The 249,221-nt window shown below is 38.3% G+C and overlaps 11 protein-coding genes and 1 long non-coding RNA gene across 18 annotated transcripts; 5 read left to right on the top strand and 7 right to left on the bottom strand.

Annotated features, from left to right (window-relative positions):
* Positions 1-7,211: 7,211 nt before the first annotated feature.
* Positions 7,212-15,691, bottom strand: borcs7 (BLOC-1 related complex subunit 7). The gene is made up of 5 exons (XM_057848690.1): positions 15,543-15,691; positions 11,486-11,548; positions 7,770-7,813; positions 7,643-7,663; positions 7,212-7,551 (listed from the first exon to the last, which is right to left on the bottom strand). The coding sequence occupies exons 1-5, from the start codon at positions 15,672-15,674 to the stop codon at positions 7,500-7,502; spliced, it is 312 nt and encodes a 103-aa protein (XP_057704673.1). The 5' UTR covers positions 15,675-15,691; the 3' UTR covers positions 7,212-7,499.
* Positions 15,692-18,395: 2,704 nt separating this feature from the next.
* Positions 18,396-33,539, top strand: LOC130922581 (steroid 17-alpha-hydroxylase/17,20 lyase). The gene is made up of 8 exons (XM_057847425.1): positions 18,396-18,752; positions 18,861-18,999; positions 20,484-20,719; positions 21,764-21,850; positions 27,242-27,460; positions 27,646-27,815; positions 31,340-31,443; positions 32,727-33,539. The coding sequence occupies exons 1-8, from the start codon at positions 18,432-18,434 to the stop codon at positions 33,005-33,007; spliced, it is 1,557 nt and encodes a 518-aa protein (XP_057703408.1). The 5' UTR covers positions 18,396-18,431; the 3' UTR covers positions 33,008-33,539.
* On the bottom strand, positions 32,132-49,086 carry ctu2 (cytosolic thiouridylase subunit 2 homolog (S. pombe)). Its single transcript, XM_057847426.1, has 16 exons — positions 48,788-49,086; positions 48,520-48,594; positions 46,289-46,367; positions 45,641-45,700; positions 45,204-45,264; positions 45,017-45,126; positions 44,667-44,905; positions 42,906-43,041; positions 42,688-42,819; positions 39,676-39,767; positions 39,447-39,544; positions 38,901-38,999; positions 36,409-36,490; positions 36,233-36,299; positions 34,613-34,671; positions 32,132-34,456 (listed from the first exon to the last, which is right to left on the bottom strand). The coding sequence occupies exons 1-16, from the start codon at positions 48,841-48,843 to the stop codon at positions 34,411-34,413; spliced, it is 1,491 nt and encodes a 496-aa protein (XP_057703409.1). The 5' UTR covers positions 48,844-49,086; the 3' UTR covers positions 32,132-34,410.
* Positions 49,087-49,696: 610 nt separating this feature from the next.
* Positions 49,697-65,756, bottom strand: cdk1 (cyclin dependent kinase 1). Its single transcript, XM_057847436.1, has 8 exons — positions 65,641-65,756; positions 65,117-65,155; positions 63,665-63,821; positions 62,997-63,120; positions 60,794-60,964; positions 50,900-51,063; positions 50,481-50,622; positions 49,697-49,968 (listed from the first exon to the last, which is right to left on the bottom strand). Exons 2-8 carry the CDS (start codon positions 65,151-65,153, stop codon positions 49,852-49,854), a joined length of 912 nt encoding a protein of 303 aa, XP_057703419.1. The 5' UTR covers positions 65,154-65,155; positions 65,641-65,756; the 3' UTR covers positions 49,697-49,851.
* A 1,835-nt stretch (positions 65,757-67,591) lies between these two features.
* On the bottom strand, positions 67,592-87,551 carry galm (galactose mutarotase). 3 transcript variants are annotated; one of them, XM_057847432.1, is made up of 9 exons: positions 87,425-87,551; positions 85,708-85,913; positions 81,719-81,873; positions 79,421-79,534; positions 78,681-78,773; positions 78,041-78,122; positions 77,515-77,665; positions 69,815-69,989; positions 67,592-68,186 (listed from the first exon to the last, which is right to left on the bottom strand). In XM_057847432.1, exons 2-9 carry the CDS (start codon positions 85,886-85,888, stop codon positions 68,106-68,108), a joined length of 1,032 nt encoding a protein of 343 aa, XP_057703415.1. In that variant the 5' UTR covers positions 85,889-85,913; positions 87,425-87,551; the 3' UTR covers positions 67,592-68,105. The 3 variants fall into 3 exon arrangements, with proteins under 3 accessions (XP_057703415.1, XP_057703416.1, XP_057703417.1); XM_057847433.1 differs by lacking the exon at positions 78,041-78,122 and having other exon boundaries at positions 78,674-78,773; XM_057847434.1 differs by lacking the exons at positions 67,592-68,186; positions 69,815-69,989 and adding an exon at positions 72,499-73,041.
* Positions 81,888-85,694, bottom strand: LOC130922594 (uncharacterized). Of its 2 annotated transcripts, XR_009064543.1 has the most exons (4): positions 84,655-85,694; positions 84,306-84,477; positions 84,066-84,214; positions 81,888-83,992 (listed from the first exon to the last, which is right to left on the bottom strand). It is a non-coding gene; the product is annotated as an uncharacterized LOC130922594 (long non-coding RNA). The 2 variants fall into 2 exon arrangements; XR_009064542.1 differs by having other exon boundaries at positions 81,888-84,214.
* A 1,352-nt stretch (positions 87,552-88,903) lies between the features above and the next one.
* Positions 88,904-103,215, top strand: si:dkey-191g9.5 (rap1 GTPase-GDP dissociation stimulator 1-B). Its single transcript, XM_057847424.1, has 14 exons — positions 88,904-89,051; positions 89,533-89,637; positions 91,085-91,207; positions 91,355-91,480; positions 91,985-92,113; positions 94,779-94,904; positions 96,199-96,342; positions 96,478-96,609; positions 96,743-96,877; positions 97,656-97,781; positions 98,196-98,335; positions 98,448-98,574; positions 100,353-100,481; positions 101,173-103,215. Exons 1-14 carry the CDS (start codon positions 89,039-89,041, stop codon positions 101,298-101,300), a joined length of 1,683 nt encoding a protein of 560 aa, XP_057703407.1. The 5' UTR covers positions 88,904-89,038; the 3' UTR covers positions 101,301-103,215.
* A 5,389-nt stretch (positions 103,216-108,604) lies between these two features.
* Positions 108,605-148,419, top strand: vps8 (VPS8 subunit of CORVET complex). Its single transcript, XM_057847413.1, has 45 exons — positions 108,605-108,721; positions 109,647-109,715; positions 110,933-111,063; positions 111,850-111,946; positions 112,335-112,367; positions 113,096-113,150; positions 114,385-114,509; positions 115,366-115,452; positions 115,561-115,628; positions 116,658-116,811; positions 116,890-116,949; positions 117,182-117,289; positions 117,801-117,881; positions 119,147-119,317; positions 119,461-119,535; positions 120,259-120,294; positions 120,382-120,472; positions 121,468-121,514; positions 121,602-121,691; positions 122,602-122,648; positions 123,290-123,512; positions 123,629-123,718; positions 125,832-125,883; positions 126,086-126,128; positions 126,462-126,534; positions 126,779-126,892; positions 128,569-128,640; positions 129,074-129,193; positions 131,765-131,821; positions 131,891-131,973; positions 132,216-132,300; positions 133,442-133,540; positions 134,587-134,676; positions 135,138-135,184; positions 135,265-135,409; positions 136,991-137,080; positions 138,840-139,007; positions 141,113-141,161; positions 141,296-141,378; positions 144,070-144,150; positions 144,290-144,459; positions 145,933-146,107; positions 146,198-146,242; positions 147,337-147,417; positions 147,529-148,419. Exons 1-45 carry the CDS (start codon positions 108,650-108,652, stop codon positions 147,652-147,654), a joined length of 4,158 nt encoding a protein of 1,385 aa, XP_057703396.1. The 5' UTR covers positions 108,605-108,649; the 3' UTR covers positions 147,655-148,419.
* Positions 147,790-179,457, bottom strand: pcca (propionyl-CoA carboxylase subunit alpha). The gene is made up of 23 exons (XM_057847418.1): positions 179,138-179,457; positions 178,699-178,776; positions 177,096-177,143; positions 176,772-176,840; positions 174,784-174,897; positions 174,411-174,464; positions 174,106-174,237; positions 173,851-173,887; positions 170,014-170,092; positions 169,234-169,336; positions 168,915-169,009; positions 164,706-164,856; positions 161,746-161,889; positions 161,177-161,251; positions 160,991-161,059; positions 160,822-160,897; positions 160,522-160,735; positions 158,890-158,992; positions 156,413-156,511; positions 156,268-156,321; positions 151,548-151,688; positions 149,780-149,857; positions 147,790-149,667 (listed from the first exon to the last, which is right to left on the bottom strand). The coding sequence occupies exons 1-23, from the start codon at positions 179,189-179,191 to the stop codon at positions 149,599-149,601; spliced, it is 2,136 nt and encodes a 711-aa protein (XP_057703401.1). The 5' UTR covers positions 179,192-179,457; the 3' UTR covers positions 147,790-149,598.
* Positions 179,458-180,416: 959 nt separating this feature from the next.
* On the top strand, positions 180,417-193,171 carry chchd1 (coiled-coil-helix-coiled-coil-helix domain containing 1). The gene is made up of 3 exons (XM_057847438.1): positions 180,417-180,762; positions 186,396-186,514; positions 191,577-193,171. Exons 1-3 carry the CDS (start codon positions 180,624-180,626, stop codon positions 191,676-191,678), a joined length of 360 nt encoding a protein of 119 aa, XP_057703421.1. The 5' UTR covers positions 180,417-180,623; the 3' UTR covers positions 191,679-193,171.
* Positions 192,121-230,160, bottom strand: nvl (nuclear VCP like). Of its 4 annotated transcripts, XM_057847417.1 has the most exons (26): positions 230,020-230,122; positions 229,293-229,358; positions 226,420-226,513; positions 225,637-225,704; positions 225,254-225,306; positions 223,941-224,031; positions 223,802-223,865; positions 220,946-221,146; positions 220,076-220,163; positions 219,255-219,340; positions 216,399-216,533; positions 214,458-214,559; positions 214,250-214,367; positions 213,962-214,106; positions 211,995-212,080; positions 211,735-211,928; positions 211,358-211,576; positions 207,387-207,491; positions 206,870-206,932; positions 205,958-206,077; positions 205,581-205,680; positions 201,709-201,815; positions 201,159-201,235; positions 199,813-199,904; positions 197,175-197,272; positions 192,121-192,322 (listed from the first exon to the last, which is right to left on the bottom strand). In XM_057847417.1, exons 3-26 carry the CDS (start codon positions 226,477-226,479, stop codon positions 192,278-192,280), a joined length of 2,517 nt encoding a protein of 838 aa, XP_057703400.1. In that variant the 5' UTR covers positions 226,480-226,513; positions 229,293-229,358; positions 230,020-230,122; the 3' UTR covers positions 192,121-192,277. The 4 variants fall into 4 exon arrangements, with proteins under 4 accessions (XP_057703400.1, XP_057703397.1, XP_057703399.1 ...); XM_057847414.1 differs by having other exon boundaries at positions 192,122-192,322; positions 211,735-212,080; XM_057847416.1 differs by having other exon boundaries at positions 192,122-192,322; positions 211,735-212,080; positions 229,293-229,363; positions 230,020-230,105.
* Positions 230,161-230,400: 240 nt separating this feature from the next.
* Positions 230,401-243,356, top strand: fbxo28 (F-box protein 28). The gene is made up of 5 exons (XM_057847428.1): positions 230,401-230,627; positions 233,804-233,913; positions 239,099-239,237; positions 240,592-240,787; positions 242,437-243,356. Exons 1-5 carry the CDS (start codon positions 230,439-230,441, stop codon positions 242,940-242,942), a joined length of 1,140 nt encoding a protein of 379 aa, XP_057703411.1. The 5' UTR covers positions 230,401-230,438; the 3' UTR covers positions 242,943-243,356.
* The last annotated feature ends 5,865 nt before the right edge of the window (positions 243,357-249,221 follow it).

Here is a 249,221-nt window from a genome sequence, read left to right as displayed (position 1 = left end):
TAAATAACAATAATAAATCACAAATAAACAATGAGTTCAAATGCTGATAGAATTAACTAGTGTAGCATCCCGATTGGGAAAGATGGTCTCTTAAACTGATGGTTTACAACTTTTATTCCATCCTTGATGTAAACACACCGTAAGAGCTACGGTGCACACAGATAAAACAACACAATTAGAAATTAACAAAAACTTTTCACCTTTTTCCTTTGAAACCTTATTTATATATCAATGAATTGCCTATATGAATTGCCTTTACCTTAAATTATTACCTTATCATTGACAATCTCTCCCTTGAGTGCAATCACTGTATATACTGTATATATTTATGACCTTTTAACCTTATATAAACCATAAAATAAACCATAACATGAAATAAACCTTTCAATTAGCATTAAGAACAATACTAATAGCGCTTATAGGCCCAGTGTCAATGAAATATCATTATTTAGTAAGGCGACAGCACCCTCTGGTGTACAAAAAAATGGAAAAAAATTTTTTTTTACAAACTGGGTGCGGCGCATGGTGTTTATTCACGGCGGACTTGCAGCCAAGCTTGGCATTGAAGCGACAGGGCAGAAGAGTGTACCCTCCTTAGTTTCTTTCAAATAAGTCAATGTTTTAGACACTCTGGTGTGCTTTTTTTGGCTTTGTGCCGCTTTCCCCGCTTGCATACCGAGCATCCGACATTCTGAACTTTCCATACATATATTTTTTTAACCCTTCATTAACCGTCGACGGGATGTTGTGCTCGTCGACGGATTTACGTCATCGATGACGTCGACTACGTCAACTAGTCGGGACAGCTCTATAATACATAATTATATCATTTCACATTTCTTTTTTTTTTTCACACTAAACCGCCAGAGGGCATTGAATTGATGGAAAAACAACATTGTTGTTCATGCATGCTCTACCTTTAGGTTACTATACACACTGTATGGGGCGGCCATGGCGCGGTTGGCAGCTCAAGTGGTCCTGGGACCGAAAGGTCAGCGGTTCGATTACTGGCTATAACTGCCCGCTGTTGAAGTGCCCTTGAGCAAGGCACTGAACCCGGTAATTGTGTGCTAATGTAAAGCGCTTTGAGCATGGTAACCATGTAGATAAATGCGCTATGTATGTACTTTCCAATCAGCCTGTTATTTTTGTTTTGCTTTTCAAAATGACCTCTCTGTCCTCTGTTTTATCAAGTAAATTTCCCTAAAAAATGCGACTTAAACTTCGGTGGGACATGTTTTTTCCCCTTCATTGCGCATTTTTTGGCTGGTGCGACAGACACCGTAATTTTCAGACTATAAACCGTTATTTTTATTTCCCTCATTTTGAATCCTGTGGTTTATTTGTTGATTTATTTGGGTTAAGAGGTAACACTTTCTTTGACAGTGGCATCACAAGACTGCCATAAAACCATCATAATTATAACATGACACTATCATGGGCATTAATGACATTTTGAATTATGTCATTGACTCCATTTACGTCCAGTTCGGATATTTGACATCTATTCAAAAATGAGATCATTTGCCGGATGACACAAAATGACATCTGTCATAGGCATTCATTAATGTACTTGGCAATGTTATGTCATAATTATGATGGTCTTATGACAGTTTTATGGCGCCGCTGACAAAGTATTACCAGCTACCAGAGGTAGCAATTAATGAAATAACTGGTAACAAGTAACTGAAGAAATAATCAGCACAGAACATGAATTTTGATTTATTTACATCTGCAGCGCTGCAATGCATGCTAGGAGGCATGTTGGATGACAGTGTTGACAGCAGGTGGCAGCAGAGGTTGAGTGTCTCCCCAAAGGGAGCTGTGATGGCCAAATGAAGCTTCTTGAAGCGATGAAACTTTGCAGCCAATTGGTTCAAAGCTTCATAGTGATTCATTTGGTCGTATGACAGTCATATGATGCCGCTCTCAAATGTAGTGTTACCGGTTAATATCTTTTGGTGTAAATATCCCATAAAACAGAACAACTGCGGCTTATAGTCCAGCGCGGCTGATCTCTGAACAAATGCCATTTTCGTGTCGAATCGCGTGAGTGGCGGCTTATAGTCAGGTGCGCCTTATAGTCCAAGCATTCTAACTTGCGCTGTTTTTTTGTTTTTTTTTTTGCAAATGAAACAGATTTCTCTCTAGCTCAGTTTTTGCGGTTTTGAGCATTGAGAACGAGTTGGCGGGCTTGATGTGAAGTGGGACCTCATTTATTGCTTTGAATCGTCCGCCATTACTCTTCAGTGCCACCTCGTGTTCACCTTGTGCATATGCAATCTTCTGAAGACACACACGATCAGAGCAGGATAACTTCATTAAATTTAATCTATTTTAGGATCTTTTAATATCTCCAGCAATGTGTTCGTCTCAGATGCAGACCAGTTCGGTCTTGCTCCTATCAATCTTCCGCTCGCTCCCTGAAATAAGAGAAACGTATATACTGAAATCAAAGGTAAGGATGGTTTGTTCCAAAGTTTTGGAATAAAGTGTTTTCATGCGTGCCGTTTGGATTACCAATCGGCATTAACCACCTCTCTAGTTCAAAATAGAATCTTTATCGGGACAGGCTGGATCGGGTGACAATATTGCAAATAGGGTGTATACATTCCGGTCACGCTTTTAATACAAATAACAGTGTCCATGTAAACATATCCGGCCATTTAAAAAAAATTTTTTTTAAATATGGTGCCATTTGGACATAACGGGGGACATTTTTTGCTAAAGTTAACCCTTCAGCCTAGCTTTGCATGACGTTGGATACTTAATGAGAAATAATTTTACAAATAAACCTTTTGAAATGATTTATTTGATATATAGCTCTAACAGAGTGGACATGTTATGGTCAACCACACTTAACGTACGTCATAAAACTGCTAAATGATTTTTAAAGGAGGTCAAAAATATAATTGCTTACCACCGTTACATTTCCCGCCACTGGTGTGATGTTATCACAAAAGCGTGATCTTATCAATACAGTAAATGGGGCATTTTCTTAAGGGACACTAACACAACAAAGTGTACAGTGACACTGGGGATGAACAAAAAACTTTAATAAAATATTTTAATTAATCTTTATTTTTATAATTTATCCAGGACAATCAAACCATAATTATTTGGAAATTTATTGTACTTGTACTATTTTTAGGGCTGCAGTTATCAGTTAATCAATGAAGTAACTAGTTCGAGTAATCAGATAAGGTACATAAATTAAAATACCTGAGCTGAGCCTCAAACGGTGTAAAAAAAAAAAAAAAAAAAGAGAGGATCTAAGTACAACAAAAGAACAATTGGCTAACTTACATAGCTAAAGTCCACTAGCTTCAATGCTATAAAATGTTTTGGGTTTTTTAACAATGCTCTTAGCAAATGGTTCAAACACATATTCCCACAAAATACAGCTAAATATTATTAACGATTAACTAAATTCCGAATGTATTCAAAAAAACATTAGCTCAAACAAAAACTTATGTTGGCCTTAACAGAGAGCAGCTGGATTTAGCCATGTGAAATGAGTTATGTCATTGTTGTTATGTCAACAGTGAGTTGCCACTAGAGGGCAGTGTATCCATCCAAGTCAATAAAACTAAATGCAAACACTTTCAAAACAAACCATCACAACGCCACTGTAACTAAACGAATACTCGGAGCAGAAAAATTTGAATTTTTTTTTTTTTTTTTTTTTCCCAAAATCAAATTACCCAAGTTAATCGATTAATTGTTGCAGCACTAATTATTTTTTAGACTGAATTTGAATGAAACAAAATTTGGGACGTAGCAAAATCCCATAACCTTTTAAAAAAAAAATAGAGGGAGTACACTTGAATTTACAGTATAATAGATGACAAATTACATGATTTACAAATAATAAGTTACAGTATTTGTCCAACTTTTGTGAAAACACAGCTTAATTTATACTGTGGACACAAATGGCGCCCTACAAAAAAAGACTCACCTAATGTTGGAAACACACGTTAATATGTTTAGGTCCAGGGAACAAACTCCATTTCCGATATTGGTCTTAAATTGAAAAAATACGGACACCCTTATTGACAAATACATTATTCAATATATGACTGTGAACTGTATAGATGGATTCAGTATGCTCATGTACGCATGGACAACATTACGCAACATTCTCAGCATCAGGCTTCAGGGACAAAATCAAGGTCACGCAGCTGTTTTGGCCATAAAAGGTTTGTCCTTTTGCTCATTATCAGAACTATGCCAATGATGCAGTAAGTGAAGGACATTTGATAACATGTTCTTATTGCGATGAAGTATTTAATTGCAGACTTTTATGCCTTTTAATAAAACAGTTCTTGTCAAGAGTACTTCATGATCTGAACTTTCTGAAGATCAGGAACAGATTAAAATCAGCGAAACAAAGTCATATCAGTATTTTTATTTCCAGGGTGTTACATTAAATAATAATTACAACAACAAAAGTTGAACAAAAAACTAAGACATGTAATACATTAACACAATAAAGACAACAAACACACACAGAGAAACGATTATTAAAAGGCAATTAATAACTTTGACAGTACAGGTAGTCCCCGGGTTATGATGTACATGACTTGCGTGATTTCAACTTTACGACGCCGGAGTCTCGTCCGCCATTTTGTCTCCAGTTGTTTTTTCGCATAAACAGTACCTTTTTGTACCTGACAGCATTCTATTTTTTACTTTATTAGTATGACGCATTCTAGCCTCAATAAACGAAGTTTTTCAGCTTTACAGACAGTAAACAAGGCAATTGTGCTTTTTGAAGCTTTTCCTTCACTTTTGACAATTTGTAAAACTAACACATATGTACACTTATGTTTAAAACGAGACACATTTTAACAATAAAACACGACACAAAACCATTGGTCTTCAAACATCCATCTAATCTGATCAATATGTAAATTTTGTAGAATAAATTAGCCTAATTTGCCAAGCAAAGGTCCGCTAGCTTGAATGCTAACGTATATATAATTCTTATAGCAAATTGCTCACACATAACTCCACAAACTGTAGCTCTAAACTTGATTACAAATGCATCCGGGGGAAAACATATACAAGGCTGAAAAAGCAGTTTCTGCTCTTGCACCCCTCTTTGAAATAAACCGCTGTATTTTAAGCCAAAAGAACTGTTGTTTGATTGCAGCAGTTTCATGGCGCATTAAGCCCCCGAACTGTTCTTAATTTGTCCGTTTTACCCTGGAGACCTCTGTTTACAGACAGCACGCAACTGCTTTTGTTTCAACCCAGCCATAAAAAGAAGGTAAGTAATTATATTTATTATTTAAAATGTCTGTCATTTTTGCTTAGAATCATGAATTGGTGTCTAATATTTAGTTTAAAAAAGAAAAAAAAGAAAAAACCTATAACATTATTCACTCATATATTTCTAACTTTTAAACAAATTATGTCACAATGAAAAAAACTGCCCGTAAATAGGTCTGTTATCTACCTCATAACTATTGTATTTTATTTTATTTTTTGCTACTGTCGCATTTCCTCCGATATTTTAGATGATAAAGAATCGATCCAAACAAAGAAAATGGGGGGAAAAAATGTTTAAAAGGGTAAATATTTGAAAAAAAAATAAAAAACCTCGACCACTCTTGGATGTCTGCGATTTCTGCATCGCAACCCTTGTTATATTACCGTGTTTCACCCATATAATCCCCAAAAGGTCCTGTGGCTGTGGCCATTCACAGCTGTCTTGACACTCGGTGATACATGCTACACTGAGTTTTTGGATCTGAATATGGTAAGTACGCGATAATATCTCGTTAAAATCATGGTGTCTTTAATTATGCTCTCATGCTCTCACCTCCAGTTAGGGTTTAGGGTTTATTTTTTTTATTGCCCTCCTGTTTAAAATTTTTCTTCCCCCAGAAAATTGAGATTTTAAGCTTTCCAATAATGTTTCACACATGCATATAGGACAATTTATAAATCTGGCCAAATTGGGGGTCTCAGAGCGGAACTCCAAATCACCAGGTGTTTTCCGCCATAGAAAAACATATTAGCTGAAACAACTTACAGCCTTATGTGGGCCAAACCAGATCCATGTCAGACATCTGAGCCTGCTTAATTATACAAGGCAAAAGTCCAGCCAGATCCAACGCTGAGGGCAGTGTCACAGACTTCATAATGTATTGACGGGACACGGGGTGCGGGGCTGATAAATAGAGGGCCTGCATTGTTGGCGAGGCCGTCAAAGCTGACCGAGTGAAATCACAAAGAGCTTTTTTCGTTGAAAATTTTTGTGAAAAAATGCTTAAATCACAGAATTCTTTATAGATATGGACGTTTAAACAGTCTCGATTCTTGGTTACAAGCCAAAAAAAAAAAAAAAAGTGCGGTCAGCATTTATTTTACGTAAATATGTTGAAATACAATGCTAGTCTGTTAGTAAATGTAGCTAGCGGCCACCTTATGTAAACAGCTTTTCCGGTGCAAATTCTGGTGAGTGCAGTGCAGGACCGATCTGACCCGTCAATACCATTGTTACCATTATTAAGTCTATGGCAGTGTATCCTCCATCATTACACAAAATACTGTATTGGCCCGAATATAAGACGGCCCTGATTATAAGACGACCCCCTCTTTTTCAGTGTTATTTCAATGCAAAAAACACCGTCTTATATTCAGGCCAATACGGTACAATACTTTTGGACTTTTTGGGAAAGGTATTTTGAGATTTGGGGGTACTTAAAGGGTTCATTCCAATCGCGGAAATTCGGGCTATGTCGCCAGCGTAGGAACGGAAAGCGTCCGTAACCCGGAGACTACCTATAGCTACTTTTCTGTTTTATTATTTTACAAATATACATCTAAAAATGAATCTGCAAATGCGCCGTTGCCGAGTGTCCAATGGTGAGTAATCCACAGGTCACTTCCTGTTCATTATAGGGCATTTAGAGGTTACTTCCTGTTGATTTTGTGTCACGTCCTATTCATTTGGGGACATTCTTGAGTCAAACCCTTTGCAGTAACCCAGAATCAACAGGAATTGACCTGTAAATCCTCCAAAAGGAAAATGAGGTGACCGAAAATCAACAGGAAATGACTTGACATGCCCCAAAACGAAGTCATTGCCTGGCATTAGCTGCCACTGATGATCACTGACGTCTAATCCGTTTGAAGTGGGAGGGTGGCAGCGAATGAACGACTGTTCATTCGCTGCCACCCTCCCACTTCAAATGGACTGGACGCCTCCGAGTGATAAACACATTCCAATTCATAGCAAATAAGGAAAATAGCTTGTTTGTGGAATATCATAGAATGATTTCCTAACCCACATATCAATAATTTTTGTATCGACATATCATGAGATCACAGTTATCGTGAGCCTTGTATCGCAAATCCTGTCGTTAGGTGCCCACCCCAAATAATCTTTGTACAGGAAAAACAATTGTTTGGAATATACAGTACTTATATTCAGCAAGCAGTCATGTTATGGCTGCTTTTATCGAATGACAAAAAAATTTCATATGATGTCACTTGAGCAGATGTGCCAGCTGATCCTGCAGGTTTTTCGAATGCTCCACACTGAAGGAAAGACGAGGAAACGTCAGGTGATGTTATGGCTCACAGTCGAGCGTGGGTCGTCTTTTAGAAAAAGGCTTGTGTTTTGACTTACTTTTTCTGGATGGCCTCCTGCCTAAATTTAAAAAAAATAAATTAAGATTTAAAGAGAAAGCAGTTTCACATAAAATGCTTTTTAAAATGAATTCATGATTATTTACAGCAGGTAGAAAATGACCTACTGGTATTGTAAATGCGTAGTGATGATGGACATTTTTCTTAGACTCTGTAAGACAGATGACAATTGATTAATGGCAATGGGTAAATATTAATAGTTGAACTGTCCAATAATATCGTCCAATTAAAGTATTTAAAATAATATCAGTGGGCTGGGTTTTAATTATCAATTATTATATTTAATCGGCCCGATTTCTAATCACTAATCCAGGGTTTATGCGGGCCATTAAAAGGCACAAAAAGTCATTAAATGTTTTTTGTTAGATTCAGGCCTTAAAAAGCATTAAACCAAATTTTCGAAGCACTAAAAATTATGTAAACTTGATGGTTTAAAAAAAAAAAAAAGTTTTTTTACGTAATTTTTTTTTTTTGAGTTGTCTGATATTATCGGGCAGCCGATATTGTTGGGTAGCCGATAATATCGCCTGATGAAAGCATTTTAAAAGGATATCTGATACTATCAACATCGATTTTGGGCCAATGTGCATGTTGCATTTAATGTAGAAGCTTTCTACCTCAGTACAAGGGCTGGTCACAGCTTAGCACAGCATCCATTAGATGTCTCCAAACTAGGATATTTGGAATTTGTAATGAGAGCAGACCATTTGCATTGTAAATGTTAGATGAACAAAAAATGATTGAAATAATGAATTATAAACTCATTACATACAGTCCTGTGAAAAAATTAGGACACCCCATTAAATATTCAGTTTATTAAGAAATGTCAATATCAATGTCTTATCTTGTTTTCTCTGGAAAAGAGTGATTTAATTGCAGGTACACAACAAAAATTAACATTGTTTTACTCATTAAACCAAATACAGTGCTGCTCGAAAGTTTGTGAACCCCACAGCGATGGTCAGATTTTTTGTAAAAAAAAAACTAAAATAACCTTATTAAATGTTAAGTTATACCCAAATCCACAATACTGACATTCCAAATAATGGACTGAAACAAAAGAAATAGTTATATTGTCATTCTTTATTTAACAAAAGTGGTTGATTTAAGAAAAACTCAGATATCATGTGTGCAAAAGTATGTGAACCCCTTCAGTTAATAGGATATTGCGCCTCCTTTTGCAGAGATTACCTCAACCAAACGGTTTCTGTAGTGACTAATCAGCCTCTCACATCTACTTTGGGGGATTTTTGCCCATTCTTCCTTGCAGAACGCAGTCAGTTGAGAGAGGTTTGATGGGCGTCTGGCATGAACTGCTCGCTTCAGGTCCCGCCACAGCATTTCAATGGGATTTAGGTCAGGACTTTGACTGGGCCAGTCCAGAACACGAATCTTCTTCTTTTTCAGCCATTCCTTGGTTGTATTGCTGGAATGCTTTGGATCATTATCATGTTGCATGATCCACCTTCTGCCAAGCTTTAACTTCAAAACAGATGGCGTCAGGTTATGTTCTAGGATTTGACAATATTCCTCAGAATTCATGATTCCCTGGACTATGTGGAGTTGTCCAGGTCCTGAGGATGAAAAGCAAGCCCAGATCTTGACATTCCCACTTTCATGCTTCACTGTTGGGAGAAGATTCTTTTGGTGGTATGCAGTGTTGACTTTTCGCCAGACATGGCGGTTTTGGTTGTGACCAAACAGTTCAATTTTGCACCTACATCAGTTGATGAAAACTCTTTTTAATTTAGTCTCGACAACACAACTGTTAAAAAAACAAAAAAAAACTACTGAATTGATTGATTAGGAAATCAGGTTGAAATAATAGAAAATTCCAAAATGTTGAGGGGGTTCACAAACTTTTGAGCAGCACTGTATATCAACAAAAATGCATATTCTAACTGAGGAAAAAGTTAGGACACCCTACCACCTAATAGCTAGTGTTACTCCATTTGGCTGAAGTAACTTCAGTGAGACACTTTTTGTAGCCATCTATCAGTCTTTGGCATCGGTCTGAAGAAAATTTGCCCCATTAGTCAATGCAGAATACTTTCAGCTGTGAGATGTTTGAGAGGTTTCTTTCATGTACAGCCCTTTTCAAGTCACCCCACAGCATCTCAATGGGATTAAGATTTGTGCTTTGACTCGGCCATTCCGGGATTCTCCATTTCTTCCTTTTCAGCCACTCCTTGGCGGATTTACTGGTATGTTTTGGGCCATTGTCATGTTGCAGCGTCCAGTTTCACTTTAGCTTTAATTTTTTTACAGATGATCTCACATGTTCCTCAAGCTGCAGCAAAGCATCCCCAAACCATGACACTTCCACCTCCATGCTTCACAGTTGCTATGAGGTTCATTCCTGAAATGCTGTAATGGGGTTACGCCAAACATGTCCTCTGATCTGGTGTCCAAATAATTCAATTTTACATTCATCTGTCCCAAGAACATTATTCCAGAAGTCCTGGTCTGTGTCTATATTCACTCTGGCAAACTTCAGTCTGGCCTTCATGTTCTTCTTGGAGAGAAAAGGTTTCCTCCTTGCACACCTCTCATGAAGGTTAAGTCTCTTTCTGATTGTAGAGGCATGCCCTTTCACATCAACAGTAGCAAGAGCCTGCTGTAGTTCCCGTAATGACATTTTAGGGTTTTTTGGAGACTTCTTTTAGCATCTTGTAGTCTGCTCTCGGGATAAACTTGCTTAGTCGGGCAGACCTGGGCATGTTGGCAGTTGTTTTGAATGTCCTCCACTTGTAGAACATTTTCCGGACAGTGGAATGGCTGATTTTATATTCTTTTGAGATCTTTTGAAATCCCTTACCAGACTCATAAGTGTCTACAATCTTCGTTCTGAAGGCCTCAGACAGCTCCTCTGATCTAACCATGTTGTTTTCACTCACTTCAACAGTCAGGGGAACACCAAACTAAATGTGGGGTTTAAATAAGGCAAGCCTCCTTCAAAACACTGGGTAATGATGTTCTAATCATGCGCACCCGATGTGATACACCTGTGTGTGAATTTAGCCATTTTAAGTGGGATTGAAAGTGGGGGTGTCCTCATTGATTCCTCAACAGAAATTGCATTTATTTAAAATTACATTTTACAAAAACTTATTTTAAAAAATACTTTTTTTTTTCAGTTTTAATTGTTTAGTTCTATTACTAGAATCTCCCAAGATTGTTAAAATTGATATTAAATATCCATATGACCAAATATGTTAGAGAAGACACAGGCTTCCATCGGGTGTCCTAATTTTTTCACATGACTGTACGTCATTCATTGTACTGAAGCTGTGTGCCTTTGAGCCAGAACCACTGTGTGAGCCTTATGTGATATGGCAGTGCCTTATTGGCACTTTGCACTTGCACGTGATCCAAAAAAAAGAAAAACCTGATGTTTGCATTATTTTCATTTTAACAATAAAAATAGTGGTGCAGTATTGGCACTTTATTCATAACTTCAGTTGAAGTTGTTGTCTTATTTTTCACAGAATATTTATTGGAAAACCTTAAAGTTGTTACATTTATCATTATTAAAGTATCCAGTGAGGCATCACAATACAATTAGCCATAATATGTTATGTGCACGACCACATATACCGGTATCAGTTTGATATCTGTATCGGATTTTTGAAGTTGGACAATATCGGGATATCAGTTATCGGTTAAAAAGACATTATCGGACAACTCTATGTACGGTTTGTGTGTGTGAAACTATCTACAGTCAGGCAATGGCATTAAATTAGTTAAAAGCTAAATAAAGAAAAACATACAAAAGTGACTAATGTCTTCAAACAACCCAAATGATTTCTTCATTCATACTTACATCCTCAGAGTGCAGGATAGCATCCTCCTGAATGACCATGTTTCTGGCCGCTTGGCCTAGAAGCTGAAAGGCATCATGTAAAATATTAGACATTGTTTGGACAGACTATCGACCCCCCCCACACACACCCAAAAAAAAAAAAAAAAAATCACATTATTTCTGTTTTACATATACTTTAATAACCTTTGATGCCATTTTTACCAGGTTTTCAAGGCAACTTGATTTAATAAAACACCTCGTACAAACCACACCACTACAAACTACACCCACATGATGCTACGGTGTTACAGTCTGATGCATGTCATAGATATCACATGTATATGGACCTAGATAAGAAATGACAGACTCAGCGGCCATAAGCAGATTTTAAGGGGGGGCCCGGCCCCCCTGATGGCCGAAAAGTGTCATTGCATGAAATTGACTTTCCTGTATATATAAAGTTGTAAAGCAATAAAACTGCAACAAAAATGAATGAAATGAAGAAAAAATATATTTTTATAATGGGTCAAAATAATTTTTCGAACAGATCATGTGACTTTAGACGATCATTTGCTTTGCATATAATTTTCAAAAAAAATAAAATAAAATAGGGGAGGGCAATTTTATTTTTCAAATGATTTTTTTCCTTTGATTAAAAACTTTTTTTTTATTGTAGCAACTTTTTTTGGGATTGAATGATTTAGACACAAATGCCCTATCCATAATATGGCCCAAACACAAAAAGGATTGCTTCAATCAAATAAAACTTTTTTAATGAAAAATTAAGTGTTCGAATGCAAATCTTTCAATCTCAAATATTTTTCCTTATTCAAAAACGTTCTCTATGATTGAATTTCTTTTTTTGATTGAAGTAATGTTTCTTTTGAAAATCCATTTTTTGTATGAAGCAACTTATTTTTTGATTGAATAATTAAGACAAAAAGGTCCTAGCCCAAATGTGGCTCAAACACAAATCAACATTACTTCAATCAAAAAAGTTACTTCCATCAAAAAAAACGACCCCAATCAAAACAAAAAAAAATCAAAGAAAAATGGCTTTCACATGCATTTTTTTTCAGTTTCAAATTTATTTTTGCATTTAAACACTTTTTTTTTAAGCGACTTTTTTTTTATTGAAAATATATATTTTGATTGAAGCAACTTTTCTTTTTATTGAAGCAACTTTTTTTGGGATTGAATAATAAAGACACAAATCTACCTCCATATGGCTCCGCCCAGGGGATACAATTTTTGACTGGGGGTATATACATTGGAACGACACCGGCGGGCGTACCATATTCAATGGATGACAATCTTGGCTAAAAGTATAGCTGTCCTAAGCAGTCTGATTTAGAATTCCCCTCAAGAATGATGGGAAACAAAAAAAAACGCTCATTGTCAACTTATTATTATAAATATTCTAATTCTAAGTTTAATTTTATGGCTGACACTGCGTTCTGAGGTCATCAACATGTTGATGCCCCAAAAGTCAAACTCCTCCTATGTCGGCGGCGTTATTAAACAGCCGCCATCTTAAAGCTGTAGACTTCTCAGGCAGGCTCTGTTGTAGTGAAAATAAGGTAACTTTTAAGGTTTTTATCTAAAATACTCCTAATTGGGCAAAATCTTGACTTGAATCTATCTTTAAATCCTGAAACAGTTTAAACATTTTCACATGTTGAAAGTAGACAGAAGGGAAATAAAGCAATAATGCAGTAACAGGAGCAATTTTAACAACTTTGACAGTTGATTCATAACATTAAATGACTTTCAATGTAGTTATGTTTATGCACGCCCCTGTGTCCGCAATACCCTTGTGTCTAGTTAAGTTTAGGGTAAGGAATCCGGCTAGGGCCTATTTGCCCAAAAACCGTTTAAACTTCACATAGTAAACGAATTCTTTGCGCCCATGTACCAACAGCAGGCGTGGTTTGCGTTCACAAAGAGTTCTCCAAATAAGGAGTCTTGTCGTTCTTCTTGTTTTTTTCCATTTTGATGTGACATTCCCGTGACTGCTAACCCGCGAAATTGTCAACAAAACAAATGTGACTGCGGCGGATGTAGTCCAGTGGCCTATACTACGAACGAAGTTCAACCTCCCCAGAAGTAATCCAGTTTATCAGCGGGTAACCGGAGTTGACAAAACGTGGTTGTCTACGATGCTGATTATGAGGTTGATTAGTCGAACCTGTGGCAACCCAGTCAGAGTTTATGCGCGTTCACATAAAAGGGGGCGGAGACCAGAGTCAAACACTACTTGTGACGATGGCACGGGCACCTTACTTCACGGAGGAGGAATGCGCGATAATCATGCGGAATTATGAGGAATTAAAATCCACCCTCACCGCGAAATCCAACACCGCTTCCGCGAGTAGAGGGTCTGTTGGCAGCGAATTTACAGATCGTGTGATTTGTGAATGCGTCAATATGCCAGTTTACTTATGTCCATGAAAAGAAATAAAGCCTGCTGTCAGGACAATAAAATAAGATTTGGTACTTTAAATGTAAGAAATAATTTATCGTGCATCACCACATGAAGCAGGATGATTGTATTTTTAGTCCCATTGACTGTGTGAATACGTAGGTCCTTTTTTTTTTTAGTTTGGGCCCTAAAAAATCCAGCCCAACCCGGCCCGAGCCCGATCAATTAACTTGATTTGCAGGCCCATATTCTATGTTATATTTGTGAGGACTTAGGAGGAGAAGGAAATGCGGGGATGCCATTCGTTGTTGCGTAAATTAAAGCCTGTCTTTTGTAACGAATTTTCACAGTTAAACAAGACTGTAAGATGCATATTCAATAAACATTTATATCGTTTATTTTTGTGCATCTGTCCTATCAGTGGATTTGACATTTATTCTAATCTCTTCGAGTTGGCAGAAAAAAACGCAAGTTTTCTCAATGTTTAAATAGTCTACATATTTCTATGATTATTATAAATGCATTTACAAAACGAAATAACGCTGGAAAATTTCGTTAAATATATTTCTTGTATGAGAGCAAAGCTCAGCATTCGTTTACATTCAGCGATTTTAACAATCAATTTGAAGCGTTTCCATACCCCACTCCGAATCGCACGGCATACAGTGTTCTTACGCAGATATTCAGCATCACGGCTGGAATGCATATATTGTCCCTGGCGAAAGCGCGCACGGACAAGCACACAATCTGCGCGGTTGTGAGGGCCTGACTTCGGCAGGTTACATTAGTGACGTACGCCTCGATCAGCTGGCACAGGTAACGAATTCCCTTAGCTGAAAATCTATATCTTTCAAGGAGAACATCTTCCGGGTACGCCAGCGGATTCCGGCGGTGTCCAAAAACCCGTGCCCTCCGAAGAGAGCCCCTCACAATCCGCACGCCTATGTCGTATGGGTCATCCAGGTACACTGTCATTGTCAGGAGGACACATCCATGGAGGAGTGCTGTTTAAATATAGCGTGGTTAATTAGAATTCTGGGGTTAAGCAAGATCTAATTCTGAGATGACCAGGTTTGGCGTGTGTTGCCATGGCAACACTACTCGGTTCCAACATATCCACCTTTCGTAGCCTTGCTTAGCTGCGAACTTAGGTCGCACGTGATGAAGTTACACTCGAAGTTACCCTGCTAAGCCAGAAAACCGGCTTCGTAGTATAGGCCACAGGTCACTGAGATGCACGAAAGATGGCGGCTCAGGTGATCATAATAACGTAGCTAACAAGAACCGATAATGGTAGGCGTGGCTAAACAGTGGATTAAAAGACTAATTTCTCGTCATCTGCGTTTTGCCAAATTATTGAATATAGTCGAATCGTCTCAAAATATGATTCTAATTCACATAATAATGCTATTTAAGACTTTTTTAAATCCTGTCCTACGCACTTTAAGTGACATTGGTGGCTTTTAGAAAAAAATCCTTTCATGTGCCTACATTAGGTTTGGAAGACCTAAAATGACCAAGCAGCTTTTGAAAAACACGGAAATTCTTCATCAAACAGTCAATTCAAGCAAATACTTCCACTTCAATGATGTTCACGTAGCTCCACTTCAATGTAAAGTTGCTAGGAAGGCTCAATAACAAAACGTATCGACTTACTTCTTGGCTGCGGGAAACTTTAAGCACCTGTCGCGTCAGAGCAATCACGTCCACGCTGCAAGAACCCACTTTATCCGATAATAAGCCTTTAACAGACTGACCAAACCGAGGTTGAGCTTCGGTGGACGCCATCTTTGTTTAGCTACGGACGAACAACGTAAAGAGAGCAGGGACAAAATAGTGCCGTTTTTTAATTTTTTTTTAAAATCTTTTTTCAGGAAGTGCTGTGACGTCTCATGACTCGCTTTTTTTTTTATTTTTTTTAACCGGTGTTCTGCCAAAATCTGCTACATCGGCGAAACGTCTACATTAGTCGAATTTGACGCCCAAAGTACTACCGCGCGCTCTAAACTTGTTTTTTTTTAATGCATACAGGAATAACGTACTAAAAGATGCCTGCAGAAAATACTTAAATGTAGTTAATGTGGTCAACTGCTTCAAAACTAAAACAACAACAAAAAACAATGGTTAAAAGTATGAGAGGGTAATACATGCAAAAAGTATCTTTGAGGCAGTGAAAAGGTTCTAAATAACTAAATAAAGACAAAAATAGTGAGTACTCGCCACTTCTAACCGATGTGCGCATGCGTGTGGATGCATGCGCAAGCGCACTGAGCATTGTGTAAGACGTTTCGCCGCGTAGTAAGGAACGGCCGAACACCGGTTCTATTTCTTTCTACCCAAAGCCGTTTCTACCACTGCCTTTCATATTTTCATGTTGCCAGACGAGTATGTGACGCGTTATAAAATAAAGTTCTACCTTTAAACTGTTTCTCTCCTTCCTATTGATGTTGTGTGGGGGGAAATTCCAACAAAAACATTGCATTGAACACTATGGAATAATTTTACTCCATGGTCAATAATATTGGACCCACAAAAAACCCTAAACCCTAACCCACAAACAAGTCTTTATTGGACCCAATGACAGTGAATACGACCCACAAAGTCTATGGGTCATTTATTTATTGTGTGCCATTTGTGTCCCAAGTATAAATTAATCTTACAGCTGGGCAAATACTCATTCAACTTTTTTTTTTTAATGTATTATCAATTGCTGTCTATTATAAATTCAAAGAGTACATGCTCCTAAATTCTTTTTTTTTTTTTTTTTTTTTTTTTTTTAATTTACTTCTGGTAAAAGCTTGCTGTGGATTTTTGCTATGTCCCCAGTGTGTTTCATTCAAATTCAGTGTACAAAATATCTAAAATAAGAAGAAATAATAATAGTAATTGTTATAATTTTATTGTGTTGGATAAACTATATTTAATTATGTGTTGTTTTTAAATTAAAATATATTATTTAAAATTAAAAAAAAAAAAAAAAAAAAAGGTTTTCTGCTCATCCCCAGCGTCACTGTCCACTCTGTTAAATTGTGTTCGTGTCCCTTGAGAAAACTCCCCATCTATTAATGACATCACTCTTCTGCAATAACATTACACTAGTGGTGGGAAATTTAACTGTGGTAAGGAATTTTATTTTTTACCTCCTTTAAAAATGAGGCTTTTCAGTTTTTTAAAGTACATTCAGTTTGGTTGATTATAACGTGTCCACTCTGTTAAAGCTATATGCGTATCAACGAAATTAATTGAATTGAATCATTTAAAAAGGTTTATTTGTAAAATTATTGATTTCTCATCAAGTATCCAAAGACACGTTAGCTTTTATCCTGGCAAAGCTAGGCTGAGGGCTAACCCTCAGTTAGTGTCCACTCTGTTATGTCTAAATGGCACCCTATTAAAAAAAAGACCCATATACAGTATAGGACCCAATACCTATATACAGTGGTATAAAAAAAACCTGAACCTTTTGGAATTTCTCACATTTCACACAAATCACACAGATGAAAAAACAATGTCTGCTTTAACTAAAACCACCAAAACATTTATAGGTTTTCATATTTTAATGACGGTAGTATGCAAACAATGACAGAAGGAGAAAAAATAAGTATGTGAACCATCACATTTAATATTCCCGCCCCTTTGGCAGCAATAGCTTCAACCAGACGCTTCTTGTAGCTGCAGATCAGTCTGGCACATCGATCAGGACTAATAGTGGTCCATTCTTCTTAACAAAACTGCTGTCGTTCAGTCAGATTCCTGGGATTTTTGGCATGCCACAGTCATCTCAATAGGGTTCAAGTCTGGACTTTGACTTGGCCACTCCAGAACGTGTATTTTGTTGTTCTGAAACCATTCTGAAGTTCATTTACTTCTGTGTTTTGGATAATTGTCTTGATGCAGCATCCATCCTCAGGTTTTCCTGGAAAACATTTTGATACACTTTTGAATTCATTCTTCCATTAGTGATTGCAAGTTGTCCAGACCCTGAGGCAGCAAACAGCCCCAAATCATGATGCACCCTCCACTGTCCATTGACAGGAAGTGACCATATCAATCTGCTTGGACACAAAATGTTACATTTGAATGCCCGTTAATGCTGAAACCAATTTAACATGCCACAGGGAAGTTTTGTAGACTCCTGTTATGTTTGTTCATATTGTGTTTATTGCCAAAATGCAACTAGACAGAAGAAGGTCTAGGGGCGTCATGCACACATTCACACATATACAAACAGTTTTACATTAGTCAATTATACGTACATACGGTGAAGCAGACATACTAATCATCATTCTAGCTGCTGTCATTATTACATTTTATGTAACATTTGGACTACTACATGATTATCCTTTTTGTATGTGAAATGTATTATGAAGTACACATTATATTTGAATGCACTATTCCACGCTTTCAGCGCTGTTGTATTTTGTTTAAAGTGGCACAGTTTCAAGGATATGACATTGAAGGAGCTGCTTAAAAAGGTGTTCTGCTGCTGCTCAGGGCCTCTCTCCACCCTAGCCACGTCTGCTCTAGATATTTCAGCCACATAAAATGGATTGGGTTCTGTGTCTATATCTATCCGTGTCTTTTTTCATAGGGCTGATCATTTTAACATTAAATTTAAAATTTAGAAAGTCAATGCATGGCTTACAGGAGCTCCCATGCCTCCCATCACTCCCTTTCATCGGCAGTCTGCTGAGTCTAATAAGCGAACATCAGCCTCACGTGCTTTTCAAGAAACTACAGGAGAAATATGGCCCGATATATTCACTGATGATGGGCTCCAATAGATTAATTATTGTCAACCAGTATTCACATGCCAAAGAGGTACTGCTGAAGAAGGGCAAGATATTTGCAGGAAGACCAAGAACCGTGGGTACACCTTTGTCTTTCTTCATGATGTTGTAAAAACAGTTTGAGTGAGTGGACTTTCATCCTTGAAAACATGTATTATCTGGTGTTCCTCTCTGTGGAATTCAGGTAACGACAGATGTGCTGACCAGGGATGGGAAAGATATTGCTTTTGGAGACTACAGTGCAACCTGGAAGTTCCACAGGAAAATTGTCCATGGAGCTCTCCACATGTTTGGACATGGGTCTGCTTTAATTGAAAAGATCAGTGAGTAGTCGTTTAAATATACAGTATGTTTTCTACTTTTTTTTTTTTTTTACATTTGAGTTACTAGTGCTTGAAAGTAGATTGTTTCTACAGTTAAGTCAATCACGGAGACAAATATTGAGATTTTACATCATCCTAAATTTAGAACAAGGGCATTTTGGAGTTGATCTCTGTAATATAAAATACTACCAGTATGGCCCCGACATTGCTCGGGTTTGTGTAACGTGAACGCAATACAACCGAATGGCAGATAAGATATACTTTCTAAAGAGATGCAACTGTAATGTAGTACAGTGATCCCTCGCTACTTCGCGCGTCAAACTTCGCCCCCTCAGTCCATCGCAGATTTTTTTTCAAGTAAAAAATAAATAAATAAATAAATGCAGTATTTTATAGAGCTGTCCCAATCAGATCACATAGTCTTTCACTCACGCCCCTGCTGCTTTTCTTGGTCAGGCAGTGCACTGGAATTGCTTATTAAGGTTAACGATGATTGACAGACGTTAAGATTGTATTTTGCCAGACACACTTGGAAGGCGAAACTTCAAAGCGCCGCATGCGCCAATCATCGTTTAACTTGTTAAACCACAGGTGTCAAACCGATTCCAGAAAGGGCGAAGTGGGTGCTGGATTTTGTTCTAACAAAAGAAGAAAGAGAGTTTAACCAATGAACTTTCTGCTGAAACAGTAGCACCTGACAATGATTAACTGATTACACATGTAAAAGATCTGATTGGTATAAAGGTATCCTCTTCATTGGTTGGAAAGCAAACCTGCAACCACTTGGCCCTTTCTGGAATTAGTTTGACACCTGTGTATTAAACAGTTGCTGTGGCAACTCACTGTGTGAAAGTGAGCAGCTTGAGCAGGTTTGAGTGGACTCACTCAATGAAGCATTTAGTAAAGACAAGCGTTTTTCTACTTTATTCTTGTTTAAAAATATTTCAGTGGGACAGGAACATGTTTAAAACTTATAATTATTACATTTGAAGTGCTTAAAAACTATTAAAATATATATCGATATATATATGGGTTTTTGTTATTATACTTTGGGGAAAAAAGTGAAAAAACACGTCGTATAAATATGTCTTTCCAATGCTAAATCTGAATAAATACAATGGACACACACACAAAAAAGTGTACTTGGCGGTTTTTCACTTATCACGACAGGTTCTAGTCCCCATAATGGGGCACAATAGTACCAAAACAAACCATTACCAATACCAAACCAAACCACAACTACCCATGAACCATTGCGGGTGTAGCACATAATAAAAAAAATAGTCGCTACAGTATGAATATTAAGCCGAAATGAATCTTGGCAAATTATGTTACTTTTGAATGGAGGTAAAATATGCGGACTGGACATAAATTGAGTTTGTGACAAAATTTTCCAGATTACACTTAATGGCATCTGTCAAATAAAGTCTTACCAAAATTGCCACAAACTAAAGATGGTTGTAACATTTGCTCCTTCTGTTCAGTCTGCACACAGGCCGACTTGCTTTGCTCCATCATGCAAGAGAAAGCTGCTTCTGAACAATCAGCGGATTTTTCTCCCGAACTAATGTGCGTGGTCACCAACGTCATCTGTTCACTCTGTTTCAACTCCACGTACTCCGTGGGAGATCCTGAGTTTGAGTCCATGCTTCAATACAGCCAGGGTATTGTGGACACTGTTGCCAAAGACAGCTTGGTGGACATTTTCCCATGGTTACAGGTCAGAAAACAAAACAGTTTAGTTTTTAGTTAAAAAGAATGTGTTTCTTAATTAAACTTTCTGAAAAGTTTTAGCCAGAATATTGTCAAAAACATTCAAGTTGCTTCGTATTATTTTTATTGCTTCACTGATTGTGTTAAACGTGTGAATAATATCGTATAAAATTGAATGATGGCTATTGAATTGAATCGAAATGTGGCAGACATTTTAATGTCAGCAATTATTGTATCATTGTCCACAAGAATCGACGTTACACCGTCATGAATTTGGTGATTGACAGCAAACTAAAGTTTGTCAAACAAAATATTTCAATTATGAATATACTCATTTTCATCATAACCCATTTCATGAGTTTTATCACAACTATATAGACAAGTATATGAATAAAGATTCTGTTGAACCAAAATTCAAAAGCAACTTATTTTTATTGGTTAATTTTCATGACATTTTAATATGTAAAGTATGTTCATACCCTACTAAATTGTGCACATCCAGCTTACGTGTGTTGTGGTAGTCAGTAAAATGGAATTTGTACATGAAAATACCTATTGACGGCAAAATACACCCAATCCGTTTCATCTGGAAGGGGCTGGAAACGATCAAAAGATCAGTTGAAATTAAATGGACGTCTATTACCGTCAATGGCAGCCAAAGAGCTGCACTATGTGAAGCCACAAAACCCCAGAAAATAAATCAATAAAATTCCCAGAGGAAAATACACAAGGGCCACACTCAATTAAATGTCTTGATTCTTTTTTTTCAATTTATTTATTAAAATTGCGGGCTGCAATCGGCCCCTGGGCCACACCTTTGAGACCCCTGGTCCTAAATAAACGTTAGAATGTTTTTCAATATTTTATTCAATTTGCCTGCAAGACTCAACCAGGACAGGATAAGTGTGCCAAAATCACTGAAAAAGTTCATATGTGATATCATTTATTAGTTCTGAAGAGTGAATGTTGTCAAAATCTGGAATGAAAACACTTACATGGAGTAGATAAGTAGTCCCGTCAAATCATTAAAAACAACCATTTCAATTTGCAGGCTTTCCCAAATGCGGACCTACGTCTCCTGAAACAATGTGTATCTGTGCGAGACAAACTTCTACAGAAGAAATATGAAGAACACAAGGTATGTCTTACCATGTCTGTCTGTTCTAAAGTCAGCAAAGGGAGGTTGTAGTTACATTGTGTTACATTTACCGTTTACTTGAGTGACTTTTTGAGAAAAATGTACTGTTTTTCCACACTATAATTCAATGAATGGCCTATTTTTAAAACTATTTTCACGTAACGGGTGCACTGCACTATTAAGGGGCAGTAATAGTAGTGGTTGGAAATGCGTTATGCATCTACTAGATGGCGCTGCGCTAAAGGGAATGTTATGCCGTTATTAACCAATATTCATCTATATCAGTGGTTCTTAATAGAGATGTCCCGATCAATCGGCATCCCGATCGATCCGGCCCGATCACGTCATTTTCAAAGTATCGGAATCGGCAAAAAAATATCGGACATGCCTTTTTTTAATATACATATATATATATATATATATATATATATATATATATATATATATATATATATATATATATATATATATATATATATATATATATATATATATATATTTTTTTTTTTAAATTAAATCATTTTCTAATTGTATTTAACGTTACAGACATAATGTGTTACACTCTTCCAGAGTCTTTAGTTTAAGCTTAAGGTAGGGTTATCAAATTTATCGCGTTAACGGCAAGAATTAATATTTTTTACATTTATCACGTTACAATATTTAACGCAATTAACGCATGTGCTGCACAACCCACTCATGCATTGTCGCGTTCAATCTATAATAGCATTTTACCCATACAGTATATAGAGCTAAAATGCAGCGTAAAATGAGTAGAGTGAATTTTGGCAGCCTTTGGAGCCTTTTTTTAAATGGTAAAATCCTTACAATTCCTCTCCCAACGATTAGAATAATCGTGGGAAGCAATGTGGGGAAGAAAGGTAATAGTTGATCTTTTTCTTAACACCCTGTGTTATTTCCCAACGCAGAGAAAATATATCAATTGGTACCACGACGCACAGTCATGGTTGCACTTCCCATCATGCATTTGTGCAGAAGTTAAATGGCTACAGTATCATTTACTGAAAGCTCAACAAATACACTAGATGGCAATATTTAGTCACAATATACAAAGTCACATTTATCCTTTAAGAATTACAAGTCTTTCTATCCGTGGATCCCTCTCACAGAAAGAATGTTAATAATGTAAATGCCATCTTGAGGATTTATTGTCATAATAAACAAATACAGTACTTGTGTACTGTATGTTGAATGTATATATTCGTCCGAGTTTTATTCATTTTTTTCTTAATGCATTGCCAAAATGTATATGATCGGGAATGATTGGTATTGAATCGGGAGCAACAAAAAAAAGCAATCGGATTGGGAAATATCAGGATCGGCAGATACTCAAACTAAAACGATCAGGATCAGATCGGGAGCAAAAAAACATGATCGGAACAACCCTAGTTCTTAACCTTACTAAAGGTACCGAACCCCACAAGTTTCACATGCTGAGTCATTAAACCCTTTGGAATTATCAAAACCTACTGTATATATCGAAGATAGCAAGCTAATAATTTAGCAAATTCCTGTTGAAAATTCTTCTCATTTTGACAGCATGTTTTATAAACAAGTCAAAATTTGTGACCACGCTACCCATTGTTCTGTTGTATTCTCTCATACCAAGTGCGAGTCAACCTTCTACCGAGCAAACCGGTTCCTCCTCCAATCAGATCGAGCCTAGATTTAATCAGCGTGCGAAAATAGGGCTCTGCGTTTCTTTACCTTCGCCGAACCCCTTAGATTTACTCACCGAACCCCTGGGGTTCAATCGAACCCAGGTTGAGAACCACTGATCTATGTAAAGGTGCGCCGTTTATTGCAGATAATACAGTAGTTTTACCATGCCATACTTTTTATGTTTACTTGAGTAGATTTGTGAAAAAGAAACACTACTCTTATTCTGCTACTTTGGGCAACACTAGTCATTACTTTTTTCCTCTATTCTACATATTAGACTACTTTTGCCAAAGATAGCGAAAATCTGCCAGGCTCTACCAGTTTCACCAATGAGATGTCGTAACAATAATCACATGACTTCATTATACCAATCTGACATTATAGTCACAAACTTGCAGTCGGAAGTCCTATGGTCACGCAGACCTATTCAATCACCCGGCGTCTTTAAATCGCCGTAAATTTTGTTTTAACTTTTTGACATAGAGCGCTGCCACAAACATTACTTAAAGGGCGGAATTCAACGTCTCTCCCAGTTTTTATTTGGCACCAATAGACCACTGAAAACCAGAGATATGATTATTTTAATTTCATGGTAGGAAATGTTATCTCCACTAGAGGGCACACATGCTTATTGAATTGGTGATTTTTAAATTCTGTAGATTTTCTAGTTGGAATTCAATGATTTTTATCTATTTTTGGCCTAATATAGTCATGTAGTAGAATATGCGTTACAGTATAACAGTTTATATCGATGGCGTTGTGCTGGGGAAAAAAAAAATATATCATTGCTTACTTTTTTAAAAATCAGACATTGTAAGCAGTTACTCATTACTTGAGTATTCTTTTCACCGAATAACTTTTTTACTTGTACTTGTGTAAATTTTTGGGATGACTTTTGAGTAATATTTTAATTGATTTTTCTCTGTACAGTATGTCCAATGTATCACAAAAGTGAGCACACTCCTCGCATTTCTGCAGATATTTAAGTACATCTTTTCATGGGACAACACTGACAAAATGACACTTTGACACAATGAAAAGTAGTCTGTGTGCAGCTTATATAATAGAGTTTATTTTCCCTTCAAAATATAGCCATTAATATGTAAACCCCTGGCAACAAAAGTGAGTACACCCCTTAGAAACTACGAACATCCCTAATCCAAATTGAGTACTGCTTGTCATTTTCTCTCCAAATGTCATTTGACTTGTTACAGGAGTGCTGTCAACATTGCTGCAGAGACTGAAGAGGTGGGGGGGTCAGCCTGATAGTGCTCAGACCATACGCCACACTCCACATCAAATTGGTGTGCATGGCTGTCACCCCAGGAGGCAGCCTCTTCTGAAGACGGTACACAAGAAAGCCCGCAAACAGTTTGCTGAAGACATGTCAACTAAGCACATGGATTACTGGAACCATGTCCTATGGTCTGATGAGATGGGCGGGCTTTCTTGTGGACAGTCTTCAGGAGAGGCTTCCTCCTGGGGTGACAGCCATGCACACTAATTTGATGTAGAGTGCGGCGTATGGTCTGAGCACTAACAGGCTGACCCCCCCCCACCACCTCTTCAATCTCTGCAACAATGCTGACAGCACTCCTGTAACGAGTCACATGGCATTTTGGAGGGAACACGACAAGCAGTACTCAATTTGGACATTTAGGGATGTACTGTACGGAGTTTCTAAGGGGTGTACTCACTTGTTGCCAGGAGTTTAGATATTAATGGCTATATTTTGAGTTATTTTGCGGGGAAAATAAATTAACTCTATTATATAGGCTGCACACAGACTACTTTTCATTGTGTCAAAGTGTCATTTTGTCAGTGTTGTCCCATGAAAAGATATACTTAAATAGCTGCAGGAAAACGAGGGGTGTACTCACTTTTGTGATACACTGTAAGTAAGCTTTATTTATACAGCATCTTTCTCAGACAGTCACAGGGCACTTTACAATTTCAACAGACAATAAAAATGATTTAACTTTAAAAGGCAAGTACAACTCAGTAGTAATCATAACAAAGACAAAGACAATTAAGCAAAGGCTGGACAAATAAATATGACTCAATGTGCTTTTTGAAGGAGTCAACAGACTCCATCGAACGCGGAGAGAGTAGAAATCTCCTCTAGTTCGAAGCCAAATATGCAGTACCACGAGTAAATTCTGATCCACAGACTTCGAAACCAGAGCTGGGGTGTAAGCGTGGATCAGATCACACCTACGGAGGAGTCTGACCATGCAGAGCTCTAAAATTTAAAATTAAAATTTCACAATTTATCCTAAATATACGGTACTGTCAGCCAGTGAAGAGGTTTAAGAATAGAGAATATATGTGTCCTTCTATTTGAACAGGTCTGAATTCTTGCTGCAGTGTTTTTGGACTAATTGCAGGCGAGTCAGCTCCTTCGTGTTCAAATATGAAAACAATACTGTTACAATTGTCCTAAAACGAAAACACAAATGCGAAAGAGTAAGCTATCACCTGAGCTATTCAGTACACAGTGTGCACAAAAATAGTGATAATAATAATAGTAAAACATACATTTTATTTCTAGGCGCATTCATGGTCACCGTACAAGATAAAAAGTAAAAATACTAACAGATAAAAGCTACAACCCAAAAAAAAAAAAAAAGGGTTAAATGTGACTCATGGAGGGAGCTCTTGAGATGATGCGGGCAGCAGTGTTTTGGACAAGTTGCATTTTATGGATAGATTTGTCGGGATGCTAATAGAGTTGCAGTAATTGATGCAGGATTTGACAAGGCTATGAGCCAGAGTTGCAGTGTTCTTAGGTGAGAGGGACGGACATAGACAGGAGATATTGCAATGCTTAGGCTAAAATACGCTGAGCGTAATGCTATTTATATGTCTCTGATATGAAAGCGCACTATCGAGGATGACACACAGACTCAACCTTGGGTGAGGAGGAAAGAGTTGTCATTGGAAATTGAGAACTTTTTTAGTCACAGAACCAAATGTCATTTTACTCAGGATTCCCTTTAAGAGTGTTTGATTTTGAGTTTTTGGGGGCAACGGTGGAACAGGTAGTTGAGCGAGTCATCCACTGATTGAAGGCTTGTGAGTTCAAGTCGAGGTGAAACCTGTGTCTATTGTCGTTGTACCCTCGGGCAAGGTACTTCACCCTACTTGCCTTTGTGAGAACAAGCGGTTGATGAATGTCGGAAGGGCCGATGGTGCTGATTGACTGCCTCGCTTATGTCGGACTGTCCCAGGGCAGCTGTGGCTACAGTAGTGGCTTATCACCAGCGAGTGCAGAGTAAGAGAATAATGCAACGTAGAGTCTGAGTGTCCAAAAAAGTGCTAAATAAATCCAAAGCATTATAATTATTGATAGGATTTAAATCTTTTGTCTTCTCGATTCACTACGTATCATCAGATAATTCAAGTCCATTGTTGGATGCAAGATATTGGGAGGAGTGGGCAGACAAGGAGATGTTGCATGGTCTGATAGGATTTAAATCTTTTGTCTTCTCGAGTCACTATGTATCATCAGATAATTCAAATCCATTGTTGGATGCAAGATATTGGGAGGAGTGGGCAGACAAGGAGATGTTGCATAGTCTGATCCACTCCGCACAAACAAATGTTTTGATAGTGTAATAAAGCTACTAATTGCCGTAGCCATGTCAACAAATAATAAAACTGGACTAATTCTCTGCTGTGTTTTGTGTTTTGACATGCTATGACTCACAGGCAGAATACAGTGACAATTTGCAGAGAGACTTGATAGATGCTCTACTCAGAGCCAAGCGACACGCTGAGAACAACAACACACCAGAGATGAGTTCGGAGTCCTTGGGGCTTAGTGATGATCACATCCTTATGACCGTGGGGGATATCTTCGGTGCTGGAGTGGAAACCACCATGACTGTACTCAAATGGGCCATCATCTACCTTATCCATAATCCTGAGGTAATGCTTGTGAACAAAAGGTTCAACTTCGAGTTAAATGTGAGAGGTTTCAATCGGTTGTTAGGCCACAAACTCTTATGAAAGCAATTGTTTCATCCGTAAAAACTGTTTAAAGGTTGTTTGTAAATCGGTTTTCAGATATGCAGTTTCAATTTGCCATGTGAATAGTAAGTTTGTGTTTTCAGGTACAGAAACGTATTCAGGAAGAGATGGACCGCAAATTAGGGAAAGAACGACATCCCCTCCTAAGTGACCGAGGCAGTCTGCCATACCTGGAGGCCACAATAAGGGAAGTGTTGCGGATACGTCCAGTTTCCCCTCTTCTCATCCCTCACGTGGCCCTACAGGACACGAGGTATACTCAACAATGGGGCTCATTTTGGGGCATTCACCGATACTTTGACTATGCTAAACAGACAGCTAACAACATGGCTGTCTTGAAGTAATAGTATACTGTACACTGGTTGAGAGCGAAGTAGCCTATCGAAATACAGTAGCTCTCATATTAATAATATAATATTATTAATACTATAATATGATATTATAGTGTTGTATAAAAAGCTATATAGTGGGGAGAACAAGTATTTGATACACTGCCGATTTTCCCCACTTGCAAAGCATGTAGAGGTCTGTAATTTCTATCATACGTTTTCTTCAACTGTGAGGGACGGAATCTAATACAAAAAAACAAAAAATCACGTTGTATGATTTTTAAACAATAAATTTGCATTTAATTGCATGAAATAAGTATTTGATACATCACAAAAAAATCGAACTTAATATTTGGTACAGAAACCTTTGTTTGCTATTACAGATACCAGACGTTTCCTGTAGTCCTTAACAAGGTTTGCACACACTGCAGCAGGGATTTTGGCCCACTCCTCCATGCAGATCTTCTCCAGAGCCTTCAGGTTTCGGGGCTGTTGCAGGGCAACACGGACTTTCAGCTCCCTCCATAGATTTTCTATCGGGTTCAGATCTGGTGACTGGCTAGGCCACTCCAGGACCTTAAGATGCTTCTTACGGAGCCACTCTTTAGTTGCCTTGGCTGTGTGCTTTGGGTCTTTGTCATGCTGGAAGACCCAGCCACGACCCATCTTCAGGGCTCTCACTGAAGGAAGGCGGTTGTCAGCCAAAATCTGGTGATACATAGCCCCATCCATTCTCCCCTCAATACGGTGCAGTCGTCCTGTACCCTTGGCAGAGAAGCAGCCCCAAAAAATGATGTTTCCTCCTCCATGTTTCATGGTTGGGATGGTGTTCTTGGGGTTGTACTCATCCTTCTTTTTCCTCCAAACACGACGAGCCGAGTTTAGACTAAAAAGTTCAATTTTGGTCTCATCTGACCACATGACCTTCTCCCATTGCTCTCTGGATCGTCCAGATGGTCAGTGGCAAACTTCAGACGTGTCTGGACATGCACGGACTTCAGCAGCGGGACCTTGCGTGCGCTGTAGGATTTTAATCCATGACGGCGTAATGTGTTTCCGATGGTTTTCTTCGACACTGTGGTTCAGGCTCTCTTCAGGTCATTGACCAGGTCCTGCCTTGTAGTTCTGGGCTGATCCCTCACCTTCCTCATGATCAGTGATGCCCCACGAGGTGAGATCTTGCATGGAGCCCCAGAACGAGGCAGATTGACCGTCAACTTGAACTTCTTCCATTTTCTAATAATCGCTCCAACAGTTGTTACCTTCTCACCAAGCTGCTTGCTTATTTTCCTGTAGCCCATCCCAGCCTTGTGCAGGTCTATTATTTTATCCCTGATGTCCTAACACAGCTCTTTGGTCTTGGCCATTGTGGAGAGGTTGGAGTTTGTTTGTTTGAGCATGTGAACAGGTGTCTTTTATACAGGTAACAAGTTCAAACAGGTGCAGTTACTTCTGGTAATGAGTGGAGAACAGGAGGAGTTCTTAAAAAAAAAAAGTTGAACTAAGAGCCGAAATATTTACTAGTTGATAATGTATCAAATACTTTCATGCAGTTAAATACAAATTTATTATTTAAAAATTATACAATGGAATTTTCTGGATTTTTGTATTAGATTCCGTCCCTCACAGCTGAAGAGAGCTTATGATACAAATTACAGACCTCTACATGGCTTGCAAGTGGGAAAACCAGCAAAATCAGCAGTGTATCAAATACTTGTTTTCCCCACTGTAATTGTACGAGCAAATTTGAGATATCTGGGTTTAAAAAAAAAAACTATTTCCATTGAACAGGGTTATTTTTAAATACATTAGCAAATTTGAACATAAGTATAATGTTAAAATTAAAAATAATAATTTCAGTCCTTTAGGTTAGCTTAAACCCACAGCTCAACATTATTACCATTAGAACAAAAATACTTGAATTTTCATAAAAAGCACGTGTGTATAACTCGTATCATGTGTGCATTATACAAACACATACACGCACACAATTTCTCAACACAATTGCCAGAGAGAAAAAAAACACGTTTAACCACCGCTAGACACTAAACATGCTGGAGATAAAACATTTCCCACAAGCTACGATAGTTAACAGTGTTAACTAATCTTTAATTTTTTATAAATGCAAAATCATATTGGAGGTATTGCCTCCTCGGTAGCCACCCTCCACAAACGTTTTACATGTTGGTTGGCCCTCCTCTTCTAAGGATTGGCCGTCAACTTTTCTGTTGCCGAAATATTCCCAAACCAGTGATTTCATTTTCTTCAAAGGGGAAAAAGTTCAGGAGTTACACCTCCTCCAGCCATCATCTAGCACAGCTGTCTCACGGACACTGAGCAACAACCACTGGGGGAGGGTTGAGCATTGCAGCTGCAAGCGAGGGATTTCTCCCTGCATTTTTGGGAAACAAAAAATAGCTAATTCCTTAGAGATGGTATAACGGACAACTTTTTGCAGTTTTGAAACCTTGACATTTTCATATCACGGTATACCTTGAATCCGGTAATCGGCACGTGTATGTAGTGAACAATTATTCACAGGACCCTCCAGTTTTGCAGGCCTCTCAAGTTGATCGTCCAATGTGTGTGTGTGTGTGTGTGTGTGTGTGTGCGGGGGGGGGGGGGGGGTGCAAGTGGAATTTTTTATGTGGGCCACTTCAGACAATCAGCCAAGCAGCTGGTAGATATTTTAACATTTACTATATAACAGCTCTGCGCATCATCTTACCTTTCTGTTTGACCCACCCCTCGCACAACCATACCCGCAAACTCGCACCTCCCCTAAGTTCAGTCCTTGTGTTAGAGCAGAGGGAATAATTTTTGGCCTTCAAAAGGTTAAGATCAGGACTAACCGTGGCTCCATGTGATTGACAGATACAAATCAAACCAGAAATCTTGGTGTAAATACTGACTCTGACCTAAATACTGACTCTTGAACTTTTACACTGATCTAATGAACTAAATCTACCTATTGACACCTGAAAAAGTCAAAATTAAGGAGATTAGGTTTAAACATGACATGGGGAAAAAAATAATAAAAATCGACGCATCTATTTTTAGTAGGTTTGATTATTACAATTACATATTTAGAGGTTTTAACAAAGCTAATTCAGAATGGTGCTGCCAAAGTCCTTACAAATAAGAGGAAACTGGACTATGCTACTCTCGTCAATAAATCACTACACTGCCTTTCTGTGAATCCAAAGATTTAAAAAAAATATTAGCATTATTCAAATTTGATCCAGTTGGTCACCTATTAATGAAAATCTAGCTGTTTAATGAGGCAAGAAAAACTAACCAAAATAGTTTGAAAACAACATTTTCAACAAAAAATGTCTTCCAATCCTGATCAAATGAAATCAAAGGTTTTATGGAAGTAATTACTGTAAGGTCCCATTTAGGTTTATGTGTGCATTTCAACTAAATTGTGCCACTTTTTTTTTTCTAGCATTGAAAATTTCAAAGTGCGAAAAGGGACCAGAGTCATTGTCAACCTTTGGTCTCTGCACCATGATGAGAACGAATGGAAAGACCCTGAGCTCTTCGACCCTGGTGAGACGCAGCTTCAATTATAAGAATAGCATATTATTCACTGATGGTACACTTGTAGTTGGAGGTGTAACAATATATCAAAATGGTGATATATTGCGAAACATTGTATCCCAAAAGGTTATCGATATGCTCCCCCAAGAGTCGATATAGGTGTACCTTTACTTACGAAATAGGTTCTGGAAGTAGTTTTAACTTGAAAATTCTGTAGAGATGGGAGTTTTCCATGTAAATGCCCTAATCCGTTCCAAGCCCCCCAAAATTCATAATTCTTTTATAATGCATAAAAATGCATCAAAACATATAACAAATACATGTTACAATTAGATTATTGCACAATAAACATGAAATCTGAGTTGTGCAAAATGTAATGTCGCAACACGCGGGGCAAATCAAGACAGTGGCGCCACCAGGGGGTGGCCACGGCCCCCCCTATAAATTTGTTGGCCACCCCGCTTGCCAGTATATTGTTAGATTGTTGTGGCATCAGTTATGCATTTCATTTTTTATGTTTTGTTCATTAATAATTATTTTTGTGTCACATTAACAATGTGTTGGGAAATATCCAGTTAAGATATGATTGCCTCTGTACTTGCTTTTATTTGTATCTGCCAGCACCTTCTTTTCCCCAGTAATTATTTTGTTTTGTTAAATGTACACCTCATGCTTCATATATACATAACACAATAAAACAGAATTGTTGCGTAACTCAAAATGTTGACTGGACAGTTATGGACTATGCACATTAAATCATTAGTAACATCAAATATTACACAATACACCAAACTATATCAGTAGCCGTGTCCTTAAGTCTTTGATAGTTTTCCCCTGACCTTTTTACTGCAATAATATAATGAAAACCTGAAATTATGGCTTTTAGCTTTGGTGTGCCTCCCCAAGATTTTAAGTGGCCCCCATCTGGCCAACGCTATGAAAAACTTCTGGAGGCACCACTGAATGAAGAGGACGCTGGAATACACACTTACAGTTGAGGTCCCTCTTAGTTAATTGGATGCCAGAATTGCTAGGCAATAGCCAATGGCAGAGCAGCTATAAAAAATATGTTACGTTCAGTAAACTGGGAACCCGCCATATTTTTGCCTTTCGTATCCTGAAATTTCCTTAACAAGAGGCAATATTTTCCCCATTGAGGCATGTCTTAACCTGAAAATTCTGTATGTAGAGATGTTTGTAAGTAGAGGTACCACTGTACCATTTTAAAAAGGTGTCTGGATCAATGTCTTCAAAAAAATCCATGTTTCACCGTTTTGTTTCCTTAACTACAGGTCGATTTTTGAATAGCGAAGGCACAGGTTTGATCAACCCATCATCCAGCTACATGCCATTTGGAGCCGGGATCAGAGTGTGTCTTGGCGAGGCCTTAGCCAAGATGGAACTTTTTATCTTCCTTTCCTGGATTCTGCAGCGCTTTACATTATCCTCCCCGCCAGGACAACCTCCACCACTGTTGGAGGGCAGGTTTGGCGTCGTGCTTCAACCAGCCAAATACAGGGTGACGGTCATACCCAGATCAAGTTGGATGACAAACGAGTACCAGGCCTGCTAACTTGTGGTTACATCAGTTTTGCCATGATTTATTTTAACACAAAAAAAAGGCTCGAAAGGTACAACTCACAATTTTCTTTTTTGCTTTTTCCCAAAGGCCAAATACTAGTATTAAAAAATGTTGGGAAATATAAAATGCATGAAGTAGAAAATAATCTTTGTGGCTATCAGAAAGACAAGTTCAGTTCAATTTATTCACACATTATTCAAAGTATACAATGCATGTAATAAACAACCAGACACAGTATATGTTTATACAATCAGATGCGTGAAAGGGACACTCCAAGGAAGCTATTTAAAGCTTAACAGGGATCCAGGTTTTCACAAATATGATATATTGGCCAGATATCTTTGTCCTTGTGAATGTGGATAGTCATATAATAAAAAGTGTTTAGTGAGAACTGAGCTGTGTCAGGTGTTGTGTATCTTGAATGTATATTATTATTATAAAGGTATAAAACATTTTTTTACCCCCCAGAAAAACCCACATTTCTGCCGCAATGTGCGGGACAAAATCGAAAGAACCTGTGTCGTGTGAATTTTTGAAACATTTCTCAGAATTTTTATTACATGCTTGGGGCATTTACAGTGGAATGAAAAAGTATCTGAACCTTTTGGAATTTCTCACATTTCTGCATAAAATCACCATCAAATGTGATCTTTGTCAAAATCACACAGATGAAAAAAAAAGTGTGCTTTAACTAAAACCACCAAAACATTTATAGGTTTTCAGATTTTAATGAGGATAGTATACAAACAATGACAGAAGGGGGGAAAATAAGTGAACAATCACAATTAATATTTTATAATATCTGACTGTCGATTGATGAACATCCAGACTTTTAGAGATGGTTTTGTATCCTTTCCCAGCTTTATACAAATGCTGCACATCAGACAATGTGTGACATCAAGACAATTCTTACCAGGTGTGTGTTTTATCGTGGGCAGGGCAGGGGCAGCCTTAAACCACTCACCAGTGATTGTGCACACACCTGACAGAATGTTTGGTAAAAATTGGTTTCAATTGCTCTTGAAGTCTCCTTAGGCAGATGGTTCACTTATTTTTCCCCTTCTGTCATTGTTTGCATGCAATCGTGATTAAAATATGAAAACCTATATATGTTTGAGTGATTTCAGTTAAAGCAGACACTGTATTTTCATCTGTATGATTTTGACAAAGTTCAGATCACATTTTATGCAGAAATGTGAGAAATTCCAAATGGTTCAGATACTTTTTCATATCACGGTAGTTCCTCATCCCAGTGTAAAAAATGTGTGTGTCCAACGTTTTTGTACAGGTAGTGGTTAACGATGCTATAAATTACAATCAAGACCACAAAACAAACCGATGCAAACTCCGAAACATATGATTTCCTTATGTCGTCAACTCACATGCTTTCTGTTCTAATCATCCAACAGGAAATCACTAATCTCCTCTTTCATACGAGCCCTGAAAACAAAAGACCAACTGAAATGAGCACAATCTGGTAATTCCACTTTTTATCCGTAGTTCCGTACCTGTATTACTTAGTAGGTTACGTCACTCACGCATGCTCACAGTGATTAATAAAATGGTAAAGCAACAAAATATAAACAAACAGCTTACCTCCTTTGTCTTATCTGAGCCTCCGACAAGATGTATTGAGGAAGACGATCCACTGAGGACTGAAGGAAAAGTAAAGCAAAAGAGAAAGGACATTTTATTCCTGCTATAGCGAGCCAAGTCTGGATCGGTCGATATCTAAGCTCACATTGGGGGTGGGCAATACCCCGTATGTTCTTTCCAATATTATTGTGAACATTGCTTTAACGATATGCAAATATACATTATCAAGTATTCACAGAGTTTCTGAAAGAAAACATAATGGCTGCATAGAATGACAACAGGAAAGATTCTAGCTCTCGCCCAGGGGTCGCTGATCTGGAAAGTCCCCCATCACGATTTTTTCACACTAATTAAATGACAATCATGTCAAAAAGTATTAAGAAGACTCACATAGATCCATAACTATTGATTGAAACTGGTTCAGAAGACGACGTAAGTACCAATTAACATGATTCGAGGGAAATTTTAAACTGGAGGCAGAAATTCACCATAACACAGTGAGTAAGAGGGCAAGACAGCGCTCAACACGGAATCAATTGGGCTCATATGATCATCGGACCTGGGGCACCTGAACTGTAAATATCTTACTTTTACACCTCTTGGCACAAGACAACAGCATGGATCGATATTGAAAAAAATAATTTATCATCTGAAAATATTAAAAACATCTTAAGAACACGCTGGCGAGATCGTTAGCCTCTGCGGGTTAAAGGTGTCAAAAAAGTGAACTTGACTTGCTCTGCCTCCTAAAGGGACGTTGCCTGGTACAACAGGCTCACCGCTGTTCCAGCTATTGAGTCTGGCCACCATTCAGCGGATACAATTTCCAGGGCGGAGCAAGCCACACCAAACAGACAGCGGAGTGGACCAATCAGCGACGGGCAGACGTGACGTTAGTAAAACGACGAGGGCAGGACGAGGGACTTGCGCGCCAAAGGAAACATACGAGGAGAGCGGAGTTTATTCGACATGGCTAGCGCGAGACAGACTGTTGTCAATGACTCGTGTCGATGTGTTTTTGGTAATTTAAAACTGATTTTACCGTGGATTGGAACATATTCTCGGTTCACCGTCTGTGTTGTTGTGAAGACGACTTTCGACGCGCAAGAGTGACGTTGCTCGTTAAGAACACGTCACGCAAATAAACGAATCTGATTTGTCGATTGATTTTGTACCTGCTCGAGAGGCCGTTAATGGGATGGTTCCCAGACTTTTCTCTCAGTGTTTGAAAAATACAGGGAGAGCAGTCTGGCCGTGCCAGGCAAAAAGGGACGCTGAATTCCTTTGTTAAATCTCATCAGCACCACAATACATTTCATCAAATATTCATTATATACTTTGAAAAAATTAGCCGCATCAGAGGGATCAAAGAGCCGCATGTAGCTCCGGAGCCGCGAGTTGCCAACCGCTGCTTTGACCTTTAAACAGTGCAAAATTGTCCAAAAAAAATTTTTTTTTTTTTTTTTACTGCTAGGAAACTTCCATTTTAGGTTTCAGAAAAATTCTTGGCGATGATGTACAAATCTGTACAATAAATAAATACTGCAATCCATCTTATTTTTAACACGTTTTACAAGTTGTTTGGTTTGGCGGGGTTAAGTATGGCATGTTGTCACTCACCATGTCTTTGGTAGTCAACTGACAACTGTAACACAGTAGGCTTGTCACGTCAGTCGTGTCTGGAGCCCTTTGACATAGGGGGAAACAATTTTGCACAAAGTAGGGGGAACAATTTTTTTTTTAACATTATAAGCAAAATAAGCCTCAACTTTTCAAAGCGATTATACAAAGTGTACCTGATAACAGAACAGCAGCCTCTATTTTCCAGAGTTGTTTCACAATGCTCTTCTTTGCCTTGGCAACAACGTGTAGTGGGACCTACACACAAAATCACACATTGCTACAAGATCATTCAAATAATTATAAAACGCTATCCATAGTAAACCATTGAAAGGGCAGATAACACTGAGAATAAATTACTTTCATGTGAAAGACTGCTCGAGGTATTTAGGTATGCAAAGACATCTGATAATGTAGAAAATAATATTCAAACTAAAAACGACACCACTTACAAGCAAAGCCATTGTGTGACGTCCGTGATACCGATCACGGAAATACTGAGACTCGAACACAGGTGCATAGGAAAATGGGTACAACTGATGTCACAAGGACAGCCTTGCAATCTGGGATACTGCATTTCATTGGCTAACTGGCCCGTGTGGGGATTGGAGGGCTAGGTCTCTTTAAAGCGTTGAGACGTTTTCAGTAAAAAATTGCCTACATTGAACATTTTTTTTGTCGACCAATGCAGTATATAATAACATTTTTTTTTTTTTTAAACGAATTTAGGGAATATATATAGTTAAATAGAAAAAAAAAAATCATTGCCATAGGTTACCCGCATGGTGCCTGAAAATTGGCAAAAATGCATTTTTCCCATGCCCCCCCCCATTGCCCACAATACACAATATGGCTTTAATACTGCCAGTCTTTATGCGCGCACAGACAGGAGGAATTAATCAGTAGCACAGTTCTGTACAAATCTTTAAAGAGCTCTTCTCCTCTTGAAAAATGACTTTGGTTTCTGCCCATGAAAAAGAAATTTGAGAGGCCAACAACTTCAAAATGATAAGTGTCACTAGTACTAGTCCTTCTAAAAAAATTAGCATATTGTGATAAAGTTCATTATTTTCTGTAATGTACTGGTAAACATTAGACTTTCATACATTCTAGATTCATTACACACAACTGAAGTAGTTCAAAACTTTTATTGTTTTAATATTGATGATTTTGGCAAAAAAAAGTCAAGAAAAACCAAAAATCCTTATCTAAAAAAATTAGCATATCATGAAAAGGTACTCTAAAGAAGCTACTAACCTAATTATCTGAATCAACGAATTAACTCAAAACACCTGCGAAAGATTCCTGAGGCTTTTAAAAACTCCCAGCCTGGTTCATTACTCAAAACCGCAATCATGGGCAAGACTGCCGACCTGCCTGCTGTCCAGAAGGCCATCATTGACACCCTCAAACAAGAGGCTAAGACCCAGAAATTTCTGAGCGAATAGGCTGTTCCCAGAGTGCTGTATCAAGGCACCGCAGTGGGAAGTCTGTGGGAAGGAAAAAGCGTGGCAGGAAACGCTGCACAACCAGAAGAGGTGACCGCACCCTGAGAAAGATTGTCGAGAAGGGCCGATTCCAGACCTTGGGGGACCTGCAGAAGCAGACCCAACACCAGACCCAACACTGTGGATGAGTTTAAGGCCGCTATCGAAGCATTCTGGGCCTCAATAACATCGCAGCAGTGCCACAGGCTGATTGCCTCCATGCCACGCCACATTGAAGCAGTCATTTCTGCAAAAGGATTCCCAACCAAGTATTGAGTGCATAGCTGATATAATTGATTGAAGGTTGACTTTTTTTGTATTTAAAAAAAAACTTTTTTGTATTGGTTGGATGAAATATGCGATTTTTTTTTAGATTTTTGGTTTTTCTTGACTTTTTTGCCAAAATCGTCAATATTAAAACAATAAAAGGCTTGAACTACTTCAGTTGTGTGTAATGAATCTAAAATATCGAAGGACTAGTATAACATGAGTTGAATCATCATGATAAGTGTCACTTCCTAAAACATCACAGGCTAACCTTATTTTCCCTATTTTGAAGCCTTAATACAAAAATTGAGCAATGTTTTATTAATTAAAACCTGGAAGCTTGTTGACAATATTCTATTCTCCATTCATTCTCAGCCAATGCTCCGTGCATTACAGTCAACCTCGGAATTTTTAAAGTTGCATCATTTGGTGACTGCAAACAAACTTCCAGGATACAGGTGGTGAGTGTGTCAGAAGCCTTGCAGTAGCTCGTGTTTACGTGAAAGATATGCAAGCCAAGCACGGAAAATTGACTTGCAGTGTTGATTTTGGCAGCCCTTTCAATTTTCGTCTTAGTCTCCATCGAGTTTTTGTCGGCGATTACATTTACAATTTGTGTTTTTATCTGTAGAAATAAAAGGTTTTATTCCAAAAATAAAGGTTTCCAGCAATTTGGAATGAATACTGATGGACATGCACATATTATAGCATCTACAAGGACATTCATCGCGTTATGTTATAGTCTCCCAAGACATCTTTTCGTGTCATGAAAAAAATGTTCTTCGATGAAATATAATTGTTGACGAAAAAAAAAACAATGCTAGCACACAAATAAAAAGAATCCAGCGAAGTAAATTCCCTGTTTTTTTTTTTTTTTTTAATTCTTGCTAAATGGTCTCTCAAAGTATACAGACCTGTGTTTTGTCTGGGAGAGGAGGCACTGTTTGCACCTCCAGATTTGGTCTGTGAGAGGCATTTAGAGATCAAAGTTGCCTGGAAGGCTGAAGCATTTTCTAAAGACAGAATGGTAAAAGTTACAATCATACTGCAGTAGCACTTGCAGATTTACCATCTTTCATCATGGCCAGAGGTGGGTAGAGTAGCCAAAACCTTTACCTAAGTAAGAGAAGCGTTACTTCAAAATAATATTCAAAAGTAGAAATCCAAAAAATTGTACTCAAGTACTAGTAAAGTACATCTTTTCAGGCATTACTGGATCTCGGTGCCGCTTTCAACACAAAAGTGACTCAAGTGAATGTAACAAGTAAATGTAACGCGTTTGTACCCACCTCTGATCATCACTACGTTTACATGTGACATCAAAGGCGATTGCACCAAGACTTTTAGGGAAGCTCAGCTTCCCCTAAAATGTTACTGTACATGTCACTGACTAAATATGCGCTACAACGAGCTCAACTTTTGTTCAGAATTGTGTCCGGATTAAAACATTTAAAACTCACCAACTGAGGTATCCAAAGAACACATACAGAGCAAACATCTGTCACAAGTGTTCGCAGAAGATGAACTTGTAGAAGCTGTTTGCAGCTTTTCACTAGTTCTTCAGGACACAGTAAAGGTTTTAACAGTTTGGAGAGTGTACACATACTTTGTGATCATGGCAAAACTTTCTAGAGACTGCAAAAACAATATAACTATAGTACCATTTACTAACAAAAATATCTTACTAACCTGTAGATGGTGCTGACAGTAGATGGGAAATCAACTTGCAGTTTATTGATAAAGCTTTCTGTCAGACGCTGAATGCTGGATTTTTCTTTATTCTGTTGGACACAATCAGTTAAAGGGCAGACTGTGTAGTTATGTCCATAGGTAACACTTTATAAGGCTACGGCTACACTATGACGGATACTTTTTGCCTTTTACATTTGGACAATATTTTACACCTGTCCGAACTACGTGCCTGCATTTGCGCAGACTACGCACGCGCAAAAAGCAGTAGACTCATGTGTAACGTCATCGTCCACGCTGGCCACCTCTGAACTGGAAGCTTATCATTTTTCGGCGTTGTTCAATCTGTTTTCCAGACATATTCAAGCGAAAGATTTAAAAGCTCTTTCAGTTTTAAAAAAAGAGCAGGAGAGCCATGTCAGCCACACAAAAAATGGCGATGGAGCCCTCAGTGACGTCACTACCTTTGTATCAGATTATTATACGGCTATCCCGTCTATACTAGGAGCAGGGGTGAAAGTGGTTAGAATCCCCAATTTTTTTTTTTTTTTTTTTTTGGTGCGGAGAGTGGGGGTTGGGGTCAAAACTACTGAAATGAAAACTGTTTTGGTCAGTTATTTCTATAAAACATACAAAAACTAATTTTCATTCAAAATTTTATTTTTTTCAATGATTTGCAAAATAAAAGTTAACAAAAACAGCGATAACCATAACTTCCACTTCCTAATTTTTTATTTTCCCTCATTTCCTCACATACTAAATGCCAAATCTCAATTTTAACTACTTAAGGACATAGGATGTATATTAAAATTGAAGATAATGTAAACATTTACTTTTTGTTGTGTTTTTTAATAAGATATAAGTAACATACAGTGGGGAGAACAAGTATTTGATACACTGCCAATGCCCATTGGCAGTGTATCAAATATTTGTTCTCCCCACTGTACATTCAGAAAAATAAGCACAAATGACTTGTATTATGCAGAGTGAAATGGAATATATTTTGAAGATCGCACAAACATTTTTTTTTTTTTAAATCATAAGGAAATGAATAAGAAGCCTAACATAAATGAACAAATATAAATCCAAAGTGCACATTGACAGCTAAGATGTTCTGAATCTCCCCATCAGAGCAAATGAAACTAAATATGATAAATAACCGCCTTAACTCTGTCCTTGCACTTAAAGATTTGATCCATTTTCTGCTGCATTGCCCTTTTTTTTGCTGTTTCAGAAAAAATGCACATTAGAACCAGTCAGAGCTAACTATCTCTGGTGATCACATATCAGTATGTCAGCCAATTGAACGGATAAATGAGTCCAGGCATTTTGCTTTGCTGCGTGCATTCGCACATAGACGTGACTCATCATCGTCAGACTCAGATAACTGCAGCAGCTGGGGAAATCTCCATGCCCTCCGTGGAATAAAATAAATAAATATCGGTGGAAACGGATTATGGTACACAAGCAATTTATTATGCTTGTTGTCAACACTTGTGTAATGTTAATCTGATGTTGGTAGATTGTTTTCTTTTTGGAGATGAAATGCATGGGTGGCAGATCTAAAAAAGAAAAAAAAATTTTAAACATATCGTTTTGACAGTTGCCGTCATATTTTCAGAATCAAAGCACCGCATACCGGAACAGCGTTCCGGCCCTGAATGTTATACCTGAACTGCGTTCCGGCCCTGAATCTTATATCGGAACTGCGTTCCTGAGCGTTCCCGCCCACTTTCACCCCTGACTAGGAGGCAGATCCGAAGTTTATGAAATTACATGTCTACCTACCCAGTGTAATAAAATCTCCAGACAAGAAGTACATTAGAGTAGCCAACATGCCGTATAGTTTAATTACACGTTTAAAGCCAATATCCCTAGTTTTCCCATACCATACTTTTTACTTGAGTAGATTTTTGAAGAAAAAACACTACTCTTACTCCGCTACTTTGGGCTACACTAGAGTTGTTAACGTTTTTCCTCTTTAACTCTACATTTTAGATTTTGTTTTTGCCAGATTTGCTTTCAGTGGCTCAACCAGTTACGTTGCGTCAATCAGACGAAACAATAAAGTCACATGACACGCTTGCAGTCGGAAGTCCTATAACCACGGCAAACAATGATGTGGCATCTTAAGTGCCATAAAAAATAAAACTATTTCACGTCAACATTACTCAAAAAGAGTGGATTTCAACCTCTATCCCAATTTTCATTTGGAACCAATAGAACACGGAACACAGGAGATATGTTACATGGTGGGAAATGTTCTCCACTAAAGGGGTGCTCATGCTTCTTGGGCGAGTGATGTTTCACTTCTGTACATTTTCCGAGTCTGAAGTCCATGATTTTTGTGTTTTTGGCCTAATATGGTGATGTAATAAGTTATAGCATAGTATAACAACAGTTCATACAGATGGCATTGTACTGAGAAAATATACCATTGTTTGAAAAAAAAAAAAAAAAAAATCTGACATTATAAGCAGTTACTCATTCCTTGAATGTTCTTTTCACCGAATACTTAACTTGTTCTTGAGTAAATTCTTTGGATGAATAACCTTATTTTTACTTAACTAATATTATTTTGAAGGAACGCTACACTTACTTGAGTAAAATTTTTGGCTATTCGACCCAGCTCTGCTGCATGCATGCATGCATTATGAAGAGTACTTGTCACAAAATTTTTTTAAAGACAGAAGTTTCATAAGCCACTCTGTTGGACTTTGTGCATTACGCATAATAGTATATATATGATAAGTTTATTTAAATACACTGATAAGATCAAACATTATTAATGTTTGTTCTTTGATATTGTTTTTATCATCACCAATTAGATATTGTATCTTACATCTAATTCGGTCTGTGACAAAAAAAAACTAATGACTTAAGCTGCATTGTTACCATAATGTACACTACAATATTTCTCAATACCGCAATATTACTGTAAGTTGTATAATATTTTGTAATTCCTCATAAAATCTTAGACCTCCGTATGGATTGTTTAATGCCAGGCCTTACCTTAGTTTGTAGGTTTGGTGTGAAAACAGATGGCACATTGAAAATATGGTTATAGTAGGCGATTTCTTTTGCAGAGTAATCCCTCATGGGCCTCACAGATACTATGTCACCGTAGCGTGAGTCTGAGAAGCTCTGTCAAAATAAACACATCTCCAGCAGTTTGTTACATTTGATCTTTCAAAAATAACTAGTTAAACCAAAAAAAAAAATACACTCACTGTATCTTGAGCAAGCTGTGCTCCTCTTCCCAATGATATACTAACAAGAAGTTTACAGGCCAGTCTGGTGCAGTTGTCTCCTAACATCAATTTACTGTAGCCTTCACAACGCGCTGTGTGCACTAAGAGGTGTTGTCTTTTAGAGGGGGAAAAAAAACATGTTTTTTTTAGTGCATTGTTGTACTGTATTTAGAACAACAGAAAAAATGGGGAAAAAAATGAATGAATCGAACATATAGTACTACAGCTGCAATGAGTCAAATAAAAAAGCCTGCTGTATTCTCGTGACATCTTTTCACAATGTTACATTTACACAGACACACAACCATTCACGCACACACACCTACCGACAATTTGGACTGTTCAATCAGCATATCATGCACTTTTTTGGGGGGGATGTGGTAGGAACCCGAAAAAAATCCACGCAGGCACGGGACCAACATGCAAACTCCACACAGGAAGGCCGGAGCTGGGAGTGAACTGTGAAATGTGAGGTGATGTGCTAAGCACTGTGCTGCCTTCATAATATGAATTATTTTTAAAGAATAATAACGTAGAAAGATGCTTACTTTTATAAAATGCTTCATTGCGTGAGTCCACACAAATTAACTCACGCTGCCGAGAACAGCCTCTCACTTTTAACACATTTTTGCCATTGATTGTAGAGCTGTCAAGTCTCTCTGCATCAAAGCTACAGTACAACCTATCAATCATCGTTAACTTTTAAGTACAAAACGCCAGCTGCACTAGTGACCTCCTGCTTTGAAGGAGAAAGGGTGAGGCTGTGGCGTTGTACGAGCATGAAGCAGGAAAACAAAATTGCGCTAAACCCCCCCACCCCCCCCAACATCGCACGTCCGTGCTATGCGAGTATTGCGCATCTGCACATCACATTGTCTGATTTTTTAAGAAAAACAATTCTTAAACATTTTTGCCAAATGTTTTGAATTAAATCTGAACAATTACAGCTCAAGTCCGTAATACGGCTTTCGAAATTAATCGATTCTCAAAAAGTCGCACATAGGATTAATCCACAACTGCTTTGACAATTGATCAAACATTTAGCGCAATTAGAAATATTTACTCCTAATTTCTAAATGCCACGGACAAAGTAGGGGTGCGACATATTCTGGATCGACTGATGTGTGAAATTATTAACACATTAATAGATCATTTCACATGTTATTTGTTACATCAAACTGCAAGAGGGCGCTCAAGCTCGAGGCCTATGTTTCAACATTAGCTGTAACTTATAAAAATAAAACTGAGAAGGGTTGAATAATTGCGAAAATTGCTCTATTTTTATTTTAAATTGCCTTTCAAGATGACATTTCTGTTCTAGGTGTTTGATTTTACCAAATACATTTCCCCAAGAAATGCAACTTATACCCTAGTGCAACTGTTATGTTTTTTTCCTTCTAAAGAGCACATTTTTAGCTGGTGTGACTGATATTCAGACGCCACTTATTAGTCAGAAAAAATACGGTAATATTCTTTATTTGGTTGCATTTAATCATTAAAAAAAACTGTCTTGTAAATGAACAGCATTTGGGGAAGTAGCGTTTCTACAATAAATAATAAATCAAATGGTCAAACTCTTAATTATTCAGGTAACTGACAGAATAATCTGTAGAATAATCAATTCTAAAAATATTTGATAGTGACAGACTCACAAAAATTCCACTTCTGAAAAATAATGGAAATCAAGGCAAATGCTTATCAACTCAACTGTTAGCACATAATGAATATAAAATTAATTACCTCAAATTACTCAGGATGTCTTCTTTGGCTGTCAGTGTTTTAAAACAGTTAATGAGCTGCTGCAGTTGCTCAGTCTGTGACTCTTGAACAAAAGGCAATGAAGTCTCATGCTTCTGCTCTGGTGTTAAACAACTACAAGTATTCTTGCGAATGAAGTTGTCCACATATGCTTTGTAGGAACTTGCTTGTTGCTGTGAGGAAGGAGCCATCATGATAACTGAACTTGGGAGGTCAAGAACCTACGAGGTGAAAAGTGGATAATCAGGATTTAGGCAAACTCGGATATAAAATAAAATTTAGGTCAGCCTAAGTATTAGAATAATAACAGACAACTCGTTATCAAAACTAACCTGTTCCAAAGGCACAATGTGATAGGGGAATCCTGAAGCCTTAAAAATATCGTCCATTTTTGCCACCGTTTGCCGTCGCTCATCCAAAGACTGACCCAAAGCACCACCCTCTGAGAACAAATACATTCAGTCCGATTTCTGCAACCTAGCATGAGTGTGCTAAATTTTAAGTATGATTATATTTTACCATCAATGTAGACAATTCCTGGCATGAATCTCAACTTCTTGTGAGCATTCTGACTCAAACCCTGGAAGAAGAAGGGCAAGATACATCATAAAATAAGTTATAGATGAAGGAACAGGTTGACAAATTTTAAAGAAATATTTTGGAGTGCATTAAACTCCGTATTTAAAAACGAAAAAAAAAAAAAAAAAAAAATCAAAATAAGAGATTAAAAAAAATACACTAGGGAGGAAAAAAATAAGAAAAAAAATCATTAAACTACTGTTTAAGGGACTCTCAAGCTAATCATTTTTAAATAGGCCATAATAAAATAAAATTATTACTGAATTCAATAATGCATAGGTCTAGCTCAAAATAGTCCTAATTATCTTCGTGTCGACAGGGCTTTTATTTTCTCTGTTGGAATACAATAATTCATGGTGATCACAAGGCAGATAGACCTCTTGGACTTGTCTGAGCATTGATGAAGAAGAAGGGCCTCCAGATACAGCTAGCAACACCTAAAAGTAGACAAATGTGATGAGCATACCAGTTGTGGTGAAACTAAACCACATACGCCTTGATTTACCGAGTATGGATGAACAAATGGGACAGAATGAAATATATCAATAAATACATCTTTACAGAATTTTTAAAAAATATTACAATGGGAATTAAATAAATAAAAGTATCATTAAATGTGTCATTAATTCATTAAAATGCCCTAGTTGCAGCATTCCATGAATTTATGAGCAAAACTTAACGTCTTTCACTCATCTGACTGGAGTAAAGGAAGCGCCACCTAGTGTGTCGGAATACGTTTACTGGCTCTGCATCAATAGTTTATCTAAAATTGGCCGTCTTAGCTTGATGTGCTGGGTAACTAATCAGTTGGGAAAAAATTACTGCGTCATTAGTATAATATTAATAACAATATAAATACCACCCAAAAGGACCACTTTTATTTATTTACACAAGTTCTAATATTTACATTCTTTAAAATAAAAGTAGTTTTTCCACACTTTTTTGTACCGAAAATGAACCGAACATTTCATGAAACTGAACCGAAATTATATTTTAGTGTACTGTTAGCCCTAGTAAAAACATACCTTTTCTCCTGGGAAAATCACTCTGTTTTTGCCCAATGTGGCTCTGAATTTGTGATGGAAGTACAGTTCAAAACAGCCCCTAACACAAAAAAAAAAAAAAGAATGAGACAAGACCTGTGCGAACTGCATCAACAGAGCTAGTGTAATCTTGACAGATGGTGAGTCTGGGCGCTTTCACACTAGACCAAGAGGACAAGGACCGTTGGAAAGCTACCTCACAGCAACACTTGCAAATGAGTTGATGAAAAAGTTCAGCATTCACACTGCAACAACCGAACTTTCCGAGCAGCATCGCGTGGACGAAAGACACACTCATTGTACACACACTGTTCTGCTAATTATTTTCATAGATTAGTATTTAATTGTTTTAAATGTTCTATACTTAATTATTTTTACTGTTTTTAGTCGTTGTCTAATTGTTTTTTTATATGATTGTATGGCGACCTTGAGTGCCAGAAAGGCGCCTTCAAATAAAACTGATTATTATTATTATCGATTGGACAAATGGAAGAGGAAGTACCTCCCTCCTGCGAGGGTATGGAGCATCACAACATGGTGCTGTGATGCTGCACGTAATGTAGCATAGCATTATTTTTACATGTTAAACTGAATGTTTTTTTTATTACTTTTATTTTGCTATGATAATAAAACCGTGCATTTGTCATTTTTTTGTCAATTGACTTTTGTAAAGCAGAAGTTGTATGCACGTAAGTTGGAATTTAAAAAAATTAAAAAATGTAACGTACAGTAGCATAGCACAGCAAGTCGCCGCTCAGCCAGCGGGAGGGTTGCTCCCTGCCGACTCAATGCCGAGCGAACTGGAGTATAGAAAAAATGCATAGAGGAAAATTAAACCACGAAAGGGAACCGCGTGGTACCCCAAGTCACAACATCACTCTCACTTTCATGACATTTTGGGCTGTCAAATTGTTGCCACTTCCAGGAGAGAGAGACTCATGAAATGGCCGCCCCGAGAGGCTCCACCTGTCTCGGCCAGTCACTCTCGCATGGCATGTTCAGCAACAGCATGCAAAACATAATCGTCACATTAGAACCCAATTCTGTGTATCAAATGCAACTGCTTAGCGCAGCACAAAATTTGGCCATGGCTAATCATCTGTCATCTTGTCATTGTTGGTTTGAATAGCGTCTGCGCTATACTTCCGCTTCCAATGATGCCCTGCGTGAACTGTCACAGCCGAGAGTATCACAGCTCCATGCTGTGACGCTGCACATAAAGTAGCAAAAGCGCACCCTGCTCCGGTTGCATTCACACACGAAGCAGAGTGCACTTAAAGCAAACCGAGACCTAAAGATTTTTGAGCGGACCAGAGTTCGGTTGGCTAAAGCTTTCTTTAAGTGGTCCCTGTCGACTAATCACATGCATTGACAATCAATGGTTACCCTTTGAAAAACTCCAGCTAATGGGAAGGCCATCTTCACAGGAGCCCTAAACCCAACTCTAAACCCTAACCCATTTTCACATACACACAAAAAAATTTCACCCGAATCTAAAAAAAAATTTCCACAGGAAACTAAAAAATAGGGACCCATAAAATTCAGCTTACCCGTTCGGCTGTTTGGCCCGAACTAGAGTTTGGATGCGCGTTCACATTTACAAAACAAACTATCTGAGAAAAAGAACTCTGGTCCGTATAAATAGGACCAAACAGTGCTATTGTGAAAGCACACTTAAATGACCTCAATGTGGACAACCAAGGAGGGCAAAATTATAAGCCAACACAAGACTTGACATATTGTCATTAGAATGAACACCAAGACGTTGTCTCTATGAGCCATGATTGGGTTACAAGAGCTGCATGATATTAGAAAAAGAGATGGGTGTTGAATAGGAGATTATCAATTTTATTGCAATCCTAAAGAATTTCTAGATTACAGTATTAATAAGGTAGCATGTCATTTTTACTCTGCTGCAATTTTTCACTTGAAAAAATATTTAGCAAGTTAAAATTAATAGTTCTTGATCCCACATTCCTGAAAATATTGAGAAACAAAATCATTTTTATTAATGTCATTTTTCCCCTTGTACTTAAATCGCAATTTAAAAAAAAATATTTTTTTTTTGATGACTACTTTTAATCTTGTATTATTTTGAAGTAACTCTACTCGTGTAAAAAATTAGGCAACTCAATATACTTCTGCATTTGAACTACAAGTTTGGAAACAGCAATCGTTATGAACTAGTAAACTACAAAGTTGTGTTGTCTTACCTGCAGTATTTGTCACCTGCCCTGATGGCCACCACGGCAATCACGTCCTTGCATTTGACACATTTCTTCGACTCACTACGAAGTTAAGCATCCACCATGAGAAGTATTAAACACAAATGACTTTTTAATGTGCTAGCATCATTTAAATAATCTTAAACTATTTTGTCGACAAAATAAACTCAAAACATCATTTGTTTACCTATAACACCATCTTGTCAATGGTGTCATTGTTCTTTTCTATTTGATCAGTTAAAACAATCACAAATACCTTGGAATCTCATTCTGCTCAAAGTCATCATGATAGGTTTCAGTCACCTGACACATCGGCGCGATTGCAGGAGAGCTAGGAATAACTGAATAAACGAAATACTTTTTTCGTAACAGTGGATCCAACCAGCGTGCTTACAGATGTTCAGCTCGTTTCCGCGTTTGGCTTCTTCGGGGGTCCGTGTTTCTTCTTCTGGGGTTCTAATAATGGTTGACAAACGATGTGTTTGAGCTCGATACCGCTAGCTACTGGTATTAAAGTACATTGTTTATTACGTATCTTATTATGGTAAACCAATGAATCTCAAAAAATAACAATTGCTGTGGATAGTGGATTTGGATTGTTGACGCTTATACTAGAAAATAAAGACTACATAGAATAATAATGCTCCCGAAATTGTTTCAGAGCCACATGAAAGTTACAGTAGGATAGTATGAATTTAGGTGGGGAAGCCATCACGTTTTTTTTTTTTTTTTTAAACAAAAGCTTATATTAATGTCACAAAATTTTACAATGCTGATATTTGAACAAGCAAACAAGACAAAACTGAATGAAAGATTTCTTTTTAATTAGTTAAATATAGGTTTTAAATAAATATATCTTGATAAATGTGTAAGTGCTGTTTAGGTTGACCTTGCATCATCTTTTATTCAAATATACAGTATTAGCAGTTACAACCTTTGATGCAAATTTTACAGATTTGCATAACAATTTGTGCTGTAAATGCCTAAAACGCCCCCTTTAAAAAAAAAAAAATGTAAAAAAATATATATATATTTTAGTTGGTCGTTTTTGCTCGTGTCTGGAAGACAGCGGGCTTCTCATTCTGATGTACCAGACTGGACCAGGCTTGAATGCATTTTACACTGTTGGGTGTCCACAAACAGCACACAGAACAGAACATGATGGTTAGATGATGGTGAGAAAAGAACGGGCATCGATTTATTGGAGAAGAAATGCTGACAAATACTTGTAAAAGTTTTGAGTTTAGCACTAACACACAGAAGTATTTACAGAACATATATTCATTGTGGTTATGCATGCATTTGAAAGTCAGGCAGGTATTAGATTTTGTTGATGTTGGCTGCAGGTAGTGTGGATTTGTCCAAATCATCAAAATAAGGATGAGTCATGGCCTCGCGTGTGGAAATCCGTTTGGGAGGATTGTAGGCCAACATTTTCTGTAAATGAGAGGACACAAAATTGTCACACAGGGGGGAAAAAAAAAAAAAAAAACAAAAAAAAACATCAGACTAATTGTTAACACAATAGTTTTTTTTTTTTTTTAATTCTCGTTTGCACTTTGACAAACTTGTGCTACTATGCTTTTCTGTATTTACCTCGTTGGGTCATTAACGGCAGTGGACCTACGATCTATTTGTGTAAAAGGTACTGTAATTACTTTAAATAGACTTAAATACCGTACAGTATATTCAAAGTATAAAATTCAAATGTAATTGTAAATGTAAATAAACATTACTGTTTACAGAGACGTTTTTAATTTTTTTTTTTTTTTAATTGATGAGGGCAAAGTGGTGGTGAGGGCAAATTTTCAGTTTTTCACTTTAGGTAGGTGTGGAAACGAAAGTCAGTCAGTCCTGAACTTATGTTTTTTTATTCGCTAGTGTGGATGTGTGTGTGTACTGCAAGTTTAGATTTTCAGACAGCAACTTATATGAAGGAATAATCTTACTGCCAGAAGGTTGAGACCATTCTTATCCAGGTTTTTCACCATTGAGGCCATGTTGCCAGGCTTCCATTTCGGAAAAGTGCTTTTGTAGTCAGGTAGGCTTTCTACATCGGGCCAAACATCATTATCTGGTGTTCCTAGCGTCCTAAAAAAAATAAGAGAGGGATAGCCAAGAATGATTAAATGGAAAGTAGTAATTTTTGGATGACTAACCAGCCATTAAATGTTTTTCATAAAATATTAATAACACAAAAATACATTTAAAAATCAATTTCAACATTTTTTCTCACTAATCACTGCATCAATGTGTAAGAAAATAAAAAAATCAAAAAGGAAAAAAAAAAATTAATTGTAGTTTAATTTACAATTAGCCATCAACAAAAACATGGAGTATAGAATTTCGACCACAGAATGGAAACAACCTGAAGATCCTAAACAACTGGTCTATTTCAGAGTCTCCTTGGAATAGTGGCTTCTTGGTGGCAAGTTCAGCAAATATGGTGCCGGCACTCCAAACATCAACAGGAGTGGAATACCTAGGGGAACCCAGAAGAACCTCGGGAGCTCGATACCAAAGGGTTACAACCTAGAAATACAGTATATAAGGGTGCATTTAAATCTGAGGTCATGAAAATGTTTTCCCACTCTATAATTAATGCAAAAAGTTGGGACAAATAACATTGATCCAGTGATCCCTCGTTTTTCACTGTTAATGTGGACCAGAACCCATCGCGATAAGTGAAAAACCGCCAAGTAGTGCCCCCCAATATTTTTTTGTGTGTTCAATGCATTTATTCAGATTTACCATTGGAAAGATATACAAGACATTTTTTCCCCACTTTTTCCCCCAAAGTATAATTAAAAAAAAAAAAAAAAAAAACTTTTATGTATGTATGTATGTATATATATTAGGGCTGTCAAACGATTAAAATTTTTAATCGAGTTAATTACAGCTTAAAAATTAATTAATCGTAATTAATCGCAATTCAAACCATCTATAAAATATGCCATATTTTTCTGTAAATTATATATATATTCTGTAAAATAAATTGTTGGAATGGAAAGATAAGACACAAGATGGATATATACATTCAACATACGGTACAAAAGGACTGTAGTGGGCATTTCACTCTACTGTCATTTAAATTTGTGTATGCTGTCCTCACTCCGAAGCGTCTACTTTTTCCAAAGCTAGACAGCTAGTGAACGACGCCTTAATAATTAGACTTCTTCCTTTTTCATCTGTTTTATTAATTAAATGGCCTCAAACCATTGTCCTCTTTAGACCGTTGTAAAACTACAAGAAATAAATTATTCCTAAACAAAAGTAGTTATCCGCAACATGGAAGCATTTGCATGGTTGAGCACCAACCATTAGAAACAACGTTAGCTTAGCACGCTATACAGGTTCACTAAACATAAACAAAAAGCGTCTCATACAAAAAATATAACATTTCGCTTACTAACATAATATGTACATTCTTTACAACAACCATACTTAAGGACAAATCTTGTCCAAGGATCATATAAGCACAACATTATCAGCCCGAGACGTCGTGCAGCCATAATGAACTGAAAAGAAAACAATAAACCATGTCGCAAAGCGACCACAAGAGTTCGCTGTTGGACAGCACAAAAAGTCTTGCTGTAAAACTTACCAAAAGGCAGAATACTTTCTAAGCGGGACATGTGCGTTAACTGCGTCAAATATTTTAACGTGATTAATTTAAAAAATTAATTACCGCGCGTTAACGAGATAATTTTGACAGCCCTAATATATATATAGCAGCTATCGAATATTTTAGTAATCGAGTAATCGACTGAAAATTCTATCGATTAATCGGATAAAACAAATACATTTTTAGGTGAAGAGCAATTATAAATATACATGAGAAAACAAGACATTTCATCTAATCTTGAACCATTTTCAGTCAATCACTAGCCACGTTTACATGCTGACTTTTATTCATACCGATTCAAATCATTCCGAATGGAAATTTCACGTCAGCTGTTTACATGTCACTTCATCTATTCCGATCCAGCGTTTACATGTGACTGCCTTTATTCCGAAAGGACGTTTGACAACTGCCGTCTGACATGCGCAGATTAATCAAAACAAAGCGTCATGTTGCAAAACATGGAGATCGATCGTCAGATCAGCTGCTGTTTTAACTTTTCGAGTGGAAACAAAACTTCAGAATGATATGCCGTTCATTTAAAAAGTTGTGTGGGTGCACTGTGCGTGTGCTTGGAAGCCATGTTGCAAGTGACGTTACTTACGTCACCAAGTGACGTCACCATGTCAGTACGGAGCATGCGCATAAAGAACGCAACCAGACACCATTCCGCTTCCCTGGTTACATGATATAATTTTACTTCTAATCGGTTTGGGAAAAGGAATATTCCACCCCTGTGAATCGGAATGAAATTCCATTCGGTTTGGGCCTGTTCATTCCGAATGAGGTGTTTACATGGAACACATTTATTCGGTTTGAACAAATATTCCGATTGTAATTGGAATATTTGGCTCCATGGAAACGTGGCAACTGTCTTTATTTTCGATGTATATTGTTGAAAACAGCCAACAATTGCATCTAGAATTAAAAAAATTTTTTTAAAAAGACTAATTCACTGCTTTCACTCAAAAAACCTTTAGACTAGAGCTGTCCCGACTAGTCGACGTAGTCGACGTCATCGATGACGTAAATCCGTCGACGAGCACAACTTCCCGTCGACGGTTAATGAAGGGTTAAAAAAATATATGTATGGAAAGTTCAGAATGTCGGATGCTCGGTATGCAAGCGGAGAAAGCGGCACAAAGCCAAAAAAAGCACACCAGAGTGTCTAAAACATTGACTTATTTGAAAGAAACTAAGGAGGGTACACTCTTCTGCCCTGTCGCTTCAATGCCAAGCTTGGCTGCAAGTCGGCCGTGAATAAACACCATGCGCCGCACCCAGTTTGTAAAAAAAAATTTTTTTCCATTTTTTTGTACACCAGAGGGTGCTGTCGCCTTACTAAATAATGATATTTCATTGACACTGGGCCTATAAGCGCTATTAGTATTGTTCTTAATGCTAATTGAAAGGTTTATTTCATGTTATGGTTTATTTTATGGTTTATATAAGGTTAAAAGGTCATAAAAATATACAGTATATACAGTGATTGCACTCAAGGGAGAGATTGTCAATGATAAGGTAATAATTTAAGGTAAAGGCAATTCATATAGGCAATTCATTGATATATAAATAAGGTTTCAAAGGAAAAAGGTGAAAAGTTTTTGTTAATTTCTAATTGTGTTGTTTTATCTGTGTGCACCGTAGCTCTTACAGTGTGTTTACATCAAGGATGGAATAAAAGTTGTAAACCATCAGTTTAAGAGACCATCTTTCCCAATCGGGATGCTACACTAGTTAATTCTATCAGCATTTGAACTCATTGTTTATTTGTGATTTATTATTGTTATTTACATGTTTATTTGTACTTTAATAAATAATTTAAGTGTTCCAATATATTTTTTGTGAATTGATAAGCGTCAACAAAAATTTCATTGCTAAATTAGTAAAAAAAAAAATTTAAAAAAAAATTTTTTTTTTTTAAATTATTAGATTAGTCGACTAATCGTAAAAATAGTCGGCTGACTAATCGGGAGAAAATTAGTCGTTTGGGACAGCCCTACTTTAGACCTTATTAAAAAAAAAATATATATATATATATATATATACAGTGGGGAGAACAAGTATTTGACACACTGTCAATGGGTTTTCCCATTGGCAGTGTATCAAATACTTGTTCTCCCCACTGTATATACACACCTAAAAATGCCTTTACGCTTGATAACACACATCACTCAAAAGTTAGGATTTTTTCCCCACGTGTTTCAATTGAATTTCTATTTGTGTCAAGCCATTTTTAAGTTCTAGTTAAGTTTTAAGCTAGTCTAAACTGTAAGTCCTGATAGGATTTGGAGTTTTTGCAGTGTTCAAAATAAATGTATGATACAGGCTGTATTGGAGCACATCAGGGACTAGTGCTACTTGGTGTTTTATCCAGCAATGACTACTGAGCTAAAATTGATAGTTAGCATTATTGAGTTTTTAATTTTACATCCTCATCACTCCAAAACGCTATGTTATGTTAAAGCCTGTATGTAAGACACGTTAGCCACGCATCGAAAGTGGTCATAATTAATAGAAACCTAGCCCTCCGCAGGGCTAACGTTACGTGAGCTAGTCACAGTAACGTTAATCTTATTTATTAGCGCTTTAGCGCTCTTTATTAGCGCTTAGCGCTCTACTGCTTTAAGATGGCGGCTGTTTACTAACGCTGCCCAGACGTGGCCAAGTCTGTCAATGCGCATCTAGTTCAACATACATGTGATCTCTATGAGACTCATCAGACGCTACCTGCTACCAACCATCGTGCGGGCTAGTATTTAGCAACGTCGGCGTCGTTTGTAGGGGCTGTCGGCTGCAGTAAGTTGTTTTTTGTTTTTTTTTTTTGCTTCTTCCTCTACGCACGTGACATCAGCGCGTTGTCCCGCATTAAAAGTAGTCCGAGCAAAACATGATGATTAGAGCTGTCAAAATAAACGATTACTCGAGGTGAATAAAATTACTCGGATCAGTTTTTAAACTCGAGTTACTCGAGTTGCTCGAGTATTCGTTTCAGCTCTAATATTCTAATAAATGGTTTTAAGCACTTCAAATGTAATAATTATAGGTTTTAAACATGTTACTGTCCCACCGAATTATTTTTATACAATAATAAAGCAGAAAAACGCTTTATTAAATGCTTCATTGAGTGAGTCCAGTCGAATATGCTGAAACTCACTTACACAAATTGAGGTGCACATCAACTGTTTAACAAGTTAAACTATGATTGACGCATGCGGCGCTTTGAAGTTCGCTTCTCTGGCAAGATCAAACATTAACTGCTGTCAATCATCGTTAACTTTAATAAGCAACTCCAGTGCATCCATTGCCTGACCAACAAAGAGCAGGGAGAGGGAGAGAGAGAGAGAGAGAGACTAGGTGATCGGCTCGGTACAGCTCAACTGCATTTTTTTTAACTGGAAAAAAAATCCACAATGGACTGAGGGCGCGAAGTAGCGAGGGATCTCTGGATTCATTTATAACTACTTTGTGATTTTATATACATTTTCCCGACCAACGAAGAGCAGGGAGAGGGAGGGGGAGAGAGAGAGACTACGTGATCGGCTCGGTACAGCTCAACTGCATTTCAACTGAGGGCGCGAAGTAGCGAGGGATCTCTGGATTCATTTAAACTACTTTGTTTGTGATTTTATATACATTTTCTTTGTACTGTTGTCACTCACAACGATTAATCGTTTGAGTAATTTGATTGGAAAAAAGCTTCAAATTAAATTTTGCTGCTTTGAGGATTCATTTAATACACTGCCCTCGAGTGGCAACAGTGAATATGACATAACTCATCTAACATGGCTGGATCCAACTGCTCCCTGTTTAGACAAATGTAAGGTTGTAACTGTAGGGTTGTTCCGATCATGTTTGTTTGCTCCCGATCCGATCCCAATCGTTTTAGTTTGAGTATCTGCCGATCCCTGTATATCCCGATCCGATTGCTTTTTTTTTTGTGCTCCCGATTCAATTCCAATCTTTCCCGATCATATACATTTTGGCAATGCATTAAGAAAAAAATGAATAAAACTCGGACGAATGTATACATTCAACATACAGCACATAAGTCCTCAAGATGGCATTTACATTATTAACATTCTTTCTGTGAGAGGGATTCACGGATAGAAAGACTTGTAATTCTTAAAGGATAAATGTGACTTTGTATATTGTGACTAAATTTGAGCTCAAACGAATACTCGAGCAACTCGAGTAACTCGAGTTTAAAAACTGATCCGAGTAATTTTATTCACCTCGAGTAATCGTTTATTTTGACAGCTCTAAGCATCATGTTTCGCTCGGACTACTTTTAATGCGGGACAACGCACTGACGTCACATGCGTAGAGGAAGAAGCAATAAAAAAATATAAAAAACATTTCCGCAGCCGACAGCCGCTCCAAACTACGCCGACGTTGCTAAAAACTAGCCCGCATGATGTTAAGTTGGTAGCAGGTAGCATCTGAAGAGTCTCATAGAGATCACATGTATGTTGAACTAGATGCAATGTGATAAGACTCGGCCGCGTCTGGGCAGCGTTAATAAACAGCGGCCATCTTAAAGCAGTAGAGCGCTAAGCGCTAATAAAGAGCGCTAAGCGCTAAAAAATAAGATTAACGTTACTGTCTGAGTCACTAATCACGTAACGTTAGCCCTGCGGAGGGCTAGGTTTCTATTAATTATGACCACTTTCGATGCGTGGCTAACGTGTCTTACATACAGGCTTTAACATAACATAGCTTTGTGGAGTGATAAGGGTGTAAAATAAAAACTCAATAATGCTAACTATCAATTTTAGCTTAGTAGTCATTGCTGGATAAAACACCAAGTAGCACTGGTCCCTAATGTGCTCCAATACAGCCTGTATCATACATTTATCTTGAACACTGCAAAAACACAAAATCCTATCAGGACTTACAGTTTAGAGTAGCGTAAAACTTAACTAGAACTTAAAAATGGCTTGACACAAATAGAAATTCAATTGAAACAGGTGGGAAAAAATCCTAACTTTTAAGTGATGTGTGTTATCAAGCGTAATGACATTTTTAGGTATAAATATATATATATTAATAAGATCTAAAGGTTTTTTGAGTGAAAGCAGTGAATTTGTCTTTTTTTAAATTCTAGTTACATCTGAGATGCAATTGTTGGCTGTTTTCAACAATATACATCGAAAATAAAGACATTGATTGACTGAAAATGGTTCAAGAGTAGATGAAATGTCTTGTTTTCTCATGTATATTTATAATTGCTCTTCACCTAAAAATATATTTGTTTTATCCGATTACTCGATTAATCGATAGAATTTTCAGTCGATTACTCGATTACTAAAATATTCGATAGCTGCAGCCCTAGACTAAATATTGCCATCAAGTGTATTTGTTGAGCTTTCAGTAAATGATACTGTAGCCATTTAACTGTTCTGCCCAAATGCATGATGGGAAGTGCAACCATGACTGTGCGTAGTGGCACCAACTGATATATCTTCTCTGCGTTGGGAAATAACATAGGGTGTTAAGAAAAAGATCAACTTTCTTCCCCACATTGCTTCCCATGATATTTCTAATTGTAGAGAGAGGGCTTTTACGGCTTTAGCCAATTACAAAAAGGCTCCAAAGACTGCTAAAATTCACTCTACTCATTTTACCCTGCATTTTAGCTATATATATATATATATATATGTAAAACAGCGCCATTATAGATTGAACGCGACAATGCGTGAGTGGGCCGTGCAGCGCATGCGTTAATTGCGGTTAACATTTTAATTTAACGTGATAAATTTGATAGTCCTACTTTAAGCCAAAACTATGGACTCTGGATGAGTGTAAGACATTTTGTCTGTAACGTTAAATACAATTAGAAAACGATTTAATTTAAAAATATATATATTAAAAACAGGGTCCCCCCAGGATTGATAAATCTAAATTCAAGACTTTTAAGACCTTTTTTAATGCTATTTCAACTGAAAATTAATACTTTTCTCGCACCCATTATTTAGATCATATTGAATCATATTAAATAAATAAAGCACTGAACATCAAATTTAACCTCAATTACTAAGTGTGTTTGACAAAAGAATGCACATTTATCGAAGATACAATTAAAACACATTTAAAGTAACATTATAAAGTCTGTCAGAATTTTTTTTTAAACACACACACGTACACAATAATTATGGACAAAAAGAGGAGGAGGACAGGACTCAGACCAGCCATCTTCTGTAACAGGCTAGCCGCTAGTGCACCTGCCAAGACCCCAGTGAACATGATAACTCTTGAGTTAAAACAGCGAAATTCACATTCATTCCAAAGGCAAACCGCAATGTTTAAGCAGGTCCACTGCCTTCGCATGACCCATAAACTGCAACCTAAAGTATCTGGATGTAACTTGAGCCCCTATCACATACTCCAAAACAACAGGAATATCGCGGGACTTAACCGTGCAGCAGTTGTGTATGAAAACAATTTCCCGTGTCGACTGACATGGGAAGCAGTGTGCGTGAAAGCAAGCGTTAAATTCCTGGGTCACAGCAGACGGCTGATGACTTAAATATCATAGCGGCGGCCGATGTAACTTCCTCCCTCTTCGCAGTAAGAGGAAAAACGGTAAACAAACATCGCAATTATAAACATAGCAACCTGGAAACAGCTAAATTAAACTGAAAACATGACCAAAATTAAAATGTCAATTATTACGTCGGGCCGGGCCAGGGTTCTTTCTCGCTAACTTATTGAAATAACTATATATTATCGATGTATGAATGATAAACTAAGGAATACTTGTTATAAAATAAATAATTTGGATAAAAAAAAGAAGGCGCTGTATGGTCATTGCAGAGCCAGAGCGTGCCTATACTCTTTTTAATCTTCCCCTCTGAGAGTCCGCAAAAACGCATCTGTTTATTTATATTTAACAAACTTTTCCAGCGTTATTTTGTTGTGTAAACAAATTTATAATGATCATAAAAATATGTAGTCTATTTAAACATTAAGAAAATGTGCGTTTTTTTCTGCGAACTGAGAATTTGTTACAAAAGACAGGCTTTTATGCAGACATCGTCACAAATGTTATCACACAAAACGCTGGTCGGGCTTTAATACCCGCGGACCAGTTCGGGTCGGGCCGGACTTTTTAGGCCCGATTTTACCTCTATTTTTAAGTCTTGATGAGCTTCAATTGGCTGCAGTTAAAAAGTCGGGAATGCTCCCTCCGGAAAAAACACAATTTGACCAACATTGTTTAACAAACTTTTCCAGCGTTATTTCATTGTGTAAATGCATTTATAATGATCATAAAAATAGGTAGACTATTTAAACATTAAGAAAATGTGTTTTTTTTTTCTGCCAACTTAAAATTCGTTACAAAAGACATATACGACATCGGGAACGCTCCGTCTAGAACAAAACGCAATATGGCCAACATTGTGACAGCCGATGCCGACCAAAAATGACGTAATATCCGAAACAGATCACCAATGGACTCATTTGAAGTATATGAATGGTGGTCTGTTTTGGTGTTCAGAATCCACAATACTTCTGCCAGGGTTTTCGTTCCACCGAAAAACGGACGCATTCCCGATAAAGAGGTGGGTGGATTCTCAGTTTTGCCGGTTGTGGTGGTTTGGCACGCACGAGTTGCATTTCGATTTGTAGTGCAGTGCATCGTAAAAATTCTATGCGTCATCTTCGTTATGGATTTAAAAAAAAAACAAACAAAAAAAACTTTGTCACGGATATAATTTAGGTTGCACTGAGATGTTCTTGAAAATTAAGACCACGGTGAAAAAATTCCAGACTTGCAACAGCTAATTTAATACCTTTAATAATGGAAAACTAAATTCAATGCTTTTTTAATACTTTTAATAACCCGCAGGTATCATGGAAAAAAAAAAGGCATGTCCGATATTTTTTTGCCGATTCCGATACTGTCAAAATGACGTGATCGGACCCGACATCTTTAGTTGTAAGTTTTTGTTTGTGCTAATATGGTTGGTTATGCATTTGTAATTTAGTTTAGAGGTATATTTAGCTTTATTTTTGTGAGAATATGTGTTTGGATGATTTATTAAGAGCATTATTAAAAAAAAAAAAAAAGTTAGGATATTATAGCATTTAAGCTAGCGGACTTTTGCTATGCAAGTTAGCTAACTGTTCTTTTGTAGTACTGCGATCCTCATTTATTAATTTTTCAAGCTCAGGGATTTTTATTTTTTTGTTGAATTTATTGTTAAATGCATTTATTTGCCCTTGTGAAATGAAAGTGCCATTCTTTATAGTTTGAGAAAACACTCGGGAATTTTATTTTGTATTCGCAATTTCGCATATAATGCTCTTTTGAAAATGCAATCTTAGCAAGCCTATGCTGTACATCTCCTAAAATTGATTCTGCAACGCATTAAATATTCCTGATCCAATTACTTGATTATTCGAATTAATTGATAGATTAATCGATTACTTAAATAACTGATAGATGCAGCCCAAATTGGCATGTTAATAGAGCGATTGAAATTATGCATGTACGACATGGATTAAAAAAAAAAAAAAAAAAAAAACAGCTTTTGATAAGTGTTTTTGGAGAAACAACACGAAACCCTTATTGTACTTGAGAAATTAGGGCAATTAATCTCAGAGAAGTAGCAAATGAAATTGCTTGATTCTCACCTCATGGGTATAGACCCTGACAGGAACACCAAAGGCTCGAGCCAGTCCAAAATCAGCCAGTTTAATAACACCCTTGTTGTCAATCAAAAGATTCTGTGGCTTCAGGTCTCTATGGAGGACTCGTCGACAATGACAAAAATATATGCCCTCCAAGATCTGGTAGAGGTAGCTCTAGAGAGATGGGGAAAGAAGATTAAATTTTAAATTTAAAGGTGTGATATGAAATACTCCAGCAATTGACATTAAATTGATAGACAATATATTTGACGCAAATCCATTAGGGAAAGAAAAAAAAGAGAAAAAAGAAAGAAAGATTGTTAAAAAAAAAAAAAAGAAAAGAAATGGAGATCCAGGCTAGTACTCTTCGTCTACGAAGTTGGTGCTGCAAAACCCACGGAATTTTCAGGTTACGACACGCTTCAACACCACAGTGTTAATATAGCGGGCTCAACGATGTAGCCAAAAGAGCACAAATCTCCAAATTTTTTTTTGTCGCAAGACGATCTTTGATTAGATGGAGAGACTTTTCCTCAAAGCCAACGCCATTTTCGATCTCGTGAAAGAAACGGACATCGCCTCACTCAAAAGCCAAGATATACATTTTTTCCTTTTCGTTATGTTCCATTATCTACTTCATCACAGGTATTTACGGTTAGGTATATGGAATGATTCAAATGTGTGTGGCTGTTGCTTGATTACGGTTTTACCCTGATTATGAAGTTTATTGTGGCATTTCAGTAGTGCTTGGAACAGATTAGATCTGCATGGATAAAGCGCGTGTACTGACGGAATTTTGAGATTACTTCCAGAACCAATTAATTTCCGAAGAAAAAGTACCAATGTATAGTAATGAAACCTGAAATAGTTCATTTTTAGTTAAAAGCTTATGGTTAAAAGTTAAAGGTTATCTCTATTTTGTGGCTCAATTCAGTTTGTTACCAAAATTGTATTTTGTATATTTAACCAATTTCAAAGTAGTAAATTCATGATTGTAATGGCCCATGAAAAGCTTTGCTGTTTTCACCTCAATACAGCATCATAAACAGGGGTGCACATATTTTTTTTGCCCAGGTTCTCAGAGGAGGACCTGGAGATGTGACTTGGTCTTCATTGAGCTTGAGAGCCGACCCGCCTGATGCGATAAAATTATGACAAGCTTTACTTAGAGCCAGTTAACTTTAATTAATTACATTAACAATTAATGTTTGATTAACATCAACTGGCACAACAAAATTGCCATTACTTTAAAGTGAAATGTGAAGAAATAAACATAAAAGCACCAATCCAAAATAAAGGGCATTATGCGGCTCCCACATTAACTCCAAGCCTTTGTAAAAGTGGGATGTCCTCATCATAAGACCTCATTGAACGTGCATGTTTAGCTTTGTAAAATGCGAACAAAAACACGTTTGTCAGTGCATGGCGCTGTTTTCATTACCTTTACCCCGCCACTTGTCCATAGGGCGAGTGGGGTCCTGTCTGACATCGATAGTTTGCTTAATTTCCACATGCTCTCTGTTTTTTTCGTGCTTTTCAAAGTTTGGATGGCTGAAATTCTTTGACCCTACATAAAATGCGCTGCTCTTATTAGCGACATTGGGATTCTCACGGCACATTTTGTACCGCATTTCTGTGCGAGCATCATTTACTTCTAGCCATGGTACCTCCTGCAGCCACTTTTCAGCAAAAGTCCTTTTTTTCCCGGTAGCTCCGGTGACGTCTCTGTCGTCTGTCTGTCTTTTGACGGGGGTGGGGGAACACGAAATAATTACTCAGTAGGGCCTGCCTCTTCGACATTTTGAGAAGTTATTTTCTCGTGTCCGCCGCAACTACAGTGGTCAGCCATCGGTACGCAAAAGCGTATGGAAGCCGTTGAGGGCCAGCGCATTTGTCTACGTCCAGTACGCATGCGCGCATGCGGACCACTTATGTGCACCTCTGATCATAAATAATCACTCAATTTTATTTAAAAAATCTAAAACTGGTTAAAATTATACAAGTTACCAAACTTTCATGGTTCAGTCATAATCACACCATTTTATTAAATAAATAAAGTTATTCTTTTCTGACCCATAATGCACCACAAAGAAGAAAAGACAAAAGGGAGCCCCTGCCAATTCAATTGTACCTTGACTCAATCAAGCTTGGGAAAAACTGAACATGTGAAAGGGACATGGTACAAAAATGGAGAGTTAAGAGTTACCTTGACTAACATCGGGTCCATGTACTGCCCAGAAGGTATGGAGTCCAGGTATTTCTTGAGGTCCATGGATAGGAACTCAAAGATGAGATAGAGACGAGACTCCTGCATCAGGACATCTAACAGTCTGTATAATCAAACAACCATTTAATTAACACTGTGTGATTGAACACATTACTACAAAGGACATTAAAAATTGGTTGTATTGTATGTACTAACTGCAATTCATCAAAACAGGTGGTTAGTGCAACTCTTTCGCCATTAGTCTCAATAGAGCAATGCTTATGCTGTACAATGTGTAACCTAAATGTGTTTTTTTCTTTTGTATGTTTGAACTTGAGTTCTATGGTGTGATGATGACTAATAAACATCTGAGAAAGGAACTGGAGTCTCATATGTAATCAATCGGCAAAGTTTTAACACACACAGGTGATGAGTGCACGCAGCATGCGCAAACACTGAATTGCTTCCTGGAAAATGAGATGACCGACCTAATTTTCAATTAAAGTGCAATTGACTTTTTGCATATCGCGACAGGCTCAGTAATTGTTTTAGAAATGTTAGTGGCTTTATTTAGTGCAACTAGTTTTTTTGGTTTTGAGGGACTAGTAGAATATTTTTGCCCGCGGTCATATCCGATGATAACAAATTTCTACGTATAGTGAACATACCTGACAACATTTGGATGTTTCAGCTCCTGAAGCAAAGAGACCTCTCGGACTGCAGTGCTGGGAACCCCTTCTTCCTCACTCTCCAGACGGATCTTCTTCATAGCCACAATTTGACCAGTGGCCTTGTGTTTGCCCCTGTATACCACACCATAGGTTCCTGGAAAAACAATGTAATTAGTAGAAATAAAAACTGATCAGCCACAAATTATGTCTGAATGAAGTTAGTGATGTGACTACATATGAAAACTGTGTTATATCGTGATACTTCGTATCTCGAAAGGTTTTTGATATGCGCCTGCCAAGAATCGAAGTATCTTAAAAAATATAAATATATATGTAGATATAGACATATACACATACATCACTGTTTAAAAAAAAAAAAAAAAAAAAAAAAAAAAAAAAAAAAAAAAGGAGCCAAGAGGATTCTACCTAAATCTTCCACTACAGTAGTGTCTATGTTAGCTCATTGGCAAGTTGGCAACCATTGACTGCATGAGATGTCCAATGAATTCTGACTGGGAAGTCAAAATGAATTGGAAGTTTAGCGCAGTCTTTGGCACTGAAACCATTCATAGTCAGTCTTTCTGGTTTAGGGGGACATTCACAGGTGACTTCCCGTTCATTTTAGGGCATTCACAAGTTACTTCCCGTTCATTTTGACTCAGTTCCTATTCATTTGGGGATATTCCAGGGTCAGTTCAGTAACCCAAAATCAATCAACAAAAAGTAACAGAAAATCAACAGGAAATGACCTGAAATGCCCAAAATTAACTTAGTGGCTGCCATTGATGACAATAGACACTCCGATCTGTTTAAAATGGGAGTGGGAGGGCAATAGACAATAATCATCATGACATTTACCTGCTACTACCACGATACAATTCGATGTATCAATCTAGATCTGAGTACCGTAAGTCCCCAAGGTGCTGACTGAATATTGTTTCAGAATTATATATTAAAAAGGAAGTTCAAATATTACCTGGTTGTTCAAGTTTCCTTAAAGATTCAATAAAACTATTAGTTAACAATATAAGAATCAACTGGTTGGGGGGGGGGGGGGGGTGTTGGATGACGGGTGAAGGAAAAAAAGCAGTCACAAAAGCAAAAAAGAAAATTAGTGTCAAATTCAAGGTATGGTTGAAATGTATTTTTTCACTAAAGGTTTATTTTCCCCTTTGTTTTCATCCTTTGATTGAGATATTTGAACAAATTTAGCCAGTTTAGCATGACTAAATAATTGAAAAGTGTAGGGGGGGGGGAATCTGATGAAAGATTAGAAAGAGTCTAATCTAGTGAAACGGTGGTTTTGTGAAGAATGTTTAGGACTGAATGAGTTAACGGACAGACGTGTACGTGCATGTACTACATTTCATTCAAGGATAATTTCATCATATAAAAAGGTTAAATGACAAATTAGTCCCACAGTTAAAATAAAGAAACATTGCTACTAACCTTCTCCAATTTTCTCTATTCTCAAATAGTCGTCCATTGCTGGGGGTTGGGAGACAGCAGTCAGGTCACAAGCCACATTGCAGACATTTTTGCACTAATTTTACCTTGTCAGGTTGCACACTTGAATTGGTTAAAAGTCATTAACACATTATTAAACTAGTTATTATGAAGAAAACCGCTTTCCTAAAAAGTGTTATCAATGTTTGAAATGGCATACAACGTAACGTAATTTTACAAAATACATTCCTTAGACTATTTTCTCAGTATTTAGTGGTTATGACTGTCTGAAAAGTGGACTTTAACAAACCAACAATACTATCACCTCCCATGAGAAACTTAATTTTTTTTTTTTTAATTATTATAACTTAGGATGAGGAGCTAACATTTAGCAGCTATGACTATTTCAACTGCATACTTTGGCAAACCCAGATACTATCACGAAGGCAAGCCGCCACGAAATTACAACACTATGATGGTAACTCGCAGAAATATATTTTTTAAAAATAAAAATACGACAGCATTACCTGCGTTGGATGTTTCGCGTCGTTGAGTATTCGCTTTGTGAAATAAACCGACTCACCACCAGAAAACCGCTTGTGCCAACTGTTTTTGAATTCGACGGGACCCAACGTGATATTAGAAAAGGGCCAATAAGATCTCGTGACGTATTTCAAAACCACCAATCAAAACAGAGGACTCGAGCGTTGGCATGTGCATACGAGAAAGAAGTACTAAGCTGAAACGGAAACATTTACCAGTCATTTAGTTCCTCTCATAATTGTATAAAATATAACAAATTATACAGTAAAATACACACACACACACACACACACGTATATATTATTTCATTATTCTATTTCTTTTAATTCTGCTGAACAATAATTAAAACGTAAAGGCAAGGCAATTCAAAGTGCTTTAAATCACATAAAGATCATACAAATCACATTAAATCAGTAGAACGTAAAAACAAAGACAATCGAAACAGGGAATAAAATTATACATAAAAATCGCATTTAATCAAGAATAGAATAAGAAAAAAAGAAAAAATACTATTCCCAATAATAATAGTTGAAATCAGCAATGGAGATAAAGCACAAGAGGAATAGAAAGCAAATAGATTTAAATATTTAGTTTTGGATATGCTGTGCTAAACAAGAGCGTTTTTAGCCCTGATTTAAAGGAGCCATGACCATACTTGAGACCTAAAGGATGATTTGTATTAATTTCCGCTAAATATTTGTTACCAAGTTTCAAATGATTTCTGTGACCATTGTGACTTTTTCATTAACAGAAGGATACCAACAATTTTGTCAACGTCTGAACTGTGAATATATAGTACTGAAATTACCTTCAACATGGAGCAACTTTTGGCCTTTCCAAAAGCAGTCTGGGGAGGGGTATTCCCTATATCTAGATAAGTATGCAAGCAGGTAGGTATATACTTGTATTACCAGGATTTTCTAAACGTGTTGTTGATATATTGCTTTTTTCCCACATATTTATTTCATATACACATACTGTACATATTCATCCATTGCTTGTATATTACTGACATCAGTAAACTCTATGACTATTTTTTTTTTTTGTTAAGCGGTAAGAGGTCTGGGAAACTTCCTTCCTCACCAAGGTATCCAGATAAGAGTGACTCTACAGATCTTCCACTGCTTTTGCCCAGCTGGTGGTCTGGCACTAACTTGCAGATTTGAATTGCCATAATATTAAGTGTATCATTCGGAAGGTTAGGGACGGAATCTTCTCAAAGACATCTTGAGCACTCTAGGGTCCTGGCCAGCCAGCTTTTCATTGTTCTTTTCTTAATAAATGTATTTGGCTGGTGATTATTGCTTTCTCACTGTTCCTGAATTGTGTATCGTCATCTCCTGTTCATTAAGAAAATTAAACATCCTGTTACAACTTTTCTCTTCTTCGGAGTCAATCACAAATGGAAGAATGCCACATGGTGCTATTACCAACTAATATATTACTTTTTTCAGACCTTATATAATGGGTCCTTTAAGCAATGCTCTGCCCAATGGTTTCATTTTCATTCCTGTGCCTCGCCTGCCCGAGGATTCCGTTCCTGTGCCTCGGCAGGCTCTTGACAATGTCTCTGCCCTGGTGGCGACGGGCCAGCAGCAGCCACCTGGCAACATCTCTTACTTGGTGGCAGAAGGCCATATTAGAAGTTCAGACAATTCGAAGAACTCCAAACAAACATAATATTACGTATGTTTTTTAATGGTAAATATATTCTTTTTGAAAGCAATTAACAGTATTTCACCAATACAGACTACAAACATCTAGAAAGTAAATGGAATGCATTTAAAGGTTACATTGCGTCCGCCATTACATTTTCATACGCAAAATTAAACAATAAAGTCATCTGTTAGGTTTTTTTAAGAAGACTTTCTGGACATTTTCGATACAAATTGTATAGCACACCAGAAAAAAATGACGCCAAAGGTTATAATCCCCCGCTCCACACACACACACACACACACACACACACACACACACACACACACACACACACACACACACACACACACACACACAAAAGTTTCCAATACTCTGAACTGTTGCATACATGAGATAGGCTGAAATGAGAGTGAATTGGTTTAAGTGTGCTACCTGTGTAGTTTTTATATGATTGCAATCGTGTTTGTAAGTTAAATTGTTCTGTAAATGAAAGGTTTTGAAATTGGTCATTGTGTGATGTCACACCATGACATATGATGCAAGGACCTGCCCTGGTCGTTCTTCCTTCACACTCGCTAATATGGGAAGCTCTGAGAAAAGCCATATGGAGGTCAACATTGCCTGGTTCTAAAATGTGCTCCATTAAGCATAAATAAAGCAGTATTTTAATTTATACATTTCTATGGTTGAGTGTAATATTTTCAAAAGAAACTTTAGTGCCACTTTAAGATATCCAAATACAATTTTTGGTATGCAGTGGTATATTTTCAAATGGGCATCAGCAACACAATCAATCCGCATAAGTGAATGTGAATCGAGTCAGATGTCGATATTCCTCGTCAGGATGGAGAAGGCAGTCAGGAAATGAAGCCTAATGAAAACACACATTGATTGTCATTAATTAATTGCTACATAATATTAGTACTAATTAGTACAAAGCGTTACTTGGCAAAATATTTTATAGCACATTAGCAAATATACGTATATAAAATCTAAATAGATTTCATGTGTTCTTTGTGCTTTTAACTTGAAAGTATTAGACATACAGTGGGGCAAATAAGTATTTAGTCAACCAACCACCCATTGTGCAAGTTCTCCTACTTCAAAAGATTAGAAAGGCCTGTAATTGTCAACATTGGTAAATCTCCACCATGAGATACAGAATGTGGAAAAAAAACAGAAAATCACATTGTTTCATTTAAAAAATAAAAAAAAAATCCAAATTAGAGTGGAAAATAAGTATTTGGTCACCTACAAACAAGCAAGATTTATGGCTGTCAAAGAGGTCTAACTTCATCTAACGAGGCTCCACTCGTTACCTGTATTAATGGCACATGTTTTAACTCATTGTCTGTATAAAGGACACCTATCCACGACCTCAGCCAGTCACACTCCAAACTCGACTATGGCCAAAACCATAGAGCTGTCGAAGCACACCTGAGAAAAAAATTGTAGACCTGCACCAGGCTGGGAAGACTGAATCTGCAATAGGTAAAACGCTTGGTGTAAAGAAATCAACTGTGGGAGCAATTATTAGAAAATGGAAGACATACAAGACCGCTGATAATCTCCCTCGATCTGGGGCTCCATGCAAGATCTCACCCCGTGGCTTCAAAATGATAACAAGAACGGTGAGCAAAAATCCCAGAACCACGGTGGAACCTAGTGAATGACCCACAGAGAGAAGGGACCACAGTAACAAAGGCTACCATCAGTAAAACAATGCGCCGCCAGGGACTCAAATCCTGCACTGCCAGACGTGTCCCTCTGCTGAAGCCACAACATGTCCAGGCCCGTCTGCGGTTTGTTAGAGAGCATTTGGATAATCCAGAAGAGGACTGGGAGAATGTGTTATGGTCAGATGAAACCAAAATAGAACTTTTTGGTAGAAACACAGGTTCTCATGTTTGGAGGAAAAAGAATACTGACTTGCATCCGAAGAACACCATACCCACTGTGAAGCATGGGAGTGGAAACATCATGCTTTGGGGCTGTTTTTCTGCAAAGGGACCAGGACGACTGATCTGTGTAAAGGAAAGAATGAATGGGGCCATGTATCGAGAGATTCTGAGTGAAAATCTCCTTCCATCAGCAGAGGCATTGAAGATGAGACGCGGCTGGGTCTTTAAGCATGACAATGATCCCAAACACGCAGCCAGGGCAACAAAGATGTGGCTTTATAAGAAGCATTTCAAGGTCCTGGAGTGGCCTTCTTTAAAAATCAAACAATGTGATTTTGTTTTTGTTTTTTCCACATTCTGTCTCTCATGGTTGAGGTTTACCCATGTTGACAATTACAGGGCTCTCTAATATTTTCAAGTGGGAGAACTTGCACAAGTAGTGGCTGACTAAATACTTATTTGCCACACTGTATGTTCTGACCAATTAGAAACAACAGTGGCATAATTAAACATACTGCCCTACTGAGGATGATTCATTTATACCGTTGAGTGTGTCAATAAGTATTGCACTAAAACATGTAGTGAGTTAATAACATACCTGGTTGACAGCATCAGGCCAATTCTGAGTCTCCAAACAGAAGGCGCAGTGCTTCCCATATTTAACTCCACCTTTCCCTATTATTGAGCCATCTAAGACATTAGCTGTGTAGAACTGGACTCCTGGTTGGCTAGTTGAAACCTCTAGAATGCGACCGCTGCCAGGGTGGTAAATCCTGAAATCACAAAGTGGTAATGTGAGACAGGCAGGTGGCTCTGGTTTTACAGGGTAGCAACAAGTGCAATATTGAACATATGTCCTAAAGACTGTTGTTAGGTGAGCATGACTCGACAAACTCTCGGATGCCCCATTGTCTAATTGATTCATTTGGTGGTTTTGAGATCGCCAGTTGCCAAAAAACAAAAAGGATTAACAAGCCGCGGACGTCTAAAATGATGAAGCGATGCACCTATGGAATATAGAAATCGGACACAAGCTTCTCCAGGAATATACAGTGGTACCTCTACATACGAAGTTAATCTGTTCCAGGACCTTGTTTGTAAGTCGAAATGGTCGTATGTCGAGCAGGATTTTCCCATAGGAATACATTATAATTCCATTAATTCGTTCCACAGTCCAAAAACCTGCACTAAATCCTTAAAAAATACTGCTGGTGCCATTACAAATGGCAATTACACGTAGCAAAACAAATAAATTATAAATCAAAATTGGAATAATATAATAAAAAGAATAATAATAATTCCTGTAATAGTGTAACGAATCGGGTTCTAATAAGGCGGACGTTTTTTTGTGTACCTGAACGCACCGCGGGGCTGACGTGCCTGGACCGGTGAGCTTGAGTTTCACTTTCACTTTGAAAAGTTCTCTTCAGAACACCGTCAATTGTGGCAGACAGCAGGCGTTTTGTGTTGAATAAGTTGTGAAAGAAATGATGAAAACGTGGCGAAGCTGGCGATTTCTTTGGAGATGTTACCACAATAAGAATTGTCAGCTTAACTTATAAAGACTGGCGAACGATGGTCGGAGGAGGACCGTGGAGATGTATTGTTGAGCCATTTCACGGATGCCCACCCCACGCTCATATTTTTCTGTCATTTGCATCTTCATTTAGAAGGTAAGCATCAACTTTTTCCTTGTTTCACCACCTGTACCAACCTTTTCTGAAACCTGTGTTGATTTGTCACACAAGAAAATCCGCCGTGCATTCGTCTGCGGTGCTGCCATTGTCGTCGTATTTCGAGCATGTCGTCGGATGTAGAAACAAATGGCGAGTCAAATTTGACGTCGGATGTCGAAAAGTTCGTGTGTCGAAGCGATCGTATGTAGAGGTACCACTGTACCAGTATGATTGCAGTTCTTAGCCGAAAAAATCAGTTGGGATGTACGGCATCACTCCCAGCTAAATGTCCCAAAAACATATTCAAATACAAGTAAATTAGTATTTGGTGAAAAAAATACTCAAGTAATCTGTAACTGTTTTAATATACTGTATACGAGATATAAAATATACATACCTAATATTTTTGTTCTCAGCATGTCATCTATATGAACTGTTATTATTATAATGTCCTTAAACCTATTAGGTGGCCATATTAGGCCCAAAAGTACACAAAAATCAACAAATCCCAAATAGAGAATTCTACAGAAATGAAGCATCACCCATCCAAAGAGTGACGAAAACATATGATCGTTGTAATTACAGTGTAGGAATTATCTCAGATTTTCCGTGGTCTATCGGTCTAAATAAAAAGCGAGATTGAGATCCTCGCTGTCGAGTAATGTTCATGTGAAATAGTTGATTTTTTTACAGTGCTTTAAAAATGCCATGTGATTGAACAACTCGGCATGATCATAGGACTTTCAACTGCAAGCGTGTGTGTGGTCATGTGACTGTATTTTTACGTCTGATTGGTATAATGGAATCTTGTGATTATTGTTGCGATGTCTCATTGTTGAAACTTGTGGAGCCACTGTGCTGGGAAAAATCAAATCTAACACTATATGTAGAAAGAGGAAAAATGTAACAACTGTGGTGTAGGCCAAAGAAGCAGAATAAGAGTAGCATTTCTTCTTCACATTCTAGTAAGTGGTGTAGTAAAACCTCTCTTAAAAAAGTCACACAAGTAACTGTAACCGAGTAAATGTGACATGTTACTACCCACCTATGAAAATACAAAAAAGGAGGCAGAAAATGGCATTGCATGTCTTGGCCATTTCCTAATATAGACGGTGGTAGCTATTAAAGGGCAACTGAAGACCTTTCCGGACGGCGATTTACTTGATACAGCAAATGGCGTCATGACGCCATTTGACAGCTTGACACTTCACGAACGGGAGAGTGAGTGGTAAGCCTAAATCCAGCATCGTGATTTTTTTATTAGAGAGAATGCAATTATGTGGTTGTATATTTTTCCATGCTCTCCACATAGCTAAAACTGGATATTAGGTAATGGGACAGCTCCTACCGATCTAAATATGGTAAAGCTAGCCCAAATGTGGCTAAATGAATGCTATGTTATTGATTTTTCAAAATAAATGACAAAACGATTTTATTTTTCAGGTGTTGCTGTAAACCGTCAAGTAATTACCCTTCCAACATTATGCCTGTGTCGTCAGGAGATCCCAGACATGAGAGCCAAACTTGAGGAGGCTGAAGCGCTGACAGGGGCATGAATTACATTAAAAAAATAAAACCACAAATTGTAAACAACATTGACACAATTTGTTGACTGTTTAATGTATTCTATTGGTATACAATATATTGTAATTATATTACATTCTGAAAAAAATATTCAATAGGCCACAATAATAAATGATACCAGATTTCGCTGTCAGATAACATAAATAACATAAATTTAGTAAGCAAAACAAAGGATAGCAACAGACTAGCGCAACATTGAAAAATGATAATGGCAGTGGGAAATATGTATTTATATGATAAATATGTATTATGTATGAAGGTAACTAGATTTTTCTTTTTAAAAATGTGTACTGTATATATGACTAGTTTATGATTTCATGTCATCAAAATTTGCTGCATTTATTTCTCCTAAGTCATCGTCATCTGATGTCGCAGACGGAAGAAATTCAGCATCTGGCAGGCCTCATAGGATCTCTTCAGTCATCATCGCTGGACACTGCATCACTTGGGTCATCATATGACTCGACCCACTCTCTCTTGATTTTGGGAAACTGGGTGGCGACTGACTTGCAACGCTTTTTTCGTGTTGAGGGTTTCCGCCACTTAATTTTTTATGTTTGGCTTCCTGGAGAGAAAAAAAAATCACAGCAGCATGAAAATATTGGATGAATCCTATTTTTAATTTAATAATAATTTCTTGGTGATCAAATAATAATGCCCCAGTCAAAGCAGCATCTATTTGATGCTATTGTTCCCTCTTAAAATAGGCAGACCTTGATGTTGAAGTGTAACAAGTTATTGTGCTTAATATGTACCCTGTGACAGGCCAAAAAACAACGAGCCAAGGACCTATTTGGTGCTGGGGACATTTGAATTTACATAATACCTATTGATATAGTCAGGGGTGCACATATTTTTTTTGCCCAGGTTCTCAGAGGAGGACCTGGAGATGTGACTTGGTCCTCATTGAGCTTGAGAGCCGACCCGCCTGATGCGATAAAATTATGACAAGCTTTAATTAGAGCCAATTACCTTTAATTAATTACGGTATATAAACAATTAACGCTTGATTAACATCAACTGGCACAACAAAATTGCCATTACTTTGAAGTGAAATGTAAAGAAATAAACATAAAAGCACGAATTCAAAATAAAGGGCATTCATATGCGGCTCTCACATGAACTCCAAGCCTTTGTAAAACTGGGATGTCCTCCTCATAAGAGCTCATTGAACGTGCATGTTTAGCTTTGTGAAATGCGAGCAAAAACACGTTTGTCAGCCCATGGCGCTGTTCTACAATAACTTTATTCCGCCACTTGTCCATAGGGCGAGTGGGGTCCTGTCTGACATCGATAGTTTGATTAATTGCCACATGCTCTGTTTTTTTCGTGCTTTTCAAAGTTTGGATGGCTAAAATTCTTTGACCCTACATAAAATGCGCTGCTCTTAGTAGCGACATTGAGATTCTCACGGCAAATGTTGCACCACATTTCCGTGCGAGCATCATTTGCTTCAAGCCATGGTACCTCCTGCAGCCACTTTTCAGCAAAAGTCCTTTTTTTCGGTAGCTCCGGTGATGTCTCTGTCGTCTGTCTGTCTGTCTTTTGACGGGGGTGGGGGAACACGGAAATAATTACTCAGTGGGGCCTGCCTCTTTGACATTTTGAGAAGTGATTTTCTCGTGTCCGCCGCAAATACAGTGGTCAGCTAGGCCTGTCGCGATAACAAATATTAGTGTGCGATAATTATTCTCATAAATTATTGCGATATGCGATATTATTGCACCCCCCCAATTTTTTTTTAACCAATTTACAATAACACAGTGAGAATACAGTATACATTAATAGATAAATTCAAAAATACTTTTTAAGAAATCACAACTAAAAACAATAGACCATGCCTCTTAAGTAAAAAAAACAACAATATTGATACCGCACAGCACCACAGAATAAATAAAATGTGTTAAAAAAAAAAAAAAAAAAGAGAGAAAAAAACATTTCACTTAATAACTTAAGCATTTAGGCAAATGAAAACTTTTCCCCGTCATAGCTTCTGCAATGGAGTTCCATAGGGATGCAACGATACAGTTAAGTCACGGTTCGGTACGATTTTTGATACGGGGGTCACGATTTTCGATCCGATTCAATACATTTAATGCTCTGTACAAAAAAAATAACAATTATATTTTTTGTTTCGGTTTTTTTTTTGCTAGCGAGCAAAAATTAAATTGCCATCATATAAACATGCATTTTAGTGCATAATATTTACTGTATGTGCTTACTTCTTACTGATCTGAAAAATGTTTGTACAAAAGTGCTGAGAACAATCTTTACTGTTTGTAAAGTGAGGCAAGGCACACTGTTGATTGCTACAGCTTTCTTAGCAGCTAGGTTTACTACATGAGCAAGACATCCTATTTGTGGTCCGAATCCATCTGTGTCACGTACTGAATTAACAATATTTGCAACATCATCTGTAGTCACTGGTATGGAATGATTTGGCCTTCTTAACTTCCATTCAGTCATGACAGTTTAGAATTCATCAATGTAGTATATGGACTACGTAACCCACAATCACTCTGTGCTCACGTAGCCAATGGCATGGGACGTAGCACATCTAGTGTGCCATTTCATGATATCTAGTGTGTGCGCGCATTTAAAAAGTTAACAAGCGCCGCTGAAGTCACGTCTGCTCATTACTACACAACACCAGCATATGACAGCGCTCTTAATTTCATTCAGATGTTTATTGTCAAAGCGAGGTTGTTCGTAGCAGCCTAGTCGGTAACAATGTTTTGGCGGACTTCGTTGTAAATATCCGGCGTTGTGCCGAAAAACAGCCACCCGCGTGAGATGTCACTCCTGACGGGAGCGCCCACATGTCAACGACACCGGCGCGCTGTAGATGGTCCACAGTCACTCCGGAGCACTGATGCGGCCGGTATACGTTGAACAACAGGATATAATGGGAATGATTGGCTCCAGCGCTAGTTTTTGCCGGACTTGGAACGAAGATGCATTTTGCGCAGTTGGTAACGAGGAATCCGAACTTTTAACAGCACGTCTGCCGCACGCACGCACGCACGTGCACGCAAGGCGATAAATCGCAGCGGAAAAATTACCGCCTTCATTTTTATATATCACGCGATAAATGGAATTATTGCATATTGCGACAGGCTTATGGTCAGCCATTGGTACGCAAAAGCGTATGGAAGCCGTTGAGGGCCAGCGCGTTTGTCTATGTCCGGTACGCATGCGCGCATGTGGACCACTTATGTGCACCCCTGGATATAGTAATAAAATCACATGAGTAGACGACATCTCAGCCAACCTATCTACTTATGACAGGCCAACAGCAACAACAACAACAAAAATGTCGCACTTCAACAAACAGGCAGTAGGAGTCACCCTCGTTTATCAAAAAAAGCCATTAATGTTCTACTTACGTCTTTGTAAAACCAATGTTGCATTGTTGTAGGTTTTCAAAGCTGTTGTGGCTGAAATGATGAAAACAATGAGCCGATTGGGAATCTGTATGCATGCTAACAAAAACGGTCCAAACCTTTGCAGGAGAAGTTTTTTTTGGACCACTCCTAGAGTCTGCAGTCTTCCTGTGAGTAATTCATCGCTACACATCAAGATGGCATGACGAATCCCACGAGTAAAACCCAGAAAATGTTTGCAATATATGGCGAGGATAGCGTGGTGCTATGTTTCCGTGTTCAGAGTGGTGGCGAGGCTTCCTGGAAGTTGCGTCATGAGGTAGCGGTCAGCAGGACGGCGCGTCCCTCGTTGCTATGGTGTTGCTATGGCCATAACTGAAAAACTACGCGGTCAGTTATTTATTTTTTTTTTTAATGTGACTTTTTGAGAGAGCGAATGATGCATTTAATACAATTCAACTGAGTAAAACACTGAAGAGCGAAATCTGAAAACCTCTTCAGTTGCCCTTTAAATGACACTAATTATATCGAAACATTCTTATTGGCAAAAAATTGAATAATTTGGCATGTCGAGGTGGAGGTGTGTTGGAGGAGGGGGGGCTCTATAGACCCTACTCACCTACGTCACAAAATGGGCGTGTCGCTGTTTCCGGCCACCATATTGTACCTCTTTTTCAGACCTATTCTCATTGTTTTCAATTAGTCGAGCAAGTTATAGAGCAATTCATGGAAGCCCCGGTGTTATCTGACGCTGTAAACTCATTGGATCCGTTGCATAAAAGGCGTTACATGGAAAAGCTTCAGTTTATCCATTCGCCAGATCCGTATTTGATGCCTAAATCGATGTTTTTCGACCCGCTGGCTTCGCCTGACATCTGATATCGATATTTACAACTATCTTGTCCACACAAAATCAGCCTATTCTCACGAAAGTTTGAAAAACTTTAAGAGCTTGGAGGCTTATAAATGCTACGTTGCTGGTTGGGTGAAACACGTCCTCGTACACGAAAATTCGGCAGGAATCTTGTGCTCGGAAGGTGAGTTACGAAATTTTCAATTCAAAATCTTTTGTTCTTGCTAACATCCACTGTCAAGTCTAATGTATTTCATGTCATTTGTCAACGGAGCTAGGGCTATTAATGTTTATATGGTTTAGCGATAGCACTCACTACATGCATACGCGTATGTTGTCGGCGATTAGCCTAGCAATGATCTTAATTGTGGTTGTCAGCCCAAAACCCTCTAAATATAGATTAAATGCATTTTACCTGATATAAAATGACTACTACATAATCTGTGGTAGTCGTTTGGAGCCCAGTTTTCGCGTCGAATTGCAGCAGCCCATCTCGCTCTTCTCTCCGGGTCCCTCGGAATCCGGTAAAACTTCAAGTCTCTCCGTCTATCTTCTCTGTTATTGCAACCGACCGCCACACACGACTTCACCATTTTGAGTATTAATGTTGACGAGCAGTAAAACGTGCAATAATAGGAGGAATTTACGAAGCGCTAATGCATTTCTATGACGAGTATGCGGACAACATGGCGCGGGGGCGTGGCTGTGACGTCACGTGAGTAGGGTCTATACAATGTTTTTTCTTGCGGCCCAGAATTGCATGTGTTGAGGAAATGGCTGTTTGAATAATTATGAACCCAACCTGGCAGCAGTTTTCTCAGTCCATGGGTCTCCAGGTGATGACAGACAAAAGTTGTGGTCAAATCCAGAACCTGGAACTTTTTTTAATTGAGGGCCAATCAGAACCGGCTGCCTGAGGTCAAAGGGTGAGCCATCGACTGCTTTGATTTCTCCTTAAGGCGAAACAAAAACATTTTACTTCAAAAATGATATGTTGAATGATGAAACTTTTGAATTTTACAGACAAAAACAGCGTCAAGAAAAACTAGACGAAGAACACAGTTTGAAATGACTGAAATATGACCAAGAATGAGAAGTATTTTCATCCAAACACTAAGAATTAAAGGGGCTGCCAAAAACAACACTGATTTTAATGTATTTAAGTTTTTTCATACAAAGTAGCTTGACCTAAATTTCCAATTTTCAAGGTGATATCCGACATATGCGGAAATTCGGGTATTGTTGCCAGCGTAAGAATGGAATTTGTTCATAAATCTAAAAACACCTTTTGTGTGTTTTTGGTTTTTTGAGTCATTAATTCATTTTACCTGTGGGTATAGATGTGTCATCCACTGGCAAGTATGAATTAGCATTGATGGACACTTCATGGTCATAGATATTATCTGCAGCCTGTACAGAAATCAAAACATAACTTGAAATTCGTAATGTAGGGGTTCCAGATTTCTGTCATTGCAAAGGCTTTTCATCCCAGTATTAAAAACAAGGAAATGCAATGTTTACAGAGAAACCCTTGCAGTTGTTGTCTCGTGGTTTTGTTTTTGGTTTTAACTTTAACTAGCCAACTACAGCTGCACTGCTGACCAAAAAAAGCAGCATGAGGGAGAGTGAGAGGCTCTACGAGCATGAAGCAGAAAATCATAAATATATTTTTTAAAATCAAAAATCCGATCCTTTTCTCCCAATTCTCACCCCATGATAAATGGCGCAATCGGCCTGATTTCCGATCACGTGATCGGATAGGGATATCCCTAATTAATAGCATTCAAAAAGATTTCTATCGTTTATGAGGCCATTCGTCAACCAATTAAAAAAAATAAAATCGTTCTTCTGCTGGCCAACACACACTCCTCCCTCAGCAGGTTCGACGACTGTGCAAGTCAGTTTCCCAATTAAGCCTCATGGACAAATATTATAGTGTGATAATAATACACATGACATGCCTTTTACCTGTCCACCAAGGTTGAAATAGGAGTGGTTAGTGAGGTTGATTGGTGTTGTTTTAGTGGACTGAGCTTGATACTCTGCAGTCAGTGTTCCCTCCTAAACAAAAAACAAAAATGAGTAACAAGTATAAGAAATTGTGGTTTGAAATAATTGAGAAACTTAAAAATACATGTTTGTCAATAGAAATCAATGTCGAAATACATCTTTCACAATATTTTCCAGAGCCGATTTGAAATGCATTCTGGTAAAATATTTCTGTTTAGATTATTGTCAAAAGCAAAAGCAAATCCACCTGCCATGAGGAATTGATTGGAAACATTTCAGAATACGCAACTATATTAAAAATAATAATAGTATTTTTTTAAAGATATTTTTTATTTTCATTTTTAAACTACAGTGCATCTGACACATTTTATTGTAATGTCATTTTTACAATTATATTGTTGAATTTCGCTGTGTGCATTCCAATCATAAATGAAATGCAGTTCACAGCTTCACATGCCAGATATAATGAGAGCAAAGAAAAGGCTGCTGTAAGAAAGCAATGTAGCTGAACTTCAAGGTGTAGTGGAATTTTGGATATTAAAGAATTTTGGATTCCATAGCCTGTAGGTAGCAATCAGGTGTCGAACTATTCACAGCACTAACTAGAACAATTTGTAGTTCAACTTTTGCAATGTCTTCATCCTTGAACTGAAGCAGACTGTGGTTATATTGCAAGGCACCACTGTTTATTTATTTACCTGCAATGTATAGGTAACAGAGACCTGCATCTCTCCAGGATAGCCCTGGTCTCCATCTGGACTGGTAAGACACATTTTCACACCACATTCAACTGCGGTCGCAATCCAAATAGCCTGAAAAGAGAACCAAAGTTTAAACAATTACTGCTATGCATTAGGCCTGAACGATATTGGAAAAAACTATTGTTGCGATTTTTTTTAGGTGTGCAATATATTGCGATATTATATTGCGATAGTAAAAAATAAATAAATAAATAATTTAAAAGAAATATTCACTAGATGACTTGAATAGCTGTTTGGAAATACTTTGCATGACACACCGTGACCACAGTGTATTCATATAATACGGTTTCATTTGTGAATGATTAAGATTGCTGTATTATTATGAAGGGATCCAGGAAGCCATGTCTGCACAAAATAGATAATTTCTTGAACACAATATTTGACACTTCAACAGCAGCAAATACATTAAATGACAAATAAAAGAGCAGGTGCATTCGTCCCCTGAGTTTTTGACAAAATATAACAATAAATAACAACTTCGGTAAAATAACAACAAAGTTGTAAACATATTTGAACAAAAATATTAAATATGACAAATAAGAGTTGTTCACAAACTATAACAATAAATAAGAACCTCAGTAAAACAATAAAGTTGTCAACATATTTGAACTTAAATATTAAATCTGTCAAATAAAAGTGCAAGTGCATTAGTCCCCTGAGTTGTTTACACAAAATATAACAATATAGAACTGCAAAACTGCAACAAAGTTGTAAAAATATTTAAAAAATATTAAGTATCAAAACTTTATGTGCAGCTGTACTATAGTTATTTGAAAAATACGATTTACAGTTAATTTAAATATAAAAGAAACAGAAACTCAATTGAACTTGTAAATAATTGAACTGAATAACAGCAAATAACTGATGAATAACAGAACCATTTTAACTCCCAAATTTATGTATTTGTCTGCATATCGTCCACCTTCCTTGCTCAGCAATTCTCAACTGGGTCTCATAGGTTTTTGGCCAAGACTACTAGTTTATCCACCATTGCAGGCTTGAGACAACAACGTTGGCACGTAACAATGTTCCCACCTGTACTAAAAAGCCTCTGATGGGAAGCTCGTAGCAGGAATGCATAGATACCTGCGTTTTAAATGGTCCCACATGTTCGACGGATTACTTCTTGTTGAGGCAACCATGGCGAGGCACTGTCAACAGGGCTGTTTTTTGTTCCTTATATTCTTGTCGATAGCCAAAATACTTCCAAAACTCCTTTTGGAGACAGTCTTCCCTATTCAACGTGTTGCTTGCTTTCACTTTGAAAACGGCCCCTCCTCCCTCCGCTCTGCTGTTCGGCCCCTCCTCCCTCCCTCCACTCCGCTCTAGCAGGGGAGGGGGAGGAGCCGATGACTGCGAGCTGGAAAGAATGAGAGACTGCACTCTCTTTCTCGCTCCTTGCTCAAAACAAACGTTTGTGGATTTAAAAAAATGAAATGAAAAAACTATCGCACGTCCTTGCGATGGGACTATTGCGCATGCGCACATCGCGATGGCGATGTTTAAACGATATATCGTTCAGGCCTACTATGCATATATATATATTTTTATATGACAAAATATTCTCTACATCATCTCAATTTTTTGATTCAACAAAATGAGGCAAAAATGTCAGTGAGAGAATTACCACTAAGAATCACAATACAACACAACAGGCAAGTAAGGTGGAATTTTTGTGTCAGTAAAAATGTTGAGTTGTTGCTTTACTCGTTGAAAATAATGCACAATGTAAAGTTAATAAATTAAAAATAATAACAATCAAATGAATAATACATTAATTAATTAAAGGTAATTTTTGAAAAATCTGTCTCCAGTTTGCTTCATTTTAAGATGGTCTTTAATTTACAGAAATAAAATGCAGTTGATGGCGTGTTAAATTTAGCCTACCGCAACATGTCTTTTACGACACACAGCGCATCTTCTTCACCTTAACGAATAATTAATTTTAATATATTCTGCCACAAAGTGCATTTTGTATTTTCATTTCTTACCGGAGGATTAAATGCGTTAAATTTTTAAATTACTCCCAATAAAATTTTAAAAAATCAGGAAATTACAGTAATTTGCTATTTCATAATCCGTAACTAAGATTGCCAAGGAATTCCTCAGTGAACCTGGTGAAATTACAGGGACCTTAAGAATTCTTTAACGCTGCGACCATGACAAAGACCACAGAACAGACCAACTGTAAATAGATGGAATGCTTTATGTACAGTAACTTCTACCATGTCTTACCTTATTGAAGCCACGTGAACCTCCATGCAGAGCATTAGGGCCATTGTTTATTTCTAATCGGTATGTTTTCCCATCTACTACAAAACATCCTTGAGCAATCCTGTTTGCTACACGGCCCACGACAGCTCCAAAGTACCGCTTGTCCAACACATAACCTGCCAAAAAAGAAAAAAGTAACAGAAAAAGCTTACTAATCAAATTAGATCCTAATTAGTCTTCCTTTCTCAGATGCCCTGGCCCAACCCACTAAAATCTCCAAAGAGAAGATGTCACATCTAGAATGAGCTCCAGAGTTCTGCTAGCATGCGATCCATATGCTTTTTATTGCTGCCGTGTGACCGTTCTATACACATGTTGTAGCTAGCGCAGCGCTAGAAAACTAGACAGGATCTTCAGTTTTGGTTGTGATGTCACAACCAGATTTACTAAATAAAAATGGTTCTTCCCTGTTTCATTGTTTTGGGATAAATAACTATGAAATGGTTAAACAAAAAAAAAAAAATTGAGAGCCAACTTTATTTTCTGCATAATAGTAATTTAAGTAAATTAGTTTTCAAATAAGTAATCCATTATCAGATTACTATTTAAATGTAACTGTTGCATCTGTTACTATTACACATTAGAAAAATGCCTCCCCTCCACTTTATTAAACAAGATGCTTCCACCTGGGATGCACATAAAGGTGTCGTCTTACCCTTTAAAGGGGAACTGAAGACCTTTCCGGATTTTGGTGTAATTTTACGAATATAAACTTTGGACGAGTTCGTAAAAACAACCATGTCATTATTAAAGCATAACTGTGACCATAATTTGTGTTTTTTTAGCTTTTTTGCACTCCGTTAAATGTCCCTTCCTAAACCCGGAAGTGTGACGTAAGCTCCAGTAGGCGGCAGAAAACATGGCGGACCACAGCAGCACCAGCGATTGTGACATTTCCAGCGAAAGTAGCCCTTCAGGATCGTTGTGTCGTGGCGAGGGGTCCCAGGAAAGGCAGTATACAATAACTCCTTACATGTTTGAACCTGAGGTGTCAGATGACGATTTACACAGCACATCAGACGGTGGTGATGACGCAGACTGGCGACTTGACACATCACGTAAGGACGAGTGGTAAGTTTATGTCTAGCATCGTCATTTCTCTCTGAAACGTCATTCTGTGATATAATTATCAGTAATCAGACGAGTTGGAAAACATTCAGACCAATAGGACACCCAGATTTCCATTCTGTGTCAGAGCTGAACAAGACAGGTTAAAAAAAAAAGTAGACAAATGTACTGATGCCAGACCTGTGTAAAGATAGTAATATGGTCTAGCTAGCCCAAATATGGCTAAATAAAGGTGGTTGATTGTAATTTTCCGAAGTAAATTACATTTTTTTGTCCAGGTGTTGCTGTAAACACTGTCAAGTAATGACCCTTCCAAGAGAATGCCTTTGCTGTCAGGAGATCCCGGAAGTGAGAGGCAAACTTGAGGAGGCAGAAGCACTGACGGATACATTGCCGGAGTGCATTTTGGATCACCCTGGCCTGAATGCCATTTGTTTCAACCCTTGGGCCCTTCAGTGTGCTTGGGCCAGGTACAAGCAACTGTATGGTGGCAAGGCATTTGAGGGGCCCACAGATGCCAAATTTAGACATGTCGCCTACAGACAATTTGTCACCTGGTGCTGGGAGTATCTAGGCAAAGACATTAGAGTGGTACTCCCCTCATGTTTTGTGTCTTCCATCAGGGCACACTTCCCTCCTCCTGGTCTAGAAGAGGATTTTGTGTTTGCAGGGCACAAACTACCAACATTGAAGAAGTAAAACAATAAATTGTAATATTTTGATGACTGTTTAATGCATTTATCCATTTTTTATTTTTTACAATATTATATTCCACAAAAACAAAACAATAGTAACAGTGACAACAGTAAACAATGATTCAACATTTATTTTGGCCGAAATCTGGATAAAACTGTCTTGACAGCATCAGCTTTCACTGGTTTCTCGTACAAGTCGCTGAGTGGTAGAAAATAGAAGTAGAAAATTTCATTTTAAAATAAATACGAAAATAATTGCAGGTGTTTTTGGCAGATTGTGATATAACATAGAAAGCTGAGCTAAACCAAGCAAACAATGGCACACATCAAAACACAAATTTAGTAAGTAGCACAAAGTTAGTATAGCAACAGACTTTTTGCAGCGTTGAAATATGATAAAGGTGAGAAAGACAGTTTAGTGTGAAAGAGTTATTTACATGCATTTGAAATTGAAATACTTATCCTGATCAACCTGCACATAAAAAGAGAAAATAAATATTTTCAAAGGATAATGTAATAAATTTCACAATTGTACGTTTACTTACGGTAACTAGGTTTTACCAACACATTTTTCAATGAATAACCACCCTTCTTGTACTTGGGGAATGCAATGCTATAACGCTGTTCCCCTGCTTTTGTGTAAGCCCAAGGTCTTCCAGCATTCTCGTTATAATGAAGGGCAGCAAGATAAATCCTGGATATAGAAAATTGAAAATTAACAATTGCAAATACTTGGATAAACTTTCAAATGTTTATGTGTATAACTTTATTTAATCTTTACAGACCTACTGTGCATTCCTTGATATGAGAACTGGAACATCTTGGGGGCAAATTGATTAACAAGGCTGTGAAAGGCTTCAAGTCCACTAGTCTGACCAAGAGCTGACATGCTGCAAACATCTTTAACAAAGTGCTTCTTGGTCAAAATATCAACAAGTCTTTCACAAACCTCACTTCCTGAAAAAAAAAACACATAATGAACAAATGAAAAGGTATATACTATATGTGAAAGCAGTAGATGCAGAAGACAGGGTTAGATTGAGGCAAGTGATTTGCTGTGGTGACCCCTGAAGGGAAATGCCAAAAGAAGAATTGATCATTATCATTTATTTCTCCTCATGAGAGAATTATTACCTGGTTTGAGCCATTTTTTGGCTCCGAATGTTCTTGGCAATCTAATAATAATGCCTCAGACATAGCAGCATCTATTTGACGCAATGTTTCCCTCTTCGAATAGGCAGACCTCGGTGTTGGAGTAAAATTGTCATGATTTTGTTGGGATGTATTTGGTGCATCAGGGGCTGGGAGGTGGATTGTTGGCACTGCATTTTTCTTCAGACGGAGCCTAGAAATGAATAACAAAAGTGTATAGGGATCCATAGGCTAGTAGACTTTATATTTACCTTGTGACAGGCCAAAAGATAACTAGCCAAGGTCCTACTTGGTGCTGAGGACATTTTGATTTACATAATACCCATAGAGGTAGTAATAAATGTATCAAATTCACAAGACGGGACGACCTGTCGGCTAAGGATTTGCACTCGTATATCAACAGAAATGCATCAAATTTTAGATCAAGAAAATTCAGAAGTGGTCTACTTACATCTTTGTAAAACCAAGCCTGTATTCCATTAGGTTGTCAAAGCTGTCGTCGCTAAAATGATGAAAACAAAGTACCGACCGAGGAACAGGAGAAAAGTTCTTCCGCTTCACTCTCACAAAAGCGGTCCAAATCCTTGCAGAAGATTTTTTTTTGGGCCACTCATAAAGTTTCGAGCCTTCGTGAGAGCAATGCATCGCTACACATCGAGATGGCATTATGAATTTTGCGAGTGAAACACAGAAAATGTTTGCAATAAATGGCGACAGCCGCGCGGTGCTATACTAATATACTTCCGTGTCCAGAGCGACTTCCTGGAAGTTACGTCATCGGGTAGCGGTCGCAGCGAGCCGCGTCCCTCGTTGCTAAGGTGTTGCTATGGCTATAACTCAAAAACTACGCGGTCAATTATTATTATTATTTTTTTAATATGAGTTTTGAGACAGCCAGTGATGCATTTAATACAATTCAACCGAGTAAAACGCTCAGGAAAGAAATCCGAAAACCTCTTCAGTTCCCCTTTAAAAACATAAATGTAGGAATCCACACACACAAAGCATCTACATTGATACAGGCATACCGCATACCTTCCAGGTCATCATATCCCAAGACTACATCGTCCATCTGACCATCTTTCCCCTTGCTATAAATAGACCTTATAATGGCACCAAGTGTAAGGATTTCCACTTTCACTTGAGATGACTGGAGCGTCCACAGATCCACCTTGCTGGGCAAATTCCCCCACGGCTGACATCTAACCTCTGTCATTTTATTAGACAAGGTAGGGCTGCGTCTGCAAAGATGGGATACTTTTAATGCAATATAAATATGCTATTTACTGTTGTCTTTCTTTGCTAATTCTGAAATAACCAGACCAGACCGTCTCGCATCAACACCCATGCCACGTTCAAAGTAAACCACCAAGCTGCCCCATTCCGATACTCGCTCTGACCAGAAGCGGACAGTCTTGACTATGTCTGAATGCCTAAATGCGTTGTTTTTTTCATGTGCTTGGCTAATTAGAAATTTGCGATATCGAGCAGGTGGACAGGTACAGTAATGTAAAAAATTATTTGCACTCTTCTTGATTTCTGTAGGGTTTTCTTTCATAAAATAACTATGACACAGTTTCATCAAACCAACTTTAATATCACACTGGGACAACCCAAGGATAGATATGCAATTTTATTCACCAAAGGTGCAAACATTACAAACCAATCTGACCCTAAGTGGAAAAGTAATTTCCCCTTGAAAATCGTCCATATGTAACAAGGTCATATGTAACAAGGTCGAAAGTTGGGGTGCCCAATTTTCCTACGGTCTTGAACGCCTCATGACCTTTTCACAGCCACTCATCAATCATGTAGTATAAATTGGCTCATGCACAACAACACTTGGGCATTAGCCACGGTGTTTGCAGTTGTTACCGGTGGAAGACGAGATCTGTAAAGTGAAGGTGGCCCGAGGAACCAGCTTTTAAGTGTAGCTGGCTGCGTATGACTAGTGACCACCTGGAACGAGAGAGGCTTCTGGTCAACTGCTTTTTAATCAAGGGTGTTTAATTATGTTTCCCTGGTTAATCAAGTCACCATTTGACTAAGCTCCCTTTTAAATTTGAGCTCTCTGATCGGGTTTGTGTTACAATTTTGTCTTTTTTTTCACATTTATTCACTGAGAGATTTCAAGGAGTATGATTACAGTATGTTTTATTTTTAATTGTTAAATTCACCAGAAGAAATAAATTGTTCACCGTGCCACCGCCTCTGCTTCCGCCTCTGCTTCCTCATTGTTGCAGACCAGTGTTTTTATCGTTACCAAGGGGCTTGCCTTGCCCGCACGGTTACACATGCACGATCAAAAAAAAGTCAAATAATTTGAATCTGTGAATGAAAAGTTTGTGCAAGTCTGGGCCGCATAATATTGTTGGTCAAATAGTCCTGTTACAAGATGGCCGATAATTGAGGTTGGACTCGCCACTGGCTCAGAGCGTGCATAATAAAACTAGTCCTATATGATATCTATGAATAAAACCCACTACATGATTCCTAACCAAAATGGCATAGCAGGTTTAGCAGGTCATAATTTTTTTTAGACTTTTATCATTCAGTTGAATAACAAAAAGTGTCAAAGAATTTTTATCAAGGGTGTTATATGTCTAAATGGCAGAACGTAAATTAACACTTTGTAGCTCTTATCAATCAGTCATAAATTCAGTCAGACAAGGGATTAAACTCTGTTTACAGGGGAACGGTAACGTCACACCAAAAATTACATCACTTTACTTTAAAACTATTTTTATCTCACCTTCAAATTGTAGCTTTCTTCAAGAGACAGCTTCTTTCTTTCCTACATTTAAGTCACGGCATGTCACAACGACAACTTTTCTCCTTGTCTTCTCGACGCCATCAGAGCCAGACCGAGTATTTTTTTTCACAATACAAACTTTATTCAAATTAACATTTATCTGATGACGTCACTACAGACGAGCTTTAAAGTGCAAACGACACAAAAAAAACTTAAACATTTTGCGAAAAATGGATTACAACACTATTCATTGTTGTTTTTTCTCTGATGTGCAATGTTTGGAATGTTTATACCCCCTGGCATATTTGGGTTTGTTTTGTTTTTGGTTTGTATTGTTGATTGTTCATCTGTCGGTTTTTTGTTTTTTTTTTTTTTTAATGTTTATTTTTGGTTCATTAATAATAGTAATAAAATAATAATAATAATACAATTTTTAAAAATACGACACCTAAAATGAAATCTTATATTGTGTCATTTATTAAATGAACCCACCTGGATGCCACAAACTGTATGTAAAAATAAAAACGATAATAATCATCATCATTCAAGAAGTTGACATCTGATTCGCTCTGACGACCCCTGACGGGGAAAGCCGAAAGGAAAATAAGATATAGATTTTATATTTCTAGAAAATGCTTTTGTTTTGTATTTATATTGTTTGATAGAGCCTTTCAGTAAGACATTTATTTTGTTAATCTGATTCATTTAGCTAAATGTTTTATTGTTGAGTGCAAATTCTCGAAAACAAAACCTCTTTTTATTGCCTTTTAAAATGAAGTGGCTCTATATATTAAATGTATATCAAAGTAAAAAAAGAAAAGAAAAAAAAAAAAAAAATCCAAAGGCTTTAAAAACATTTTATTTGTGCTCCAGAAAAAAAATCTCTAAAACAGTCCTCTTTTAGGAATTCTGTCCATGTGAAAATATATACAGTAACATCAATTTTTGTGTATGTGTGGGTGTGGAAGGGTGCTGGTCGAGGGCTGGGGGGTGCGTGTGTGAGTGTATGTGCATGGAGGAAATGATAAAGTTTACAGTAATTATTGAGACGAAGAAGAAACCTGATTGATAATTGATAATTAATCATTCCTGGGTATAATAATAATTGTGCTACCAGAATGTAACATTACATATTATAAATTAATTATCTAATCTATTATTATTGTTAGATATATCCTTCATAACCATTTCTTTCATTTTTCTGCCTGTATATTTCACATTACTGTATGATGTGTTTTCCAACATCATTCAACGCTTAAATTGCCCATAAGAATACATTCCAGTACTCGAAGTTCTATTCTAAATTGCCTCTTTATATGACGTATTCAGTGGAAAAAAATTGCGTGGAAATCAATGAAGTATTTTTCGAAGTAGAGTTGATTTAGTGCGCTGTGACCTCATTTCGCTTGTCAAGCAGCGATGCTCTGAGAAGCAAACGACCGGGCCAAGATGGCGGCGATATTTTTTGCCAGCGCCAATAAGCGCTAGCGGCTCAGTGAGGTCTAGCCTTCTACATGATGTCTATGGTTGGAGTCACCAGCCAGTTAATCTGGAAACCAGGTGAACCATAATCGCCAGTCATTGACGGCAGTAAAATATTTGCCGATTGCGGCAATGACAGACACCGGTGAGTAACCTTTTCAAGACTTGATGATAAAATGTATTAATTTTTACATCCACGCAAAAGATAGTCTGACCATCACCTTGAAGTCACTTTCTTTTCCTTGGCTATTTTTATTTGATTTAAAATGGATTAGCTGTTGTGATTATCGTCTGCAGGACTTTCTCGTTTGGTTATCCTATGTGGGCAGGAGAATTTTTTTAAAGTGCAGCTTTAAAAAGAGAACCAAACATAAAATTCTGTACCAATGCTGTATGAAAAGATAAAACATATAAATATGAAATGCCTTTTTATGTAAACACAAAAAGCAAACATAAACATAAATCTAATAGACAATAGGATGGAATAAAAATGAATACATAAAAATAGAATAAAAAACTGCGTTTTTATGTGAAATGATTTTTTGATGCAACTATTATTATTATTATTGTCTTGGCATTTGCTGTTTCCTTTCTTTTTAGTACATGTTTACTATTGTATTTCATAGACTCTCTGGCTGATGCTCTCCAGGCTATCAGTGTGAGTACAGAACTCATTGAAGAAGAGCTGAAGCCTCATTTGGACACCATTCTAGCTGCACAGTTGGAAAAGAGTAAGTAAAAAGTAACACCCAAGCCGTATATGATGTAATGTCTTCACTTTTTAAGCGCCAAAGTCGCAAAAAGGCAGACTTAAACAAGCCAGAGCTGCAAATATGGGGCCTAATGTACGTAGTTGCTACTTTGCACGCAAGATGGTATCTATTGGTGCAAAGCCTATCCACATCCCCATGTGAGACTTAAAAGATATAGTTCGTTCACAAAAGGGTTTTTTGTAATTAAATGCTCACAATTGTTCCCACTTCTTTTTATGATTGGACAGTAAGCAGCCAATCATAATTTTCTCTGCCTTGAGTGTGGTGGAAGAACTATAATGTGAAATTAGAGTTGTCTGATTATGACTTTTTAACCGATAACCGATATCCCAATTTTGTCCATTCCGTATTAACTCCAAAATTCAATACAGATATCAAACTGATGCCATTATATGCCGTTGTGGACTTAACATATTATTGCTAATTGTATTGTGATACCCCGCTGGATTCTTTAATAATGATAAATGTAACAAGTTATTTAAAAAAAAAAATTTTTTAAACAAAATAAACATTCTCTGAAAAAAAGAGAACGACTTAACTGAAGTTATAGAAAAAGTGACAAAATAATGTCCTATGTGAATGAAATAATAATACGCTATATTTCTAGAGCGCTTTTTAAGCCACACAAAGACGGTTGAAAATAAATTGAATTGGGCAAAAATGTTCTCAAATAAATCACGTTCACACTAGTTACCCCAATGAGCCACAAGGAGCTGACCAAAGTATTACAAATACAGGCAGGCAATTATAGGACATGCCAATGCAATGACAATTCCCAAGATGCATTTTACTGAGCTTCCGCATAGATTTTTAATTCTATGTGTTTTATTACTTTTCCTAGTGATTATTTCTCTGAGATAACAACATATGAAAAATTATTTTTCATCCTGCGTGCAAAAGAATTGATTATTTTTCAATTATTGTTCATTTTGTTTGTGCAGCATGAGTGATAAGGGTCTTTCCCGCAGTTAAAAAATCACAAGAAGCTCAGGTCCAAATGTCACTCAAAGCACAGCTGCTGTGTTAAACTGTGACTAGCCCAAGCACAAAGGCTACAGCCTTGTATTGTAATTTATTACCCATCTTACATTTTGGTGCACTACCGATATCTACTGATACTATTTTAAATGGTTTAACTGGCCAATGTTATCTGGTGATTCATATCGTCGGGTAACTCTACATGAAATGATTCGCGAGTGAGAGTGGAGTGCATATTACATGAAGGGGAAAACACTGTTGAATGTGAACAAGAGGAGCGAAGCAAGTGCAGAAAATAAGGTTTAACACCAAAGATAAACGGTTGCTGACTTGCTCAATATCACAGGAAGCACAGGAAGCTGACTGCAACCAAGTGCAAGTGTTGTTTTTTTTACCAATCTGCACTAATTTCTTCACTCTTCCACAGAAAAAGAAATTGCTGTTCATATAGCAAAAAGTGGGATTCTACCTATACTTGCTCAGACTTTACAAAATAAAAGCAGTCTGAGTTGTCAAGTTGCTTTGTTGGTAGCTGAAATGGCCCGGGAAGGTAGGTTGAAGTTTTTAAAAATTGCTGCATTAAATTAATACTGTAACATGCATGCAAAAAAAAGAAATACTAGAAGTTGCCTGAAAACATGAATTTTGGAATCATAATACAATTTTAGAGGGTAAATATAATTTATTTCTTCTAAAGGTGCTGTCAGGGGTTTGTGTATTGAGGCAGGCTTAGTGAAGGTCCTAGTTCCTCATCTGGACAGTAATGATCCAGAGATGCTGCTCAACACTGGTAGGGCAATTGGCCGCATTTGCTTTGACAACGGTAAGTCTGCTGGTTACAGTCATACATGTTAAATGTAATGAATACGATGCGGTACATTATAAAATGCATGCATAAAGATTATACTGTACAAGCAAAGTAATGTGAAAAAAAAACAATGGAAATGTTGACAATCAATTGTTAATGGTGAAATGATTATTTGAGCGGTTGTGGTATTAAGCCTCTCATGACAATATTTTTTCAGGACAACATATTTTCACTGAGGTAAAAAAGCTATCGATCCATTTCCAACACCACTTAACTCAAATACAGCTCCTTCTTCCATTTTGCACTGACGTGTTTGTATTTACATTGATTTGCAAAGGCATATTTGATTGTTGACGTAGTTGGTGATGGGACGACACTGCAGTAATTTTTGTTTCCCGGAAGGGGGTGGAAAGTGGATGGCAGTGCAATGCTGCTGCCCCAGCAACCCGACCTCGGATTAGCGGGAGAAAAATTATGTTGTTGATTCTAAGTCTGAAATTTTTTTCTCTTTCCACACAGAATACGAGCAAGATCAGTTGGTTCACTCTGGTGTCATCTTCAAACTTGTCTCCATCATAAGAAAGTATCCAGAAAATGATCCCTTGATTAATGTCTGTGTGCTGGCGCTCTGTAACTTGGCAGACTTGGGTAAATATTGACTGAACTAAATCGTACTGTAATTCACCAGAATCTTTCTCTGTCTGTCTTTCTGTCGGACTTTATTTGGAAACTATGAATTGCACTGTCATCCAACTTGATGGGAGGGTGCACCTTGAGGTGGGAAAGAACAAGTTAAAATATTACAGAAATCGGACACAAATGATGATTTTCATCTCGATGACCAGGCGTCACCATCATCTTGGTAACTCACTGCTCTTCACAGATTGAAAGAACAATTTGGTACAGATAGAAATGGCCTCAAATTAATCATAATCATTAAACATGATGGCTTGTCAAGGAAAATCGACTGTAACAATGCAGAATGGAATTTGCAATGGATAAACGACCCTCACAGTGCAAGTTGTATGCACCATTTACTGTATGTTATTTAATTAACACGCTCTAAACACTATTTGTGTGTGATCATACTGCTGTGGCTGAGGGGTAGGACTGCGAGCACAGCTAGGTGTAATTACGCTTGTGGGTTGAAAAGATTCTTTACTGTTTAGCAAGAATTTGACATTTCAAACGGAATAGGGGCATTTACTTTACAGCTTTGGTTAGCGACTTGTGGATTGACACATTGATTTTGGAAGCTTCAAATGTACATCACAGTTATATGCACTTATACTGTATATGTAGTGTCGTTACACATAACATACCTGAATGTTAGTGTTGTACGATATGGCGCTATATAATGTCTAAACCAGTGGTGTCCAAACTATTCCACATAGGGCCGCAGTGGGTGCTGGATTTCATTCCTACAAAACCAGATGACATCTTTTCATCCATCATAATCATAATCAGTTGATTGCAGTCAGGTGCTGCTTGTTTTAGCGCAAACTTCATTGGTTAACCTGTCTGTGCTCGATTGGTAGGAACAAAAACCAGGACCCACAGCGACCCTTGCGGACAGGTTTGGACACCCATGGTCTAAACAGTATGAAAAGAGATTTCATCATGAGGATATATAGCCAAATTCATGATTTATTGAGCAGAAAGTATATGTACATGCCCGCAGCCTTTGTCCACTGACTGGTCACAGTGTAACACATCGGCTATGGTTGAAGTTACCTCTAAATATTACAACTCATGGTTTTAAAAGAAATTAAAATCAGTACAAAACAACAAACTCATAGGCCGTTTATAAGGTGACGCTGCGACACCAAGATGCAACAATTGGGTTCCATGTATGTATGTATGGATGGATGGATGCATTGATAACATGTAAACTGCCCCTAAATATAATAACTAGCAAGTAATGAAACAACTCGAACAGCAACTGAAGAAATAATTATCACAAACCATGAAATCGTGAGTCCCCCTTCTGGCTTCACCGCAAAGGCCTGGGCATCAAGACGCTTTAGCCCCCCACCAAAAAAAAACCCACAAAAAAAAACAATAACAGATGACCCACAAAATACAGTGCATGAAGTGTGCTTACCACAACCCAAGAACCAAAACAGAGTATTTGTTAAGAATGTTACATTGATCAATCCTATCAAACCAGTTGAAAGTGCACAACAATAAATAGTTGCATGAGAATATACATTTAATATCACAAACGTTAATAAAATTTTGTAGAAATAATAAAGTGTAGAAGATTCTACTTGTGATTAGTTGGCTCAGACGTGTTGACCACTACAGGGGCTCCAGTTAGAGAGCACAGGAGATGAACTCAAATACTTTTTTGGGCTCACATGCAGCTGTGCATACATGTACACACATTTAGTATCTTGTGAATAACATACAAAGTCAATATTCAATATTGTTTTTCCCTTATTAAACATTTAACCACAGCATTTTAACTACAGTAAACCAACTACAGTGAACATTGGCACACAATCTCCCTTCAAACCACTTCATTCACTTCTCACATTAATTATTTTGATATGATGCCAACGGTCGTAGCTGATAAAAACAAGCTAACAACGAAATCAAGAATGAACAATCGGGGGGGCGAATGGACACAAAAACACATTTAACAGCAGTTCCAAAAAGAAGTGCAGCTCTAAATAGAAAGTAAATTGAATAAACGGCTAAAATATGAAACAACTTGAAAAATTCTTAACAGAACGAATACATACATATTATACCACTAGGTCAATTATTAAAGTAAAAACCAAAACATTAAGAATCAAAATCAAACCTAGGTGAGAAACAATTTATCCAATCCCACCTCCTTCTCCGTGTGGGGTTGTGTGTATGCATTAACCGCAGTGTGCAGGGGGCGTCATTGCAACATTAGGATCACCAATTTCAACTGTAGACAATCACTCACGTGCCCTCCCATGCATGTGCCCTAAGCAATTTGCAGCCCCGGGTGACCGCCCAACCTGCCCGTGCCTGGAACTGCCACTGCTCCTCCGCATCGAGAAGAGCCAAATGAGGTGGCTCGATCATTTCATTAGGATGCCTCCTGGAAGCCTCCCTTGTGAGGTGATCCGAGTACCTCCCTTTGGGAGGAGGGCCCGAGGTCAACCCAGGACACGCTGGGGAGACTATGCCAGCCGGCTGGCTGGTAATGCCTCGAAAACGGCTGGGGAGAGGGAAGTCTGAGCTTACCTGTTGAAGCTGCTTCTCAAAAAGATAATCGACCCCTGGTATAAGCTATGACATTGTAGACCTTGTTACAAAGTCTTTGTGTTTGCAGATTCTGCGAAGGAGGCTCTTATTGAAGTTGATGTGGGAGATGTGCTGTTGTTTCAGTTGAAACGAGCCCCTGATGCTGAACGTCAACATGTCATCCTGGAAATACTGGCCTCACTGGCCGAGAATGGTATGTTGCAAATGGTTCATTTTCATAGAATTTGATCAGTAATGGTAAAGACACAAAAAATCATATTTATGAATTTTTTTCGCCTTTATTATATAGGTTTGAAAATCTTCTATGCTAAAACAGCGCATGTACAAAACTCTAGCAGCACATAATGGCAGCAAGAAAATTTAGAACAAAAGTCTCTAGCAGCAAAATTTTGTTGCAAACATGTCATATGTAGGACACTACAGTGAAGTGGTTGTGTAGCTTGGGGGATAAAAAGTAGTTTACTGTATCAAATGTGTTACCCAATGTTTGAAGATGTTTGTAAGCATGTAAGCATTTGAAACACACTACTAAAGTGTTTTGGGATCATAGTTTGTGGTAGTGCTGTATCATATGATACAAATCACCAAAACGATGTAAGACCTTTGATATTTTAAATGTCTATCGTTCATTGTTCATGTTCGCCATGTTCCCGCAATTCTCATTTTGGACAGAAGGTTGCTACAATGATGGGATTCCATATGCCATAATAGTACCAATAAGCCTCAAGTTGTCTGTCTCCACTTAATAGTAATCCAATAGGCTTCACCTGCCAATCATATGCAAGTAATGCATGCAAGACAATTGAAAGTAGCAACAAATATAAGCCACACAGACAATACAATTTGTTCCAATCTCATATGTTCATTCATCTTTTGTGCAACTTATCCTCATAAGGGTCAGCGAACTATTGTCAGTAGGCCAGGTACACTGAATTGGTTGCCAGCCAATCGCATTATTAGTGATATTATGTAGGGGTGGAACGGTACACTAAGATGTTATTTGATTTTTGAATCACGACAGACCTACAATACAGTGGCGGATGCTGGTAGCTCAAAGTGCGTCTACCTGTTAGTGCTTTGTGATAGTGGAGGGTCTCATTGGCACCCAGTGCTTGGTTGGGAAAGAAGTTAGAGTGCCAGAAGTCAAGTCTCAAAACATAAGCAGCTTCAATAAATTAACAAAATAAAACAACAGAAGTAGAAGCCCAATTTTTCACTAGTCGTTTTTAACAAAGCAAGTGTCCCTAGGACGATTATGAAAGTCGCCCATTCAACTCAGAAAAATGGAATGAAAATTGAAAAATGCCTCCTGTGGATAATTATACAACAGGATCACCAATTCATTTAGCTGTCAATCAAAAAGGGAAGCTGAGCTTTCCTTGCAGTCCTAGATCAGTCGTCACTGCTAGAATACTATTGCACCTAGAGCAGAGCTCATGTCCCAAGTGTAAGAAAAGAACTTTAAACCTTTGCTTCTGTCCCAACAGAGATGCTCAAGTCTCAGTTTGTTGAATCAGGGGTACCAGAGGAATTATCAGAGTTGATTAGGGGTCTACAGGGATGTTCAGACCCTCAGACGCTTTGCAGCATCAAGATTGCATCTAACCTCATAGTATCCCTGCTTTTAGGAGGTGAGTACTACAAGGTGAAATTATTGTTATGTACTATACACATTTCTTTTTAAATTTATGATTTTTATACAGAAAACCCAAATAAAAATCGTATCTAGGTAGTTTGATATCAAAGTTGTACTCTATGTCTTGCAGATGAGTCCATGCAAAAGTGTTTTGTTGAAGGCTCAGGCATGGTGTACCAGGATGTTATGTCCTGGCTGCAGAGCTCCAACACTCAGTTGCAGTTGTCCGGAGCCTTGGCTATTACCAATTTTGCCAGAAATGGTCAGACATTTGTCGCAACATGTTTTTGTAAAGGTCATATTCAAATATTTACGCCAAATATAATTTTACTGGTACTGGAAACTTGCTTCATGGCGAGATTTCTTGTGTTATTGATCTGTTTTATTCATTCCAGACAGTAACTCCATTAAGATGATGGACCTTGGTGTGGTTCCGCACATCCTGTCTATGTTGGAACAGCATGTTCCTGAAGGAGATGTGTCTGTGCTCCATGCAGGACTGAGCGCACTTCGAAACTTAGCCATTCCAGGTACTGATTTAAAATGGTCATTGCAATTTTTGTTCAATTTATTAAAAATGAACGATTGTGACGGAAGTTGTGATGTACTGTATTCAGTAATAAGTTCAATTTATAGACCCAATATTATGGTTTTTCCAGCCTATTTAACTGCGACACAGAGAGTCCTCAAGTTACGAACAAGTTCTGTTCCTATGCTGGCGACGTAACCCGAATTTCCACATAAGTCAAATTTCACCGGTAAAATTTGAATTTATGACAAACTACTTTGTATAAAAAAACAAAATACATTCAAATAAGCTGCTGTACTTACCATGACTGCTGTGAGGTGGATGGAGAGTTAGGGTTTTCAATGGCTTATTTGCAACCAAAAGCACAGGACACGACTACTGTGACACCAATGAAACCAAAACAGCCTTTATGCTCTGCCCAACTTGTCCACCCCTCATTCCAGTCAGACAAATGGTGCATTTAGGGACAGCCCAGAAAAGTCAACACATCAACTTTCAACCTCAAGCATACTGTACATGCAACCAGATTAATTGCATAACTGTCCTTTAAGTTACTTGAACCTGAAGTTGCTTGGTATCGCGGGCTGACTGTTGGCAATGTAAGGTCTGTGGGCGACAAGCAAGGCGTTTTTGCGCGACGGTTTAACTTTGGTCTGAACGCAGCATATCTTTACTAATGTTTGGACCAAGTTATACGGTATATCCAGTATAATTTACATGAATGAATATTGATAAAAAATAACTAGATGAAAAAATGAACATTACTGTCTGTTTTAAAGCTAGCAATAAGGTGCGCTTGATGGATGATGGACTGGTAGAGAGGATAAAAAGCCTGCTGCAGTCTGATATGCCCCCAGTTCAATTCAAACTGCTGGGCACACTACGCATGATGGTCGACGGACAAGGTGACTATTTACAGTGTATGAACAGCATTGGTATTTGATGCAATGATCCTGTGATGAACAGAGGATTCATTTCCCCTGGAAAATGAGCCACCAGTTCTACGTTTACTGTGTTTTTCAAAAAATTTGAAACTTAGTCAAGACGTTGACAAACATGGCATTATTACAAATGGACTGAATAGGAAACACTTATTCGGACACACATAATACTGTATAGCACAATTCAGTCTGGTTGGATCTTGTGGTTTATTCCAGTGAAAGTGGTCTGTGTCTATCTAAAATTATATTAATTTGGTCCATTTGCACCGAACACTCATGAACACTCGATTTTTTTTTTTTTTTTTGGCTGACATGCTCTACATTTTAAAGCGTTTCAATTTTTTTTTTTTTTTTTTTTTTTTTTTTTTTTTTTGCTAGAGGAAGCAGCCCAGTTGCTGGGAACCGATGAAACTCTTCTATTCCAGGTTACAGAGTTGTGTAAAGTCAAAGACAATGTAGGACTAAGAGGGGAAGCCAGTCGTTTATTGTCTGCCCTTATAAGGCACAGCCACAGGCCTGTGAGTATTCTGTATCCAACATGAGATGGCAATACAGTAGATATGCATTATTTCGCATTTTTATCATTTTTATGAACACATCAGAGTTTCCTGTTATTTTTCTCTCTGACAGGATGTCATCCATGCTGTAATAAAGGCAGATGGGATTCGACACCTTATTTCAATGTCTCAAAGTGAGCATGTAATCATGCAGAATGAGGCCCTGGTTGCCTTGGCAATTGCATCCGCTGTCGACATTGGTAAAGTATTGTAAGCTTCTATTCAAAAGTTGCATGTCAAACCCTTCAGTTTAACAAATGTTACAGTCAGAGTTGCTATCATATGCTAACTAGTGGCTTAGAGCTTTTTGATGATAATGGAGTCGATGTCAAATAATCAATGATGTAATGAACATTTTCTAGCTTTAAGAAATGACTGTGGTCATGCCTTTAACTTGGAAACTTTGGTATAATTCGTGAGCCCTAGTTCCACTGTCTGAGACCATCCGCGTCAAGGTGCATTTCAAGCTGGATAGGGAGCCTTTCTATAGACGCTACATGGCTTCTTCCCTTTTAATGCAGTTATCTCTTAAGACGGTTTCTGACGTCACGTCATTGGGGCAAACGTTCTCCTGGTGCATTGCACCAACCAGCTAAACTTCATTCCACGGTGCTGTTCCCCTCCTGCGCCGGCTAAGGGGTGACTAGGTGCCCTGGGCAAAAGTGTAGCAAGAAGACCCCCAAAAATGACAATACATTTTTAAAAAATTATATTTCTTGTAATCATATTGTCTGGACACCGTATCTGTATTATATACTTATTTACAAAATCATCAAGCTTTGCCCCACTCTGTTGAGATGCACTGATGTAGCCGTGGAGGAGTCAACAGGTTGTAAGCTATCTACAGAGCTAATAATATTTTCATATTTAAATTTTATTTAAGACTATGATGGACATACCTCTACCCTAGACCCGTTTTTGTCCTCCACCACCTCTTGTCGCTTTGTCAATGCAGCACCTAAGGGCTTGAACCTTTGCATATTAAAAGTCTTAAATGTCATTTTGACAGTTACAGAAGTGAGCCATTCATTCAATCAGTACTAGCCGCTAACAAAATAAGAGGATGCGCGAACCCCTCTCCATACCTTTCACCGTCAACAAGAGCACAAGAGGAACAGAACAAGAACAAGACGTTAAGATCGTTTTGATCTCACTCACTGTCACAGATTCTGACCCAAAGTTATTTTGAAAATAATATATTTTTATAAGCAGTAATTGAAATGTATTTGATATGTTAGAAAATATTTGGGAAGAGTAGCATGAGTATTTTCCCCCTCTCCCAGTATTTTTTTCTTCCTCAATGCAATTTGGCATCCCTTCTACTAGATAGCATCCTAGGCAACTGATTAACTCGTCTATGTTGGGGACCGGCACTGCTCACCACAAACACTATGAACTCTTCGCTGTAAATGAAATGGCAAATAGATCTTCGAACCCCACGCCAGATTCAAAATACCATGTGGAAAGTCAGACCTCTCGACCAGGATACCAAAATACTTACTGACCTTGACAAAACACAAGTGCCTGGAGGGTGATGACTGGACGACACGATGAACAGTGCTGACAAGAACGAGTGGAGACCAAAACCTAAAACTTTGACAAGATATGAACAAGAGACCAACAGCAACAAAACATAACATGAAACAAAAGTAGAAAAAAATCCCCAAAGTTTAACATAACATTGACAAATAACATACAGGTAGATGCCTGCATTTACTGTATATGATATGTCATATGGTCCAGTTAGCCAAACCTTTTGTACTTGTACTTCTTGTAATGTCATGTGGTTTTTGCAGCCATTTTAGGGCGCACAAACGGCAAACAGCATAAGATACAAAACTAAAATGGTGTAATTAAGACAGGCTTGGTTAGAATTCCTTTTAACTAATGGGAAGCAGATTATGTGAAGTAAGGATATAGAACTGTTTGATAAATGCAAACAAAAAAGCAAATCCTGTTTTTCTGATGGTATCACCAGAGTCGATGAAGGATCTCTTTACGGAGACAGAGCTATTAACAGTGCTGAAGAAGATGTTGGAAGATCCTGCTGGAACAGCTGAAGTCAAATACAGTGCTTTAAGTCTCATTTGCAGTCTGGCCAAGAGCGGTATGCATTATTTTACACTTATAGTTCATTCCTATGTACTGTCTGACAGGCTCACAAATAGAGTTGTCCACTAATGACTTTTTAACGGATAGCCGATATCCTGATATTGTCCAACTCCAAAAATCCGATACCTATATCAAACCAATACCGATATCAAACCAATACCGATATATGCGGTCGTATACTTAACATATTATCGCACCGACATATGTGGTTGTGGACATATTATGGCTAAATTTATTGTGATGCTCACTGAATGCTTTAATTATAATGCTCACATAACATCTTAGACATGCATCTTAGTTTGGAGACATCTAATGTTCAATAAAAATAACTGCTGTGCTAAGCTGTGTCCATTCCTAGTACGAAGGCAGAAGTCTTCTACATTCACTTTGAAAGGCGACATGTACTGTATATTGGCCCTAAACTGATAATGAAAAACCCATCTCGATATTATCCGATATCATTTGGAATGCTTTTTACTGCCTTTATCACGGTACAAAAGGAAAAAAACCTAAGATGCATCAAGCTCAAATAAGCCAAACAACGATTTTGAGCTTACAGATAAAAAACTAAATGTCAGATTTGGATTCAGTACCCTAAAATTAAATCAGAGCAAGTCTTTGCATCAGTGCAACCATTTTTTGTTGTTGCCCAGTGTTATCTTTCTTTTGCCCTCTTTTTTTGGTAGGTGCGATGAATGCAGAGTTGGAGAATATGAATATGAAAGACTGCCTCTCTAAACTGACTGACCATAACAACAGTCAGCTTGCTTCACAGGCCAGCTCCACGCTCTCCCTTCTAGGTGACACCAGCTAAACCCGACAAGTTCTGTGACTGTCCACTTACTCACGTAGAGGGAGAGGAGGGCTGTCTGACACGCTGCATCTTCGAAGACTCACAGGCCAGAAATGTCAACAGAGGGCGTTCATTTGATTATTTTAATATTAATGTGATCGTGTGTATACTAGTATTCCAGGTTGTTTGACCACATGACTAGTTTAATTTTGACACCAGCACATCCGCGCGAGCTAAACGGGTAACACACGTTTGTCTAACGTATAAAACAAGTACAGTGACCGTCTATAAAACGAGCGTGTGCACTGTGATCGTGTAGAACATAAACACGTACACAAATAAGTGTGTTAAACATGAGCGGTTAACAGAAAATTGGCACCGTCTCCTCTCTTCCTACCTCAACCAAAACCTTAACAGGTAGTCACAGGTAATATTAATTAGGACAGAGTAACAGAGTAAAAGAAATCATTCCAGGATACTCTACAAAACAACTAAGAAACACAAAAACAAGCTATTTTCATCCTTCTGCTGTGAGTTGCAATGAGCTTATGACTCGTAGACGTCCAATCCATTTGAACTGGGAGGGTCCCACTTCAAACGGATCGGATGTCTATGACTGTCAATGGCAATTATTTGGGGCATTTCAGGTCATTTGCTGTTGATTTCCAGTCACTTCCTTTTGATTTGGGGGCATTTCAGGGTCACTTCCTATTGATTTTAAATTACAGAACAGGACCTGGGAATCTTCCCAAATGAATAGGCAGAGACTAAAACTTAGCAGGAAGTGAACTGTAAATGCCCTAAAATGAACAGAAAGTGACCTGTAAACGCCCCCAAAATAGGAAAAACTGGCTGCCAATTCTCAAATTTCAAATGAACGAACGTTCATTCGCCCTTCATAGTCGAAATGGATTGGGCGTCTAGTGCAGGCAATGGCAGCCATAGAGTTCACAGAGACATTATTATGGTGGAGGTTTTGGTAGCAACTAGTTGTCATTGTTTGCATACTATCCTCATTAAAATATGAAAACCTATAAATGTTTTGGGGGTTTTAGTTAAAGCAGACGCTGTTTTTACATCGGTGTGATTTTGACAAAGATCAGATCACATTTGATAGTGATTTTATGCAGAAATGTGAGAAATTCCAAAAGGTTCAGATACTTTTTCATACCACTGTAGTTCCTTATTTATTTATTTATTTTTAAACATTGACACCTTTTTAAAATTATATATTGATTCTTGACAGGAGCATATCGATAACCTTTTGGAATACAAAGTATCACAATATATCACCGTTTCAATATTTTATCACACCCCTACCAGAGACATCGACTAAATACAAGCATGTTTGAAAATGTTTATAAAGTAGCATATTTCTCCATTTCATGGCTGTTCAACCATTAATCAGACTTTTGGGAACATTAGATTGTAATAATATGTTTATTATTACATAGGTTACAAAATGGTGAAATCATGGCTGCTCATGTTTATTTTTTGTTAGAATAAGTTGTTTATATATGATATAAGATCGTTTATGTGGATTTTAATATGTGTGTAAAACAGAGGAAATGTTGCTAATGTTACTGTCTTTGGAAGGAATGTATTTTGAGGCAACACAAAGTTTATTATTATTTGGATACTTCTACAGGCATGTATATTTTGGAGTTTGCTAAGACAAAGGTGTAAAACTGATATTTCATTTTATATTTGAAAATGCAATTAGTCTTTTTTGCCCATCTCTACTGATTTACTACCAGTATTAAATCACCTATGAGAATTAGAAAGTCGATGTGCTAATTTTATTGCTTAAACAGTTATATGCCAATATATGTCTCGTGATACTTGGATCATAATTTTTATAGGATGCCATTTGGACTTAACAGAGTGGACACTAACAGAGAGGACATTTTGTGCTAAATTAATAAAGGTGCAACAAAATGGGAAGTTATGGTATCATTTTTGTCAAAGCCTGTTCCCCCCCCCCAGTTTTTGGTGAATTCTTTTGAATAATAATTCAAAGTGTTTGGTTGATTTTTAAAAAAAAAATTCATTATATAAATAATACATTATGTATACATTTATAATTACGTTTCAAGTCATTTCAGTGACCATTGCGGCGATTTCTTTCATCACCAGAGGGGTACCAACAATTTTATCTATTTCTGTGTCTGCAAGGTTTTTTTTTGGTTTTTTTTAAAAATATAAATCAACACAAGTAATCATGATTTGAAATTCAAATTTTTTTTGTAGTGTATTTTTCTGGCTCATGTTGGGGTTCCTTGAAGACTCTCCGGCCCGTCACGTAAGTGGTCATGTTTACAAAATGGTGCATTTTTCAAAAATATTTTAGCACAGTGAAAAAAATGACAACTTTCCAAATGAATAATAGCCAAACAGCTCTTTTCAGATAACACATTTTTTTATCTGCTATTTTAATAGTGTGCCATCTGGACGTAACAAATTGTACAATAATATAGGGGACATTTCGTGCTATAGTTAGCCCTCAGACTCTCTTTCCTAGCATAATATCTAACATGACTGGATAAAGGAGGTAAAAGAAAAAATATATCGCTGACCAGTTTAATTTCCCGCCACTGTTGTCGCAGAAATGTAATGTCATTCATAAATAGGGAATTTTCTCAAAGGGAGACTAACACAATTTAACAGAGTGTACAGTGACACTGGAGACTAGCAGAATTTTTCAAAATGTAATATTTTAAAAACATCACATGATAAAGGACAATAATATCATGACAATTATTTTGGATTTTTTTCCTACTTATATTGGTACTTATTTTATAGAGTGAACTTGAATGAAACACGCTGTCATGGGGACATAGCAAAATTCCACAGGAACCTTTTTATCCGAAGTAAATAAATTGAATAACAATTTTTATTTATTTGTTTATTACATATAAATGAATATTATTATGAAATATGTTATTTTATTTTAACATATTATATAAAATATGTTTTAAAATATAAACATACTATATATACAGTATATATGTTTCTCAATTTTCTGTGGGAAGAAAAATTTTGAACAGAGGGCATTTAAAAAAAAAAATTTTTTTTTAAACAGCAAAACCCTATCTGTAGGTGAGAGCATGTGAGAGCAGAGTTAAAGACGCCATGACTTTAATTATATATCATCGCGTACATACCTTGTTTCGATCCAAAAACTCCATGTGGCGTGTATCGCTGAGTGTCAAGACACAGCAGTGAATGGCCACAGCTGGATTTCTGGGGGATTTTATGGGTGAAACATGGTAATACAACAAGGGTCGTGATGCAGAAATCGCAGACATCAAGGAGTGGTCGAAATTTTCTTTTTCATAAATTTACTCTTTTAAATTTAAAAAAAAAATTTTCTTTGTTTGGATCAATTATTTATCATTTAACATATCGGAGAAAATGCGACGGTCAGAAAAAAAAAAAAATACAATCAAGCGCTAGTTATGAGGTAGATATCGCCTTTTTTTTAGTTTTTTTCATTGTGACGTAATTTAAAAGTTTAAAATATGTGTGAATAATTTTTGAAAGTCGTTTTTTTTTTTTAAACTAAATAGTAGACATCAATGAATGATTCTAAGCTAAAAATGACAGACATTTTGAATAATAAATATAATTAATTACCTTTGTTTTATGGCTAGGTTGAAACAAAAGCGGTTGCGCGACGTCTGTAAACGGTGGTTTCCAGGGTAAAACAGACAAAAATAGTTCGGGGGCTTAATGCGCCATGAATCTGCTATGGCAGCATATAGACTAGTGTTGTATCGGTCGCGAACGATTCGTTCTTTTTGAACGAATTGTTTGGGTGAACGAGACCGAACTAATCACCATCTGCACTGATTCGTTCTATGAAGTTAGGGCTTGTTCGCTGCGTGGGAGGGCGTTGAGCAAGCGGCAGTGTCTTCTGACATCGCACACGACCAATCAGACGCCAGCCTCATCGCGGGCAGGGGAGGGAGCGGAAACAGAATCAGGGCGTCTGTCACGCACTTCCACGTGTAGCCAATAAGCAGCCAGCGTGCACGCAAGGGGGCAAGATTGAGTTATATCACTTCCCGTTCAGTGACTCGGTCCTCCGGTTCCTGACCTAGCTTGCTGCTAACTTGACTTTCCAGTAATGCGGTGAACGAGTCAAAAAATGGAAGGAAATGACTTTGTCACATATTTGTTAATGTGGAGCCTATCAAATGCTGCTCAAACAGACAAAACACCACACAAATCTAGCGAGCATGGTTTAGTGTACTACTTTTCTTAACAGACTCGGGACTACCCATGACTGACGACATCATATCAAATTTACAGTAGTTTAAAACACGGGTAGCTAAAAACAAAACAACAAAAAAACGGGTAGCTACGAGGCAAGCAAAAGTGAGCTGCGGTCGCGTGACGGCAGTGAAGGGGGCAGAGAACTGTCACTATATGGAGGCTTCATGGCAGCGATATTTACCTCATATGTGCACAGAAAAAAAAAAAATTTTAGTATGATCACCATTATACTGATTTGCAATGAAACTGTATATACATGTCAATTTTTTCCGACTGTTTTATTTTATTTTTCGTGTCAGAGCGTGTCGGGTGTTGGTTGGTTTGACAAATTATGTCCATCCGTCCATCATGTGCTACTCAAGCGCCCAAAAACAACGCACGCGGACATGGAAGATGTCGCAATATGTCTGCATTTTTCTTAACAGACTAATGAGAGTAGAAAGGCAACATCGTAAAGAGCAAACAATTATTTCTCGTCAGCATTTAATGATCTGAGATGAGGGGACGATAGGGGAGCTGACCGGATTATTTTATTTGTTAATACCAGTGCAAAAATTCAATACGATCATCTTAATACTGATTTGCAATTAAACTGTCAAATATCAAAATGTAGTATTGTTTTTATTTCAGAGTAGCACATTTGACAACTAGCTATTTACACTTTAGTTTTAACAATAGTGACCTAAAATAATAGTGATGAGCATAAAAACTAAAATACAACAGAGCGAGAGGTAAATATGATGTGTTGGTCGTTCCATATTTAGAAATTAAACTTTCAATTTATTTTTATTTTCGTGACAGCAAGCATGCCGCGTTGGCTGGTAGCAGCAGCATTGTATATGTGATCAAGATCATGCTAAAGAAAGTCCGTGCGCCCCCGACCCCAAACCCCCACTCCCCCCACAAAAGGAAAATGTTTAACCGTGTCCTAAATCGAAATGCAAGCACAAGCCATGACTTTGATCCCATATAACTAGGACAGACGACGCGGAAGTTCTCCCTCGCTTTTACAGCAGCGGGAGGGAGACGAGGCTGTCTGTGAAAGCAGAATGATATCGCCTGTCACTCATTTCTGAAACTATGACGAGTGGTCAATGAGGAGCCTGTGTGCAAGAGAGGGAGGGACCAAGCAATGTTACTTCCCGTTCAGTTATACTGCGAAGCGGTCCTTGGTGATTCGTTCGGCAACGTCACTTCCCGTTCACTAACCGAACGATTCATTTGGGCGGGGAGGGAGGTGAGGGGGGCGAACGATTCGTTGAACGATTTGTTTGAACGAATCTTTTTACTGAACGAACCGGAATGGATTCGTTTACTCAAGTGAACGACAGATCCCGTCACTAATATAGACATTGTTCTGTCAAACACAACAGTTGATTTGGCTTAAAATACAGCCGTTTCTTTTGAAGAGGAGTGCAGGAGCAGGAACTGCTTTTTCAGCCTTGTGTGTGTTTTCTGCCATAAATATACTATTATATATACGGCGGAAAACACCCAGGTGACTTAAGGTTCCGCTCTGAGACCCTCAATTCGGCCAACTTTCAAAATTGCCCGAAATGCACGTGTGATGCATCGTTGGAAAGCTTAAAATCTCAATTTTCTGGGGGAACAAAAATTTTGAACAGGAAGGCATTTAAAAAAAAAAATTTTTTTTTAAACAGCAAAACCCTAATTGGAGGCAAGAGCACGAGAGAGCAGACATAAAGACGCCACGATTTTAACAAGATATTATCACGTACTTGTTGGATCCAAAAACTCCATGTAGCATGTATCAACAAGTGTCAAGACACAGCTGTGAATGGCCACAGCCGGATTTTTAATTTATTTTATGGGTGAAACATAGTGATATAACAAGGGTCGTGATGCAGAAATCGTAGACAACAAGGAGTGGTTGAGATTTTCTTTTTCATATAGTTGCCCTTTTAAACATTATTTTTCAATTTTTTTTTTTTGTTTGGATCGATTATTTATCGGGGAAAATGTGAAAGTGAACTTTTTTTTATAGACGCCAAATTTTTCATTGTGACGTAATTCGTTTAAAAGTTTAAAATATGCGAGTGAGTGAGTCGTTGTTTATTTTTTTTTAAAACTAAAATTTAGACATCAATTAATGATTCTAAGCTAAAAATAACAAACATTTTGAAAAATATAATTACTTACCTTTATTTTATGGCTAGGTTGAAACAAAAGCGGTTGGGCGACGTCTGTAAACTGGGGTTTTCAGAGTAAAACGGACCAATTAAAAACAGTTCAGAGGCTTTTTGCGCCATGAATCTGTTATGGCAGCATATAGACATATTGTTCTATCAAACACAACAGTTCTTTTGGCTTAAAATACAGCTGTTTATTTTAAAGCGTGGTGCAAGAGCAGAAACTGCTTTTTCAGTCTTTTCTGTGTTTTCCGCCATATCTATATCTATATATATCTATATATCTATATATATATATATATATATATATATATATATATATATATATATATATATATATATATATATATATATATATAATATAAATAATAAAATATTAATAAAATTTTCATATTTATATATTATAATTAATATTGTATTAATATAAAATAATATATGTTGGTCAAATGAAATAACATCCTTTTAACATAACAACCAGAAGTCAACTAAAGTTAGAAAATAGAATTTAGGATCCCGTACCCTTTAATTTATAATAAAAGGCAATTGATAATACACACACACACGCACACACACCCACACACACACACAAATAAGCTGAATGAGTAGCTGCCTAACTTTAGTGAAAATACATTTTAAATTATACTTGGGACACAAATGGCACTCTATAAAGAAAATGACCATCTCCCTCTGGAAAAGATAAGACCTTAGTTCTAGTCTCCTAATTAGTTACCCCACACAATTTAGTCTTTTACTGACATATGACTCTGTATCTTGTTTTTATATTTGAGCTAGTAGTGTTCAAGTTTTTTGTGTGTTTGAGCTTAGTGCAGGCAACCTGGTATATTTTGATCTATTGTGCTTGCCGTAGTTAAACCCGACGACTCGTTGCGCATGCGCTGCAAAAAATGCATTGACACTGACAGGCAGGCACAACACAACAGAATGTCGGAATCTTTGGACGATTGCAGTTTACTATCTTCGTCTTCGCAGTTTGACCTAATGGATGAGGAAGCAGTAAGAAAGAATTGTTCAACATGAAAATAATTTAGAATGGCTGGCAGTGTTAAGTCTTTTTGCCTGACAAAATTACTTTGCGATCTTCCGGTTTTGGAAGCAGAAATTTAGCAAAAATATAAATTTCTCGGTCTGGAATTTCCGTTTTGACACATAATTGTCAGTTTCGGGTGTTTAATGTACAGTACGTGCCAAAATTTTGGACACACCTTCTAATTCGATGTGTTTTCTTTATTTTCATGACCACTTACATTGTAAATTCTCTGAAGGCATCAAAACTATGCACGAACACATGATATGGTACTTTTAAAATAAAGTGGAATAACTGAAAACATTATATATACAAGGGTGGTTAGAGAAGGCAAAAAAATTACTCATGTAAGATTAGCGTTACGTCAAAATAATATTACTCAAGTAAAAGTATGATTAGTTATAAAAAATATTTAAAAAATACAAAAGCAAAAGTACAAGCAAAAAAATACTTGGTGAAAGAAGTATTCAAGTAATGAGTAACTGCTTACAATGTACGTTGTTACTCATGTAAGATTAGCGTTACGTCAAAATAATATTACTCAAGTAAAATTATCAGTAGTTAGTTATCCAAAAAAATAAAAAAGCAAAAGTACAAGCAAAAGAATACGTGGTGAAAGGAGTACTCAAGTAATGAGTAACTGCTTACAATATACGTTTTTTTTGTTTGTTTTTTTTTTGTAATAAACAATGGCATATTTTTTCTCAGCATATCATTTATGTGATCTGTTAAACAGAGTAGGGTACGTCTCGAATCATTTTAATCAATTATAAGAATAGCAGTATTTACGCACTTTTGAAATAAACAGGAAGACACATACACATGAGCATGCACTATAGTTGAAAACAGGAGATTTATGTGTATGTAACCCTGTCATCACCCCCATTTTCTTAGATTGACGATAAGGAGTTTGACATTCCCCAAGTAGACACTCCTCCCACCTTGGAGAGCATTCTCAATGAGGTAAAGTTTTATGTTTAAATGTAAACCCAATGTAACAATGTTTTGCTTAATAATTCTGCCATAAAGAGACAGCAACCTTCTTACCTTTTACAATTTACACCAAGACAAAGTACAGTGCTGGCCTTCAGCACAGGCGGACTAGGAGGTTGCCTAGGGTGTCATCAAGTGGAAGGGGTACCAAATTGTCTCGGACAAAAAAAAGTACTCGGGGTGGAGTGAAATACTCATCTTACACCTCCTGAACATTATTATATATAAAAATTATTGTCAAAAAGACTTTTGGTATGAATCTGTGACTGTGAGTCAGATCCTGACCTGGCACCCCGAACCTCTTGTCGCTCTGTCTGGTACTAGCATCCAGTTTAGGGAGGGATTTGCCTAAAAAAACGCAAATACATCCAGGGTTCACGCGTGTGTTTTAAAGATCCACAAATACATCCAAGATTTTCCTGTGTGTTTTTGAGATCCACAAATATATAATTGATTTGTGTGACACATTGGTGGAATAAGCCAATAAGTGGGAAAAAAAGCTCTCCCATCAAGCTCTGGCTGCACGCCGAATGCTCATCACGTCGGCGGGACAGAGGCTCCGTGTTTCAGGTCTAATCCATATCGCGAGTATATTTGTGGATCTTGGAAATACACGTGTGAATGTATTGGTCTGAATATTTTTTGAGGGAAATCTCTCCCTGTGTGTTCTGAGGTTCGGCCGCCGGCAACTTCACCAGCAGTCAACTCAACTCAAGAAGTGTTGGAGTCGAGGACTATTTTCCGTGCTCCTGCTCTTGTTGACCTCCAGCATTTCAAAGCCATTCGTTCACAACTCCTCGTTGTTTCGATAACCCCGCCTCCTGACGTAGTTTGTCCTTAGCTGGCCGTGGTTTGGCCCCTATTTTTCATTACCTTGGGCCAGTTGATCGAAACAGAACCGGTGCTAAGCCAGTCACGAGCCCTGAACGAGTATCAAAACCAGCTCCGTCGAAAAGGGGCCTGTGGCGACTCCTGAGAGGAATATGCCGAACGTGTTGGATGGATCACGATAAAATATATCATATTACAAAACTAATAGTGACAGGCCTATCTTCACATCTGTTTCACATCTTTGAATTTGAAGAAAACTACACTTGTGTATCACAAACCACTTAGCTGTGTATTGTACAAATGTTTGTATTAATTTATGGATTTAGTAGAAAATCAGATTTGTTTTCCAATTGTAGACGGAGGATGAGGAAGAACCATTTGTACTGGAAGATACCTGTGTGCTGAATACTGAAAATATTGATGCTCATTCTTGTGATACTGCTTCGCTTGCTAGTTCTGACAGTGGGGACCCAGCTCACTTCAAACGGTATGAACGCATGCACACATACTATTTTCTGTTAAAGGATTTATAGCACAAAACACTAAAATAAACTGATCATGATGATACACCTGTAAGACCTGTTATTCCTCAACATGCTGCTTTCACTCTCCTTTCTTCAAAGAGTGATGGTGCCATTGCTTTCCCGTAGAGTGAAGCTAAGAGCCAGTTAAAATCTATCCCCCTGGACCTACACTTGTGTCCTTTGGCTTACCATACCTACAAACATACTTACTGACTAGACTCATTCTCCCTAAAAGATTTAGGATTAAAAAACCTGTCAATTGAAAGTCAACATTAATATTTTTTTTGATCAGGCAAAAGAAAAGTTATGCAAACAAGGCTGCCAAATTTCAGTGGATTGGAGAAAAAAAAGACTATTATATGTAATAAGGCTGGCCCGTCTGGTCTAAGACACTGAGGCGCTGACTGTGCTCGAACTACGCTCTGCTCAAGTGCCACCTGTCAGTCAACTACCTTCACTTAATTGTTACAACGTGGAAAATGGATGCTATTTTGTCTAGCTTCGGTCCGTCAATGTTGAAGTTGCCTTGTGACGGTGGAGCCAATTTTAGCGTCATATGTTTAGGACACATTTTACACACAACTCGTAGCTACCACCGGAGGATATGCTTGAAATTTAGCGATCCTTCGGCAGAATTGTAGCAGAGCGTAACGCAGCTGCTGTCGGATAGTGCTGCACGGTTATGTGTTTTTTTTTCCCCAAGAAGTTCATGTTAACATTGTTTTTGTGTTTGCTGAAAATGTTTTAAGGAAGAAGAAGGCGGTGGATTTGAAAGGGGCAGTTCATGGATCAGTTCTTCGACACAGTTTGCTTCAGGGCATCTCTGCGCAGATCGTCTCGGCCGCTGTAATACTGAAGCACACTCATTCACATTTTTTGTCATTTAGCTGAAAAAAAGATGTCTGTACCTCTAGAAACCATATCTACATAGGAGAAATGTCCCAGAAATGTCATTGTTGCTCTACTTGGCTTGGTTTAGTATGGTTTCCGATGTAGTCCAATTTTGGTGACATTAATGAAAAAAATGTTTTTAAAAGTTGTATGTTATCAAAGACAGAATGTTCAGCAAAGTCAGTTTTCTTTTTGTATTTTCTGTCTCCTGCCTTTTGGTTGTGAAGGCTGTGAGAAATGAGGAAATGTGTTAAATCAATTAGTTTAATTAGTTTTGCAAAACAAAACACTACATTACATGGTTGAACAACCGGTTGACTGAAGCATTTATATCCTTCCTCAGGACAAAGTTGATGCTGGACTACCAACTGCCATAGTGAGTAATGATTTTGCTTTTCGTGAAAGACAAATCTTTTACCAGGGTTGCTAAATAACTGTGCACGAGCATATTTAGAATATATAATATGACTTTTTTAAGTGGCTAAATCGCTTCACACACATTAACATTCTCAAAAAATGACTCCATAGCCATGCCTAAGTATCGTTTTGTTATACATTTGCATCTTAATCTTTGAAAAATATAGCCAACTGTATCACATTTGATGCTCAGAATTGTGAAATTTCTTTCTCAAAAAAAAATTGATGGATCCAAGTCAACACCTGCATCTGCATGTACAATGATAAAAAAAAAAAAAACACAACAGTATTTAGCTAAGGTTATAGCTATTAGAGCGCTTCTTACACGTTCATTTTTCTTCTTCTTTACAATTTGAGAAAAAAAAAAGCTTCCATTAAGACCTCATTTTTCAAATTTGGGGATTCTCTGACAATGGCTTCATGTTGCAGGCCTTAAAGGGTTAATACTTTTTTTTCAGTTACATTTCAAAGATTCATATTTGATTTTCAATACATTTCAATTCAATCAGTGTTCATGTTAAAACTGCTAAATGCTGCAGGGGCTTTAAACATGAAATGGTGAGTTTGTATAAACCTGAGGGTGTTCATCGAATCTGTTTACGTGCTGTTTGTCTGTGTCTCTAATTTATGGTGTTTTAGATATATCATCATTTTGTATCAGTACCCTCTTTTGTATCTTGTTTGCAGACAGTTGCTGGGGTGATTGTTGTGGGAACATCTCATGGTCTGGCTTTGGTCTTTGGTAAGCCAAATCTGGTTCTCTTGTAGATAATCGTTCAAAGAAATTCTTATTTTTGGGTTGTAGATTTGAAACTGGGTTATCTGCCCTGAAAAAAAAATCACATTTTCTTTTTTTACATTGACCAATTTCAATTCCTTTCATGCTGCATAAGGGGGAACTAGAATGCTACAACAAAATGAATAAAATGTTTAATAAATACATGTTGAAATACAGTATATAAGAGAAAATAAAAACATTAGAATAATTAAATACATAAAAATATAAGTAAAAAATATTGAATTAATTAAATTAAAAAATTGAGTTAATGATCCCTGATCATAGTCGAGTGTCCATTTATACAAGCCGTTACTAGAAAATCAGTTTGTTCAGGGCGCTCATCCAATATTTCTCCTTAGGGTTCTTCGTAGTGTGTTGGGTGCTCCCTCCCAGTTCCAGTTTGCGTTAGCACCTCCCTGCTCCGGTTGACATTTCTCTGAGCTAGAAGGAGCTACCACACTTTCGTGGAAGTCGATGGCTGTGCCATACTGATTAATACTTGAATACACCAACATAAGGAACAGTGATCTAAAAAAAAAAAAAATCCTGAAATATTAACAGTCACAACATAAATGAGTACAGCCGCTTTGGAAGATGAGATATTGATTATCATCTTAATTAATTCAATAATAGCTTTTACAAATACAGTACAGGGAATCAGTGGAGGAACAAATGTGAACAGAGCCCGTGTGCGATGAGCATAAGCAGGACCTCCCTAGGTGGACCATCCTACAGGGGGTGGGTGCTAGTGGACAATTATGCGTGGGCCCCGCCACATTTTCGTAGGCCCCTCAAGACGATCTGTGTGTGGGTGGAGTGTGCAAGTGGAAATTTTTTTGCAGGCCCCTCCTGACAACCGGCCAAGCAGCTGGCAGAGATTTTAACACTTAAACACTATATTACCGGTCTGAACATCATCTTATCTTTCTGCCCACTGTACGCCCGCAAACCAGGCGTGCGGTTGTACCCCCCTAAGTTCCGCCCGGATGTATGACAGTGAACAAACACAGTTTAAAAACCGTGATGCTATATACTAATGAAATCTATACAAACTCTAAAGAAAAAAATCCTTCTGTCTTTGTTCTTTAAGAGTTAGTAGACTTCTAGTTTCAACTGTGTTACAATATTATAAAAGTGTATTCCATATGTGCATGACCATGACTTTGATGAGAATGTCATCCTTCTATGTCCTTTCCAGATAACAATCAAGCATTGAGGCTCTGTCTTGGAACAAAAACAACTGGTGCAGAGTTTGGCGCAATTTCTGCCCTCAGCATCAACAATGACTGCTCAAGACTTCTTTGTGGGTTTGCGAAAGGACAGGTACTTCATCATTTAAGGACTTCTTTATTTGAAGTGGGGTTGTAAAATCTAGTCCCCTTTCCATTCTCTTGTAAGCAAGCATGCACACATATTTTTCGGTTCTGGATTTTTGTCCGTACATTTTATCAGTAACAAACATACCCAAATATACACATAGCTAATAAATTGTTTGACTGGGTGAAAGTTAAGGCTGATGTTAACAAGCCTGCCAAATTTGCATGAATAAAAAAGATGATGAGTATATGTAATAAGGGGGGAAAAGGCTTGGCCTGTTAGTTCTGAGACGCTGTAGGCGTGTCCGACGACTGTGCTCAAACCACACTCCTCCCCTGGTCCAACTGTCAATCAAACTGCTACAGTGTGTATGCTATTTCGTTTAGCATGTTACCTCTGTTAACACAACAGTGCATGTTTGAAACATCCAAGGCAGAATACAATTTTGTAAAACATTAGTTTAAAGTGTCTTTCAAGATGAAATGTCTGATTTTGGTGTTGGATTTGATCAAATAAATGTACCTATAAAAATGCAGGTTGTACTCCAGTTCAACTTTTATGCATTTTTTTGGCTTGTGCGACAGATACACCGAAGCGACTTGTAGTCTTAAAAATATCGTAAATAGATCCTGAATATGTTTCGTAAACAGCTAAAATAACCAAGCTTGTTTCTTTGTCCAAATATTTCTGGGCCTCACAGAATGATGCTTAGTCAAGGAGCTTTTTTTATGTCAATGCAACTAATCCATTTGTCAAATTCTCAATTGCCTAACAATTTTAAGCAAAGACAACACACAATTTGTCATGTTTCATTATCCAAAGTCAGAGCTTGATGATAATTGCTTGGTGTGTTCATTATAAGATTACCATGTGGGATCTTGCCAATGGGAAACTTCTAAGAACAATCACTGAGGCGCATCCTCCAGGAACAGCAATTCTTCATGTGAAGGTAACCAGATGATTACATGCTTGTGGTTGTCACTTTACCAAAAGTTTGATTTCACCACAATATATATATTTTTTTTCATGTTTAACCTATATATTTTTATTCTGTAAGTTCACAGATGACCCAACTCTTGCAGTGTGCAGCGACAGTGGCGGATCAGTTTTTGAGCTGGCTTTCAGGTATATAGCAACGATATGTATATGTATATACAGTGTATATATATATATATATATATATATATATATATATATATATATATATATTTTCCCCCTCAAACTTTTAATAATAATAATAATACATGCATGGTCTAAATTGTCCGTAGGTGTGAGTGTGTGCATGAATGGTTGTGTGTCTCCTTGTGCCCTGCGATTGGCTGGCAACCAAATCAGGGTGTCCCGTGGCTACTGCCCGAAGTTAGCTGGGATAGGCTCCGGCACCTCCGCGACCCTCGTGAGGAATAAGCGGCATGGAAAATGAATGAATGAATGAATGAATAATACTTTTTATTTCAAAGTACCACAACACTCAAGACTACTGTAGAAAAAAATGCCAATTAAAATAGACAAAATGTTCAATGAAAATAACTAGACATTAAACATGCTATGAAATACTAAAAAAAATCTTTTCCAATCAATGTCAACAAAGCAAGTATGTTTGAGTTGTTTTTTTTTTTTTTTTTATCTAAAGCAGATATTTTCCCAAATTTTGTAGACCAATGTAATCGGTCATATATTAGAATTACATATACATTTGGGGAGTAACGGTTCACGTGGATTTATTTCACTTGCGTACCGTTTCGGTTATATTTTATGCATTTCTCCCCCCTAAAATTCATTATTAAGCGCTGTGTGCAAAATTAAAAACCTGCGGAAATTAAGTGTCTGATATTTAGGGCTCTAAAATAGTAGCATGACAACATCATGACAAATGCAAGGAAGAAGCATGAGCTAGAAGACCCTATTTCTTCACTACTGTTGGCCTGGCCTGCTTCAAGCCACGGGCCCCCAGGCAGAAAGAAAACTTACCTGAGAGATTCACCTGAGAGGTGGTTTTAACTTGGCTTGGAGGTGTGTCACAATGCTCTCAGGTGGTTTTAACTCTGCTTGAACGTGTGTCACGATACTATCGTCTCACACCACGCGACAGTTTTGCAATTTCGATACATGTATTGTTAATGGCTTATTTGACATACATTTTTGTGCTTCCAGGAGAGTAATGGGCATGCGTTCCTGTGACTCAAGATGTCTCTTCAGTGGTTCTAAAGGGGAAGTGTGCTGTATTGAACCATTACGTGCATCCCCAGATTTCATTGACCACCCTATAACACATTATTCTTTGTTGGCTTTGGCTTCCCTCACAAAGGTACTCAACTCCACCTGGTTTATCTGCTTCTAAAACAAAGCAAGTTTATCATGATTTTTTTCCTCATGCTATTAACAGATTTTGGTAATTGGGCTTAAGCCCTCTCTCAAAGTATGGATGACTTTTCCTTACAGCAAGGTCAGTATTCATGTGATCAAAAACATTGCATGACGACACATTTAGATGTAATTTAATCTTGCACCATGTACCAGTACCGCACCATAGAGGGAAGTTCCTCCTGTCAAAAATCACAGCCTGGGGGTCATTTTCCCAATACTAATTACGTTTTTTTTGTTGTTGTTGCTTTTTTGCATTATTTTCATCGAAGAAAAGAGTATAATTATTAATTTCTGTGTATTCTGTTTTCTAGTCTGAGCCATCCAGTGTCCCACAGCTGGCATGGCAGTTTGTGTCGATTCAAATGGCTGTCAACCCATTTCTGGCTTTTTGTAAAGGAGACACAGTTCACTTTCTCATGGTAAATAAAGTACCTGTAGTAAAGACAAATGTGTACTTACAGTATTCTAACATAATGCGTACCAACATGCGTGTGTCATGTGTAAATTATATTTCCTCGTTCCCAACTTTGCAAAATTGCATTGATTCTATTTTAGAACAAAACACTTCATCGCCACAGTTTACTTCAGCAATCTTCAATATTTTAATTAATTAAAAGTTGAAATCGTGATATTTGTAACAAAGGTTACATCTGTTATTTCTTAAAGATCAATGGCCACAGTTAAATGTTTTTAATTTATTTTGCCAAACCCATTTTAAAATCTTAATTTTACAATGTTCATCTTGCACTTGTCCAATAGTTGTTCTTTGAATTGAGTTTAAGCATCACCCTGAGTAATAAAAATTTTGCTTCAAAATATTATGAAGAATTAAGACCAACTCAGTGGGCGGTGAATGAATAAAAATATATGACGGTAAGGATTTTTATTTAAGTAACATTTACTGGTTTTTGATTTTTCTCTTGTGTCAAGATAAAGAGAGAGGAAATGGGCGCCATCCATGTCATCAAACAGAGACAGATACATCTCAACTGCGATATTATCAGCTTGAATGTAAGTAAACCAAGTACTTTTTTATGCTTATGTTGATTGCTGTACTAATAGAATAGGGGTTGTAATTATTAATTAACACAAATTTTCAAACACATTAGATTTCGGAAATGGCAACAGTTCTTCATTCATGGCTGGTCTTTTCAAAATGGAGCATTTTTTCTGAATTCTGGTATGAAATAGAAAAATTAGATTTCACTTCTTTCGTTCTTTTTTTTTTTCTTCGAACCTTTTAATGTTTTGATTGTTGTTGCAAATATCGAATGCACAAAACAATGAAATTAATTCCAGTTGTAACAAATACATACACAGTACAAGAAACCTGCCAAATCTCCTTTACTATCCGTGCTCCATTTCATGAGATAAAACGGAACCAAGATGTCTGAATTTTTGTTAAACAATGGTATATTTTTCTTCTCTTCATGTCATCTAGATGAACAGTTATTGTTATACTGTACTATAACCTATTACATGACCACATTAGGCCCAAAAGATGCACAAAATTCATCGAAATATGACTAGAAAAATCTATAGAAATTAAACATCACCAGTCCAAAGAGAATGAGTGCCCTCTAGTGGAGAAAACATATACCCCAACATGAAATGAAAACGAGCATATCTCCTGTTTTCCGTGGACTATCAGTGCCAAATAAAAACTGTGAGAGAGGTTGAAATCCGAGTTTTCAAGAAATTGGCGGCAGTACCCTGTCAAATAGTGTTTTTTATGTTGCTTTAAAGACGTCACAGGATTGAATATGCGGGCGTGATCATAGGAGTTCCGACTGCAAGCTTGTGGCTAGGAATGCTTATCAACAGTATATGTATGAGTTTAGACGTATGTATGCATATAGTATTGTTATACGTCTGATTGGTGCAATGGAGTCATGTGATTATTGTTGCAACGTTTCATTGTTTAAACTGGTAGAGTCACTGTGCTTGCAAAAATAAAGTCAAAACTAATAAGTAGAATAAAGAGGGAAAATGTAACGACTGTGGTGTAGCCCACAGTAGCAAAGTATAGCATTTCTTCTTAAAAAGTATGGTGTGGGAAAACTACTCTTAGAAGTACATATTTTTCTCAAAAGCTCACTCAAGTAAATGTAACCGAGTAAATGTAACACGTTACTACCCATCTCTTTTTTTTCTAATTTGGACAAGCAGTGTTGAAAATGAATTGATACTGTATATCTCTGACCATGCTTTTGTGGTAATTGTATGACATTTGAATCGTAATGTGTTCGTTTTTTTTCATTTTCACTCTTTTTCAGTGGATTAATGGCCGTACTTTAGTACTGGTAGACAGCCATGAAAAGTTACAGGTTGTAGACCGCCCCAGTCAAGAGATTTTGGAGACTTTGGATCTAGAGCAAGTGCAACTGGTCTACAACAGTCGCCATTTCAAATCGCTGGCCACAGGAGGGAATGTCTCCCAGGCTTTGGTGAGTGTTTTTCTGATAGTGCAGCTTCAATATACTGTAATTGAAGATAAAAATATGAGCCAATGTTTTGCCGAGAGTTAAAAAGCAAAATCAATCTTGTTCAGATGATTTCCTGTGTTTAACACGATATTGATGTATTGCAGGCTTTAGTTGGGGAAAAAGCTTGCTACCAGTCCATATCAAGCTATGCAGGACAGATCGTCTGTTTGGGAACAAAGGTACAATTAGTTTATATGTGTCTGATATTTGTAGCGACTGGGAATAGCGATTAAGAGTTTACACTTAGCAGTGCAATGGAAGTTTTCAATGACTGTTGTCTTCAAAGATTTAATACATTAAATACAAGCAAGCTCCTGGACCCAGTGTCTGGCCTGGTCAATCACCCTTGTAGCCAGTCGGCTATTGGAATCCAGTGTAGCTGGCCTCATGGTGTCCGCAGGCTACTGGGCTGCGATAGCTATCCCAGTGGTGCTGGTTGTAGTCTAAAGCTTGGCTATAGCAAACTGGCTACCATGGCCTTGGCCTACTGATGTTGCTGGCTGAATTTAGCTAGTAGGTTACCGGAGCCAAGTCAGGATTATTTCTTCTTTGACCCAAATTAGTATTTGAATTGGAAAGATGAGAACTAAAATAATGCTAAAAAAGTGCGAAAAACTAATTAAAAAATATAAAGTTATGAACAAACCGTGCGCAAACACTGAAACAAAGACAATGGGCCTGCCCCCTAGGTCGAAGGTGTTATTACACTTCACAAAATTCACAAAAGTCTGCTACGTACGTATATACCTGCTTGTCCATAGAAACTCAATAAAACTCAAAGTGAAAAAATAGCCATGCCAACATACTTTTTTTGTCATTTTCACTTATAGTAACTTTAAATTATATAGCTATTTTGTAAAACACAATCCTCCATCCATCTTACCATTTCTCTTTTCTTTCAGTCAGCCCATACTCTGATTCTTAGAACCTGGAGAGAGGTATTTTAGTTTACTTACTATTTTCAAAGTTTTCTCCTTTTTTTGCTATACTGTACTGTATTTGATTCATTTTATGTGTTTGTGCAGCGCATTGACTGCCTGTTGAAGCAGGAACATTTTGTTGATGCTCTTTCTCTAGCCTGGTCCTTTCATGAGGGAACAGCTAAGGCTGTTGTTGGTAAGCAATCATCATTAATATTTCACGCTACATTTATCTGGACATTCAAAGATGCTTTACCGTACATACAAAACTAAAACAAGAATAGTTAGGGGTTGTGACGTCATGTTGACGCCACAGTCCGAACACAGAAAAGGGATGCCGTTCAACATGGCAGAATCTTTAATACCGTAGATACTCACGTATAGGTCATTATTTTGACATTTTCGCCCAGAAATGTAGATGTGACCTATACGTCCGATATGCTGTCCTCGCTCTGATCATTGCCAATTTAGACAATTGTAAAACTGAAAAAACATACAATTTAGCATTAGCTACGTATGCTAACTATACAGACAAGTTATGCTCAAAATAATCTACAAATGTGTAATATAAAGAATACAACATCTCGTACAACAACAAAAATATTGACAATACATATAGCAATAAAATAATGTAGTTCAGACAAACAGCGCTTAAGAACAAAACCTGCCCAAAGAAGAAATAAAGACCAAAATCACAGCGGAAGCTGCAACTGTTTACATCAAGTAGCCATCTTGGCTTTCATAATAAGAGGAATTTGAGGGCCTTAATCCGTGGTGATGAGGAAGCGTTACTGTAAAATGGTTAACAAAGTTAAGACAGTTAAGAAACAATGTTTACCACATTGACATTGTTTGTGTTGTGTACTTAGTTGTTACCATTTATGTTAAGTTGTTACTAAATCAACAGAGTCAGTAAATAATAAAATGTACTGTATGTGTATAAAATGTAAAAGTTATATTTGTTTCAGTCATATTGGTTCCGAAAATTTGTCCAAAAATTTGCCCAAGAATCTCCAATATTGTGGTGCGGTCTATACAAGAGTCAGCCTAAAATATCTACTTTTTCAACCAAAAACTGGGGGTGCGACTTATCTGCTGGGGCGATCTCTACACAATTATATACGGTAACTGTTACTTGTGTAGCGTTAACATCAGTAATGTTATGTTAGCTGTTGCTTATTGTTTCTACAGGCTTGTGTGGGAATCCTTTGAAAAGGAAGGGAATTGTTAGTGACAAGGTAAGCACAAGCATCTTTTACAGTGAGAGCAACATGTCTGCTATGGATGTCATACTTAATTGGACCCTACTCTATGTGTTGGTAAAGATGCTAGAGATCCTGCTTCAGTTTGCTGATCATGCTATGAAGAAGTGTCCAGAACAAGGGAAAATCCAAATGATGGAGCAACATTTTCATGTAAGCAAATTCAAGTCTTAACAGTGTTCCCATATCAAATGAAATACCAACTGTGTTGATTTCTGAATAACTGGTGATTGTAGACTTTTGGCAAATGAGATAAAAATACATTAACTTGATATATTTGGATTATATAAACCCATTTTGGCTGCTGTTCCACTTACACAAATGTAAACTGCTATATTTTCCGCTCTATAAGGCGGACCTAAAAAACCTTCAATTTTCTCAAAAGCCGACAGTGCATTTTTTAATCTGATGCGCCTTATATATGGATCAATATTGGTCATTCATGGCATGACATTCCCTTTAGCAACGCGCCATCTAGTGAATGCATAACGCAACACCAAACACTACAACTACTACGCCTTATCACATGGTGCGCCCTATACTAGTGTATGAAAACATTTTTAACCCCTTCAGACCTAAGCATGCTGCTGAATTACATGACGTGTTCCAATAGATAAATTTGGTTGCGATTGCCACTTCTGGGAGATGATTGGATGAAACTTTACCCATCAAAGTCAAATCAGGAGGTTCGGCACCCCCTCTTTGCTATTTTTGGCTCTTTGAAAATGGCTGACCAAATGCAACATCAAAAAGGATGACGTAAAGTGCTCATTTCACATTAAAAACACATTAACATTAAAAATAACCAAAAAAGCTTGAAAAATCCCTGACCCAAAAATTGCACTTGTTCTGTAGTTTGAGTGAAGTAAAAATCAGTGCAGATTTTTTTTTTTTTTTTTTTGCCCAGCAGAAAAAATGCAGGTCTGAAGGGGTTAAAATTAGCCATTCATTGAAGGTTGGCCTTATACTCTGATGCACCTTATAGTGTGGAAAATACAGTAACTTCATTAATTTATTTAGCATTTCTCTTAACAAAAATTGAATTTCAACGTTTTATCTTTAGGATGTGATTCCAGTGTTAATAGATTTCTGCTTGCTGCTGCAAAGGACGTAAGTATATCCGGAAATAAAATATGATTTTTTTTTTAAACGTTGGAATGAGGAGAATTGTGCGCCCAAAATAAGTGGGTGAAAAATAAGGAATATGATATGTGGGGATGCAAAGTACAATTAAAGTTACATAGTCCACTCCAGCTGCTGATTTTGTTTGTATGCTGAGGTGAAGTCTTAAGCTTAGGTAGCTGCCTACCATGCCGCTTGTTGCCTCAGGTATCAGGACAATTACGAACAAATAAACTTCATCGCCAACATTACCAAGGTTAAGAAAAAGTGATATTGGAAGTGTTCAGAAGCCAGTATTATACCCCCCAACTGGCTTCAGGGACTCTACCAAAAATAGGTAAATGTGGCCCTGCGTTAGCTTTTATGTTTAGTTTGCCAAGACGGTTCTGTCTCGAGTTAATTCTCTAGGTTACAGATGAATGCAGATCAAAAGCTGTTTTTTTGTTGTTGTTTATGCTATCAACGGACAAACTATTAACACTGGAAATTCAGTTTGTTGGCACTGTAGTACACAAACTACACAGTCTTGACACAAAACCACAGCATCTATTTTTATACGTCTTGCACAGAATGGCTTGTTCACATTCACAGTGTGTACATTAAATTTAGTGTGTCTGTCTTAATTTTAGTGATCTACTGTTCGACCAGCTTTATGCTCGGCTCGTGGAGAATGTGGTTTCTAAGGGTATTTTCCTGGAATTACTAGAGTCGTATATCATTATGGACCGCCTTGGTCCCCTCCCCACACCAATCATGAAGGATCTCTTGGCTCATTACCACAGCAATGGCTTAATGGACAACCTGGAGCGATGCATTGTCCATCTGGATGTCACAAGCCTAGATATACAGCAGGTTTGTACATGTTTACTATTGTGTACAATAAATAATGGTTATAAAACACAATAATACAAAACTACAACACCTCCACCTGAAACGATCCTTCCATGTGTTTGTGTGTCTAATTCAAGGTGGTTCAAATTTGTTGGGAAAACCAGTTATATGATGCTATGATCTATGTTTTCAATAGCGGCATGAATGACTACATCACGCCAATGGAGGTAAGTTTTTCACCACCAGTTACTTCTTTACGCAGAAACATAATTGTTTTTGAGGTGCAGCGGGCATAATCTGCAGGTTTGAAAATACATGATCCATACAGCACATTCCTGGATCACGGGTGTGCATATCCCAACTTATTATGGGCAGAATGTTTGCCAGCCAGTAACGAGGCATAAAAAGAGAAAGCCATTTGTGGATGACAGACCAATATAGAATCCGCATCACTGCAGACAATCTGCTTACTCACGAGCAAAACCCGAGATACTTAAACCCCTCCTCCTTGGGAAGAACCTCAACTGTACCCAGAGAGGGCATTTCACTTTTTCGGTCAAAGCACCATGGTCTCAGATAGGGAAGTGCTTATTCTCATCCCAACTTCTCTATTTGAAGACTGTGGCTTGTTGGCGTGAGATCTCGTAGTCAAACACCGCGCGTTCATGTTTTTGTAACCATTATCTGACCTCAAGAACACTATTTTAGATCATCCGAAGAGAAGCTCTAACAACGACTTTCCACAAGGGAGACCATTTAATACGAGTTAAGAACAGTAAAAAAATTAAAAGAATACAAGAATAACAATGACAACTAGTCAGGCTAGCATAGGGAAAAACTGGGCCCAGGGTCCCATTCGAGCAGCACGCCTTTTGGCATCCTGTGAAGTGATGACCTCTTACGGAAATTTTCAGTCTTTTTGAAGGTTCGGGAGCCGGGCAGGCAGAATGGAAGGGCTGTCAGGGCAGTGCCCACAGTCAGGCCAGGCCAGTCTTAGATTGGGCAAAAGAATTCGTGACCACTGTTGTCAGTTGGAAGCTAATTATCTTCTGTCGGCGTCAGCCTTGAAAGAGCAGACTCTGCGCATGACGCCCGCTTCGAGCTATATATCTGTCGGTTCTTATATTGCGAGGTTTTGACGTAGATCGTCAACTATGTTCTGTTCTTATCACTTATTCAATTCCACACATTCTCCTGCACTCATATTTTAGATATATTTTATAGGACTGTCAAACGATTAAAATTTTAATCGAGATAATCACAGCTTAAAAATTAATCAATCGTAATTAATTGCAATTCAAACCATCTCTAGAATATGCCATATTTTTCTGTAAATTGTTGGAATGGAAAGATAAGACACAAGACGGATATATACATTCAACATACTGTACATAAGTACTGTATTTGTTTATTATAACAATAAATCAACAAGATGGCATTAACATTAACATTCTGTTAAAGCGATCCATGGATAGAAAGACTTGTACTTCTTAAAAGATAAATGTTAGTACAAGTTATAGAAATTTGATATTAAAACCCCTCTTAATGTTTTCGTTTTAATCAAATAAAAAAAATTAACTAGTAGCTCGCCATTGTTGATGTCAATAATTACACAATTCTCACGGTGCTGAAACCCATAAAATCAGTCGAACCCAAGCGCAAGCAGAGGGCGACAAACTCCAAAAAACACAAGTAACAAGTGGACATGACACTGTGCTGTCATTTTAATCTGTTTGAGCGGGGCATGTGCGTTAATTGCGTCAAATATTTTAACGTGATTAATTTAAAAAATTAATTACCGCCCGTTAACGCGATAATTTTGACAGCCCTAATATCTTATTGTCGATTATACTACGGTTTTAACATCTTTATTTTGTACTAAAACAATAGAGGCAAGCCTGTCTACGATTATCGGTTAGCATGTTGGCAAAAATACCATTTTCCTTCATTTCCCCCTTTCAATCCCTTTTAAGGGGTCATCACGATACTGGGTAGGCAGTTAATTTAATGCGTTAGACGTGGGTTCAGATGTTGAGCGTTTATTGATAGCGGCAACTTACCTTGTGGAACATCGAAGCGTTAGCCAAAAACGTATGTCTAATTCTTCGTCTCTACATCTAATCAAATACATACTCAATTAATTACATTTTACAGTTTTACAAAGCTCTATGTTAGGCAATGTCCAGGGCAAGGACAGCGTATCGGCCGTATAGGTCGCACCCACATTTTTTGGGCGAAAATTTTCGGGTGGGAAATTTGACCTATATGCAAGAATATACGATATATAAATATGAATTGTATTAGAAGAGCAACAGAAATTGTTCGTCTCTTATGTTTCAGAAACTTTTTGCTGTAATAGGCCCACCACTTCGGGAGGGAAGGAGTTTAACAGGTTAGTAACACTTTGACCTTCACACTAACCTTTCAACTAGTAATGCTGGTGGGACCAAAGGTTTTCAAATGAAATTTTTACTCACCTACACCGCAAAACGTCTCCTTGCTTGAAGTCTTTAGTCCCTTTGCTTAAATTTTGAACAACTGATTTATACAACAAGATTGATGTGATGCCTGGTTTTTCCTTTTTCTCTAAACAGCTGAAGAAGTGGTGATGGGAAACAAACTTTTGGTGTATATAAGGTAAGCTAAGACGTGATGATACTGTGAATGTAAAAAGTTTTTTATTCACACTTGCCATCCCGCCTTGACATGCTCCATTTTGGCAATAAAAAACCCAAATTAAGTTTCGCCTGACAACCAGGATTTGCCCCTACTCTCTGGGTCAGCATAGCCGAAAATCGTGTACAAGGTCTGAAGGTGTAGTTCCAACAAGCTACAGGTAGTGGGAAGGGCTATACTTAATCATGCCTTTAAAACATTAACGGCCTCAAAGGGAATTTGAATTATAGCCATTACTAACGAGTTAAACTGACAGCACTAGTATTTATGTTTTTTGTTTTTTTTCCCCCATAGCTGCTGTCTTGCAGGAAGGGCATATCCCCTTGGAAACATCCCTGAGGACCTTGTGGTTCAGATCAAAATTCAGGTATCTAAAAAGCTATCTGAAACAATCAAAGGGCACTCGTTATTAATTGCTCAAACAACCATTAGCTTCGGTAATACAATAATGCTAAATAATAAATAAACATATAAAAATACTGTGAAAAAAGTATCTACATCCTTTCCTAATGATTAGTGGGGGTTTTTTCACTTAAATGTTTAAGATAACTGTAATGCTTTGTTGTTATAAGTTTTCTGGACTGAGCTAACCTGCACTTTTTTGTTGTCAGGTGTTTGAGTACCTGATTCTACTCCATACCGGAGAGTCATCATCTGATTCCTATCCTCTTATTCATACACTACTTCACTTTGACACTCGAGAATTCCTAAATGTTCTTGCCATGGTGAGTTTTCTTGGATCCATTAGCTCTAGTATTTTTGCATATTTGTTATTTGGTGTACAGTGAAAGTGTTTGGACAACAACAAAACTTTGAGAATCATTGTATGTTTTAACAAAGTCTCTCAAGTTTAAATAATGTTTTCCGTATCAATTTTAACAGCGTGAATGCTCTCTGAAGGGTTTACTTGAAGTGAGGGGAGAGGAGGATGGTTAGGTGTTTAAGGAAAACACTTTTTAAATTCTTGAAAGATATCAAGTTTAAGGGTCGTACAGGTCAAGGGATGGGTGCTGCACATTCTTGTGCGTTAGGTGGCGATATGCAGCTGAAAGTTGCTCACAATCCGCCATTAATCAAAAGAAGAACTCGCATGCTAACTAATTGTGACTGGCTGTTCACGTGATTGTGCTACGTCACTTCCTTTTTGGTTTTATGATTACAAATGCGAGAGAGTCGGACATACAAATTATTTATTCTTCGAATGGTCTGGCATATGGGTTAAATAATATTTTTTTCATATGTCTAAATTTTCCACTTAAATCAATTTAGGGGCATCGCAGCATGCTAAAATTCTTCTTTTGATTAATGGCGAATTGCAAGCAACGTTCAGGTGCATACCGCCACCTACTGTACAAAAATGTGCAGCACCAATGCCTCCGCCCTTATTATCTATACATACTTAAACTTAATGTTTTCCAAGTGTTTAAAAAGTGCTTGCCTTACCTGTCTTCCTCTTCCAAGTAAACCCTTCATAGACCATTCATGCTGTTAAAATTTAGAACTTTTATTAAAATGTTACAAACGTTACAACATGCATTTGTCAAAGGTTTTAGAAATATCTATAGATTAACTAACTTAGTGTTGCATAAGATCTATGTAAGAAAGTGTTATTGTAAAAATTTACACAGGCTTCAGAGTCGTATGTTTGCATATATGAGCATAGTTTAAATACGGTAGTTGTACACATGTGCGTTAAAACTGATTCAGTATTAAAAGACAATGTGTTTTCTTCTATCTACAACATAATCATAGGATTATTTTTTTTCTGAAAAATTATCACCCAAAAAGAAGAAAGAAGAATGTATTTTTATCGTTTCATCTATATCGTATATATCTATATCTTCTTTCAATGCTTGAGATGAAATTACGCCGTTTCGCGCATGCGAAGTAGCAATCTGGTAGTCAGTCACGATTGGGTAGTGACACCAGGGATGAATCCTCTTCAAATGACGGGTAGAAGTGGGCAGCTTGCAGCATGGAAACCCATTCTTTGTATATGTGGGAGGGGCCGTTCCATAAGTACGCTTTTTTGAGGTTTTGCAAGCTTTGGAACGTCCTCCTCTTTGAAAGAGTAAAAGTTGCGTCTTTCTTGTGCAAAACTGAAAAATAAATGCATTCATGCTCGGGGACTTAGTTTCCTATCCGTGGCGAGGTCTGTCATTTGCCGCCGTGCACCCTCCCCCCACCCTCAGGCCTTGAGAAAAGTTTGTACACATTTACCGGTCCTTGGTAAGAAAAAGGTTGGGGACCAATGGCCTAGAAGTATGATTATTCAAATGGTGACTATCACTGAATTTGTTTCAGATTTGTATGTTTCTTATGAATACTTTTGTCAAGATTTCCAATAAATTGTAGCTGAGATTTGTCATCAGTAATACATGTTCTTTCCCCCCGCTTCTAGACATTTGAAGACTTTAAGAATGACAAACAAGCCATCGAGTACCAGCAGAGAATAGTGGACATTTTACTCAAGGTACAATTACACACAGTGCTTAATAAAAGTCTAACCCATTTTTTTGGGAAAAAAAGCCCTTTCAATTAGTCAGTGATTATTCAAACCTTTTTTTTTTTTTTTTTTTTTTTAAAGAAGATTATATTAACTTGTGGTTGAATGACTTTCAAGAAGTCGTATGATTAACACAACAGTTGATTGTTCATTTTGAACTTATTAAAAACTAGAAAAGATCGCCTTTCGACAGCGCGAGAATTTACGTGCAAAAAGCCCATAACGAGGCCCAGATTTTATACAGAATAAATCTACTGTACAGTTGTCTATGTTTTTGCTCAGTGTGCTGTGAGATTTTCTTTGTTAAGGTTTGTGATCACTGGTTTCGATATGAATAGCTATGTGGAGTTTTGAGGGAACAGTGTATTTAGCTATCCAATCAATTTTTCCTGTTACTAAGGTAATGGTGGACAACCCAGACTTTACACCATGCCAGGTGGGCGGGCTCTTCACGTTTTTGGCTCGACAGCTGTCTAAACCAGACAACACACTTTTTGTCAACAGAAAATTGTTTGACCAGGTAAGCCATCCAAAATAGTTGAATTAAGTACAAGTAAAAAAGTATTCAGTCAAAAGTATACTCGAGTAATGAGTTAATGCTTACAATGTCTGATTTTTTTTTTTTTTTTAAACAATAGTATACAGGTAGTCCCGGGTTGCAAACGAGTTCAGTTCCTACACTGGCGACGTAACCCGAATTTCTGCGCAAATCAGAATGAATCATTTAACTAACCCTAAATAACCCCTAAATCTCAAAATAATTACTAAAAACATATATTATACGTCATATTAATAAAATAAGATTTTTTTAGGTACACTAGCGTGCCATGAGAGATTGTCTGGTGTGCCACGAGAAATGATCTAATATATATATTATAATAATATAATTTTTTTTACATTGTCAGGCGGAGTTGCAGTAGGAAGGAGATAGTAGGTAGAAGGTTGCGGTCGTGTGCAAAAGAGCAAGGTATGGCTCTAATTAAATGATGTACAGTAGATGTGCTGGGGTCCACATTGGCGCGGACAGCAAGGTGGCTGATGGCTAGAAATGCGAGCAGTTATTGAACGACACATGAGCAGCTATCCATTCCAACAGCGCCATGGTGCCAAGCAAGCTTCAACATAATCTCCAAACGAAACACCCGTCGCTTCCTAACAAGTCGATGGAGTATTCTGTTCGCCTTTGTGAAAACACAGAGAAACGGGCAACTTTTTTGAGAAAAACTACATAAGTGAACGAGAAAACTCTCAAAGCCAGTTACCTTGTTGCTAAATACCAAAAGTCCCACACTATGGCAGAGACATTAATACTAGCTGCCTGCAAAGCCATTTTCAGCGAGATGCTCGGCCCTGATCCGGTTAAAGACATCGCTAGTCCCCATGTCTGATTATTCTGAGTGTTTCAAGCCGAACTGCTATAAAAATTATAAACATAGAGAGACTGAGAGCTATTGAAGAAGATTCCTGCCAGGATATGAATTTTGTGTTCATCTAAACAGGCTCAACTTTCAAACTGAGTTAGCATAATTATTGAAAAATTATTTTGTAATTAAATGTATTGTACAGAAAATAATTTTGGAATATTTTTAGTAGGGCTGTCAAAATTATCGCGTTAACGGGCGGTAATTAATTTTTTTTATTAATCACGTTCAAATATTTGACGCAATTAACGCACATGCCCCGCTCAAACAGATTAAAATGACAGTGTCATGTCCCTTTATTACTTGTGTTTTTTTGTGTTTTGTCGCCCTCTGCTGGCGCTTGGGTGCAACTGATTTTATGGGTTTCAGCACCATCCATAAGCATTGTGTAATTATTGACATCAACAATGGCGAGCTACTAGTTTATTTTTTGTTGGAAAATTTTACAAATGTTATTAAAACAAAAACATTAAGTAGGGTTTCAATATAAAATTTCTATAACTTGTACTAACATTTATCTTTTAAGAACTACAAGTCTTTCTATCCATGGATCGCTTTAACAGAATGTTAATAATGTTAATGCCATCTTGATTTATTGTTTTAATAAACAAATACAGTACTTATGTACAGTATGTTGAATGTATATATCCGTCTTGTGTCTTATCTTTCCATTCCAACAATAATTTAAAGAAAAATTGGCATATTTTATAGATGGTTTGAATTGCGATTAATTAAGATTAATTAATTTTTAAGCTGTGATTAACTCGATTAAAAAATTTTAATCGTTTGACAGCCCTAAATTTTAGTTTGTGGTGTGCCGGGAGATTTTTCCAATGTAAAAATGTGCCATGACTCAGAAAAGGTTGAAAAACACTGCAATAAGGTACTGTTTACGCAACTTAAAAAAAAACAAAAAAGACTGGAAACAAAATGGCGGACGAGACTCCGGCGTCGTAAAGTCGAAATCACGCAAGTCGGTTACGTTGTAACCCGGGGACTACCTGTATATTTTTTTTCTCAGAATGTCACATATATGAACTGTTATTATACTGTACTATAATCTATTACATGACAATATTAGGTTAAAAAAAATACAAAATCATCGAAATGAAATGAAACGCAACATATTTCCTACCATGAAATTAAAACGATCATATCTCAGGTTTCCTATGGTCTATCAGTGCCGAATAAAAACTGCGAGAGAGGTCTAAACCTGCACTTCCCAGTAATGTTGACGGCAGCGCGCCAAGTAGTTTATGTTTTTACAGCGCTTTAAAGATGCCATGTGATTGAACATGCCGGCGTGATCACGGGACTTCCGACTGCAAGCTTGTGTGTGGTCATGTGACTATTGTTTTGTCTGGTATAGTGGAGTCGTGATGATTGTTGCGACGTCTCATTGGTAAAACTGGTACAGCTGCTGTGGCCATCACTGGCAAAAATTAAGTAAAAGCTAATATGTAGAATAGCCCAAAGTAGCAGAGTAAGAGTAGTGTTTCTTCTTCACAAATCTATACAAATAAAAGTAAAATATATGGCATAGTAAAACTACTCTTAGACGTACATTTCTCAAAAAGTTACTCAAGTAAATGTAATGGAGTAAATGTAATGCGTTACTACCCACTTCTGAGGCTAGCAGTACATTATAAATCACCTTGTAATCCCTTCAGGTGTTGGAGTTCCTCTGCAGATCAGATGATGTCTCTCGACATACAGAGCGGCAGCAGGTTTGTTACGTATAATATATGACATATACTGGATTCCAGTTATAACGACGTACTGTTATTGGTTTCAAGGTGCTGCTGCAGCTGCTCCATGTCGGGGGGGTGATCCAGTTTGATGAAGAAAAGCTGTTGACTTTGTCGCAGGCAGCTGAGTTGTGAGTATCCGACAAAACAATTTTGCAGCAAAAAGCACAGGTATTGCAAAATGTTACTCTTCTTCCTAAATAAAAGAAAATTTTGGGGAAATCCATTGTGGACAAATAATTGGAACTGATGAAGTTTTATAGCAACCATATCTATAATATGTCTAAAAATAGTTGTATTGCTTCTCTTACTATTACAGATACAATACTAATGTATTTAACAAATGTAATTAACAAATGTATTTACTCCACAGCTTTCAAATATTGGAATTTCTTTATGAAAAGAAACGCATGTATGACAAGATCATTGACTGCTACTTAAAAGACCCTCTGAGAAAGGTAAACTGAAAACATGCCTGAATTGTTTTCATTAAATGCTGTTTGTCTCAGTATATTTACCACATTGGCATTGTTTATGTCATGTACTTACACTGCAGTTGTTACAATGTATGTAAGTTGTTACTAAATTAGAATGCAGTCAAGTAATGAAAACAGTCTCTAATTCACAATTAATGTTTTATTTGTTTCAGTCATATTAATATTGAAGATATGCCCAGAAAAAACCTATATTGTGGTGAGGCCTACAGTATATGAAGGCTAGCCTAAAATATACCTACGTTTTTTTGCCACAAACTTGGCGTGCGACTATATGTCAATGCCAATGTGCATGTTGCCTTCAGAGTGAATGTAGAAGCCTTCTGCCTTTGTTCAAGGGCTGGTCACAGTCTAGCACAGCAGTTATGCTTATTGACTGTTAGCTGTCTCTAAACTAAGATGCTTGGGATTTGTTATGTGAGGATACCATTTGCATTCATGGTTCAAAAATTAAATGAACAATAAATGACTGAAAAAAAATATTTATAGACTTATATATTTCATTCACTGTACTGAAGCTGTGTGCCTTTGTTGTTACTTCAAGCCAGTAGCACTGTGTGAGCCATATGTCATATGGCAGTGCCTTACTGCCATTTTGCACTACGCATCCAAAAAACTGGTGTTTGCGCTTTTTCGATTTCAACAATAAATATCGTGGTGCAATATAGGCACTTTTTTCCATAACTTCAGTTTAAGTTGTTCCCTTATTTTTCACAGAATGTTAATTGTAAAATGTTGACATTGTTACATTTATCATTATTAAAAAGTATCCAGTGGTGCATCACAATACAATTAGCCGTAATATGTTAAGTCCACAACCACATTTGTTGGTATCGGTTTGATATCGGTATCGGATTTTAGGATTCGGACAATATGAGGATAGTGGTTATATGTTAAAAAGTCATTATCAGACAACTCTACTTACAATTTGTGTGTGTGAAACTATCTGCAGTTGGGCATGGGAAATAAATTTGTTTAACGTGGCATTAAAAAGCATAAAATGAGATTTGCTGATACATGTGAAAACTTAAAAGAGTTATGATAGGGAAAAATGTTTTTAATAAGTTAAGTATTGACATAAAAGGATGTCTTCCTCTATTTAAAGGTGGAAATCTTTAGCTACATCGACCAACTGATGGCTGCGTCAAACCACAATTCTGAGGAAAAAGAAACAATCAAGAAAAAAACACTGCAACATATACAGGTCAGTTGATTGAGAAGTTAGGTTTTTCCAGAAGAAAATAAGTATTCCAGATGGAAATTGATTGAGTCAGCTGAAATGAGAAGGAATAGTAATTGTTGGGATGGAAATACCTTGTGTACTTTCCTCAGCAGGGGCGTCAAACTCATTTTGGTTCACTGGGCACTTTTATGGCAATTAGATCTCATGTTGGCTGGACAAGTTTATTTTTTGGCCACATAAGTTAACTCACTGGCTGCCATTAACGGCGCTCGACGTCCAATCCATTTAGATTGGGCTGAGAGAATGAACGAACGTTGTGGAAAAAGGATTGGACATAGAGCGCCGTCAATGGTACTGGAAGATGAAATTCAAAGCCAGGCCTTCCAGTATTAATGAATTGGACGTCTATCGTTGTCAATGGCTCAAGCTGAAGTTTACCACAGGGAAGCAAAAAATTTCTGCCAAGTGCCTAAAAGTGTTAACTTAGGCTGCGTTCAGATTGCTGGCATCTCTGATTCCAATCGGATTGCTCCTCAAATCGGATTTTTGGGGCTGACTGTTCATACTATTTTAGCAATTATCCAAATCAGATCTGGGCCTGTTTGGACTACACCACATTATTGACACACCTGACAGGTTGCTGTGTCAACGAAGGCGTCAACCAGCATAGAGTGACGTCACGGAGAGTCAAATCCCATTTGAGCTATTCAGATTGAGAAACATCTTGTCCATGTCTGATATGAAGCTACCGACCTTATGTGGTTTCAATCCGTCTCACAAAAAATTGATTTCTGTGCTTTGTGACTGTTCAGACTACAAAAGAGCCATCTAGTTTCAATCTAATTTCAATTTGAATGGGCTAAAAATCAGATTTTGGCTGCCAGTCTGAACAAGGCTTTAGAGCCTTCATAGTATGATCTCTCAATGTCATTTCTTCAATTTGTCGATGGTACAAGCCGTGAAATGTCTTTACTTTCCGAGACAGCCAATTAGGCTCTTTTTGTTTTGATCATATTATATATTTTCTGCCAGGAAAACCTTTTCCATTTTCCAATGTATGTTCACAGGAACTGATCATCTTTGATACAAGCAAGTCCGCTGACATGGTTGTGTGTCACTTTGTTGAAGAAGTGGAGCAAATCATACGTGAACTTCCGGTACAGTTATAGATTCAAACTGCCTTGTTGTATTTAGCAAGTTTTCCCGTCTAGTCGGTAAGGTGACGTTTTGCAGCATACTTTGCAAAAAAAAAAAAACAACAACTCAACTTTTCCCTAATATTATATTTTCCTTGAAAATGCTGTATAAACAACAACAGAAATTATATTCTTGTAGACTGTTTGAAGAAATAAATGCAAGCAACTTTCTGTCATCGGTTTGCAGTGAGGGCTTGCAAATGTTTGTCTTTTAAGATTAAACTGTTTTAAATTATTACTAGTAGATGTAGTTTTGAGACTCAATAAATTGGAGATCAGTATTTTAAATACAATTACATTCTCTAATGTCAATATGTAAACTGGCTACTTTCAATTCCTTTAGTCCAGAAATAATGAATGTGTCTGCCTTTGAAATGTACCTCTTACAATAGTATTATTATCTTTTTTTTTTCTTTTTACAGGATGGTGACCTACTTTTCAAATTTTGTAGCTCATTCTTGGATTCATGGTCTGGTTCCTCATACAAATATTTATTTTCAATTGCATTTATTTTGAATCATTACACCTTACATACACCTGTTTTTTTAGGGAACGACATTGTCCAGGGACCCCCCTTCCTCTGGAATATGATATTCACACACATCTGGTGGATTTATTGTGCTGTTTTGACCCTCAGCAGCTCTTGAGTTTTCTCCAAACTTCACAGCATTACAAATTGGAGGAAGCCATACAAGTATGACAGTCTTTTTTTTGAGAGAAGGGGAACGACTTTATTCAGAAGGTTTTCAGTTATTATGAACAGCACAAAATTATATACACACAGACATTCCCCCAAACACTGTACTGTACTCTCCACCTACCACCATGGAAACTACTCTACAAACCCTCACTTGGGACAAAAAGCTAAAAACAGTCAAACAAAACAACAAAACTAACAACGCAAATACACCTATATTAACATGGAGCAAGGTGTTAGTGATTACTGAAAAACATATCCAAAGACATAGTAAGGTATAACACCCATGGACCAATCAAACAGATCAACGTCACGCATCATTTAAAGAAGCAATATGTAAGATTTACACTTCAATTATTCATTATATGACCCTAATATTTAACAAAGACAATAAAGAGATGTTTTTTTTTGCTTCTAATACGGTCCTCAATGGTTAACCTGAGATCTTCCCATTTTAAAAGTCGATACTCTGTCCTTTTTAGTTGTTATTGTTTTGATTCTGTGTTTACAACTAATGTTCCGCCCTCCACCAATCGGCCAATTGCAATTTAAGTTATTTATCTCCGTCCAAGTTGCTACAGCTCAATAGGCTTTGTAAGCTAAGGTGATAGAAATAAGACAACAATATGGAAATGCATCATGTACTTGTACTACACGTTCTTGTACTTATACTACAGGTACGTGTACTTGCGTGCACTTGTACTACAGGTACGTGTACTAGCGTGCACTTGTACTAAGGTACGTGTACTTTCGTGGACTTGTAAAACAGGAAAAAGTACTTTTATTTACTAAAACTACAGGTACATGTACTTGCGTGTACTTGTTCTACAAACTCATGTACTTATGTGTATTTCGTACTATAAGTATGTGTACTACAAGCGCGTGTACTTGTACTGCAAACGTGTACTTGCATGTATTTGTACTAAAAGTATTTGTACCAGTACTAAAAGTACTTTGAATTGTGTGTACTTGTAATACAAGTATACCAAACATGAGAGCAGATTCTGATAGACCGGGTCAATAATGCACATACTGTAAATGGCAATTTACAGGTCTGTACCTACCTTTAACAATGAAGAATGGTCAATTATTTTGTGTGTCATTTCCAAAGCCCAAAAGTGGGCGTGGCTTCCAAACTTTGAAGGACCGAAACGCCAGATTCTTTCATTTGACGTCATGCAGCATGAAGAGGTACTGTGTACTTCTTCATCGCTACAGATTGTCAAGGTCTACAAAAAACCTCTTCAAGACATTGATGAACATTTAAAGTCCCTATTAAATAAATAGATAAATAAACTCATGTTAACCAGTTTACATAATATTTACTCTTTCCAGTGATCAGGGTTTACAATGAAATGGTGCAATCGACTGCCAATTTGGTCCACCGCTTTGAATTGTTGGATACATTGCTATTTTTAACACAATACTGTGGCGTTGTCAAAAAATCAATACGCAGCCAAAAATTGGAGGCATCCCAGAATAAATTGAAAGCCATGACGGACATACCCTTAAATCACAAAGTTTTTTTTTTTTTTAAACAGGTATTAATGTTATTGCTTCATCATTCTTTTTATGTAGATCACTGAGACACACCACCACAGTGAAGGAACGGCTTACCTGCTGGAGAAGAAAGGCGACTTTTGCAAAGCATTTACAGTTTTGCTAGAGGTAAACAAAAAAAAAAGGATATTCCCCAAGTCATGATAGATTGCATAGCTGAATATGCATGCTGTCCACTCATTTGTTACACTAGTGACATTGAATTGAGCTTTTTCCAAAAGCTCCGTCCCTCCTTAATGACGGCTGCTACAGTGCCTTGCAAAAGTATTCGGCCCCCTTGAACCTTGCAACCTTTCGCCACATTTCAGGCTTCAAACATAAAGATATAAAATTTTAATTTTTTGTCAAGAATCAACAACAAGTGGGACATAATCGTGAAGTGAAACAAAATTTATTGGATAATTTAAACTTTTTTAACAAATAAAAAACTGAAAAGTGGGGCGTGCAATATTATTCGGCCCCCTTGCGTTAATACTTTGTAGCGCCACCTTTTGCTCCAATTACAGCTGCAAGTCGCTTGGGGTATGTTTCTATCAGTTTTGCACATCGAGAGACTGACATTCTTGCCCAGTCTTCCTTGCAAAACAGCTCGAGCTCAGTGAGGTTGGATGGAGAGTGTTTGTGAACAGCAGTCTTCAGCTCTTTCCACAGATTCTCCATTGGATTCAGGTCTGGACTTTGACTTGGCCATTCTAACACCTGGATACGTTTATTTTTGAACCATTCCATTGTAGATTTGGCTTTATGTTTTGGATCATTGTCCTGTTGGAAGATAAATCTCCGTCCCAGTCTCAGGTCTTGTGCAGATACCAACAGGTTTTCTTCCAGAATCTTCCTGTATTTGGCTGCATCCATCTTCCTGTCAATTTTAACCATCTTCCCTGTCCCTGCTGAAGAAAAGCAGGCCCAAACCATGATGCTGCCACCACCATGTTTGACAGTGGGGATGGTGTGTTCAGGGTGATGAGCTGTGTTGCTTTTACGCCAAACATATCGTTTTGCATTGTGGCCAAAAAGTTCAATTTTGGTTTCATCTGACCAGAGCACCTTCTTCCACATGTTTGGTGTGTCTCCCAGGTGGCTTGTGGCAAACTTTAAACGAGACTTTTTATGGATATTTTTGAGAAATGGCTTTCTTCTTGCCACTCTTCCATAAAGGCCAGATTTGTGCAGTGTACGACTGATTGTTGTCCTATGGACAGACTCTCCCACCTCAGCTGTAGAGCTCTGCAGTTCATCCAGAGTGATCATGGGCCTCTTGGCTGCATCTCTGATCAGTTTTCTCCTTGTTTGAGAAGAACGTTTGGAAGGACGGCCGGGTCTTGGTAGATTTGCAGTGGTCGGATGCTCCTTCCATTTCAATATGATGGCTTGCACAGTGCTCCTTGAGATCGCTAGTTAGCCTCTGGCATTAGTTTCATCTTGCCTTAAGAGAACACGTATGTATGCTTGCTTTTATTGGAGACATTTAGCTTGGACTGACGCAGAATATTTGATCCACTGGAAACCAGTTGTTTTTTTCGTCTTTGGGAAGGGAAAGAACCACATTCATACTGATATACACCTGGAGTACCTTATGTCCGATTTAGATCATTCCATAAGCGCATCGCTTTACCATTTTGGATGTCCACACCTTGTTGATTCTTGTATTTTTCCGTAAAATTTTATGGCAGTTGGCGATCTCAAAACCACCCAATCAATCAATTAGACAACTGGGCATCGAAGAGTTTGTCGGATAATGCTCACTTAACAACGGTCTCTCGGACGTATAATTGGCCTTTAAGAGGTGGAGTTTGCCAAAGGTCAATAACAGCCACAATAAAGCTCCTATTCTCATTGTCTGCCTTTCTTTAAATTTCATTCTCAGGCATTAAAGGTGCAGCTGTCACTGTTGACGGCTGACCCCAACAAAGGGCAGAGTGAAGATGAGAAAGAAAATGAGGCAGCTGTATTAAAGAGAGTTGAAAAGTTACTGAATGACCTCATCGCATTGGGTCATCGCAACTTTCAGAAACTTCAACAGCCACAAATCAAGGTAATTTGTCTTACTGTCTCAAGTTCTCAACAGTATTTTGTGGTCCTACGATCAGAAAGAAATCCTCTGTCCCGACAATAAACTTTGGCAGAATAGAATAGAATAGAATAGAATAGAATAGAATAGAATAGAATAGAATAGAATAGAATAGAATAGAATAGAATAGAATAGAAAGCCTTCATTGTCACTGTGCAGAGTACAACGAGATTTAAAACTTCATAAAGTGCTCCTCATAAAACAAAATTACAATAAGGCTAATATGAAAACATAGGTTACAGTGTAGACAGATTGGGAATAAAGTGAATAAGTGACTAGCAGCAAGTGGTTATGTAGTGGTAAAATACAACATGGTGAAGTCCAAGGAATGGTCGAAAAAGTTCAGAGAGGAGGTCATTACATACACTTCATAAGCAAAGATATGGATATGAAAAGATAGCAAAAGGACTAAAAATTTCAAGGGACACATTTGGAAGCATAGTCCGCAAGGTGTAAGCTAAAGGCACAGTGAAAAGGCAACTGTTTGCGATACCTGAAGCGAAAAGTGGAGAAAAATCCTCGGGTGACAGCTGAGGAATTACGACAGCACATGTCATAGGAAGGTATTCAGGTTTCATCCTAGACAATAAGACGTATATTGCGAAATGGGGACTTCAATGCAAGAACTCCCAGGCGCACCCCCCTTTTGACTCCAAAGCACAAGAAGTATACCAAAAACCATCTGGACAAACCACAAAGGTTTTGGGATTCTGTTCTCTGGAGTGATGAGAACAAACTGAAGCTTTTTGGGCCAATGGATCAATGGTATGTGTGGAGGAGAAAGAATGGTGCTTATAAAGAAAAGAACACCCTATCTACTGTGAAGCAAGGTGTGTGTGTGTGTGTGTGTGTGTGGGGGGGGGGGGGTCAGTCATGCTCTGGGGTTGTTTTGCTTCTTCAGGTACTGGGAATCTATAGCGTGTGCAAGGTATTATGAATTAAGTTCAATACCAGGAGATCTTGGATGCAAATGTCATGCAGTCATTGACAAAGCTGAGGCTGGGGTGAGGTTGGACCTTCCAATGGGACAATGATCCTTAGCATACCTCAACATCTACCACAGCTTGGTTGCAAAAAAAGTGCTGGGAGATTCTGGAGTGGCCATTGCAATCACCAGACTTAAATCCCATTGAAAATCACTGGTGGTACTTGAAGAAGGCAGTTGCAGCACGCAAGCCCACAAATGTAAATGAACTGGAGCATGGGCAAAGATACCTGTGGATCACTGCAAGAAATTGTGTCAAGCTATGCTTCTCGTCTAAAGGATGTTATTCTTGCAAAGGATATTGTACTAAGTACTAAATTTATACATACCTAAGGGGTTGAATAATTTTGTCAATGAAGTAATGACAGAAAGGTCATAAATTGGAATATTCCAAAAGATATTTTTGTTATTTCACTTGTGTTTATTTGACATGTCATTATTTAATGTGATTTTTAAACCTGATGAAAAATAAATGTCAAACTTGCAAAAACACTTAATCTACTGTAAGGGTTGAATAATTTTGAACACAACTGTAACTGTTTGTATATGACAGTTTACAATACTCAGACTAGGAGGCAGATGACTGGCTTGATATGATAGTACCAATGACAGTTTGTGCATAGATATTGATGCAACAGTGTTAAAATGCCACAGTGTAACTGTGCAAATATTGCATATGCTGTACCCAGATTAAGTAGTTCCCAGATTGAGACAGATGTCTGAGAACATTTTACTTGTGAGAGCCATGTGACAATGTTGTGGCATTAGCAGTACAATGAGGGACATTGTAGTGCAATCTTGTGTTGAGTAGGGTGTGTTGGGAACAAAACAGCTGGGGTGTTTATAGTGTTTTATGATGGCACCGACAGTTGTAGATGGTGGACAGGGGAAGAAGGGGGCAGCCGATGACCTGACTAGCCATTGAGTAATCCATCCAAACATGCATTAGGTACACCACTTGTCCTCATAAGGTATGCAGTTTGTGTCTACACAATAGTGTACAGAAAGGAATGTGTTTGTAACATTTGTCCCTTGTTATAAAAGTACACTTCAGTGTTTTATTTATGATTTTTCTATCACACAGGAGCTCTGGTTTTCATTATTGGAGACGTTGATGACTCCCCAGAAACATGGTAAAGTACCTCACACTTCCAGTAGTTTTTGTTTTTTGCTCTTATGTAGAATTTTGTGTGAAGTATGCTTGAATGTTCAATGTTGTTGTATTGTGTTCATACATGTAAAAACAATGTTTGTGTACATTTCCCAGTCTTAAAGGACCTTACAATGAATGTTCTGAACAGCATGAGCGGCCTAGTTTCGTTGCCTGCAATCATCCAGCAGATACTCCAGGTATGCTTGTTGTTGTTTCTCTTTTTTTCTTCTTTTGTCGGATACTTTGATGATCCTGTTTTCACAGTTTGTATTATTATTATTGGGATTTTTAAGTTGTCTTTTCAAGGTTTGAAAATTATTTCCTGTTAAAAGGGGCAGAAATTAGCACTTTTTTTTAGATAGCACAACAGATTCTCAGTCATTCCAGAGCACATGAAATAAATCAATTTAAAAAATGCCATGTCTAAATTCACAATTTCTGCTGGTGCCTGCCTGCCTGCTGCTGGCGCGGGCACTGATGCTGCGGTACCGATGGCCAGAAAGCAGCTGTTTGTGGCGAGGGTGTTAAGTGTCACTGATGATCTTGATGGCCTTCTTCCTGCACCACTGAGTGTAGAGCTGGCAGTAACGTCCTGGTGATGTTCAGTGCAGTCCTATTCCTCACCAACCTTTGTACAGTGGAGAGAACAAGTATTTGATACACTGCCGATTTTGCTGGTTTTCCCACTTGCAAAGCATGTAGAGGTCTGTAATTTGTATCATAAGTTCTCTTCAACTGTGAGGGACGGAATCTAATACAAGAAAACAGAAAATCACGTATGATTTTTAAATAATAAATTTGCATTTAATTGCATGAAATAAGTATTTGATACGTCACAAAAATCGAAATTACTATTAGGTACAGAAACCTTTGTTTGCTATTACAGATACCAAACGTTTCCTGTAGTCCTTGACAAGGTTTGCACACACTGCAGCAGGGATTTTGGCCCACTCCTCCATGCAGATCTTCTCAAGAGCCTTCAGGTTTCGGGGCTGCTGCCGACTTTCAGCTCCCTCCATGGATTTTCTATCGGGTTCAGATCTGGTGACTGGCTAGGCCACTCCAGGACCTTAAGATGCTTCTTATGGAGCCACTCTTTAGTTGCCTTGGCTGTGTGCTTTGGGTCGTTGTCATGCTGGAAGACCCAGCCACAACCCATCTTCAGGGCTCTGACTGAAGGAAGGACGTTGTCAGCCAAGATCTGGCGATACATAGCCCCATCCATCCTCCCCTCAATACGGTGCAGTCATCCTGTACCCTTGGCAGAGAAGCAGCCCCAAAAAATGATGTTTCCTCCTCCATGTTTCACGGTTGGGATGGTGTTCTTGGGGTTGTACTCATCCTTCTTTTTCCTCCAACACGACAAGCCGAGTTTGGACCAAAATGTTTGGTCTCATCCTACCACATGACCTCCCATTGCTCCTCTGGATCATCCGGATGGTCAGTGGCAAACTTCAGACGTGTCTGGATATGCACTGGCTTCAGCAGCGGGACCTTGCGTGCGCTGTAGGATTTTAATCCATGACGGCGTAATGTGTTTCCGATGGTTTTCTTTGAGACTGTGGTTCCAGCTCTCTTCAGGTCATTGACCAGGTCCTGCCGTGTAGTTCTGGGCTGATCCCTCACCTTCCTCATGATCAGTGATGCCCCAAGAGGTGAGATCTTGCATGGAGCCCCAGAACGAGGCAGATTGACCGTCAACTTGAACTTCTTCCATTTTCTAATAATCGCTCCAACAGTTGTTACCTTCTCACCAAGCTGCTTGCTTATTTTCTTGTAGCCCATCCCAGCCTTGTGCAGGTCTATTATTTTATCCCTGATGTCCTTACACAGCTCTTTGGTCTTGGCCGTTGTGGAGAGGTTGGAGTTTGTTTGTTTGAGCATGTGAACAGGTGTCTTTTATACAGGTAACAAGTTCAAACAGGTGCAGTTACTTCCGGTAATGAGTGGAAAACAGGAGGGGTTCTTAAAAAAGAACTAAGAGCCGAAATATTTACTAGTTGGTAATGTATCAAATACTTATTTCATGCAGTTAAATACAAATGTATTATTTAAAAATTATACTATGTGATTTTCTGGATGTTTGTATTAGATTCCGTCCCTCACAGTTGAAGAGAACTTATGATACAAATTACAGACCTCTACATGGCTTGCAAGTGGGAAAACCAGCAAAATCGGCACTTGTTCTCCCCACTGTAGATCCTTACTGCAGTTGCACCATGCTCAACTGTAACAGGTGGTGATGCAGCCGGTCAGGATACTCTCAGTGGTGCACCTGTAAAAGTTGCAGCGCATCCTGGAGTCCATGTTAAGTCTCCGCATCCTGCGAAGGAAGAAGAGTCGCTGTTTCGCTGATTTGGCTATGAAGTCAGTGTGGTGTGACCAGGTCAGGTCCTCGCTGATGTGAACCCTGAGGAACCTGAAGCTGATGAACCTCTCCACCGTGATCTCCCCATCTCCTCTTGTAGTCCACTATAATCTCCTTAGTTCTGTTGACGTTCAGATGGAGGTTGTTGTTGCTGAACATTTCAGGGCTCTGACCTCTCTGTGTGTCATCTTGTCGCCGCCGGTGATCAGACCGATGACCGTTGTATCGTCAGCATATTTGATGATTGGGTTGGAGCTGTGGGTGGCCATGTAGTCATGCGTGAACAGGGGGTACAGGAAAAGACTTGGCACACAGCCCTGGGGAACACCGGCGTTAACAGTTAGGGTGGAGGATGTGGTGCTGCCCATCAGGAAGTTCAGGATCCAGTCACAGAGGCAGCTGTTGAGGCCAAGCTCACTGAGTTTGGTGACGAGTTTCGAGGGAACAATGGTGTTGAATGCTGGACGCAGAACTGTAGCTGCACTGTAACGTTTCCATTTGTAATGTTTCTGTTCAACAGAATCCCATTTATGAGAAAGGACATCTTGCAGAGATCCAAGTTCTTATTCTTGGAATGCTAGACACATTCAACTATGAACAGGTAGATTAAAACACGGTGTACGAAGTACGACTCTAAATATTTGACTTCATTGTTAAAGAGAAAGGAAGAAGTCCATATACGAGTATGTTCATTAAACTATAACATATTTTTTCAATATAAATGGTGTTTTGTGTTTCAGACTTTATTTGAAACAACCACAAGTCTGTTAAATCATGACCTCCACTGGTCACTTAGTCATTTGTGCACTGCTGTGACAAGAGGACTCCACCCAAGACAAGACTTCTGTAACATTTGCCTACAGCAGTACAAGAGGTGGCATGACTCAGCTGAGCAGATACTTCTATTTAGGTGATGCAACGTGCACACGGACAATTACAGCTAAACTCGTACAATACTATCTACATGTACATAATTAATGGTAGTTTTGCATATAATGCAAAAGCTACCATCTTTTATATTGTTTTTTTTTCTTTTCTTTTCAACGCCATTTCTTTGGCGTGCCGCCTAGCCAAAACCGTTTTACCCACCGACACTGTTCAAACACCAAAACGACTGGAATTCTCATGCGACGCAGCAAAATGTCTAGACACCAAAGAAATTACCATTTGCTCAAAAAGTAAAATTGCAAAATGTATCTAGTCCTATTATTTTTATCCAAATCACATAACCCCTACTTTAAAAAATAAGAAAGGGACACAAAGGTTGTATACGGTTATTGGCAAAAACGTACGGTTCTGCCAATTTTTGCCAAAAACTTTCCTATTCATTTCTAATGGCCAAAATTTTCCATTCATTTTCAATGACCCTATTCGCCATTCCATTGACTGGAAGTGACCCGTTATCAACCGTAACTGACCCTGAAATGCCCTAATATCGGCAGGAGATGACCTGGTAGCAACAGGAAGTGACCCTGAAACGCCCCTATATCAATAGGACGTAACCCAATATGAACAGGAAGTGACTCCTTAATGCCCCAAAATCAACAGCAGGGTTTATGCGGGTCCCTAAAAAGCATTAAAAGTCATTAAATGGATTTTGTCAACATTCAGCCCTTAAAGAGCAATAAAAAAGCATTAAACTAAATGCTCAAGGCATTAAAAATTATGTAAACTTGATGTCCTTGTCCGACAAAGCATTTTGAAATGATATCGGATAATATTGACATCGGTTTTTCATTATCGGTTTTGGGCCAACTGGCATATTGCTTTTAAAGTGAATTTAGACACCTTCTGCATTTGTAAAGGGCTGGTCACAGCGTAGCACAGCAGTTATTGTGAGTGACTATTACATGTCACCAAACTAAGATGCTTGGGATTTGTTATGTGAGCAGAGAATTTGCATTCATGATGCAAAAATTAAAAGAAAAATAAATGATTCCAAATTAATTATAAACTCATTACATACCTCATTCACTGCACTGAAGCTTTTATTTCTCACAGAATGTTTATTGGTAAACCTTGAAGTTGTTACATTTATCATTATTAAAGTATCCAGTGGGCCATCACAATACAATTAGCCATATTATGTTCAGTCCACAACCGCATATATTAGTATCGGTTTGATATCGAATTTTTGGAGTTGGACGATATCAGGATATCGGTTAAAAAGTCATTATCGGACAATTGTACTTACAATTTGTGTGTGTGAAACTATCTGCAGTCAGGCACTAAATTTGCTGATACCTGTAGAAAGTCTAAACAGGAAGTTACCCGATATTCCAACCATCACAGGGACACTACCATCACAACTTCTGTAGAACTTGCATTTTCTAGTTTGCAATTAAATTCTCAGTAGTAATGAAACAAATGTCTCTCTTCTCAGTTGCGGTCACTTATACCACCTCCAGTGCCTGCAGCAGCAGACTGTAGATGGTGGTTTGAGATCTGCTTCAGAGCAAGAGCAGCAGTGGAGTTGCTACAAGTGTTCTGCCATTCACAGAGGAAGACAGGGGCAGTATACTATAGCAAAGAGAAGTCGCAGCACATCCCTTGCACAGGTTTGTGTATATGAAAACTTAAAAATTCACCAATGAAAATAACATGTTGATTTTGATATAACTATTCTGAAAACCCTTTTTCTGATTCAGACTCGACTTTTATCGGTGCATCAAGATGAAGCTCGTAGGAAGAAGGTAAGGATTTATCACAAAAGATTTTTTTTAAAAAATGCTACAAGGCAACTGTGCAAATAGTGCATATGCAGTACCCACATTGAGAAAGATGTCTGAGAACATATTACCATATTGGCCCGAATATAAGACGGTGTTTTTTGCATTGAAATGATACTGAAAAAGAGGGGGTCGTCTTATATTTGTGGTCTAGACATTATACCCCTTCACGTCGCGAGATGGTGCCAGATATCATTGAAGCGATTTTCTGTCATGTCAGATCTTAGCTACTCTCCCCATTCATGACGCTAGATGGCGCCAGATATCATTGAAGCGATGTTCTGTCATGACAGATCCCAGCTATTCTCAAGTTTAACCAGTTTGCATTATTGCAATGTTTTTCCTTATTCAGATTTGTTTCAAGACTATAGTTAGTTAGACTTCACTTTGATGCTTAATGCAGTTATTGCAATTTTGTTGTTTTATCGCATTTCAAAAACCAGAAGCCATTCATTTACGAATGTGATTGCACTTTAGTTTACATATTTAAATGTTCAGATATTAAGATTTGAATGAGGCAAAATAACATTCTTTTTCCCTCAAATATATTGTTATAATCATTTGTTTTGGATTTACTGTAATCATTTTCCGTATAAAAAATAATTTGGTGTTGAAAAAGAGGGGGTCATCTTATAATCAGGGCCGTCTTATATTTGGGCCAATACGATACTTAGATGCATGTGACAATGTTGTGGCATTAGCAATGCAATGACTGACATTTCAATGCAAACTTGTGTATGGTGACAGCTCTTGGAAAGAAAGTGTCTCAGTCTATTTGTTTTGGCTTGTATGACCCTGTAGTGCCTGCCAGAGGGCAACAGGTTGAGAGGTAGATGCTGGGGTGTGTATAGTCTTTTATGAGGCTCCTGGCCCTTCCTAGGCAACGAGAATTGCCAATGGTGGACAGCGGAGGAAGGGGACAACCTTTTGTGCCATTTTGATCACCCTCTGCAGTCTTCTCGTATCCGCTTCCGGGCAGCTTGAGCACCACACAGACACAGCCTATTACTATAATAAAATTAACCTCAAGAAATCATCTATTCCTTCTGGTAATGCAGGTTTTTGAAGAGTCAACTCTGGACTTTCAGCAAGAACAATCCTGGGATCAGCTGCGCTGTTTATATAAAGGACCATCAAGGGTAAGTCATTCCCAGCACTCATCTGCTCACTATGGCGGACGTAGTACATTTTACTAATTCTGCTCTCTGTCTCTCTCACAATCCATTCCCTCACTGCCTTCAAATCTCAAGTTGTCCATACTGGCAGAGCTGTCTCACCACCACACAAACGAGAGGCCAGGCATACTAATTCAAGCTCACCCAGCTCAAGAGGGTTGTAGTCTTAAACTTACTCCTCCACCTGTGTTGGAAGAGTAGCGGCGGGTGCGCTGAACATAGAGCATGTCGCATTTCTTATTTTGTCTCGATTACAGGATAAGCTGTATAATAAGTTTGTTGATCAGGATCAGTTTGTAACTTGTGAGACTTTTGACATGTTAGTAAATGGTACAAATTCAAGCTTGTGAAATGTTTGTCATGTGTTTATTGAAATACAGCATCAAATGATTTGGCATGGCATACGCCGTTTTTGTAGCATCTCAACAAAAGGATGTCCAAATTCTAAAAAGGCTAATTTGAAAGTCTCTGAACAAAAGTTATTTCACCCAACATGTATCGTTAAACCTCCTTTATTTAAACCTTGCAGCAAAATCTTGAAGACTAAAAGTTGACTTTATTAATTTCACCACCTTATATTTTTGATTCAATCTGTAACATGTACACACACAAGGCAAGTCCACAGCATATGCAATAACACGTATAAAAACAAGCCTCTCTTCTGATAAGAAATCAGCTAACAGGCATAGGTGGTTAGTCAAAAATTTTACTCAAGTACAAGTAAAAAATATTACCGGTAGGTGAAAAGAGTAATAATGAGTAACTGTTTACAATGTCAAGATTTTTTTTTTCTCTGCACAATGTCATCAATGTGAACGGTTAATATATTGTACTATAACAGATTACGTGACCATATTAGGCCAAATAAAGTACAGGTAGTCCACGACGATGTACCTGACATACGTGATTGTCGACTTTACGACGCCAGGGTCTCGTCCGCCATTTTGTCCCCAGTCTTTTTTTTTTTTTGTCACGTAAACAGTTCCTTATTTTACCTTACACTGTTATTTTTTACTTCATTAATATCACCGTTCTGTCATAATGGCGAAATGTCTATTTGATTATAATGTTGACCTTTGTTTTCTGATGCATGCTTTTATTTTGGCGCAGGAAGCATAGACCAAATAGTAGTTCCGCACATGAGTAAGAGCGCATGTACACCTTGAGTGAGAGAGAGACTGGAAAGATTACAATTTAGCTCGCTGTCTAGCTAGGATTTAGATCCAACGTCTTAGCGAGGACAGTACAATGACGTATAAAACATGTTTTTGGATAGTTATTTTTAGATTTAGGGATGCTTACGTGGAAATTCGGGTTACGTCACCAGCGAAAGAATCGAACTTGACCGTAACCTGGGGACTACCTGTTTAGAAAAATAATCGAATTCTCACTAGAAAACGCTACAGAAATGAAACATCAACCGTCCAAAGAGCACGAGTGCCCGCTAGTGGAGAAAACATTTCCTCCCATGAAACAAAAACAGTCATATCTCAGGTTTTCAATGGTCTATATTTGCCAAATAAAAACTGGGATTGAGGTTGAAATCCACACTTTCGAGTAATGCTAATGCCACAACGTGAATGAACAAGCCGGCGTGATCATCGGACTTCCGAATCTAAGTTTGTGTGTGGTCATGTGACTGTATTGTTACGTCTTGATTGGTATAATGGAGTCATGTGATTGTTGTTCCGACGTCTCATTGGTGAAACTGGTAGAGCCGCTATGAGTGTCTCTGGCAAAATTTAATATGTAGAACAAAGAGGAAAAATGTAGCGACTCTAGCTTGAAGTAGCGGAATAAGGTGTGGTAAAACTACTCTCAGGAACATTTTTCTAAAAAGGTTACTCAAGTAAATGTAACGTGTTATTACCCACCTCTAGCTTTTATGAGAAGTGGTGAACCAACATAGGCACGTAAAACGGTCTTACAAAAATGCTAATGATATTTTATTTGGGTGTTCAAATAACAAAAATGTAACAAACTTAATGTCATAGTTTAGAAACACAGGGGAAACAATGATTGACAGGAGTAGGATTAATATTTTTTTTAACTCAGTTAAATTTTTGTCGAAGCTCAACACTCAGGCACCCTTTTGGATATCAATCTGCCGGGGACACTGGTCCTTCTACTGTGCTACGCGCTGATTTATTCAAGCTCCACGAGCAGATCTCCTTCACCAACCGTTTCACCTGGTTTGCAATGGACACTCTTTACCTAGAGAAACACAGCAGTGGACGTCAACCATATAATAGTCTGCTTGAAAATTTCTCTCATCCATTTATCAGACTTTGATTATGATTTGTCTACTTAATAGTTCCACACTGACCTTCGCTTGTTTGACAGCAGTCATACTGTTCTGCATTTTCATGGCTTCAATCACACAGATCTCTTGGCCTTCTGCAACCTACATGCCCATAGCAACAGAATATACGCTTGAGCACAACATTGAACAAAAAACCTTGAACGTGAATATCAGTTATCATTAGAAGTGGGTAGTAGAAAAATGTACTTCTCTGAGTACTTTAACCAACCATGCCATACTTTTTACTTTTACTTGAGTAGATTTGTGAAGAACAAACCTACTCTTACTAAGTACGTAATTACTGTTTGTCTAAAGTACAGTGCATATTTTTGTTGTTGTACGAGATATTGTTCTTTTATTAGGGCTGTCAAACGATTAAATTTTTTAATCGAGTTAATAACAGCTTAAAAATTAATCATAATTAATCGCACTTCAAACCATCTATAAAATATGCCATATGCCACAAGATGGATATATACATTCAACATACGGTAACAAGATGGCATTAACATTCTTTTAAAGCGATCCATGGATAGAAAGACTTGTAGTTCTTAAAAGATAAATGTTAGTTATAGTGTAAGTTATAGAAATTTTATATTAAAACCCCTCTTAATGTTTTTGTTTTAATAAAATTTGTAAAATGTTCAATCAAAAAATAAACTAGAAGCCCGCCATTGTTGATGTCAATAATTACACAATGCTCATAGGTGCTTAAACTCATAAAATCAGTCGCACCCAAGCGCCAGCAGAGGGTGACAAAAAAACAAGTAACAAGTGGACATTGCACTGTGCTGTCATTTTAATCTGAGCGGGGCATGTGCGTTAATTGCGTTAAATATTTTAACGTGATTAATTTAAAAAATTAATTACCGCCCGTTAACGCGATAATTTTGACAGCCCTAATTTTTATATTAACTTAGATTATTTTGAGCGGTTTGTCTGTATAGTTAGCGAACATAGCTAATGCTATGTTGTATGCTTTTTCAGTTTTACGACAGACTGAATTGGGCAATGCTCAGAACGAGGACAGCGTATCGGGTGTTGGGTCACAACCGCATTTTTGGGTGATAATTTCGATTTTTAAAAAAAAGCGACCTATACGCGAGTATATACGGTAAGTAGATTTGTGAAGAAATGCTCTTGTTACTCCCCTACTTTGGGCTATTTTTTTCTCTCTTTATTACACATACTGTATAAGATTTGACAAAGAATAAAAGTTAATACACTCATGTAAAGCTGTCGGAATGCGAGGGGCGAATGAAGATGACGCTACAGTAGAGTTCCCTGTTAGCTAATTGGATGCAAAGAATATGTTAGACATACCCATACTGTACCCATACTTTTTGCCTTTCGTATTCTGAAATTTTTTTTTTTTTTTGAAGAGCCATATTTTTTTTTTTTGACTTGAAAATTCCGTATGAAAAGACGTTCATAAGTACAAGTAACACTGTTCTTAACCCTTGTAACTGAGTAAATTTTTGGGATGATAACTTTTACTTTTGTAATATTATTTTGAAGTAACGGTAGGCTACTCAAAAATTTTGGGCTACACTACCCACCTCTGAAGATATTGTGTTTTTGTGTAATCAATTAAATAGTTTCAACACGATTTGCAAATTGTTGTATTGTTTTTATTTGTTTGACACAACATCCCAAATTCATTGGAATGAGGTTGTACTTTCATATTTCATTTTGTCTTTTCCTTTTCTGCCATTTTAGACAACACTCAGTTTGAATGTGGTCAGAGCAGTTTGCCATAGGTATATGCAGTATATTTACAGTACAGTCTTACCTCATCACCAGGCTTTACAGTAACGGCCACTACTGTTCCAGGCATAGGTGAACGCAAGATACTGCTGGTGTCCTCAGGAATTTTCTCTGGCATGTAAGAGTTCAATTCTGCAGCCAACTTGGACAAAATACGAACCTTAAACTGAAAAAAAAAAAACACTTGTATAGCATATAGTACTGGAGTGTCAAACCCATTCTGGTTCGCAGGCCACATTCATGGCACCAACAGAAGCAACGCATTGCTACAGCAAACAAACCAATAGGAGCAACACTAATGCAGCGGCGGCACCATAATAGTATAACAACGCGATGCTCCCTTTGGTGTGTTCACAGGGAAACCAATTCTCGCTGTGAGTTCTCGCAAGCACCACCATATTACAGGAAATAAATTGAAATTTCGTGACTAAAACGAGACAATTTTGGGGAGGTTTTGTCAATGAAAATTAGACAAAGGCGTTTTTTGGGTTTTTTTTTGACACGACTAAAATATGAGACGTACAAGCATTTTCGTCTAAAAGACGAAAATTATAAGTACTGCCGAAAACACTGCACTCACCTAACATCAGAGGCTAACTAGCTAGCTAGCTTGCTTGCTTGCTTTATTAAAAGACCATTCATAAAACTAGATATCAAAGGTGTAGTTACTGTTATCAAATATATCTACAAGGATGTCAATGCTATAGCATCTAAGTATGGCCGTTTCATTAGCTAAAGTTAAAGTCATGTCTTCATTCGCAGTCCGCTCTATGATTGCGCTAAGAATGCTTCCTCAAACATTGGGTCCTAATAAGCGCCTTGAACCTATTTTGTTTTTATTTTTCAGGGAACATTTTGTGAACCGAACTTATTATCCAAACATTTTCCGTGTTGAATATTGACTTGATAGCTTGCTGCAGTTTTTTATATTTTCAATATAATCCTCCACTGCATATTGAAAACGCTTTTGCCTCCCATCTCTAAGATGTTGCACTGGTATTGCTCCAAAATAAATCACGTCAGCCTGCAATGACTTGTGCCGGTAGAGTCACGAAGCTTGTCGACTTATCAACCGTGACTGGGTGGGGGAGAGGCTTCTTTTGCTAATGGTCTAGGCCAGGCATGTCCAAAGTGCGGCCTGGGGGCCAAATGTGGCCCATGGTCAAATTTCATCCGGCCCCCAGCCTCTGTCATAAGATCAATAACGTCTGGCCCGCACACAGACTTAATAAATTGTTCAGCAGTACTGCTACCAGCATATGAAGTAGCTTACACACTAAATGCTGCTCCTCATTTACCCACTAAAAGGCAGCAGCACTTTAAGCAACATTACCCCGTGTTACCCTTGACTTCCAATTTTCTAAAATGGCGACAATCAACAACAAAAAAAGTTGACTGCGACGGCCGACGCTTTAAGGATAGGTTGAAATTGGACTATTTCTTCACTAAAATACGCAACAACTGTGTCTGCCTCATTTGCAAAGAGACAGTAGCTGTTTTTGAAGAGTTCAATGTGAGGCGATATTACCAAACGACATGCTGACATGTACGATAAGATTACAGGGAAGATACGCAGCGAGAAATTGAAGCAACTTGAAGCTAGTTTAATTTCACAGCACCAGTATTTCGCAAGAGCCGAGAGTCAAAAGAGAACGTCATAAAGGCTAGTTGCAAGATTGTTGAAATTATCAATTAAAAAAAATAATGAAGCAAATGTGACACACAGAATGGCTTGCTAAAATTTGCTTATATTGTTCTACGTAAAGGACGTCAGCCAAAGTCGGCCCCCCACATTTTTACCACACCAAATCTGGCCCCCTTTGCAGAAAGTTTGGACACCCCTGGTCTAGGCATTTGCCGTTTACAGGTCACAAGGTTTACTGTGGTATGAAAACGTCACGGTTTCAAAACCGCTAAAATTTTCAGTCATACCGTATTATAGTATCAGCGATTTTTTTATGTCCCAAAAATGCAGCGAGAAAAACGTGCCTTGGAGCGGCAGCGCTCACCCCTCCCCTTCCGGTTGTTGCTCTGTCCTATGTCTAGTGACACTAGACCTGAGCACCCACCCCTCAAAAAAGAAAGTCACGAGACAACATCGGCTACCGAAAAGAAACAAACGGCCGGGGCTTAGAGGAGGAAGGACAGCAGACATAGCTGCAAAGGGTGGTTGCCAGGGGAAGCAACACCTCTAGCATGATTTCACATTTACTGGATTATCCGTCACTTTACACAAAATTTAGGGTAAGTAAACGCTGTCATGTACGTTTCCCACCAGCTACGAGAGTTCACTCCAGCGTGTTTACTGTGTCTAGCGATGGTTAAACAAATACTATAATGTAAGCTTGTTAACGAGGCAGATAACGTGGCTAGTTAGCATGCCAAGACGGCTAACCAGTTCCCTCTCTACCATTAGCCTAATTTTGTAAAGTCCATTGTAAACATCTGTTAAAAATAACATTTTCATAGTACAGCCGGTGTTTTTTTCTCTCTGGCAACTGTGTTAAGAGAAGGTGTGTGTGTGTTTGTGTTTGTATATATAATAGGGTGACCAAACGTCCTCTTTTGCCCAGACAAGTCGTACTTTTACGCAGTATCCTCGTTGTCCGGGCGGGTTTTATAAATTCATAAAAATGTCCGGTTTTTATGTTTTTTTTTTTTACGGGACCAACTTGAAGATAATTCCTCCAGCCGCTAGGGGGCAGCGCTTGCCTGCGTTGATGTTGCTCCTACTAGTAGGGGCGGGAGAAGGAGTAGATCTTCTTCTTTTTTGTTGGCAGTTCACCCTTTGTTTCATGGGGAATTACCACCATCAACTGACGGTTTGGCGAGAGCTCAGACTACAGTAAGTAGTTCAATAAGAAGTTCTAAAAGACGTGGCTCCATACACCTTTCTGTAAGTTTCTCCTGTTAATGTCGATCACGTGTCTTCTGTTGTACATATATGTTATATGTGTACACAGAGATGCAGTATATTGTATGAGTCTTGTAATTATTCTGCGTTAGTTAGTGGTTGAATGCTAGTATAGCTAAATAGCTGTGTTGCTTATGAGTTTTTTTTTTACGATAAATACGTATATAATGGCAACTGTTGACTTCTGTCGGAGATTTGTACTGGTGTAATCTGTAAAATCCCGTTTGTTGTCGCATCTTTGCGCTGCCTATGGTAGTAAACTTTTATGGCAAAGTCTGATTTTGCCTCGGCTCCCGTATTCGCTAATAGGGTAGCAATCAGTGAACTCAGCTGCGCTAGGCATTATGGGCAATGTAGTTTTGAATTTGAACTGCTGCGTTAGGAAACATGCTGGTTGAATCGCCTGTCAGTTTATTTCAGTTATTGTTTGCGTACAATTTAGAACATTGTATGAGAATAAAAATTGAGTGGGAATAACATTTTGTCAGCGACAATTGTCGTGATCGTAATTTTAAAAAATGTTGAGTTGGCACATAGCCAACTGTGTGTGTGTATTAACTGGACTACATTTCCATGAGTCTGCATCATATTATTTTTTTAATAATTATTCTTTTTTTTTATTTTTATTTTTTTTATTGTTTGATTATTTTTTTTCAAAAGAATAAAGCCTGTTGAGTAAAAAAAAGTGGGAGATATACGCATCTTTGAGTGATCTTCAAGTAAAATTTAAGTATCTCGAGGCCGGGCCGAGTGTCCTCTTTTTTGGAAATCAAAATATGGTCACCCTAATATACAGGATGACCCCCAAAAAAGTTTACACTGCCATATTACAACTTAAATGCCATGTTTATTCATCTTAGAATTAGAATTTAATCACAAATTATACATTATTGTAAAGAACATGTACAGTACACTCTATTTTTCAATGTGTCCTCCCTTAAGTGTCACAACAGCTCCAGGTGCCTACGGAACGCTTGACAGGTCTTCTTTATGTAGGATGCTGTCATCTTTTCCCAAGATCTAACAATGGACCTCTCCAAGGCTGCCACAGAAGTTTGTGGCTTCTTACAGGCACTGTCCTCCACAGTTGCCCATATGCTATAATCCAGGGGATTGAGATCTGGACTCTGGGTGGCCACATATCACCTTGTCAATCAACTTTTTGGTCCCCACAGATCGGGCACTTCCAGACCCAGGTTTTCGTGAGGCTGTTCCAGTATCTTTCAGCTTCTTTTTAACTTTGTAGACTGCACATCTGGATATTCTCAGATTTGCTGCAATCTCAGTAGGTGTCAGACCGGCACGCAGCAATTCAGGTACAGCTAAAGTTTTCGTCATTTTCAGCAGAAGCACAGGAATTGTAGAGACGAGAGATTACCAGCTGCATTGAGTGACCTTAATGAATCACTTAAGCATGACAACCTATTTAGATATGTTTCAATGGCTTTTAAACAAGCAGTCAACTGAGTGTAAACTTTTTTTTGGGTCACCCTTTATAATGTGTTATTAATGATACGAGTCATACACACGCCCTCTGTCTATTACTTTCGCTCTCCATCAAGTGGTATGAGTTTTACATAAAATCAATTTGATCATATATTTATTGTTTAGGTCCAATTCTATACATAACCAACGGTTCTTGTTCTAATGTTGAACAACTTGAGCTGTGGCTGTGGGTTTAGTCTATAAGTTCTATTTCAATTTATTTCATGCCTAGCCTCATGCCTAGCTTTTTGTCAGTTCAAGACACTAGTCATCAAAACAGTCAAGGTCACGGGACATTTCATATTACAACCAAATTCATAGTTTCTCATACTTTCAGATATCTTACCGATGTGCCCAGGTACTGTAGAACTATGTGTCCTGAAGCATCACGGGATAGACACTAGACCAAAATATTGAGAGTTGTGAACACAGATGCAATACTGATATCAGGTTTTAACTGCACAAGATAGTATGTTTTGTGCCTTAATTACCTGTAACATTCTGTGCTTATTATTAATAGTGAGTGGTAGCAAAGGAGAAGCCAGGTTCCACTGTCCGTGGACATCTACCCGTTCGCCATCTACATGCACCTATGGAAAAAAAATCTGATTACACAATAGCTCCTGTGACACCTGAGGTCGCTTAAGACACTGCTGAGAAAGTCAAGATGGCTGCACGATGTACACAGATGCAGTTTCGGCCGTGATGTTGGTCTATATTTCTGCCTAGGGCAAGCTTTGTTTGTAAGTACTGTTAACAATGCATATTTTTGTTGAATTTTTTTTATATTGGATATTTGTAGATTTTTTTTTTGCGTAACCAGTCTGTACAGTTGTCGGTCTGTCTCCGCCCCTGTCCGCCTCTCTGGACCGCGGCGGCTGCCGCTGCCCTCCTGCTATCGGGGTCGTTGGCGGGGCCTCTTGGGGCCCGCGGGGCCTTGGGTGGGGCTTGCTGTCCCATGCCGGTGAGGTGGATGTCCCCTGGTTTCCGGCGCTTGGTGTAGCGCCTGCTCGGGGTGTGGGTGGGTGCTTGGGCGGCGGGGGGAGGGGTGGGCGGTTGCGGGTGCGCCGTGGGTGGTCTGGGGCGGGGGTTGATCGGGGCCCTGGCGCTTCTGTCGCCCTGCGGCCGGTGGTTCCGGTGGACGGGGCCACGGCCACGGGAGCCTGCCTCTTAACTCATGCATTTCTCACTTTGGCACTGTAAATATCTTTCACCCTGGCACTTACATACGCATTCATTTCTCCGGGGGGAGTTGGGACGGGGGCCATAATGTCCCGGCCCGGCTCCCCTGTTTTTAATGCATCACACACCAAGGTTGTGGGATGGGTGGGACCTGTTGGGGGCGGGGTGCCTCACATTTACCTTCTCATGACAGGCCCTGCCATCCCCGCACCTTTTTTAACGCACCACACACATCATACTCCACAGCAGGGCTTTGGCAAAGGGCAGTGGGGCGGGCGGCAGGGTAGAAATTCCATGCAGCGGTCCCACTGCCCCAAGCCAAGCTCTCCTATTTTAATGCATACATTGCACTACCCTCCCCTCACAATCCCATCACGGTGCTGGGTAATGGCTGCCAGCCGGGAACCTTGCAGTCACAGTAATAGCGATGTAGGTGGGTCCCACATTTTTTTCTCTATGGCGTGGCTTCCGGGGCATGGCCTCCCCTCTGCCTGGGCTGCCGGCCGCGGGAGTGGGGGAGGTCGGGGCTCCGATTTCGCGTCGCCCCGCGGCGGCTCCTCGGCGTCCTCCTGCCTCTGCCTTCCCCTGTCTTCTCCGACTGGATGTCCGCTCTGTGCTCGGTCGCTGGCTGGGCGCCGGTGTATCGGCTGGATGTTGCCTGCTCCGACGAGGGATCCTGTCCTGCCCTGGGTTTGGTGGGCCGCTGGGGGTCCCGTGGCGTGCCGTGCCGGTTGGGGGGCTGCGGCTGTGGCTCGTGGGCCGGGTGGGCGGGCGGAGCTGGGGGTGGGGTTGGTGGTGCGTCCCCTCTCGCCATCCCTGAAGGCCGGTTGATGGATGTGCGGGTGGCCCGAGGGACCACCCTGGATCCCGGGGGGGGGGCTCCTTTGCTGGGCTGCGGGAGGAGGGATGGGCTGCGCTGAACCCCCACGCCCAACCTCCCTCCCTGGGCTGGCTGGGTGGAGGCTGCTGCCCTGGGTTGGCGCCCGCGTGGCGTCTCCGCTCGTCTGCGTGGCTGCTGCGCGCTTGGTGGGGCTCGCGTGCGGTTGGATGTGATGGGGCGCGCTCGGGTGGGGGTGCCGGGATTGGTGGGGGGGGGGGCGTAGGGACGGTCGCCAATGGGCTTACACTCACAAGGGATTCACACGATTACTGGGTTCTAGATAACAGAGCTGATTTGTGTACATTCTTCCCCTTTCAATCACTTAGCTTATAGACTCCCCCACCCCTTCTTTCCCTGGTCAACAGGCCCCCCACATGGTGTCAACCGGAAATACATCTAGCTGACGATAGCACCAACCTGTTAGTAGTTAGTGTAGACGTTCAATGTATTTCTTGTTGTTGTTGTTTATGTTTCTTTTCTTTCTTCTCTTGTGTTTCTTTTCTTCTGTTCCCCCATAACCCCTTCCTGTTCGCTGTTTTTGTCATAATAAATGAGGTATGTGAATGATCACAAGGGGAGTATGTCATACTCTCAATGTGAAACATTAAAACTGTTCAGACCAACAGGGCACTCAGACTTCCATTCTCCGTGTCAAACAGCTACAAAAGGACGTTTAAAAAAAAAAAAAAAAAAAAAAAAGTCTGTACAGTTGTACAGACTGTACCAGTGTACGTAGCTAATGCTAAGTTGTACAGTTTTTCAGATTTAACACTGTCTAAATTGGGCAATGGCCAACATATCGGGCGTATAGGTCGCACCCACAATTTTGGACGAACATTTCAGTGAAAAAAATTATACAGTACATATTCTAGTAAAAGATCAATTTAAACAAAACTTTTTACTCACTGTATACATGTCTCCGGATTGATTAACTTTTACTTCATGCCATCGCTCTCCCACCTGTGCACATAGCTCCCAGCAAGTATGCTGCACAGGTATTGAGGACACCCTGTGATTAAAACACACAACACAGAATACTTTAGAGGTGTCAGCTGCTGCTTCTGACGACTACATTAGCTGGACTGATCTAGGATGGCATAGGCCAGTTTGAAATGATGACAACGTGGTAAAAGCAAAAAAAAAAAAAGTCAGGAAGAAAATCAAGTCCACCTCTCTATCTGCGACTGTTGAGTACAGACTCTGTGTGTTTGTCATTGTATTTAATGCCACATTATCGCGCTGCCGGACCGCAGTTGCGCGCAGCCGGTAGGTTTATTCCTATTTTTGATGTACTGCGGAGCACACAGTCAAAACGGAGCTTGGCGGATCAGTACTGCAAACGCGTCCGGTATAATTTGGCCTTAAGAGTAGTTATAGTATAGTTATAGTAGCCATATTTTTTACTTGAGTAGATTTGTGAGTAAGAAACACTACTCTTACTCCGCTAGTTTCGCCAACACTATTATTACATTTTTCCTCATTATGTGTAATTACATTTTTCATCATTATTCTACATATTTTTTTATTATTTTTTTTGCCCGAGACGCCAACAGTGGCTCAACCAGTTTCACCAATGATACGTCCCAATAATAATCACATGGCTCCTCTGTACCAATCAAACTCAAGCTTGCAGTTCTATGAAATCTATTTAATCTAAATCTATCTATTCAAGTGGCATGACCGAATGATCACTGACAACAAAATAAGTGCTCCGAGATAGAGGTGGGTAGAGTAGCCAAAAATTTTACGCAAGTAAGAGTAGTGTTACTTCAAAAATAATATTACTCGAGTAAAAGTAGTCACCCAAAAAATGTAAATGTAAAATGTAAAGAATACTCAAGTAATGAGTGACATTGTGAGTAATTGCTTATTTTTGTTTGATGTTTTTTTTAAACAATGGTATTTTTTTCTCTCAGCACAAACCTATCTATATGAACTGTTGTTATATTGATATTGTACAAAAATCCATTACATAACTACATTAAGCCAAAGAAATACAAAAATCACAATTCCGGCAAGAGAAAAAAAAAAGAAATGAAGCATTATTGGTCTAAAGAACATGAGTGCCCTCTAGTGGAGAAAATAGTTCATAGTTCAAACAGTGAATACAGTAGTTCCTTTGTAGTTACTATTATGAAATTAAGAGGATCATATCTCCGGTTTTCCGTCATGGAGTCCACATGGAGTCATGTGGTTATTGTTGCGACATGTCATTGGTGAAATTAGTACAGCTACTCTTGGCATCCTGGCAAAAATAAATAAATCAATCTAATATGTCGAGGAAGAGGAAAAATGTAACGACTCTTGTGTAGCCCAAAGTAGCGGAGTAAGAGTTGCATTTTTCTTCACAAATCTACTCAAGTAAAAGTAAAAAGTATGGCTTGTTAAAACTACTCTTTGAAGCACATTTTTCTACAAAGAGTTTCTCAAGTATATGTAACAATGTACAGGTAATGTGTTACTACCCACCTCTGCTGAGATATAACAACAAATGAAGAACTTGCATTACTTTCTGCTTTAATATACTGGGGTCCTCACCTCAAGTTGCCTCGGACATTCTGTGAACAGAGCTGGGCTGTTACGTGTAGTGCTGCTGCAGAGGCTACCAGTTCCAGCTGTTCTTCCGCTTGAAGCTGGTGACCCTTAAAGCCATCCGGGTAAATCTCTGGAAGGAAGTTGGTACTAATGTCCCCAGAAATAAAGCGAGGATGGGTGATTATTTCTCTCAAGAGTGGAATGTTGTGCGTTACACCTGGAGACAAAAGCAGATTTAATAACAGCAACCACAGATGCAAAGTAAACGTTTATGTCTGCAAAATGAAAATCTACTGCATGTACCTCTGATGACGTAGTTATCCAAAGCATCCTCCATCTTCGCAAGGGCTTCTGCTCTTGTAGCACCAAAGGTTACTAACTATAAACGGAAACAAGATGAAATCAGAGCCTGTATTACTTTTCAGAATTTAATTTGTCATACTGTATATTATATACTGCATTATTGACTAACCTTAGAAATCATGGGATCATAATAAATGCTGATATCACTTCCCTCCTGGATGCCACTGTCAACCCGCACCTGTCAGTAACACAAAGATTCATTTAAAATGTGAAAACTGCGTCTGAGGATTTAATGCTGAACTGAGTTTTTATGCAATGCACACATTATGTGGATTATCATAAACACACAACCTACATTGTTGAGACCGGTTGGCTCTTGGTATTGGGTCAACCTTCCGATGGAGGGAAGACCAAATGACTTGTAAGGGTCCTAAAAGAACAAAATAATATTGATTTAAAAGCAACCCGTGGTGACAGAAATAGGACAGTTTCCCAGAGGATGAAGGAGGCCATCCCGATGCTTGCCCGCCTCGGGATAACGTTGTAATCTTATCTTCTGCTTATCAGTGGAGAGTTTATAGCTCACAACAACTTGTGTGATGGCTGGGTTGCAACAACTGCCCTGAGCAAGATAGTTAAATAGCTGTAATATAACCCATTATTAATAATAAAAGCAAAAGTAATAGCCACCCATCAGGTAGCATTATTGGCTAGCTGTTAGCACACCCTGACAATGACTTACACATTATACATTATATACTGTATTTTGTCTGCTTTGAAAGAGGAGTCAAAATGTTCAAGCATTCTCGATTTACCTTTGTGGAAAATGCTTGAAACTGAAAGCGCGAACTGGGTTTTGAAAATTAAACTTTGTAACATGTCAGTAAAAGATGATTTATAGAAGATGGGATAAGCAATTCAAACCTCAGCATAGACGCGGCTCTCAAAGGCCCATCCGTTTATTGGTATATCTTCCTGTTTGTGCTGCAGCGGGTAACCCTTGGCAACTCGGATCATCTGCTCAACCAGATCAAGACCAGTAATGCACTCCGTTATAGGATGTTCAACCTAGAATCAAAAGACAAAAAACAAAAATGTTTTTAACAGATGACAATGTGTATATTTCCATGCACTGGCACGAGTGAGTCTTCAACCCCGATTGCCGTATAGTGTGGCAGCAAGTCATACATTTTCATTTTAAATCCGATTCATAAACACATCAATCCATTTTGTTCCCCTCAAACGCACGTTTGTTTGGCTGATGACTTGACCCACCCCCGACACACACATGCACGCTCACACTCACACAGCCCCGACAGAAATACATGTCGGCACATATGCCGACTTCTCCGCCCCTAGAGTTTTTTTTCGGTCAACAGCAGCCACTGTAAGTAATTTAAAAAGAGACCAATGTTGTGGAGGTGAGAAACACATCACTAATTTTGTTACTGAAAGTCCAACCTGTATAGTTAGCATAACATTAAACAGTGTGAACTTGCTAACCAGCAAAACTTGAGTAGGAAGCTGCTTGGAGAGAAGTGTCTTACTGTTTGTGTTTTCTACTGTTATTGTTAAATAAACTGACTATAGAACCAGAAAAACGTAAGCAAGAAGTTGCCTACAGAGAGACAGGTGCTGCATAACCTCATACGTTGCTCACACAACACAGCATACACACCACATAATCATAATTAACTATGGACATTAAAAAAAAATAAAGTTTTTTTTTTTTTTTTTATGCATGCCGCGAGCTGCCCACACTAGTGTTGCGATCGACGTAATGAGCACCTTGATTTAGCATATCAATTATTGAGGTTCATATTCGTGAGAAATGTAGCCCTGCCCCCCATTCACCCAATCTGGTCTTATTAATGTCCCATCCAGAGCAAAAATTTTACATGGAAGTTATGCCGTTATATTGTCCCTACCAATGTTGAGACCAAACCTCTATTCCCCCACCAGCCCTCTGTGACCCCTTCACACTCGTCAGCGAGTCACGCCCTGCCAATTTGTATTTTTTAGTCTTTTTAACCAGGTAGCCTCCCTTTTTCTTTTTTTTGTCTCTTCGGACAAAACTTTTTGTCTCTTTAGTTGCTCTGCCATCTTAACAGAATTCGCGCGAAAGCATTCGCATCATCTTCCGTCTTTATAACTAATGGGGGGGACTGCATTTGTAGTTTTTTTTTGTGTGGCAGGGTTCCTGCCACCCTCCTCAAAGTTAATTAGTGCTGGTGAAAGCATTACAGACCTCCTCAGGCCATAACAGAGTTGCCATTCAATTAGTTTTCAGTCAACATATCACAAATGTTATGAAAGTATTTTATAAAGGTTGAAAAGTTCCCTGGTGTTGCTTGAAGTCTAATATAGACAAATGCAATTGTCTATTATGAATAAGATTTTTAAAAAATGTCAGACGACAACATTATACTGCAGTGGGGGTTGAATAATATTGCACACAACTGTATACAATACAGTGTATTATATAACAGATGTGTTAAATTTAGATAAAGCGCATTGTAAAATGCACTCACCGGCCACTTTATTAGGTACACCTGTCTAACTGCTCGTTAACACTTAATTTCTAATCAGCCAATCACATGGCGGCAACTCAGTGCATTTAGGCATGTAGACATGGTTTAAGACAATCTCCTGCAGTTCAAACCGAGCATCAGTATGGGGAAGAAAGGTGATTTGAGTGACTTTGAACGTGGCATGGTTGTTGGTGCCAGAAGGGCTGGTCTATTTCAGAAACTGCTGATCTACTGGGATTTTCACGCACAACCATCTCTAGGGTTTACAGAGAATGGTCCGAAAAAGAAAAAATATCCAGTGAGCGGCAGTTCTGTGGGCGGAAATGCCTTGTTGATGCCAGAGGTCAGAGGAGAATGGCCAGACTGGTTCGAGCTGATAGAAAGGCAACAGTGACTCAAATAACCACCCGTTACAACCAAGGTAGGCAGAAGAGCATCTCTGAATGCACAGTACATCGAACTTTGAGGCACATGGGCTACAGCAGCAGAAGACCACACCGGGTGCCATTACTTTCAGCTAAGAACAGGAAGCTGAGGCTACAATTTGCACATGCTCATCGAAATTGGACAATAGAAGATTGGAAAAATGTTGCCTGGTCTGATGAGTCTCGATTCCTGCTGCGACATTCGGATGGTAGGGTCAGAATTTGGCGTCAACAACATGAAACCATGGATCCATCCTGCCTTGTATCAACTTTTCAGGCTGGTGGTGGTGGTGTAATGGTGTGAGGAATATTTTCATGGCACTCTTTGGGCACCTTGGTACCAATTGAGCATCGTTGGAACACCACAGCCTACCTGAGTATTGTTGCTGACCATGTCCATCCCTTTATTATGACCACAATGTACCCAACTTCTGATGGTTACTTTCAGCAGGATAATGTGCCATGGCATAAATCTGGAATCATCTCAGACTGGTTTCTTGAACATGACAATGAGTTCACTGTGCTCAAATGGCCTCCACAGTCACCAGATCTCAATCCAATAGAGCATCTTTGGGATGTGGTGGAACGGGAGATTCGCATCATGGATGTGCAGCCGACAGATCTGCACAAACTGTGTGATGCCATCATGTCAATATGGACCAAACTCTCTGAGGAATGCTTCCATCACCTTGTTGAATCTATGCCACGAAGAATTGAGGTAGTTCTGAAGGCAAAAGGCGGTCCAACCCGTTACTAGCACGGTGTACCTAATAAAGTGGTCGGTGAGTGTATATGTGTATATTAGGTGTGTTTGGATCTGGTTCCTCTATTTAAATGTGGTATCAATTCAATTTCAAAACATGATACATGAGACAAAAAGTAAGGGAATGCACACAAATAAAATTCGCCGCTAGATCCCAACACTGACTTGTAGCCGTGTGTTCATCTCCAGGAAGTAGAAGTTCTTTGAGGAATCAACCAGGAACTCCACGGTACCAGCAGAAGAGTACTGCACAGCCTTGGCAAGTTGCACTGCTTGCTCGCCCATTGCTCGTCTCGTCGCAGAGTCCAGGAAAGTACTGTAAAAATAAACACAAGCAACACAACCTATAATTCTGACCGACATATGAAATAAAACGGTAAAACGCTCAATGACATCTGTGTAAAATCAAAAGTCATATGATTTTTACAAAATCTGCATAAAGTGATATAATCTTTTACCAAAGCTTTTTTTCTGTCAGAACCAGTACAGCGTTACTAGTGCTTACGCACACACAAAGACAATTCCTGAAAATTGGTACGACACACATATTTGTGTAAAAAATGTGCTGTTTGGACATTGGACAAGCAAGTAATAGTTATAACTGATATTTAAAATATGTTCATTTGAAACTCCTCTCAAAACTGAAAAGAAAGGCTGTTACACGGATATACCGTAATTTTCAGACTATAAGCTACTACTTTTGTCCCTCATTTTGATTCCTGTGGTTTATAGTCCAGTGTGGCTTATCTGTTTATTTCTTTGGGTTAACCCTTGAGAGTCGAAGGACGCGCCGGCGCGTCCTCAGCGCACGTCGTCTTTGAAGCCCCCTCACGTTTTAATTACGTCACCCACATGCCGTTGGTTGGTCTCGTTTTAAAGTGCGGAAGTTGCGGTTTACTCTCGTTATTATGTGAAGTCAATCGACCAACTAGAACGTGAGATATTGTCATTTAAATTTTATAGTTTTATTGTCCTCTCAAAAAAACATTAAAACGCTGCATGGATCATTTGTTTATGTCTATATTTCCATCATTTCTAGTCCTTTTTCAAAACGGAAGCTCCATGAAAAAAACACAAATCAAACGAACCCTTTCAAAGTCACAGTGGAAGCACAAAATGCGTTTTTAAAAAAAAAAAAATATATAACTGCCGTGCGAGGTTCTACCGAACGAGAGGGAGCAGTGTTCTGAAGCAGCGAGGTGGCGAGCGACGGCCGTTTGGCTCGAGCAGCGACTTTGTGTGACTTTGACAATGAACGGAAAACTAAATTTAGCGCAAGCATTTGTGCTTTTTGATCAACTTGAGGAAGAGGATGGTCCAAATTCGTCATCATCGTCTTCTTCGGAAGAGTCCTCGAGTGAAGATAGTGACGGATTTGAACACGTGGGTGACGCCATCGACGAGCAGAGGTAAGCCAACTCACTCTTTTTTTTTTTTTTTTTTTTTATGCTGAAGAAGTTTCTTTTGAAAGTTTCTTTTGATATTGCAAGACAAAGTTAATTTTGATGCAATATAAGTGTGTGTTTGTGTATATAATAATAAAATGTGCATATCAGATCAAAGTCGTACGTGCACTGTGGGTATCCCAGGCTGGAATGTATAATTTGTGGTGTTCTTCTTTCTATATGAAGATTAGGGATGTAGCACATATTCAGCTATGGTATTCTTTCTATTGTCATACATATACAGTGCTGCTCAAAAGTTTGTGAACCCCCTCAACATTTTGGAATTTTCTATTATTTCAACCTGATTTCCTAATCAATCAATTCAGTAGGTTTTTTTTTGTTTTTTTAACAGTTGTGTTGTCGAGACTAAATTAAAAAGAGTTTTCATCAACTGATGTAGGTGCAAAATTGAACTGTTTGGTCACAACCAAAACCGCCATGTCTGGCGAAAAGTCAACACTGCATACCACCAAAAGAACCTTCTCCCAACAGTGAAGCATGGAGGTGGGAATGTCAAGATCTGGGCTTGCTTTTCATCCTCAGGACCTGGACAACTCCACATAGTCCAGGGAATCATGAATTCTGAGGAATATTGTCAAATCCTAGAACATAACCTGACGCCATCTGTTTTGAAGTTAAAGCTTGGCAGAAGGTGGATCATGCAACATGATAATGATCCAAAGCATTCCAGCAATACAACCAAGGAATGGCTGAAAAAGAAGAAGATTCGTGTTCTGGACTGGCCCAGTCAAAGTCCTGACCTAAATCCCATTGAAATGCTGTGGCGGGACCTGAAGCGAGCAGTTCATGCCAGACGCCCATCAAACCTCTCTCAACTGACTGCGTTCTGCAAGGAAGAATGGGCAAAAATCCCCCAAAGTAGATGTGAGAGGCTGATTAGTCACTACAGAAACCGTTTGGTTGAGGTAATCTCTGCAAAAGGAGGCGCAATATCCTATTAACTGAAGGGGTTCACATACTTTTGCACACATGATATCTGAGTTTTTCTTAAATCAACCACTTTTGTTAAATAAAGAATGACAATATAACTATTTCTTTTGTTTCAGTCCATTATTTGGAATGTCAGTATTGTGGATTTGGGTATAACTTAACATTTAATAAGGTTATTTTAGTTTTTTTTACAAAAAAATCTGACCATCGCTGTGGGGTTCACAAACTTTCGAGCAGCACTGTAGATTTCCATTATTATTTATTGCTGTATATATTTTTATTTTATACTTTATTATTTTCATAAATACTGACTTTTTTTCATGTACATTTATAGTGACAATGAAAGTAAAGTGAAATGAAAATGGAAGGGTGGAAAGAGGACCGACACCCCATGGAAGTGTGAGCTGTGTGATGTAGCCCTGTGTCTAATTCCAGGACGAAACTGCTTTTCGGAGTGGCAAGCCTGACAAAAATTTAACTTGTTTATTGGAAATATTTTTGAAAATACTTTTTTTCCCAATGTTATATATATTTTTTTTCCCCCCACAATCAGTCTTCTCAATTTGTGTGTATAAATGTGTGTTCAAGAAGCTTGATTGTGTGTACATAGTTTTCATCAGGTGATGGGCCGCAATACCTAAACTCATAAAGAGATGGCCTCTAAACACTTTTTGTGTTAGATGGTATATATTTTTTCACTGTTCTTCACTGTTTGGTCTGCTGTATATAACTTGTTTTGACTAGAGCATGTATGAAGGCAAAAAACGCCTATGGCTATAACTGTTGTTTATGTTGAATTGTCAAATATAAGACTATTTATTCTAAATTTTTTTGGTTGAATGTTCATCCTAACATGTTGAATAAATATTACAAAGTTTCAAAACGGTTCGTTACGCATGTTTGGTTGTCAATTGGACATCAATATTAAAAATTTTGACAAAACGATTTTGGAATTTTGGGTCTTTTTGGGCCCAAAATGATGATTTATAATTGGTTAGTGAAGGAAACAACAGTTTGGACATGAAGTTCAAGGTGTCACAAAAAAAGGGACCAAACCAGGCCATCGTAAACAATTCTTTCTTTGAAATATAAAGGCAACTTCAAAGGCATGCAAAATCAGACAAAATAGGCCCAGACCTTAAAGGGTTAATAGCCAACACTTTATTCGATAGTGGCATCGTAACACTGCTATAAGACCCCCATAATTATGACACGACACTATCATGGGCATAAATGAATGCTTATGACGGATGTTATTGTCATCCTGCAAATTATGTCACTAACTCCATTTATGTCCATCTTGGATCTTTTAAATCCATTAAAAAGTGAGATAATTTGCCGGATGACACAAAATGACATGTCATAAGTATTCATTAATGATCATGGTAGTGTCATGTCATAATTACGATGCTCCTATGACGGTCTCATGGCACCACTGTCAAATATAGTGTTCCTAAATACCATAACTAGCAATTAATGAAACAACTGGAACAGTAACTGAAGAAATATTTAGCACAGAACATGACTTTTGATTGTTATTTCCATCTGTTGCGCTGCAATGCATGCTAGGAGGCATGTTGGACAACAACAGTGTTGACAGCAAGTGGCAGCAGAGGTTGACTGCCTCCCCCAAGGGTGCAGTGATGGCCAGATGCAGGTTCTTGGAGCAATGAAGCTTTACGGCCACTTGGTTCAAAACTTCATGGTGATTCATTTGTTCTTATGACAGTCTTATGATGCCTCTCTCAAATAAGGTGTTATTGGTTAATATCTTTTGGTGTAACTATCCCATAAAACAGTGAGGACAACTGCGGCTTATAGTCCAGTGCGGCTTATCTATGAACAAATGACGTTTTTGTGTCAAATTTGGTGGGTGGGCAGCTCATAGTCAGGTGGGCCTTTTAGTCCGAAAATTACGGTATTTTAAAATTACCCTAGGATTTGTGTAAATAAACACAGTATTTTCATTCTTACAAACCTGGGAGCTTCTTCCACCACCTTCTGGTTCCTTCTTTGGATAGAGCACTCTCTTTCATTCAACCACAGAGCATTACCATGTTTATCAGCCAGCACCTATGGTAAGAAATACAACCCATTCAAGATTTCTATGTGTAATGATGAATAGGATCTCAAATATTACTATTAATGCAAACTGTTACAAAAATTCTGAACTGAAATTTTCGCTCATCTTTGCGAGAATATTTGATGTTCACAGCGCTGTCCTATACATATTGAGAATATTTGTACATAGATACAGCAGATAGAAGGCCTCAGACTTCTTTGTACACTTAGCATACCTGAATTTCTATGTGTCTCGGGTTATCTATGTACTTCTCAATAAGAAGTCTGTCATCGCCAAAGCTTGATGCTGCTTCCTGTGATGAGAACCGGAAGCCTTCCCTATAATATAAAAAAAAATTGGCATTCAGAAATTTTAATTCATAATATTAGTCAGATATAAATGCATTAAAATGGTGCCCAAACACTCTGTGTTGCAACCAATCATGACTCGTAATAATGATCAATACATTAAAAGTTACTTGATAAACAATATTAGCCTTTTTTTGTGGCTGACAGTATTTTCCCTGTAGCAAACAGATCCAAATGGTTCATTTAGGGGTTAAAGACGCCGACCCCTGGTCTGGAAAACATGTTTTAAACCATCTTTAGCATGAATTCAATTCAATCAGTATCCAGATGCACGGGTTGCGATTTGATACAAAATTGCTATAATGGTTCGTTCACAATTCAGATCAGTTTGGAAGTGATATGATTCAATACGATATAGGAAAACACAGCAATCCAATTTGATACCACATATTTTAGACATCAATCAGAAGGAAACCAGTTCTTTAAAAAAAGACATTCTTAATATATTTCCTAACAGGTAAAAGACAATTTATTGTTTCTTCATGGTCTGTTACGAAACAACAGAATCTCAAGGAAAGCATGAAGTGGGGTGGGGGGAGACGAGCACAACATTTTTTTTTTAAGTAAATCAGAAAATGTAAGTAATAAAATACATTTAAAAGAGGTAACTTCATGAAGAAATTTTAGTAATACAGAATGAGACATACCTTGTTTCATCATTATTCCACGCAATTCTCATTCCTTTCCCTCCTCCGCCTGCTGATGCTTTTATCATGACTGGGTAGCCTAGCAGTAACAAAAACAATCAACCACCAAATAAAAAATAAATACTTAATCAAACTTAAATTTTATGCAATACAAGCTGACAAACCATTCAAACATTTTCAATAAGTGATCACAACTTAGTTGGATGCAGTTAAATGGCGAATATATTGGATGGTGGGGGGAAAAAAAAAAAGAATCCATGTCGGAGTTAGTCCTCCTCCAATCCAGGGGGCGGTAAAGGTAATCCGCCTAAACCGACATTACAGGAAAAAGAAGATGAACTAAGAAGGACGAAGAAGTTATGTTTATTTTCCTTTAGCCCTGGGCTGAAGTCATTGAAACACTGTGTGAAAATGAATTTTTGCACCATTTTAAAAGATGCTTTTTCCGTTTTGGAACGATTTGCACTTTTTATTTTATCCAATGTAGAAATATAGCTTATGTGGGAGTGTAGGTTCACTGGTAATGGTTTACAGTTAACTGTGTGTAATCCAACACTGAAAATCGTAGTATCTTATTTTGATAAAAAAGTTACCAAGGTTGCCAGCTGGCGAGTGCTACCTGACTTTAACTGTTGCCTCAATTGATCCCTACAAAAAAGGGTGTATTGTCTGTTTATGCACATAAACTGAATTAAAGAACAAGTTTGATGTTTTCTTCTATTTATTTTACACGTTTTGATAAGAGCTGCTTTTTAGTTTTAGCCAATAGGACACATTTTTTAACTTTCAAATGCTGCGATAACAAAATCCCTTTCTTTTTTTCCTGTTGTACCGAACCTGTACCCAACTGTGACCCCCGTACCTTGGTACGTACTAAACCGTGATTTGCGTATACTGTTACACCCCTAACCAACAAGAATAATGAGCTCATGACTAAAGCTGCAACAACTAATCCAATAAAACGATTAATAAATTAGTTGCCAACAAATTTTGTCCTTGTGTGTGTGTAATGCGAGGCTGTGCGTGTGTGTGCCAGTGATTAGAACAAGAAAGAGAGAGTTCACTGCTACACTCAGGTTCGGTTGCTGAATCAATAATATTACGACGTGTCGAGAGTTAGATTGCAGTTTGTCTTGTTAGATCCAGTGTGTCTCCGTCAGAGGTGAGTAAATGAGGCCAATTGTATTGTTCGTAGTCTTTGTTGATGAGACGCTGCTACTTAGCATGGAACGCTCAGCTAGTTAGTGATTATGCTAATCAGTGTCTTAAGTGTCTGTATATTTTGGAGAAGCATATTAGCACTACAGTTGGTGTTAGATAGTAAAGTTCTCAATAATTTTTTTTATTAAAAAACCACACACATAATCCAATCATATCACAGCTCCTTTCAACACAAACTCCCATTCAAACTGTAAATTGTCATACAACAGAGTGTGCTTTGAAATTGGATTTGGATTGTATGTATGAACAACTGTTTGATAATGAAAACTAATTCATTACAGTCTGGCTTCTTCTCATTCGTTTTTTTTTTGTTTTTGTTTAGTTTGTTTAAAGAAAAGAAATGGGTCATTGACACAGTTTACATCAGCGCTATGCCCACAAGAAAAAAAAAAAGTCAATCAGCAGCACTTTTTTAAATTTGAATGAACAGGACTTTTGTCTGATTTGTGCACTTAGAAATTCTTTTCATGTTTTATACTCGAAACCTTTATTAAAAACTTGAACAAGTTTTATTTACAGTACTTAAAACAGTATCGTTGTAGACTACAGTTAAGTCAGGAAGCTGTAATAAAATATTATTTCTGGAGAAAATACCCATCCATTTTGTCTTCATTGCTACTTACAAAATGCCAAAAACAACATAAGGGTTAAATTGTGATGGTAATTGAAAAAAAGTTTGATTAATCCGATTAATCGATAATAAGAATAATCGTTAGTTGCAGCCCTACTAATGACACACCCTTGGGAAAACAAAACAGGGAGCTGGAATATGGACATGGGAGGCACACAGTCAGGCAAAGGTGAAATTAATAGAATAATGACAATAACAAAACAAGAACATACAGTGCCTTGCAAAAGTATCCGGCTCCCTTGAACCTTGCAACCTTTCGCCACATTTCAGGCTTCAAACATAAAGATATAAAATTTTAATTTTTTGTCAAGAATCAACATGAAGTGGGACACAATCGTGAAGTGGAACAACATTTATTGGATAATTTAAACTTTTTTAACAAATAAAAAACTGAAAAGTGGGGCGTGCAATATTATTTGGCCCCCTTGCGTTAATGCTTTGTAGCGCCACCTTTTGCTCCAATTACAGCTACAAGTCGCTTGGGGTATGTTTCTATCAGTTTTGCACATCGAGAGACTGACATTCTTGCCCATTCTTCCTTGCAAAACAGCTCGAGCTCAGTGAGGTTGGATGGAGAGTGTTTGTGAACAGCAGTCTTCAGCTCTTTCCACAGATTCTCGATTGGATTCAGGTCTGGACTTTGACTTGGCCATTCTAACACATGGATACGTTTCTTTTTGAACCATTCCATTGTAGATTTGGCTTTATGTTTTGGATCATTGTCCTGTTGGAAGATAAATATCCGTCCCAGTCTCAGGTCTTGATCAGATACCAACAGGTTTTCTTCCAGAATGTTCCTGTATTTGGCTGCATCCATCTTCCCGTCAATTTTAACCATCTTCCCTGTCCCTGCTGAAGAAAAGCAGGCCCAAACCATGATGCTGCCACCACCATGTTTGATAGTGGGGATGGTGTGTTCAGGGTGATGAGCTGTGTTGCTTTTACGCCAAACATATTGCTTTGCATTGTGGCCAAAAAGTTCAATTTTGGTTTCATCTGACCAGAGCACCTTCTTCCACATGTTTGGTGTGTCTCCCAGGTAGCTTGTGGCAAACTTTAAACGAGACTTTTCATGGATATCTTTGAGAAATGGCTTTCTTCTTGCCACTGTTCCATAAAGGCCAGATTTGTGAAGTGTACGACTGATTGTTGTCCTGTGGACAGACTCTCCCACCTCAGCTGTAGATCTCTGCAGTTCATCCAGAGTGATCATGGGCCTCTTGGCTGCATCTCTGATCAGTTTTCTCCTTGTTTGAGAAGAAAGTTTGGAAGGACGGCCGGGTCTTGGTAGATTTGCAGTGGTCTGATGCTCCTTCCATTTCAATATGATGGCTTGCACAGTGCTCCTTGAGATGTTTAAAGCTTGGGAAATCTTTTTGTATCCAAATCCGGCTTTAAACTTCTCCACAACAGTATCTCGGACCTGCCTGGTGTGTTCCTTGGTTTTCATAATGCTCTCTGCACTTTAAACAGAACCCTGAGACTATCACAGAGCAGGTGCATTTATACGGAGACTTGATTACACACAGGTGGATTCTATTTATCATCATCGGTCATTTAGGACAACATTGGATCATTCAGAGATCCTCACTGAACTTCTGGAGTGAGTTTGCTGCACTGAAAGTAAAGGGGCCGAATAATATTGCACGCCCCACTTTTCAGTTTTTTATTTGTTAAAAAAGTTTAAATTATCCAATAAATGTTGTTCCACTTCACGATTGTGTCCCACTTGTTGTTGATTCTTGACAAAAAACATTAAATTTCATATCTTTATGTTTGAAGCCTGAAATGTGGCAAAAGGTTGCAAGATTCAAGGGGGCCGAATACTTTTGCAAGGCACTGTATAAGGAGCCAGGGAAAAATAATAAATAATCCAAAACAAAACATACAGTAGACTCTGACAGAAATAACACAATCTTTGTCCATAATAAAAAATCCTGGATTTTGTCTTACGGAGAGCAATATTAATGCAAGTGATTACTTACCGATGTTTTGCGCAATTTCTACAGCTTCCTCTGGCGTCTATAAAAAGAGAGTTTTAATTACAGAAAACAAATGGAAAATAATCATTAAAAAAAAGTCATAAAGAAAGAAGATGACAGATGAAAATAGGCTGTTCAGCAACCATATGGCAATCAAATTGAAAACCATTCATTCAAATAATAATGGTACAAAAAAAAAATTGGATGGCCATAAAAAGTAAAGGTTTCATGGAATCAGTGTCAGTGATTTTTCCATACCTTGACTACTCCATCAAATCCTGGGATTGTGTTGACCTTTGCAGCCTTAGCAATCAGTTTGCTCTCAATTTTGTCTCCCATGGCTTGGATAGCATGAGTGTCTGGGCCAATAAAGGCCACGCCTTCTTTTGCCTGAAAAAATGTATAACAATACCATAAAATTGAAAAAAGGATGTCCCCTAATCAAATTCAATTAAGCAAAGTCTCGGGAAAGTCTATGCAGAAGGAATATAGTTACAGTATCTAAATGGTGAAGTGGGTGTGTAGACAAAATATAATGTTTTATGAATAAAGGTTGTACTCACTAATCTCTTTGCAAATTCTTTGTTTTCAGAGAGGAAGCCATATCCCGGGTGAACCTTGACAGAGAAAAAATACCATTAATACTCCAATTTTAATACTTTTGTTTGGTGAACACATAATACAGTTTCAGTTAATTATCGTTTTGTATTTTAATTCAAGGTTTCATTTGAGTTCACAAAAAATGTTTTTTCAATTGCAGTTAGGTCATCTGATATTGTGATGTCATTAACAGAATTGCTGAAAAAAAGTGGGTGGTCCCTGATGCATAGTTTTGGATGGAATTACTATGGAAACAGCCAGGTTTGAGTGCCAAATTCATTTTCATTTTTTGACATGGTCATTTATTTCCTAGCACTTTTAACAAGAAACGCTTACAGCTTGGGATTTCGTGTCTCTGACAGCATCCAGAATGGCATCCATGTTGAGGTAGCTCTGACTAGTTGGGGCAAGGCCAACACACACTGCTTCATCAGCCATCTTGACATGTACCTGGATACAGAGAACAGCATAAGAGCAGTACACAATGACGATACAATCAGGTTCTTCATAGTGTCTGTCCTTGTGTACTAACAATACCAGCATAAATTGATTAAGATTATCAAATTATATTAATACTAGCGCTGTCCCAATCACGTATTTTTGCACCAGAGTTCGAGTCATCTGATTTGGAGGATCTGCCCATCCTCAGTACCGATCTCATAAATAAATGAATAAAATGCCTAGTTAATAGTTTATTACAAAACATTCAAAAAGTAGCTTTTTAGCCATTGAAAAAAACCTAAAACCTAAAAACCTAATATTTTTGGACCCGAATAAGATCTTCTAAAAATTGTACCAGTGTTGTTTTTGGCAGCCCTTTTAAATTTCTTCTTAGTCTTTTAGACGGAAGTACTTGTTAGTCCTATTTTAGTCATTTCAAAATGTCTTCGTCTAGTTTTCGTAGACAAAAACCCAGACTGATTTCGTCTAGTTTTAGTCAACGATTACACAAAAGATTTTCGTCTGGAAAATTCAAAACATTTAGTCCAGACTCCAGAAATAAAGGTTTCCAACAATTTGGAATGACTATATATGTATATGTATTGTATGTACTATATACAGTGTGGAGAACAAGTATTTGATACACTGCCAATGGGAAAACCCATTGACAGTGTATCAAATACTTGTTCTCCCCACTGTATGTATATATGAATAAAAGCAGATGAAAACTTCAAAATATTTGTTGACTAAAACGAGACGAAAATTAGTCGAGTCTTTTGTCACCTAAAACGAGATGAAAACAAACACATTTTCAAATGACTAACACTGAACTACCCTCCCTACACAACACAACACAACCCCATCACGGTGCTGTGTAGTGGCTGCCAGTCTGGGAACTCAGTAATAGGGGAGTTGGTGGGTCCTATACTTGGCCGTGGGGGTCCCGCAGTGTGCCGCGTTGGGCGGTGTTTTGCAGCGGTTCTTGGGGGTCCGGATGGGTGGGTGGTGATGGGTTCAGTCATGTGGGATGACAGCATGTCTCCTCGTTCTTTCCCTGAGGGCAGTTTGATGGGGGGACAGATGGTCCAGGGGACTCTCTTGGGTACCGGGGGGATGACAACGGCCCATTTGCTGGAGCTGCAGGAGGAGGCGAGTGCTGCGCTCGCTCCCTCGTCTGCTTGGCAGCATTTCCACTTTTCTGCAGGACTATCACACGTAGGAGTGGATTCACACATGACTAGGTGCAACTAGGCACATTCAGGTAAATAAGATGGTCGGTGCCAGGATTAGCGATCAGGTAGCATAGAATAGGATGTCAATCTATCAACACTTATAGGTGATTTTCATCACCTTGGGATCCCCACCTCACATTGCTTGATTTGTGTACACCACACCCTGCCTAATCACGTTTCCTTTCGACTTACTGTACCTTCTCTCCTCAGACACCAGTCCCTTCATGGTGTCCATGGGTAAATATAATTAGATTACGATAGCACCACTATGTTTATATGTTGCTTCGGTAGTTAATATTGTATTTTTTTATGTTGTTTGTTCTTTACCTCTTGTCTGCTTCCTTTCTTTCTGTCACACCCTAGACCCTTTCCTGTTTGCAGCTTTCCCATAATAAATATGGGAGTATATCAAACTCCCATGTGACACATTAATGCTGTTCAGACCATAAGGACACTCCAATTCCCATTCTATGTGTCGAAACAGCTGAACAGGTTTAAAAAAAAAAAAAAAAGAATAAATAAATAAGTATGGATTATCATGTCAGTGAACCAAACCAGTTATTGATAATATTGTGCAAATGATCAGAACAATTTTATGTGTTGGTAGGCTAAAAATATTGCGCGAATTAAGTGCAAGAAAATGTAACTCACAGCATTCGAGTCAACGTCGCTATGAACAGCAACAGTCCGAATACCCAGCTTCTTGCACGTCCTTATCACCTGAAAGGAATACACGATTATTCAGTACATTGATTTAGAAAGCTCCACAAAAATTAGGTAACCCCGACATATTTGCTCGAGATTTGAAAATAATAAAAATTATGTTCTCTAGCCAAATGCAATTGTGATGAATCAATAATCATTTATTTATTTATTTATTTATTTATTTATTTATTTTTTGCGTAATCAAGTAGTAGGTGTTCTTTTTAACATTCAGCACTTGGATTACATTTGAAATGTCCCAGGCAGTCTTACCCTGCAAGCAATTTCCCCTCTGTTTGCTATTAGAACCTTGTCAAACATCTGTGGAATGAAATAGCACAACAGTTAATGGGATTAATCAAAGTCCAAATAACATTATTCATCGTAATTTTGGCCTTTTTCAAGGGAAAACAATAGCGTTCCAAGCTGTAAGACTGCATTTTATAGAAGTAGTTTTGAAAATATCATTCAGTGACAAGCATAGAAAAAATGACCAGTCGCCAAAAATGCACGAAATTTTGAAACGCTAGCAGGTCCTACAGTTGTTTGTCCAAATCACATCATTTAAACATAAAAAAATTCAGGATGCTAAGGGGTACAAAAGTCGATTACATTTTTTGCCAAAACATGCAGTTCGGCCAAAATTTGTCCAAAACACACCTATTCATTTCCAATGGCAAAAATTTACCCTTCGTTTCCAATTGCTCTATTCTCCATTTATTTCAATGGCAGGAAAACAAAAAAAAAATCGCATAAAAATGGCCTCAAACCAACAGGAAGTGACACCAGAATGCCGCCAAATCAACAGGAAGTGACCTGATATCTAGGGGTACCCCCGATTCGATCACGTGATCGGAAATCAGACGGATCGCGCCATTTTACAGAGGATCGGAATCGGCTGAAAGGGAACGGGTTTTTAATTTTTAAAAAACTTTAAGAGCTGATGAGTAAATAAATAAACTAGAATTACAATAACATTGACAAAAGAAACAAAAAATATATATGTTTTATACTCGGCAACACTCCAGGAAAAAGCGGAAGAGGACGTACTGTATCAGTACAGTACTGTGACATGTTTGCAACTTTTGTTAAAAAAAAATAAAAAAATAATAATAAAATATCCGGACAAGAGTTACATTTGTGTAGCCGACATGCCGTGTAGTATAATAAATTGAACGTTTAAAGCCATTATCTATCCTGGTGTAGACGTCGCCTAAGCAGTGTTGTTTTTGGCAGCCCTTTAAAGTTTCATCTTAGTCTTAGTCTTTTGGACGATAACACTTATTAGTCTAGACTGGAGAGGACACTAGCGGGTGAGTTGGGGGTGGCACAGAACTTCAAATGAGTGACACAACCAGGCACTGCTACGATGCAGGCTAAATCCACATAAAATGTCACACACTGAACATGTGACGGAAACTCTGGCAGATTTTCGTCTCGTTCTTGTCACGGCAGACGAAAACTGGCATTCGTTTCGTCATGTTTTAGTTTCCCATGGCATATTTTTAGTTCGTTCTCGTCAAGTCATGAAAAAATTGTTCGTCGAAGAAATATTTTCGTTATAGTCATCGTTGACAAAAACAACACTGAGCCTCAGACTCTGACTCGGATGCAAAAATATGCGATTGGAACAGCCCTCATGATATCAACAGGAAGTGACCCTGAAATCAACAGGAACTGACCCCAAAATACTCCTAAATCAACATGACGTGACCCGATATCAACAGAAAGTAACCCTGAAATATGCTCAAACCCACAAGAAGTGACTCCAAAACACCCCAAAATCAAGAGGAAGTGTCTTAGGTGCTTACGTACCACAGCAAAACTACCATCAAAATTTCTCCAGAAATTGCATTTTTATTACTAAGGAGATTACCTTTTCATTTGGATTAGAGGTGGTGGAATACTGAGCCTTGCTGTGAATGACACAAGATCCAGACTGGAAGGGGGCATGCTGCAAAACAAAAAGTGTTTTATTCTTAAAAATGGTTGACATTGACATGAAAAGAAATGCCAATTAAGGTCATGATAAGTCTGTGTTTGTTTCTGACATTTGAAAGTAATAATAATACACGTGTTCAACTAAACTCTGATAACTAAATCGACCATTAACAGCACGCTTAGCAAGACGTTGTTGGGCAAAAATAAAACGAAAAAATAACAAAATCCTACATTGGGTAACAAAAATCGTGATACATTAATCCTTCGGAGAGAATATGCGCCCGATTGTCCACCACGAAGGACGTTTGCTCTGCTTCCAGGTGATGACTTGTCATCTGATACAACACTGCCTATCGCTGCAACACAACGCTCACCTTTAAAATAAATAGCAGTCTGGAAGGTGGGAGTAAGATACTGCGCGTCGTCATGTTGTATCTAAGTACAAAAATCTTTTCCAAGTTTCTTCTCCTTCAACAACAAGCAAAAAAAAAAAAAAAACTAACTCGATAGATATGAGACTGGATACGGCACCACGCTTGGTTGTCCCACGTAACTATGTGGCGGCCATGTTGACAGGGGCAGGAAGAGCATTCCTTACTTATTATTCAAGCAACTTTTACAATTCTGTTTTCCTGTTCAATTTTAATTATTATTAGTCAATATCAAAACGTGTGTTACTGGCAAAAAATATATATTATTGTGGGTGGAAAGAACATTTCCCGGTTCTGGTGTTATTATTATTACAGTTGTATTTATCTATCTATCTATCTATCTATCTATTAAATGAATATTACATTATTGTTTTTTTATTATTATTTATTTTATTCATATATAATATATTGAAGCGTTGACCCTTCAAAGGCATGCAACCTAAGGACGCGTGTCGTATCTACCCATTGTCAAATCTATGAGGAAAATAAGACGGAAGAGAAGAAGACGAATTATCCCCATATAAGAATATTTGGCAAAATATGGCAATCCCAATATTCTTATAACTATTAGATAAGTGTTAAATAAAAAGACATATTGAAGACACACGGACGTACGAACGAACAAAATCCTTTGGAAATCGGTTGACATGTTCCTGTTCTAAAATGGCCGACATACGTTTACATATGTTTAGATAGCTGTGCTACGACTTACATATAAAACGCTAGATGTACTAAGGTTAGACGGCAGCATAAGTAACTGCGGCCATCATACGTCGGAAGACTGCTATGGTGGGACGTAAAATAATCGCCCCCTCCCCAAATAAAATACTCTTAACTAAATGAAATTTTGACCACTTTACAAATGGTTTGATTTATAATAAAATGCATTGACGTGACTATGATTCAGGCTGGATATTGAAAAGTTACATTAAAAAGAAGTATACAGTTGAGTTACTGTATCCCTAACGTTTTTGACAAAACAACTCTTTTGAAAATAGGTTGAAACTTGAGCAATTTTCAGCAATTTCACAGTGCACTATCCGTTGACTATGTTATATTTATCGAACAGAGCAGACGCAAAATGGCTGACAAGTGACGACGCTCGCCCCCTTTAGCTCACCGGCCACATTTAACATCTAGCTTGTTGCCTCCGGGCTGAGTTGGATATAAACGTCATTACGTGATTTGACCACATTGAGAAAGGCAGCAATGTGCCAGTAGGCATCGAGTCTGCCGGAAATCAACAGAAGAAGAAGAAGAAGACGACATCTAGCTTTACCTGTATATGACATCTGCGTGAGCCGTGGACCCTCTGCTTCCGGAGCGAAAAGGACAGTAGGACACCGAGAAAGTATTCGTTTAACCTGAATGAAGGTTCAAATAGTATTTATCTCAATTTCGCACGGAAGGACAGTTGTTTGTAACTGAAATGGCGGTACAGGGGGGACAATTCTTCCAAGAAAAGGTCAGCAGGTTGCTCAGCAAAAAGAATGGAAAACCTGTACTCAAACCCAACAAACCTCTTGTCCTAAGAGATCAAGTGTCCAGCCGCAAACCCAAGAAAGGAGGTAGGGTAGTTGTTAGTTGGCTGTTAATGGTAACCTAATGTGAATCCTCAATGTTACTGTAACGCGTTTTATTGAGATACGACTTAAGCTAAAGTTAATAAAAAAGTAGTTGCGGACCACCCTTGTAAACCTACCCCATTTACATGTCTGCATATGTATATAAACCTGTACAGCATTGTTTTGGTCAACGATAACGAAAATATTTCGTCAGCGGACAATTTTTCGTGACGATGAATTAAAACGTGTCTTGTGAGACGAATGTCAGTTTTTGTCTGACGAGCCGACAACGAAACGAAAATGCGACTGTTTCTGTCATATGTTCACAATGCTTGACATTTTCTTAATATAAGTTTAGTACGTCCACCTGCATCGTACCAGTGTAATAGTGCTTTAGCCTTTAAAGGTCTGTGGTGATTGATCATCATACACCAAATGTAGGGTGACCAAACGGCCTCTTTTGCCCGGACATGTCCACTTTTTACATCATGTCCGGGGCGTCCGGCGGGGTTTTATAAATTAATGGAAATTTTTGGACTAACAATTTGCACAGAATACTATGGTACTGTGCTGCCTGTGACATGTTCCCAAAAAGCCTGGCCAGTTGTTAAGACTTGTGTTCAATACATATATAATCAAACACTCATGTACCTAAAAGTGTAATTAAGTCGAAAATACCGTTATTCTACTTTGGATACAAATTTGCGCATGCGTGTGCAGTCACAGACTGGCTTTATCATGGCGTGAACTGTCAATTATCATTCACAAACAAACCTTCGTGAGTTGTGACAACAGGCGCTCAAAGGCTATCAGTATGTACACTTGTTTAACCTACTTTTCGGCAACTGTTGACCTTTGTCGTAGCTATGTACTGGTTTGATCTGTAAAATCCCGTTTGGTGTTCCATAGTTACGCTGCCGATGATTGTCAACTTTTATAGCGATGTTTGATTTTCGCCTTGGCTATGCTACAATGCTAGCTGTCAGTGAGGTAAGCCACATTATGGGATATGTAGTTTTGATCTGCTGCGTTGAATTGTCAGTTTATTTCAATATTGTTTGCGTGTAATCTACAACACTGAATGAAAACAAAATTGAGTGGGAATAACAATTTGTTTACGACAAATTTAGTGATAGTCTTGAGGCTACGGTTTACATTATTTCCTTGAAAAGAGAAATGAGCTTTTTGTTAAAACTGGGTTTTCTACAGAAGAGGTATTATGTAGAACATTGTTTCCGATTTATTTGTACAGTTAGAATTGAAAAGACAGCTATTATTTTGTTCAAGGATTTGCCAATACAGAAGAGGCGTTATTTTAAATCACTATTTAATTCCAGTGGGTTTCTTTTTTTTTTTTTTTGCATTATTTTAGGAATAACAAAGCCTCTTCGATAACATCTGCGAATTTGAATTTGTGTGTTTGGTTATATAGCTATATATTAGAGCTGAAATGAATACTCCAGTAACTCGAGTTTAAAAACTGATCCGAGTAATTTTATTCCTCTCGAGGAATCGTTTAATTTTTCCAGCTCTAAGCATCACGTTTTTCTCGGACTTTTTTTAATGCGGGACAACGAGCTGACGTGACGTGCGTAGAGGAAGAAGCAATAAAAAAAATAAAAAAAAAACTTACTGTAGCCGACAGCGGTTACAAATTGCGCCGACGTTGCTAAAAACTACGCCTGCATGTTGCTACGTGGTAGGAGGTAGCGTCTGTATGCGTGTCAAAGATATCACATGTACGTAGAACTAGATGCGAAATGACCGACTCGGCGGCGTTAATAAAACAGCCGCCATCTTAAAGCAGTACACTTCTCAGCGCTCATAAATTAGATTAACGTTACTGTCACTCGCCAAAGTAACGTTATCCCTGCGGAGGGCTAGGTTTCTATTCATTATGACTACTGTCGATGCGTGGCTAACTCTTACATACAGGCTTTATTTAATCTGTGAAAACAGCGCTGTAGAGTGATTAGGGTGTAAAATAAAAACTTAATAATGCTAACTGTCAACTTGAGCTCAGTAGTCATTGCTGGATAAAACACCAAGTAGCACTGGTGCCAAATGTGCTCCAATACAGCACATTTATTTTGGACACTGCAAAAACTCAAAATCCTTTCATGACTTACCGTTTAGAATAACTTAAAACTTAACTAGAACCTAAAGCTTGACACAAGTGGAAATTCAATTGAAACACGTGGGAAAAACACCCAACTTTTAAGTGATGTGTGTTACCAAGTGTAATTACATTTTTAGGTAAGAAATATATATATATATATATATATATATTTTTTTTTATAAGATCTAAAAGTTTTTGGAGTGAAAGCAGTTTTTTTTTTTTAAGTCACATTTGAGACGCAATTGTTGGCTGTTTTCAACAATGTACATCGAAAATAAAGTCATTGATTGACTGAAAATGGTTCAATGTTAGATGAAATGTCTTGTTTTGTCATCTATGTTTATACAGGGTGACCCAAAAAAAAGTTTACACTCAGTTGACTGCTTGTTTAAAAGCCATTGAAACATATCTAAATAGGTTTTCATGCTTAAGTGATTCATTAAGGTCACTCAATGCAGCTGGTAATCTCTCGTTTCTACAATTCCTGTGCTTCTGCTGAAAATGAAGAAAACTTTAGCTGTACCTGAATTGCTGCATGCCGGTCTAACACCTACTGAGATTGCAGCAAATCTGAGAATATCCAGATGTGCAGTCTACAAAGTTAAAAAGAAGCTGAAAGATACTGGAACAGCCTCACGAAAACCTGGGTCTGGAAGTGCCCGATCTGTGGGGACCAAAAAGTTGATTGACAAGGGGATATGTGGCCACCCAGAGTCCAGATCTCGATCCCCTGGATTATAGCATATGGGCAACTGTGGAGGACAGTGCCTGTAAGAAGCCACAACCTTCTGTGGCAGCCTTGGAGAGGTCCATTGTTAGATCTTGGGAAAAGATGACAGCATCCTACATAAAGTAGACCTGTCAAGCGTTCCGCAGGCGCCTGGAGGCTGTTGTGACACTTAAGGGAGGACACATTGAAAAATAGTGTACTGTACATGTTCTTTACAATAATGTATAATTTGTGATTAAATTCTAATTCTAAGATGAATAAACATGGCATTTAAGTTGTATTATGGCAGTGTAAACTTTTTTTTGGGTCACCCTGTAATTGCTCTTTACTTAAAAAAAATGTTTTACCCGATTACTCGATTAATCGATAGAATTTTCAGTCGATTACTCGATTACTAAACTATTCAACAGCTGCAGCCCTAATATATAAATATTTTCTAGTAGAACTGAATTTTTCTTTCCAGACGGAGGACGCACACTTTAAATATATTAAAGTGATAAGGCATCTTTGTGTGAACTTCAAGTAAAGTTTCAAGTTTAAGTACAGTGGGGAGAACAAGTATTTGATACACTGCTAATGGGAAAACCCATCTCGAGGCCGGGCCGAGGGTCCTTTTTTGGAAATCAAAATATGCAAAATATGCTCAACCTAACCATATGTAACTTGTAGTGTTAGCATAGCACTCAAATTAGCAATAGCATAAACTTAAGCTTGGCGAGCGTCGTCTTAAACTGCCCCCCCCCATACAGATTGTGGTGTCTAGGTGGATGTAGTTCAAAATAATGTACTGTTTTCCTGGAGAGTGTGTATGACCAGATGACTAGACGAAATGATTGGAAACCTTTATTTATTTTTGGACGAAAACTGCTACGAGCATAATTTGAAATGACTAAAATATGACTAAAATTACAAGGGCTGCCAAAAACAAGACACAGCATATGTGTTAGGTTTTTCTACAAAAAAAAAAAAAAACTAAATATTTGTTGAAATTGAGGAACACTGTTTGAATGTGTGTTTCTCAACAAAGCTGAAATTCTCATAGCAGAATAAAATCTTTGGTATTATATTACACTATAGACTTTGGAAAGTTACAGTGAGGAAAATAAGTATTTGAACACCCTGCGATTTTGTTCTTCCGCTTAGAAATGATGGGTGGGTTTGAAATTTTCATGGTAAGTGCTTGTCCACTGTCAGTGACAATCTAAAGAAAAAAAATCCAGAAATCACAGTGTATGATTTTTTTAACAATTTATTTGTATTTTACTGCTGCATATAAGTATTTGAACACCTGTCTAATAGCTAGAATTGTGAGCCTCAAAGACCTGTTAGTCGCCTTTATAAAGTCCAACAAATAAGTGGAGTGGAGTTGGACTTTTTGAGTCTTGAGTTTTTGACTTGTTTGAGGCAGTTAACTGCATATAAACACCTGTCCACCCCATACAATCAGTAAGACTCAAACTCAAAGAGCTGTCCAAAGACACCCAGAGACAGAATTGTAGACCTCTACAAGGCTGGACAGGGTTACCGGCCAATTGCCAAGCAGCTTGGTGATATAACATCTACTGTTGAAGCAATTATTAGAAAAAGTTAGAAGCTAAACATGACTTTCAATCTCCCTCTGACGAGGGCTCTATGAAAGATCTATGCCATTGGGTCTCAATGATCCTATGGTGAGGAATTAGCAAAGAACTACACAGGAGGAGCTGGTCAATGACCTGAAAGGAGCTGGGACCACCATTTCCAGGGTTACAATAAGACGTCATGGTTTAAAATCATGCATGGCATGCAAGGTTCCCCTGCTTAAACCAGCACATGTCCAGGCCCGTTTGAAGTTTGTCAATGACCATTTGGATGATCCCGAGGAGCCATGGGAGAAAGTCATGCAGTCATATGAAATCAAAATGGAACTTTTTGGTCTTAATTCCACTCATAGTCTTTGGAGGAAGAAGAATGATGAGTACCATCCCAAGAACACCATCCCTACTGTAAAGCATGGGGTTGGTAGCATCATGCTTTAGGTGTGTTTTTCTGCACATGGGACTGGACGACTGTGCTGTATTAAGGAGAAGATGACCAGGGCCATGTATTGTGAGATTTTGGGGAAGAACATCCTCCCTCACAGCATTGAAAATGGGTCATGACTTGGTCTTCAAACATCAATGGCCCGAGCAGACAGCCAAAATAACCAAGGAGTGGCTTTGTAAAAAGCATATCAAGGTTCTGGAGGGGCCTAGCCAGTCTCCAGACTTAAACCCAATAGAAAATCTTTGGAGGAAGCTCAAACTCAGTGTTTTTCCAATGACAGCTCAGAGTCCTGATTCATCTCGAGAAGATCTGTGGAGCAGTGGTGCAAAATATTTGCTGCAGTCGGTGCAAACCTGATGATGATAGGAAATGTTTGACCTCTGTAATTGTCATCAAAGGCTACTGAACCAAGTATTGACATTCATATTCTCAGGTGTTCAAATACTTATTTGCATCTGTGTAACACAAAGTAAATTGTTTAAAAAAATCATACACTGGGATTTCGGGGTTTTTTTTTTTCTTTAGATTGTCTCTCACATTGGACAAGCACCTACCATGAACATTTCAAACCCGCCCGTCATTTCTAAGTGGCAAAATCGCAGGGTGTTCAAGTATTTATTTTCCTCACTGCAAATTTTCCGCATGGATAAAGGTGCCAAATTAACCATTTTTTAAAATGTCAAATGTGTGTCTTTGCTCAACAGTCGAAAGACACTGGAATAGACAGCCAGATCGTAAATTTTGCAATTTCTTTTTTCTCAGAGGCCACCTGTATCACGGAGTTGTCAGTCATGATGACGTGTTGGAAGCAGAACAACTTTGTAGAGAGTCTGTGCTCCAAAGAGATGGATGATTTCTCCTCATGTATTAAAAAGGCCCAGGTATGTGTACATACGTAAGACCTTTGCTACAGCATACAGTTCAAAAATACAATTTCCAGGCAAATATCGGCACGTGAAGGTGGACTTGGTTCTGGAGCAGGAACCGATGAATTTTAATTGAATTCTATTTGAGAAAATCTTTATTTTTATTTCATGGAGAGTTGAATTATACGAGTTGAGATTCCACGCACATTTTTAAAAGTTAAAATTTACAGGTTTCGTACCAGAGATGTCCCGATCCGATCACGTGATCAGAAATCAGAATCGGGGCAGAAGTATCGGGTTTTTAAATTAAAAATTAGGGCTGTCAAAATTATTGCGTTAACGGGCGGTAATTAATTTCTTTAATCACGTTAAAATATTTGACGCAATTAACGCACATGCCCCGCTCAGACAGATTTAAATGACAGTACAGTGAAATGCCCACTTGTTAATTGTTTTATGAAATTTTGCCGCCCTCTGCTGGCGCTTGGGTGCGACTGATTTTATAGGCTTCAGCAGCCATGAGCCTTGTGTAAGTAATTATTGACATCAACAATGGCGGGCTCCTAGTTAATTTTCTTATTGAAAATTTTACAAATTTGATTAAAACGAAAACATTAAGAGGGGTTTTAATATAAAATTTCTATAATTTGTACAAACATTTATCTTTTAAGAACTACAAGTCTTTCTATCCATGGATCGCTTTAACAGAATGTTAATAATGTTAATGCCATCTTGTTGATTTATTGTTATAATAAACAAATACAGTCCTTATGTACCGTATGTTGAATGTATATATCCATCTTGTCTTATCTTTCCATTCCAACAATTTACAGAAATATATGGCATATTTTATTGATGGTTTGAATTGCGATTAATTACGATTAATTAATTTTTAAGATTTAATTAACTCGATTAAAATTTTTAATCGTTTGACAGCCCCATCAAAAATATATGTTTTACTGCTTCATGCTCGTACAGCCTCTCTCCCTCCTGCTGCTTTTCTTGATTGACAGGTTTGTAGCTTTGATCTGGCAAGTGAAGGCTCTGTAGCCCTACGATCAAAGGCACGAATGTGTTAATCATCGTTTAGTCAATCTTCGTTGTCTTTTGGCCGTTTTCGGCAGTGTGAGCATTAAAGCCTGAGTGAATTTGAGTTGACTTACTCATATGAATGTTATGCAGAGTTATTCAAAGTATGGCGTTAAAGGTGATGCGATATAAAATGTGAAAATGTGGGTGCTGGTGCACCTTAATATGAAAAGGCGCACCTGTGCAAAAACTAAGTGTGGAGCCTTGGCAATATACGTAAATATCGCACTGTTCATTTTTTTCAATATCATTCTGACCTAATTTATATTTTATTTACCGTATTGGCCCGAATATAAGACGGCCCTGATTATAAGACGACACTCTTTTTCAAGAATTTTTATACAAAAAATAATTACAGTACATCTGAAACAAATGATTATAACAATATATTTGAGAGAAAAAGCATGTTATTTTGCCTCATTCAAATCTTAATATCTGAACATTTAAATATATAAACTAAAGTGCAATCACATTCGTAAATGAATGGCTTCTGGTCTTTGAAATGTAAATAAACCAATCTATTGTGATAAAACAACAAAATTGCAACAACTGCATTAACCATCAAAGTGAGGTCTAACTGTAACTGCAGTCTGAAAAAAATGTGAATAAGGAAAAACATTGCTATAAAGTAATGCAAACTTGTTAAACTTGAGAGTAGCTGAGATCTGTTATGACAGAACATTACTCCTCAAGTTCAGCATTCGCTAAATTGATATCTGGCGCCATCTCGCGTCCTGAATGGGTATAATGTCTAGACCCTGAATATAAGACGACTCCCACTTTTTCAGTCTTATTTCAATGCAAAAAACACAGTCTTGTATTCGGGCCAATACGGTACGTTTTAAGGGCTAAAAGTAACAAAATAATTCAGAAATAAAATGGCAATGCCAAAAGATACAAAAATATGTACGTTTTATACTCCGCAACACTCCTGGAATAAGTGGAAGAGGAAGTACTGTTAAAAAGTACAGTACTGTTATATGTTTGGCACTTTTGTTCAAATAAAAACAACAAAAAATGTTGTTTTTCCTGGTATCGGCATATGCTCAAAATCCAATGACTCTCACTCGGGTGCAAATATATGCTTTTGGGACATCCCTAGTTCATACTTTTTTTTTTTTAATGTCCAAATTCGAGCAGTGTTTAAGGACTTCCAAGACCAATTTTCCAGCACTTTTAAACAACATGCCAATTTCTTTTTCCGTTAAAAACTCGAGTGATCAGGCGGAAATAAAAAAGGGTGCCTTCTCACAAGTACCAAATTGTTTTACGTCTTGAGAAATTTACTTTGAAATGTGCCAATTCTGACCCCCACTGGGAGTGTGTGGGATTTCATAGCATTGCTCAATAACTAAGCATATTTTAATAAACCCTTGTTTTGCACAACCCAGTATGAACTCGTGACTGCAACAAAAACCTTGCTTCTGTAAACTTCGACTCCTCGTTTTTCGCGGTTAAGGGGGACCAGAACCTGCCGCGATAAGTGAAAAACCGCAAAGCAGCCCACACACACACACAAGTGTTCAGTGTATTTCAGATTTATCGTTAGAAAGAGATATATAAAAGACTTTTTTCACTTTTCCCCCTCCAAAGTACAGTGGGGTAAATAAGTATTTAGTCAGTTCAAGTTCTACCACCTGAAAATATCAGAGGCCTGTAATTGTCCACATGGGCAAACCTCAACCATAAGAGACCGCATGTGGGGGGAAAAAAACAGAAAATAACATTGTTTGATTTTTAAAGAATTTATTTGCAAATCATGGTGGAAAATAAGTATTTGGTCGATACCAAAAGTTCATCTCAATACTTTGTTATGTACCCTTTGTTGGCAATAACAGAGGCCAAACATTTTCTGTAACTCTTCACAAGCTTTTCACACACTGTTGCTGGTACTTTGGCCCAATCCTCCATGCAGATCTCCTGTAGAGCAGTGATGTTTTGGGGCTGTCGTTGGGCAACACGGACTTTCAACTCCCTCCACAGATTTTCTATTGGGTTGAGATCTGGAGACTGGCTAGGCCACTCCAGGACCTTGAAATGCTTCTTACGAAGCCACTCCTTTGTTGCCCTGGCTGTGAGTTTGGGATCATCGTCATGCTGAAAGACCCAGCCACGTCTCATCTTCAATGCCCTTGCTGATGGATGGAAGATTTTCACTCAAAACCTCTCGATACATGGCCCCATTCATTCTTTCCTTTACACAGATCAGTCGTCCTGGTCCCTTTGCAGAAAAACAGCTCCAAAGCATGATGTTTTCACCCCCATGCTTCACAGTGGGTATGGTGTTCTTAGATGCAAATCAGTATTCTTTTTCCTCCAAACACGAGAACCTGTGTTTCTACCAAAAAGTTCTATTTTGGTTTCATCTGACCATAACACATTCTCCCAGTCCTCTTCTGGATCATCCAAATGCTCTTAAGCGAACCGCAAACGGGCCTGGACGTGTACTTTCTTAAGCAGGGGGACACGTCTGGCAGTGCAGGATTTGAGTCCCTGGCGGCACATTGTGTTACTGATAGTAGCCTTTGTTACTGTGGTCCCAGCTCTCTGTAGGCCATTCACTAGGTCCCCCCATGTGGTTCTGGGATTTCTGCTCACAGTTCTTGTCATCATTTTGACGCCACAGGGGGAGATCTTGCATGGAGCCCCAGATCGAGGGAGATTATCAGTGGTCTTGTATGTCTTGCATTGTCTAATAATTGCTCCCACAGTTGATTTCTTTACACCAAGCTTTTGACCTATTGCAGATTCAGTCTTCCCAGCCTGGTGCAGGCCTACAATTTTGTCTCTGGTGTCCTTCGACAGCTCTTTGGTCTTGGTCATAGTGGAGTTTGGAGTGTGACTGACTGAGGTTGTGGACAGGTGTCTTTTATACCGATGAGTTAAAACAGGTGCCATTAATACAGGTAACTAGTGGAGCCTCGTTAGAAGAAGTTAGACCTCATTGACTGCCAGAAATCTTGCTTGTTTGTAGGTGACCAAATACTTATTTTCCGCTCTAATTTGGAAATAAATTCTTTAAAAATCAATGTGATTTTCTGTTTTTTTCCCCACATTCTGTCTCATGGTTGAGGTTTACCCATGTTGACAATTACAGGCCTAATATTTTCAAGTGGGAGAACTTGCACAATTAGTGGTTGACTAAATACTTATTTGCTCCACTGTATTTTTTTTTAAAGTTATATATTTATTAAATGGTTTTTAAGCACTTCAGATGAAATATTCATAAGTTTTGACCATGTTACTGTCCCACCAAATTATTTTTAAACAAGAATAAAGTAGTAGAAAAATGCTTATCTTTTTTAAATGCTTGATTGAGTCCACTCAAATCCGCTCACTTACACACAATGAGTTGCCACAGCAACTGTTTAACAAGTTGAACGATGATTGACGCATGTGGCGCTTTGAAGTTCTTGTCTCTGGCCAGCTCAAACCCAAACATCTGTCAAGCATCGTTAACTTTAATAAGCAACTCCAGTGCACTGCCTTAACGAACAAAGAGCAGGGAGGGAGTACGTGATCGGCTCGGGACAGCTCATGTTTTTGTTTTTTGGGAGAAAAAAAAAAATCCGCGATGGACTGATGGCGCGAATTTTTAGCTCGAAGTAGCAAGGGATCACTGAAGTAGTAGCTTTAGCCCGGTCAGATACTACAGCAAATTGCTGCTTAAATGCTGCGGTGATGAGGAATTGTTTACAGCCTTTGCCCCAGCGCCATCGTGGACACACGGGGGTGATGTTGCCTCTAATGGGTGGCTACGCACAGTTTTCTTGAGCGACTCCATAATAGCACATACGGTAATGTTTTTGTCAGTCAGCCTACTTTCGTCATCACTCCTTCCGCATGGTGGTTAAACCTGTGGCTGTCTCTGCCAGCATCATCCTATCTGTGGACAATCAGAGATCTATTATACCACTTGTCACTGTACAAATACATTAGTGTGACTAGAGTTGTGACACTTTACTGAAATCCTTTTTTTCTCTTGCAGGCTTCGAATAAAACGGACGCTACTCTTCAAGGAGGACGTCTGCAACCGAAACAAGCCAACACACTGTTAAAGAGATATCCTACTCATCGTTTTGAGATCTAGAACATTTTTTTTTTTGCTTTTGGCATTAGTGTAAAATATTTTTTAAAAAAGCAACGCTGCCAAGACTTGTAATAGTTTTCAATCATGCTGCATCCAGTGCTATTTGTCACAATATGCACGTTTCAGAGAAGCTAGTCCACTGACTCCTGAGTGTGTATTGTCCATTAGTACCATAAAATACCATGTACAAATAAGTTATGTAAATGTACATCTTGAATTTCCTGGCAATGTTTTTCACTCTTACTTGTGCACCTAATTTGTTTCAATACAATTTTCTGAAACCATCTATTTTTTTTCTCGTGCACCTATCATTCATCACGTAGTTGTGGTACAAGTGCGCAGCCTAAGGGGTACAAAATCAGTTTTTGGAAAGCAATTTGTAGGTGCGTATAATACACAAATTCGTATTATACAGGGTATATTTTGGTACCTGTAAGATACATTAGCTTACTTCTCAAATCTTTGCTCTGTACAAAAGGTTTTATTTAAAAAGAAAAAAAAACTTTAAAAAGTCACAACAGCTTTTCATAATTATTGACAGTCGGAGAGTCAACCAAATTGTTAGCCGTTACTGGTGATTCTTTTTTTCTTCTGGTCCCTCATCTGCTCAGGGACTCTCTAAGCTTCTCATACACCATCTGGTCCTGCAAAGAAAAGTATATATAAAAAGTAACTGCATGTAGCTTAAACGTTTGTTTGCAAAAAAAAAACGAGCAAAGTTGCAACACAAGGACTTAGGGCGTAGGTTTGCATGGGACAGTAGGGACATAACACTACCAACTTTTCAGGATGCTCATATTGCCCCCACCAACTTTTAAGCAACCTTATTTGCATTATACAATGAGTTCAGTTATACAAGTAATTATGATAGTCTTCCTATATGTTGTAAGAATAGAATTGACCCTACCATTATTAAGTGAATTACAGTACTTTAATTATGTTCAGACTTACATTGACCCCTTTTCACTTGTTGAATGTGCCAGTCCATCCCCCCCTCCCTAACGCACGTTTGATTGGCTGATGACTTGACCCTCCCCACACACACACACCCGTCCCCTTCGAAGACGGGGATATTAGAAGTTTTTGTCTGCCAGCAGCAGCCACTTTCACTAATGCAAAAACGTCAATGTTGTGGAGGTACACACCACTAACTTTGCTACTGAAAGTGCGACCTGCATCAGAGTTGGCATAACATTAATCTGAGCAAATTTTCTCTAATTTCTCAAATTTGAGGAGAAAGCTGCTTTGAGTGAAAATATCCTCCTGGATGTTTTCGACTGTTAATGTCAATTAAACTAAGAAATCCAGTGAACCAATGTTTACCCTGTTCTCTGCAGTTTTAATTTTTTTAATTATGTGGTCTGAAAGCAGCCCAAAGGAGCTTTAATTTTTTTTGTTTTTGTTTTGTTTTTTGAGTTTGGCTGTGCTTTTGTGGACAAAAACGGTAGTGTTTTACCTGAAGGAAGGCTCTATTTGTATGTATTTTGGTTATTCCCTGAAAAAGTTTTAATTTCATTTAATATTTGATATTTCATTAGACAATTTTGAGAGGTATTAAGAGAATTTTTTTATTTTTTTTTTTGCATTCCTGGATATTTAAGAAATGGTTAACAAGTTAGTATTTCTTGTGTACATTAATAAAATTTGTGTTCAAATATTGCAATTTGAATTTGCTCATAAAATCCAGAAATTTATTCTGGAAGTTTTCAAAATGTTTCTTTAGCAGTTTTTGAAAACAACTGTTTGAATCGAACAGTATCACCTGAACCAATACATACAGTTGTGGTCAAAAGTTTACATACACTTGTGAAGAACATAATGTCATGGCTCTCTTGAGTTTCCAGTTATCTCTACAACTCTGATTTTTCTCTGAATGGGGTGATTGGAACAGATACTTCGTCACAAAAAACATTCACGACTTTATTATGGATTAACAGAAAAAGTGATCAAATCTGCTGGGTAAAAAATATACATACAGCAACACAAATTAGCAATTTTGACTTTGGTTCTTCTATGACTTTATTATGGGTGAACAGAAAAAAGTGATCAAATCTGCTGGGTCAAAAATATACATACAGCAGCGCTAATATTTGGTAACATGTCCCTTGGCCATTTTCACTTCAATTAGGCGCTTTTGGTAGCCATCCACAAGCTTCTGGTTGAATCTTTGACCACTCCTCTTGACAAAATTGGTGCAGTTCAGTTAAATTTGATGGCTTTCTGACATGGACTTGTTTCTTCAGCCTTGTCCACAAGTTCTCAATGGGGTTTAAGTCAGGACTTTGGGAAGGCCATTCGAAAACCTTAAATCTAGCCTGATTTAGCCATTCCATTACCACTTTTGATGTGTGTTTGGGGTCATTGTCCTGTTGGAACACCCAACTGCGCCCAAGACCCAAACTTCGGGCTGATGACTTTAGGTTATCTTGAAGAATTTGAAGGTAATCCTCCTTCTTCATTATCCCATTTACTCTGTAAAGCACCAGTTCCATTGTTAGCAAAACAGCCCCACAGCATAATACTACCACCATCGTGCTTGACGGTAGGCATGGTGTACTTGGGGTTAAAGGCCTCACCTTTTCTCCTCCAAACACTTTGCTGGGCATTGTGGCCGAACAGCTCGATTTTTGTTTCGTCTGACCACAGAACTTTCCTCCAGAAGGTCTTTGTCCATGTGATCAGCAGCAAATTTCAGTCGAGCCTTAAGGTGCCGCTTTTGGAGCAAGGGCTTCCTTCTTGCACGGCAGCCTCTCAGTCCATGGAGATGCAAAACACGCTTGACTGTGGACACTGACACCTGTGTTCCAGCAGCTTCTAATTCTTGGCAGATCTGGTTTTTGGTGATTCTCGGTTGAATCTTCACCCTCCTGACCAATTTTCTCTCAGCAGCAGGTGATAGCTTGCGTTTTCTTCTTGATCGTGGCAGTGACAAAACAGTGCCATGCACTTTATACTTACAAACAATTGTTTGCACTGTTGCTCTTGGGACCTGCAGCTGCTTTGACTTTCCCATTGTAGCGTTTAAGGGCGTTTGCATCCAATGAGCCCTATTTAAATGGCCTCAGAGAAGTCAAAATTGCTAATTTGTGTTGCTGTATGTATATTTTTGACCCAGCAGATTTGATCACTTTTTCTGTTAATCCATAATAAAGTCGTGAATGTTTTTTGTGACAAAGAAGTATCTGTTCCAATCACTCTATCGGAGAAAAATCAGAGTTGTAGTAATAACTGGAAACTCAAGAGAGCCATGACATTATGTTCTTCACAAGTGTATGTAAACTTTTGACCACAACTGTATGTGCTGCAAAAACCTACCTCCTTAAAACTGAAGGAAAAAACAAATTCCCTCGTTTTCCGTGTAAATCTACTAGAAATACTGTAAGTGAAATTATTTGCCAGTGCTTCAAGTTTAGATTGCTTAAAATAAGCTTAACAGACTTACAGGCATGCAAACTGGTTAGGGGTGAAAAAGGTGACCAAGTAACATGGACACACGGCATGCGCGGAAAAGTGCAACCAGAGACATCTCGAATTAAACACAGTACATAATAATTTAACATATACAAGTCTAAATCTCTCATCCTGAAATCAGAACATATAAGACGCATTAAGTAGCAAATTATACAAAATCTAAATTATAAAATATACAGTATGTCCCATTTGCATTAAGCAGAGAACAGCTGTACTCCCGTCTCTCACTATTGTCAGTCATTTGTTGTCACGAGACGAGAGTGGCGGTGATAGGTCTAGGTCATCGGACTAGAGCAGGGGTCCCCAACCTTTTTTGCACCACGGACCGGTGTTATTTGGGTCTTTTTTTCACAGACTGGTGTTCTGACAAATTTTGCAACCCATCAAAAATTGCAACGATGTGGTTCTGCGCATGCGCGTAACGTTAAACATAGCCGCAAAATGCGCAAATGCAGCGATTCCAAAGTAAACACTACACAAACTTTCTTGAAAGATAGTTATATTAACTTACGTTTTATCATGGAAGGACTTGTCGAAAAGTTCTCCACAGATACATCCTGCCATGTTAGCTGCACACAAAAACTGCACACCGCTCTCACCTTTAACGACTTCGCCTTGTCGTTAAGCATTAATTAAGAAGCCTGATTCACAAAGATACGATGTTGGAAGTTGCAGCAAGGTTTTCAATGCTCTCGTAGCGATGTCAGGATATTCCGAAATGACTTTAATCCAGAACCTCGGTAGAGTTGTTGTCTCAAATGTACGTTTAATAAGGTCGCCGTCATTTGCGATATCTACAAGTTGATCCTCCTGTTGCACAGACATGCTCGAATAACTCGGTTTATTCACAAACGGGTCACGAATCCACTCCTTCGCCGTTCGTGGGTCTTCGAGGATGTAGGCTCGTCAGGTGCCCTTTTCGCCGTAAAAATATCTCCAAAGACATCTGTTTTCCAGTCATCTTCGCTCGTGTGGGGGCTAATTATTTCCGGGAACAGATGTGCTGCGCCCGCGGCCTAGTAATACGTTATTATCGAGGACAAGCGCACATAGATATATTATATACACAAACAAGATGTACTGCTTGTAGTCCAATCAATGGATACTATCCCGTAGTATTATATCTAGAGTAGACAGGGATATTGGTGTGTTAAGCAGGGGCACAGGGTTAACTCGGCCAGAATGCGGTCGTTATTAAATTATTATTTCTGTGCGGTCCGGTAGCAAATGCGCACCAGAACCGGTCCGCGGCCCGGCAGATGGGGACCCCGGGACTAGAGTGTAGTTTTGAGCATGGACTACGGTTTTGAAGTTAACGGTTTCACTCGCTCGTTAACAGACCACCCGCCCCATTTTCTTTCTCCTCGGATCTACGTGATTCAGAAGAATGACCCATTTTGATTTCAAAACGGCGAAATTTCGCCGAAAGGTGGCAAGTTTGCATGCCTGGACTTATTTTAAGCAAAAAGTTTGTATATTTAATCTTTTTTTTAAAAAACTTGTCAGAAATGTTCTTAATTCAATAATAGATATTGTTCAAAACATTATTTAAAAGCATTTATTTCTTGATTTAGGTGAAAATTGACCAACTTTAGGATGTATGGGCTTAATAAGAACATTCATTCATGGTAATAACTTAAAGTGGAAGAATCCGAGGCATTAATCTGTTAACTAGCCTTTCACACTCAAAACAAGACGGAGAAAATTATTCGACTAGTTATTAAGAAAAATGATCAGATTGAGACGTTATACTTTAAATTTGCAGAGTGAAAGATTTTGCATTGATAATTTAGCCTATCAATAAATTAGGTTCATATTGGTGAGAAATGTAGCCCAGACCCCCGGTCACCCAATCTGTTTTGTCTTATTAATGTCCCTTCCCCAGCAATAAGTTTACATGCAGCTTATGCTGTTATATAGTCCCTTTGGTCAATACTGAGACCAAACCTATGCCCTTGTTGCAACAACTGTTTCAACTGGAGGACATTTAGCCTTGAGAACCAACTTGTAATTTTGATGTCGTACCTGTTTCGATACTGACGGTTTCACTTTCTTGAAAGCATCTTCCACATTTTCTTTGCTCACTCTGATATCAGCAACAGATCCGGAGGAAAATGAGTGACCTTTGTGAAAGAATGAAATCCCGACATGTTTCGTTTGATCCACTTAAAACATGTTACATCTTTACGTAAAATGGAGTAAAGATTCACAAAATAATCTTTCGCAAGCATAAACATGAATTTATATTGAAACTCGAAATGGTATTGAAAATGTACAGTTTACACAAAGACACTGCGACCAGTGGTAGGTAGTAAGACGTTACATTTACTCAGTTACATTTAGATCCGTAACTTTTTTAGAGACATGTACATTTAAATGTAGTTTTAGCTCGCCATACTTTTTACTTGAATAGGTATGTGAAGAAACGCTACTCTGACTCAGCTACTTTGGTCCTTCTTGATATTAGATGACTTGATTTTTTTTTGCCAGCACAGTGTCTCTACCAGTTTCACCAATGAAATGTTTGAACAATAATCAAATGACTCCATTATACTAAGATGTAAAAATACAGTGACATCATGACCACACACAAGTTTGCAGTATTACGTCGGCCTTTTCAATCACGTGGTGCCTTTAAAGCACCTTAAAAAGTATTTAGCATAGAGCCCTGGCATCAACATTACTAAAAAGCGCTAAAATTTCAACCTCTCTTCCAGTATTTGTTTGACACCGATAGACCACGGAAAACTGGAGTTGGTCGTTTCAATTTCATGGTAGGAAATGTTTTCCCCACTAGACACTCATGCTCTTTGGACAGGTGATGTTTCATTTCTGTAAGTTTTTGTAGTCGAAATTTGATATTTTGGCTTAATATTTGGGATTAATTTGCTAGTTATAGTACAATAAAATAACAGTTCATTAAGATGACGTTGTGCTGAGAAAAAATATACCGTTGTTCAGAAAGAAACAACAACATTCTAAGCAATACGTGTTTGTTTTCACTAGGGTTGTTCCGATCGTGTTTTTTTGCTCCCGATCGTTTTAGTTTGAGTATCTGCCGATCCCGATATTTCCCGATCCGATTGCTTTTTTTGTGTGCTCACGATTCAATTCCAATCATTCCCGATAATTTTTCCCGATCATATACATTTTGGCAATGCATTAAGAAAAAAATGAATAAAACTCGGACGAATATATACATTAAACATACAGTACATAAGTACTGTATTTGTGTATTATGACAATAAATCCTAAAGATGGCATTTACATTATTAACATTCTTTCTGTGAGAGGGATCCACGGATAGAAAGACTTGTAATTCTTAAAGGATAAATGTGACTTTGTATATTGTGACTAAATATTGCCATCTAGTGTATTTGTTGAGGTTTTAGTAAATGATACTGCAGCCATTTAACTTCTGCCCATATGCATGATGGGAAGTGCAACCATAACTGTGCGTAGGGGCACCAATTGATATATCTTCTCTGCGTTGGGAAAGAACATAGGGTGTTAATAAAATGATCAACTACTACCTTTCTTCCCCACATTGCCTCCCACGTTCCAAAGGGTGTCAAAATTCTCTCTACTCATTATACGCTGCCTTTTAGCGCTATCTATAGGTAAAACGGCGTCTTTACAGATTGAACGCGACAATGCGTGAGTGGGTCGTGCAGCACATGCGTTAATTATTTAACTTGATTAAAAAAAATGAATTACCGCCGTTAACGCAAAAAATTTGATTGCCCTACTTTAAGCCAAAACTACTCTGGATGAGTGTAAGACATTTTGTCTGTAACATTAAATACAATTAGAAAACAATTTAAATAAAAAATATATAAGTATTAAAAAAAAGGCATGTCCGATATTTTTTTTGCCGATTCCGATACTTTGAAAATGATGTGATTGGACCCGATCGATCGGGAAATCTTTGGTTTTCACCATATACTTTTTACCTGTACTTGAGTCAGTTTTTTTGGATGACTACTTCTATTTTTGTAATATTATTTGGAAGTCAAGCTCAAGTAAGGCTACTTGAGTACCGTAAGCTTTTTGGCTACTTACCTGGAATAAAGAAATGAATAAAAATGAGGGGAGAAAAGTTTTGAATGTCTACATTTATTAAACGCTTCTTTTTATTTGCTTTTGTTTTGATACGATTGTTTGGTATGTTGATAAATGAGCAACTTTGTCAATTTTTTTTAACATAGACAAAGGTAGCACTGTATTTATAATAATTGCAAAATAACAACTTGATTGCGCTTGATGGATATTTGAGATTAGTTTATTTAGCTCATAGCTGCCATTTCAATGTTTTCTAGTTCAGTATAACATGAAGTAGGCAAAACAATTTTGCATCTGTCCAAACAGACTACTGCCAGGCTTCCTTTACCATTTCGCAGCTCAAGGTCTTGAAAAACAATGTCAGTTTTCTCCAAACATAACCTGAGCAGAAGAGGATGTTTTGTATGGACATTGTATTACTGCATTGCATCAATATGACATCGCTTTCACGTGAAATTGCGGCAGTTGTGCGAACGCAAATGCGTAATGGGGCGTTTTCTGTTGATTCAGTCGGGGTGTCTTTGTGTAAACAGTCCCTTAATTAAAACAAACTTTGAAGAAGCTAATATGACAAAAAAAGAATTGACATGACTGAATTTACCGGAATAAGATGGTTCTGTAGACCGGGATTTCAGGTAAGCCTTCAGAGCATTAACTGACGCTTCCCTCATTAATGCAGTCAGGTCAGCACCGCTGTATCAAACAGATATTAGGATAAATTAACAGAACAGGTAGATAAGTTTATTCAGGATGTGTACAAGTGGGTAGAATGGCACAGGTATTCTTGTTAATATTCTTCAGTATGGAAAACCGTGTCGGGAGACAAACAAACAGCCATATGTCAATTTACGTCTTACGAAACGACGAGATGAAAACGTGCCATAGTTTCCGTCACATGTTCACAATGTGTGACAACTTCATATTGTTCATGTGGTACATGTTACTCATGTGAGATGTGTTTCATTTCCCCCACACCCTCACCAGTGTTATGATGCGCTTCAAGCTAGGCTGTGCTACATCTTGCTTGTATTGAAACTAGGGCTGTCAAACGAGTTAATTACAGCTTAAAAATTAATTAATCGTAATCGCAATCAAATTGTTGATGTCAATAATTACTTACACAATGCTCATGGATGCTGAAACCTATAAAATCAGTCGCACCCAAGCGCCAGCAGAGGGCGGCAAAACTCCATAAAACACAACAAGTGAGCGTTTCACTGTGTACTGTCATTTAAATCTCTCTGAGCGGGGCATCTGCGTTAATTGCGTCAAATATTTTAACGTGATTAATTTTTAAAAATTATTTAACGCCCGTTAACGCGATAATTTTGACAGCCCTAATTGAAACACAAGGTAAGATTTGCTATCTTGGCAAGCGAGAATACGCAATGTGTCTTTAGCCTTTAAAGGTCTGTGCTAAGTGATCAGTCATCACACACTAAATGCACTAAATCTAACTCGTAGCGTTAGCATAACACTCGTGTTAGCATTTAGCATGGCGAGCGTTGTCTTTTTTTTTTTTTTAATAGTCGGTGGCGTCCAAGTGGGTTTAATTAATTGAAAATAATGTACTTTTTTGCCTCTGTGTATTATCATCACAAAGTTTGCGTTGTCCTTGTAGATGCTACAATATGTGCTTGTCTGTCATTGTTCATTCGAAATTGTTGGAAACACTTATATAGTTTTGGACTAACACTTTAATGTTACAGAGAAAACATTTTTAGTAATAGTCAACTAAAACTACATAAGGACAAATACATTTTGAAATTATAAGAATATGACTAACCGTAAGACAAATAAGTACTACTAAACGACTAAGATGAAAATTAATAGTGCTGCCAAATACATGACTGTTTTTATCTCTTTTTGTGGTTTTGTGTAATACCTTTTGAGGCATAACACATGTTTTGTTTAAGAGGGAAGCTGAGATTTGTATTATAGACTTACGTGAAGCAATCACAGCGTTCGTCATATGCAATCTCTTCCAGACTAACGTCTTGCTCCAGCGGAGGCTTGGTTCCATTCTACGATTGGATGAAAAGATTATTCAGTATTGTCGGACATTCTCGAGTAGAAGTTTGTGTCCATCAATGGATGGCTCTGTGCTTATGTTGGATGAGGTCGTGGGGCAGCAGCTTTAGCAGGAATGCCCAGACACTTTGTCCAACTCTTTCAGGTTAAGTAAGATCAGATCAGAGTTAATGCTAAATAACTTATAATAGAAAATAACTGACCTTGGTTAAGTATTAAAAAATATATATTTATTTGAAATGAATTATCCAAACCAGATTAAGGCTATACACAGTAGATAAGGCATTTGGCACCTATGTAATAAAAGCTGATACATGGAAATTAAAAATATGTTGTTTTAGTTGAAATATCTAATATTCAAATTTGGTCCAATCAGCCAAACTGCAACTTACATACTATAGAGCTGTTCATGCAGATATATGGAAACTTTGTAATCATGCTTCAAAATTCTATAATTTTAACGTACCTTTGTAATGGTAAGCAGAATTGCATGGCGGTCAGCTGGGGGCGGCATACCCACATACAACGTTTTATCTAACCGACCTGGTCTCAGTATGGCAGGATCAATTATATCTGAAAGAGGTGTTTGATGAGCATTCACGCTAGATTGGACCATGCTGCAGGCATAAAATTCTAAGTCAATGATTACTTGCTAAAAACAAGTTTTATCACTTTGGACATCAAATATCACATTGCAGAGTATTCAATTGAATAATCGCAATTATGCAAATCATTGTACTGTATTCCTTTTTTTTTTTTTTTAAATGTTTAACCATAGACTTCATTACCTATTGACCTGACACTTCGTCATTGTTTGCGCCTATCAAAGGGGGCCGAGCTTCATTTAGTAATGGCCGAAGACCGCACACACTCATGTCGGATTTAAGCTTGGATTTTTGAAGAACTACGAAAGCTGTACCGCATACAAAGGAAGGATTGTCTCAGGAGTGATTTGTTCAAAGATTTAAGGTATATATTATATTTTTTGTACCATGCATTCATTTTGAGATGTTGTGGGAAAAAAATCAAAGGGAGAACGGGAACCGCTATGGCATTGCAGTCATTCTTCAACATAAAACAGATGCGCAACTGCCCGTTTTTTTGCTCTTTTAAGAAAGAATCAAGACTGTTTAACGTCCATATCTACAAAGAATTCAGTGATTTAAGCATTTATTCACAACAATTTTGAACGGAAAAAGCCATTGTGGCAGCCCCAGTAACAAAGAGCTAACCGACTAGTATCATTCTTCGACAGATTTCAGTAAATTCAAACTGCCCTTTTTTTTTTGCTTTTTAACCAAGAATCGAGACTGTTTTACGTTCATATCTATAATGAATTCAGGGATTTAGGCATTTCTTGACAAGAATTTCAAGGTAAAAAGCTCTTTGCTGTGGGCTTGTGGTAAGGCGGCGCCACAGTGAACTTAAAGACAACCCGCACATTTGCCATATTTACGTAAAATAAATACCACCTGCGCGATTTCTTTTGCTTTTAACCAAGAATCGAGACTGTTTTACGTCTGTATCTATAAAGAAGGGCTATCTCATATAGCCTGGTACACCAGACGCAACGCTGTTCCAGCTATTGAGTCTGGCCACCATTCCCACGGAAACAATTTCCAGGGCGGAGCAAGCCACAGCAAACAGACAGCAAAGTGGACCAATCAGCGACGGGCAGACGTGTCGTTAGTAAAATGGCGACGGCAGGACGAGGGACTTGCGCACGGAAGTAAACATACGAAGAGAGCGGAGTTTATTCGACATGGCTAGCGCGAGACAGACTGTCGTCAATGACTCGTGTCGATGTGTTTTTGGTCATTTAAAACTGATTTTACCGTGGATTGGAACATATTCTCGGCTCTGCCGTTCACCATCTGAGTTGTTGAAGAGACGACTTTCGACGCGCAAGAGTGACGTTGCTCGTGAAGAACACGTCACACAAATAAACGAATCTGATTTGTCGATTGATTTTGTATCTGCTCGAAAAGGCCGTTAATGGGATGGTTCCCAGACTATTTCTCTCAGTGTTGAAAAATACAGGGAGAATAGTCTGGCAGAGCCAGGCTATATCTCATACGCATTTTATATTTGTTTATTTAGATAATATACTTGCAAGTCACTTTTGAGATTTTAACTTATCATGCAGTGCAAAGGGAAATGCTCCAAGGCATAGTCCAATATTCACTTATATGCAATATTCTATGTGCAAGACTTACTCACCAGCAATATTCAAAGCCTTAACTGTCAAACTGCTGCTACTTCACTTCGATTATTTGCACTGCCTGAACATAGGGCTATCTCATATAATTGCAAGTCACTTTTGAGATTTTAACTTATCATGCACTGCAAAGGGAAATGCTCCACAATTTCATTGCACAACTGTATAATGACAATAAAGGGTTATTCTATTCTATAGACCAGGGGTGGGCAAACCGGTCCTCGAGGGCCGCAGTGGGTCCTGGTCTTTGTTCCAACTGATTCAGCACACACAGTATAACCAATGAGGTTTCAGTGGAAACAAGGAGCACCTGACTGCAATCAACTGATTGCACTTGTAAGAAACCAGATTGGTGAAAGGCTGTCCTCATGATGGGTATGAACAAAAACCCGCACCCACTGCAGCCCTTTGTGGAATTAATTGCCCACCCCTGCTATAGACCCTACCCACGTGACGTCACAACTCCTTCCTCCTGACTGGTGCCGCCCAATTGTCCGTCAACACATCATGTTTACCTGTTACGGCCACGTACATTCCTCCTATTTACGACGTGTTTTTCTGCTCGTTAACATTAATAATCAAAATGGTGAAGGCGTGTGTGGCGGTCGGTTGCAATAACAGAGAAGATAGACGGAGAAGACGGAGAGACTTGAAGTTCTACCGGATTCCGAGAGACCCGGAGAGAAGAGAGCGAGATGGGCTGCTGCAATTCGACGAGAAAACTGGGCTCCAAACGATTACCACAGATTATGTAGTAGTCATTTTATATCTGGTAAGATGCATTAATATATATTTAGAGGGTTTTGGGCTGACAACCACAATTAAGATCATTGCTAGGCTAATGGCCGACAACATACACGTATGTATGTAGTGAGAGTGCTATCGCTAAACCATATAAACATTAAAAGCCCTGACTCCACTGACAAACGACATGAAATACATTAGACTTGACAGTGGATGTTAGCAATAACAAAAGATTTTGAATTGAAAATTTCGTAACTCACCTTTCCAAGCACAAGATAGATTCCTGCCGAATTTTCGTGGACGAGGACCTGTTTCACCCAACCAGCAACGAAGTATTTATAAGCCTCCAAGCTCTTAAAGTTTTTCAAACTTTCGTGAGAATAGGCTGATTTTGTGTGGACAAGATAGTTGTACATATCAGGGTAGCTAGCAGATGTCAGGCAAATACGGCGGAGACAGCGGGTCGAAAAACATCGATTTAGGCATCAAATATGGATCTGGCGAATGGATAAACTGAAGCTTTTCCACATAACGCCTTTTATGCAACGCATCACGTGAGTTTACGGCATCTGAAAGCACCGGGTCTTCCATGAAATGCATTATAAATTGCTCGATCAATTGAGACCATTGATAATACAGACACAAAATGACGGACAAGGGGGCGGAACCATACAGCGAGCACGTGATTTTGTGACGTCGGTGGGTAGGGTCTATAAAAAGTTGTGATTGTATATAGAATTTATTAGTAATCTACTTATATATTTTAATTGATGCTGCATGTTTGCCTCAAGTTTTAAGTTTCTGATGTAAAAATTGAGTGATTTATTAGCTGTTGAAAACATGAAGTAAATAAAAGAAAAATAAGTTGGTATTTTGGGCAAAAACTTGCTATTGATCCTGAAAATATAGGTGATTATCTCTGCATTTGGTGATTTTTGTGCATCTAATGTAAAATCTGAGAAATGTATCGCCATTTTAAGTTTTGTAATACTTATATAAAAATAATTAATCGGGATTTTATTAGGGAATGACTTTGATTTTTTTTATGCCACTGCTAATGAAGACTCATATGGTGAAGGTAGGTGCCTGTTTTGGTTTCAGGTCGGTAGAAGCTTTGGTTTTGAAAATATTTGAATTTGAAGTTTTTGGAAATAGGCCCCCTACAAATCGGCCCCGTTTGCCGTGTCATGTCAATAGGGTATGAAGTCTATGGTTTAACACAATGTCCATACTTGGAGTTGGGGTTGAACGTCTTTGTGGTAGTGTTTGGAGCCCAAAGACTGTGAAATGTGAAATGGGTGTCCAAACGTCTATGACCCCGGCAACAAAATGAAATCATTTCTTTCCCAGCCTTAAAAAATAAGTCGGATGATTACCTGGTCTGTTGGTTGCAGCCATGATAAACACTTGTCGCCGAGTTTCCAAGCCATCCATTTCTGTCAACAACTGGTTAACCACACGTATGCTGGCTCCTGACTAAAAATAAACAAAATAAATCAATATGGATGCTTCACTATAAAAACTTTATATAGAATAAATCAAGTATAAATTTTAAAAAATCAAAGCCTTCTGTATGGAGTTTTACCAAGATGGTATTGCCAAGACAGTATTTTGGCGTCACTGTCAAGAAATACGGTTAACTGACAAATGAACGAGCAGAACGTCATTATTGTCGTATTATTAGGTTATGTGTCTGTGTTCCAGGCAAGTCACTGGTATACAAGTAATTAATTATCAATATAGATTTCCTCACCTCATGGCCTGAACGTCGAGGACATAAAGCATCAATCTCATCGAAAAAGATAACACAAGGAGCAGAGTTGCGGCCCCTTTGGAAGACTTGTCTGACAGCTCGCTCACTTTCACCAACATACTGAAGAAATAAAAGACAAATTACAGAGAAGAAAAAAAAACAGACATCCTTATTATGATTAATTATGTTGTAAGAAAGTTAAGTTTTTTTTTCTTTTACCAATATTTTTTCACAACTTCTTGGATATCTGTATCCAAATAAACACATAAACCAAATAAACCTTTGAAAAACCTAACTCTCCAGCTACCTTTCAGCAACAATACAGTACAATTTAATGTATAAGTAGTACCTCAAAATACGAAATTAATTTGTTCCGGAGTGGCTTTTGTACCATGATTTTTTCGTATAATGAACCGCGTTTCAAACGACTAATTCGTTCCAAGCACTACTACTTTGCTTAGGCAAACTACATCGATGGCCATGCTAATGTACTCACCGACAGCATCATGTGCGATGAGAAACAGTCTCAAAAATTGTGACAGCTGCGACTCGCTGGATTTTACCCGCAAACAACACACTTGATTTGCATTTGGTGTGGTGCTTGAGCGGAGAGCTTTTTCACCTTTTTTTGGCTCATTGTGTAATTAACACAATATAAAAAGCGTGGGTTCGGCAACAGCATTTTTTATTGTCGTGTGTCACGCAGCACACATACATTATCTGGACTTTCACCCTCTCACTTCCCTCCCAGGCTCCCATACAAGTCCTGGTCTCGCTCACTGCAAATGTAAGGATGTACGGACGTTTAACAATGACGCAGTGAAGTTGCTGTAACTTGACTCGTTGCTGATGGAAAAACAAACCGGTTCTTGGGGAGCATATAATTTCACCAGCAGTGGAAATAGGACTCACCATGTTAAGGAGCTCTGGACCTTTGACTGAGATGAAGTTGAGACCTGATTCATTGGCTACTGCCTGTAAGACAAGTCAAACAATTGCCAATGTCAAAGCCACTCTGGTTAATTAAACCCATTAGATTTATAGTACATGAGTATAATGCAGGGCATCAAAATCAAGCATTAGGTTCTTCTAACTGAGCTAAATTATTCGCATACATATGTGATCAAGCACATGAAATCCGTTACAGTTATCCATTTTAAAAACTGAGGTTTTGATGCTATCACAAAGAGCATAAACTCAGTTTTCCCAAATGCAAATGAAGCATTTTGCTGTGGCGTTTCATCCCTGAGAAATCACGACAGGCCACTGAGAAGTGGGACACCTGGTTTGGAATAATCAAGTGATTATTGCAGGAAAAACCTTTGAGCCAATTACAATAGAGACCACTTTTCTCATGATAACACAAAAAAGAGTGACAAGTGTCGACATGTTAGTGTTGTGTGTGTATGTGTGTTGACTCTTGGGCAACCTTAGCAAGAAGGGTTTTTCCACAGCCTGGAGGACCTGCAAGCAACACTCCTGATGGAGAACTCAACCCCAAAGCCCTGAATTGCTCAGGAGAATGTATTGGAGCCTGCAAGAAATTAATATGATGTACTTACTTGACAATTGTGAAGGAAAATAACTTTAAATGGCTTAAAACATGTACTTTGCACTTGCCTTCCACAGGCCTGACAAGCCGGGAATATCATACAATAAGAGACAATACGGTACAACAATACATATGGCATAAAGCAAAAGTGTAAATAGAACAACTGACTGCATAGTGGTCTAAAGATAAAGCATTAGAACATTGACTGAATTGTTTGAGGAAGGTTACTCTCCTTTGCACCTCATAGAATCATCTTGAGAGCTGCAAACACTTTAGGAAATACTGTGGATCTCCATGACATGAGCGCCTCACCTTACGAGTTTTTCACAATACGAGGATTGCTAACGAGAGAAACAGTCTCGTTATTCGAGCAAAATTTCTCCACAACAAGCGGCAAAAAAAGCCTTTCTCTAACTTGGCATGTCCGACTGCCTCTTTCTCGACGCCAAGTGGCACCCGAGCTCTCTCCTTCACTTTGTCTCCCCAAGTATGTCCATGCCCGCTAAGAGGCATACAAGCATTTCACGTTAAAAGAATCCATCCATCTGCCTCATCCTCATTGTCTAATTTTGAGTATCGAAGTGAATCCGAATCCTTTGTGCTTACAAGTGAACATTAACCATGCCCCCCCGGGAAAATGACGACCAAAGACTGGTGAGAAAAAGAATGCTCAGAATTTAAACAATATAAGAAATAATAAGAAAACATGAGTGTGCATGTTAGTGATCCTTGTACAGAGTATAAGAATGGAAAAGGATGTAATGTAGGTGTGTCGCGATAACAAATTTTAGTAGTAATTTTAGTATCGTCCCATAAATTATTGCAATATTATTGGCTTTTTTTAACCTATTCAACCACGAATATAGTGAAAATAGATCCTAATAAACAAAGATGTCCCGATCGATCAGGATGCCGATCAATCGGGTCAGATCACGTCATTTTCAAAGTATCGGAATCGGCAAAAAAATATCGGACATGCCTTTTTATATATAGATTTTTTTTTTTTTTTTTTTTTAATTAAATCGTTTTCTAATTGTATTTAATGTTACAGACAAAATGTCTTACACTCATCCAGAGTCTTTAGTTTTGGCTTAAAGTAGGGCTATCAAATTTATCGCGTTAACGGCGGTAATAACATTAAAATATTTAACGCAATTAACGCATGCGCTGCACTACCCGCTCACGCATTGTCGCGTTCAATCTATAATGGCACCGTTTTATGTATACATAGAGCTAAAAGGCAATGTTCAATGAGTAGAGAGAATTTTGGCAGCCTTTGAAGCCTTTTTTTAATTGACTAAAGCCTTGCAATCCCTCTCTCAACAATTAGAAATATCATGGGAAGCAATGTGGGGAAGAAAGGTAGTAGGTGATCTTTTTCTTAACACCCCATGTTATTTCCCAACGCAGAGAGGATATATCAATTGGTACCACTACGCACAGTCATGGTTGCACTTCCCATCATGCATTTGGGCAGAAGTTAAATGGCTACAGTATCATTTACTGAAATCTCAACAAATACACTAGATGGCAATATTTAGTCACAATATACAAAGTCACATTTATCCTTTAACAATTACAAGTCTTTCTATCCGTGGATCCCTCTCACAGAAAGAATGTTAATAATGTAAATGCCATCTTGAGAATTTATTGTCATAATAAACAAATACAGTACTTATGTACTGTATGTTGAATGTATATATTCGTCCAAGTTTTATTCATTTTTTTCTTAATGCATTGACAAAATGTATATGATCGGGAAAAATTATCGGGAATGTTTGGAATCAGATCGGGAAATATCGGGATCGGCAGATACTCAAACTAAAACAATCGGGATCGGATCGGGAGCAAAAAACATGATCGGAACAACACTACTAATAAGCCACCTATTGAAATGCCATAAATCGTTATTCTTAAATAAAACACAAAAGATATAAAAATGTATAAATATTTAAAAAAAAACACACACACAATGCATAAGACATTTTAAAGCTAGTTAGGTGCAGAATATGAAATGGGTGAGAAACTGTCATTTTTGTTGTCTGCCAATTAGAGCCCATTAAAAGTGTTAATTTGATCCAAAATGACTGTCATCTGATCCTGCAAAGTGCGCAAGCAACAAATTTGAAGCCAAACTATTATCATTTATTACTTCATATTATCATTGCCGATCAGATTCTTCATAATGGGTGTCATCTTAAATTTATTCTTAGTGTAGAATCTGAAGTATATGCGATTGCCTCCAGAAATCTGACCATGACATGCTTTTGTTTTGAAATGTTCACCGGAAGTGCGTTTGCTGAGCCGCTAACCGTAAGTTTTACACTCAGTAAAAAGAAAAACAAAATGCACTTCTCTTTCGTCATGCATGTTGTATCAGTAATATTTTTTTTCTTTTGTTCACATCGCTTGCAAATTCTTAACCCAGCGAGTTTTCATGTTTGATGTGTCACCTTTTAACCACAATTTTGCGTCGTGGAAAAGACTGTCAACATTTTATAGCAGACTAAAGTGGTTAGTATATTGTTTTTTTCCATTAGCCTTATGTAGCAATGCTAACGTTTTACAATGTTTAATATAGAAGTGTTTCCTTATTTTGTATTTCTGAACTTTAATTCTACAGCGTGTTGATGGCCAATAAACATCTGTGAAAGCTACTGGAGTCTCATATGTAATCAACTCTCACGTGTGCAGAGTGCACGCAGCACATGAACGCACATATGTATGCATCAAGGATGCAACAATACTCGGTTTTATGTTGAACCGTTCGATATGCCCTCTTCGATTCAATACGCAAAAACATTTGATCCAAATTAAAAGCTCCCAAACTGTATTTTCTAAATTTATTTTTGTCGTCTATCTTGCTAAAATGCCCGGTGTAGAATTGCTTTGAAAAAACAAACTCTGCCGCTAGCAGCCCCCCTCCTCCACTCCTGCCCCAAACTCCATGAAAGGTGGGAGCTGTGGTGAACGCGGATCCTTGCTCGTGAGGAAAAACAGAAGCGGCTTGCCGGCTTCAATATCGTACAGATTTGTTGTTTGGCAGCATTTTGGGTGAGCTGATATGCTATCCCCACTCGCAGATATTAAACAAAGACTGTCTTTTTGGATATGTACAACAAATACCATCAATATATTGTTGCCGACTTGGCTGCATTGAAAAACCTTGCACTGACAACAGACAGGTTAAGACCGTGGGTCACAGAGACCTAACTAACTGTTACATGATGAACAATGAGTGGCAAATTGAGAGCGCTGTACTTCAAACTCGTCTTGTTTATGGAAGTTGATTGTCAAATGCTGGTGTTGTGCAGTAATGAGCAGACGTGACTTCTGTGGCGTTTGTTAACTTTTTTTAAAGCCCGAAAACACTCGTGCGCATACAGTAGATATCATCAAATAGCAACCTAGATGTGCTACGTTACGTTTTTTTTTTTTTTTTTTTTTTTGAAAAAAAGAGAAAACATGAAAATTATCACCAGTTACTTTGCCAAGTAACTAATTACTCTTACATTCAGGTAACTGAGTTACTAACGCAATTACTTTTTGGGAGAAGTAATTTGTAACTGTAATTAATTACTTTTTTAAAGTAAGATTAACAACACTGCACACAAAATACTATGTATGGCAGCTTTTCTTATTAAATTTGTGTTCCAGGTTGTAACAACAACCTAAATTTCACGGTACGAGACAAACAAGCATTGTATAAAACCCAGCTATGTTGAAACGGCAAAAACTGTTCTTGTATTAATTAGGATATTGATTAAAATCTTACTTTCTGAAGAGGGTCTAATTTATGACGTGCACTGCAAATGACATCACATGGAATCACAGTGAGGACAACTTACCATGATAGCCATTCCAAGTTCCTCTCTTATTTCATGAAGGGCTCCCACATCATCCCAGGTGACATCTGGCACAGTGGCAAAGCCCTCCCTTTTGGCAGAAGGCTGCACACTGGAAAGGGATTCCTCAAAGTCGGACATGATGAAAGAAAGGCTCGTCAGCTCATCCTCTTGCAGAGTATTTGTATTCCTGAGCAATTGCAAAAGATGCCACAGATCACCCTGTTAGATAGAGAGCAAACCCCACAATGTGAGTAAATGTGTATCAAATCAGATATGAGAGTCAGTGACTACGTTTAGCTTATCAGAATAAAAATGCTTGATGTATGTTGATGACTTTTAATGTAGAAATGGACGAAGCGATGTTTGGAAGTCCTTACCGGCAGATGTTCATGTCCTGGGTCATCCTCAGACAAATTAACATCCATTGTTTCTGAAGTTGCGCTCTCCACATTTTGAGATACTGTGCAGCAGTTTTCACTCATGTCGTTGTTAGTTACAATTTCATTTCCAAATGGCACTTTTGGCAAATCATTGTTGAGGATGCTGGTTTTGCTCTTCTGTGGTTGATGCCCTACCAACAGAACCCGGTTGACAGCATGCATGGCAGCTTCGCGGCAAAGTGCCATGAGATCCGCACCCACGTATCCTGGAGTGAGTCGGGCCAGCTTTCTATAATCAAAATCTTCTGGCATCTTCAGGTTACGACACAGAGTCTTCAAAATCCTGACAAAAAACAACATCCCAGTGAGTTTAATAGTCCCTTTTGCACAATTATACATGACGGTCAGAGAATTCATTTCTTGTCATGGGGCAAGGAGCCCAATAAAACTTAAGACTACAGCTCTAACAGCCAGTGTAAACAGAAGAACTGTAAAATCAACTAATAACAAATACCTTTCATAATTAAATACCATTGTTGTTTTCGTTAACGATGATGATAATGAAAATATTTTGTCGACGACCAATTTTTTCATGACGAGACGATAACGAGCCAAAAACAAGTCTTGGGAGAATACAACATAATGAGACGAATGCCAATTCTCGTCTGATGATATGGTAAATGCGCAATAGTTTCAGTTATGTTTGCAAAGGGAGACATTTTCTTATTGTATTTTTATTTAATCAGCCTGCATAGTAGCAGTGTTTGGTTTTGTCATTCATGTGAAATGCTTTGAGCCCCCGCCACACTACCACGCGCGCTCACCAGTGTCTTCTACAGACTCCAAGCATTGTTGTTTTGAAACACATGGTAAAATGTGCTTTCTTAAATTGCCAAGAGAGAATATGCAGTGTTGTTTTAGCCTTTAAAGGTCTGTGGTGAGTGATCATCAAACACTAAATGTAACTCATAGCGTTAGCATAGAGTTGCCTTAAACTCTCGGACATTTTTTTTTTTTTTTTTAATCCAGTTCGTGGTGTCCAGGGGGGTAAAATTAATTGAAAAAAATGTACTGTTTTCCTGTTGAGTGTGTATTGTTATCACAAAGATGACATTGTCCTTACAGACTGTAAAGCAGGGGTGTCCAATTTTTTTGCGAAGGGGCCAGTTTTGGTGTGGTAAAAACTGGTCCAATTTCCACCTATCTTTGAAGCGCCAGCCATCGCAGTCAACTTTTTTTTTGTTAATTGTCGCCATTTTAGAAAATTAGGTGTAAAGTGTCACATGGGGTAATGTTGCTTAGAGTGCTGCTGCTAAATGAGGAGCAGCATTTAGTGTGTAAGCTACTTCATATGCTGGTAGCAGTACTGCTGACCAATTTATTAAGTCTGTGTGCGGGCCAGACGTTAATGATTTTATGACAGAGGCTGGGGGCCTGATGAAATTTGACCACGGGCCGCATTTGGCCCCCGGGCCAGACTTTGGACATGTCTGCTCTAAAGTATGTGCTAAAGTGTCCATGTTCAGTCAAAATTGTTGGAAGCCTTTATTTTTGGACTAAAACTTTTGACTTTTACAGTTGAAAACATTTTGAGTAAATGTCAACTAATTCTACACGTAATTTGTCTGGGAGTTTGTCAAAGAAAACTAGACCAAGACACATTTTGAAACGACTAAAATATGTGCTAGATTAATAGGTAATTTTGTTAAAAAAAAAAAAAAAAAAAGACAAAAAATAACCCACAAACTGCCAAAAACAACAATGCTAAATACATACAATAAATAAATGCTTGAAAATATGTGGCGTCAACAATAAAGTGATAGTGATAATGAAGAGGAATTTGACGGCTTCCATCTATGATGATGAGGAAGAGTTACCATAAGACAGTTGAGAAAGTAAAGACAGTTAAGAAACAAACATGAGAAACAATGTATTTAAACAGTGGCATTGTTTTTGTTGTGTACTTAGTTGTTACTCTGTATGTATGTTGTTACTAAATAAATAGATAATAAAATGTACCAAGTTGTATTTGTTTCAGTCATATTGGTATCGTAAATTGGTGCAAAAATTTGCTCCAAAATCTCCCATATTGTGGCGCGAACTATACGTGAGTAAACCTAAAATACCTGCTTTTTTAACCACAAACTAGGGGTGCGATCTATCTGCTGGAGCGACCTATACGCATAATATACGGTGCTTAATTTTAAAATCACATTGAACTGACCTGAAACGAGAAGTTTCATCTGGGATACCTAGGCATATTTCCCTGTCAAAACGTCCAGCTCTACGTAGGGCAGGGTCAAGGGAGTCTGGCCTATTGGTAGCACCAATGACCAGGACTTGTGTTGCAGATGTGAGACTGTTCAAGTCTGTTGTTGGGGTCAGAAAAAACAGTGATGGATTGCTGTGTGTGTGTGCCATTTCCTTTAGTGCAAACAGGTCAAAGTTTTCCTTTGTTCTATGTATAAAAAAAGGTACGTATTACTGTATGCATTCATGCATGTCAACATACCATCCATGCAAGTAAGGAGCTGTGCTACAATCCTCCTTTCCATGTCTTTTGAGGCAATTTCTCTCTTTGGAGTTATGGCATCTATCTCATCAATAAAGAGGATACAAGGAGCTGAGCTCTACAAGAAAAAATGTGCCATACAGATAAAGGCAATATCTTAACATTATTTAACAACATTTTTAGATGAACTTCAATTAAATTAGCATACCACAGCAAGGTCAAACAGCTCCCTGAGCTTCTGTTCAGACTCTCCAGATACTCCAGACACTAATTCTGGAGCAGATACCTTTAGCAAAGGCAGGTCGAGTTCCTGAAATAGAGAGTCACCCACCTGTAATTTTAATATTTTTCATGATCGCTACTTTAGTGCTTTAGTACAAAACGAAAAACAAAAACGAACCCAGCTACTGTGCAATTAATTGACAAAGACATTCTGGCTTTTGAATATATCAGTTCTGAAATAAAAGTCTTAAAAAGCACATGAATACATTACAAGTAAAATCAATATGCGGTACTTTATCTTTTCTTGTCACAACAGAAATCATGATGTATATGCATAACCTTGTCTTATTTATGCAACCTTAGTTTACATAGCTTACAGAGCTGTGGCAACTTACTTGTGCTACAAGGACTTGCATTTTATTGTTTTCATTTATTATTAACTTCATTATTAACTATATTAACTTATCCGAAAGCAGAAGAGGACGCTATGCACTTCCATAGTTTGATCTAGTTGCAGTACCATTTTTGGCCACCAAGCTAATATTTTGCTCATGTTTTAATAAACCCTTGTTTTGCACAACCCAGTATAAAAGTATAATTAAAAAAAAAACTTTTTAGGCACTTCAAATGTAATAATGATATGGAGCTTTGCTATGCAAAGGCCCAGATAATAAAATTGTGCAACTTTATTCATGTGTTTTAATTATGATAAGTTTTAAAAATGTTACCGTCCGACCGAATTATTTTAAAACAAAACTAAAGGAGAAAAATGCTTGTCTTTACTAAATGCTTCATTAAGTGAGTCCACTCAAATCCGCTCAAGCTGCTCACTTACACACAATGAGCTGCCACAGCAACTGTTTAACAAGTTAAATGATGATTGACGCATGCGGCCCTTTGAAGCTTCGTCTTCCAAGCATCTGTGACAAGATCAAACATTAAACGTCTGTCAACCATCGTTAACTTTAATAAGCAACTCCAGTGCACTGCTTGACCGACAAGGAGCAGCAGGAGGGAGAGTGAGACTACGTGATCGGCTCGGGACGGCTCATCTGTATTTATTTTTTTATTTGGAAAAAAAAATCTGCGATGGATTGAGGGTGCGAAGTTTGAAGCGCTAAGTAGCTTGGGATCATTGTAATCTGTGGTGGTATCTTTTACATATTATCGTTGAAGTTGAACTTCTTATGAATGTCCAGTGTGCTGGTGATCTTTTGAAACACAACTGGTTGATTACAGTAGTTGTCACAGGTGAAGGTCTAATCTGTATTCGGGTGAATCGTTTTAAAGTGACATTTTTTTCTAGGCAAAATTTGATCTGTCAGTACTAATCGTAAAAGTAAATAAATTTTTTTTTTTTTTACACAAAGAGCATGAACTAGAGGCACTGGCCTTTCATATTAGCCATTTCTGGTTACAATTGATCAACTACAGGACAATTGTTCTGTTATTGCTGCATTTTAGAATGGCGTCAGGGCATCTCAGCGCCACTGTAATTTTTTTACGTTATGATTAGAATATCAAGTAAATTAAAAATACTTAGACTAATGTGCAATGCAATTAAATGTATTGTATCTTGCAATACAGTAATGTGCAATGCAATTAAATGTATTGTATCTTGCAATACAGGATATATTGTATAACAGCAACCAAGTCTGTAAACCTTGCAATGAAACTTTGAAAGGATGTCTAATGAAAAGACAAGTTGGTTAAACAACCATAAAATGACCTACTGTATTTCAAAGAACAAACACTGGCAGCAAAAAAAAATGATTGCATTTATTTTGGACCATGTTCTGCACAAAAGCGCATGCTTGCCTGTGTTGCACATTTAAGGGTTAACTGGTCTACATTTGTTACATGTGTAAATCATGATTACCATTGTAAGATGTGTTCATTTTGGAGTTTCTTTTGACTGACTACTCACCCCTGCCACAGCTTGTGCTAGAAGAGTCTTTCCACAGCCAGGAGGTCCATGGAGGAGAAAACCCCTTGGAGGAACTGTTCCAAGTCGTTCATATATCTCTGGGTGACGCATGTGGATGAGTAGTTTACACACTTCCTGAACAATAAAATACAAATCAAATTGAAGTTGAATGTTGTGTTTAAAAATTAAAAGTGCACAACAAATTGCAGTTGAGATGGTTTGGCTACATTTACATGATGGCAGGTGTGTGCCGTAGTTTCATATATAAATTGAAATGGGAGTGTGCCCTGGTTGAAGTGTGTTATCTACATGTTTTTTATTTGATTGCAATCACTTTTGTAAGTAAAGAACTTCCAGTGTCAAGGTTCCTAAAAGTCCCATTTAATGCGCCCATTTTTCTTGCACCTCCTTTTGTCGCTTTCTTAAAGCAGCACCCGAGTGTTTGGAACTTTTTATGTTAAAAGTCTTAGATGTCGTATTGACAGCAACAGAAGTGAGTCAGTCATTCATTCATAGCGCTAGCCGCTAACACAGTGAGAAAACACGCACTCTCCCCACACCTTTCACTGTCAACGAGAGCGCAGGAGGAGGAACAAAACATGAGCAACAAGAGTTTCAGGGCACCAGGTCATTATCTAAATTACCTTCAAGGATTCAGACCGGAGGTCATTTTGAAAATACAGTGATACCTCTACATACGAATTTAATTCATTCCAGGATCTTGTTTGTAAGTCGAAACGGTCGTATGTCGAGCAGGATTTTCCAATAAGAATACATTATAATTCCATTAACTCGTTCCACACCCCAAAAACCTATACTAAATCCTTAACAAATGCTGCTGTTACTATTGCAAATAGCAATTACAAAAAGCAAAACAAATAAATTATAAATAAAATCATAATAATAATATAATAATAGCAATAATAATTCATTCATTCATTCATTTTCCATGCCGCTTATTCCTCACGAGGGTCGCGGAGGTGCTGGAGCCTATCCCGGCTGACTTCGGGCAGTAGGCAGGGGACACCCTGAATTGGTTGCCAGCCAATCGCAGGGCACAAGGAGACACACAACCATTCACGCACACACTAACACCTATGGACAATTTAGAGTGTTCAATCAGCCTACCATGCATGTTTTTGGGATGTGGGAGGAAACCGGAGTTCCCGGAGGAAACCCACGCAGGCACGGGGAGAACATGCAAACTCCACACAGGAAGGCCGAAGCCCGGGATTGAACCCTTGATCTCAGAACTGTGAGGCAGATGTGCTAACCACTCAGCCACCGTGCCGCCAGCAATAATAATATTACCTGTAATAATGTAACGAATTGGGTTGGTTCTAATGTGGCGGACTTTTTTTGCTGGACCTGAACGCACCGCGGGGCTGACTTTATTTTCTGTTTTGATCCTGGCGTCAACAGCAGTGGACTCGAGGCGAGTTGAAATGATTACAAACCTGACGAAGCAGGCGATTTCTTTGGTAATGTTACCACAATAAGAATTATCACCCTAACTTATAAAGACTGGCGAAGGGAGGAGGACCGCCGGCCGAGATCGCCATTCTACGGCCCTATTGTCGACCCAGTTTATGGATTTAAACACCATGCTTGTATTTTGCTATCATTCTTTTTTATCCACCTGCACTAACCTTTTTGGATCCAGTGCTGATTTCTTTAACAAGAAAATCAGCCGTGCGTCAGTCTTCTGGCAAAACAAAGAAACTGCGGCGCTGTCATAAATCGTCATATTTCGAGAATGTCGTCGGATGTAGAAACAAAAATGGCAAGTCAAACTTTACGTCGGATTTCGAAAAGATCGTGTGTCAAAGCAATCGTATGTCGAGGTACCGCTGTATTTAATATCTATTTTTTATATGTATAATACTGAAATATAATTGATATGTTGGAAAATGTTAGGAAGCGTAGCACGATGAATATATTAAGAGTAGATTTTCTCCTCAAAGCAATTTGGCAGCCCCTCCACTAGCTGTCACTGGGTGTGGTGTCACACAGTGTCTTATCATGCAAATACCTGCCGTACCAAGCAAACAGTATATACGGTAAATAAATATTTAAATGTATCCATGTGCACCACCTTTGTTGCACATCCAGTTCCTGTCTTTGTCTCTTTTTTACAACCTCCAAACCCTCTCAACCAGTCATCATTTACCCAGCAAGAGTGTAAATTGGCGACGGTGGCAAAGGTGGTTAGAGCAGTTGGTTGAGCAGGTCGTTGATTGAAGGATCAGGGGTTTGGTTACAGCTCCCACCTGTGCCCATTGTCATTGTATCCTTGGGCAAGATTCTTCACCCTACTTGCCTGGGTGAAAATAGTGTGAGAACTAGCAGTTGATGGTGGTTGGAAGGGCCGATGACGCGGAATGGCTGCCTTGCTTCTGTCGGCTGGCTACAGTGGTGGCTTACCACCATCGAGTGTGGAGTAAAAGAAAAACGCAATGTATAGAAAGTTTGAGTGTCCAAAAAAGCGCTATATAAATCGAATGCATTATTATTACTGAGAGGTGCTCTGCTTGGTCATCAGTCTCCACGCCTAGTTCTCAATCGAGTTTTTTTCCTCCCCACTAACGCCTGTGCTTTGCCTTCTGATGTCTAAAATGCAACAACGATCTTCAGCCTTTTTCTTTCCTCTTTTTTTGTCAGAATCTCTGCTCCAAAATGACATCAACCTGAAGTAATACAAGTGACTGTTTACTTGGCAAAGACCAATGATAGACGGCATTCCCCCCCACTAATGAGATTTATAGGTCAGTGTGACTTTTTTCCCCTTGCTCTTGACTAATTTTTTGACAAGCGCAGTTTACACTTTACTATGAATTGATAGAAAATGTTACTCACCCTTAATGTCTCTTCATGACCACCAACATCTTCGAACTTCAAAGTGGAATGCTGCAGCTTTGTTGTTGTTTTTGGCAAGAGATCACCTTAATTTCAAGACCAAACCAAGCAAAAAGACAGTCATTTGTTTTTTGCATCTCCAAGCGAACAGTAAGTGCAGTCTTCAAAATCCTGATACCAGCTACTAATGTAGTTCCTGATTATAATGCAGTGATGTGATGATCATAAAATCTTCACATATTACTATTCATTGGACAAGCAATGTCAAATTGTGTGAAACATTTTGTTTTCTTCATTACACATTCGCAGATTCTTTATGACTATTCTTACAAAGGGGACATTATACGGGGAGAGGATACATATAGTGTACGAGCATCGTTAGTGGGGAACCAAGTATTAAGAAGAATCACCTGTGAGCATTGATGAGTCAACATCCTACTTTTACTGATGTAATCGAAAATCCTGGCACCAACTGTTATATACCAGTATGTGTCTTGTAATAACTAGGAATGTCCCGATTGGATACTCGATATCAGTATCAGCACCTGTTACTTTTGGAGTATTGGACCGTATCGGAAAAGATGTAAATAATAATTTAAAATGCCATGTTGAAAGTTCATGTTCTGTGATAATCATTTCTTCAGTTACTGTTCCAGTTGTTTCATTACTTGCTAGTAATGTTATTTAGTTTGTTATGTGTTATGTATATTATAATTTTAGTTTCATTTGAAAAAACATGTATAATAAATCATATCTGATTAAAACTCGCAGGTCAGGACAAACTATTGAAAAAAGTGGAATTTGAGAAGCATCAAACATACCTTTCTGGCTTGTCGCATCCTCTGCATCTTCAACGGGCCTCTTTTTTCTTTTTGACTTTTTGGAAGGCTCCAACATGGAAACTTCTTTCTATTGAAAAACAATGATTATCTGACTTAATCAAGCCAGGCAGACCAAAGGCTAAGCTGAAAATGCCCTGTTTGTATGTAGTGTCACAGTAAATAAAATGAAAAAGCTTTTAATTCAAACAAATTGAATGTAGGGTCATACTTTGTATTCCAAAAGGTTATCGATGTGCTCGTGCCAGGAATCAATATATCGTTTTAAAAACATGTCCCTGTTAAAAAAAAAAAAAAAAATCTTCCACTAGAATAGTGTCATTGTTAACTCAATGGCTGCCATTGACGGCGCTAAACGCCCAATCCATTTAGATCATTTGAAACTAGAACATTCGCAGCCGGTCTTTCCGATTTTCGGGGCATTTACAGGTCACTTTCTGTTCATTTTAGGGCATTTATAGGTCACTTCCTGTTGAGCTTGAGCCACTGCCAATTCATTTGGGGAGATTCCGAGGTCACTTCCTGTTCAGTAATCCGAAATCAAACGGAATTGACTGAAAATAAACAGCAAATGACTTGAAATGCTCCAAAATTAAACTCATTGGTTGCCATTGACCACCATAGACGTCCAATCCATTTGAAGTGGGAGGGATGCTTGTTTTTACTGTTTATTACTGGTATAGTAAAATATTGTAGAATTACTTCCTGACCCATATATCCATAATTGTTATATCGCCATATAGGGAGATCATTATCGTGAGCCTTGTATCGCAAATCATACGTATCGTGAGGTATCCAGAGGTTCCCACCCCTACTTAGTACTGTATGCACAAAGGTAATATTCATACTTACATTTACTGAATCATTTGGTGTATCTTCACTGAGGTCGATGAAGATTTTTGTCTTTGCAGAACCCTTGCCACGATCGATAAACCAGCCTCCTGAGGATGTTTTACTTGTTTCAGGCAGCTCTTGAATTGTAGAATAGGGACTGGAATCAGAGGTTCCTTTCCGGTATAGAGACGTTAGAGAGCTGTTCATGTGACTGGTGTTCTATAGATGGAAAACAAAAGTATCGATATGAAACATTAAACAAGAAGCTGTTTTTTCATTTACCATAGGGTAATTTAATTCCCAATATCATTGTTGTTTTCTTGATGCTGTTATCTAGCGACTTTTGCACAATAGTTTATTCTTTGTCTTTTATTTAGTAGTATGTTTATGTTGTGTGTTATTTTACTGTCTTGTGTTTTATGGTCCCACAGAGTAGCTTTCCAATTTCATTGTTTGCTTGGCTTGCAATGACAATAAAGGAATTGAACTGAATTGAATTCTTCAACGATGCCGATAACAAAAATAATTCGTGGACAAACAATTTTTTCATGACTATGACGAGTTAAAAACATGTCTTGGGAGTCTCAAACATCACGAAATGGACGCCAGACAACGAGAGGAAAATTGTCAGTTTTTCTCCTATGTTCACAATGTGTGAAATTTTCTTTTTGTACATGTAGTTCATCAACTGACATTGTAGCAGTGTTTGGGTGATGGCACTCATGTGAGATGTGCTGCATCGCCCCCTAATCCTCACTGGTGTTAGGATGCGCTTCAAGCTAGGCTGCGCTGCAAGGCTTGTTTTGAAACACATGGTAAGATTTGTTTTACCATTTTGTCAAGAGAAAGTATTCAATATTGCATTATCCTTTAAAAGTCTGTGCTGGGTTATCTCACACTTCTTTGTCATCTTAAACTCTTGGAATGATAAAAAAAAATTTTTTTTTTTAACATTTTACATACAGCTAGACATGTGCCGATTACCAGTTTCAAAGTATACTGTGGTATGAAAACGTCAAGGTTTCAAAACCGCAAAAAAATTAAGTTGTACCGCCCCTAAGGTATTAGCTGTTTTTTATGTCCAAAAAATGCATGGAGAAATCCCTCGCTTGCAGCTGCAAGGCTCAACCCTCCCCCACTGGTTGTTGCTCAGTGAGTCAGCTGTGCTACACGATGGCTGGATGAGGTGAAACTCCTGAACTCCCCCCCCCCCATTGAAGAAAACGAAATCGCTGGTATTGGAATACTTCGGCTACAGAAAAGTTACAGAAGGCCCCGCCTTAGAGGAGGTCCAACCGACATGTAAAACAGGTGTGCGGAGGGTGACTGCTGAGGAGGCAATACCTCCAATATGATTTTGTATTTCTATAAAATTCAAGGTGAGTAAACACTGTCATGAACATTTCCCACCAGCTACGACTAAAACTTCTGAATTTCACAGACGAAAACGTTTTGAGTAATCGTTGACTAAAACAAGACAAAATTCATCTGAGATTTCGTCGACTAAAACTCGACGGAAACAAACACATTTTGAAATGACTAAAATATTACCTAGACCAGGAGTCCCCATCCGCCGGGCCGTGGACCGGTACCGGTTCGTGGCACATTTGCTACCGGCCCGCACAGAAATAATATTTTATTTACAACCGCATTCTGGCCGAATTAACTTTGGCCTGTGCCCCTGCTTAACACATCAATATCCCTGTCTACTCTAGATATAATACTACAGTATAGATTAGAATGTCGTCATAGAAATCCATTGATTGGACTGCAAGCAGACTAGCAGTACATCTTGTTTTGTATATATAATATATCTATGTGCGCTTGTCCTCCATAATAACGTATGACTTGGCCCCGGGCGCAGCACATTTGTTCCCCCACATGAGCGAAAATGACTGGGGGCCAGAAGATGAGCCTACAACCTCGAAGACCCACGAACTGCGAAGGAGTGGATTCGTGACCCGTTTGTGAATAAACCAAGTGATTCGAGCATGTCTATGGAAAAGGAGGATCAGCTTGTAGAGATCGCAAATGACGGCGACTTTAAACGTACATTTGAGACAAAGTCATTCAGGAATATCCTGACAGCGTTACGAGAACACTGAAAACCTTGCTACAATTTCCAACATCGCATCTTTGTGAAGCGGGCTTCTTAATTAATGCTTAACGACACGGCGAAGGCGTTAACGGCTAGAGAGCGGTGTACAGCTAACATGGCAGGATGGGTCTAAGGAGAACTTTTGTCCATCCACAATCAAACGTAAGTTAATATTCCTTTCTTTAAGAAAGTTTGTAGTGTTTACTTTGGAATCACTGCATTAGCGGCCATTTTTAATGTTACGCGCATGCGCAGAACGTTTTTGATGGGTTGTAAAATTTGTCAAAACACCGGTCCGTGAAAAAAAGACCCAAATCACACCGGTCCGTGGTGCAAAAAAGGTTGGGGACCCCTGACCTAGACAATTAAGTGTTTTTGTCCAAAACATTTAAGACAAAAATTAAAAGGAAAGTCAAAAACAACACTGCCCAGTATAATGCTTTGAGATTTTTTTTTATACCTCTACCAAATATTCAATCTAGAAATTTACAAATTTTGCAAACAGAGCTTGAGTGTTTTATTTGAATCTGAGATATCATTTCATTTATAGTTCTACACAATCGTAAATTAATTCAGAATTTAAAATAATTCCTCTTAATGAAGTATAATGCCAGCTGCAGTAAACAAACACACACACAAAAAAACAATACTATCATTTATCATCGGTGTCTGGAAAAATGAATCATCCTAAAAAAAATGATCATGCTAGCCCTAGCTTGTATTTTGCTCTGGTCCTGCTGTTCCTCAGGTAACTTGTGATAGAAATAAGAACTTACCGTTTTCTCCAGAATATCTTCTAAACTGCTGCAGCTGTCATCACTATGAACCTCGAATGCACTGCTGAAAGTACATATATCAAAACGTCAGACACACTTGCACGCAGACATATCTCCATGCACGCAATACACATATTACCCAGAATCATTGTGGATGTGCTTGGCTCGCTTGGTTAGTTGGGGGCTTTCCACATCATTCAGCCCGGACTCCGTTTTTATTGCTTGGTATACTAGGAGCAAAAAGATGGGGAAATACAAGTTGGAAAGCGAAATCTAATGAGTCGAAAGAGACAATTTCATACCTTTTTTTTTTTTTTTTTTTTTTTTTTGTAAAGTTTAACATTAGAGCTTTTTCAGCCCAGTTTTATCATTTTTTGATTTATTGAAGTGGCCATAAATTTGGATGATTGATCAGTTTTCGTACATTACAAGTAGGCTTGTTTGGATAAGAAATTTGTCCGTGTACAATATCGTCTCATAATTTATTGCAGAAAAAAAGTATATTGATTTTGCAATAAATTGATGCAATCTGTCACAAATAATCAACAGACTGACAATCAAGTATTGATATCTCATTACAACACACATAATGGATTTACCCCGTCAGTACCCAATATTACACATAATGGATTCATCCCTTCAGTACCTAATCTCTCCTGTGCCGTTTGTGGGGCGCTAATCTTTGGTGTAAAGTGGGCGGCCAGTGAGGAGTTGACAACAGGAGAAGACAATAGACAATCGTAGAACAGATGCAAGAAGTGCATACGCAGAAAAACAAATCAAGTTAAGTTGCTACTGATAATTCAGTTTCAGAAAGCACTGTCCTGGTTTACTTAACACATGGTTGTGAATTTTAATGTATCCAGCTGTACAAGGTCATGTTATTAATGCTCATGCACTTTAACTTGTTCAGCTGTGCATTGATTACATTTACAAGCCTAGGAAGCAGTGAAGTACTATGCAAAATTAAGTTGATATTAACTTTTCAGTACCAGAAGGCAGTCTTGGTTTACATAAAACATAATAATGTTCATACACATTAATTGTCCAATTATGCAGTGTTTACATTTACAAGACACTATGCACTATGTGGCACTATGCAAATGCACATTTCTTTGTACATTGTACAAATTTGGCATTGAATAAATGCATAATTAAAGACAGTTTCCTTTTCATGGGTATTTTTTTCTTTTAAAGTCACATATATCGTGATATATCATTCAACCATTTTTTACACTTTATCCACTATGATAAATATTGTGTATTGTGATAATATCAATAATATTACTGCGGGCCACATATCGTCAGGGTATCAAATCGTGAGGTACCCGTACCGTCCCACCCCTAATGCACATATTCAAGCATAAACATACTGATAAATCGCAGGTTTGTGATGCCAACGTAGGTAACAGTGGTTAATGAATGAGGTCCAAAGAAACCATCCTTACTTACCTTTTTCAACTTGAATTCGGAAAGCAGTCTTGTTTCTTCTACCATAGTCGAATCTACAAGACAAATCAATGATAAAAAAAAAAAACAGCTTTAAAATGGGCACTTTAACAGACAACAAAACATTTTTTTTAGGTTTAATGAGTCCAAATATGATATCAATTTTTGAGACTCAAATAGATATCGCAATAAATTGTTGCACTCTCTGTTACAATAAATAATTGATAGTTTATTTATTTATTATTATTATTTTGGCTTGAGACTTGGACCAAATGATTTATAACTTACTTGTGACTCGGATTAGAGGGACTCATGCAATTGTCTGCAGTTCTCACAACCCCTGCTACAGTGCTGTAACACAATGTCTACCAATCTGACGAAATTACCTGTATTGTTTTTGGAGGTCTAGCGCTATGGCGCTCAGATCCACGTAACGACTGCTTGAAGCCAAATACTGCAAAACAATATGAACACGTTAGGGTTTTCATACCTGATCTTCAGCAGTATGACATTGAAACAGCATCCACCAGGATGATGAAAATGAGATGTGGCTGGACATATCAGCAGGACCAGTGGCGGAAAAAATGTGAACAGGGCCCGGGTACGATGAGCATGAATGGGAATCCCCCCCAACCCCCCACCCCCCGAATGTTGAACAATTATTTGCGGGCCCCTCAAGACGATCTTCCGGGGTGTGAGTTTGTGTACGGTGCAAGTGGAAATGTTTTTGTGGGCCCCTCCAGACAACCGGTCAAGCGGGGTGGGGAGCAGAAATCTTTTAACACCCGTCGCACCCCCTTAAGTTCCGCCCCTGAGCAGGACAACGATCCAAAGCACACAGCAAAGTTAACTCTAATGTTTTTAAAAATAATAATAATGATTCTGTTGAAATGGCCAGTCAATCAGCTGACTTAAATCCAATTGAACATTTGTTGAAAAATAAAAAACTACAGAAAAGATATTCAAGAAATAAACACAATGTGTTGGGAGGAGCAGGTCAAAAGCACATCTGAACAGTGTGGGCAATTTTTTAAAAAATACCTGAAGCTGTAATTGCAAATAATGTCTTCTCCATTAAGTATTAAATGAGTTTCAGTAGCTTAAAATTCCTACTATTTATTAAATTGATTTCTTTTTCGTGTGCTTTATGATGGGAATATAAAATATACCTCTTCCAATCTCTGTTTGAGTCGGACATCCAGGCAGCCACCTCTATGCTTCATGGCCATTTCATTTATTTACAACAATGCAGCTTTCAGGACACTGAAATTAAAGAAAAAAACATGTAATGGTCAGTAGTGTACATTCTTGTTACAGACAGAACTTATTTATTAACCCAGCCAAAAACAAAAAAATATCTATCACGAATATTCCATTGAAAAAGTCAAAGTTTCATAGGTCATAGTGGTCATAATTTAGGTATTTGTTGATTTTCACCTATTGTGGGGTATAAGCTCTGATAAAAACCCACAAAAAATGTGAATAATGTAAAGAAATCCTCATTTACGTCTCAGAAAAAAAGAAATTAAGCTCACATCAAATCAATCAAAATAAGTTACTTTCAAAATCATATGTCAATCTTCAATACTTGGTTGGAAATCCTTTTACCTTAATTGCCTTGATGCAGCGTGGCATTGGGGCTATAAGCCTGTGGCATGATATTCAAAATTTTTTTAAATCGGGCTGTATATAAGCACGTTTCAAACAAGGACGGGCAAAAACGAGCCAAAGGGAGCCAAATTTCAAATGCGTAATAAGGTTGTTGCAAGCACTTTTGAGCTCAGACTCCATACAGTTACACAAAAACATAAGAAATAAAGACTGCATATTGACGATAAGATTCTTAAAATCCACAACATTTCTTTGGGCTTGTCTATGTAACACCGAACTTGGCATACAGTGCTGGCCAAAAGTATTGGCACCCCTGCAATTCTGTCAGATAATGCTTAATTTCCCCCAGAAAATGATTGCAATTACAAATGCTTTGGTCGTAATATCTTCATTTACTTTGTTTGTAATGAAAAAACACAAAAGAGAATGGGAGAAAAATTAAATCATTATCATTTTACACAAAACTCCAAAAATGGGCCGGACAAAAGTATTGACGCCCTTTGAAAAATCATGTGATGCTTCTCTAGTTTGTGTAATTATAAGAACCTTTTACTTACCTGTGGCACATAACAGGTGGTAGCAATAACCAAATCACACTTGCAGCCAGTTAAAATGGATTAAAGTTGACTCAACCTCTGTCCTTTGTCCTTGTGTGTACCACATTGAGCATGGAGAAGAGAAAGAAGACCAAAGAACTGTCTGAGCACTTGAGAAGCAAAATTGTGAGGAAGCATGGACAATCGCAAGGCTACAAGTCCATCTCCAAAGACCTGAATGTTCCTGTGTCTACCGTGCGCAGTGTCATCAATAAGTTTAAAGTCCATGGCAATGTGGCTAACCTCCCTAGATGTGGACGGAAAAGAAAACTGACGAGAGATTTCAACGAAAGATTGTGCGGATGGTGGATAAAGAACCCCGACCAACATCAAAACAAGTTCAAGCTGTCCTGCAGTCCGAGGTGACAACAGTGTCAACTCGTACTATCCGTCGGCGTCTGAATGAAAAGGGACTCTATGGTAGGCTACCCAAGAAGACCCCACTTCTGACCCAGAGACAGAAAAAAAGCAAGGCAGGAGTTTGCCAAAACTTACCTGAGATGGCCAAAAACGTTTTGGAAGAATGTTTTCTGGTCAGATGAGACAAAAGTAGAGCTTTTTGGGAAAAGGCATCAACATAGAGTTTACAGGGAAAAAAACGAGGCCTTCAAAGAAAAGAACACGGTCCCCACAGTCAAACATGGCGGAGGTTCCCTGATGTTTTGGTGTTGCTTTTCTACTTCTGGCACTGGACTAGTTGACCGTGTGCATGGCATTATGAAGTCTGAAGACTACCAACAAATTTTGCAGCATAATGTAGGGCCCAGTGTGAGGAAACTGCATCTCCCTCAGAGGTCATGGGTCCTCCAGCAGGACAAGGACCCAAAACACACTTCAAAAAGCAATAGAAAATGGTTTGAGAGAGAGCACTAGAGACTTCTAAAGTGGCCAGCAATGAGTCCACACCTGAAACCCATAGAACACCTGTGGAGAGAGATGAAAATGTCAGTTTGGAGAAGGCACCCTTCAAATCTCAGAGACCTGGAGCAGTTGGCCAAAGAAGAATGGTCCAAAATTCCAGCAGAGTATTGTAAGAAACTAATTGAGGGATACCGGAAGTAGTTGTTCGCCGTTATTTTGTCTAAAGGTTGTACTACAAAGTAATAGGCTGAAAGTGGCAATACTTTTGTCCGGCCTATTTTTGCAGTTTTGTGTAGGATGATATTAGATATACTTTTTAAATTCTCTTTTGTGTTTTTTTCATTGCAAGCAAAATAAATGAAGATATTACTACCAAAGCATTTGTAATTGCAATCATTTACTGAGAGAAACTGAGCATTATCTGACAGAATTGCAGGGGTGCCAATACTTTTGGCCAGCACTATACAAGGTGCAGTTAATAAGTCTATCATCTTGAAAATGATCGTTCTCCTGATCGCCAATGGTTAGACAAAAGTTGCAACGTAGATGGATTGGATCTTAACAGATTGAAGCCCAGTGCTAGTGCTCACGGTTAGCCACTGAGGGGCGCGTTAAATAGCAGATGTGTTGGCATAGTAATATCCTGCGGAAGGATACACACAAGTAACGGCTGAGGAAATCTCCCGAGCAATGGGACACTCGAAAAATGGCTCTCATGGAGTTAAGAGAGGTTTATTTCTGTCAGGAGGCAAGCTTTTGCTAGTAGGAGTGCTGAAGTTACGAGCGAGTTCCATTCCTACGCTGGCGACATAATCTGAATTTTCACGTTAATAAGTCAGATTTCACTCTCAAAGAGACATTGCAGGATTTTTAGAGTTAATTTAAAATACTTTTCTACTCCATGCATGCTCCACCAATGCCTTGATGAGTACACAGCTTTAACTGAGGCTGCCGCAAAAAGCCCTTCTTCTTACCTTCCAGAGACTTCGGGTCAAGCACTCAGTCCCCGCAGCAGCAGCGCCGTCACACCAAGCCTCCGCCTAGTCTCCAATTGACAAAAACACTTTTCTAACCCACTTTAACATCCCAAATAAGACTTGCTGCTAATAGTAATCAATCACGTTTTCTGTGATCACATTTCTGGTGCTGATTTAATAGCTAAAAAAAGTGAAAAACTCCATATAGTTACTTTAAGCTTTTACAAGACTTAAACCTCCCATGATGCTTATTGGCAAAAAAAGCAATGAATCCTATACAACCACTGTTGATTTATTGTTTTCTGGTTACAATATCAAATTAAAGATTTAGTTGCATAAGTGAAAAATCTTGATTCATTTAGGCTGTTTTTTATTGAACTGGGCGGGTTTTACGCTACGATTTGGGCTTTCCCATCTGAGTTACTACAACGACCCCTAGATATTACATTTGCCTGTAATGTCTGCATTTTATACGTATGCCATCCATGTACAAGTGAACAATATGTCTGCTTTATTGGATCGGCGACGTTCGACTTTCCTTAAAACGATGGATGAGAACAAACACTATCGTATAGGACGCTTATTAGACGTCAAAGGAAGATTTAAAACACGTGTTCAAGTCTGAATGTTAACCAGTTAAAAAAGTAAGAAAAACAACACTGGTCAAAAAGATAGACCGAATTCCATCAGACAGTATGTTTACTAGGTTAATGTCACTTTTTACCTTGTTACATCCGACTTTTGGTAGATTCTGTCGAATATGGAAAATACACAGTAGTAATGCTGGCCTGTCAGTGCGAATCTGTTGCGGCGATACTCATAATGTGTTCTGCGCATGCGTCAAAGGTCGGCATCTTGAACATAGATATCAGATGTATTAGGTACTAGATGCGAAAAGGCTCAGTGGCTTTGGAAACTACCGGCCATCTTAAAACAGTCAACATCTCAGGCGGGCTCTTTTGCTGAAAACCTAATGTCCGTGATTTTCTCCACTAAAATATCCTTAATTTGACGAAATTTTGTCAAAATTTCAAACGCTTAGCAATTTTATTTTATTCTTTTAATTTTTTTAGGGGTGAGAGAGCCACACGAATAAGATGCTGTTGTCTACGTCATTTCCCCCCTACACAGTAGGAGACTAAAATGGCTACCAACGTGGAGCGAATTGATAGCCGCGTTGGTTCTTTACCTTCAGATGTAGTGGTACTCCAACAATCCATTCCACCAGTGGATCAGACCCACCAGAACAACCCGCTTTTAGGACTACCTATTGTGGCTATTGAGGCAATTCTCAATTTTTTGTCTTATGACGAAATCAGTTTGCTCCGCTCGGTAAGAACAACAAAAGGAGTGGCCGAAAAATACGATTATTATTATTATTAAAGACCTTCATTTTCTCATTAGTGACGTGTTAGTAATCTTTTTTGCCTTAGCACTTGTGCTACGGCAGGGAAGAGAGTCTTTGTGGTTCAGACTTCTGTAAAGAAAAATAGGATGCTACGTTTACAGTTTTATTGAAAAACTAATATCAAAATATATGTTTGTATTATTTCATTGTAAGTGAGTGCGTTGCCCATGCAAAGTTGGGGTTTTACGGTACCTGTAGTTGTGATAATAATTCGTTGCTGTCTAACTATTAGCATTCGAATGTCTTTTTATGCATATTTTAAGTGTGTAGATTTTTTAATTGATTTTTTTCTTTGCATTTTATAATATGTAAGCATGTGTCGTTTGTCAACAATGATTTAAACACTGGACATGATTTGCACAATCAGATACACAATTTGCATACATCAGAACACAAGGTATATATGAAGCACTATTACTCTAATGATTTTCATGGGCAACCCATATTTTTTAAATCTATTTTGATAAATGTGTGGCCATTTCTTTCTGTACCAATCGCTTATACCAAATGTAAAGTCGTTATATCAATCAATGGGGACCGGTTGTTTCCATTGGTGACGCCCAATTTCTGCTGTTCCTCCTTGACCTTGAACGTCACCAGGAGTGGCAGCTAGTTGTCCCGATTAGGGATGTGTCAATATGTCGAAAGGGTGATGTATCGCGGTGCTTTTTACCAAAAGGTTATCGATTTGCTCCTGCTAAGAATCGATACATCGCTTTAAAAAGCTGTCACTGTTTGAGAGGAAAAAAATGAACCAACAGGTTGCTACCAAAATCTTCCACTAAACTAGTGATTGTTTTAGCTCATTGGCTGCCATTGATGGAGCTAGACGTGTAATCCATTTTTGACTGAGAGGGTCAAAGATAGATGTCTAATGCCGTCAATGGCACTGAAACAGCATGCAGAGCCAGTGTTACTGGTTTTATGGGCATTTATAGGTCATGTTCATTTTATTGTATTTAAAAGTCACTTCCAGTTAAGGGTGTAACGGTACATGTATTTGTATCGAACCGTTTCGGTACGTGGTGCTCGGTTTGTAACGTAGGCGTACTGAACAAGTTTCTGATGTAATGTAACCCTTACTTTTAGAGGCTGTGAGTCGATCGGGTTACAGTTTCTTTGTGTAGATTATATTTACTCCGTCTTCTCTAATACAATGAGGACCAACACGGTAGGACAGTATATCCCAGAAACGTCAACGGCGCGACAAAGTGGCCGCTGCGAGCCACAAGAACGCAGTGAAACGTGGGCATTAAAGTCAATCAGCCAATGCACACCAGTCGCAGTGCGGCCGCGTGTTAGACGCGTACCAGAAGCGGCTCAACACGACGCACGTGAAAAGAACGGCAGAGTTTATTATTTGACACGAGAAGCGACCCTCCTGCGTCAATACTACTACCGGTAGCTAGGCACTCGTGTAAAAATACGGTGAATCCGGTCGATTTTCCAGCTAATATGCAATCGTAACCCACTTTTTGAGTCCATCAGATCTCCTGAGTGGTAGATCGGGGCACAGTTGACTCGTCTTTGTTGATTTACTGCTGTCTTCTCTGCTATAATAACAACCAACACGGCCCCGTGTTCAATACAAAACCCTCCTACCACAACAAAACAAGTAGGAACTAATATTCACATAGGAACTAAATGTATACAACATAAAATATACAATATAAATGAATACTACATCACATTTGTAAAATATAAACGCATAATAAAATAAATAATAGCCCATTTAAATAAAATAAATTGAAATGAGCTAAAACACCTCTAAATGAATAATAAGAATACTACACAGATCCTGCTTACACAATTAAATTTATTAATTTCTGAGTGGTGCTTTAACTTTAGAAAATCCACCAATAAAGCTTTTGAAAACCGTTCATAAGAAAAAAAAAATGATTAATTGAGGCATTTCATTTGTAAAATACATGTTAAAATCTGTCATTGGGATTGCTTTTCTCTTTAGCACAGGACTTCTTTTTCTTTCAGAAAGAAAGAAAGCTGACCAATACGCGGGGTCTGAAAGGCAAATTGTTGTTGGATTATCTTTAAATACCCGCTATTTTTTGAGCAGAATTCTAGCTTTGTATAGGCTAATGTTCCTATTGTTGAAAGCACAAAGGTGTGTAATAAACAACTAGTACGTTTATATTTTGCATTTTGTTTTCTTACTGTACCGAAAATGAACCGAACCGTGACCTCAAAACCGAGGTACGTACCGAATCGAGATTTTTGTGTACCGTTACACCCCTACTTCGTGTTGAGTTTGAGTCACTTTCTACACTTGAGGACGTTCCCGTGTCATTTCCTGTTCAGTAACCCAAAATCAACAGGAAGTGATATGTAAATGCCTCAAAATCAACAGGAAGGGACCAAAAATCAATATATCGAAGAATGATTTCCCGACCCATGTATCGATAATTGTTGTATCGCCATACCGTGAGATAATCATTATCGTGAGCCTTGCGTTGCAAATCGTATCGTATTGTGAAGTACCCAGAGTTTCCCACACTTAGTCCCGATGCTGATTTTTGAACTTCAATCCCATTTTTTTCCAAGATGAGTTTTGCTGATACTGATCCGATAACCAATAAAAGTAATTTGATCAGTAAATGACAAATATTTTGAGTATTTAAGTGAGCCCTGCAGGTCCCTCCTCATAAATGCTCTGTTTACAAATATAACACAATGTTCTGTTACAATCATTAGCTTATAAAGAGAAGTAGTCCGACTCAGCGGACATGTTTCCCTTGTGGTTTGATTTATACTAGCCGAAAAGCGCGATGGTACTGAAAACACACTTGAATACTGTATCTGCTCCAATCTTTTGACCAAATCTGGTAGTGTCCGATACTCACAAATTAGCTGTAACAGGCACTGATACTGAGTCGGATTGGGTAATCGATAGTAGCAACAAGGTAATGTGTCCATTGTTGTTGCGGTTTCCAACTACTGGTGACTTTGTTGTCATACTTTGTTGTCATTTCTGCCCAGACCCGTGGTTAAATGCTAAATTCGCTCCCATCCCACATGAATGTCACCCTTTAGATTGTATTACAGTTTATGAATGCAACTGACTTGAGTTGTTTTTATCCTGCAGGTGTGTAAACGAATGGACATGATCTGCCAACGTGTTCTTAATCAGGGCTTCCTTAAGGTTGAACGTTATCACAGCATGTGTCAGAGGCAAGTCAAAGCGCAACTTCCCAGGTGGGTGTTGTATCATTACGCATTATGTTTTTTTTTTTTTTTCAAAACTACTACACTGATGTTCAGCGAGTAGTAAAATGCAGAATGCAGGTGTTGTGCAGGACCAGCTCCTTGATTTTGTCCTTCCCATAAGCTTTAAGAATGGTGGGCAAAACACACGGGAGGTGACGTCGCTCGCATTCAATACATTTTCTATTAAAGGTGTGTGAAATTTCAGATTCTTAGATAATTCGCGATTCGGCCGTGGGAGATTCGAGAATGATTCACAAACATCCATTTTCCGATTTAAATATGCAGGTAAAGCGGAACTAAAACACAGTCAGCGCGGTCTTCGGGACGCAGTGAGGAACGGACTAAGAGTACACGTCGTCCACAACACATGCCACTAGATACAAAACATGCATACAAGCATGGGTGACCTAATCAACCAACCTCTCCGTGAGATGAGACTTGCTCCCATAAATTTAAAAGCAGACGTGTGGAATTATTTTGGACTCTACGAGAAAATCCTCTTCTAGAAAATAGGGGATTTTGAAGAATGTTGAAAGCAAGCCGAGGTACATTATCCCATCCGTACGCCGTTTCACTGACAAGGCAGTCTCGGTTCTCTACAAGCAGACGAATGTAGAAATCATATCATCGCTGTATAATGTAGACAGAGTCGCTGTTACATGTGATGCGTGCACATCTGTAGCCCCCGAATTGTTTGTTACACAGGTACCCGCGTGTTACTAAAAGTATTAAAAAAAGCATTGAATTTAGTTTTCCATTATTAAAGGTATTAAAAGTATTAAATTAGCTGTCGTACGTCTGGAATTTTTTCACCGTGGTTTTAATTTTCAAGAACATCTCAGTGCAACCTAAATTATATCCGCGACAGTTTTTTTTTTTTTTTTAAAATCCATAACGAAGATAACGCGTAGAATTTTTACGATGCACTGCACCTCGTGCGTGCGCGCCGTTAGAATCATTAGCATAAACATCACAACAGCAGGCAATCGCACAGTTTTGTGTGCTAACGCAAGGAACTGCTCAGATGTCTTATTTGTTATGTTCAACGAAAGCCTCAACAAGACAACCAAGTCCAAACAGTTGGACCAGCATGTGAGGTATTGGATCGGCGACCAAGTCGCATCCAGATACTTTGGGTCGCAGTTTATTGGTCATGCGAAGGCAGTTTTGGACCTGCTTAACATTTCAAAGTAATTTGCCAATTTCTCCAATTAAAATGTGTTAGATGCAATAATGTATTTCTGCACGGTTTGCCTTTTGAATGAATGTGAATTTTGCAGTTTTAACTCAAGAGTTAGCCATGTTTAATGGGGTATTGGCAGGTGCACTAACCTTAGCATGGATAAACCTGAGTCGTAGATTCACCATCACTCTCAGATACACAACACGGTTGACACTGTCAATTATTGGAACGAGTGCGGGGTAACGTTGATCTGAATAATATGGCATGGTGATAGGCAAATTATAATGTAGGTGATAGTAAAACACCTGGTATATTTAAATGTTTTTCTTGATTAAATAAGAGTATGGATTTTCTCTATCTGATTAAAAGAAATGTCTTCAATAGCTAACAAAGGATTAACATGTGTTTTGTATACTTGTAATGTGATTAGGAAAAAAACGATTACCAAGGGAAATGATCATGTGTAGCTTTTTTATTTTGTGGTAATTAATGGTAAACTACTGCCATTTAGTGGCTGTTTTTTTAAACTTTCACTGCCAATTGCAAGCACTTTACAGGTAAGGTGGCCAACTTGACAATCACCTACCTACCACCTTGACTAGGTCCTCTTAAAAGGGAAACCTGTTGTATTGCAAATGTAATTTCTGAAGTTGCTTTACAATAATAGTGTAAAATCCATTTTATCCTGGGAAAAAAAATTCTGAAAGACCTTATATTTAAATGTGTTTTAATTGTATCTTCAATAAATGTGCATTCTTTTGTCAAACACACTTAGTAATTGAGGTTAAATTTGATGTTCAGTGCTTTATTTTTTTTTATATGATTCAATATTATCTAAATAATGGGTGCGAGAAAAGTATTTTTAGTTGAAAAGGCATTAAAAAAGGTCTTAAAAGTCTTGGATTTAGATTTATCAATCCTGGGGGGACCCTGTTACAATAACAGCCCATTCATAAATGATGAATGGAAGCTGAAGCACACGTGCTTCAAAAAAGAGCAATGAACAAGGTTGCCAATATGGATGAGCTGTTAAGCGGTGCTGTAAATGATTGGAACATCACAAAAAAAAAACGTTTCTGTTGTTACAGACAACTCAGCTATTATGGTTGTCGCGGCCCACCTGGGTAACTTTAGCCATCTGACATGCTACGCCCACACGCTGAATTGTATTTTCATCTGCAGGAGTCGACGCACAGCACACAAGAACTTGGATTTTTCTCAGTAGCTAAGCACACTTGACCTGTCCTGCATATTGTTGAGGTTCGGATGTACATGGAATTGAGGTCTATTTTCAGGGAAACCCGTTAATGTTTCCATGTTCACTTAAAGCAGAAAAGCACTTTGTTGAGCCATTTGTAGTGAAGTAGGAGTACACATTGTCTTTCATTTATAGCTGAGTTCACTTTTAGTCAGATAAAAATATATTTCTGCAAAATGCTCCGATTTATTCTGTTGACGATTGAATATAGTCTAACGCTGTTGATACAGAATGGGGACTTCAGTATTTTATTTACCGTATTTTTCGGACTATAAGTCGCACCTGAGTATAATTCGTACCAGCCACAAAATGCCCAACGAAGAGGAAAAAAACATATAAGTCATAACATATAAGTCGCACCGGAGGATAAGTCGCATTTTTGGGGGAAATTTACTTGATAAAATCCAACACATAGAACATATGTCATCTTAAAAGGCAATTTAAAATAAAAATACAATGAATAAGTGTACAGTATGATAATGTTACATGATGCATGAACAACGAAATGAACGAAATGCGAACGTGGCCGGCATGTTAACGTAACATAGCTATTAAGAGTTATTCAGATAACTATAGCATAAAGAACATAACAAGTTTACTAGGGGTGCAAGATATCCATTTTTTGAAACCGATACCGATATCGATTACTTCCTGCTCCTCAAAGCCGATACCGATATGGATAACCGATAATAAATATATAATTTTTAAAATGTATATTCACCTGAGTTTTTTAACACCTGGAGGTTTAAAAAAATAATGGTGGATTCAACATACATTTGCCTTTGACCTCACCAGAATTTTCATAATGACATGAACATTATTATAATGAACAAAACAAAGACAAGAACAGTCTTGACTTCAAATAAAGTGCCAATATTTATTTTTTCAAATAAATATGATTTGAGTCAATCACAATCAATTAGTCAGTACAATTGAAGATGTGTTTCCTGAACAAGGAGCACTGAACTAAAACATAAACCCAACAGGTATTGTGCTTTGTCATCAGATAAAAATATTTGGAGCTACAGGAGACTGCTTTGGTCTTGGTCCATGAAACAACTTTCTTAACCTGGGAGACAGGTTAGGACAGCAAGCCTATCAATAACCAAAAGGACTCTCAATAACTTACTAATTTATAACCAACACTGTAAAATGCAAACATTATATAGTAAGGTTTATCACTCATTCCTCATAACAACTTATGAAGTTCTGTACATATGACCCTTCACCACCAAAGTAAACATATATTGCACATCCATATGTTATAGTAAACAAATACTTACAGACATATAATTCCGAGGCGGAAACGTAACTAACAGAAAGCATTCACGAATGTCAACGCTACCGATAGACACAGCATTGTGTAAAGTGAATGAGTTCGTGGAACAAATTATAGCTGCAGCGAATTATTCTGACCAGCAGGTGGCAGCAATGCCCCGCAAATGGTCAACTGACCAGCCAGCACAGTACATATTATCGGTCCTATTAATAATGTTATTGGATTTATTGGGATGACATCATAATTCCTATTATCGGTGCGATAATTATCGGACCAATAATTATCGTGCACCAGTAAAGTTTACCAAACCGTCAGTGTCACTCCAAAACACCAGAATAATGTAATAATGTGAAATGCTATAATAGTGTATTAATAATTTCACATATAAGTCACTCCAGAGTATAAGTAGCACCCCCAGCCAAACTATGGGGGGGGGGGGGAAACAAAAACTGCGACTTATTGTCCGAAAAATACGGTACTGTTTTTAACTGTTAACTTGATACTGAAATAGCCTGAGAGGATTTTTGTACCATTTTTGTAACTAATGTACGAAATATTAAAAGCAGCTAATAGCTGGGGGGTGGTTGTTCATCAATAATCGATTCATAATCGAATCGTAGCCTCTGAATTGTAATCGAATCGTGAGGTGCCCCAAGATGCCCACCTCTATTTCTTATGGAACGAGCGCGACGAGGTGAAAATCGTCAATCCTCTTGCGGCGAAGCGACACGCGATGTTCGTGCACGTGAAATTTCGCGCAAGTACACGTTCACGCGCAGAGTCGCAGACCAGCGATGCAGTCTAAGAAAATAGGAACCGACGAGGACACTGGCCAACCCGGAAATTGACATACAGCTGCCACACTTTGTCAACATGGGATAATTTAAAAAAAAAAAAAAAAAAAAAAAAAAAAACTGTCAACATGGATATTTAATTTTTCTCTCGTATCTCTTGTATGTTTGCTGTTCTTTACAAGTTTCAATGATTGTACAACATTGTCATTTAAAAAAAAAAAAAAACATGGAGGAGCGTGTCATTTTAGCAGTGCACGTGCCATCAGCGCATGCTTTATGATACCTCTCTGCATGATTTCTGGGACATAAATTTAAAAAAGTAGCTGTATGGGAAGTTGTTAGTGCTCAGAAAAGACCGGAAATTTTGAAATCCACTCCAAATTCATAGCCAATCAGAGACTAGCAACGACACACAGTCAAATATGAAGAAACATTTATCAAGAAAAGTGCTTTGAATTGATTTGGTAATGTTGTAAAATAATGGTCATATTGTAAAAGGTAAAAACGTACTTTTATTCTGCATTTATTAATTTATGTTGCATACCTAGCAATGTCTGGTCCTCATTTGAGAACCACACCAAAAATGTTATGTGCACTCCCGAAAATGAGAAAGCGCTCCATCAGGCACTGTATATGTTAACTACTTTTCCCTCCACCAGGCGGGAGTCTGAACGGAGAAATCATTCCTTGGCCCGTCATGCTGACATTCTGGCTGCTGTGGAGACACGCCTTTCTCTCCTTAACATGACGTTCATGAAATATGTTGACTCCAACCTCTGCTGCTTCATCCCTGGAAAGGTTAGCTGTGCTAGCTTTATTCTCACAAAGTAAAGAAAATAACTTTTTGTCATCTTCGTAACAGGCTTTATGACTTGATAATGATATATAATAAATACCCGTTGGGGTGGGGGTCACTATAAATAATATAGATATATATGTGCATTAGGGCTGTCAAAAGATTAAAATTTTTAATCGAGTTCATCACAGCTTAAAAATTAACTAATCGTAATTAATCCCAATTCAAACCATCCATAAAATATGCCATATTTTTCTGTAAATTATTGTTGGAATGGAAAGATAAGACACAAGACAGATGTATACATTCAGCATACTGTACATAAGTACTGTTTTTATTTATTATAACAATAAATCAACAAGATGGCCTTAACATTATTAACATTCTGTTAAAGCGATCCATGGATAGAAACACTTGTAGTTCTTAAAAGATAAATGTTAGTACAAGTTACAGTAATTTTATATTAAATCCGTCTTAATGTTTTCGTTTTAATAAAATTTGTAAAATTTTCAATCAAAAAAATAAACTAGTAGCTCGCCATTGTTGATGTCAATAATTACACAATGGTCATGGTGCTGAAACCCATAAAATCAGTCGCAAACAAGCGCCAGCAGAGGGCGACAAAACACCAAAAAACACAAGTAACAAGTGGACATGACACTGTGCTGTCATTTTAATCTGTTTGAGTGGGGCATGTGCGTTAAATGCGTGAAATATTTTAACGTGATTAATTTTAAAAAATTAATTACCGCCCTGTAATGCGATAATTTTGACAGCCCTAATATGCATATATTAGAGATGTGACAGAAAATTTGGCACCAAAAACTCAGCCGAAAATAGCTAAAATTGCATTTTCGGTTAAAAGACCGAAAGTTTACCACCGAATAGTGTGAAGAACCAAAGTCCTCATGTAATGACGCATCAAAACACAGCTAGTTGTGAGCTACAGTTCAAAGCAAACGTACCTCGATATCTCATTTAGCTTAACTTTATTGTCCGCTGCTTTCTCCTAATAAAACCAGTACTAACAAACTCAATGTGAGTACACTAAAATCCCATCTGGCACATTAAAACTCTTCGTTCTGTAAAGACACAGATTTCCATTACCAGTGTCTCAGCAGTTGAACAGGACAGTCTTAAAAAAATAATAACAGAAATGATAAACGACATCTGACAAATGTATCGAAAATAAATCAGTGACGATACACCATGAAATTTTCATCACGTGAAATGGAAATGTGAAACAAGTTGTCTTCTGCATCTTTTCACTCAACTATACTGTATATATGATATTTCTTATTTAATTTTTGTTGTTGTTTGTTCCTATGTTTTGGTTATATGCTGGCTTTTTTTCAGGTTATAGATGAGATCTACCGTGTTCTCCGATATGTGAACTCGACTCGAGCTCCGCAGCGAGCTCATGAGGTTCTGCAAGAGTTAAGGGACATCTCCTCAATGGCAATGGAGTATTTTGATGAGAAGATTGTTCCCATTCTAAAGAAGAAACTGCCTGGAGCTGACTTGTCTGGACGCCTCATTGGATCTGCTCCCGGTAGTCTCCATTTTTTTAAATTCATTCATGTTTAGCACAATAGGCACCTTCCTTCTCCCTTGAATTCAGATGCCCAATAAAATATGTATGTTTGGGCACATGAAGAAAGAACTACACGACACGAATACACAAGAAACACATGAGAAAATGCACTTTACGAAACAACAATATTACTTAGGGAAATCTGGCATTTTTCATTCATCTTGTTAATCTTACTTTAAAAAGGTAATGAATTACAGTTACAAATTACTTCTCCCAAAAAGTAATTGTGTTAGTAACTCAGTTACCTGAATGTGAGAGTAATTAGTTACTTGGCAAAGTAACTGGTGATAATTTTCATGTTTTTTTTTCTCAAAAAAAAAAAGGGTCACACAATTAAAGGTTTTTTGGAGAATTGGCCCTAGCCCAATTCTTTACCCTAAACTTAACTAGACACAGGGGTATTGCAGATATTGCGATAACTAGATAGTAACCTTTTCTATGTGTGGAAGTCATTTAATGTTGTGAATCGACCGTTAAAGTTGTTAAAATTGCTGCCGTTACTGCATTAGTTCCTTTCTGTCAATTTTTGACATGTGTAAGTTTTAAAACTATTTCATCATTTAAAGGGGATTGAGGGAGGCTTCCTAGGCATGCATATCAAAGGATCCCGCGGCGCGAGACCGCGACGTTAACGTCAGCACTCGTACACGTCACATTGGGCGTGCGCAGCGGTGCTACTAAACATTAAAAACAGCCAATATGGCGGAATGTCGGCTTTAATTTACTGTTTTAATAATATTTTTAAATCAAATATGTTGAATGTTTCAATTTTTGTGCCTTTTTGAACAAAAGAAAAATGCCATTGCTTAGAGTGGGCGGGCATATTTTTTTCCAGGCTGAGGGAGCTTGGTGGGGTAAAGTGCATCATTCTCTGTCACCCTGTAAATCTGCACTGCCCCCTAGGGCCTGGCATGAATACAACATTGCGACAAATGGAGACGCAAATGCAAATTTGAAATTTTTCTTATTCTCGGAGAGTCACCATGTAAACGGCCCCTGAAGTTGGCCCCCCATCAGATCGTCATTAGATGCCAATTGTTTGTGCTGCTATCCTTTTTGGGATATTTACCATTCTTTTATTGGTCAATCTAAAACTGGCTAAAAATGGTGTCCGAACTCAGACCTGTGTTGGCATAACTCAATGTCGGATGGTGGCTGCAAGTAAAGTTGGGAGTCGGGGGCTGTTTCCGTGCTGCTGTTTGACTTGAATGCTGCTTGCTCACAGCTCTTCGTTGTCGCAGTAACCCGCCTCCTGATGTAGTCGGTGGTTCACTGGACCTCGTCTGGCCCAGCAATGAGTTGCTACTTGCTAAGCACTTGTTCTCAGTCCCTTGGGCCTGTTCTTGTTTGATCGAAACAGAAACAACCCAAGCACTAGCCAGGAATGTGCACAACCATCAGCTCAATGGAAAAGTTGGATGTCCAACCCAGTTCTCAAGGGTCACTGTGTGTGCAGCTACAGTGATAACTGACCTTGTGCCACATGAAGTACTGTCTGGACTGTTATTAACCGAAGGCCCCATTAAGTGAATGGTAGAATAGTGGTTCTGTATGTGTGAACAAGATTTAAGAATTTAGTGTAATAAATTCATTTTGTGTCTTTTCAGTGGCAGGTCCATCTAGTTCTCTAACCACCATGTCTTTGCTGGCCAAGAACGCACCATCACGCTCTGAGATGACCAAGGTGCAGCAGCAGGTGAAGGTCAACGGCGCATCTGTGACAGTCTTACGACGGGAGATGCAAGAAATTCGTGTCAAGCAGTTGGAACAACAGAAGCAGTTGCAGGACCAAGAGCAGAAGTTGCTCGAACAGACGCAGGTCATCGGCGAACAGAATGCCCGTCTTGCCGAGCTGGAACATAAACTACGTGAACTAATTGACAGTAATGCCGTTGGGGGATCCGCAGCCGGAAGATCTCTCCCCTCCACGTCTAACAATGCTGCCGTGTCCTCCGCTGCTTCCAGTCTTCCTGCCGTGGGATTGGCAAGTAGCAGGGTAGAAGCCTCTTCTACAGCGAGAGAATTGGTCTCTGAGGGAACACCGTCGTTGAAACGCACCAAAAAAAGTTCAGACTGCTTAAGAAAGTCTAAACGTTTGTGTACCAAGAAATGAGAGACTGTTATTTAAATATTTTGTTTTGGTTTTCAGTTCATCTGTTTGATTTCTTTCTCAGTGTTTTTGTTTTCATGGTGTTTAGAAAATGTCATTGGGTATCTTAATTCATGACTCATCTGAAATTAAATGAAAAACTATAGGAATATTGTCTGTCTGCTAAATATGTTTAAAACTGCAAAACATTTCAAGTTGATTCATAGAGATACTAAATATTCGGAGGTGGGGGTAAACAATTTTTGGAACAATACTGTGGAGAAAGTGGTCATGTTCGTGGCAGAATGGGTTGAAGTTACAGCAACTGCCAGTTAGAACAATGTTCAACTAACCTCTGAACAGTTTATTTTGGACATTTAAATAATAAAGGAAATTAATCCCCTTAAACGGTATTGTTGCATATTTTCCACAACTGGCCTGTGTAGGGTTGCCACCTTTCAGAAATAGAAATAAGGAACGCCCCCCTCGCGCCCAAAACCTTACAGGCGAAAAAAAAGGGGGCATCCCCAAAACTCCTAAAATGCATAGAAATGTATCTATTTTTAAATGAGAAAACTGTATTGTGCACTATGTGGGCATGGCAGTTTCCTTGCAGCAAATTGTTTTTTTATCCTGCGGGTTAGTGAAAACAAAGTTGTGAATATCGTAATTAACATTTGTGTTGTCGGCACTGAATCCGGCCACGTGATCCATTGACAAGCCAAATTTCTTAAGGGAATGTTCCAGGAGAGCTACAATTCCAGCAGCTGACTCGTGTGCATTCTCTATCAAGTCCAGCATTTTGTTGGTGAGCTCAGACTCTGGACTGAAGTACTGGACAGCAAGGGGAAACATCTTCCTGCTCAATTCATTCGAGGCATCGGTCTGTATGGAGAATGGGATGGGTGACGTTAAGATCTTGAGCACATCACTCACTGCCTTTGGACCTAGGACTTGTTTCAACAGTGCCTCTTGCTTTGTTCTCCCCAAAGTCATTTTCTTCACCATTTTGGCATCACATAAAAATCTTCTGATTGAGCCTGTGTCTACAGTCAGCACTATTGTAGCTCTGGCTGGCTACGTTTTACTGTGTGGTATACCTGTGTCACCTCAGCTGCAGTAATTTAGAGGGTAGGAGTGGGATGATGTCAAAATAAGATGTTCTTTATGGGTACATAGATTCATTCCATATTGATTGATAATAAATGCATGTTTCCAAAAAAAAAAAAAAAAAAAAAATCAACATTCCTGAAAATAATCAACCATAGTAGCAACTGAAATAGCCTAGCTATGTTCCTATCAATGCAAGATGTATGAAGGTAAATATAAATATAGCCTATATGTTATCCATATACAATGGCATATTAACATACCAAATGAAGCTCGGGATGTTTCAGGTACAAAGAGATTGTGACGAAGGCTCTTCTGGTATCTTATATTCCGTTTGTGCAGGTCCCCTGCAGCATGCTGTTTTACACCTCCAAGAGACACTACAAAGACTTTCCTGCCCGCCTTGCAATTCGCTTTATAATCACCATCACCAATCACTCTATCGAGCCACTGGGTACCCTCTTCTCACTCCAGTCTATGTTTTTTGGAGACGTTTCCCCTTTTGAGGATGAGGTGGACTCCTGAGCTTCTCCTGTTGACGAAGACATCTTAGTTTTGAAAACGCGCGGGGCGGTGCACTGAGCAGAGCTAGCGAGGTAACTAGGCAACGAACCCGGAAGTGGAGAGTAGTGCAGGGCAGACAGCACCGGTCAGGCAGATAACTATCTTGCTGTCTTTAATATTGCCTGCCCTTTTTGTTCATTATTGTTGGCTCAGTGGTCACTCGTGAGCGCAGGTGTGTGTTTGTGTGTGACAGACGTGCATGGGCTGGGCGCACCGCCGCCCGCCACTCTCCGCTGCCGGAAGCGCGGATCGCGTGGGGTCGCCCCATGAGACAGCTGTAAAATACGGAATAAACTGCGTTCCGTATTGGTTCAATACGGAACGCAACTTTTAAATCCCAATTACGGAACGATTCCGTATTTCAAGGGACGGGTGGCAAGCCTAGGCCTGTGACCGCTTATCAAACACCCAAGTTTTGAATTCCTTTGTAGTTAAGAATTTAATACAAAAACAAATCTAGCAAGCATATGGATACCCCGCTGTACAAATATGAGAAAATAATGTATTAATACCAATTATTATTAGGGCTATTGAGGGTTAGTTTAAGTTGGGGTTAGGGTCGTTGAAAGCGGGGGGCGAGTACTGTGGGGTGCAGCTGGACTCTTCTCCATTGGTGGAGCATTCATTGAGAAAAGTATTTTGAATTAAATCTAAAATCCTGTATAGTCCCTTCATCTTTGTTAGTTTATAATAATAGAGCCTAATTAATTAAGAGAAATTAGAAGTTAAAACCCAGCAGAGGGCTGTAACGGCACATAGGGCCTTTTTTTTTTTTTATATATAGGATGCCATTTGAATGTAACGGAGGAGACATTTGTGCTAAAGTTAGCCCTCAGCCTCGCTTTGCTAGCATAATAGCTAACATAACTTAGAATACTTGATGAGAAACATGTCACCATTCATCCTCTGCTTCAAACAGTACAGTCGTCCTGTCTCCTTTGCCAAAAAGCAGCCCCAAAGCATGAGGTTTCCATCCCCATACTTCACAGTGGGGATAATGTTCATGGGATTGTACTCATCCTTCTTTTTCCTTCAAACATGACGAGTAAAGTTTGCACCAAAAAGTTCTACTTTGGTCTCATCTGATCACATGACTTTCTCCCATGACCTCTTTGCATCATTCAGATGGTCCCTGGCAAACTTCAGATAGGCTTTCACATGTAATGGCTTCAACAGGGGAAGCTTCTGAGCAATGTGTGATTTTAAACCATTTCACCGTAATGTTCAACTGACAGTAGCCTTTGAAACTGCATCCAACTCTCTTCAGGTCATCGACCAGCTCCTGCTATGTAGTTCAAGGCTGAGCCCTCACTTTTCTCACATGAATGATGCCCCAAGATGAGAGATTTTACATGGAGCCCCAGTCCGAGGTAGATTATCAGTCATGTTTAGCCTTTTCCATTTTCTAACAATTGCTGCAAATGTTGATTTATTCTCACCAAGCTGCTTTCCAATTGTCCCATAGCCTTTTCCAGCTTTGTGGAGTTCAACAATTTTTTACTCTGGTGTCTTTCGAAAGCTCTCTGGACTTTCCCATGGTACCAGTTGGATTATGACTGACTATGGGGTGCACAGGTGACAATACTGAGCTCAAATGGGTGGTGGGTGGGTGAGTGGTTACTAATAGGGTATAGGTGGACTTTTTTTTTAAGGTAGACTGACAAATCTGAGGGTCATAATTATTGCTCAGGGGTACCAATACTTATGAACGCCAGTAAATTACAAATACAGTGCTGCTCGAAAGTTTGTGAACCCCACAGCGATGGTCAGATTTTTTGTAAAAAAAAACTAAAATAACCTTATTAAATGTTAAGTTATACCCAAATCCACAATACTGACATTCCAAATAATGGACTGAAACAAAAGAAATAGTTATATTGTCATTCTTTATTTAACAAAAGTGGTTGATTTAAGAAAAACTCAGATATCATGTGTGCAAAAGTATGTGAACCCCTTCAGTTAATAGGATATTGCGCCTCCTTTTGCAGAGATTACCTCAACCAAACGGTTTCTGTAGTGACTAATCAGCCTCTCACATCTACTTTGGGGGATTTTTGCCCATTCTTCCTTGCAGAACGCAGTCAGTTGAGAGAGGTTTGATGGGCGTCTGGCATGAACTGCTCGCTTCAGGTCCCGCCACAGCATTTCAATGGGATTTAGGTCAGGACTTTGACTGGGCCAGTCCAGAACACGAATCTTCTTCTTTTTCAGCCATTCCTTGGTTGTATTGCTGGAATGCTTTGGATCATTATCATGTTGCATGATCCACCTTCTGCCAAGCTTTAACTTCAAAACAGATGGCGTCAGGTTATGTTCTAGGATTTGACAATATTCCTCAGAATTCATGATTCCCTGGACTATGTGGAGTTGTCCAGGTCCTGAGGATGAAAAGCAAGCCCAGATCTTGACATTCCCACCTCCATGCTTCACTGTTGGGAGAAGGTTCTTTTGGTGGTATGCAGTGTTGACTTTTCGCCAGACATGGCGGTTTTGGTTGTGACCAAACAGTTCAATTTTGCACCTACATCAGTTGATGAAAACTCTTTTTAATTTAGTCTCGACAACACAACTGTTAAAAAAACAACAAAAAAAAACTACTGAATTGATTGATTAGGAAATCAGGTTGAAATAATAGAAAATTCCAAAATGTTGAGGGGGTTCACAAACTTTTCAGCAGCACTGTAAATTATTTAAAAAATGATACAATGTGAGTTCGGATTTTTTTTTTTTTTTTTTTTTTTTGATTAGGTCTCTATTAGTGGAATTGCCTCGAAGATTGAAATTTCAGACCTCTACGTATTTTCCAAAAATGTCTCTTCCTGCAATCAATCATGGAACATCCTATTATAGCAATCAATACTTTATTATGAGCCTTCATTGGTAAAAGCAAATATTTAATAACCATTTAATAATTATCTTATCATGAAATCACAAGGGTGCAAATACTTCTGCTCCTCACAGTATATTATACAGCTTCAATACTTTATTATGAGCCTTCATTGGTAAAAGCAAATATTTAATAACCATTTAATAATTATCTTATCATGAAATCACAAGGGTGCAAATACTTCTGCTCCTCACAGTATATTATACAGCTTTAACAGAGTGGACACATTATGATCAACCTCACTGAAGGTACTTCATAAAACTCGCTGCAAAATCTCATTTTTAAAGGAGTTTTTAAAAATTGCTTACCACAGTTAATTTTTGTGATGTTATAGTAGAAGAGTGATGTCATTAATTAGCGGGGAATTTTCTTAAAGGGACACAAACACAATCCAACAGAGTGGACAATAACACTAGAGAAGAACAGTTTTTAAACTAAACAGTATATTTTAATTTAAAAATAACACATGATCAAATATAGTTTATCCAGGATGATGAAATCATAATTATTTCTATTTTTTTCCTACTTATATTAATTCTTTTATTGACTGAATTTAAATGAAACACACTGGGAATGTAGCAAAATTCCATAACAACCTTTTACCATGAAGGACTCTGACCTTTTAGCCAGATTGCCGGAATCACGCCAGCCGAACCGTCGGAACCGCGCTAGCGCAATTCCGACAGCGCAGGCCGGCAGAACCCCGACAACCTGGCCAAACTCCACGTGTTCACCTTAGTTTTAACCCCTTGAACTGATTCCATTTTAAAAGCTGGAAAAGGCTTTGAAATACAAGTTGACAATTTGTTCCAAGACGGCAGCAATCATACAGCACAGACAGACCCAGGTGAGGAGGCAAATTGGATCCAGGGTCACCATAATATAAGTCAACAAAAGATTCTCAAGACAAATTACAACGATTAGTTAAACGTTCAGTCCTTTAAAGGCTCTTGTGAGGCAGGCTGTGGTCCGGAAGAAGGGTCTGTTTGGGCGTTGTTTAGGATTATTCTCTGTGTGGATTGGGCAGGAGGGTTTTGGGCGTTACTGTTGTTAGGACAACGAGAGTTAAGGATTTTGCCACCTCAGTGCCACGTAAGTGCTGAGTGTCAACTTCTCAGTAGCTGGTTCCTCGTTATCAGATGTTCTTTGCGGCAAGACAAAATGTCATTTGTCCTGGACTGTCCAGAAGAGCTGATTGCGGAATTTGGTGGTGCGGACGTGGTCTTGTAGGTGTCTTTCCTATCACCTGCTTGTCAGCGTCAATCTTGCTCAGTCAGCTGTAGGACACGTGCGTTGGACTTCCGTGGTCAGAAGGCTTCCTGTATCTGTTCTGCCCTTACCTGCCCGTTGTCTTTGGCGCTGCAAATTCTAATCAAGTCCAACTGTTCATTATATCAAACATATTCTGCTTGTTTTTCTTAAACTATTATATAAATGCTATTTGTTTTATATTGGGTGTGTTAGAGTAATACAAACAGTCAAACAGTAAACACGAAAAAAGATACTATTCCCTTCAACCGTAAGTAAATTACCAGAGGTGGATAGTAACGCGTTACATTGTACTCTTTTTATATTTACTTGAGTAACATTTTGAGAGTTGTTTTACTAAGCTATAGACCCTACTCACGTGACGTCACAGCCACGCCCCCGCGCCTTGTTGTCCGTCTACTCGTCATGTTAATGCATTAGCGCTTTGTAAATTCCTCCTATTATGTCGTGTTTTTCTGCTCGTTAACATTAAT

This window comes from Corythoichthys intestinalis, chromosome 10, assembly GCF_030265065.1.
Source record: "Corythoichthys intestinalis isolate RoL2023-P3 chromosome 10, ASM3026506v1, whole genome shotgun sequence".
Classification (NCBI taxonomy): Eukaryota; Metazoa; Chordata; class Actinopteri; order Syngnathiformes; family Syngnathidae; genus Corythoichthys; species Corythoichthys intestinalis.
Note: the sequence above shows the minus strand (reverse complement) of the source record. Positions and strands in the feature narration are given on the sequence as shown.

What these genes read in the sequence shown, in the direction of transcription:
- borcs7 (XM_057848690.1), bottom strand. Translation starts at nt 15,674, where the DNA reads ATGGCGTCCACCGAAGCTCAACCTCGGTTTGGTCAGTCTGTTAAAGGC. An exon ending in CTATCCTGCACTCTGAGGAT is followed by an intron (nt 7,814 to 11,485) that starts GTAAGTATGAAT and finishes TCTGTCTTACAG; the next exon opens with AGTCTAAGAAAAATGTCCAT. An exon ending in ACTACGCATTTACAATACCA is followed by an intron (nt 7,664 to 7,769) that starts GTAGGTCATTTT and finishes TTTTAAATTTAG; the next exon opens with GCAGGAGGCCATCCAGAAAA.
- LOC130922581 (XM_057847425.1), top strand. Translation starts at nt 18,432, where the DNA reads ATGGATTGGGTTCTGTGTCTATATCTATCCGTGTCTTTTTTCATAGGG. An exon ending in TTGCAGGAAGACCAAGAACC is followed by an intron (nt 18,753 to 18,860) that starts GTGGGTACACCT and finishes TGTGGAATTCAG; the next exon opens with GTAACGACAGATGTGCTGAC. An exon ending in AGAAATATGAAGAACACAAG is followed by an intron (nt 21,851 to 27,241) that starts GTATGTCTTACC and finishes TATGACTCACAG; the next exon opens with GCAGAATACAGTGACAATTT.
- ctu2 (XM_057847426.1), bottom strand. Translation starts at nt 48,843, where the DNA reads ATGTGTCAGGTGACTGAAACCTATCATGATGACTTTGAGCAGAATGAG. An exon ending in GCAGGTGACAAATACTGCAG is followed by an intron (nt 46,368 to 48,519) that starts GTAAGACAACAC and finishes TTTTTGTGTTAG; the next exon opens with GGGCTGTTTTGAACTGTACT. An exon ending in ACTGTCAGCACCATCTACAG is followed by an intron (nt 39,545 to 39,675) that starts GTTAGTAAGATA and finishes TGTGTCCTGAAG; the next exon opens with AACTAGTGAAAAGCTGCAAA.
- cdk1 (XM_057847436.1), bottom strand. Translation starts at nt 65,153, where the DNA reads ATGGACGACTATTTGAGAATAGAGAAAATTGGAGAAG. An exon ending in TGGACCCGATGTTAGTCAAG is followed by an intron (nt 60,965 to 62,996) that starts GTAACTCTTAAC and finishes CCATCTCTCTAG; the next exon opens with AGCTACCTCTACCAGATCTT. An exon ending in CAGTTGTTTAGGATCTTCAG is followed by an intron (nt 50,623 to 50,899) that starts GTTGTTTCCATT and finishes TATTTTTTTTAG; the next exon opens with GACGCTAGGAACACCAGATA.
- galm (XM_057847432.1), bottom strand. Translation starts at nt 85,888, where the DNA reads ATGACAGAGGTTAGATGTCAGCCGTGGGGGAATTTGCCCAGCAAGGTG. An exon ending in GTTCACGTGGCTTCAATAAG is followed by an intron (nt 79,535 to 81,718) that starts GTAAGACATGGT and finishes TTCTCTTTTCAG; the next exon opens with GCTATTTGGATTGCGACCGC. An exon ending in ACTGAGAAAACTGCTGCCAG is followed by an intron (nt 69,990 to 77,514) that starts GTTGGGTTCATA and finishes TTGTGATTTCAG; the next exon opens with GATTTACCACCCTGGCAGCG.
- si:dkey-191g9.5 (XM_057847424.1), top strand. An exon ending in AGCTGCACAGTTGGAAAAGA is followed by an intron (nt 89,638 to 91,084) that starts GTAAGTAAAAAG and finishes ACTCTTCCACAG; the next exon opens with AAAAAGAAATTGCTGTTCAT. An exon ending in TACCAATTTTGCCAGAAATG is followed by an intron (nt 96,610 to 96,742) that starts GTCAGACATTTG and finishes TATTCATTCCAG; the next exon opens with ACAGTAACTCCATTAAGATG.
- vps8 (XM_057847413.1), top strand. Translation starts at nt 108,650, where the DNA reads ATGTCGGAATCTTTGGACGATTGCAGTTTACTATCTTCGTCTTCGCAG. An exon ending in ACACAGTTCACTTTCTCATG is followed by an intron (nt 117,290 to 117,800) that starts GTAAATAAAGTA and finishes TCTTGTGTCAAG; the next exon opens with ATAAAGAGAGAGGAAATGGG. An exon ending in GATGACTCCCCAGAAACATG is followed by an intron (nt 141,162 to 141,295) that starts GTAAAGTACCTC and finishes TACATTTCCCAG; the next exon opens with TCTTAAAGGACCTTACAATG.
- pcca (XM_057847418.1), bottom strand. Translation starts at nt 179,191, where the DNA reads ATGACGACGCGCAGTATCTTACTCCCACCTTCCAGACTGCTATTTATT. An exon ending in GAGGGGAAATTGCTTGCAGG is followed by an intron (nt 176,841 to 177,095) that starts GTAAGACTGCCT and finishes TATTCCTTTCAG; the next exon opens with GTGATAAGGACGTGCAAGAA. An exon ending in CTGTAAAGCCTGGTGATGAG is followed by an intron (nt 149,858 to 151,547) that starts GTAAGACTGTAC and finishes ATGGGCATGTAG; the next exon opens with GTTGCAGAAGGCCAAGAGAT.
- chchd1 (XM_057847438.1), top strand. Translation starts at nt 180,624, where the DNA reads ATGGCGGTACAGGGGGGACAATTCTTCCAAGAAAAGGTCAGCAGGTTG. An exon ending in CCGCAAACCCAAGAAAGGAG is followed by an intron (nt 180,763 to 186,395) that starts GTAGGGTAGTTG and finishes CTTTTTTCTCAG; the next exon opens with AGGCCACCTGTATCACGGAG. An exon ending in CATGTATTAAAAAGGCCCAG is followed by an intron (nt 186,515 to 191,576) that starts GTATGTGTACAT and finishes TTTCTCTTGCAG; the next exon opens with GCTTCGAATAAAACGGACGC.
- nvl (XM_057847415.1), bottom strand. Translation starts at nt 226,479, where the DNA reads ATGGCCATGAAGCATAGAGGTGGCTGCCTGGATGTCCGACTCAAACAG. An exon ending in CACATCCACAATGATTCTGG is followed by an intron (nt 223,866 to 223,940) that starts GTAATATGTGTA and finishes ATGTACTTTCAG; the next exon opens with CAGTGCATTCGAGGTTCATA. An exon ending in TAGCACAAGCTGTGGCAGGG is followed by an intron (nt 214,560 to 216,398) that starts GTGAGTAGTCAG and finishes TCTCTATTTCAG; the next exon opens with GAACTCGACCTGCCTTTGCT.
- fbxo28 (XM_057847428.1), top strand. Translation starts at nt 230,439, where the DNA reads ATGGCTACCAACGTGGAGCGAATTGATAGCCGCGTTGGTTCTTTACCT. An exon ending in AAATCAGTTTGCTCCGCTCG is followed by an intron (nt 230,628 to 233,803) that starts GTAAGAACAACA and finishes TTTATCCTGCAG; the next exon opens with GTGTGTAAACGAATGGACAT. An exon ending in CCTCATTGGATCTGCTCCCG is followed by an intron (nt 240,788 to 242,436) that starts GTAGTCTCCATT and finishes GTGTCTTTTCAG; the next exon opens with TGGCAGGTCCATCTAGTTCT.